The following is a 284,444-nucleotide window of genomic DNA, read 5'->3' as shown; positions in this document are numbered from 1 at the left end:
ATGCCTTTCAATTCACAAATCATTAATAAAGCCAGTTACAACAACAAATTTATTTGGTCGAATTTTGTTCTTGAACACAGGGAACCTTCTGCCCTCTGCCAAACCCTGTGTGCTTAAGTCTTACATGCATCAAGTAATTGAATCTTGGCATTATGTTGCCTCTTTTTTGGAGAAGGAAACAGAACCATGAAACCACTTGCCAGTCACAAGGGCAAGATTGTGGGCCCTAGATCTGTCTGTCCCCAGACCCTGTGCTCCTGGCCCCAGGGATACACTGCCACTGTCACACCAGCTACATTTTTTGTTAAGTACAGGCATATGTGGAGATATTGTAGGTTTGGTTTCAGACCACTACAATAAAGCAAGTGTTGAAATAAAGCAAATCATATGAATTTTTGGTTTCCCCGGTCATATAGAAGTTATATATACTGTAGTCTATTAAGTGTATAAATAACATTATGTCTAAATTCTGTACATAAATTAATTAAAAATATGTTATTACTAAAAATGCTAACCATTATCTGAGCCTTTAGCAAGTCCTAATCTTGCCTCCGTGTTGATGGCTGCTGCTGATCAGGGTGGTGGTGGTCGCTGAAGGTTGGGGTGACTGTAACAGTTTCTTAAAACAACGAAGTTTGGCATATCAACTGACTCTTCAAAAACAATTTCTCTGTAGCATGCTATACTGGGTGATAGCTTTTGCCCACAGTAGAACTTTAAAAATCGAACTCAATTTTCTCAAATCCTGATACTGCTTTATCAACTGAGTTCATGTTATATTCTAAATCCTTTGTTGTCCAAAAATTTTCACAGTATCTTCACCAGCAGCAGACCTGAGACTTTTCATTTGAACATTTAGAAGCCAATGTAGGGATATTAATTGGCCTAATTTCAATATGGTTGTATCTCAGGATATAGAGAAGCCCAAGGACAGGGAGAAAGATGGGGGAACAAGCTGGTCAATGATGCAGTCAGAACACACACATTTATCACTTAAGTTCACCATCTCTATGGGCGCAGTTTGTGGCACCTCAAAACAATTACAATAAATGTCAAAGATCACTGATTACAGTTAACCATAATAAATATAATAATAATGAAAAAGTTTAAAATATTGAATTACCAAAATGTGACAGAGATAGGAAGTGAGCAAATGCTGATGGAAAAAAGGTGCCAATTGACTTGCTCCATGAAAGGTTGCCACAATCCTTTAAAAAGCAATATCTGCCTGAGCAGGCGGTGGCGCTGTGGATAGAGCGTTGGACTGGGATGCAGAGGACCCAGGTTCGAGACCCTGAGGTTGCCAGCTTGAGCGCAAGCCCATCTGGTTTGAGCAAAAAGCTCACCAGCTTGGACTCAAGGTCTCTGGCTCAAGCAAGGGGTTACTCGATCTGCTGAAGGCCCATGGTCAAGGCACATATGAGAAAGCAATCAATGAACAACTAAATCTCGCAACGAAAAACTGATGATTGATGCTTTTCATCTCTCTTCGTTCCTGTCTGTCCCTGTCTATCCCTCTATCTGACTCTCTCTCTGTCTCTGAAAAAAAAAAAAAAGCAATATCTGTGAAACACAGTGAAACAAAGCACACTAAAATGAGGTGTACCTGTAAACATTTTATTGAAGTACAAACACAGCGACATGTACAATTAGTTTTTGTTCAATGAATTTACACAAAGTAAATGTACCTGTACAACCAATACTCAGATCAAGACACAAAATATTAGCAGCCCCCAGAATCTCTGCATCTGCTTTCTTTCTGCCACCCATCCCGTCTGAAAGTTGTTACTTACTTGATTTCTAACAGCATGGATTACTTGAGTCTGTGTTTAACTCTCTACGGACCCATATAGAGTGCAATGTGTATTTGGCACTTTTACTTAACATCGTGTTTCCAAGATTCATAGTGTGTATAAGAATAGTTCTTTCATTTTCATTTCTGCCTGGTTGCCATACAGAATATGCCAAAACTGAATAATTTCCCACTTGGGGCTATACTGGTGCTATAAATGTTCTAGTACATTTCTTTGATGAACATATGGGAATATACTGAAGAGTGGGATTGCTGGTCATAGGGAAAGTATGAGTTTAGCTTTAGTGGACACTGTGAAACTATACTAACTTACATTCTCACCAGTTGTGCATACACTTAATATTGTCTGTCTTCAACATTTTTTTTTCATTCTGGTGGGTGTGTTGTGGGTTCTCACACCAGACACCATTTATGAATTTACTTGTAGCCAGGCAATTTCCAAACCATGATCTCTGAATTCATAAAACACTATCAGAGGTAGGTTTGCTTTTCTTCATTTTACAGATAAGGAATCTAAAGCTCAGACAGAGGAAAATCATTTCTACTAAGTTACAAAGAAAATTGGTGGCTCCTACTCAGTGCCAGCCCTATGCTGGGAGAACACAGAGATGACCAGATCTGGTCCCTGCCCCACGGTTTAAGGTCCTAGTATTTTTATTTCTATAAAAAAGGAAAACAAATGCTTCTTTTTTTCCCTCTTAGTTCTGTCTTCCAGGTCTCCACCTATTCCTAAAAGGCATCCTAGATTTCTTCTTGAGACTTAGAACCCATCACTTCCAATGGAATCCCTCGTTTTCCTCCTTGCCTCTCGTTCCCATCCTCCCAGTTTCCAGGCCTCAGACTCAAATGTATGTGAGAGGTTTGCCCTTATACCTCCAAGCCCCGTCCACTCATTACCAAGTTCTCTCTTTCCCCTTTGGCAATGACCAATCAATTTATCCTTTTGGAATTTTTATGGAAAATAATAAAAATAACCATTTCCTGAACACTGGCTATGTACCTGGTTCTTTGCTAAGTACTTTACCTCACCATCTCATTTAACACAACCCGAAGAAGTGGATAGTAAAAGTAACCAGTATTTATACAGAGTTCTTACCTTATAACAGGGAATCCTAACTTAATCCCAGATTAAAGTGGGATTTGAAGTGGAAACTCTTGTTTTACTTCCTACTTTTTCAGGTCCTACATGAGAACGAGGCTCAGAGAGGTGAAGTCACTTGCTCAAGATCACACAGCTAGTAAATGGTAGAGTTGGTATTCAAATCCAGAGCCTGAGCTCTTAGTTTCATGGGCTAGTTATTATTTGGATTTGACAATGATCTTTGACTGTAGGTAGTCAAATCACTTAGGGGGTTTTATCAAGCTAGATCGATCTTTACCTGCACTCTACCATTTTGACCCATTCTTTAGTTAAGAACTAGCTATCGCCTGACCTGTGGTGGTGCAGTGGGATAAAGCGTTGACCTGGAAGTGCTGAGGTCACCGGTTCAAAACCCTGGGCTTGCCTGGTCAAGGCACATATGGGAGTTGATGCTTCCAGCTCCTCCCCCCTTCTCTCTCTCTGTCTCTCCTCTCTCTCTCTCTCTCTCTCTGTCTCTCCCTCTCCTCTCTAAAATGAATATATATATATATAAAAGAACTAGCTATCTAGTTCTTAACAGTTGGGCATTTAACTAGATGGTCATTTAACTAGAGCCAGGACCAGCCCAGCTGACTGAAATTTCCCTCTCCTGGCTTAAGCCCAGGGCTTTCTTCAGCTCAATTATACTGCCTTCCAAAAGAAGACCCATACAGCACTTGTCCTGTGCAGCTCTTGTTATGAGTGAAGGTGTTCCCAGGTCTGGGTCTTGAGAGCCAGGACTGAGGGTGAGTCATACAGAAGTCAGCATATAAGTAAATAAAGACAGATGGGCTGACAAAGAACCATATTCCACATCTTCAGGGAGTGGCTCAACTCCAGCCATAATAGCCATACTATAATGTGGGCCCCTTATTGCCAGATGAAATGTTCTAGAGAAGTTAAGATTCCAGATTTTCAAGTGAAATCTTCTCATTAATGTTGACAATAAATTCAAATACTTAAAACTACCAATCAATTTAAATAAAATCCATCTGTGGGCTTCATACAGCAGATAGATGACTCTGGTTCTAGGCCCACTCTCTCCTCAGTATTGTTATAAAAGGCCCAGGAATCAATACTTTACTCAGTCCCAAGGTGGAAGTGTAGGGAAGAGTCAAGAGTCATTCAGGTTGGCTCAGTGGTAGAGCATCAACCTGGCGTGCAGGAGTCCTGGGTTTGATTCCCAGCCAGGGCACACAGGAGAAGCACCCATCTGCTTCTCCACCCCTCCCCCTCTCCTTCCTCTCTGTCTCTCTCTTCCCCTCCCGCAGCCAAGGCTCCACTGGAGCAAAGTTGGCCCAGGCGCTGGGGATGGCTCTGTGGCCTCTGCCTCAGGTGCCAGAATGGCTCTGGTTGCAACAGAGCAACACCCTAGATGGGCAGAGCATCACCCCCTGGTGGGCATGTGAGGTGGATCCCGGTGGGGCGCATGCGGGAGTCTGTCTGACTGCATCCCCATTTCCAACTTCAGGAAAAAAAAGGGGTCATTCAGAAGATAGCAGGAATATGAAGTAAAGGGATTAAATTTAGGAAAAATCAAACATAAATGTCTAATGATAGCTGATTAGTTCAATAAACTTTGAACCATCCGTCCATTATGGACTATGACATGATTTTTAAAAGTGGTGTAGAGTATTTAATAATATGCAATGTGTTCACAAAATATGCAATATCTTAAAAAAATAGATGACAAAGCAATAAAGCATAAACTCTTTTAAGAAACGTTTTTAGTTTGAAATCTCAATTATAGAAAACTTTTAAGAATGGCACATGCTCTTTGCCCAGATTTCCCAAATGTTAACATTTTAACACATTTGTTTTACCATTCTCTTTTTCTCTGTATACGTATACTTTTATATATGTATGTGTATGCACACATACATATTATACATATATCCAGATATATATATATATATATATTTAAGAAAAACCATTACTGGGGTTTTCGTTGGATTGTATTAAATCTGTAGATCAATTTGGGGCAACTGGCCTCTTAACAATATTGAGTCTTCACATGCATGAATGTGGGATGTCTCTCCATTCATTTACTTCTCCTTTGATTTCCTTCTTTAGTGTTCTGTCACTTTCAGGATACATGTATTTTGCTTGTATTTTGGTAGATTTATACCTATTTCATTTATTCAAGCTATTTAAAATAGTATCTTTATAAAAACAGGTATAATATATATACAATAAACTGCACATATTTAAAGTATACAATTTGATACATTTTGGCATAAGTACACACACGAAACCATCACCAAGATCAAGATAATAAACATATCTATTACTCTTGAGTTCATTTTTTTATATAATTCATTTATTCATTGCTTTTTACTTATCAGATTTTATTGAGAATCTAATTTTTTTAAGTTACAGTTGACATACAATGTTATATTAGTTTGAGGTACATTGTGATTAAACATTGAAACCCTAGCCAGTTGGCTCAGTGGATGGAGCATAGTCTTGGCATGCAGACATCCCAGGTTCGATCCTTAGACAGGGCACATATGAGAAGCAACCATATGCTTGTCTTCTCCTCCCTCTCCCCCTTCTGTCTCTCTCTCTTCCCCTCTCACAGCCAGTGGCTTGATTGGTTTGAGTGTCAGCCTGGGCGCTGAGGGTAGTTCAGTTGGTCTCAGCGTCGGCCTCAGACGAAGGCTGCCAGGTGGTTGCCAGTTGGGGTGCATGCAGGAGTCTGTCTCCCCTCCTCTCACTTCAAATAAAAGTGGGGGGACATTTACCTTACAAAGTGATCACCATGATAAATCTAGTATCCATCTGAGCCCGTACCTAGTGGTAGTGATATTATGGACTATCCCTGTGACTTATTTTATGACTGGCAGTTTGTACTTCTTAGTCCCCTTCCCCTCTTTTGTCCATCTCCCTAACCCTCCCATCTGGCAGCCATCAGTTTTTTTCCTCTAGATCTGAGTTTGTTTCTGGTTGTTGTTGTTTTTTTGTTCATTTGTTTTGTGTTTTAGATCACACATATAAGTGAAATCATGCAGCATTTGTTTTTCTGTCTGACTAATTTCACTTAGTATAATACTCTCTAGGTCCATCAGTGTTATCACAAGTGGCAAGATTTCATTCTTTCTTATGCCTGAGTAAAACATAAAATGTGTGTGCGTGTGTGACATATCATATTTTTTATCCATATATCTATCCATGGACACCTAGGTGGCTTCCATATCTTGGCTATTGTAAATAATGCTGCAGTGAACACAGTAATGCATATATCTTTTTTTTAAATTTTTTAAATTTATTTATTCATTTTAGAAAGGAGAGAGAGAGAGAGGAGAGAGACAGAGAGAGAAGGGGGGGAGGAGCAGGAAGCATCAACTCCCATATGTGCCTTGACCAGGCAAGCCCAGGGTTTTGAACTGGCGACCTCAGCATTTCCAGGTCGACACTTTACCCACTGCACCACCACAGGTCAGGCATATCTTTTTAAATTAGTGTTACATTTATTTGGATAAATACCCAGAAGTGTAATTGCTAAGTAATATGGTAGTTTTACTTTCAATTTTTATTTATTTTTTTTATTTTTTATTTTTTTTACAGAGACAGAGAGAGAGTCAGAGAGAGGGATAGACAGGGACAGACAGACAGAAACAGAGAGATGAGAAGCATCAATCATTTGTTTTTCGTTGAGCATTGCAACACCTTAGTTGTTAATTGATTGCTTTATCATATGTACCTTGACCGTGGGCCTTCAGCAGACTGAGTAACCGCTTGCTTGAGCCAGCAACCTTGGGTCCAAGCTGGTGAGCTTTGCTCAAACCAGATGAGCCTGCACTTAAGCTGGCGACCTCGGGGTCTCGAACCTGGGTCCTCTCCACTGCGACACCACCTGGTCAGGCTTTCAATTATTATTATTATTATTATTATTATTATTATTATTATTAAATGAGAGGCAGGGAGGCAGAGACAGACTCTCACATGTGCCCTGACAGGGATCTACCTGGCAAGCCCTCTAAAACTACTGCTCTGTTGCTTGGCAACCAAGCCATTTTAGTGCCTGAGGCGAGGCCATGGAGCCATCCTCAGCGCCTGAGGCCAGCTGGTTGGAACCATTCAAGCCATGGCTGCAGGAGGGTGGAGAAGTAGATGGTCACTTCTCCTGTGTGCCCTGACCAGGAATCGAATCTGGGATTTCCACATGCCAAACTAATGCTCTACTGCTGAGCCAACTGGCCAGAGTCTATTTTTAATTTTTAAAATTTTATTTATTGCTTTCAAAGAGAGAAGAAGAGAAGCCCTGGCCAGTTTTCTCAGTGGATAGAGCATTGGCCCAGCATATGGATGTCCTGGGTTTGATTCCCAGTCAGGGCACACAAGAGAGGTGACCATCTGCTTCTCTCCCCCTCCCACTCCCCCTTTCCTATCTTTTCCCCTCCCCCAGCCAGTGGCTTGATTGGGTCTAGCATCGGCCACAGATAGGGTTGCAGAGTGGATCCCAGTGGGGGCGTATGAAGGAGTTTGTCTCACTATCTCCCCTCCTTTCACTTGAAAGTAAGGAAGAAGGAGGGGGGGGAGGAAACAGAGGAAGAGAGAGATAGGAATGTCAATCTGTTCCTGTATGTGCCCCAATGGGGAATCAGGGCAATCTCTGAGCTTTGGGACAACGCTCCAACCAACTGAGCTATTCATCCAGAACTATTTTTAATTTTTTTGAGGAACTTTAATACTGTTTTCTATAGTGGCTACAATAATTTACAATCCTTTCAACAATGCATGAGGGTTCTCTTTTCTCTTCATCCTCACCAACACTCTTTTTGTTTAAAAAAAAATGATTTGTTGAATTAAAGAGATAGAAAGGGAGCAAGGTCATTTTGTTGTTCCACTTATTTATGTATTCATTGGTTGATTCTTGTACGTGCCCTGACTAGAAATTGAACCCGTAACCTTGGCATATCAGGACGATGCTCTAACCAACTGAGCTACCTGGCCAGGGATGCCAACACATATTCTTTGTTGTCCTTTTGAAAATAACCATTCTGACAGGTGTGAAGTGGTATCTCATTATGGCTTTGATTCATATTTCTCCAATTAGTGATGTTGAATGTCTTTCCATGTGTCTGTTGGCCATCTGTATATCAAATATTTCCTGCATCTATTGGAATAATTAATCTTTATTCTGTTAATATAATGGATTTTATTGATTGCTTTTGAGTGTTAAATGAACCTTGTATTCTCAGGATATACCTTACTCAGCTGTGATGCATTATTATTCTTTTTATATATTGTTGGATTTAATTTGATATTTTGTTAAGGATTTTTATTTCTATGTTCATGGGGAATACTGATTTATGATTTTTTTTTTGGTAATGTATTTGTCTGGTTTCTGGTATCAAGGTATTTCTAGTCTCATAAAGTGCCTAATCAGTGGTGGCACAGTGAATAGAGAGTCCACCCGGGATGCTGAGGTTGCTGGTTTGAGTGCAGGCTCATGGGCTTGAGCACAGGATCATCAACATTATCCCAAGGTCACTGGCTTGAAGCCCAGGGTAGCTGGCTTGAGCAGGGTTCACTGGCTTGGCTTGAGGTCCTGGTCAAGGCACATATGAGAAGCAATCAATGAACAACTAAAGTGAAGCAACTATAAGCTAATACTTCTCATCTCTCTCCTCCCTCTCTCTCTCCCTTGCCATCTCCCTCTCTCTCTAAAAATAACAACAACAAAAACCTGACTTGTGGTGGTGCAGTGGATAGAGTGTCAACCTGAAATGCTGAGGTCACCGGTTTAAAATCCCAGGCTTGCCCTAGCCGGTTGGCTCAGTGGTAGAGCGTCGGCCTGGCGTGCAGAAGTCCCGCGTTCGATTCCCGGCCAGGGCACACAGGAGAAGTGCCCATCTGCCTCTCCACCCCTCCCCCTCTCCTTCCTCTCTGTCTCTCTTTTCCTCTCCCACAGCCAAGGCTCCATTGGAGCAAAGTTGGCCCGGCACTGAGGATGGCTCTATGGCCTCTGCCTCAGGTGCTAGAATGGCTCTGGTTGCCACAGAGCGATGCCCCAGATGTGCAGAGCATCGCCCCCTGGTGGGCATGCCGGGTGGATTCTGGTCGGGCACATGCGGGAGTCTGTCTGACTGCCTCCTCGTTTCCAACTTCAGAAAAAATAATAATAATAAATTTAAAAAAAATTAAAAAAAGATCCCAGGCTTGCCCAGTCAAGGAACATAAAATAAGCAACTACTATGAGTTAATGCTTCCCATTCCTCCCCCCCTTCTCTCTCCTCTAAAAAAAAAAATCAAAAAAAGAAAATATAATATTTTCTATTTTTTTATTTTTATAAACATTTTTTTTTATTTTATTTTTTTTACAGAGACAGAGAGAGAGTCAGAGAGAGAGATAGACAGGGACAGACAGACAGGAACGGAGAGATGAGAAGCATCAATCATTAGTTTTTCATTGCACATTATGACACTTTAGTTGTTCATTGATTGCTTTCTCATATGTGCCTTGACCACGGGCCTTCAGCAGACCGAGTAACTCCTTGCTCGAGCCAGCGACCTTGGGCTCAAGCTGATGAGCTTTGCTCCAACCAGATGAGCCCGCGCTCAAGCTGGCAACCTCGGTGTCTCGAACCTGGGTCCTTCTGCATCCCAGTCCGACGCTCTATCTACTGCGCCACCGCCTGGTCAGGCTAAAATTTTTTTATTGATTGATTATAGAGAGAGAGAATGAGAAGAAACATCAATTTGTTGTTCTGCTTTGTGCATCCATTGATTGCTTCTTGTATGTGCCCTGACCAGGGATCAAATCTGAAACCTTGGTGTATCAGGATGATTTTCTAACTAACTGAGTTACCTGGCCAGGACCTCTATTTTCTCTTAAGACTTCTCTTTGACTCATGGATTATTTAGAAGCATATGATTCATTTTCAAATATTTGAAGATATCCCAGATATCTATTATTGATTTCTACTTCATTTTCATTGTGATCAGGGAACATACTTTGTATATACATATTTTATATGATTTCAATTCTTTTAAATTTGCTAAATATTTGTTTTATGACCCAGGGTATGGTGTATCTTTTTAAAAAAATTTTATTCATTGATTTGAAAGAAAGAGAGGAAAACATCAATTTGTTCCACGTATTTATTCATGCACTGGTTGTTTCCTTGATGTGGATCAAACCTACAACCTTAGCATGTCAGGACAACACTTTAACTGAGCTAACTAACTGAGGACATGGTGTATCTTAGTGAATGTTCTATGTGCACTTGAAAAAAATGTTTTCTGCCACTGTTGGGTATCATACTGTGGAAATACCAATTAGGTCAAGTTAATTAATGGTTTTCTTGGAGCCTGACAGGTGGTGGCACAGTGGATAGAGTGTCAACCTGGGACACTAAGGACCCAGGTTCAAAACCCCGAGGTTGCCTGCTTGAGCGTGGGGTCCCCAGCTTTGGTTTGTAAACATGATTCCATGGTCTCTGGCTTGAGCCTAAGGTCACTGGCTTGAGCAAGGGTTCACTGCCTCTGCTGGAGCCCCCCAGTTAAGGCACATATGAGAAACAATCAATAAACAACTAAAAGTGATGTGACTATGAGTTGATGCTTCTCATCTCTCTCCCTTTCTGTCTGTCTCTCACTAAAAAAAAAAAAAAAAAATGTACTCTTGACATTTTCTCCATACTTGCTGATTTTCTGTCTACTTGTACTATTGATTACTGAGAAAGGTGTGTGAAATTTCCAAATTAATTGTGAATTTGTCTATTTCTCCTTTCAGTCCTATCAGTTTTGTTTTTTCTTGATGTACTGGTAATTTAAGCTCTGATGTTACGTGCATATACATTTAGAATTGTTAAATCTCTTGGTAAATTTATTTTTGTAAAACATTATTTATATAATGTTCCTGCGTATTTTTCTTGTTCTGAGATCTGTTTTGTCTGATAGTAGAATTGCTTTTTTATTAGTGTTTGAGTGATATACCTTTTCCATCCTTTTACTTTTTTAATTCTTTTTTTAAGATTTTATTTATTTATTTTGAGAGAGAGAGAGAGAGAGAGAAGGAGAGGAGGAGCAGAAAGCATCAACTCCCACAGGTGTCTTGACCAGGCAAGCTCGGGATTTCAAACCAGTGATCTCAACATTCCAGGTCATTGCTTTATCCACTGTGCCACCACAGGTCAGGCTCCATCTTTTTATTTTTAACTTGTGTATATCATTATGTTTAAAGCAAGTTCTTGTAGACAGTGTAGAGTTGAGTTTCTTTTTAAAAAATTTTCATAATTGCAACTTCAATAGCTATTTTATTTATTTTTATTATGTACTGGTTTCAGGTGTACAGCTTAGTGATTAGACAATCATGAGTCTCTTTTTCTTTTAATCCAACCTGATCATCTCTATCTTTTAATTGGTATGTTTAGGTCATTTACATGTAATATAAGTATTAGTAACTTGAATTTAGACCTACCATTTTATTATTTGTTTTCTGTTTGTCCTCTCTGTGTTTTGTGCCTCTCTTTTCCCCTCTCTACCTTTTTTTTTTTATTATTTGAATTATTCACATAATTTTTTTATTGCCTTCTCCCCCTCACAGATGCTTTTTGTTTATAGGTGACTGTTGATTCAGGGAGGTGTGTGCCGGGGTCCAGCCCCGGGGGGAAGGATCCAGGGGTCCCACAGGAAGAGACAGCGTCAGCACGAATCGAGTGAGAGAGCCGAATTCTTTTCTTTCTCTTTATTCTCCAGTTAGCATTTACTGCCAGGCATCTCTCTCAATTGCTGGTCTAGCTTTCCTTTTATGCACACACACTAAGTTACAATCACATGGTATTCAGAATACATTGATTAATCATTGTTTTTGTTTCACTATGGTTACATTTTCTAGGTAACAGTTAATTCATTTCTATAAACTATAAATCATTCAAAGTACAATTATACAATAACTTGAACAGCAATAACAATGTTGGTACAAACTTCTAAAAGATCAGTACTGAATAACAACTCTACCTTACCTATGATGCTATTGTCTAATCAAATTTTATTTATTACTATATTCATACTCTAGTTAAGTTCTAACTTTATTCTTCTCAGAGTGTTCCACCACCTGCAGGTCAGGTATGCAAGAAGAAAGGAAAGTTTCTTTACTCTACTACATGAAAAGGCTCAGGGAGGTAAAGTGATGAATTAAGTGAAGGCTGAAAAGTGCTCTGTGTATAGTTACTGTTTCCTACCTATTCATAAGTCACAATCTATTCTTTCTAACATGATTAATAAGAAGAAGTTCTCCTACCAACTTAACCCTTTATGAGGGATATCATAGCCAGCCTCTTATGTCTATGAGCCCAGTTCAAGGGGCTTACAGGCTTTTCTGTGGAACTCACACCCTCTGTCTCATTTCCAAAGAAATTACTATGAATCTACAGGGAAAGCACGGTACTATTATCCCTGTGCCATAAATGATAGCACACATCCAGAAAAGGGGGGATATAAGGCCAGATTAATTCAAAAAGGTCAAAAGGGGGAAGTATCATTGTGCCTTTCCTTTGCGGTGACTTTGTCAACCCGCAGCTGTTAGTCTTCACTGCGGTGACTTTACTAACCAGCAGCCATTGGTCTTCTTCTGCTGTGACTTTGTCAACCAGCAGTTGTGGATCTTCTTCTGCTGTGACCTTGTTAGCCAGCACTAGTGGATCGGCTCCCGACAGGTGTGCTGTGGCTGCCAGAGTGTAACTATTGAAGGAGCAGGAACAGAGAGTGCTGATAGGGCCCCTGTGAGGCTGAGAACAAAGAAAGTCAGAAACCCTTATCAGAAGTTTATGTTTGAAATTTGCCACTAAGCTAAATCTGGCCCCTGTTGCTATGCTGGCCCCTGTTGCTATGCTGTGTGTGACCTCCCTAGCGAATAGCTAACTGCCACATCTGCTTCTGTATAATGCTTGCTCACTTAGGATATATAAGGACCTAGCTGTAAGTGCCAGGCGCGACTCTCGTTTGCAGCTCCTTGTGAGTACAGTGTCTCCAGACATCTTGGGAGTTCGCCCCTGCACAGGTTAAACTGGCCAATAAAGTAACATCTAAACTCCTGAAAGTCTCTGACGTTTGTTCTCATACTGGGTGGATGCAACAGTGACCTTTCCCAGTCAGCCTTCTGGCCAGAAAGAGAATGTTGCTCAGAATTTTTTTGCCTGCATCATCTGCCCGGTTCTGGGATTCAGATCTCCCTCCGATAAAAGCAGGGGTATATAGGAGGGGGAAAACCCACAGAAACATCACCAGCATATCACACAATTTCAAATTTGGACTTCTATCCCCTATCTACCTGCTCTCAATTACTTTTCAGTGTGCTCAGGCTTTATGTATTCTGGCTAAGTTTTTAGTTGTAATTGTAAGGACCAAGAAAAGATCAGAATATCTAAAATAATAAGATGTAGGCAAGGCACTAATAGAACAGGGAACTCAAGTGTTACAGGCAGGCCCTGCTCCCGTTCTGTTAGGAATGCCATGCCCAAAGTTGTTCAAGATGCTGACTCACTGACCACAAAGTAACAGCATGTGTGTTCAGGCTTGATAACAGTATATGTGCTATATGTGTTTAGGCTTGTAGAATTCCGAAGAATTCTATTCTATATTTGGGTTGTTATGCTATAGTTAGAGTCAGGAAAGTGTGCTGGGATTTTCAGAGTGTAGAAGCAGAGACAGGGGGTAATGATAGGGACCCTGTAAGGCTGAGAGCAAAGGAAGACAAATGTTTGCATTCCATTGGTTAGAGACCCTTATCAGAAGTTTGTTTGAAATTCGCCAATGAGCTAGACCCAGCCCCTGTTGCTATGCTATGTGCAATTCCCTTAGCGAATAGGTAACCACCACATCTGCTTCTGTAAATGCTTGCTTACTTAGGATATATAAGGACCTAGCTGTAAGCGCCAGGCGCGATTTCCATTTGCAGCTCCTTGTGAGTACGGTGTCTCTGGACATCTCGGGAATTCGCCCCTGTGCAGGTTAAACTGGCCAATAAAGAAACATCTATACTCCTGAAAGTCTCCGATATCTGTTCTCATACCCGGTGCATGCTACATCCTGGGGGCTCATCCAGGATCTCCCTCGGTGGAGTTTTTGGGTTGGAGATGAGAGGGACAGCTCGAGCTGAGTAAGCATTTACTGAGGATCCTCATTTGGTGTGGTTTTTAGGCTCCGGAGCGCATAAACCTGAGGTAGTAGGTGGGACGCCACTGGTAACCTACCCAGGGCTTTCAGAAGTGGGACGCCGTTTTCTGAAAGGAATTGTTAACTCTAGGAGTTAACTCTAGAAATGACTGGTCACATTAGGAATTCCTTTGCGCTGCACTTTGTCTGAGCTTGAATGAGTAAAATAAGTGAGAGACAATCCTGTATCCTATTCACACTGCTCATTGGTGGTAGTATTTTGACACTTATTCTGTTCTTTCTTGAAGTTTTAGAAGCAAAAAGAAGAATGGGGCAACAAGAGTCTGTGCCCGGTTCTCCACTTGAGTGCCTGTTAAACAAGTTTTCTGACTTCCAGAAAAGGGCACAGGGGTACGGGGAAATGCCTCCAGATCGAGAGACTCTCCGGAACCTAAGCCAGTTAGAATGGCCTGCCTTTAATGTAGGGTGGCCTACTGAGGGCACTTTGATCTCCCTATTGTGTTTGCTGTTCGGGCCATCATCTATCAGGTGCCACATCCAGATCAATATTTGTATATAAATGTATGGATTGATATTGCCACTGAGAAGCCAGGTTATATCAGGAAGCACATAAAGAATAGCAAGAGAAAAAGAAGGGCAGTGTGCCTTACTGCAGATAATCAGAAGGCAGGGCAAGGCAATAAGAAGGAGAAGGGAAAGGCTAATCCCCCGGCACGACCTACTGTGCCGTCATCTAGAATTTACCCTGTTTTGCCTGAGCCGCTGGAAGACCACCTAGACTCGGTGAATTTTCCTCCACCCTATCGGCGGCAGGAGGGACCTGATTCTTTGCGGCAGGTGGTGAACAGGCTTTCGAGTCCACCTCACACCCAAGGAGAGGCGGTTTATGGGGCGGGAGGAGGGAGCCTGCAGCAGGGGGAGCCGAGGGGAACGCGGCCATTTTGCAGCTCTGGGAGGCGCCGCCGGCACCAGATGCTGGTCCACGGGCGCTTCCTTGCCTCATCTATGTGCCTTTTTCCACCAGTGACTTGTACAATTGGAAGCATCAGAATCCTCCCTTTTCTGAGAAACTGCAGGGATTAACATCCTTGCTTGAGACCGTTTTTAGGACCCACCAGCCAACATGGGATGATTGCCAACAGGTCTTGCAAACTCTTTTTACTACAGAAGAAAGGAACAGGATAATGAGAGAAGCAGTAAAGGTTGTTTTAGAGGGCGGGGGAATGGATGTGGAAGTCGAGAATGTCCTTCCTAGACAACCCCCGAATTGGGACCCAAATACTTCTGGGGGAGCTCTTCCAGTACCACTAGGCTCTGCTACGGGGTTTAAAGGCAGCAGCCAGGAGACCCACTGACTTCAGTAAGGTAAGTGAGGTTATCCAGGAAAGGGAAGAGTCCCCTGCCGCATTTTTAGAGCGGCTAATGGAGGCCTACCGGGTTTATACCCCTATAGATCCAGAGGCTGAAGAGAATCGCAGATTGGTGAATATAGCCTTTGTGACACAAGCTGCATTGGACATTAGAAGAAAGCTCCAGAAATTAGAGGGATTTGAAGGGAAGAATAGAAGTGAGTTGCTAGAAATAGTTCAGAAGGTATACATAAATAGGGACGACCCAGACCTAGGGAGAGCTGCCGTCAAAATCCTCCTTGCCGCTCACAAGTCCGAAGGGAAGGGAAAAGGGAAGCAACAAGGACGAGGCAAGGAAAGAGGCCCATCATGGAAGCTAATAGACAAGGACCAGTGTGCATACTGCAAGGAGAAAGGACACTGGAGGAGAGAATGCCCAAAGTTAAAGGCCGACAGTCAGAAGCCAAAGCAAACCCCAGAGGTCTTGCTCCAAACCTTAGACTGACAGGGCCAGGGCTCCATTTCCGTCGGCTCCCAGGAGCCCATGGTCACCTTAACAGTCAAAGGAAAGCCAATAGACTTCCTAGTTGACACGGGAGCCACCTATTCAGTTCTAAAGAAACCACAGGGCCAAATACAGGAAGAAACTACAAAGATAGTAGGGGTGACGGGAAAAGCAGTATCTTACCCACGGGCCACTGCAAGAATTACTAATTTGGGCCGAGGCATCATAACCCACTCATTTCTAGTCATTCCAGACTGTCCTTACCCTCTTTTGGGCCGAGACCTCTTACAGAAACTCCATGCCACGATCACCTTCAAGCAACAAGACAGCAGCTCTCAAGAGGAAGGCGAAGGAGGCAGTCTAGAGGTAACGGTGCTCATATCTGAAGACTACCTGATAGCAGCCCTCCAGGAAGGTAAGGGCGAAGCTATTGGGGTCCCAGAGGAGTTACGGAAAAAGGTGCCCAGGGTGTGGGCAGAAACCAACCCACCAGGCCTAGCTGCTCATCAGCCACCTGTCATAGTGCAGTTGCTGAGCACCGCTAGCCCAGTGTGGGTGAGGCAATACCCCATACCTGCACGGGCTAAGCAAGGCATAGCACAGCATTTGAAGGGCTTATTAGCGGCAGGCATCCTCCGGGAATGCCAGTCAGCCTGGAACACACCTTTGCTCCCAGTCCAGAAGCCTGGGACCCAGGACTATTGCCCGGTGCAGGACCTGCAAGAAGTAAATGCCCGGGTAGAGACTATTCACCCTACGGTGCCAAATCCCTACACTTTGCTAAGCTCGTTGCCCCCTACTCATACCTATTACTCAGTACTAGATTTGAAGGACACTTTCTTCTGTATTCCATTGGCCCCCAAGAGCCAGGAAATATATGCTTTTGAATGGAATGATCCAGAGAATGGACTAGTGGGGCAGTATACATGGACCAGGCTTCCCCAAGGGTTCAAGAACTCTCCCACTATTTTTAACGAGGCTTTGAGCAAGGACTTGCAGGGGTTTCGAGCTACTCATTCATCAGCTGTACTGCTTCAATATGTGGATGACCTCCTCATCGCCGCAGCAGAAGAACAATGTAAGGAGGCCACCCTAGACCTACTCCAGGACCTCCAGCAGATGGGGTATCGAGTCTCTGCCAAGAAGGCCCAGATTGTCACCCAAACAATGAGTTATCTCGGGTTTAACTTGCAAGAGGGACAAAGGACATTATCCAGTCAAAGGATTCAGACTGTATTGCAGATCCCAGAACCCACTAACAAGAGGCAAGTACGAGAGTTTCTGGGAGCAGTAGGCCATTGCAGACTTTGGATACTAGGGTTTGCAGAACTAGCCAGGCCTCTGCATGAATTGACTCGGGGCAAAGAAGAACAGTTTATTTGGACAGACAAGGAAAGGAAGGCTTTCCAGGCACTGAAGGAGGCCCTAGCAGCTGCCCCAGCGTTGGCCTTACCAGACATGGCCAAACCCTTTCAGCTGTACATTGCTGAGAAGGGAGGGGTAGCCTTAGGAATCCTCAGCCAAGAGCTTGGGCCATGGAAGAGGCCCGTAGCATACTTGTCCAAGAAGCTAGTCCCCGTAGCGTCTGGCTGGCCAACTTGCCTGAGGGCACTTGCTGCTACCTCAACCCTAGTTAAGGAAGCTAATAAACTGACATTGGGTCAGGACATTCAGGTAATTGGAGAACATTATTTAGAACAAGTGCTGTGAGCCCCACCGGATAGGTGGCTTTCAAATGCTCGACTGACGCAGTACCAGGCACAGCTATTGAATCCCCTGGCAGTGCAGTTTTTGAAAACAGCAGCCCTAAACCCTGCCACCTTGCTACCATTGCCAGACCCAACAGTGGTCCATGATTGCAGACAGATGCTGGACACTGTCACAGGGGCCAGACCGAAATTCTGGACCAGGCCTATGAGAAGAAGGACCTCACGCTGTTCACTGATGGAAGCAGCTATGTCCGAGATGGACAGAGATGTGCAGGAGCAGCTGTAACCACCCAGGACAGTGTCTTGTGGCAAAGGGCATTGCCAAAAGGTACGTCTGCGCAGCGAGCAGAGCTAATTGGACTGACACAGGCCCTCCAGATAGCTGAGGGCAAAGTGGTCAACATTTACACGGACAGCAGGTATGCCTTTGCCACTGCCCACATTCATGGTGCCATTTACAAAGAAAGAGGCTTGCTGACAGCAGGAGGAAAAGAAATTAAAAATAAAACTGAGATCTTGGCCCTGCTTGATGCCATTTGGCTTCCCTCTAAAGTAGCCATAATTCATTGCAAAGGACATCAAAAAGGGGACTCTCCAATTATTCAAGGAAACTGTTTTGCTAACATCGCTGCCAGAGAAGCTGCGGAAAGAGGGACTGTAGACATTCTTCTGCTCTTGCCTCAACCCGTGCTGCCTCCAGACCCTAAGTATGCTCCTGAAGAAAAGCAAGAGGGAAAGCAGTTAGGGGGTAAAAGGAATAAGCAAGGGTGGATAGACCTTCCAGACACCAGACTATACCTACCCCAAGGAGTCATAGGAGAAATTGTGAAGGAAATCCACACAAGTTCCCATCTGGGGCAGAACAAGCTAGAACAACTTGTCAAGAAGTACTACTTGGGACCCCAGATTCGAAATATAATACAATCTATAGTTTCTAGATGTAAGGCTTGTGCTAAGGTCAATGCCATTAACAAGAAGCTTCCCCCATTGGTTAGGTATAGGGGAAAATGCCCAGGAGAATTATGGGAAACAGATTTTACAGACATGACTCCAGGGAAAACAGGATTCAAATACTTACTTGTACTAATAGATACTTTCACAGGATGGACAGAAGCCTTTCCCACCAAGGGTGAAACCGCTTCCACACTTTGTAAGATTCTACTAAGGGAGATCATCCCTAGATATGGAATCCCCATAGCTATAGGATCTGATAATGGACCAGCTTTCATCTCTAAGATTTCCCAGGAGTTAGCTAAGAGGCTAGGGATTGATTGGAAATTACATTGTATTTACAGGCCTCAAAGCTCAGGGCAAGTAGAAAGAATGAACAGGACTTTGAAAGAAACTTTGATTAAGTTGAAAGAGGAGACCGGCGAAAACTGGGTAGAATTATTCCCTTTTGCCCTATTCCGGGTTAGATGTACACCTTACACTAATAAGTGGACCCCCTATGAGCTCATGTTTGGACAACCAGTTTCTCTGGTTCCCCAGCTCACTAGAGAGGAAATAGAGGTGTAATCATAACTTCCTCAAGCCCCTACAGGCATTGCTGCAGATTCGGAGAGAAGTAAGGGAGCTGCGGGAGCAGAGGGCTGCAGCATCGGGAGACAACACCCAGAGGCTCTCGCCGCCGGACTCTGGACAGTGGGTTTGGATCCTTAACCACCATCGAGGGAACCTAGAGTCGGGGTGGCAAGGACCGTTCCAGGTACTGCTCAGCACCCCCTCTGCAGTTCGGGTAGCTGAGAAACACTATTGGATCCACCTTTCCCACGTGAAACCAGCTCAACCCCCTGAGGAAGAACCTCGAACACGGCGGGTCAAGCAAGCTCCTGGGGAACCTTTAAAACTTACTTTCTCCTCTGTAAACTGATAATAGTTTACTGTTTTTCTGTAAATGGGTTAGAATTACAAGATTGGGTATTGATTAGGACGGCTGATGGCATTGTGGTAGCACAGAATTCTACCTGGGTAGACAACCAGACAGTCACTTTTCAGGTAGTTTTTCAAAGTTTTTTGAAGATAAGTTTTGTGACTCGCCCATAGCATGGAAAGGATCAAATTCCCCGCGGAGTCCTCTACAGGATGCATGGTCGACCCCTTTGCAAGATACACAAGGTTCATTTGCCTTTGGAGAATGTGACCCAAATAGGAAGAATAGGGCCCTATGGTATACCCCACACTATGCTTGTCCTGAACCCCCTTCTGGAAAACGTCGGATATGCGGGTCCCACTCAGATTATTACTGTAAAAAGTGGGGACGTGAGACTCTTGTCAGTGAGGGCCAATGGAGGCCCCCCCAACCGGACCCAGACATTGATCTCCTTCGGTTAGGAACCCGATTAGGGGGAAAAAGGCCAGATGACAGCTGGGATAGTGATTGTGAAAAAGATAATTACAATCCCACCATTGTCACCATTAAGAAACCCCAAGACCCAAGTTGGAAAACAGGGAAAACGTGGGGAATAAGACTATATGTATGGGGAAATGACCCAGGTACCTTTTCACCATTAGAAAACTTCCTACAAAGTACAGACCTCTCCTTCAAGGAGCAGGAAGCGGGCTGCCACTCAGGCCACCTAGGCCCCCTGTCAGCCTCCCAGCAGTACCTGAGCTCCCGGACAATAAGACAGGCCCAGACCAGACCAGAGCTACTGCGACTCCTACTGCAAACTCTTTTCCAGTCGAGCCAGAAGGGCAGGACCATAAATTGCCTTTTTACACCCCCAGCCTGTTACTAGAAAGACCACACCACAAAGAGATAGATGCTCTAGATTTACTAGATAAAGTATTCCCCTTCTTTAACAGTACGCAGCCTGAAATTACAGAGTCTTGTTGGCTATGCCTTAGTCCCAGACCGCCTTTCTAGTGGGGCTAGGAGCCAACATCTCGAGAGAAGGGGAATTAGCTCCTACTACAGTAACCCTTGCAAGGGACCGAAACCAGGATCAGATAAAAGATTGTTTCTCTGAAGGATCCCTCACTTTAGCAGAATTCCATGGGAAAGGAACCTGCTACCTTCTGACAAATTTCACCTTAAGTAATTCCAATGATAGTGACTATTGTCTTGATCAAGAAACCCTACCTGCCACTCTAGAGGGCCCAAAAGTAACAAAGGCTTCTGAAGGACTATGGTTTGTGTGCACTCAAGGCATCTTCAAATGCATAGTTCCTACTCATCCTGAACTTTGTGTAAGTGCATATATTATTCCTTAGGTATACCTATATGGAGAGGACTCTAGGTTTCTTGTTGATCCACCTAAACGGGCCAAGAGGACCCCACTCCTTATCCCAATCATAGCTACTCTAGGAATTGCAGGATCTGCAGCTGTGGGAACAGCAGCTCTTATTCAGGGGGAATGGCAATTAAGGCAATTATCCACAACCTTTTCTAAGGACATTGCCATACTCCAGAACCAGGTAATTTTCTTAGAAAAGCAAACAGATTCTTTAGCAGAAGTGACCCTACAGAACAGGAGAGGGCTTAAACTCCTTCTCCTCAAACAAGGAGGATTATGTGCTGCCTTAGGTGAGGAATGCTGTTTTTATGCTAATCATTTTGGAATAATCAGGGAGAATATTAAAGTATTAGCAAACAGGTTAAGGAATAGAAAGATAGAAGATGAGGATAACCCAGGCTGGTATGCCTCTATGTTCAGGACCTCTCCATGGCTAACTACTCTCATATCAACAATTGCTGGGCCACTACTAATACTTTTGTTAGCTCTTACTGTTGGGCCTGTAATTTTTAATAAACTCCTCGCATTTATTAAAGAGAGAATTGAGACTGTAAAAGTAATGGTCCTATCTCAACCTACCTATGCCATCCTTCCTTCTAATGAAGAATCAAGGGTTTGATTTATGCCCTAACAGGAGTAGGGAATGTAAGGACCAAGAAAAGATCAGAATATCTAAAATAATAAGACGTAGGCAAGGCACTAATAGAACAGGGAACTTAAGTGTTACAGGCAGGCCCTGCTCCCGTTCTGTTAGGAATGCCATGCCCAAAGTTGTTCAAGATGCTGACTCACTGACCACAAAGTAACAGTATGTGTGTTCAGGCTTGATAACAGTATATGTGCTATATGTGTTTAGGCTTGTAGAATTCCGAAGAATTCTATTCTATATCTGGGTTGTTATGCTATAGTTAGAGTCAGGAAAGTGTGCTGGGATTTTCAGAGTGTAGAAGCAGAGAAGGGGGGAGGGGTAATGATAGGGACCCTGTAAGGCTGAGAGCAAAGGAAGACAAATGTTTGCATTCCATTGGTTAGAGACCCTTATCAGAAGTTTATGTTTGAAATTCGCCAATGAGCTAGACCCAGCCCCTGTTGCTATGCTATGTGCAATTCCCTTAGCGAATAGGTAACCGTCACATCTGCTTCTGTATAATGAATGCTTGCTTACTTAGGATATATAAGGAACTAACTGTAAGCGCCAGGCGCGATTTCCATTTGCAGCTCCTTGTGAGTACGGTGTCTCTGGACATCTCGGGAATTCGCCCCTGTGCAGGTTAAACTGGCCAATAAAGAAACATCTATACTCCTGAAAGTCTCCGACGTCTGTTCTAATACCCGGTGCATGCTACATAATCAGTGAGAGATTATATATAGTAAGCTTAATCAATCTTAAAAGAACCATAAGCACACACACACACACACAAACCTATTGAGTGACATTGTTATGAGTTTTCACAAATTTCTTTAATGTACAACTTAAGAGAAAACAGCTAGAGCCTGACCTGTGGTGGCGCAGTGGATAAAGTGTCGACCTGGAACACTGAGGTCGCCAGTTTGAAACTCTGGGCTTGCCTGGTCAAAGCACATATGAGAGTTGATGCTTCCTGCTTCTCACCCATTCTCTCTCTAAAATGAATAAAATAATTTTTAAAAATACTAAATTCTGATATCTGCTTCTGCATTCAGTGTGTTATGATATGTTGTTTTGATTGAAGTATACGAAGAAAATCTGGCCTCACACATATTAGTAGTTGTAGCATAGAAGTGTATTTATACATAACAGTATTTTTAGATAAATGTAGACCTTCTTTTTAAAATACTACGCCCAAACCTTACAAATGGTAGTTTCTTAAAGGTTAGTTGCAATGTGGAATCTGAAACTATACTGCTGAACTTTTTGCCTTGTTTATACTGTTCTCATCAGAAAAGCTTAAAGTATTTATATTTGGAAAATTCGTGGTGGCAGATACAGGTCTTTTCCCCTTGAAGGCTCAGATTTTATCATTTGTAACAAATTCTGTCAGTTGAAAGGACAGGCTCACATTCTTTATTTTTTAGAAAATATCTCTGCCAGACACTCAAGTCTGTATAATTAGTTTTTCAACTGTTCTTTCCTTTTAAAAAAATTTGTATTTAGCCTGACCGGGTGGTGGCGCAGTTGATGGAGTGTCAGACTGGGATGCAGAGGACCCAGGTTCGAGACCCCAAGGTCGCCAGCTTGAGCGCAGGCTCATCTGGTTTGAGCAAGACCCCACCAGCTTGAACCCAAGGTCGCTGGCCCCAGCAAGGGGTTACTCGGTCTGCTGAAGGCCCACGGTCAAGGCACATATGAGGAAGCAATCAATGAACAACTAAGGTGTTGCAACACACAATGAAAAACTAATGATTGATGCTTCTCATCTCTCTCCGTTCCTGTCTGTCTGTCCCTGTCTATGCCTCTCTCTGACTCTGTAAAAAATAAATAATAAAAAAATTGTTGGCCCTGGCCGGTTGGCTCAGCGGTAGAGCGTCAGCCTGGCGTGCGGGGGACCCAGGTTCGATTCCCGGCCAGGACACATAGGAGAAGCGCCCATTTGCTTCTCCACCCCCCCCCTCCTTCCTCTCTGTCTCTCTCTTCCCCTCCCGCAGCCAAGGCTCCATTGGAGCAAAGATGGCCCGAGCGCTGGGGATGGCTCCTTGGCCTCTGCTCCAGGCGCTAGAGTAGCTCTGGTCGCGGCAGAGCGAAGCCCCGGAGGGGCAGAGCATCGCCCCCTGGTGGGCAGAGCGTTGCCCCAGGTGGGCGTGCCAGGTGGATCCCGGTCAGCGCATGCGGGAGTCTGTCTGACTGTCTCTCCCCATTTCCAGCTTCAGAAAAATACAAAAAAAAAAAATGTTAAAAAAAATTGTATTTATTATTTTTTTAAAGACAAGAAGGGAGACAGAGAAAGAGGAAAATAAGAGAGAGAGACATAAATCTGTTCCACTTATTCATGCCGTCATTAGTTGACTCTCGTATGTGCTCTGATTGGGGATCAAACCCATGACCTCAGCATGTCAGTATGATGCTCTAACCAACTGAGCCATCTGGCCAGGGCCTCAACTGTTCTTTCAATATAAACAAAGTTATATAATAAAAAAAAGTGCTAGTACAAGTAATCAGTGCTTTTTATTTATTTTTTTTCTTTTTTCTTTTCTTTTTTACAGAGAGAGAGAGAGAGAGGGATAGATAGGGACAGACAGACAGGAACAAAGAGAGATGAGAAGCATCAATCATCAATTTTTTGGCCCTGGCCGGTTGGCTCAGCGGTAGAGCGTTGGCCTGGCGTGCGGGGGACCCGAGTTCGATTCCCAGCCAGGGCACATAGGAGAAGTGCCCATTTGCTTCTCCACCCCCCCTCCTTCCTCTCTGTTTCTCTCTTCCCCTCCCGCAGCCAAGGCTCCATTGGAGCAAAGATGGCCCGGGTGCTGGGAATGGCTCCTTGACCTCTGCCCCAGGCGCTGGAGTGGCTCTGGTCGCGGCAGAGCGACCCCCCGGAGGGGCAGAGCATCGCCCCCTGGTGGGCGTGCTGGGTGGATCCCGGTCAGCGCATGCAGGAGTCTGTCTGACTGTCTCTCCCTGTTTCCAGCTTCAGAAAAATAAGAAGAAAAAAAAAGAAAGAAAAAAAATCATCTATTTTTCCTTGTGGCACTTTAGTTGTTCATTGATTGCTTTCTCATATGTGCCTTGACCGTGGGCCTTCAGCAGACCGAGTAACCCCTTGCTCGAGCCAGCAACCTTGGGTCCAAGCTGGTGAGCTTTGCTCAAACCAGATGAGCCCGCGCTCAAGCTGGAGACCTAGGTGTCTCAAACCTGGGTCCTCTGCATCCCAGTCGGACGCTCTATCCACTGCGCCACCACCTGGTCAGGCAATCAGTGCTTTTTCTTGAGACAATTATCATACATCAATATGCAGTTTATACATACATTGTATTTTGTCACACAGAATATTAAAATGATGTGAACTCGGCCCTGGCCGGTTGGCTCAGTGGTAGAGCGTCGGCCTGGCGTGCAGAAGTCCCGGGTTTGATTCCCGGCCAGGGCACACAGGAGAAGCGCCCATCTACTTCTCCACCCCTCCCCCTCTCCTTCCTCTCTGTCTCTCCCCCCCCCCCAACGCAGCCAAGGCTCCATTGGAGCAAAAATGGCCCGGGCGCTGGGGATGGCTCCTTGGCCTCTGCCTCAGGCGCTAGAGTGGCTCTGGTCGCAACAGAGCGACACCCCGGGAGGGGCAGAGCATCGCCCCCTGGTGGGCAGAGCGTCGCCCCCTAGTGGGCGTGCCGGGTGGATCCCGGTCGGGCGCATGCGGGAGTCTGTCTGACTGTCTCTCCCCGTTTCTAGCTTCAGGAAAAAAAAAAAAAGTGAACTCAAGGGTAGAGATTTAATGGAATTAATAATTTTTACTGTTTCAATAAGGACTTTCTTAAGTAAAACAGTTTTTGTTTTTATTATTGTCATTCTTTATTTCTGTGAGTGAATAGTAGTGAAGAATATGACTTTTACGACATTTGGGGCAAGGGCCGGCAGTTTTACCCACTATTGTTTTTACACTATCTGTGAAAATTTCAACACAATGAGAAATCTTGATAATATCTGAGTTTAATTATGAAAACAATTTTGACCTCAGGGACCCTCGGAAAGGCTCAGGGACCTATAGGTGTTTGCATATTCCACTTTGAGAATCACTCCACCCAGGGCAAAGATGAAAAACAGCTTGGACCCAAGGTTCTCCCACAGGAATAAAAAAGGATGGCACACAACCCAGTCAGGATATAGCCAAACCAAGACATGAAGGACAAGTGGGAGTTAGCCCAATAAGGGAAGGGGAAGGGCATTCTAGACTAAAAGAAAAAGCAGGTTCAAACGAGAGTATGAGTGGGAGACATGTAGGGTTAAACAGATGAGTTGAAATAGAAGAGGAGAAGTGGGGGCATATTATACAAAGTCTTGAATATCATCCAAGGAGTTTAAAATTTATTCCAAGAGTAAGGGACAACTACTGCTGGGTTTTAAGTAGGGGAAACACTTGACAAGATGTTTGTTTAGGATGATCATTCTTACTACAGTGTTGATATGGATTCAAAGGGAACAAGATAGCAAAAACCCAGAAAGCGGTTGCAATAATTCAAGTGAGAGATGGTTGCTTGACTCCCTTGGTAAAATGGCAGTGGACTTGGAAATAAATAAATAAATTGAGAGATGTAAAGCAAGTATAAGCAATAAGGTTGTCTGACTGTCTCTCCCGGACTAATCGAAGTGGGGATGAGAGGAAGACAGAAGAACCAAGTACGATACACCTCACTTAGGCTGCTAGATGATGGCATATTTTTCACTAATGAGACAGAGGGGGAGAGGCATATTTGGAAGGAGGGTGATAATGTGCTAAGATACCTGTGAAACATTCTAGTGGAATATATCCCATAGTTCAATGGATGCATAGGTCTGCAGATTACTTACTGTCTGATTCCATTTATTAGACATTCTTGAAAAAGGCAAAACTGCCCTGGCCGGTTGGCTAAGTAGATAGTCAGCCTGGCATGCAAACATCCTGGGTTCGATCCCAGGTCAGGGCACACGTGAGAAGTGACCATGACCATCTGCTTCTCTTCCCTCCCTGCCCCCTTCTCTCTCTCTTCATCTCTCACAGCGAGTGGCTCAATTGATTTGAGCATTGGCCCCAGGTGCTGAGGATAGCTTGGTTGGTTAGAGCATCAGCCTCAAGCACTGAGGATAGCTCAGTTGATTCGAGTATCAGCCCCAGACAGGGTTGCCAGGTGAATCCCAGTCAGGATGTGTGCGGGAGTGTGTCTATCTGCCCTTCTCTCACTTAAAAAAATGAAAAGAAGCCCTGGCTGGTTGGCTCAGTGGTAGAGCATCGGCCTGGCATGCAGAAGTCCCAGGTTCAATTCCCGGCCAGGGCACACAGGAGAAGCGCCTATCTGCTTCTCCTCCCTCTCTCTCTCTTCCCCTTCCGCAGCTAAGGCTCCATTGGAGCAAAGATGACCCGGGCGCTGAGGATGGCTCCATGGCGTCTGCCTCAGGCGCTAGAGTGGCTCTGGTCACAACAGAGCGATGCCCCGGATGGGCAGAGCATTGCCCCCTGGTGGGCGTGCCGGGTGGATCCCGGTCGGGCGCATGCGGGAGTCTGTCTGACTGCCTCCCCATTTCCAGCTTCAGAAAAATATAAAAAAAATGAAAAGAAAAAGGCAAAACTATAGAAATCAAGAACAAGTCAGTGGTCTCCAGGAGTTAGGGGGAAAGGAAGGTTGTGAATACGGAAAGATAGCATGAGTGAAGTTTTGGGGATGATGGAACTATTTTGTATCCTGACTGTGGTAGTGGTAACAAACACATACAATTTTACTGTGTTAATTTAAAAAATAAACCAGGCAAATTACTCTTGGGTGTCTGGCTTGGATAACTGGTGCCACTGGTGACATCATTCACTGAGAGTCAGAAGGACCTGGAACAGGCCGGGGAAGATAATGAGGTTTGGGATATACCGAGTTTGGTGCCTTGGTGGCATTCAGTAGATATCAAGTAGACAGACATATCACTGGAAACCAAAGGAGAGCTGTATCTATTCTTAAAATTTTCTAAATCCTTACTTGGTGTGGGATAATGGGCTTTTCTTCTAAACTTGTACCCGGCTTATCAAAAGTTATCATTTCATGTTCCTTTTCACTGTTGTTTATACTGGCCTGGCACCAGCAGACTTAGTCTTTCCATCAAAGCCATTACGTGGGGGTAAATAATGATTGCTGCTACTTCTGTGGGGGGTGTCTTATTTACAATAATAAATATTACAAAAGCAAAAGGTCATTTAGAACGATCATGGGGCACAAGTCACCTTATGGTGTTATCTTAAGTCAGGAAAGGGTTTGCGAAGGCTTGAGAAGAGCAGAGAATGTAAGAAGCAGCAGGCACAGAGGTTCAGAGATGAGAATTGACAGAGGATAAGAAGGTTGGAAGTTGCAGTCAGAGGGGATGGGAGGAAACTCTGTGTGTGTGTGTGTGTGTGTGTACATAAATATGTGCTGTCAAGCCAACAGAAGGAGAAAACTGAAAAAAAAAAGAGGTACTTGTGAGAGGTCATACAAGTGCAGGAAAATATTTCCTGATTTAATTACAAGGACATCGTTGGCAACCATGGCTGACATAAACTCAGTGCAGTGGTGGGGTGAAGGCGAGACTACTGGAGGCTGAAGAACATAGAAAAAAATGAATGTAGAATGTGGAGGAATATAGAAAATTGAATCAGTAAGTGTACATAACTATTTTAAATTTAATTTTTTTTTTTTGTATTTTTCTGAAGCTGGAAACGGGGAGAGACAGTCAGACAGACTCCCGCATGCGCCCCACCGGGATCCACCTGGCCCACCCACCAGAGGCGACGCTCTGCCCACCAGGGGGCGATGCTCTGCCCCTCCAGGGCATCGCTCTACCGCGACCAGAGCCACTCTAGCGCCTGGGGCAGAGGCCAAGGAGCCATCCCCAGCGCCCGGGCCATCTTTGCTCCAATGGAGCCTTGGCTGCGGGAGGGGAAGAGAGAGACAGAGAGGAAGGAGGGGGGGTGGAGAAGCAGATGGGCGCTTCTCCTATGTGCCCTGGCCGGGAATCGAACCCGGGTCCCCCGCACGCCAGGCCGACGCTCTACCGCTGAGCCAACCGGCCAGGGCCAATTTTAAAAATTTTTTATTGAATTTATTGGGGTGATATTGGTTAATAAAAGTATACAGGTTTCAAGCAAACAATCCTATAACACATCATTTGTATATTGCATTGTGTGTTCATCATCCCACGTCCAGTCTCCTTCCATCACCATCTAACTAACTATCCCCCTCTACCCTCCTCCACCTCTTTCACTCCCAGTTTGTAAAAAATAATTATCAATATTGTGTCCCTGCCACTGAGCTTACAATCTAAAATGAAATGCAATGAGATTGCTGTAAGCCTACCTCGAAATTCCTTGTTAGAAATGGCTATTTTGGTAAATAACTGAAGCAAAATGACCTCTTATTTCAGGTACAATGTAAATAAAGCTTTCAATATGATCCAAAGAAGGTTTTATTTGTATCCAGACATTTTCCTCAATTATATTAGGCTGGTTAAGAAAAGATTCACCTAGAAATTTGGTAAGAACAATGAATTACTGTAATTTTCGCTCCATAGGATGCACTTTTTTTCCCCCCAAAAGTGGAGTGTGCGTCCTTTGGAGCGAATGTTCTTTTTTTTTTTTTTTTAGCTGCTGCGGGGCGCTGCGCCAGTAAACAAATGTAGAGTGAGCACCAGGGAGAGCATAATTATACCCACCACAGCTGCATGTGGAACTCTGCATCTGCTGAGCAATCTCCTGGTTCCAGTTTCCACAGTTGCATGCAGTGCAGGAGGAAAGGCAAGCGATGTTGTGTGGGCGCATTCATCTGGCATCATTGAGGGCAGATGTGAGAGGCACCTGCAGCGGTGGAGGGCTGTGCTGCAGCTGCTGGAGCTCTGTGTGAAGTGCTAATGTCACTTGCTGCCCTGTTAGTGCTTGACCAGTTTAGAGCACGTATTAGCGAAACCACACACAAAAACAAAACTTTAAAGAAGTGAAGACTCATCTAGCTGTAATTCCTGGGGGTCTTACAGGAATGAAGCCAGTTGCAACCTCTCGAAGTTTCCATCAACAAACCGTTTAAAGCAGTGTTAGTCAACCTGGTCCCTACCACCCACTAGTGGGTGTTCTAGCTTTCATGGTGGGCAGTAGCAGAGCAACCAAAGTATAAATAAAAAGATAGATTTAACTATAGTAAGTTGTTTTATAAAGATTTATTCTGCCAAACTTAGCGAAAATCTGACATAAAGTATTTGGTAAGTAATTATTATTATATACTTTAACTTGCTGTAACTCTGCTTTATAAATTTTATAAAGTAAAGTTACTTCCTTACTTTATAAATCATCATTACTGTGGAACCAGTGGGCGGTTAGAAAATTTTACTACTAACAGAGATACAAAAATGGGTGGTAGGTATAAAAAGGTTGACTACCCCTGGTTTAAAGTCTTTATGTGAGAAGAGTGGAACAAATGGATGGCTGCTGGTAATCATGATCTGACACCAACTGGATGAATGAAGAGACCCACTATCACTCAAGTTTGTGAATGGGTGAAAACATCATGGCAATCAGTGAAGAATGAAACTGTGTTGTGGTCATTCAAAAAATGTGGCATTATCAATGACTTAGATGGCACTGAAGATGGTATCATATATGAAAATAGCGAAGAAAGTAATACCAGTGATTGTGAGCAACTGAGCTTCTTAAATTCTGACACCAGCGCCTGACCAAGCGGTGGCACAGTGAATAGAGCGTTGGACTGGGATGCAGAGGACCCAGGTTCGAGACCCCAAGGTTGCCAGCTTGAGCGCGGGCTCATCTGGTTTGAGCAAAGCTCACCAGCTTGGACCCAAGGTCGCTGGCTTGAGCAAGGGGTTGCTCAGTCTGCTGTAGCCCCATGGTCAAGGCACATATGAGAAAGCAATCAATGAACAACTAAGGTGTTGCAACTAAAAACTGATAATCGATGCTTCTCATCTCTCTTCGTTCCTGTCTGTTTGTCCCTATCTATCTCTCTCTCTGTCTCTGAAATAAATAAATAAATTAATTAATTAATTAAAAAAAATTCTGACACCAGCAATGATGAGTTCCTGGGGTTCCCGGATAACTAGAAGAGTATTTGAACATTAAAGTCTCTTCTCATTTGTTAATAACAGTGCTAGTGGTTGTTAATACTGCTGTTGAGTTTGCATTGTTGAAATATTATTGTGGTATATTTTATTAAATTTTTTGTTGTTGTTGTATTTTTTCTGAAGCTGGAAACGGGGAGAAATAGTCAGACAGATTCCCACATGCGCCCGACTGGGATCCACCTGGCACGCCCACCAGGGGGCGACACTCTTCCCACCAGGGGGCGATGCTCTGCCCCTCCAGGGCGTCGCTCTATTGCGACCAGAGCCACTCCAGCGCCTGGGGCAGAGGCCAAGGAGCCATCCTCAGCACCCGGGCCATCTTTGCTCCAATGGAGCCTTGGCTGCGGGAGGGGAAGAGAGAGACAGAGAGGAAGGAGAGGGGGAGGGGTGGAGAAGCAGATGGGTGCTTCTCCTGTGTGCCCTGGCTGGGAATCGAACCCGGGACTTCTGCACGCCAGGCCAATGCTCTACCACTGGGCAAAACGGCCAGGGCCTATTTTATTAAACATTTTAACACACCATTTGGTTCAGAATATTTTTTTTCTTATTTTCCTCCTAGGTGCGTCTTATGGTCAGGTACATCTTACAGAGTGAAAAATACAGTATTTAAAATTTCCCTGTAGGACTTTAAACAAAGAGATGCTTACTAGCTTGGGTTTCTCCACAGCTAAGGAAAACCTCACAACGAGTACTAGAAACAAAATGAACTCGGTCTTCTATTCCACTTATTCCACTTATCACTTTCAACTTCTTTCCCCTTTTCCACATGTAAGGGCTCCAATGATAGCCCTATTAAGGAAAAAAGTACTATATCTAGATAAAGTGCCCTAAGAATTAGAGGTATAACAAGTTAAAATTCCAGGAAATTTTTTGTTGTTGTTGTTGTATTTTTCTGAAGCTGGAAACAGGGAGAGACAGTCAGACTCCCGCATGCGCCCAACTGGGATCCACCCAGCACGCCCACCAGGGGCGGGATGCTCTGCCCCTCTGGGGTGTCGCTCTGCCACGACCAGAGCCACTCTAGCGCCTGGGGCAGAGGCCAAGGAGCCATCCCCAGCGCCCGGGCCATCCCTGCTCCAATGGAACCTTGGTTGCGGAAGGGAAAGAGAGAGACAGAGAGGAAGGAGGGGGGGTGGAGAAGCAAATGGGCACTTCTCCTATGTGCCCTGGCCGGGAATCGAACCCGGGTCCCCCGCATGTCAGGCCGACGCTCCACCGCTGAGCCAACTGGCCAGGGCCAATTCCAGGAAATATTAATTCATACTTTAAGAGTAGGGTGAGCAAAAATGGCACAGGGCCCTCTGGCTATAGGAGAGGCCTAGCTATATGCAAGATACGTACACAAAGCAGCTGAGTTCAGTCAATGCATCTTCAAAGTGACTAAGAATACAAGTAAATGGTTGCTTTTCAGCTTCATAGTTCTGGCTTAGGGGTATTTAAGAATTTAGCATCAAGATACATACCTCAGCCCTAGCCGGTTGGCTCAGTGGTAGAGCATCGGCCTGGCGTGCAGGAGTCCCAGGTTCGATTCCCAGCCAGGGCACACAGGAGAAGTGCCCATCTGCTTCTCCACCCCTCCCCCTCTCTTTCCTCTCTGTCTCTCTCTTCCCCTCCCGCAGCCAAGGCTCCATTGGAGCAAAGTTGGCCCGGGTGCTGAGGATGGCTCCATGGCCTCTGCCTCAGGCGCTAGAATGGCTCTGGTTGCAACAGAGCAACGCCCCAGATGGGCAGAGCATCACCCTCTGGTGGGCATGCCGGGTGGATCCCGGTCAGGCACATGCGGGAGTCTGTCTGACTGCCTCTCCATTTCCAACTTCAGAAAAATACAAAAAAAAAAAGAAAAAAAAAGATACATACCTCAACCCTGGCCAGTGGCTCAGTGGATAGAGAATTGGCCTGATGATAGACATCCCAGGTTCAATTCCCGGGCAGGCCACACAGGATAAGTGACCATCTGCTTCTCCCCTCTTCCAACTCCTCCTTTTCTCCCTCTTCTCTTCCTGCAGCCAGTGGCTCAATTGGTTCCAGCGTGGCCCCAGGCTCTGAGGATGGCTCTGTTGGTGCTAAAAATAGCTCAGTACTAAAGCATCAGCCCCCACCAGGGTTTCTGGGTGGATCCCAGTTGGGTAACATGCAGTAGTCTGCCTATCTCCCCTCCTCTCACCTTAAAAAAAAAAAAAAAGATACATATCTCTTTTAAGAAACTTCACTTTGGGCATTGGCCAGTTTGCTCAATGGATAGTGTTGGCCCAGAATCCTGGGTTCAATTCCTAGTCAGGACTCACATGAGAAGTGATCGTCTGCTTTTCTTCCCTTCCTTCTCTCCCTTCTCTCTCTCTTCCCCTCTTGCAGCTGGTGGCTTGACTGGTCCAAGCATCAGCCCCAGACGGGGGTTGCCGGGTGGATCCCAGTTGGGGTGCATTCAGGACTCTGTCTATCTACCCTCCTCCCACTGAAAAAAAAAAAGAAACTTGACTTTGATGAAAAGTGGGGTCCCTTTTCTCTTCTAACAAAATTATATATGCCCTTTGACCCAGCAATCTCATTTTTAGGATTCTACCAAAAAGATACACTGGCAAAAATGCAAAATAATGTGAGTAAAAAGTTAGTTGTGGTAGCATTTTTTGTAATGGAAAAATACTTGAATCCGAAATATCCATCAGTAGTAGACTGATTGAATAAACTTAAGGTATATTTATAGAGTACTTTGCACAACTCTAAAAAGTAGTGGAGATAATCTTCACATAATGCTATGGCATGATGGTCATGATAAAATGTTAAGTAAAAAACTAAAGTACACTACAGGATGGTGTATATAGTAATATGCTACCTTTTTTTTTTAAGAAAGAAGGAAATGCAAACACACATATATCTGTGTGTATTTGCATATATTTTCAAAAAGAAACAATGGAAAGATGAATAAAAACCCCATAAAAATTGTTACTGTTTGGTTAAAACTGCAGGTGTCTGGTCCACTGGGGAAGGGGAAAGCCTCCTTTCAGCTTCTCTTGGCAACTGGCAGGTTGGTATAAACCCCTGACCAGGTCAGACCTGTAGAGAACCCCAGAGAACTGCATTATCCCCAATAAGAGAGCTGACTGACAGGCTAAACCCTTTCCCGGGTCTATGAGTGGGGACCAGGGAGAGCGGAACTGAAAACACAAGGCTAGTGTATTCCAAAAGGATTGTTTATTTAAAATGCTTGGGGGCAAGCGTGCCAAGATGGACCCAAATGCCGTGTTGGCCCCAGGGAGGGTTGGAATAATATATTTATAGTTTAGTCAAGGATATTGGAAAAAGCCACTGACGTCACCGCCTCTGTAGGTACAAAGTAATATTTTTTTTATATGTGGATTGGAGAGGCGCCACAGTTTCTTCAAATTATTTACTTCCTGGCTCAACTATCTAAAGGAGGCCTGTGCTAGTTCAAAAGGTCCCAGGCCAGCCAGCAGGCTGAGGCTACAAGCAAGCCAGCCCCCCACTGGCTTGCACTGCCCTTGGAATGGGGGGTGCTGATCCACTATCAGAAGACAGCACCTCTGGGCCTGTAACTAGGCTTTTATTGTGATATAAACTCCTCTAACTGTCAGATCCCTTCCCAATGTAAGCTTTCCCTGACTTTTGCAAAGATAAAGTTTCTGTTATATTTCAAAATGAAGGCCATTAAGCTAGAGAATAGAAAGCCAATTAACTACAACCTCACAGTGAGGGAGGAAAATGTACTGCTTTGAGCCTGGGTAAGAAATTGGGTGAGGAGAATTTTAGTTTTAATGGGGACTCTGGTTTTAAAAGTCACTTTGAATCCAAACCTTACAGTTACCAAACTCAAGGGGCTTATCACTCTATTCAAATATAAGATGTGGTTGTTGCAGGGCAGTTTTATTTACTTGTATCAAGTAAAGGAGATGGCATTCATATTTAAAGCTCTGCCTCCCGGAAGGGAGGCTTAGCCATCTCTTATATACACTATTTGGTCACATGTTGATTCTTTTTTTTTTTTCTTGGCAATTGGCTGCATTTATCCAGTTGAGTTCCTGTCAGTACATCCTGTTTATAGCTGGTCTGCAAAATACTGTGCTACATTTCAACATTTAATAAGATCAGCATTTAGTGAGACCCATACAGACCTTGTCCTATCTAACAATTTCCCCCTGAGATTTTTCAGTCCTCATTCTTGAAGAAATGGGAACCGTGGTCATACTTCTGTAATTGCTGCTTGCTGGACACAGATGGATTACATCTTTGAGTAAGAGGAGTAGAATTCTCTGGCCGCCTGACTTATGAAAACCTTGGAATCCCCTGGGGTCTGGGATTCCTGAAACAGGGGTGCATAAAGAGAGCACTACTTTAACAGGTGACATGCACCATAACAGGCCAGCTCAGGTGAAACACCCCTCCCCACAGTGGAGCGGGATGCCAGCTATGACAGTGTACACAGTATCCAGTCAGTGTCCTGTGGCTTCTCAAGCACGGTGATGTTTGCTGTGTGGCCGAGTGAAGAGCTGCACTTTGTAAGGCACCTGGTCTAGAGAAAGGACAGCTCAGAAAGAAGTCCTGACATGGCCCTCTGCATTGCTCTCTTGGAACAACGCCCCACTGAAGAGTCCCTATGGTGGCAGATGCTCCCAGGGGATACAAACTGTGTGTGCGTGCACGTGTGTGTGTGTGTGTGTGTGTACATACGTGCACACACAGGGGGAGGGTAAGGCCAAACACAGGAAGACATGCTGTTCAGGCACATATAGCACAAGGCCCTCTATTAACATATCCTGTTAACATCACCCCCTAATTAACCAGTTACACAGCTGCAGCTTAGAGACTAAAGTCCTTTTGAAAATCAGGATACAGGGGAGAAGTACAACTCACTTGCAACATCTTTGTTCCCCAAACCCACTGCCCGGTAGGTGATGGGATTAACCTTGGGATGAGCAGATCACCTGAGATCTACATAACCCACAGTTTCCAACTTTCACAGGCTGTGGGTACTCCAACACTTGTCCCCGGTTTGGAAACATTAGCTCAAGACTGACAGTGAATACAGGAAACAGCTGCAGGATCTGGTTGTTCAAATCACAATGAGCCTGACCAGGCGGTGGCGCAGTGGATAGAGCGTCGAACTGGGATGCGGAAGACCCAGGTTCGAGACCCCAAGGTCACCAGCTTGAGTGCAGGCTCATCTGGTTTGAGCAAAAAGCTCACCAGCTTGAGCCCAAGGTTGCTGGCTCGAGCAAGGGGTTACTCAGTTTGCTGAAGGCCCGCAGTCAAGACACATATGAGAAAGCAATCAATGAACAACTAAGGCAGGGGTCTCAAACTCGCGGCCCCTGAACTAAGGTGTCGCAACGCGCAACAAAAAACTAATGCTTGATGCTTCTCATCTCTCCGTTCCTGTCTGTCTGTCCCTGTCTATCCCTCTCTCTGACTCTCTCTCTGTCTCTGTAAGACCAACCTATGATCACGTTTAATGGATGGAAGTCTCAACGCCTGCATGAAGCTTAACCTCACCACGTATCAACCAGACTACAAAGCCATCAGCAAAACCATGCAGCACCAGAAGTCGCATTATGGTAAGAAGTACTTTATTCATCATTGGTTAGCAACAGCATAACAATGTTATTAAAAAGAATTCAGAGACTTATTGTACTTTAAAAGTGTTGGTCTTATATAAAATGCACACATTTACTTGTATTTAGTGTTAAACATATTGTATGGCTCTCACGGAATTACATTTTAAAATCACAATAAAAGAGGAAGTCAAAGTAATAGGAGTCAGTGATGCCACAAGGGGCTGCACACATGAGGCACTATCAGTCCTCATGTCTGGGTTAGGGCAGCAGACAACCACACAAGCAGAGTCACCTCCTGATGCGGTTACAGGTGCAGGCTCCTATCTGCCCTCTGGCTTCTGGCTACCCAGGATTTTGCCTAGAGAAGATGGGCTGAGAATGTAACCAGGAATAAATGTTATATTCCTATCTTACTGATATTAGCCTGACTAGCCATAAGATAGAGCTAAGTAAGAATGTGCTATCAGCCTGACCAGGTGGTGGCACAGTGGATAGAGCATCGGCCTGGGATGCAGAGGACCCAGGTTTGAAGCCCCAAGGTTATAGGCTTGAGCGTGAGCTCACCAGTTTCAGTGTGGGGTCGCTGGCTTGAGCATGGGATTATAGATATGACCACAAGAGGTCACTGGCACAGGAGACCCCTCGTCAGGGCATATATGAGAAAGCAATTAATAAACAACTAAGGTACCACAATGAAGAATTGGTGCTTCTCATCTCTCTTCCTGTCTGTCTGTCTCTCTCTCAAATAATAATAATAATAATAATAATAATAATAATAATGTACTAAGTTTGTAAAGGATTCCTATAAAATGTTAAGTCCAATTTGCTAATTGACCCATAAAGAGCTGATGGAACACTGCAGGGATAAGATCCCTCATCCCTACCATAAACACTTCCTCATCTGGCCCAAGGAACCTTGGGTTAAAAGCAGCATTCTTCATACCTAGTTTCTGAAGGACCTTTACTAGCTCACTATGGCAATGCCATCTACTCACTGCTCCTGGCAAGTCTGGCATTCTGCCAGACTGTATGAATGATGGCCATCACCCATTCTAATAGGGTATGGTTTCCTGGGTTGTCATGGAAGTTCTGAAGATGCTGCCTTAAGGAGAAGTGTGTGGTAATGGTGGCCAATTTCTTCATCTCTTTTTCTGGAGAGCATAATGCCATCCACCCCCCTGTGTCCCACAGCTGCAGCAACCAGGCTACCAGGGACTCAGTAGATTTCTGCTTAAATTGTGCATCTGACTCCATTAGCTCTGCCTAGGTGTAGGGCCAGACCACAGAATGCTTCACTACTTGTGGAGGGGGCTGTAGCTGCCACTGGGGGACTCTTTGCTGCTGGGTTTTTACCTTCTGGGTGACCACTGGCTGGGTTCTGAGTCTGAGGATGGCAGCTTCAGCCCGAACCTCCTCCTCAGAAGAGTCAGAAACATCTTTTCCTGCTGGTTCAGAGCCACTCCACTGGCATGGATGCTTATTCTTTGGCGACCGTTTTGGCTCCAGTGGCTGCCAGCTCTTGGTCTAAAGCTGAGACTCAAGCTCTTGAACCCACAGTTGTGCCTCCACCAACTGTTGGTGCCAGCATTCCACTTCCAGGTAAGACTGGAGCTCACAAACTTGTAACTCCTTCTCCAGAGATTGCTTCAGTTCCAGGAGCTGTTGGTGTTCATCCTGTACCTCACACTACAGCTTTCGAGAGCAGTCGGCCTCCTTCTCAAGCACTTGCTCCAGTTCAAGCTGTCACTGGTTCTCAGCCTGTAGCCTGACCTGCAGTTCTCAAACCTGCAGCTCTTTCTCCGGTGACCATTTCAGCTCATGCCATTGTTGCCACTCAGCCTGCAGCTCACCCTGGTCTGGCACCTTCTCGCACAGAACTCCTGGTTTCCTCTTGCAGGATTGCAAAACACACACAGCCCATGGCCCCAAAAAGGAGAGCCATGGGGAACCATACACTGGAGAACAATAAGCATTCTCTGTCCCACCCTTCAAGGGTGTTGCCAGCTCCATACCAACCTGATTTGAATCCTCAACTATGACAGATGTAAGGCTGGTAGCTATGGCCATGAAGGTTCATATTGGATTCAAACGATGGTAATGAAATGGAATGGTGGAGCTGGAGGATGTGGGCCATTCCATTTATTAGAGTCTCTTAATGGCAGATGAGCAAGCAGGCAGGGAAAACTGCTTCTCTCTCTCTTTCTCTCTCTCTCTCTCTCTCTCTCAGAACTCACAAGAAAAATAGTCCAGGGGAAAAAACCCTTCTCTGACAAACAATGGACCCTCTCAATGGTGGCAGGCAATCAGCAATTTACAATCTGCTGCCCTGAGGGCAAGCACCTTCAGCCTTGCATATACTGTACACACAAGGTGCTGCCCCGTGCTCATGCACCAATCAGGCAAAGTACAAGCAAGCAAGCCTAATACACTTGTTTACCCAACAAAAAACATCAAATAATAAACCCTACTTTCTTGTCAGCAAACTCCTATGAGTGTCTTATTGGGCTTTAATGTGTGCAGGAAAACCAACATCTTTAGTCCAGTAACAATTTTTTTTAATTTTTATTTTATTTATTCATTTTAGAGAGAAAGAGACTGAGAGAGAGAGAGAAAGGAAGGAGCAGGAAGCATCAACTCCCATATGTGCCCTGACCAGGCAAGCCCAGGGTTTCGAACCAGCAACCTCAGCATTCCAGTTTGATGCTTTATCCACTGCGCCACCACAGGTCAGGCCAGTCCAGTAACAATTTTGATGCCCAATGTGAGGCTGCCTTTTGCCTATGGTTTTGGGAACTCCTGGCCCAGGGCTTGCCACCAGGCCCCCACTTAGCAGCTGCCAGACATGCAATTCCAGAGGCAGAGGCTGAACTGTGATCCATGACTGAATGATTCTGACCTAAGGTGCTCTGGTTTGCAGTGCAAGAAACAGAAACTGAAAAACCCTAGGTCTAGAATTTGCACTGGATTTGGAAATTAAAGACATCTTACAACATAAGGTACTTTGTTTTCTCTCAAACTACCTATTACTTAGAGCAATTTGGTAAATTACACCTTTGTAAACAATATTTTTCTCCCTACCCTATCCCTCCAGAAGTCTGTAGACTTTCAATGGATATTATTATTTTCATTGTTTGCCAGAGGTGGATTAAGGTCGGTTGAGGCCCCAGGCGCAGAAGAAAATATTGGGCCCCTTAAAAAAAAGAGAAAGCCTGACTAGGCAGTGGCACAGAAGATAGAGCGTTGGACTGAGATGCCGAGGACCCAGGTTCGAGACCCCGAGGTCGCCAGCTTGAGAGCGGGCTCATATGGTTTGAGCAAAAGCTCACCAGCTTGGACCCAAGGTCGCTGGCTCAAGCAAGGGGTTACTTCATCTGCTGAAGGCCTGTGGTCAAGGCACATATGAGAAAGCAATCAATGAACAACTAAGGTGTCACAACGAAAAACTAATGATTGATGCTTCTCATCTGTCTGTTCCTGCCTGTCTGTCCCTGTCTATCCCTCTCTCTGACTCTCTCTCTGTGAAAAAAAAAAAAAAGAAAGAAAAAAAATTAAAATTGTCTTTGGAGGCCAATAAAAGCCCCTTGGAAAACCAGCTTTGTACCTTACTTTACTGTAAGGCTGGTGGTTGTGGCCATGCAGATTCGCATTGAATTCGGACAGACGGTAGAGGAACTATGGGACCAGAAAACAGTGAACCATACCAATTTATTGGAGGCTTGCAAAGACAGGCAAGCCAAAAGAAGAAAGAAAGAAGAAAAACAAAACACAAAGGAAAGCCTGTTTTTCACAGTGGAGGGCAAGGGATCAGGAAACAAAACCGCACCTCCCTGTGGTGGGGGTACAATCTGCTTCAATCATTCCTGAGGGGAAGAACTTATATCCTAACAATAGTGCTGTCCCGTGCTCATGCACTACTTGCACAAAGTGCTTGCAGCCAGTAAACCAGTGAGCAAGCACACTGATCTTTCCCCCACACTTACTTACACAGGTTACAATAGTCTTTTCAAGGAATGAAGGTCGTTTTCCAGGGAGAAGGCAAAGGAAAACTCCAAGACATTTTGGAAACTTCAAGAACCCAAGGAGATTAAAAAAAAAAAAAAAAAAAAAGAAAAGAAAAGAAAGGAGAAAGAAAACTCATGGACACAGACAGCAAGGAGGTAATTGTGGGGAGGGGAGATGGAGGAGGAGATCAGAGAGATAATGGTGATTGACTTGGGGAGGATTGAACACACAATACAGTGTACAGATGATGTGTTGTTGAATTGTGCACCACAGACCTGTATAATTTTGTTAACCAGTGTTACCTCAATAAATTAAACAATAGCCATCCAAAAATAAATGAATAAAAAGAACCTGAGGAGCCCTGGCCGGTTGGCTCAGCGGTAGAGCGTCGGCCTGGTGTGCGGGGAACCCGGGTTCGATTCCCGGCCAGGGCACATAGGAGAAGAGCCCATTTGCTTCTCCACCCCCCCTCCTTCATCTCTGTCTCTCTCTTCCCCTCTAGCAGCGAGGCTCCATTGGAGCAAAGATGGCCCGGGTGCTGGGGATGGCTCCTTGGCCTCTGCCCCAGGCGCTAGAGTGGCTCTGGTCTCGGCAGAGCGACCCCCGGAGGGGCAGAGCATCGCCCCCTGGTGGGCAGAGCACCGCCCCTGGTGGGCATGCCGGGTGGATCCCGGTCGGGCACATGCGGGAGTCTGTCTGACTGTCTCTCCCAGTTTCCAGCTTCAGAAAAATACAAAAAAAAAAAAAAAAAACCCTGAGGAATTTACCCAAATCAATAGGTATTGCAGGCAAATACTGATGACAACTGCATAGCCTTACATAGACTGGCTTCTTAGCCCTGAGAAGCTCATTATAGTTCAATGTAGAGATTCCTTATGAAATTCCAGCAAAGCAAACTTGAAAGAGCCTATATGGTCAATTACTATTGTTGTACTCATACAAATAACAAGTCAGCCCTGACTGGTTGGCTCAGTGGTAGAGCATTGGCCTGGCGTGCAGGAGTCCCAGGTTCGATTCCCGGCCAGGGCACACAAGAGAAGCCCCCATCTGCTTCTCCACCCCTCCTCCTCTCCTTCCTCTCTGTCTCTCTCTTCCCCTCCTGCAGCCAAGGCTCCATTGGAGCAAAGTTGGCCCAGGCGCTGAGGATGGCTCTGTGGCCTCTGCCTCAGGCTCTAGAATGGCTCTGGTTGTGACAGAGCATCGCCCCCTGGTGGGCATGCCAAGTGGATCCCGGTTGGGTGCATGCGGGAGTCTGTCTGACTGCCTCCCCATTTCCAACTTCAGAAAAATACCCCCAAAAAAACCAAAACAAAAACAAATAACAAGTTAAATTTATTGAAACTGGACTTATACAGTAAGTCCATTTCAAATTGGCTAACTTTGGTAAAACGAGAGTGATTTTAGAGAAAAAAATTTATTTTAATAAAAACTATACTGTCTAACTATAGATATTAGATTCTAGTTCAGTTAATTATCCTTAAAATCTTATTCTTCACTGCCTGAACTGGATCTTGAATTTCTCTAATGAAAGTGTTTGGCAGCAGCCCTCTGAATTAGTGTTCATGTTCTCCTATCTTTGCCTTGGAATTATTGAAAACTGTTTTTTTCTGAGCCTTACAATTGCAGACCCTAGCTAGATGACATAATGTAAACTTTGGAGAAATTATCACAACAGCTTATGCTTGAATGGTTTTAGTGACTTATGCCGTGTAAGCCACACAGAGAGCTTGCTTGAACACATGATATCATCATCAGGGATGTTCAGACTACAGACCAGGGGAGTCTGCTGGATTGTCACTGCCTATCTTCATTCCAGCAAAAGTGAAGTTTTCAGTGTTTTATTTGGAGGTCTTCCCTACTGGCAGTCGTAAAGACTTAGAGACTAATTCTGATTATTACTTAAAGCACAGGTATCCTGGCCTACTGCTTGTTTTATTTTATTTATTTTTATTAAGTAAGAGGTAGGGAGGCAGAGAGACAGACTTTCCCATGTGCCCGAACCAGGATCCAACCAGCAAGCCCACTAGGGCGTGATGCTCTGCCCATCTGGGGCCACTGCTCCATTGCTCCAAAAGGAGCTATTTCAGCGCCTGAGGTGAAACCATGAAGCCATCTTCAGTGCCATGGTTATGGGATGAGAGAGAGAGAGAGAGAGAGAGAGAGAGAGAAGAAAGAGGGGGGAGGGGTAGAGAAGCAGATGGGCACTTCTCCTGTGTGCCCTGACCAGGAATCAAACCCAGGATTTTCACACACTGGGCCAATACTCTACCACTGAGCCAACGGGTCAGAGCCGCCTACTGCTTCTTCTACCATAGCTGTAGTTCCTGTTTGTAAATTAAAAATTAGAATGCCATCTCGAAGGCTTAGGGACCATTGAGGAAGAGGTGGGCATGTGAAATTATAAGTCAGATAAGAGGGGCACAATGGGCAGACAAATATAACTCCACCTTATAAGCTAATCCTCCCTCTTTTTTTTTTCTTTTTTTTTTTTTTTTTTGTATTTTTCTGAAGCCGGAAGTGGGGAGAGACAGTCAGACAGACTCTCGCATGTGCCCGACCGGGATCCACCCGGCACGCCCACCAGGGGGTGACGCTCTGCCCCTCTGGGGGGTCGCTCTGCTGCAACCAGAGCCACTCTAGCGCCTGGGGCAGAGGCCAAGGAGCCATCCCCAGCACCCAGGCCATCTTTGCTCCAATGGAGCCTTGGCTGCGGGAGGGGAAGAGAGAGACAGAGAGGAAGGAGGGGGTGGGGGTGGAGAAGCAAATGGGCGCTTCTCCTATGTGCCCTGGCCGGGAATCAAACCCGGGTCCCCCACACGCCAGGCCGACACTCTACCGCTGAGCCAACCGGCCAGGGCCACTAATCCTCCCTCTTGATTGAGCCTGGACCCACCTGCTCTATATTCCTCAAGATTGATGAATGATCAAAAAAAGGGGTGGGAGTTATAACCAAAGAGCAACTTTATTACTTTAATATAACTTTTTCTCCTTTCTTTCCTCTTGATTCAAACTGGTCTCATTTAGTACCCTGACTTACCTACCTCCTTCTCCTTTGCAGGTCCACTCCCTTAATTATTTACCCCTCAGAACAATGAGGCTTTGGTCAACCTTAAACAAATTTAGGGACAAAGACTCAGGTCTATTGACCACACAGACAGTGGTGTCAATAAAACTAAAGATACAGGCTTGACCAGGCGGTGGCGCAGTGGATAGAGTGTCGGACTGGAACGCAGAGGATCCAGGTTCCAGGCCCAGAGGTCTCCAGCTTGAGCGCAGGCTCATCTGGTTTAAGCAAGGTTCACCAGCTTGAGTTCAGGGTCGCTGGCTTGAGCAAGGGGTCACTTGCTCTGCTGTAGCCTCCCAGTCAAGGCACATATGGGAAAGCAATGAACAACTAAGGTGCTGCACCAAAGAATTGATACTTTTCATCTCTCTCCTTTCCTGTCTGTCTGTTCCTATCTGTCCCTTTCTCTGTCTCTGTCAAAAAAAAAAAAAAATACATCTAGGCCTCAGTTGTGTTTCAACTCTAGATCCAAGAGAATGAAAGAAACCTATGTTGGGAAAACAACTGTGTTAGGCTTGCTCACTTAGAATACCTTGCCTGATTAGTGCATGAGCACATGGCAGTGCCATGTGTGTATAGTCTCTGTAAGGCTATGAGGGCTTTCCCCCAGTGCAGATAACAGTTTGCCTGGCCACCACTGTAAGGGTTCATTTTTGCTGTTCGTTCACCTGCTGCTGTGAGAAGCAGTTTTTCCCCGGTCGGTTTACTCATCTCTCATTGTTAGCCTCTATTAAACAGGAATGGCCCAAGGCTTTCTGGCTCTGCAGTTCCTTTACTATCTGCCTGAATTCGATGTGGACCTACTGGGCTTTGGCCACCAACATTACATCTAGTGTAGGGAGCAGGATTTAGATCAAATCAGTATGGAGCTGCCGACACCTTTGAAGAGTAAGATGGAGACATGGCCCTTGTTCTCCAGAAAATGGTTCCCCATGGCTATTCCTTTTGAGGACTGTGGGCTGGGTGTGTTTTACAGCCCTGAGAAAAGAAACTGAAAGCTCTGTGTGTGAGTTCGAGACCTCCAGGATGAGCTGCAGACTAAGCGCCAACAGTGGCTTGAACTGCAACAGCTGCTGGGGAAGGAGTTATGGGTTTGCAAGCTGAAATTTGCCTTAGAAGCTGAATGTTGGCAGCGACAGTTATTAGAGAAACAAGAGCTCAAGCTTCAGCTTCAGATGAAGAGGCAGCAGCCACAGGAACCAAAGCAGGGACTGAAGAAGGAACAGCATCCTGCCGGCAGAGTGGCTCTGAGCTGGCGGGAACAGGCATTTCCAACTCCTCTGCTGAGGGGGAGGTTCAGGTTCAGGCTGAAACTGCCATCCACAGATGCAGAGCCTGGTCAGTGGTCACCCAGAAGAGAAAAACCCAGCAGCCAAGAGTCCCTCAGGAGCAGGCACAACCCCCTCTGCAGGTAGTGGAGCAGTCTGTGGTTTGGCCCTATACCCAGGCCGAGCTGATGGAGTTAGGGGGAAAATTCAGGCAGAACCTACTAAGCCCCTGGCAGCTTGGTTGCTGCAGTTGTGGGACATAGAGGTGAATGACATCATGCTCTCTGAAACAGGGATGGAGAAATTGGCCACCTTAACCACACACTCCTCCTTGAGGCAGTGTCTTCAGAATTGCCATGACAACCCAGGAAACCCTACCCTATTAGAATGGGTGATGGCTGGCATTTGTACAGTCTGGCAGCATGCTGGAGACTTGCAGGGGGTGGAGGGCAATGAGTCGGTGGCAGTCTCATATGGAGCTGCAGCAGATCCTCCGGGAACTAGGTATGAGGAATGCTGCTTTCTACCTGAGGTCCTCTGGGCCAGATAAGGAAGTGTTTACAGCAGGGATGAGGGACCTTATTCTCTGTAGTGTTCCATCAGCCCTTTTTTGAGTTACTAGTGGGCACTTTCATGGCTGCAAATAAAAATAATAAAATTGATTAAAATTAAATAAAATTAAAAATTCAGGCCCTGGCTAGGTAGTTCAGTTTGTTGGAGCGTTGTCCTGAAGCACAGAGGTTACCAGTTTGATCCCCTGTTAGGGCACATATAGGAACAGATCAATGTTCCTATCTCTGTTCTTCCTCTCCCTTCCTCTCTCACTAAAATCAATAAATAAAAATTGTTTAAAAGGAAACAACTAATGAATGCATAAATAAGTAGAACAACAAATTGTTGTTTCTCTCTCTCTCCCTCCCTCTTCCTCTCTCTCTCTAAATTCAAATAAAAAAATTTAGTTCCTTCAGTTACATTTCAAAAACGCAATAGCCATGTGTAGCTATTGCCTAACACATTGGGCAGCACCAAATATAGAAAATTTTCATCATCACAGAAAGTTCTGTTAGACAGTGTAGACAAAAAAAGAAAAAAAAAAGAAAAGAAAGAAAGATGAGGCCAAATGCTGAACCTGACGAAGCTCAGAGAAAGCCTGCACAATGGCCTTGCAGGCTCAGAGACCTGGAGAAAACACACAGGATAGTATACATTGAAATTTTCTAACTAAAAGCAGTTCATGGTGGGTAGTCATGTCCTAGGGAGGTGTTCTCTCTCTAAACAAAAGTTAATGCTTACTTTACTCAAGCCTGTCTGTTGTCTTTTGCATCTACGATAATATACCTGATAACATGACTTTGGAACGTAGGGTTCATATTCTTTTTCCATCAGGCCAGACAACCCACCAGAGTGGGAACTGGCAGACCCCCTCATTGTTATTGTTATGTGAACCATCAACTGTTAACTGTCTTGTTTCTGCCTATGTGAAAGTTTCAACAACATATACATTTTCACTTTTTATCCAATGCCAGAGATTTCTCCACTTTGCTTTCTCCGGCCTCCTTAGTCTATCACCTATCAATTCTTATACCCCTTTGCACTTCCCCTTTGATTCTAATGTACAAAATAAGTATTGTGAAACTGCCATTTTCCAGAGCACTTTCTCAATCTATTGAGACTTTGCTTCCTGGCAATTGTCAACAGTTTGGCTCAAATAACTCATAAAAAATTCTTATAGGTTTAGAAGTTGTTTTACATGAACATAACTTGGTGTAGTGTAGCACGATTCCAAAGAAGTCCACCTAGGACTACTTTGCAGGTTTGGACTCATGCTTCGGTATCAGCAGGGCCCATTGTGTCCCATCGGATCCTCGTCTAGCATTCGGTGAACTTGGGTGAGTTTCTCTTAGAATTCCTGACCTCCCTGTTTTAAGGTTAGAGGCCCTGACTTTATTTGAGCTGTTTTTAGAAATCCTCCAGGTGAACCTAAAGGTTAAGTGTTGAGAGAACTCAAGCTAAGGCAGGATAAGGAGATAAATAATGGATAGGTGGTTTGTTTTTTTAATTTTGGCCTTTTTCAATTGAAATTACTTAACTGCGAGTCTGAACAACAACAAAAAAAAGCCTTTGCTGGATAAATGAGAGACTGAACTTGTTCAGCTTGAAGATAAGGGGCACTTCCTTTCTTCAGTCCAAATCTCGAGTATTCTTAGGTGACTAAGAATCTCTGTGAAGGTGTCGAGAGGGCATCACTTCTCATGATGTGTAGGTTGCCCCATAGGGACTTCCAAAATCATCTGTAATTAAATAATTGACTCATCTAGGGACGTGCACATGAAGGTTGCTTACCTAACGCTGAGTCCTCACAGCTGTATGAGGCAGCTGGGTGAGAAATCGAGACACTTAGGAGGGTTTGAGATGACTTGGGAGGTGAAACTCCCTTGGAACTCAACCCACAAGCGGCATACTATCACAATATCCCTAGAAATTTGTTCAGACTGCAGATATACAAAGAAAACTAAAAGTAACATGGGAAATCATACCTTTAAGGTCAACAAGCCCAAAGAGCTGCAGCCCCTGCATTAATAATATTGCAGGTTGCCTGACCTGTGGTGGCGCAGTGGATAAAGCATCAACCTGGAAATGCTGAGGTCACCGGTTCAAAACCCTGGGCTTGCCTGGTCAAGGCACATATGGGAGTTGATGCTTCCTGTTCCTCCCTTCTCTCTCTCTCTCTCTCTTTCCTCTCTAAAATAAATAAATTTTTAAAAATCACTAAAAAAAAAATTTTTTTTTAAATAATATTGCAGGTTAACTTGCAAGTATCTACTGAAATGGAAAATTCTTAGCTTAAACTGGCCAAAGTGGGGAACCTGTGCTACTTCCAAAGTGATTTTTTTTTTTTTTTTTCATTTTTCTGAAGCTGGAAACAGGGAGAGACAGTCAGACAGACTCCCACATGCGCCCGACCGGGATCCACCCGGCACGCCCACCGGGGGCGGTGCTCTGCCCCCCAGGGGGCGATGCTCTGCCCATCCTGGGCGTCGCCATATTGCGACCAGAGCCACTCTAGCGCCTGAGGCAGAGGCCACAGAGCCATGCCCAGCGCCCGGGCCATCTTTGCTCCAATGGAGCCTCGGCTGCGGGAGGGGAAGAGAGAGACAGAGAGGAAAGCGCGGCGGAGGGGTGGAGAAGCAAATGGGCGCTTCTCCTATGTGCCCTGGCCGGGAATCGAACCCGGGTCCTCCGCACGCTAGGCCGACGCTCTCAAAGTGATTTTTTTTATGTGCACTCAATTGAAGAATATTGGCTCTAAAGTTAATATTGAAGGAATGTAAAGCATATACCGTATTTTTCACTCCATAAGACGTATTTTTTTCCCCAAAAGTGGAGGGGAAAATGCCCGTGCATCTTATGAAGAGAATGTCCATTTTTTTTAGCTGCTGTGGATTCCCAGACAACTAGAAGAGTATTTGAACATTACATTCTCTTCTCATTTGTTAATAACAGTGCTAACGATTGTTAATACTGCTATTGAGTTTACATTGTTGACATATTGTGGTAAAATATTGTTAAATGGGTCTTTTTAATTTTTTTTTTCACAGAGATAGAGTCAGAGAGAGGGATAGACAGGAACGGAGAGATGAGAAGCATCAATCATTAGTTTTTCGTTGCGCATTGCAGCACCTTAATTGTTCATTGATTGCTTTCTCATACGAGCCTTGACCGCGGGCCTTCAGCAGACGGAGTAACCCCTTGCTTGAGCCAGCAACCTTGGGCCCAAGCTGGTGAGCTTTTGCTCAAACCAGATGAGCCCTCGCTCAAGCTGGCGACCTCGGGGTCTCGAACCTGGGTCTTCCGCATCCCAGTCCAACGCTCTATCCGCTGCACCACCGCCCGGTCAGGCTTATTAAATATGTTAACACACCATTTGGTTCAGAATTTTTTTTTTTTTTCCTCCTAAAATCCTAGGTGCATCTTATGGTCAGGTGCATCTTATGGAGTGAAAAATATGGTAATTGATTAGAAACAGAAGCTTCTGGGAGAAGCACAGATAAATTCTTTAAAAAAATTTTCAGTTTCTCTACTATATTTTCTATCTGAGCCTCTTTGTCTGGGCACGCCCATCCCCTCCCTTCTTTTGTTATATCTGGACAGCGAGGAACCAAATGTTTTGCCACACAATTAAGTAGCCAACTTAAGGAGTCTTTAATGCCGGCAACCACAAATGGATTCACATCTTAACGAACTTGCGGCCCCCAATGAGCTTAGGGATTTCCTTTTTTTTTTTTTTTTTTTTTTTTTTTACAGAGATAGAGAGAGAGTCAGAGAGAGGGATAGATAGGGACAGACAGACAGGAACAGAGAGAGATGAGAAGCATCAATCATCAGTTTTTTGTTGCGAGACCTTAGTTGTTCATTGATTGCTTTCTCATGTATGCCTTGACCGCGGGCCTTCAGCAAACCGAGTGACCCCTTGCTCGAGCCAGCGACCTTGGGTCCAAGCTGGTGAACTTTGCTCAAACCAGATGAGCCCGTGCTCAAGCTGGCGACCTTGGGGTCTCAAACCTGGGTCCTCCACATCCCAGTCCAACGCTCTATCCATTGCACCACCGCCTGGTCAGGCTAGGGATTCGCTTTTTAAAGGAAAAAATCCACATCCTAGTTGGAAAGAAAAGAGCAGGAAACAGGCACTAAGCAATTTTACAGAAGCAAAACAGGCTTTTGGCTATTGTTGGGACAAACTAGGGAGAGAGTGCTCAGCGAAGCATTTTACAAAAAGCAAAAGAATGTGCTCGGTTATCTTGGCCTTTTACAGAGGTTGTTAAGGCAGCATCCTGACTCCCCAGCAGCCGAAGATACATTATTTAAGAACATTTATGGCCTTTTACACAACTCTTTTCATTTACTCATCTGTAAATCCTGCAAAACTTGTTTTATGGATAGGGTTTTGGTATCACTGCACTTCACTTTCTTCTTCTTCTATCTCTGCCTTCTCCACTACCACTCCCTAGGGGAAAATAAGAATAGAAATTCAGACAAGAATAATCTAGGAATTCTAGCAGCTCCCTTTGGAGAAAAGCTAGTTTCAGGTAGAGAAGAACAGAAATTGTGTATGTTCCTTACAGTAGAATACAATTAACCTACATGAAAGTTTTCCCTGATCTTATCTGTGACCCTGATGGGTTCACAAAGATATTTAAAATTTAACTGTTGGTACATGTGACTCTGGCTATTCTGACCTATTCCAAATAATATATTTACTGGTTTCTAGTTGAAAAAGCAACAGAACTACTATATAGTGTTGTAAAGTACCCAATCCACAATTCTGTGGGTTTTTATAGAGGCACATAGTCCAAATAAGTTTTTTAAAAGTTTTATTAAAGGAAAAAATTTATTAAATATGCCAGCCGCACATAGTTTACACGGGGTCAGTCCCAAATCATGTCTCATTAATATTCTAGGTCAGAGGTCGGGAAACTGTTTGGCTGAGAGGGCCATGAGCGCCACATATTTTAAAATGTAATTCCATGAGAGCCATACAACGACCTGTGTACGTTACACATTATCCAATAAAAATTTGGTGTTGTCCCGGAGGACAGCTATAATTGGCTCCAGCCATCCACAACCATGAACATGAGCAGTAGGAAATGAATGGATTGTAATACATGAGAATGTTTTATTTATTTATTTTTATTTATTTTACAAAGACAGAAAGTCAGAGAGAGGGATAGATAGGGACAGACAGACAAGAACGGAGAGAGATGAGAAGCATCAATCATCAGTTTTTCATTGCAAGTCCTCAGTTGTTCATTGATTGTTTTCTCATATGTGCCTTAACCGTGGGCCTTCAGCAGACTGAGTAACCGCTTGCTCATGCCAGTGACCTTGGGTCCAAGCTGGTGAGCTTTTTGCTCAAGCCAGATGAGTCCATGCTCAAGCTGGCGACCTCGGGGTCTCGAACCTGGGTCCTCTGCATCCCAGTTCGACGCTCCATCCACTGCGCCACCGCCTGGTCAGGCAGAATGTTTTATATTTTTAACATTATTTTTTTTATTCAAGATTTGTCTGCAAGCCAGATGCAGCCATCAAAATAGCCACATCTGGCTCGTGAGCCATAGGTTCCCGACCCCTGTTCTAGGGATTGGTTATATACCGTTAATTATACATGGGTGGGGAAATAACCTGACATCACGGTCTAAGCCTATACCTTTTGTTTTCTCCTATACAGGTTTGGGGGAAGGATGAAGGGAGGGGATGGGACACAATTCATTAGCAAGTTTATAACATTTGTCTATAGGATTCATAAAAAAAATGCTTCTACATTAAAACTTACAAGGCAGGCCCTGGCCGGTTGGCTCAGTGGTAGAGCATCGGCCTGGCGTGCAGAAGTCCCGGGTTCAATTCCCGGCCAGGGCACACAGGAGAAGCGCCCATCTGCTTCTCCACCCCTCCCCCTCTCCTTCCTCTCTGTCTCTCTCTTCCCCTCCCGCAGCCGAGGCTCCATTGAAGCAAAGATGGCCCGGGCGCTGGGGATGGCTCCTTGGCCTCTGCCCCAGGCGCTAGAGTGGCTCTGGTCGCGACAGAGCAACGCCCCAGAGGGGCAGAGCATCGCCCCCTGGTGGGCAGAGCATCGCCCCTGGTGGGTGTGCCGGGTGGATCCCGGTCGGGCGCATGCGGGAGTCTGTCTGACTGTCTCTCCCCGTTTCCAGCTTCAGAAAAATACAAAAAAAAAAAATTACAAGGCAACATAATGGTAAAAATGTCACTTTACATACTAAAAGACATTCCTATAATTTTCTAGTGTTCATTTGCTATTTCTTTGTCTAGAGATACATACATTAACTACATGCTTTCAGGAGGGGAGAGGTAGTTTCCATGGGGACAAATGCCTATAAAAGGTCCATTAGTATAAGAAAAGGTTTAATTTAATCTTTTCTCTCCCTACACCTAGCTAGCTATTCACCCATTTCCCCGTAGGTATGGAGGAAGGTCAGAGAATCCAAGTCTGCTTTCTCTTTCTGCATTTACAACACAATGTCATTGGCCATCTTGGTTTTATGCTAATCATACAAGTATAGAGATCATCTACAAAATCTCTCTGTATGCCTAGCCCAAACTAACAAAATGTTCGTTAAGCTTCCTAAAATATTAATAATAATTCTGTAGCCTTTGTACCTTACAACAATAGGGTTTTCTGAGAAACTCTTGGTAGAGCCATCTGTTTTTATTATAAAAAGCCAGATCACCTTAAAAATTATAGAGAACTGCCTGACCAAGCAGTGGCTCAGTGGATAGAGTGTCGGACTAGGATGTGGAGGACCCAGGTTCAAGACCCCAAGGTCACCAGTTTGAACGTGGGCTCATCGGTTTGAGCAAAAGCTCACCAGCTTGGACCCGAGATCTCTGGCTCAACAAGGGGATACTCGGTCTGCTGAAGGCCCGTGGTCAAGGCACATGTGAGAAAGCAATCAATGAACAACTAAGGTGTCGCAATGAGAAACTGATGATTTATGCTTCTCATCTCTCTCCATTCCTGTCTGTCTGTCCCTATCTATCCCTCTCTCTGACTCTCTCTCTGTCTCTGTGTAAAAAAAAAAAAAAAGACCTGTGGTGGCGCAGTCGATAAAGCGTCGACCTGGAAATGCTGAGGTCGCCGGTTTGAAACCCTGGGCTTGCCCGGTCAAGGCACATATGGGAGTTGATGCTTCCTGCTCCTCCCCCCTTCTCTCTCTATCTCTCTCCTCTCTCTTTCTCTCCCTCTCTCTCTGCTTTCTAAAATAAATAAATAAAATAAAATAAATTTTAAAAAAATTATAGACAACTGAAATGAATTTAAATATATATATATGTGTATAATAATAGAAACAGAAGTAAGTACAGTGGTACCTTGAGATACAAAATGAATTTGTTCTATAATTGAACTCGTAAGTCAGTCAACTCATATATCAAACTGCTGATACTGGACCTGTGCGCCAACACACCAACTAGCGGCAACTTCCTGAATCACAACTTCTATCTCAGAATTTCACTCGTATCTCGAACATAAATACGGACTGAGTCACAGCTCGTATCTTAAAAAAAAAAAATTTGTATGTTGGTCTGTTCGTATCTCAAGGTACCACTGTATATATTTGTCCCAAGGACTATGAAAGGGCATTTCCTTTTCTCCTTACTAACAATTTAGAAGAAATTAAAATTACCATTACAAAGGGAGAAATTACTAAGGCTCTTGTAAATACTGGGGACTACTTTATCTGTTCTTAACCCTTCCCAACTAAGTTGCCTCCTACCTTAGAGTAAAACTTCTGTGCAAATGGTAGAAATATATAATCAACCAATGATTGTAACTTCAAAACTTGTCCCTTTTCTTTTTTTTTTTTTAATATTTTATTTATTGATTTTTTTTTTTTTTTTTTTTTTTTTAGAGAGAGAGGAGTGAGAGAGAGAGACAGAGAGAGAGAAGGGGGAGGAGCAGGAAGCATCAACTCCCATATGTGCCTTGACCAGGCAAGCCCAAGGTTTCGAACCAGCGACCTCAGTGTTCCAGGTCGACGCTTTATCCCACTGCGCCACCACAGGTCAGGCCAAAACTTGTCCCTTTTCAACAAGAGAATATCGAGGGGCAATATATATTTTGTTAATCAAGTTTGCTCCAGTTAACCTAATAGGGTAAATTTTTCTTAAAACCAGTGATGCCCACATATCTTTTCCAGAAGGGCAAAATGTATTTAGAAGTAAATACTGCACCAATTGGAAAATAATAATTTTAAAGGAATTTCCATGAAAGGAAAATAATCTTGAGACTGAAGGTTTGTTGCAGAACATTCCAATGCAACTTTGGGCCTTTTTCAGTATAAATATTGGCAAGATTTGCCAATATCCTTTAAGATCTGATGCACTATCTGGAATTAAGACCATTATACTAGATTACTTGTAATTCTAGCTTTCCAGTAAAACAGAGATTTATATAGAATCTCAAAGCTATAAATAAGATAGTTATTCCCAGACATCCTATGGTTCCAAATCCACATAAATCTATCCCCAGCTATTCCTGTGGATTGCCAATATTTTTCAATGATATTAAGTCATGTAATACCTGTTTGAGCATGTCTGTAAAATGAAAGGACAGAAATACCTCTTTGCTTTTACCTGGGAAGATTACAAGTCTAGTTGGGCAGTAATGCCCCAGGGATATAAGTAGAGTCCCACCTATTGTCTTAGATACTAAAAGTTGATTTGAATAGTAATGAATTTTCCACAGATTTTATTCTAATCCAATATATAGATAATATACTTTATACTCTAGGACAGTGGTTCTCAAAGTGTGCACCAGGGCACACTAGTGCGCCCTAGAAGATTTCCAGGTGCATCCTATGGTATTCCAGAAAAATATGTGCCTATTGAGGACCAAAAAACCAACAGGGTTTTTGGATTTTAGATTTTTGGGGGACAGAGGTGTGGGGAATTGGCTGTAAGCTGACAGTCAGCACAACCCCCCTCCTCAATTGCCTGATTAGGTTGCAAAAGGCTGTTAAGCTGTGGTGCTGGATTGTTTACACTACCCCTCATGTTCCCTGGAAAAGACTGAAGGCAAGTTTCTTCTATCCTTTGTTTGGTGAAAAGTTAAGATTTGCTAATGGCCTCACTTTGCCCTATAAATAAAGATGTGGGTTTTGGGCATGCTTTGTTCTTGCTAGCAGCAATTACAGGGCCCTCCCGATCCTGTATTTTTTTAATTCTAATATTTTCTTAATTCTGCACTATTTCCACTCAGGATCTGGAATTACTAGCTGCGCTGGTTTGCGGCATGGGCCCAGATATAAAAATAAATATAGTTACTCTATTATACTATTTCATTATGGAAATACCACTCTTTTGCTAACATATCATTGTTATATTTATTATTAACACATCATTATATTATTTTTAGATAAATACACCCAAATAAAATGGATAGATTTCTCAAAAAGAAGCATGATATTGAAGAATCTGATTCTGGAAGTGAGCAAAAGTTAAGTACAAGTAAGAGAGCAAAATCGCAGCCTACTTGCAAATACAGTGTGTCCGTAAAGTCATGGTGCACTTCTGACCGATCACAGGAAAGCAACAAAAGATGATAGAAATGTAAAATCTGCACCAAATAGCCTGACCAGGAGATGGCGCAGTGGATAGAGCATTGGACTGGGATGCGGAAGACCCAGGTTCAAGACCCCGAGGTCGCCAGCTCGAGCACAGGCTCATCTGGTTTGAGCAAAAGCTCACCAGCTTGAGCCCAAGGTCATTGGCTCAAGCAAGGGGTTACTCGGTCTGCTGAGGCCTGTGGTCAAGGCACATATGAGAAAGCAATCAATGAACAACTAAGGTGTTGCAACCTGCAACTAAAAACTAATGATTGATGCTTCTCATCTCTCCGTTCCTGTCTGTCTATCCTTGTCTATCCCTCTCTCTGACTCTCTCTGTCTCTATAAAGAAAAAAAAATTGCCTGACTAGGTGGTGGCGCAGTGGATAGAGCATCAGACTGGGATGCAGAGGACCCAGGTTCGAGACCCCGAGGTCGCCAGCTTGAGCACAGGCTCTCTGGTTTGAGCAAAATCCCACCAGCTTGAACCCAAGGTCGCTGGCTCCAGCAAGGGGTCACTCGGTCTGCTGAAGGCCCGCGGTCAAGGCACATATGAGAAAGCAATCAATGAACAACTAAGGTGTTGCAACGCGCAATGAAAAACTAATGATTGATGCTTCTCATCTCTCTCCGTTCCTGTCTGTCCCTGTCTATCCCTCTCTCTGTCTCTGTAAAAAAAGGAAAGAAAAGAAAAGAAAAAAAAATCTGCACCAAATAAAAGGAAAACTCTCCCAGTTTCTGTAGGATATGTGGCAGCATGTGCGCATGCGCAGATGATGATGTAACACTGTGTATACAGCAGAGCAGCCCAAGGCCATGCCAGTTGAGATGTGGATGGTACAGAGGAAAGTTCAGTGTGTTCTATGGCTTGCTAAATTCGAATCCGTGACCAAAGTGCAATGTGAATATCCGCACGTTTATAACAAAGCACCACCACATAGTAATAACATTACTTGGTGGGATAAGCAGTTGAAGGAAACTGGCAGTTTGGTGGAGAAACCCCGTTCTGGTAGGCCATCAGTCAGTGATGAGTCTGTAGAGGCTATAGGGAATATCTACCTAAGGAGCCCTAAAAAATCTGTGTGTGAGCCCACATCAAACTGTACTGAATAGGTATGAAACTGAGGGAGTTTTTCTTTTATTTGGTGCAGATTTCACATTTCTATCGTCTTTTGTTGCTTTCCTGTGACCGGTCAAAAGTGCACCATGACTTTACGGACACACTGTATAATGAAAGTTATTTAAGCTTTGGTTTCACTTGGATTGGAAGTGAAGATCATCCTTTACCGCTATGTTTAGTATGTGGATATAAAATGGCAAGTGAATCATTACTTCCTAATAAATTGAGTAAACATTTTAGAACTATACACTCTAATTTACATGATAAATAAGTAAGTTTTTTTCAAGAGATTATCTGAACAGAAAACTGAAGAGGCAAATTCTTTTAAAAGTATAATGACTGGTCTGACCAGGCTGTGGTGCAGCGGATAGAGTGTCAGACTGGGATGCAGAGGACCCAGGTTCGAGACCCTGAGGTCACCAGCTTGAGCGCGGGCTCATCTGCTTTGAGCAAAATCCCACCAACTTGAACCCAAGGTTGCTGGCTCCAGCAAGGGGTTACTCAGTCTGCTGAAGGCCCACGGTCAAGGCACATATGAGAAAGCAATCAATGAACAACTAAGGTATTACAACGCACAATAAACAACTAATGATTGATGCTTCTCATCTTTCTCTGTTCCTGTCTGTCTGTCCCTGTCTATCCCTCTCTCTGACTCACTCTGTGTCTCTGTAAAAAATAAATAAATAAATATTTTTTAAAAATAAATAAATAAATAAAAGTATAATGACTGTTTTTGATAAACCTCAAATCGCTTCTTATCAAGTCTCAGAACAGATAGCAAAAAATTTGAAAGCTCATACTTTAGGTAAGTCACTTATTTTGCCTGCATGCAAAAAAAATGGTCATGACAATTGTAAAGCCAGTAGCTATGGCCACCATCACAGCTGCCTGGCCCGTGCAGGTTCACATTTGATTCAGACAAATGGTAATGAACAACAGAGCCAAGAACTGGTGGACCATTAGCTTTAATCCTAGCTTGCACCCAGCAGGCAAGAAATACACACAGTGGTAAAACACTTCCCTTTCCACTCAAAGCTCCCAAAGCCACTGACTTATTAGAGTTTCCTAGAATCAAAGGTATCTACCTCACCAGCCTTCTTCACCTCAGTTCCCCATCTCCTTCTCTCTGCACAAACTCTGCATAAACTAGCCTGACCTGTGGTGGCGCAATGGATAAAGCGTCAACCTGAAAACGCTGAGGTTGCCGGTTCAAAACCCTGGGCTTGCCTGGTCAAGGCACATATGGGAGTTGATGCTTTCTGCTCCTCCCCCTTCTCTCTCTCTCTCTCCCCTCTCTATAATGAATAAATAAAATCTAAAAAAAAAAAAAAAAAAAAAAAAACAAAACAAAAAAAAACTCTGCATAAACTGGCTTCTCCGTCAGCACTCTGCCATCGTGGCTGTTTCTCCTCTCCTCCACGTGGCCTTTCTCTGCTCTCTTCTCTAATGCTAATCTCAGGAACTGAGAGAGAACAAGTTCCTGGTCTGCCCCATTTTATAGGGTAGAAATCAAAACCTTTAATCCAATATACAAACAAGGAAGTCTCTGATACAAAGTCACTTATCTGAGGCATAATGGAATTCCTCATTAGAGTGCACCACCCCCTATCTTGCAACAGTCAAGGGTGTGGGGAAAAGCTTAGTCTTAAAACTAAGCCTTAGGCCTGACCAGGAGGTGGCGCAGTGGACAGAGTGTCCGATTGGGTTGCGGAAGACCCAGGTTTGAGACCCCAAGGTTGCCAGCTTGAGCACGGGCTCATCTGGTTTGAGCAAAATCTCACCAGCTTGAGCCCAAGGTCGCTGGCTTGAGCAAGGGGTTACTCAGTCTGCTGAAGGCTCACGGTCAAGGCACATATGAGAAAGCAATCAATGAACAACTAAGGTGTTGCAATGCGCAATGAAAAACCAATGATTGATGCTTCTCATCTCTCCGTTCCTGTCTATCCCTCTCTCTGACTCTCTGTCTCTGTAAAAAAAAAAAAAAAAAAAAAAAAAAAAAAAATTAAAATCACTAAATAAATTAAATAAAGAAATAATAATTTGGCCTTGAATGCCATCTGAGGTTATGGTCTTGTCCCATCCCCAGTGGTCCACCCTGTTCAGGCAGACAGACACTGACTCTGAGACTTCCTAGGGATGAGCCTTCCTAGCACCATGGGACCATATTATCCAACCAAAAGGTTGATCATCAATGCATCCTTTGGACTGATTTATGACAAAAAGAGGGAATTGTGGATTAAAAAAAATAAAAATAAAAAGACAGGGCTATATGCTGAACCTGACAAGCTCAGAAACCTGGAGAAAATACACAGGATGGTATAAATTGAAACTTGTCCCAGTAGAGCCCAAGCTCTACATCAGTGGTAGTCAACCTGGTCCCTACCGCCCACTAGTGGGCGTTCCAGCTTTCATGGTGGGTGGTAGCGGAGCAACCAAAGTATAAATAAAAAGATAGATTTAACTACAGTAAGTTGTTTTATAAAGATTTATTGTGCCAAACTTAGCAAAAATCTGACATAAAGTACTTGGTAAGTAATTATTATTATATGCTTTAACTTGCTGTAACTCTGCTTTATAAATTTTATAAAGTAAAGTTACTTCCCTACTTTATAAATCACCATTACTGTGGAACCAGTGGGCAGTTAGAAAATTTTACTACTAACAGAGATGCAAAAGTGGGCAGTAGGTATAAAAAGGTTGACTACCTCTGCTCTACATCAATCAGGCGTCCCTGATTCAACTTCCCCATGCAGTAGGACATTCCTGCTTATCAGCAGGGCTGGCAGCCTCTTTGAGACTACTCTTGAGGTGGCTTTGAGGATTCTGCTTATCAGTGCTGAGACCAACTGGCACTGGAGGAATGACACAACTGACACACAAGTTAGTTGCAGGAATCACACAGGCAGTTTATTACTCACAAATCCTTCTGGTGTGCCTGGGTACAGCTTAAAGGGGGCCCCCATGGGCGTGCTTCTCTCAGCTGTCTTTGGTCACAGTGGTGTGGAGACAGTCCACGTTCACTTTGGAGTCTGGGTGACTACCACAGCAAGGGGGCCCTTAGCTTTAGTACCTTTTCTGGCCAACACCTTCTAACAGGTGTTAATCTATAAGATTATCATCTCAAAGCACCTTTTGGGAGTTTCTTGAGGGAGCCTGTTGGGCAGATAAAATGTATTATGCTCACTTTGTTAAAGATGGCGCTGCCCACGTGGAGGCCGTTGCCCAGGTGATATTAATGTGTGTTGGGGGCGGGCTATGGGCAGGCAGAATCCTTGTAGCCTGGGGCTTGGTTTTAGGACTAAGCCTTTCCCACCCTTTTTGATGTGGGGTGGTACAATCCCATCATGCCTCAGAGAAGTGAGTTTGTATCAGAGACTTCCCTATTTTGTATATTGGATTAAAGGTTTGGATTTCTACACTATAAAATGGGGGCAGAACAGGATCTTGCTCTCTTGGTTCCTGAGATTATGATTAGCATTAGAGAGCAGAGAGCAGAGAAAGGCCACGTGGAAGAGGCCAGGAGAAGCAGCCAAGATGGCGGAGTGTTGAGTGAGAAGCCAGTTTGTGCAGAGTTTGTGCAGGGAGAAGGAAAGAGATGGGGAACTGTAAAGCCAGAAGCCACGGCCACTATCACAGCAGCCTGGCTCATGCAGGTTCGCATTGGATTCAGACAGTCGGTAAAGAAACAACGGAGCCAAAAACTGGTGGGCCATAGTCTTTAATCCTAGCTTGCACCCAGCGGGCAAGCAAAAAACACACACTGGGCTTCAAAACCCACTCACATTCAGGGCTCACAAAGCTACTGACTTATCCGAGTTTCCTAGAATCAAAGGTTTCTAGCTCACCAGACTTATTCACCTCTGTTCCCCATCTCCTTCCTTCTCCCTGCACAAACTCTGCACAAACTGGTTTCTCACTCAACACTCTGCCATCTTGGCTGCTTCTCCTGGCCTCCTCCACGTGGCCTTTCTCTGCTCTCTGCTCTCTCCTCTCTGCTAATCTCAGGAACCAAGAGAGCAAGCTCCCGCTGTGCCCCTATTTTATAGTGTAGAAATCCAAACCTTTAATCCAATATACAAAATAGGGAAGTCTCTAACACAAAGTCACTTATCTGGGGCATGATGGGATTGTACCACCCCACAGCAAAAAGGGTGGGAAAGGCTTAATCCCAAAACCAAGCCCCAGGCTACAAGGATTCTGCCTACCCACAGCCCGCCCCCAACACACATTAATATCACCTGGGCAACGGCCTCCACGTGGGCAGCGCCATCTTTAACAAAGTGAGCATAATATATTTTATCTGCCCAACAGGAACAGAGATGAATAAGTCTGGTGAGCTAGAAACCTTTGATTCTAGGAAACTCGGATAAGTCAGTAGCTTTGTGAGCACTGAATGTGAGTGGGCTTTGGAGCCCAGTGTGTGTTTTTTACTTGCCCGCTGGGTGCAAGCTAGAATTAAAGAAGATGGCCCATCAGTTTTTGGCTCCATTGTTTCTTTTTTTTTTTTTCTTTTCTTTTTTTTAATTTTTTTTTAATTTTTTTTTTTTATTTATTCATTTTAGAGAGGAGAGAGAGAGACAGAGAGAGGAGAGAGAGAGATGGGGGGAGGAGCTGGAAGCTTCAACTCCCATATGTGCCCTGACCAGGCAAGCCCAGGGTTTCGAACCGGCGACCTCAGCATTTCCAGGTCGACGCTTTATCCACTGCGCCACCACAGGCCAGGCTGGCTCCGTTGTTTCTTTACCGACTGTCCGAATCCAATGCAAACCTGCATGGGCCAGGCTGCTGTGATGGTAGCCCTGGCTACTGGCTTTACAGAGCCCTTTTTATGTTAATCTACTGAAATGTTACATCATGCCATTTTTAAGGTGTTCCTAGGGAAGCCTCTGCTCTAAGTCAACCCACAGAGTTATGACATCGAGCCACTTCTTATCTATATGTAACTTAACACACATACTAACTGAGCCCTGTGTAAAAGGCAGAATCTGTTAATCATATCTGTACACACTATATTAATTCCTACCCAGATGACATAACTTTATTTAATTTCCTTAATTGCTTTTAATATTATATCCTAATTATTTTTATATATCTTCCATGCTTTTCCATATTTCTATATATTTAATTACTATAACCTTATATTATGCAACACTTTCTAACTAAAAGCAGTTCATGGTGGGTAGTCATGTCCTAGGGAAGTGATCTATCTCTAAACAAAGGTTAATGTCTACTTTACTCGAGCCTGTGTGTTGTCTTTTGCACCTATGATAATATACCTGATAACATGACTTTGGAATGTAGGGTTCATCTTCTTTTTCCATCAGGCCAAACATCCCACCAGAGTGGGAACCAGCAGACCCCCTGTAAGGCCGGGGGTCGCCTCTGCCATTGTGGCCATTCACATGCAGGTTCTCATTGAATTAGGACAGATGATAATGAATCAACAGAGCCAAGAACTGGTGGGCCATCCTTTATTCCTGCTCGCTACCGGCGGGCGAGAGAATACACACAGCAGGAAAACACTTCCCTTTTCATTCAGGGCTCCCAAAATCAGACTTTCTCCAGTTTTTGCTAGAATCAAAGGCCTTACCAGCCTCACTCAATCCCCTCTACAATGCTAATGCCAGGAACCAGGCGAGAGAGCCCCCAGTCTGCTTTATTTTAATGGAAAATTAAAGTCATTAAGCCAATATATAATAAGTAAGGAAGTCTGTGATACAAATTCACTTATCTGAGGCATAAATGGGATTCCTCATAAGAGTCACACCCCCCCCATCATGCAACAGTCAAGGGTGTGGGGGAAAACTTAGATTTGAGAAGATCTTAGTATTTGAAGGAAGTTGAAAAGATCTTAGTATTAAAATGGTGGGAAAGGCTTAGTCTTAAAACTAAGCCTTAGGCTATAAAGGCTTTGCCAGCTTACAGCCTATCTCCTACACCCAATGCAAACTATAAGTGAGCAAACATATACATAAGGTGACCAGTTGTCCTCCTTTAGAGAGGACAGTCCTTCTTTTCTTTTTAAATTTTTTAATTCATTTTAGAGAGGAGAGAGAAAGGGAGAGAAAGAGACAGAGAGGGAGAGAGAGAGAGAGAGAAGGTAGGGAGGAGCTGGAAGCATCAACTCCCATATGTGCCTTGACCAGGCAAGCCCAGGGTTTCGAACCAGCGACCTCAGCATTTCCAGGTCGACGCTTTACCCACTGCGCCACCACAGGTCAGGCACAGTCCTTCTTTTGTAAATTCCATTCTCCCTCGAAAAGGGTCCTTCTACATGTCCTCCTTTTAGATATTGGAAGACTAATCTGTAAATGTCTGTATTCGATCAATGCAGAATCAATCCATTGAGTGTTGTAAGGCCAGGAGCCGCCATCGTGGCCATTCACATGCAGGTTCCCATTGGATTCGGGCAGACGATAAAGAAATGGCGGAGTCAGAGGATGGGGGGCCATCCTATTTATTGGTGTCTCACCAAGACAGGCAAACCACAACAGAAGACAAGGGAAAAGCAGAAAACCAGCTCTTCCCATGAAGGGCAGGGGATCAGGGAAGCCCCTGCAATTGTGATAGCAGGAACTGTGTGTCCAAGCTCCTGGTCTGTCCCACTTTATAGTGTAGAAAACCAAAATCCCTTAATCCAATATACAAACAAGGAAGTCTCTGATACAAAGTCACTTATCCAAGGCATAATTGGATTCCTCATGAGAGTGCACCACCCAGATCATATAATCAGTCAAGGGTGTGGGGAAAAGCTTAGTCCCAAAACCAAACCCTAGGCTACAATGACCTGGCCTGCTTATAGCCTGTCCCCCACACCCAATATAAGTCACAAGCGAGCAAACATATATATCATATTTACAAACTTATTTGACCAACATTCCACCTCTTTTGCTCGCTTTACAATCTAAACCACAGGCATCTTCCATGATGGTCACTGTGCAAGGAGTAGGATACATTGCATAAACAGAAATAGTACCAACTACAGCAATAAGATTAACAGATCAAAAACTATGGGCGAAATGAGAGAGCTGTCAGTGGCACCAAGAGAGGCAAATCTTTTCCCTCTGGCAGAATACAGGCCAGAGTTTTGTCTGCAGACAGCACCGTAGCTGGCACCAGAGGCCGCCCTGAGCGGGCATACCAAACCTTATTGGCCAATACACCAGCATCTGCTGGTTCTATGTGTAGTAAAATAGGGGAACTCATTATTGGCCATAAAGAAATTACAAAGGTGCCCTTCAAAATACTGTCCCCTTGAGCACTCAAGGGATAATACACTTCTACCTTAGGTGGCCAGGTGCTGGTTGCCCAAGGAGTTAACTGGAGGTCCACCTCTAACCCCTTTCCCCATGGTGCCAACAAGGCCACCCATCTCAGATGGGGGGCCTGTACAGTCCAGGGCCAAGTCCATTGAAGCCATTGTCCTTTAAGAAGGGCTGTTGGAGCAGGCAAGAGCACGTTGCCCTTCTGTCCGAAACCTGGCTTGAGTAAAATGTCCTTGGTGCATATCTGCAACTGAATAGGGGCAGCTGTCCGATGCAGGAGGGCCTCTACTGGAGCTGGGCTTCCCCGTCGAGGTCGCTCATTCAAAATCCAAAGTACTGTCCATAAGCGGCGTGTCCATCCAGTAAGAGAGCCGGTGCCCCCCTCCTGTCGCAGTCCCTGCTTTAAGAGTCCATTATAACGCTCAATGATACCAGCAGCCTGGGGGTGGTAGGGAGCATGGTACTTCCAGTCCACCCCCAGCCTTTGAGCCCATTGCCTCACCGTTGAACCAGTGAAGTGGGTACCATTGTCACTTTCAAGGACCAGCGGTTGCCCGTATGCAGCACTCAGGCGGTCCAGAGCCTGTATGACTGCCCTCTGGTCAGGGTTACGAGCAGGGTAAGCAGCAAGCACCCCGGTGGCAGTATCTACACAAGTGACTGCATACTGGTACAGGTCCAGTACCAGTATGGACTTTGGTAAGGGTCCAATGATGTCTATCTGCCACCGGGTCAGTGGGACATGACCCCTCTGGATCTGTCCAGGTGACACCAGTGGTCTCCGAGGGTGTTCCTTGGAACATACTGCACATTGCTCACAGGCTGCAAGTACCTCTGCATAGGACCCGGGCAAGTTCCAAGCCTTAACCGTAGCCCACATAGTTTTCTGTCCTGCATGGAGCAGGCGCCGGTGGAGCCACTGTGCCACATCACCTGCAGGTGCAGTCTCCAACCATCGCACCCTTGCCAACGTATCTGCCTCATCATTCCCAGGATGGGATAGAGGGGCATGCCCTGTGACATGATATACTGTCACCTGCTTCTGGTGTCCTATTTCCCATAAGTCCTGCCACATGTCCTGACCCCATAATGGACGGTGCATTACCATCCACTGGTTAATGTGCCAAGTAGCAATCCAAAGGGTCAGTCCACGATAGACAGCCCAACTGTCAGTACAGATCACCAGAGGTGAAGGTTCATTATGGGCAACTAGCCAAACAGCTCTTAATTCTGCCCATTGGCTGCTTTGGCCTGTACCCGTGTCCATCCAAATAGTCTCAGTGGCCGGATGGAAGGCGATAGCCGTCCATTTGGCAGGTTGGCCCCTGCTGGAACCATCAGTATACCAGGCATCTTCAGGGATGGGCACCCGCCCCTCCTGGTAGGGACTGACCTCAGGTTCTGCCTCCTGAGCCCCAGTTGCACCTGACTCTAAGGTCGCATAGGTGACTGGACCCAAGACTTCCTGCAGTTCTGCCCTCAATGGGCTGGTGCTAAGAGCACAGCGTTGTTGCAGATAGGCACCCCACTTGGCCAGGGTAGACATTTGGGCCATACCACTACGTGGTTTAGTTGCCCAATCTCTCACCCATCCAGCTATAGGGTATGTTGTTTTGACTGTAACTGGTGTTGTGGTTGTAATACTCTCAGATGCCAGGAGGGCAGCATACACAGCTGCCAGCTGCTTCTCTACTAATGAGTAACGAACTTCAGCACCTTTCCACAATTGGGACCAAAATCCAATAGGTTGCCGTAGGCACTCTGTCCGCTGCCACAAGCCCCATCCAAACCCCTCTGAGGTTACATGAACATCCAGCTCACAGGGCCTAGCAGGATCAAACACATTCAAGGCCTGTGCCACCTTGACAGCTCTCTTAGCAGCTGCAAATGAACCTTGCGCCTGCTCAGTCCAATCCCAGCGAACCCCCTTTTGAATAAGGTTGTACAAGGGGCCTAGTAACTGAGCCAAATGCGGTATAAATGCTCGCCAATACCCCAACAAACCTAAGAATTCCTGTAACTGTTTTACCGTAGTGGGCACGGGGTATGCTTGAATCTTATCTATAACTGCGTCAGGGATAACTTTTGTCTTACCCGACCAGACAACTCCCAAGAATTTAACAGATAACCCAGGTCCTTGTAATTTGTTCTCGTTAACTGCCCAGCCACATGCTTTCAAATGGGATAGCAGGGTAGGGACTGCTTGCTCCAATTCTGAAAGAGAATCACTAGTTAGCATAATATCATCAATATAATGGTACATGCGGACTACCTCTGGCTGTTTCCATTTAGCCAGGTCAGCAGCCACCAGCCCATGGCACAAGGTGGGGCTATGCAAATAGCCCTGGGGTAACACTGTAAAGGTCCATTGTCTCCCTTCCCAACTGAAGGCAAATTGGTCTTGACTCTCTGCGGCTATATCAATAGAGAAAAAAGCATTGGCCAAGTCTGCCACAAAGTGGTATGTCCCCAACTCATGGCTTAGCCAATCCATCATGTTAGCTATCAAGGGAACAGCAGCATGCAAAGGGGGAACAACTTTATTAAGTTCCCTATAATCTACTGTCATTCTCCAGGTTCCATCTGCTTTGCGCACTGGCCATACTGGGGAGTTGTAAGGACTGTGTGCTGGCCGGATGATCCCCACCTTTTCTAGTTCAAGGATTGTCTCTGTGACTTCTTCATAACCACCTGGCAGGCGGTACTGCTTGGTGTTAGTCACACGCCGAGGGACGGGTAATTGCAAAGGGGAATGTGATGCATGTCCCCGCAATACTGCCTTCACAACCCTGATCCGCAGCCGGAACTCCCCAGCTGTAGTTTCCAACCACAGTCCTTGCAAGACATCTATCCCCAAAATATATTCAGGAATAGGAGATACATACACCTTATATGGCAGTCTTAGGAGGCAGTCTCCCTATCCCCAATGGAATAGTTATTGGCTTCACTTGAACAGTTTGGCCCCCATAACCGTCAATGGCCACTGGGGTCCCAGCAAACCGCTCTGGGTTTCCATAGAGAAGGGAACATTCTGCACCTGTATCCACCAAGGCCAACACCTGTTGTACATTGGAAGGGGACCAGTGGATAGCCAGTTCCACATGTGGCCTCCAGTCCCCGCCCATCCCCGTTAGATGGGTCCCTCGGCCTTTTTCCTATTCAAACTGGTACAATGGGTCTTGGGAGTTCCCCTCTCCCTCGGCCGTCTCTATCATATAATCTTGTAACCGAGCTGTGTGCGCACCAAACGTTTTATTGGTAGCTGCTGGGGCCTTTCGTCTCAGTGGCTGGAACTTCTGTTCTGGTTTAAGCTGCCGCCAAAGCTCCAAAAGAATTTTATTAGATTGGCCATCCAATTTCCCCTTATCTGCTCCAGCCTCAATCAAGTCTACCCACATCTGCATTCAGGTAACCTTTACAGGCCCGTTTCCCTTGTTAGTTGGGGGGGGAAACATAGGCAGCAGCCCTCACTGCTTTATGATCCCGAGCGGCCTCCAGCTCTCCCAAATCTGCTACCATCTGTGTAACTGCATTGATGGGCTGCCCCACATAGGGGCCCAAGATAGCCACAAGTGACCCAAAAAGGGCTGACGGGGTGCTAGCAAGGACAAATTCCCTCATTTTGGCCGTAAACACTTCCTCGTCTGGCCCAGGAGACCCAGGGTTGAAAACAGCATTCTTCATACCTAGTTCTCGAAGGACCTTTACTAACTCACTGTAGCACTGCCACCGACTCATTGCCCCCAGCAGTTCTCCAGCATTCTGCCAGACCATACGAATGGCAGCCATCACCCATTCTAATAGGGTATGGTCTCCTGGGTTGCCATGGCAGTTCTGAAGACGCTGCCTCAAGGAAGAGTGTGTGGTAATGGCGGCCAATTTCTCCATCTCTGTTCCGGAGAGCATGATGCCATCCACCCCTATATCCCATAATCGTAGTAACCAGGCTACCAGGGATTCAGTAGGTTTCTGCCTAAATTGTGCCCCCAACTCCATCAGCTCTGCCTGGGTATAGGGCTGGACCACAGAGTGTTCCATTACCTGGGCAGGAGGCTGTGGCTGCCCCTGAGGGACTCTTTGTTGCTGGGTTTTTACCTTCTTGGCGACAACTGGTCGGGCTCTCAGTGTGCATATGGCAGCTTCAGCCTGAGCCTTCTCATCCTCAGAAGAGGAGTCGCAAGCGCCTGCTCCCGCTAACTCAAAGCCAATCCACCGGCACGGATGCTGCTGCTCCTTTGGTGACCGTTTAGGCTCCTGTGGCTGCTGGCTTTTGGCCAGGAGCTGAGACTCGAGCTCTTGAATCCGCAGTTGTTTCTCCAACAACTGCCGGTGAAAACGTTCAGCTTCCAGGGTAAACTGCAACTCGCGAATGTGTAATTCCTTCTCCAGTGCTCGCTCCAATTCCAGCCTTTTCTGCCGTTCTATTTGCAATTCATACTGAAGCTTTTGACCTCGGGCAGTTTCCTCTTGAGTAAAAAACATGTAGCCCATGGCCCCTAAAAGGACAGCCATGGGGAGCCAGAGCAGCAACCAGTACTCTATCCCACCCATCAAGGGTGGTGGCTCCATACCAATCTCTGAATCCTGCCGACTCTGCCAGTTGTAAGGCCAGGAGCCGCCATCGTGGCCATTCACATGCAGGTTCCCATTGGATTCGGGCAGACGATAAAGAAATGGCGGAGTCAGAGGATGGGGGGCCATCCTATTTATTGGTGTCTCACCAAGACAGGCAAACCACAACAGAAGACAAGGGAAAAGCAGAAAACCAGCTCTTCCCATGAAGGGCAGGGGATCAGGGAAGCCCCTGCAATTGTGATAGCAGGAACTGTGTGTCCAAGCTCCTGGTCTGTCCCACTTTATAGTGTAGAAAACCAAAATCCCTTAATCCAATATACAAACAAGGAAGTCTCTGATACAAAGTCACTTATCCAAGGCATAATTGGATTCCTCATGAGAGTGCACCACCCAGATCATATAATCAGTCAAGGGTGTGGGGAAAAGCTTAGTCCCAAAACCAAACCTTAGGCTACAATGACCTGGCCTGCTTATAGCCTGTCCCCCACACCCAATATAAGTCACAAACGAGCAAACATATATATCATATTTACAAACTTATTTGACCAACAAGTGTGATGTGATGTATTTGTACCTAAATGAGTACTTTTTTCTTACAATTATTATTAAAAATTAGGCCCTGGCCGGTTGGCTTGATGTACTGGAGTCCCGGGTTCGATTCCCCGCCAGGGCACACAGGAGAGGTGCCCATCTCCTTCTCCACCCCTCCCCCTCTCCTTCCTCTCTGTCTCTCTCTTCCTCTCCTGCAGCTGAGACTCCATTGGAGCAAAGTTGGCCCGGGCACTGAGGTTGGCTCTATGGCCTCTGCCTCAGGTGCTAGAATGGCTCTGGTTGCAACAGAGCAACGAACCAGATAGGCAAAGCATCGCCCCCTGGTGGGTGTGCTGGGTGGATCCCGGTCGGGCGCATGCGGGAGTCTGTCTGACTGCCTCCCCGTTTCCAGCTTCAGAAAAATACAAAAAATAAAAATAAAAAATAAAAATAAAATTAAAAAAAATCAAATAGCATGTAAGCATAATTACAATATAAAATATTACAAATGTTTTTATTATACATTTATCATATTATAGTTGTAATGCCATGAGCCGCAGCCAGGGCCACCATCAGAGCAGCCAGTCCCATGCAGGTTCGCATTGGATTCGGACAGTCGGTAAAGAAACAGCGGAGCCAAGAACTGATGGGCCATAGTCTTTAATTCTAGTTTGCACCCGGCGGGCAAGTAAAAATACACACTGGGCTCCAAAACCCAATCACATTCAGTGCTCACAAAGCCACTGACTTATCCGAGTTTCCTAGAATCAAAGGTTTCTAGTTCACCAGACTTATTCTCCTCAGTTCCCCATCTCCTTCCTTCTCCCAGATACAAACTCTACACAAACTGGCATCTCACTCAGCACTCCGCCATCTTGGCTGCTTTTCCTGGCCTCCTCCACGTGGCCTCCTTCCACTGCTGGCTCTACTCTCTCTGCTCTCTCATGCTAACCTCAGGAACCAAGAGTCAAGTCCCGTTCTGCCTCCATTTTATAGTGTAGAAATCCAAACCCTTAATCCAATATACATAATAGGGAAGTCTCTAATACAAAGTCACTTCTCTGAGGCATGATAGGATTGTACCACCTCACACCAAAAAGGGTGGGACAGGCTTAATCCCAAAACCAAGCCTCAGGCTACAACAATTCTCAACACACATTAATATCACCTGGGCAACGGCCTCTTTAACAAAATGAGCATAATACATTTTATCTGCCCAACAATAGTGTATTATTTTGGCAATGAATAAAATGTTTCTTTTATTTATGATAGTTTCCTTATTTTTGTCCTCCTTTTCATTATAAAAAAGTTGGTCACCTTAATATACATCATACTTACAAACTTATTTGACCAACACCCCCTCATTGTTATTGTTATGTGAACCATTATAAGGCTGGTGGCCGTGGCCATATAGGTTCCCACTGGATTCAGGGAGATGGTAAAGGAACTGTGGAACTGGAGGATGGTGGGCCATTCTGTTTATTAGAGTCTTGCAATGGTGGATGAGCGAGCAGACAGGGCAAACTTCTCTCTCTCAGGACTCACAAGCAAAACAGTCTGGGGGAAAAAAAAAAACACCCTTCTCCAGCAAACAATAACAAGCAATGATCCCTGCCAATGGCAACAGGCGATCTGCAATTTACAATCTGCTGCCCTGAGGGCAAGCATCTGCAGCCTTACATAGACTATACATCTATGGTGCTGCCCCACGCTCATGCACCAATCATGCAAAGTACAAGGCAAGTAAACCTAACACACTTGTTTGCCCAAGTTAACTGTTAACTGTCTTGTTCCTACCTATGTGAAAGTTTCAACAACATATACATTTTCACTTTTTATCCAATCCCAGAGATTTCTCCATTTTGCTTTCTCCCACCTACCTAATCTATCACCAATCTGATAGGTAAAATGGCTACTCACCCACCATCTTTCTTAAGAACAATGCAGGCCTGAAGGAGAAAGAACTTGCCTACTCAATAATCCGGCTCAGATCTCCCTTATAGCTGGATGCTTATAAGGGACGATTGGATTAGAGTGCAGATAATTTTGACGAATAGTGGCACCACTCCCAACTACAAACAGAAGAAGCTATCATGCAGCTGCCTTTTCCCAAGGCCCTTTGACAAACCCATATAACTTCTGCCCCAATCCTCCCTCAGGGCTGACACCCTTTGCTGGTCTCAGCCCGCCTACATCCAGGCATCTTTAAAATAAACTTTCCTTTTAGAACACACTTAGCCTTATGTTTTTGATTCAGAAGAGGTTTCTGTCTTTCACAATCAATTTCATGTAACCCCCTCACATTGTCCCTTTCATCCTGATATGTAAAATAAATGGTGAAACTGCCATTTTCTGGAGCACTTTGTCAGTCCTTTGAGACTGCTTCCTGGCAATTGTTGATAGTTTAGCTTAAATAAACTCATAAAAAATTCTTACAGGTTTGGAAGTTGTTTTATGTTGACAACAGCATAGGTGGACATAGAAAAGAGCTCCTGGAGAAAGAAGCAGAGAAAGAGAATCTGAAAACCACAATGTTGAAGGGGTTATTGTAGAAAATGGATCAAAGTAACACAAGTTCCATAAGAAAGCGATGTCTTGGAAGCCAAGGCATTAGAAATTTTCTTCTTTTTTTGTTTTTTGTTTTCTCTCTTTTTTCTTTGTTTGTTAGTGTTGGGCAGATAAAATGTATTATGCTCACTTTGTTAAAGATAACACGAGGAGGCCGACGCCCAGGTGATATTAATGTGTGTTGGGGTGGGCTAAAGGCAGGCAGAATCCTTGTAGCCTGGGGCTTGGTTTTGGGATTAAGCCTTTCCTACCCTTTTTGATGTGGGGTGGTACAATCCAATCATGCCTCAGAGAAGTGACTTTGTATTAGAGACTTCCCTATTTTGTATATTGGATTAAAGGTGTGAAGCTACACTATAAAATGGGGGCAGAACGGGACTTGGCTCTTGGTTCCTGGGATCATTAGAGGAGAGAACAGAGCAGAGAACAGAAGGAGGCCACGTGGAGTAGGCCAGGAGAAGCAGCTAAGATGTCGGAGTGCTGAGTGAGATGCCAGTTTGTGTAGAGTTTGTATCTGGGATAAGGAAGGAGATGGGGAACTGAGGAGAATAAGTCTGGTGAGCTAGAAACCTTTGATTCTAGGAAACTCGGATAAATCAGTAGCTTTGTGAGCACTGAATGTGATTGGGTTTTGGAGCCCAGTGTGTATTTTTACTTGCCCGCCAGGTACAAGCTAGAATTAAAGACTATGGCCCACCAGTTTTTGGCTCCATTGTTTCTTTACCGACTGTCCGAATCCAATGCGAACCTGCATAGGCCAGAAGGCTGCTTTGATAGTGGCCTTGGCCTTGGCTTCTGGCTTTACAGTTAGGCATTATAATTTTTAAAGGAGGAAACGTTCACATTAAATATTACAGAGAAGGAGCTTGAACCAAGTGGCAAATAAGAGGTCATTGGAGAGTTTAGCAAGACAGTCTAAATGCCAATTGTATTAGATCATGGTGGGTAAAGAGAGATTGGTGGGGAGGTACAGAAACAGCAGAGATATAGCAGAACTCTCCGTTCCAAGTGGCTATAAACAAAAACACAGGGATTTTTGTTTTCCATTAAATCAGAGAGCAAATAGCCAGTGTCGTATAAGAGGAATAAAATAGATTAGCCTCAGCTTGGTTTCTTGAGAAATGACTCATACAGAAAGTGATGTTTGGATTCCGGACAAGGAGTTAGCAGGTAGGTTGTGGGGGAAGGGTGCAGCGAATGGAAGAAACGCACAGGCAATGGCAAGGTGGAGGCAGCAGGAAATGGGGCATCAGGGCTTACGATCATCCTGCCCACAGTGTGGACTTGCATTCATAGGGACAGAGAAGCAGGTAATGTTCTGAGCAGGAGAGGAACAAGATCAAGGTTGGGCCTCAGGGAGGTTAGTGGCAGCTTATGCAAGATGAAGGAGTTTCGCAACTGGGTAGAGAGACCATTGTTGAATTCAGAGCATGAAAGAGTGAAGTTAGAAATTGCTGGCAAATCTAAATTTAGTTGCCCTGGCCAGTTGGCTTAGTGGTAGAGTGTCGGCCTGGAGTGCAGGAGTCCTGGGTTTGATTCCCAGCCAGGGCACACAGGAGAAGCACCATCTGCTTCTCCACTCCTCCCCCTCTCCTTCCTCTCTGTCTCTCTCTTCCTCTCCCACAGCCAAGGCTCCATTGGAGCAAAGTTGGCCCCGGGCGCTGATGATGGCTCCATGGCCTCTGCCTCAGGCTCTAGAATGGCTCTGATTGCGGCAGAGCAACACCCCAAGATGGGCAGAGCATCTCCCCCTGGTGGGTATGCCGGGTGAATCCCGGTCGGGCGCCTGCTGGAGTCTGTCTGACTGCCTCCCTGTTTCCAACTTCAAAAAAATACAAAAAAAAAAAAATCTAAATTTAGTTGCAGAGAGTATATTCTCTCCAGCTGTGCCCTGGAGCTCTAAAGCCCAGGCAAGCCAGAGGGCCTCAGGCATCTCAGGTGGTATAAATAGTACAGATCTGCCCCCAAAAATCCTGCCTGCAGGGAGAGGCCAGAAAGGTCAAACACACAGCCACCCCGCTTTCCCCTGAAAAAGGCTGCCAGTGGCAGGATAGATGTGGTTTTTCCAACCACACCAAGAAAGTGTTCTCACAGGTTCTCTCCACTCCATCACTGGGATTTCTGAGAATGGAAATGATATGGATTCAGGTACAGGGTACAGCATAACACACACACATACTTCCTGAAAAGACTGAGGAGGTCTCAAGGGTGTCAAATCCAAATATAAAAGATTTTGCACTACTACCCTACATCTGGAACTGTGGCTACAGAGAGCAATGACAGATCTTGAAGGGGAATATTTCTCTCCAGGGTCAACCAGCGTAGACCTCAAGGCTTGGAGGAGATTTGAGGGGTGGGTCAAAATCACCCCTGAGACTTACCCTAATTTTCTGTCCCTCTCCCCACCTCTTTTCTGAGTGTATCAGACTACTTTTGACAACTTGGTTTGCAACAGCTTCTTTCTCATCAGGAATCCCAGTATCTCCCCTCCTGTAACGCCAGAAGGCAGGGCCAGAGCCACTATCACAGCAGCCGCCTGGCCCATGCAGGATCGCATTGGATTCGGACAGTTGGCAAAGAAACAAAGGAGCCAAAAGCAGATGGGCTGTCATCTTTCATTCTAGCTTGCACCTGGCGGGCAAGTAAAAACATACACTGGGCTCCAAAACCCAGTCACATTCAGTGCTCACAAAGCCACTGACTTATCCGAGTTTCCTAGAATCAAAGGTTTCTAGCTCACCAGACTTATTCACCTCTGTTCCCCATCTCCTTCCTTATCCCAAATACAAACTCTACATAAACTGGCATCTCACTCAGCACTCCACCATCTTGGCTGCTTCTCCTGGCCTCCTCCATGGGGCCTTTCTCTGCTCTGCTCTCTAACGCTAATCCCAGGAACCGAGAGCGCGTTCCCGTTCTACCCCTATTTTATAGTGTAGCTTCACAACCTCTAATCCAATATACAAAATAGGGAAGTCTCTAATACAAAGTCACTTCTGAGGCATGATTGGATTGTACCACCCCACATCAAAAAAGGGTAGGAAAGGCTTAATCCCAAAACCAAGCCCCAGGCTACAGGGATTCTCAACACACATTAATTTCACCTGGGCAACAGCCTCCATCTTTAACAAAGTGAGCATAATACATTTTATCTGCGCAACGCCTCCCTTCTTTCTTTCAGGGATTCAGATGGCCCCTTGTTGGTCAAATAAGTTTGTAAATATGATATATATGTTTGCTCTCTTATAGTTTGCATTGGGTGTGGGAGACAGGCTATAAACTGGCAAAGTCATTATAGGCTAAGGCTTAGTGTTTTTGTTTTGTTTTGTTTTGTTTTCTGAAGCTGGAAACGGGGAGAGACAGTCAGACAGACTCCCGCATGCGCCCGACCGGGATCCACCCGGCACGCCCACCAGGGGCGATGCTCTGCCCACCAGGGGGCGATGCTCTGCCCCTCTGGGGCGTCGCTCTGCCGCGACCAGAGCCACTCTAGCACCTGGGGCAGAGGCCAAGGAGCCATCCTCAGCACTCGGGCCATCTTTGCTCCAATGGAGCCTTGGCTGCAGGAGGGGAAGAGAGAGACAGAGAGGAAGGAAGGGGGGTGGGGGGATGGAGAAGCAAATGGGCGCTTCTCCTATGTGCCCTGGCCGGGAATCGAACCCGGGTCCCCTGCACGCCAGGCCGACGCTCTACCACTGAGCCAACCGGCCAGGGCCTAAGGCTTAGTTTTAAGACTAAGCTTTTCTTGCCCTTTCAATACTAAGTTTTCAAAACTAAGCTTTTCCCCACACCCTTGACTGTTGCACGATGTGGGGTGGTGCACTCTTATGAGGAATCCCATTTATGCCTCAGATAAGTGACTTTGTATCAGAGACTTCCTTATTTGTATATTGGCTTAAAGGTTTTGATTTCTACACTATAAAATAAGGGAGACCAGGGGCTTTCTCTCTCAGTTCCTGCTATTAGCATTGCAAAGGAGAAACAGCCAAGATGGTGGAAGAAGCCAGTTTGTACAGAGTTTGTGCAGAGAGAAGGAGATAGAGAACAGAGGTGAATAGGCTGGTGAGGTAGAAACCTTTGATTCTAGGAAACTTGAATAAGTCAGTGGCTTTGGGAGCCCTAAATGGAAAGGGAATTGTTTTCCCACTGTGTGTATTTCTCGCCTGCCGGGTGCAACTAGGATTAAATGTAATGGCCCACCAGTTCTCGGCTCCGTTGTTTCATTATCATCTATCTGAATCAAATGAGAACCTGCATAGGCCAGGAGGCTGTGATGGTGGCCATGGCTACTGGTTTTACACCCCTCTACCCATCCCCAGACTCCTCAGGGACCCAGGCACCCCTCTCTCCAAAGCTCTCACCCTCTTTAGGTCCCCCTACCCTGACTGTTTCTTGATAGCTCTGGCTTTATCCAGTCTCTTGTATACTCACTTCATTTTCCTGGTTGACTTTGGGTTCAAGTCAACGCTGAGCCTTTATCTCTCCTTCTGGGAACTTGCCTTGGGTGGAGAGGTTAAAGCCCCCACCCTCCCTGACTTCCCAGAGGCCTAGGCCTTGGTGATAAGAGAGGAGGAGTCCTGGGGGCAGCAGCTGCTGGGTGTTGTCTGAGAGTGCACCCAGGCTTTGCAGCTGTTGTTTCCAGGGGAGACTCCCCAGCAAACAATGAGTCGCAGGAGGGGAGCAGGGAATGTGTCAAGCCAGCCCACTGGGGGAACAAACTCCATCTTGGAAAGCCAACACCACCTTTCAGTGGTCTGACTCCCTGTGTATGACTAGACCCATCTCCCATCCCATGGAGGTTCTGAGGTAATGGGGGACACACAGTCACCCAAAATCTGTTCAGCCAGTCCCTTTTCAGGGCCAGAAACCTCCCAGAAAACAAATAATTCTCCAGGAAATGGAACCCAGTGTTTGCGTGGAACCAGGAAACAGAGGCCTTCGTCTTTCTTTGCACACAACTCCTACCCCCAGTTCCCACAAAAGGGAGCCTGCCTCCCACCTACAGTCCTTCAGGGTTTACAGAGCACCTTCTGGGAAATGCATAAATCTAGTGAGGTTAGTTTTGATATTCCCATTTCACAGCCAAGGTCTCTAGGAGGCCCTATTGGACAAGGGGTAAAGGCATTGTGTCTCACTCCACAGGCCTGAGTATACCTCCTGAGGTGCTCAGATACCTCCCCATCCCAGGTGCTCCCCAGTGGTGCCTGGAAACAGGATGTGGGTGGCTGGGGACCAAGGATCTGCTTATAGGGACTGGGGAGCAGCCAGGACCCGGATGCAGTTCCTTTGCTATTGTTCCTGGCAGGAGCCAAAGGAAAAATCTGCAAGCAGTTCTAGTGAGCAAACAAGATCAAATACCTGCTCCCCACCCCCCACCCCCCGGAGACCCAGGGTTCGAGCACAGCTGTTTCCTTCAGAGACCACCCCCCCATGCTAAGACTGAAGTTTCTAGCAGACCCCCAGAGCACAAGCACCAGCTGTTTTCATACCCTCAGGACCCACACATCCAGGCTTGCCCTCCACCCTTCACAGGCTTTCAGGGTCTCCATTCCACCTGGCTCTGGGACCAGCAACCTCCTCCAGGAAGTTGGAACAATCTGCCTAGCAGGTGGCTCAGGGTGTGGCCTGAGGAGCCAAGAAACGCCATTATATAGCCCAGCCCAGAGATTAGCCATCAAGCTCCAGGGACCTGCAGGTGAGAGAGGCTGGGTCCCCTTTGGAAGTGGGACATCAGGGCTCCTACTCTTGGCCCTGACTCCAGGTCTCTCATCCCACCCCCAGACCCAATGGACATCCAACTCCCATCCTTGCCCCTGTCCTGCCCTCCCACCTCACTCCCAAACCCACTAGACATCCAACTACCCTATACATACACACACTGGCCCTTGGATCCAGCCCTCTTCAGCCTTCCTATTGCCAAGGTGGCCATTATCCTGAGACTGCGCCCTTCTATTCTCTCTGGGATAGTCTCTGGCAGAAGGGATAGACCAGCCTCCTATGACCCCTCTCTTTCCCCACTGCAGACATGGGTTCCCTGTGGAGCTGGTGGACAGTCTGGGCTGGAGCAACTCTCCTGTGGGGTAAGTAAGACCAAGATCCCATCCCTATCCTTGTTGGAATCTGGGAACTCTGCCTGCTTGGGTCAGTACCCTCCATTTGTGTCCTTTCCACAAACCCATCACCCCAGACTAGCTGCAGTGGGAGAGAAGTCCCTTGGGCTCTGCAAAGAAGTGTGGTGGAATTCAGGAGAATACCTTAGTCCCCACAGTCAAAATGCAAGAACTATCTATCACTCCCTTGACTTTCTGCAACTCAACCAAAGTTCAGACATTTATTCTACTCAGTTGATTACAAATTTCATTAAAATTATTCTTAGAGAGTTTGGTACCCACCCAGTTCTGCCCAGTTCTCCAGGGTTAGGTCCAGAACTACAGTCTTAGGTTATTGCAGGAATCAAAGGAGGACGAAAATGCCCAGACAACTTGATGAAGGAAGTAGGATTTATTTAGCCGGCAGAGCTGCATGACCCCAAAAGAAGTAACAAAACATATGCTCCCAAAGTTAGATTTCTTACATCTTATATACCTTTACAGCTTTAGCTTTCACGTGACAAATGCCTGATTTCTATGATTTCTTTGTTTGCTGGCCTCCATGATTTTCATGTCTTAGGGACGGGAAGGGAAGAGGTAGTCAGAGGGTCTGTTCTTGATCTTATCACTCATTCTTCTTACTGGAGCTGCAAGTTCATTTCAAGGAACTTATAACAAGCAAGGTCCACACCTGTGGTTTATTATTTTTCAAACTTTTCTGTCTGCCTTGTTGCTTCAGTCAAGAACACTGAGGTCACAGGCTGGAGTGTAAGATCCCAGACATTGCAGGCCCCCCTCTCCATTCCTCTGGTTTCTCCTCCTTCTGTTATGAAGTACTGCACCCCAGATTCTGAAAGGCACTGTACCTCACTTTATTGAGTCTATGTAGAAACACCCAGTCCAGATGAATTTTGAAGAGTTTTATTGAAGGAGGAAATTTGTTAAATATACTGGCTGCATATGGCTAACACGGGGCAATTGCAGACCCAAATCGTGTGTGCCAAGTATATTTCAGGGGCTGGTTATATACCTTTGACTACATATAGGTTGGGGGGCATGACACAATCATTAACAAGATTATAACATTCGCCTGACTAGGCGGTGTTGCAGTGGATAGAGTGTCGAACTGGGCTGCGGAGGACCCAGGTTCGAGACCCTGAGGTCTCCAGCTTGAGCACGGACTCATCTGGTTTGAGCAGAGCTCAGCAGCTTGGACCCAAGGTTGCTGGCTCGAGCAAGGGGTTACTCAGTCTGCTGAAAACCCACAGTCAAGGCACATATGAGAAAGCAATCAATGAACAACTAAGGTGTTGCAACAAAAAACTGATGATTGATGCTTCTCATCTCTCTCCATTCTTGTCTGTCCCTATCTATCCCTCTCTCTGACTCTCTCTCTGTCTCTGAAAAAAAAGAAAAAAGAAAAAAGATTATAACATTTGTCCAGGGGATTTACAAGAAACGTTAAAACTTTCAAGGTAATACAATCAAAGACATTCACAAATCCTTTCAGTATCTATCTCTCCTCCTAGAAGTACACGTTAATCTCAGAATTCCAGGAAGGGAAGGAGAGCTAAAATCAGTGTAGGGTGGTATGTTAATTTTGTCTCTTATTGAAGGAGAAAGGGAGTTCTTCAGATAACCTTAATCCTTTCAGAGAACTTAAAACCAAATGACCCTAGTTGTCCTTGTAAGTCAGGAGACTTCTATATTCTTTTTCCTTCATTTTCAAAAAAAAGGACAGGAAAGCCTGACCGTTTCTCCCAGAATATTAATATTAATTTGCAGCTTTTTGGTACCTTATAACACCTCAAGGTAAAGGACTGGGGAAAAGAAGGGACAACAGGAAGGGACACCTGCTCCCTTAGCCCCACTGAGGCTCTAGGATACCCTCCAGGCTCCCCTTGTTCAGCAGACACTCCTTCTGTAACTCCCACACTCTCCCCAAGACCCTGTAGACCTACCTCTGTCTCCCTCTGTCCTTCCCCTTTTCCTGTTCCCCTCTGGAGAATTTTTTCCCATTTGGGGTGTTGCAAAGCACCAACTTCTATTTCTTGTAGACATTTTTTCCACGCTCCCATAATCCCCTTCTTCCCATTACCCACTCCACCTTCTCCCAACACACATCAGTTCTATTAAGACAGAAGTCACAAAATGGCAACTGAATCCAAGCACTTTGGGTTGTCATAGTACTTAAAACAATTTTGGCTTGGAGGTTTTACATGAAAATTCAAGACAGCCACTTTCTCTTGAAAAATAGTAAGACTTGGCATAAAAAAGGGAAAAAGAGCTGATAAGACATCAAAATAACAATAGGCTTAAGCTAGTAGCAACACTTTCCATGGTCTATGTATGCTCCATTTGCAAAATCACCATCGGAGCTCTTTCTTTTATTTACATTACTCACCTGGGTACGTCAGCCTTTGAGTTTGAGATCCCTGTCCAAAGCCTTCAGGCTTTTGGAAGACAAACGTCAGAAAGGGTGGTAGGTGAATGCTGCATGAAAAAGGAGAAAGGAAAGAAAATAGAGCAAAAAAAAAAAAAAGCCTGAGAAATATTTAGTACATCGTCCAGGCACAAGGCAAGGGGTTACTTCTCTGATGGATAAGTGGACCCACAGATGCATTTTCTCACCCCAGGGTTGACCCAGGAAGCCTCAGTGGAATCCAGCAACACCGGAGGGGACGAATTCCTCACAGCCTTCCTGCAGAACTACCAGCCTGGGTACAGCAAGGCCCACCTCTACCTCCTCGTCTCCAGTCTGTCGGACAGCCCTGCCTCAGTGGCCATCCTCAATCAAGCAAACGGCATCTCACAAAATGTCACAGTGAACCCTGCGCAGTCGGTCATGGTCAATATCAGCTTCACGACCGAGCTGACCGGCAGCAGGATCTCCCAGCGTGCGGTGCTGGTCCACTCTGACCGCAACATCTCAGTGCATGCCGTAAACGATAAGCCCAACACAGGGGAGCTGACACTGCTGCGGCCTGTCTGTTCCTTGGGAACCGAGTACTTTGTGTTCACACCCCCTAGCACTTCAGCCACGAATGTTAAGGAGTTTGCTGTGGTGGCTGGTGCAACAGGTGCTCTGGTCAGTGTGCAGTTGAAGGGGGCAGTGACATTCCAGGGACAGTTCTATCCAGCGGGCAATGTCCTGAGTGTGACTCTGAAGCCCTACCAGGTGGCCCAGGTACAGAGCGTGGTTGATCTCTCAGGGTCAAAGGTCACAGCCAGTAGCCCTGTGGCAGTCTTCTCTGGTCACAGCTGTGCCCAGAAACACACGAACTGCAACCATGTGGTAGAGCAGTTGTTACCCACATCTGCCTGGGGCACCCATTATGTGGTGCCCCCTCTGACCTCCCAGAACCGCTTCGATCTGGTCTATGTCATGGCCAGCCAGGCCACAAAGCTGGCCTACTACCATGGGAGCATCAGGAGCTCCAGGGGGCTCCAGGAGGGTGACGTGATTGAGTTTGAGGTCCGGCCATCTCAGCCACTCTATCTGTCTGCAGATGTGGGCATCCAAGTCTTACTATTTGGCACAGGGGCCACAAGGGACAAAATGACCTATGACCCTTACCTGGTCTTGGTCCCAGACGTGGCGGCCTACTGCCCTGCCTATATGGTCAATAGCATGCCAGGCTCTCAGAGTGTGGTCCTGGTGGTGGCACAGACGAAGGCTGTCGATGAGCTGACTGTGGATGGGCACAAGCTGGGGGCCAGCCTCACCTGGGTAGCTATACCAGGCAGTGAGTTCTCATATGCTGAAATGGACCTCAGAACTACTAAGATGAGCCACATCACCATGGCCACTACCGACTTCGGGCTGCTCACCTTCTGGCTGGTCCAGTCTGGGGGCTATGGGACAGCAGCTGCCTGCGGCCCAAGTGAGTGATGGGAAATGACACCTGGCCCTGTCTACCAGGTGCCCCCTTTGTGGGTTCTCTTGCCTTTCCTGTTTTCCCACCCATCTGCTCCTCTGTGGCTTCCTAGTTCAGCTAGACTGTTCCCCCCCACCACCACCTCCATCCTCCCTGCCATCCCTCCTTTCCTTAAGGTTTCCAACCCCTCCCCTACCTACTCCACCAGGAACAATACTCTAAATGTTTAGCAATGGGTGTGATCTAGGGTCCTAACCAGTCAGAAGAGATACAAGAACCTGAAGCAGGGTCCTAGAAGCCCCATGGTATCTGGCATCAAACCTTAGTTGCCTTTGGGAGATGCTGAAGAAGGGGTCCTAGGGCAGAGCCAATTTGGGATCTTTTTGGAGAGCAAGATTGGGTCAGCAGGTTTTTACCAATTTGTTAGAAAATATTTTGATACTTTAGCAACTGATATACAACTATACCAGCTGCTCACTACCATTCTTCCACACTTCATATTATCATGTTTATGCCCAAACTTAGAAGATCTAAAAGCATAATGATGACGCCTACCATAGTGGGGGAGTTATCTCTCAATATATAAGGGACCATTTTAGATGCCTCATACGTATTAATGTAGTTCATCTCTAGGAACTGGCCCTACACAGATGCGAGAGCCAGACTTCTCGGGTTCAAATCCCACCTCTGCTTGTGTGACCTGGGGCATGTGACCTCACCTCTGTGGGCCTCAGTTTCCACTTCTGTAAAATGGAGATAATGACCACACTCGCTTCACAGGTATAATGAGTAAACATTTGTAAAGCACTTAGGGAGTACCTGGCAAGTGAGTAGGGCTACATAAGGGTGAGCTGCTGTTATGAGCAGACAGAAGGCAAGAGCTTCTGAAGATTAGGAGGCAGGGGAGGAAGAACTGCTTTTCTTACTTGGAACTCCCTTCAATCTAGAACTATAGACACTACGGTTCCCAGCACTGGCAAAAATGTCCCTTCCACATCTTATTTATGTTATAAAAGCCATTCAACTTCAAAGGGCCACTTTGGGCTTGAATAGTAGAATGGGAAAGGGTAGGTACCTAATTACAATACGTGGGGCATTTTCAAACCCTACTTATGTTTTAGTTTCTTTAAACCTGGCAGCACATACGCTTCCCAAATATCTCTGTAAAGAAGGTATTATTGTCATCATGTTACCAATGAGGAAACTGAAGCACAGAGAATTTAAAATTTCTTGTCCAAGTATGACACAGCTAATTGGTTGAGCCAGGATTCCAACCTGGGCAGCCCAACTCCACCATTATTTGCATTCTATTGAACAATCTCTGTCTTCTGTCTTCCATCCTTAAAAAAAGATACCTTAACATTTTGACCTGAGTGAGAAGGTAGGGGAAAGGAGAAAACAGGGAGAGAAAATCAACAAATTACATTTCCCATGATTGTTCCTGCTGGTCATTCTTCACTACCTTCTAGTTTGTCTGGGCTGATCTGTGTTGAAACGGGGAATCAGGAAGCCTGGGCTGGGTCAGTCCTGAGCAGCTCTCTCCCTGTGAGATTCCAGACCTCAGTTTCCCCACTTCTAAAATGGGTCCTTGTGAAATCCCTGCAGCTGGATTTCTCTGGGATTCCCACCCATGTGGACAACTGTTTCTCTCTGCCACCCTTCTTTCCTTCCCAGCTGTGCTGTCTGTGGAGAAGCCCTCCTGCCAAGGTGTGCAGTGCCCTCCCTCACAGGTCTGCCAGCTGGTGGACGGGCAGCCAAAATGTGTGCCGGAGCCTGTGGCCACCTGCCGAGCCCAGGGTGACCCCCATTACACCACCTTCGATAGCCGTCGCTACGACATGATGGGCACGTGCTCGTACACGATGGTGGAACTGAACAGCGAGGACCAGACCCTGCCAGCCTTCAGCGTGGAGGCCAAGAACGAGCACCGGGGCAGCCGCCGTGTCTCTTATGTGGGCTTCGTCACTGTGCGCGCCTATAGCCACTCAGTGTCGCTGGCCCGCGGGGAAGTCGGCTTCGCCCGGGTAAGTATCCAGAGATCCAGAGTCTTTAGGGTTATAATGCCCATCAGTTAGAAGGAGGAGGCAAAGCCTGGGTGTCAGGCTCCCAGCCCCAGTCCTTTGCCATTGGTGGAGGTTTTAGGCGCAAGAAGGGTGCTCAGGGACAGGGGGTGGGGATGGGGTGCTGGGAAGGAGGAATTTGAGAATCCATGGCAGAATCTTAAACCTCTTTTGTTCAACAATAATACTTCTAAAAACTTTAAGAATCCTCAGAAAAATGGTTAGGAAAAACAGTTTGTGCAAATGTGGTTTGTAATAGCAAAAAAAAAAAAAAATGAAATAAAGGAAGGGAAAAGGAAAGAAAACAAAATGTCCCAAAATGGGGAATTTCTTAAGTGAGTAAACACTAAATTTAGTGAGCACCTACTATGTGCCAGCTTTGTTTATTAACACTTTCCAGGTATTAATGCACTTGATGTTCACAGCAATCTATGGAGTAGGCAGTATTATTATTATGAGCACTTTTAGATGAGGAAACCGAGGTCCAGAGAGATGAGTGACTTCCGCCAAGATTAGAGATGGAGCTGGGAATACAGTCAGGCTGGCTCCTGAGACTCTATTCTTTCTTGGGTTTTTTGGGTTTTTTTACAGAGACAGAGAGAGAGTCAGAGAGAGGGATAGACAGGGACAGACAGACAGGAACGAAGAGAGATGAGAAGTATCAATCATTAGCTTTTCGTTGCGCATTGCGACACCTTAGTTGTTCATTGATTGCTTTCTCATTTGTGCCTTGACTGCGGGCCTTCAGCAGACTGAGTAACCCCTTGCTCCAGCCAGTGACCTTGGGGTCCACGCTGGCAAGCTTTTGCTCAAGCTGGCGACCTCGGGATCTTGAACCTGGGTCCTTCCACATCCCAGTCCAACGCTCTATCCGCTGTGCCACCACCTGGTCAGGCTGAGACCCTATTCTTAATTTCTAGGTCCTTCTGCCTCTAGTAAATGGATTACTACTCAGTCAATACAATAACAGCCTAGAGAGCAATTATTCTTTTGTTCTCCACCACGTTAGTATAAAATGTTCGAGGATCTGAAAAGTTGAAACTACCGTGCAGTGGATACTCGTATGCCAATCACCTAGCTTGAACATTTCACTCTTCCTGATTTATCATGCATGTATCATCTGCTTGTCCCTCTGCCCATTCAACAACCCGTCTTATTTTTTTATGCACTTCAAAGTAATTTTCAGACACCACTGTATTTCACCCCTAATGACTTAACACCCATATCATAACTGGAATACAATATTTTTGCACTTCTTATTGATACTTTTGAAATACAATTTATACATAATAAAATCCACAAATCTTAAATGTACAGTTCACTGAGTTCTTTTAAAAATATTCTTAAAATTTATTGATTTCAGTGAGAGAGGAAGAAAGAGAGAGAGAGAGAGAGACAGGAACATTTAGCTGTTCTTCTATGGGCCCTGACCAGGGATCGAACTGTCTGCACCTCAGGACAAAGCTCCAACCAACCAAGCTATCCAGCCAGAGCCAGTTCACTGAGTCTTGACAAATGTGCAATTCAAACCTACATTAAGATAGAGAATATCAAAGGGCCACTTTGGGCTTGAATAGTAAGTAGAATGGGGAAAGGGTAGGTGATTCATTATAATACTTGGGGCAGTTTCAAAGTTCCATCACTCTGGAAACTCCTTCCTGCCCCTTCCCAAACAATCCCCAACCTGCCCTAGATGCGATCACAGTTCTGATTTTTTCTACCATAGTTTTGCCTGTTCTAGAACTCATATTAATGAAATCATCTGGTTTAAGAAGCCTTTTGTGTAAGGCTTCATTTGCTCAGTATACTTTAGAGGTTCTTCCATATTGCTGTGATTAATTTTTTTAATACATAAACCCTTCACATCACTCAGAACAGAAAGAGCATGCTATGAGGGCCCTTGCTTTCAGCCCTATCTTCATCTGATCTTCCCACCCCCCATACAGGTAATAACTTTTACTGATTCCTTGACTGTCCATCTAGGGCAGTGGTTCTCAACCTGTGGGTCGTGACCCCAGCGGGGTTGCCTAAAGCCATCAGAAAATACATAATGCACATCAGGTATTTACATTCCGAATCATAACTATAGCAAAATTACAGTTATGAAGTAGCCACCAAAATTATTTTTTGGTTTGGGGTCACCGCAACATGAGGAACTGTATTGCGGGGTCACGGCATTAGAAAGGTTGAGAACCACTGCTCTAGGGATTCTTTATCCCAATACAAACATCCATAAACATGCATTCTTACCTCTGCCCTTTCTTAGCAAAGTGTACTGTACTGTGTACTCTGCTCTGCACTTTGCTTTTTGCACTGAACCATACATTCTGAGGCTCTTTCCATGTCAATAAGTAAGGAGTCTTCCCTTTTTTCTTACAGCTGCACCATTCTCCATAGCCCAGGTGCATCACAGTTCACTTAACTTGGTCACTTGTGGATGGACACTTTGTTCTTGGTGGCAAACAGTACTGCACGGAATATTCTCATACCTCCCTCATTTTGTCAGTGTACAGGTGTATCTGTGAGATGAGTAGCCAAGTGTATTAAAGTGGGTGTTCTTGAGATCTAGAGTGATTGAGTACAAACTCAAGGGATATCAGAACCCTTGAAATTATGGGCAGGATTTTGCATGTGCTGTGCATCTATTCAGGGAGAGGGTCCATTGCCTTTGTCAGTGACTTGACAAAGGTTCAGAGCTCCTGGCAGAATCATGGCAGAATGTTCATGGGATGTTGTTAAAAGAACAGAGAAAACCTGACCAGGCGGTGGCGCAGTGGATAGAGCATCGGACTGGGATGCAGAGGACCCAGGTTCGAGACCTCAAGGTCGCCAGCTTGAGCGTGGGCTCATCTGGTTTGAGCAAAAGTCTACCAGCTTGAACCCAAGGTCACTGGGTCCAACAAGGGGTTACTCGGTCTGCTGAAGACCCGCGGTCAAGGCACATATGAGAAAGCAATTAATGAACAACTAAGGTGTTGCAAGCGCAATGGAAAACTAATGATTGATGCTTCTCATCTCTCTCCGTTCCTGTCTGTCTGTCCCTGTCTATCCCTCACTCTGACTTACTTTCTGTCTCTGAAATAAATAAATAAATAAATAAATAAATAAATAAATAAAGACTTAAAGAACAGAGGAATTCATGAAATGGTAATGTCAGCCCAGCTTCATTATTTTTTTTAAAAGTATAAATATATTTAAAGGTAGAAGAAAAAATCTTGCAGGATTATGAATGTGTGTGTGTGTGTGTGTACAGCAATATGGGTGATTTGTCTTTTCTCATTTTGCTCATATGCATTTTGTAAGTTTTCCTTTTTTAATTTTTTTTTTCTACAGAGACAGAGAGAGAGTCAGAGAGAGGGATAGACAGGGACAGACAGACAGAAACAGAGAGATGAGAAGCATCAATCATTAGTATTTCATTGCGCATTGCAATACCTTAATTGTTCAAGCTCAAGCTGGCGACCTCGGGGTCTCGAACCTGGGTCTTCCGCATCCCAGTCCGACACTCTATCCACTGCGCCACCTCCTGGTCAGGTGCATTTTGTAAGTTTTCTGTAGTGAACAAATATTACTTGCATCATTTAAAAATAGAGATCAGGCCTGACCTGTGGTGGCGCAGTGGATAAAGCGTCGACCTGGAACGCTGAGGTTGCCAGTTCGAAACCCTGGGCTTGCCCAGTCAAGGCACATATGGGAGTTGATGCTTCCTGCTCCTCCCCCCTCCCCCTTCTCTAAAATGAATAAATAAAACCTTTAAAAAAAATAGAGAGCCTGACCAGGTGGTGGCGCAGTGGATAGAGTGTCGGACCGGGATGCGGAAGGACCCAGGTTCGAGACCCCAAGGTCGCCAGCTTGAGCAAAAAGCTCACCAGCTTGGTTGGACCCAAGGTTGCTGGCTAGAGCAAGGGGTCACTCAGTCTGCTGTAGCTCCATGGTCAAGGCACATATGAGAAAGCAATCAATGAACAACTAAGGTGTCGCAACGAAAAACTGATGATTGATGCTTCTCATCTCTCTCCGTTCCTGTCTGTCTGTCCCTATCTATTCCTCTCTCTGACTCTCTCTGTCCCTGTAAGAAAAAAAAAAAAAAAAAATAGAGATCATTGCTCTTGGGGAAAGATAGATTTGAACAATGGTCCTGGGACTGAGAGCCTGTGAGTATAGAGCCCCAGGCTGTCTCGGTCACTGCTGTGTCCACTGCACTTCCTGGCACAGATCTGGACACACAGGTAGGCTAATGGAGGTCTTGGTGGCTGGTTGAATGAGTGACTGACTGACTGACTGATCTATCTTACCTTCAGACCATTGCTAATACTGTTCTCTCTGCCTGTTACCCCATTTTATACCCCATCCTCTTGGCTAAGACAAAAATGTGTAGAGAAAGAATAAGATAGAGATGCTAAGAAAAAAAAAGGACAAAAAAAGAAAAACCTCATGAACCCAGAAAACAATGTGGTGATTGCTGGGCTGGGTGTGATGGAGGAAGATTCAGGGGTATAAATGGTGATGGATGAAGATTTTACTTGAGGGGTAAACACACAATATGGTTGTGATGTAGAGATGTGCTGTAGAATGGGGCTTCTGAAACCTGCATAATTAAGTTAACTAGTGTCACACCCAATAAATTCTATTTAAAAGAAAGAAAGAAAGAGAGAGAGAAAGAAGAAAGAAAGAAAAAGAAAGAAAGAAAGAGAAAGAAAGAAAGAAAGAAAGAAAGAAAGAAAGAAAGAAGAAAGAAAGAAAGAAAGAAAGAAAGAAAGAAAGAAAGAAAGAAAGAAAGAAAGAAAGAAACTCAGGAAGAGGAAATGGGTCCAGGAGACAGAGTGACATACTCCTGGCCAGACTCTCTCTTCACTGAAACGTTAGCAAAGGAATATCCTTCCTTGTCCCTATTTTTGTGGCTCTCTCTTACTAATCTTCTACAGCTCAACTCGCCTATCACTTCTTCCAGGAAGCCTCCCCTAACCTGCAAGTTTGGGTCTGGACCCTTTTCTAGTCTCCCACAGATTCCTTTGCCTCCACTGCCCCAGTCTTGCCCATTCTGATGTGTCACTGTCTAGTGATAGGTCTGTCTCTACCTTTAGACTGGGAGCCCCGTGTCAGTAGGATTGGGGTTGTCTTGGTCATTGATGGATCTCCACAATCTCCCAGCCCAGGCCAGGCAGAGTGGGTGCTCAGTGAGTGTTCATTTGACACAGCAGTGCCTTCACTCACTCTCTGAGCGCCTACACTACCAGGCACTGTTTTAGACACTGGGGGTTAAGCAGGGATCAAAGTAGATAAAAATCCCTGTCTTTGTAGAGCTGACAGTCTATGGAGTTAGATAATATGTGCAAATGATATTTTGGAAGGTTAGAAGCTATAGGAATAAAACAGAGCAGGAAAGGGAAGTAGGGAGTAGGGAAGGGTTGCCATATAAAATAGAGTGGTTAGGGATGGCCTCACTGAGATGGTGACTTTGAGCAAAGGTTTTATAAGAGGTGAGGAACTGAGCCATGTATGCACGTAGGGGAAGAACATTTCAGGCCACAGGGATAGCAACAGCAAAGATCCTGAGGCCTGTTTGGTGACAGTAAGGGAGGGAGGAATCCCATTGCAGCTAGAGCAGGAAAGCCAGTGGGAGGAGAGAAGGTGCTGAAGGCCAGACCACACAGGATCTGACCACTTCCCTCCCTCCTCACCCCTCTGCAGATCGACAACCAGCGCTCGCGCCTGCCTGCCTTGCTGGCTGAGGGTCGCCTGCATGTGTACCAGAGCGGGACACGGGCCATCGTGAAGCTGGACTTCGGGCTGGTGGTTACCTATGATTGGGACTCCCAGCTGGCGATAAGCCTGCCCGTGCACTTCCAAGGCCAGGTGTACGGACTGTGCGGCAACTATAATGGCAAAGCCAGTGACGACTTCCTCATGCCTGACGGGGAGCAGGCTTCTAACACTGAGGAGTTCGCCAGTAGTTGGAAGCTGGATGATGGGGACTACCTGTGTCAGGACGGCTGCCAGAACAACTGTGCCTCCTGCACCCCAGGGCAGTCCCAGCACTATGAGGGCGACCGTCTCTGTGGCATGCTGACCATGCTCAATGGCCCCTTTGCTGCCTGCCATGATATCCTAGACCCACGGCCCTTCCTAGAGGAGTGTGTATATGACTTGTGTGTGGTCAACGGGGACCGGTCGAGCCTGTGCCGTGGCCTCAGTGCCTACGCCCAGGCCTGTCTGGAGCTTGGCGTCTCTATAAAGGACTGGAGGTCACCAGCTAACTGCCGTGAGTGATGCCCTGGTGGGGGCTGGGAGTTCATGGCAGGAGGTGAGGGACCCCCTACATATATTCAACATCAGAGCACTTATTGTGGTTCTGCCTGGAGCTGGATCATGCCTGGGACATGGAGATGGCTGTGCCCACGGTCAGCCTAAGGTTGAGGTAGACATATTATATCACTTGACAGTTATGGTCCTGAGTGGTCACTACTGGGTTGGGGTAGGCACAGGCAGAGTGGTCAGCATTGGGATGAGGGAATTCCAAGAGGATTATGAGATCAGAGAAACTTCCAGACTCAGCCTGGGGAATTAAGGAGGATTTATTAGAGAAAAGATGTCCAATTAGCAACCCACAGGAGGACCAGGAACTAGACAGGAAAAAGAGAGCAAGAAATGGGTTCCAGGCTGAAGGGAAAGGATGTGCTAAGCTTGTCATGAGAGGTCATCTTCTTGGTCCAGAAGCAGAAATGTGAACAGTTCTTCATTTATAGCCCTTCTATGACTTCCTGATGTTCTCTAGATGAAGTCCAAGCTCCTTAGCCAGTTACCTGTACATCCCCTTAGTCATTCTTTCACTCATTTGTTCATTCATTCAACAAGAATTCCCTGAGTCCCTATCTGGCCCCATCCTCATGCTGGTGATGAATATCTACCTGTCTCTGCCCCTGTGAGGCTCCCATAGAAATGTTCAGAAGACAGACAGGTTAAAAGGGAGGGAGAAAAGAGGCATATAGGCTCAGTCCCAAGGCTTGAGACAGACACTGGAGGGGGAGAAAGTCTGAAGGAGATAGTGTGGCCATTTGGGCTTTCTCTTGGTCACTGCTGTGTCCTCACTGCCCAGCCTTCAACTTCGTCTCTCGAGTTCCCTAATGCCTGGTGCAAAAGGGGGACCAGAGAGTTTATGCATCCAGCCTTTCATCCACTGGGCCAGGCCCTGTCCTTGGTGCTGAAGATTCAGCCATGAATGAGACATAGGATCCCAAATCTCACAGAATTTATATCCTATCAGGAAGACAGACAGTAAGCAGTAAATTAGAATATCTTTATAGAGAAAAGTAAATAAAGTTTATGTAATAAGAGCAAATGAGAGGCTCATGAAGAAGGTTCTCAGGAAACAACTTTCTGAGGAGGTGCCATTGGAGCAGAGACTAGGGATAAGGCAACCGTCAGCTAAGTAATAACAATGATATTTCTTCTGGGGTGTCTCTACATAGGTGAACTCATTTACTTCTCACAACAACCCTGTGAGATCAGTACTATTATTATCCCACTTTACTGATGAAGAAACTGAGTCTCAGGGAAATTGGGATTATTTGCTCACAGCTAAGAAAGGAGAACTAGGATTTGAACCCAGGCCATCTGGGCTTCAGCAGCCTTCTCTTAACCACATGCTGTAGTACCACTTTCCAAGGAAAGGCCAACACAGGCAGAGGGGACAGCCAGAGCCAAGGTCCTGAGCTGGGAGTGTGAGAACCGGCAAGGAGGCCACTGTGGCAGGGACAGAGTGAGCCAGAAAGAGAATGAGAAGAGGACTGAGAAATGATGAGGGCAAGTGGTGTGGGGCCTCATGGGCCACCAGGAGGCCTGGCTTCTACTCTGAGCAAGCAGGAGCCACAAACAGGCTGTGAGCAGGAGAGGGATGTCACCTGATTCAGGTGTTCACAGGGTCCCTCTGGCTGCACGTGAGGAACAGACTGTGGGAGCAGAACTAGGGCGGGAGGAAGAGCAGGCAAGAGGCTGTTGGGGTGGATAGGACCAGGGTGGGGACAGTGGTGAGAGGGGAAGGGGTAGATTTCGGGTAGATTTTGAATAGAGCTCACAGGATTTACTGTGATTCAGATTGGTTGTTCAGGAAATGAAGGGAGGAGGGGTTAACTACATCTCTGAGCTGTGGGGCCTGAGCGCCTGAAGGGTGGAAATGCCATGAACTATATGGGGAGCTCTGAGGGAGGAGGAGCAAGAGAGGCTCAGGGAGGAAAGTCCTGGTATATTCTCGACTGAGCTCCGCTGTGCTAACGTGACCCGCGTCCCGTCTCCCCGCAGCCCTGTCCTGCCCGGCCAACAGCCGCTACGAGCCCTGCGCCCCCGCCTGTCCCGCTTCCTGCAACCCTGCGGCTGCACCTGCCAACTGCTCGGGGCTCCCCTGCGTGGAGGGCTGCGCGTGCCTCCCGGGCTTCGTGGCCAGCGGCGGAGCCTGCGTGGCGGCCTCGTCCTGCGGCTGCATCTACGAGGGCCGCCCTCTGGCGCCCGGCCAGCAGGTGTGGGCGGATGACGCGTGCCGGCGGCGCTGCACCTGCAACGGCGCCACCCAGCAGGTTAGTTGCAGTGACACGCAGGGCTGTCCCGCCGGCGAGAACTGTCGCATCCAGAATGGCCTCCTCGGTTGCTACCCAGACCACTTTGGGAGCTGCCAGGCGTCCGGGGACCCTCACTATGTGAGCTTCGATGGCCTGCGCTTCGACTTCATGGGCACCTGCACGTACCTGCTGGCTGGCTCCTGTGGCCAGAACGCGGCACTGCCCGCCTTCCGAGTGCTGGTGGAAAACGAACATCGGGGCAGCCAGACTGTGAGCTACACGCGTGCTGTGCTTGTCGAGGCCCGTGGCGTGAAGGTGGCGGTGCAACGGAAGCATCCTGGGAAAGTGTTGGTGAGCACAGAGCACCTAGGGAGGGGTGGAGGTGGAGCAGCGGGACATCTCTTTAAAAGAGTGGGTGGGTCTGTTAGAGTCTAACAGTTAGAAGACCTGTAGCCAGTGATTAATGTGGGGTCCCTATCCAGGGCAGTGCAGCCTCTCCCTGGTTATGTGACTGTGGCTTTCTGGGACTTAGTTTTGTCCTCTGTCAAATGAGATAATAAGAGGGTGCCTCGAGAAGAAGCTGCTCACAAGGTGATTGTGGGAATTTGACCATTTAATATTTATAGGATTCAAAAGACTCTTGATGCCCAGCAAATGTTCAGTAAATGTTGACTTAATATTGTATTGATATGAACCCTCCAAACTTATAGATTTGTGCTTTTTCTAGGAGACAGTTATTTTAAGAGAGTAAGGTGACCTATAAAAGGTCAGGAACTAGAGATGTGTATGTTGGGAGGCAAGGGGTGAGGGCCCAAACAGTGGCAGGTCTCTGGGCAGAGGGTTTTCACACGGTCAAAAACCAGCAGAAGCCTGACCGGGGGGTGGTGCAGTGGATAGAGCATTGGACTCGGATGCAGAGGACTCAGGTTCGAGACCCCAGGGTTGCCAGCTTGAGCGCGGGCTCATCTGGCTTTAGCAAAAAGAAAGCAAAGCTCACCTGACTCAAGCAAGGGGTTGCTCAATCCACTGAAGGCCCGTGGTCAAGGCACATATGAGAAAGCAATCAATGAACAAGTAAGGTGTCACAGCAAAAAACTGATGATTGATGCTTCTCATCTCTCTCCGTTCCTGTCTGTCTGTCCCTATCTATCCCTCTTTCTGACTCTCTCTCAGTCCCTGTAAAAAAAAAAACCCAAAAAAACAGCAGAAGTAAAAAACCAGTGATTTACTTTATTTATTTATTTATTTATTTATTTATTTATTTATTTTTAGAGAGAGAGAAAAACAAGAAGGGAAAGAATGAGAGAGGAGAGAGATGAGAAGCATCAACTCATAGTTGCATCATTTTAGTTGTTCATTAATTGTTTCTCATACGTGCCTTGACCTGGGGGCCTCCAGCTGAGCCAGTGACCCCTTGCTTAAGCCACAACCTTGGGTTGAAGCCAGCAACCGGGGATCATGTTGATGATCCCACGCTCAATCCAGTGACCTCATGTTCAAGCTAGTGAGCCTGAGCTCAAGCCACATGAGCCTGCTCTCAAGCTGGTGACCTCAGGATTTCGAACCTAGTACTTCAGCATCTTAGATCAATGCTCTATCCACTGTGCCACCACTGGTCAGGCAGTGATTTACTTTTTTCTTCTAGATTTTTTTTTTTTTTTGTATTTTTCTGAAGTTGGAAACAAGGAGGTAGTCAGACAGACTCCCGTATGTGCCCGACCAGGATCCACCTGGCACGCCCACCAGGGGGCGATGCTCTGCCCATCTGGGCATCACTCTGTTGCAACCAGAGCCATTCTAGCGCTGAGGCAGAGGCCACAGAGCTATCCTCAGTGCCCGGGCCAACTTTGCTCCAATGGAGCCCTGGCTGCGGGAGGGGAAGAGAGAGACAGAGAGGAAGGAGAGGGGGAAGGGTGGCAAAGCAGATGGGCATTTCTCCTGTGTGCCCTGGCCAGGAATCAAACTCAGGACTCCTGCACGCCAGGCTGACACTCTACCACTGAGCCGTCCAGCCAGGGCGCAGTGATTTAATTTTTTAAAAAATGATAAAAATTGAGAGGTGGGATTGTTTTAAGGTTCACAACAGTAGTTAATAATCATATTGAGCAGTCTGGGGTGGTAGACCATACTTTCAGGAGGATAATGAATTGGAAATGGAAAACCAAGAGACCTTTCCCTGTGCTAGGCATTGCGCTACACCCTTTAGAGGCCTTAACTCTGTTTGTTTTTTTTTAAGTGAGAGGAGGGGGATAGAGAGAGACTCCTGCATGCTCCCTGACTGGGATTCACCCGGCAATCCCTGTCTGGGGGCGATGCTCGAATCAACTGAGCTATTCTCAGCACCTGAGGCTGATGTTAGATCAACTGAGCTATTCCCAGAGCCCAGGGCTAATGCTCAAACCAATCAACCCACTGGCTGCGAGAGAGGAAGAGAGATAGAAGCAGGAGAGGGAGGCAGGCTCAAGCCACATGAGCCTGCTCTCAAGCTGGCGACCTCAGGATTTCGAACCTAGTTCTTCAGCATCTCAGATCAATGCTCTATCCACTGTGCCACCACTGGTCAGGGGAAGAGAAACAGATGGTCACTTTCATGTGCACTGACTGAAGAATGAACCCGGACTTCCGCACATTGGGCCAACACTCCATCCATTGAGCCAACCGGCCAGGGCTGTGGCCTTAACTCTTAATCCTTAGAACAACCTTGGAGTGCAGGAAGATCTTCCCATAAAGCCTACTGTTTGACATAAAGAAGCTCCTTGAGAAAGAGAGAACATAATTGTTAATATTTATGTTCTCATCTCTCTGAGATGACATTTAAGCTGCAGCTTGAATAATAATAGCCAACATATATTATTTTTATATGTTAAATGCTTGACATATAGTAACTTATTTAGTTTCTACACCAACCTTGTGAAATAGTTAACCTTGTTCAGTGAGGAACTGAGGCACAGATAGGTTAAATCACTTATTCAAGGTCACATAGCTAGTGAGTAGTAGAGCCAGGATTTGAAGCCAGGCTGTCTGTCTCCAGAGTCCTTACTCTCAACCACTACCTTCTATTACCTCTCCTGAACAAAGAGATGGAACAGGCAGGAAGATAAGTGGATGGAAGAGTGTTCCTGCTGGAAGGAGCAGCAAGTGCAAAGGCAGGAACAAACATAAGTGGTAGAGGAACAGCATAGAGGCTAGTGGAGCTGGAATGGAGGGATGGAAGGAAGAGCAAGGTAGGAAATCGTGTAGCGGATAGCTATGATAGAGGTTTTCGATTTAAGCTGAAACCTTAAATATGAAAGAGACCATCAGGTGAAGAGCAATTATCCTTAGGCAGAGGGAACAATAGGTGCGAAGACTGAGGCTAGATTGGGCTTGAAGAATGCAGAACAACAAGGGCCCAATGAAGCTGCCCCTTAAGAGAGTGAGATTGGGAAGATGGAATAGAGAGGTTGGTATGAGATGAGATCATAAAAGTGGGGACAAGCAGGGCCTGGTGGGAAGAGGGGTTCAATTTTAAGCTGAGAGGTGAAGGATGAGGGGGAGGAAGCCAGGCAAAGAATAGGGATGTGAAATAGGGTAGACATATCACAAGCAGAGGTTATAGCAAGTGCAAAGGCCCTGAGGCTGGGCTGAACTGGGTGAGTTTGGGAGAATATCAATGCCAACATGACTGGAGTTTCAAGGGTCAGGAATGGGGCAGTACTAGAGAATTAAATCGGAGAGTAGTGAGAATCACTTCATCCAGGGCCTCTTAGGCCATTGTTAGGGTTTGGATCAAAGTTGACACCTAAAAGGTGAAGTAGAGATGGCCAAGTGAAGAGTGATGAGTAGTGTTCCAGGAAGAGGGTACAGCAAGTCCAAATGCCCTGAGGTGGGCATGCACTTGATATGTTTAGGGAGACAGCAAGGAGGCTAAGTGAGTGATGTGGTAGGTGATGCAGGCACAAAGGTGGGGAGAGCCAAGGTTAAGCAGGACCTTCTAGAGTAGGGACTTGGATTTAAGCTAAGTGCTGAAAGATGAAGGGAAAGCAGTCAGAAGAAAAGTGCTAGATATTGTTCTTAGACTAAACTGGAAGAATTAAAGAACTAAAGAAAGCCAGTGTGGCTGGAGCAGAATGAGTGAGGGGGGGGTGCGAAGATGTGAGGTCAGGGAGGTAACGGGGAGACAGATGCTATAGGCTTTGAAGACCATGAGTTAGGTATTTGGATTTAAGTTGATACTTGAAGTATGAAGAGAGGTGAATGGTGTGTCAGACAGAGCACACAGCAAGTGCAAAGGCTGTAAGGGGGACCAAGCATAATGTGGAGCTGAGGAACTGAGAATAGCTGGAGCTGAGTTGAATTAGGGTTGGGCCACAGAGCCAAGAATACACCCTAACCCCTTAGCCTTCTTGCATCTCTACCCAGGTGGATGGCATCCTTCAGTACCTGCCTTTCCAGGCAGCAGATGGACAGGTGCAGGTGTTCCGCCAGGGCCAAAATGCCGTCATACGCACAGACTTTGGCCTGACTGTCACTTACGACTGGAATGCCCATGTGACTGCCAAGGTGCCCGGAAGCTATGCTGGGGCCCTGTGTGGACTCTGCGGGAACTTCAATGGGAACCCAGGTGATGATATGGCTCTGCGAGGTGGGGGCCAAGCCGCCAATGCATTGGCCTTTGGGAAGAGCTGGCAGGAGGAGACAAGACCGGGATGTGGAGCAACTGAGCCAGGTGACTGTCCCAAGCTGGACTCCCTGGTAGCCCAGCAGCTGCAGAGCAAGAAGGAGTGTGGAATCCTTGCGGACCCTGAGGGGCCCTTCCGGGAGTGCCACCACATCCTGGACCCACAGGGTGCTGTGCGGGACTGTGTCTACGACCGCTGCCTACTGCCAGGCCAGTCTGGGCCACTGTGTGACGCGCTGGCCGCCTATACTGACGCATGCCAGGCTGCTGGGGCCACTGTAGATCCCTGGAGGAGTGAGAAACTTTGCCGTAAGTACCAGTAGTGAAAACTGGGGCCTCAGCCTTATGTCTATTCATTAACATATAATATCATTAATTCACTTAATTCTTTTAACAGCCTTATGAGGTAGGGGCTGCAGTTTTACCCATTTAACACATGAGAAACCTGAGACTCAGAAAGGATCAGTTACATGCCCAGGATCATGACAGCTAGGAAATTACAGATGCGGTAAATATTTGTAAGATGGCTGGATAGGCCCTGGCCGGTTGGCTCAGCGGTAGAGCGTCGGCCTGGCGTGCGGAGGACCCGGGTTCGATTCCCGGCCAGGGCACACAGGAGAAGCGCCCATTTGCTTCTCCACCCCTCCGCCGTGCTTTCCTCTCTGTCTCTCTCTTCCCCTCCCGCAACCAAGGCTCCATTGGAGCAAAGATGGCCCGGGCACTGGGGATGGCTCTGTGGCCTCTGCCTCAGGCGCTAGAGTGGCTCTGGTCGCAACATGGCGACGCCCAGGATGGGCAGAGCATCGCCCCTGGTGGGCGTGCCGGGTGGATCCCGGTCGGGCGCATGCGGGAGTCTGTCTGACTGTCTCTCCCTGTTTCCAGCTTCAGAAAAATGAAAAAAAAAAAAAAAAAGATGGCTGGATATATTTGGTGGCCCTGAGTCTGATTGCCATATGGCAGTTGTCTTCAAAGATGAGCAGTGGTGCTGCCTTTATTTTGTTTTTTTTAATCCAGGTCTCAGGATATATGATGACTGATATATCTCCAGATCCAGGACTAGCTTTTTTTTTAATTCTTTTTTTTATTTATTTATTCATTTTAGAAAGGAGAGAGGGAGAGAGAGAGAGAGAGAAGAGAGAGAGAGACAGAGAGAGAGAAGGTAGGGAGGAGCAGGAAGCATCAACTCCCATATGTGCCTTGACCAGGCAAGCCCAGGGTTTCGAACCGGCGACCTCAACATTTCCAGGTCGATGCTTTATCCACTGCGCCACCACAGGTCAGGCTGGTGCTGCCTTTAGAAGGAGCCCAGGCTCCTTTCCAGTTCTTCTTGGTCCCCATTTGACCTACTTCACTCATGTGCAACATCTTCCTGACCCCTTGGACAGTCACTTTGAGACCCTTGCATCAGATGTGAGTGCAGGAATGCTCTTCAAACATTTTTGCTCGCCTGTAAAAGAAGTTCGAGAAGCCATGCGTTGGTTCATCTGATTTTTACATTTGTAAGTTTATTGTTGAAATATGATATACATGTTCAAAAATGTGTACATATAATAAGTAGTAGCTTAATCAATTTTCAGCAAGAGAACACATTTGCATAACCTACCCCAAGAATCATGAAAAAGAACGTACTACGCTCCTCACCCCCTCAGAAGTCCCTCATGCCCTCTTCCCAGGACTATACCTCAAGAGGTAACCCCTATTCTGACTTCTACAGAGACAGAGAGAGAGTCAGAGAGAGGGATAGATAGGGACAGACAGAGATGAGAAGCATCAATCATCAGTTTTTCGTTGAGGTACCTTAGTTGTTCATTGATTGCTTTCTCATATGTGCCTTGACCGCGGGCCTTCAGCAGACCGAGTAACCCCTTGCTGAAGCCAGCGACCTTGGATCCAAGCTGGTGAGCTTTTGCGCAAACCAAATGAGCCCGCGCTCAAGCTGGTGACCTTGGGGTCTTGAACCTGGGTCCTCGGCATCCCAGTTTGACGCTCTATCCACTGTGCCACTGCTTGGTCAGGCTATTCTGATTTCTAAAGTTTCTAAACTTAACATAAGTGCAACCATACATTTTTAGTTTTCATCCTAAGTGTAAATAATTGCACAGCTAACAGAATCTTGAGAAATAATAAGTACCTGTAGTTTTAATTTGCTAAGCTTTGGTGATGCTTGTTACCCAGCAAAAATGAACTAATGCAGTGATTTTTAAAAAAAAGAGAGACTTTTGGGCCCTGGCCAGTTGGCTCAGTGGTAGAGTGTCAGCCTGGCATGTGGAAGTCCCGGGTTTGATTCCTGGTCAGGGCACACAGGAGAAGGGCCCATCTGCTTCTCCACTCTCCCCCTCCCCCTCCTTTCTCTCTATCTCTCTCTTCCCCTCCAGCAGCCAAGGCTCAACTGGAGCAAAGTTGGCCTGGGCACTGAGAATGGCTCCATGGCCTCCGCCTCAGGTGCTTGAATGGCTCCAGCCACAATGCAGCAATGCCCCAGATGGGCAGAGCATCGCCCCCTGGTGGGCATGCCAAGTAGATCCTGGTTGGATGCATGTGGGAGTCTAACTGCCTCCTCGCTTCCAACTTCAGAAAAATACAAAAAAAGAAAGAAAAAAGAAAGAGACTTTTGTGTATATAATTACCTTACAATAGGTTAAATTCTGTTGAAACTAAAAACCATTAGAATGTCACCAGTTCCTTGACATCATCTACAACCCAACTTGTGTTCCAGTTTCCCCAATTTTCTAAAAAAAGTATGGGTTTTTTTTTTCAGTTTATTTGAATCTGAATTGAGATCAAACCCACACAGTACATGGGATTTTTTCCTATAATAGTCTCCCACTTTTTTACCCAAAAATATTATGAAAATTTTCAAACATACAGAAATGCTGAAAGAATTTCACAGTGAATACCTATACATTAACCATCTAGATTCTACAATCTGTATTTTATTTCCTTTCTTTGTTGCATATCTAACCTCTATCTACCCCTTCCTTTTTCTTTTAACTGAGAGTAGGGTAGATAATGAGACAGACTCCCACATGCACCTGGACTGAAATCCATCCAGCACCCCTATCTAGGGCTGATGCTCAGGTCAACAAAGCTATTTTCAGCACCTGAGGCTGACACTCGAACCAACCAAGCTATCCTCAGCTCCTGGGGCTGACACTTGAACCAACTGAGCCACTGGCTGCAGGAAGGGAAGAGAGAGAGAAGAGAGAGAGGGTAAGGGAGAAAAGCAGGTAGTTGCTTTCCTTTTTTTAATTTTTTTAAAAAGATTTTATTTATTCATTTTAGAGAGGAGAGAGGGACAGGGAGAATGAGGTAGGAGCAGGAAGCATCAACACCCATATGTGCCTTGACTAGGCAAGCCCAGGGATTTGAACTGGCAACCTCAGTGTTCCAGGTCAATTCTTTTTTTTTTTTTTTTTTCTTTTTTCTTTTTGTATTTTTCTGAAGCTGGAAACGGGGAGAGACAGTCAGACTCCCGCATGCGCCCGACCGGGATCCACCCGGCACGCCCACCAGGGGGCGATGCTCTGCCCCGCCGGGGCGTCACTCTGTTGTGACCAGAGCCACTCTAGCACCTGGGGCAGAAGCCAAGGAGCCATCCCCAGCGCCCGGGCCATCCTTGCTCCAATGGAGCCTCGGCTGCGGGAGGGGAAGAGAGAGACAGAGAGGAAAGAGAGGGGGAGGGGTGGAGAAGCAGATGGGCGCTTCTCCTGTGTGCCCTGGCCAGGAATCAAACCCGGGACTCCCGCACGCCAGGCCGACGCTCTACCACTGAGCCAACAGGCCAGGGCCCCAGGTCGATTCTTTATCCACTATGTCACCACAGGTTACTTCTCATGTGTGCCCTGACCAGGGATCGAACCTGGGACGTCCGTATACTGGGCCAATGCTCTATCCACTGAGCCAGTTGGCCAGGGATACCCCTTCCTTTTATTCATGCCATTTATTAATCGAAAAAAGAAAAAACAAGTCATTTGTCCTGCAGAATTTCGTACTTTCTGAATTTGGCTACTTGCTTCTTTCTAGTGTTATTTATTTATTTATTTTTTTACAAAGACAGAGAGATAGATAAGGACAGACAGACAGGAATGAAGAGAGATGAGAAGCATCAATCATTAGTTTTTTGTTGCAACACCTTAGTTGTTCATTGATTGCTTTCTCATATGTGCCTTGACCGGGGGGCTACAGCAGACTGAGTAACTCCTTTCAAGCCAGCAACCTTGGGTCCAAGCTGATGAGCTTTGTTCAAACCAGATGAGCCCGCGCTCAAGCTGGCAACCTCAGGGTCTTGAACCTGGGTCATTCACATCCCAGTCTGATGCTCTATCCACTGCACCACCGCCTGGTCAGGCTCTAGTATTATTTAATACATCCACAACTTGTTACCAACTTGAATAAGGTAATCAAAGACATTACAGATAACCTAAACCACAGTTAACTAAGAAAAGAATCCTAATTGTCTGGGTCAGATTAACTGTGATGTAATCTGTTCCCCAGGCCCCACTCAACAGAAAGCCTTTGCAGCTGGACCACATAAGTGTGTGTGAGCATGCATGTGAGTGTGTGTGAACATATATGTAAGCATATGTGAGTGTGTGTAGATGTTTGTGAACATGTGTATAAATATGTGTGCGTGACCATGCATGCATGTCAGGTCAACTGTGTCAGTGGGATGAAGGATTCTCAATCCTAATGGCCACTCTCCCTGCAGCGCTGAGCTGCCCACCCCACAGCCACTACGAGGCGTGTTCCCGTGGCTGCCCACTGTCCTGTGGAGACCTCCCAGTGTCTGGGGGCTGTGGCTCCGACTGCTACGAGGGCTGTGTGTGCGACGAGGGCTTTGTGCTCAGTGGTGAGTCCTGCGTGCCCCTGCCTTCCTGCGGCTGCTTGTACCAGGGCGCCTACTATCCTCCGGGACAGACCTTCCATCCTGGACCGGGGTGCGATTCCCTTTGCCACTGCCAGGAGGGCGGCCTTGTGTCCTGTAAGCCCTCCAGCTGCGGCCCACATGAGGCCTGCCAGCCGTCTGGTGGCACCCTGGGCTGTGTGGCTGTGGGCTCTGCCACCTGCCAGGCATCAGGAGACCCTCATTACACCACCTTCGACGGCCGTCGCTTCGACTTCATGGGCACCTGTGTGTACGTGCTGGCTCAGACCTGTGGGGCCCGGCCCGGCCTGGACCAGTTTGCTGTCCTGCAGGAGAATGTGGAATGGAACCATAGGAAAGTCAGTGTGACCAGGGTGGTCACTGTCCAGGTGGCTAACTTCACTCTGCGGCTGGAACAGAATCAATGGAAGGTCACGGTGAGAGCAGGGGCAGAACTTAAAGGGAGGGCTGGGACAGAGGGCAGTCTGGGGGTGGGCCCCGGCAATGCTCAGCCCAGGGGCAGGAGACACCCGATCCACAGTGGATGTGAGAGGCACGGGGTTCCTGAGGAGAGAGGGTGCTGATCAGAGCCAAGGCTGGGGAGCCCAGGAGAGTAGGAGCCTGCAGCTGTTCCCGTGTGGCTTAGTCTCCCCTCTCCCTGCCCCCTGACTATCCCCTCTGAACTATGCCCCTTCCCTCCATCTTCCCCTCCATCCTGGTCCCTGCCCCAGCTTCCTCCCTGGTCTCCCAGCCTGTGGCAGAACAGGAGACAATCAGAGGCTGGCAAAGTTCAGGGACGGGGAAGGCTCAAGGACAGAGGACAATCTGCGATGGCTCTATCGTCCCTTAACAACCACAACCACACAGCTGTGGTTTTGCACAGCTGCCCCAGACCTTGGCTGCTAAACAGGTCACACCGACAGTGCCATTTTATCCTCACAGTAGTAGCCGGAATGCCATGATTTGCTTTATATTTTTAGAGGGGGCGGTCCCATCACTGGCCCAAAGTCACTCAGCAAAGGCAGGAGTTGAACCCAAGATGGTGCCCCAGGTGGCAGCATGCTGGACCCTGGGTGCCCCGGGTGCTTTTCTGACTGAGGAGGATTTGGTTTCACAAAGGAACTGGCATCTCACATACACTGGAGGTTTTCCCCAGAGACCCCACTAACATTCAGGCACGTGACCATTGTACTAGTAGCAATATTGATGATGAGGATGCTGAGGAATAGCTGGCTTCTTCATATGCTCATGCATCTGATGTTTAAATATAGTCCCTGATGTAGGCAAACTCCAACAGTAACACCTGGCATATAGTTGGCTCTAAATATAAATGAGTTGTTGGTGTCATTATTTACATCTCACTGAATTTCCTAGCCTTGCTGTGAGGTGGAGACTATTAATATCTACACTTTACAGGTAAGAAAACTGAGGCACAGGGATTAAGTCAGGAAGTATAATGGTTGGCACTGTTTTAGGAGACTCAGCCAGGAGTATGCCTTTCTCCTGCCTTCTCCTCTGATTCCTCATACTTCTAAAACAATCTAATGTTCGTCGTATCTACATTAAGGAAGGCCGAGCAAGCATGTTAATCAGGGTGGATTTATAAGACTTTGCTGGTGCCCAGCAACCTTAAACTAAAACCATTGGTTCTTGGCTCAAGAACTTGAAGTTCATTTCCCAGGAAATTTAGCCTAACTTTCTATCCATGGATGCTTAAGGCAAAAACCCTTGGCATCCATTTATTCTTCAAAATAAAAACTTCCAGTCACAGCTAATAATAATATTAAATGCTCCCAAAACACCCTTTCTGTGCCAGATACATTTCTCAGCACTTTGAAAATATTAATTTATTGAATCCTGACAGCACCATGGACTAGGTATCTCATTTCCACTCAGTACATGAAGAAACAGAAATAGAGCAGTAACTCACCTACCCAAGGTTATCGAAAGAGTAAGGGGCAGAGCTGTGTTTGGACCCAGGCAAATGTCTTTGGAATCAGTCGCTACATTATTATCACTGCAGTAAGTGGTGATTAAACTATAACTGGTAAGGTGGTTATTCCATTGAGACCTGAATTAGTTTCCTGTGGCTGCTATAATAAGTTAAGACCAACCTGGTAGCTTAAAACAACAGAAATGTGCTTTCTCATAGTTGTGAATGCCAGAAGTCCAAAATCAAAGTGTTGGCAAAGGCTGCACCCCTTTAAAGTTTCTAGGGGAGAATCTTTCCTTGCCCCTTCCAGCTTCTGGTGGTTCAAGGTGCTTTTGACTTGTGGCTACATCACTTCAATCCTTGTCTTCATCTTCACATGGCCTTTTCTGGATATCTGTGTGTATCTTCTTCTGGCTCTTATAAGAACATTTGTCGGCCCTGGCCGGTTGGCTCAGCGGTAGAGCGTCGGCCTAGCGTGCGGAGGACCCGGGTTCGATTCCCGGCCAGGGCACATAGGAGAAGCGCCCATTTGCTTCTCCACCCCTCCGCCGCGCCTTCCTCTCTGTCTCTCTCTTCCCCTCCCGCAGCCAAGGCTCCATTGGAGCAAAGATGGCCCGGGCGCTGGGGATGGCTCTGTGGCCTCTGCCCCAGGCGCTAGAGTGGCTCTGGTCGCAACATGGCGACGCCCAGGATGGGCAGAGCATCGCCCCCTGGTGGGCAGAGCGTCGCCCCCTGGTGGGCGTGCCGGGTGGATCCCGGTCGGGCGCATGCGGGAGTCTGTCTGACTGTCTCTCCCTGTTTCCAGCTGCAGAAAAATGCAAAAAAAAAACAAAAACAAAAACAAAAAAACAAAAAAAACCAAACAAACAAAAAAAAAGAACATTTGTCATTGGACAAAGGGCTTACCCTAATTCAGGGTGATTGCATCTTGAGATCATTGTCCTAATTACACTTGCAAAGACCCTTATTCTGAATAAGGTCATAGTCTGAGGGTGGACATTTTTTTTGAGGACCACTATTCAACCCACTGTAAGACCCTATTATTATACCCATTTTACAAATATGAAAACTAAAGCCATATAGATCTAAATGACAGGCAGGGGCTTGACTAGGGTCTGCCCTCTCAACGTGTGCCCTCTGAAGCACGGCACCCCCTGTCTCCCAGGTAAACGGTGTGCACATGAAGCTACCTGTGCTGCTGGCCGAGGGCCGGGTCCGTGCCTCCCAGCAGGGCGCGGATATTGTGATCGAGACTGACTTTGGCCTGCGTGTGGCCTATGACCTCGTGTACAATGTGCGGGTCACGGTCCCAGGCAACTACTACCAGCAATTATGTGGCTTGTGCGGTAACTACAACGGTGACCCCAAAGATGACTTCCAGAAGCCTGATGGCTCGCAGGCAGGCAGCCCCAATGAGTTTGGCAACTCTTGGGAGGAGGCAGTACCTGGCTCTCCCTGCTTGCCGCCACCCATCTGCAAGCCCGGTGAAGACTGCAACCCTCAGGAGTGTGGACCTGAGCTTCAGGAGAAGTACCAGCAGGAGCAGTTCTGTGGGATCCTCACCAGCCCCACTGGGCCACTGGCCGCCTGCCACAAGCTGCTTGATCCCCAGGGTCCCTTGCATAATTGTGTCTTTGATCTCTGCGTGGGTGGCGGAGACCAGAGCATTCTCTGCAGCAACATTCACGCCTATGTGAGTGCTTGCCAGGCGGCTGGAGGCCACGTTGACCCCTGGAGGACCGAAACTTTCTGTCGTGAGTGAGAGGCAGAGAAGAGGGAAAGGGGAGGGGGATGGGAATCGGTTGAGCAACAGAAGGGACAGCCCATGGGCCCTGCAGACCCTCCTTCCCAGGGTCTCTGACTCACACCCCCTTTTTGCAGCAATGACGTGCCCCTTACATAGCCACTATGAGCTCTGTGCAGACACCTGCTCCTTGAGCTGCTCTGCACTCAGCGCCACCCCACAGTGCCCGGATAACTGTGCTGAGGGCTGCCAGTGTGACCCCGGTTTCCTCAGTGATGGCCAAGCCTGCGTGCCCATCCAGAACTGTGGCTGCTACCACAATGGTGTCTACTATGAGGTAAGAACCTGGTCGTTCCGAGCACACCTAGGGCCTCATCCTGGACCTTCCTCCACTGCCCGTTAGTTCCACAGCCTATCCACTTGACCTCCTGAATGTCCCTTCCACTCACCCCTCTTCCACAACCTACAACCCCACTGTGATCCAGTTTGTCCCCTCCTTCCAGCCCTCACTTTTGCTCCCTTTGGTCATTGTCCCCATCGCAGTGGGAAAGACCTTTGTAAATATGACTGTGGCTCCTGCAACTTTAAACCCTCCGCTGGATCCCCAGGTCAAGTTTTGGCTTTGTATTTGGGTCTACATTTTGTCTCTGTTATACTAGCAGCTAACTCCCTCTGGTTCCCTCTCCCTCTCTCACAGTTACTCCTTGTCCTTTGATTTGAGTGTATTTGTCTAAAGTCTGTCTCCCTCAAAGCTCCTTGAGCACCATGAGGGCGGGACCCTCTCTGCCGCTCACCTCATATAAACGATAAGAGTAATAACAGCAAATAGCAGATGGTGCTTACTATGTACGGATTACTGCTTTAAGTGCTAAATGTATACTATGTTATGATATATGTAAACTTTTTATTATGAAATTTTTCAAACATATAAAAGAGAGCAATGTTATGAATCCCCATGTACCCATCACTCAGCTCTAAAAAAAAATCAACACTTTCCCAGTCTTGTTTCATCTCTACCCATTTCTTCCTCAATCTGGATGATTTAAAGGAAATTACTTTTCAGTTCATCTGTACTTTATATGTATTACTAACTCAGCTATACTTTAAAAGGGAGGTGCTATTATCTGCAATTTACAAATGTAGAAACTGAGGCATAAAGAGGTTAAATAACTTGGACAGAATGATATGACTTGAAAATAGCAGAAACAGGCTTCAAACTCAGGCAATCAACTCCAGAGTCCTTGTTCTTAATTACTCTGTTATACCGTTCATCTGATACAGTAGATATTTAGTGGATATTTTGGAATAAATGAATGAAAGTGAATGGGTGAATGAATTGAACCCCAAAGCCTTAGGTTCACAGGCAAAGGGCCATCTTTTTCTTTTTTCTTTTTTTGTATTTTTCTGAAGTTAGAAGCAGACAGGCAGGCAGACTCTCGCATGCATCCTACCGGGATCCACCCAGCATGCCCACCAGGGGGCGACGCTCAGCCCATCTGGGACATTGCTTCGTTGCAGCTGGAGTTATTCTGGCGCCTGAGGCAGAGGCCATAGAGCCATCCTCAGCACCCAGAGCCAAATTTGCTCCAATAGAGCCTTGGTTGGTGAGGGGATATAGAGAGGAAGGAGAGGCGGAAGGTTAGAGAAGCAGATGGGTGCTTCTCCTGTGTGCCCTGACCAGGAATCAAACTCAGAACTTCTACACGCCAGGCCAACGCTCTACCACTGAGCCAACTGGCCAGGGCCAGCAAGGGGCCATCTTAATGAAAGATGTCTCTTTCCTGCCTTCTGGACCCTCTGTGCCCAGAACACCAGAGATGCTGGAGTCAGCTCCTGCTCTGATGGCTGTGCCCTCTGTCCCCACAGCCAGAGAAGACAGTACTCATTGACAACTGCCGGCAGCAGTGCGTGTGCCACGCTGGGAACAACCTGGTGTGCCAGGACCACAGCTGTGAACCAGGGCAGGTGTGCCAGGCCTTGGCAGGCGTCCTGAGCTGCGTCAAAGGTGCTGAGCTAGGGTCGGGGCCGGTGTGGCTGGGAACAGAGGACAGCAACTCTGGAGCTGAGGGTGTTGTGCCATGGATCTTTATGGTGGGAGGCACAAAGAATTAAGGATTGTGATCTCAGACTTGGGGACCTCTGGGCTGAGATTCCCAGGGCCAGGTGCAGAGGCCCTCCAGGCTGGGAGGCAGGGACCCTCATAGTTGAGTCCAGGCTGTGGGGATCCTCAGAGATGGGTTTGCTGAGCAGATGTTAGAGACCATCAACATAACAAGGGACTAGGAAACATTTTCTCTAAAGGGCCAGATGGTAAATATTTAAACTTGCAGGCCATAGAGTTTCAGTCACAACTACTCAATTCTGTCATTGTGGCATGAAATCAGCCATAGACGATGTAAGTAGGGGGGTGTAGTGCCAATAAAACATTATTTACAAAAACAGGCAGCTGGAAGTGCCATAGTGTGCTGACCACTTGCATGTGGGATTAGTCTTGGGGCTTCAGACATCATCCACAAGAGTTTGAGAGACTGGGGCCTACAGGGACAGGGACAGAGTCCTTTGGCCTCAAGCAGAGACCCCCACAAAGACTTCAGCCTTGGGTACAGCGCCACCCTGGTGTGGAGGATCAGGATTTATAGGGATATAGTCTTGGACATGGGAACCCCCAGATTAAGTGTAAAACACAGAGCCACCCTCAGGACTGCTTTCTTAGGATGAAGGGCATCCTTATTTCTGAGGATAAGTAAATAAATGGGACCTCCAGCTCTGACTGAGCCTCTCCGGGATGATGGGCAGGATAACAGGGACTCCTAGGGATTGGGATATATTGGTCAAAGTCCAATCAGGAGACAGAAACCACAAAGCAGCTTGAATAGGCAAAGTTGAATAGAAAGAATTCTTTACTTGTAATAGGGGATGCACACTAAGGGACATAAAGAATGCTAAGGAACACAAAGCAGATACAGGGTGCAGCTGCTGCCCCTAAGGCAAGAGCACCCAAGGAAGAGAGGAATTGGGAAGAGGGCCCCCACTCCAAGGCTGAGTGGCAGAGCTCATTGGAAGGTGCAGCGGGAGCCCACTGGATGGCAGACAGGTTGTGCAGGCTGGAGTTGGCAAGCAGGAAAAACCCCACTGCTGAGTGGGTGTTCCACATGCTGCTGGTCCCCTAGGCCAGCAGAAGCCAAGGAGAGCAGAGCTGGCTGGAAGCAGGAGAAGTCCCTTCCTCCTGCTGGGACCCTCCAGTGCCCTCTACTGACAAAGCCTAACTCTATCAGTGGATTTGGAGTTAAGAGGCAATATATTGAAAGTTGGCACATGGGGGAGAGGAGGAAGTTTTAAGGCTGGGTCTTGGACATCGGGGTTCTGAAAACTGGGTCACAAATATAGTGTCCCTAGAGACAGAGTCTTGGACAAAGAGACCTTCAGAGGTAGGGCCTCAGAAATGAGACCCCCAAGGCTAGTCTCAGACGCAGCAACCCCAGGGAGACAGAGTCTTGCACAGAAGGATCCCCAGGTCATAAGACTTAGATATGGAGACCACAGGGTTAGGGTCTCAAGTGTTGGGACATCTGAGGTTAGGTCATCACCAGAAAGTTCCTCCAATACCTTGGTCTTGGGCACAAAGACTTCCAGGACCTGGGCCTCAGATGTGGTTGCCCCCCAGGGGCTGGCATGGAGAACCTGGGCCCAGGTCTTAAACACAGAGAACCCTAAGGCTGTGTGTGCCCTCACTGACACACTCAGGGCTGGCATCCCAGACGGGAACCTCTGGGGCTGTGGTCTCAAACCTGGGGCACCTGGGGCTAAGACCTCAAGCAAGGGGATCCCAGGGCCTGGGTTCAGATATAGGGACCCTAGAGCCTAGGTCTTGAATGCAAGTCTCTTGGGGCCTGAGTTTCAGAGAGAAAACTGCAGGGCATGGGTCTCAGATGTTGGGACCATTGACAGGGTCTTGAACACAGTCTACCACTGAACCTGAGTTTCAGACAGGGCCCAGTCTCAGAAACAGCAAACTAAGGTATGAGGATTCTGGAATTTTCTCTCACCTGTGGTGGCCCTCAGAGTCAGTATCTCTGCACAGATGGGGACAGATGCCAGGGAGCAGCCAGCCTCACGCTAGGAAATCCCTCAAGGTCCTCTCTTCTCTGCCCTCAGAACAACCGTGCTCTGGTGTGACGTGTCGGCCTCAGGAGACATGCCAAGAGAAGGATGGCCAGGGTGTGTGCGTGCCCAATTATAAGGCCACATGCTGGCTGTGGGGTGATCCCCACTACCACTCCTTCGATGGCTGGAGCTTTGACTTCCAGGGCACCTGTAACTACGTGCTGGCAACAACCAACTGCCCAGAGGTCAATACCCAGGGCCTGACACCCTTCACCATCACCACCAAGAATGAGAACCGGGGCAACCCTGCTGTGTCCTTTGTGAGGCTTGTCACTGTGACTGCCTTCAACGTCAACATCTCCATCCACAAAGGCGAGGTTGGCAAAGTCCGGGTAAGTCCCACAGGATGGTCCCCTGAGCCCCACATTGGGTCGGAGGGGGCCTGCCAATCACAGTAGGAGCTCAGCACCATCTCTCTTCACTTGGGCCTGAAACAAAATGGTAGAAAGCAACAACAATTACAGCAAAAACGTTAGCTCTCTGCTGAGAATTGAATGAGCTCATCTGCCTGACTGGTGATGGCTCCATCCACTGCAACACTGAGGTCCCAGGTTCAGGGCCCTGAAGTTACAGCCTTGAGTGCAGACTCATACGGCTTGAGCGTGGGCTCACCAGCTTGAGTGCGGGGTTGCTGGTTTGAGTGGGCTCATAGACATGATCCCATGGTCACTGGCTTGAGCTCAAGGGTTGCTGGCTTGAGCCCAGAGTCATTGGCTTGAGGAAGGGGCCAAGCTGGAGCACCCCAGTCAAGGCACATAGGAGAAGCAATCAATTAACAACTAAAAGTGCACAGCTGTGAGTTGATGCTTCTCATCTCTCTCCGTTCCTGCCAGTCTGTCTATCTCTCAAAAAAAGAGCTCATCCCTTTGCAAAGGGCTTTAACATAGGACCTCAGCATTTTGCCTTTTAGAGAACTGGGTTTAAATACAGGCTCTCTATATGATCTGTGTATATTGGGCAAGTGATTAGTTGGTCAGACTCAGATTCCTCATCATTTTTTTTCTACGGTGAGAGGAGGGGAGATAATGAGGCAGACTCCCACATGTGCCCTGACCGGGATCCATCCAGCAACCCCATCCGAGGCTCATGATCAAGTACTGAGCTATTTTTAGCACCTGAGGCTGATATGCTCAGGCCAACCGAGCTATCCTCAGCACCCAGGGCCATACTTGAACCAATCAAGCCACTGGCTGCGGGAGGGGAAGAGGGAGAGAAGGGGAGAATGAGGGGGAGAAAAGCAGATGGACACTTCTCCTGTGTGCCCTGACCATACATTGGGCCAACGCTCTATCCACTGAGCCACCAGCCAGGGCCTCAGATTCCTCATCTTAAGAACGGGAATCAGACCTGACCTGTGGTGGCACAGTGGATAAAGCGACGACCTGGAATGCTGAGGTTGCCGGTTCAAAACCCTGGGCTTGCCTGGTCAAGGCACATATGGGAGTTGATGCTTCCTGCTCCTCCCTCCCCCTTCTCTCTCTCTCTCTCTCTCACTCACTCACTCTCTCTTCTCTCTAAAAATTAATTAAAAAAAGAAAAAATTAAAAAAAAAAAAAAAGAATGGGAATCAACCTGACCTGCAGTGGCACAGTGGGTAAAAGCATTGACCTGGAACACTGAGGTCGCTGGTTCGAAACCCTGAGCTTTTCTGGTCAAGGCACATATGGGAGTTGATGCTTTCTGCTCCTCCCTCCCTTCTCTCTCTGTCTCTGTCTCTCTCTGTCTCCTCTCTCTAAAATGAATAAATAAAATCTAAAAATAAATAAATAAATAAAAATAATTTAAAAAAAAAAAAAGAATGGGAATCAGCCTGGCCAGGCGGTGGCGCAGTAGATAGAGTGCTGGACTGGGATGCGGAGGACCCAGGTTCGAGACCCCGAAGTCGCCAGCTTGAGTGCGGCTCATCTGGCTTGAGCAAAGCTCACCAGCTTGGTCTGCTGTAGCCCCACGGTCAAGGCACATATGAGAAAGCAATCAATGAACAACTAAGGTATCACAACGAAAAACTAATGATTGATGCTTCTCATCTCTCTCCATTCCTGTCTGTCTGTCCCTATCTATCTCTGACTCTCTCTCTGTAAAAACAAAAGGGGGGGGATCAACATGACTGGTGGTGGCACAGTGAATAGAGCATCAACCTGTTATGCTGAGGTCCCAGGTTCAAAACCCCAAGGTTGCTGATTTGATCATAGGCTCACCAGCTAGAGTGTGGGGTCTCTGGCTTGAATGTGGGATCATTAACATGATCCCAAGGTCACTGGCTTGAAGCCCAAGGTTGCTAGTTTGAGCCCAAGGTGGCTGGCTTGACTGAGCAAGGGGTTGCTGGCTCAGCTGTACCCCCCTGGTCAAGGCACGTATGAGAAGCAATCAATGAACAACTAAAGTGACACAACTACAGGTTGATGCTTCTCATTTCTCTCCTTTCCTGACTCTCTCCATATCTCTCTCTCTCTCTCTCTCTCTCTCTCTCTCTCTCTCTCTCTCACACACACACACACACACACACACACACACAGAATGGGGATCACAGCAGGCCCTGACCCACAGTGAGGTGGTACACATCAAGTGCTCAGCTGAGAGTCGGATCCAGGGAAGCCACCATGAATATCTGTGAGCAAACAGATGAGAGGCCTAGAGACTTTGATATAGAGCAGTGGTAGTCAGCCTGGTCCCTACAGCCTACTAGTGGGCGTTCCAGCTTTCATGGTAGGCAGTAGCAGAGCAACCAAAATATAAATAAAAAGATAGATTTAACTATAGTAAGTTGTTTTATAAAGATATATTCTGCCAAACTTAGCGAAAATCTGATAAGTAATCACTTACCAAATCACTTGGTAAGTAATTATTGTTATATGCTTTAACTTGCTGTAACTCTGCTTTATAAATTTTGTAAAGTTACTTCCCTACTTTATAAGTCACCATTACTGTGGAACCTGTGGGTGGTTAGAAAATTTTACTACTAACAGAGATACAAAAGTGGTCAGTAGGTATAAAAAGGTTGACTACCCCTGATATAGAGCAACATTCAGAGAACTAGAGAGAGAGATGGGCTACCCATTATTCCCAGGATAATGGAGATGCAGATTAATTGTAACTCACAGGGGGAGAATGAGGTGTGGAACAGGGAAGGCACTCAATAAATGATGGTGAGTGGAAGAGATGTCCAGACACACAGAGGTGCCCATGAAGAGGGAGGGAGCAAGTGGGTGAGAGACCCAGAGAAAGACCCAGATATGAGCCCATATAAAGAGAGACCCAAAGAAAGTACACACACACACACACACACACACACAAAGGGAGACAGAAATTCAGAGAATGAGAAATATAGAAAGATAGATCTAGATGTAGAGAGGGAGAGAAAGGGAGTGAGGTGGAAATCAAGTGAGAGATGCAGAAAAAGAAGCAAAGGTAGGCTTCATTCCCCAGGGCCTGGACTACAGCAGATGTCCATAATGTTTGTCAAATGACTATATAGCCATCAGTTGTGAGGAAGGCCTTGGCAGCTTCCAACCATGGCAGGCCGAGTAAAGAAGGCAGAGGCCAGAAGAGCTGGGCCTCCACATCTCGAGTGACCTCTCTTTGCCTCCCAATCCTCCTTCCCCCAGGTGAATGGTGTGATGACAGCATTGCCCATCTCTGTGGCTGGTGGGCAGCTTTCAGTGACTCACGGCACATCAAAAGCGATCCTGGCAGCTGACTTTGGGCTGCAAGTCACCTATGATTGGAATTGGAAAGTAGAGGTGACGCTGCCCAGTAGTTATCATGATGCCGTGTGCGGGCTCTGTGGGAACATGGACCGCAACCCTAGCAATGACCAAGCCTTCCCTAATGGCACACTGGCTCCCTCAATACCCATCTGGGGTGGCAGCTGGCGAGCTCCAGGCTGGGATCCACTGTGCTGGGATGAATGTCAGGGGTCCTGCCCAACATGCCCTGAGGATCAGCTGGAGGGGTACAAGGGCCCCGGTTTCTGTGGACCCCTGGCTGCTGGTACAGGAGGCCCCTTTGCTGCCTGCCATGCACATGTGGCGCCTGATAGCTTCTTCAAGGGCTGTGTTCTGGATGTCTGCCTGGGCGGTGGGGCCCACGACATACTTTGCCAGGCTCTGGCTTCCTATGCTGCTGCCTGCCAGGCCGCTGGCATTGTCATCAAGGACTGGAGAACACAGGCCGGCTGTGGTGAGTGTTGGGGTGAACCAAGCAGGACTTGGGGGTAGAGATCCTGTCTCAGCAGGACTTGTTTGATTTCATTCCAGCCCTTCTGGATCTTTTGCTTTTTTCTACATCTCTATTTTTGTCTTGGTGCTTATCTCTGTGTCTCCCTATGATTATCTCCCTGTCTTTCATTCTTTCTCTCCTGTATCTGGGTCTTTCTCTCTCTCTGTTTCTTGCTGTCTCTCTCAGTGTATCAGTCCCACTTTATCTCTACCTCAGTCTCCTTCCACCCTATCCTCAGATCCCACCCTCTGACATTATTCTCTCTCTTTCCCTCCCACTCTTCCATCCACCTGCAGAGATCTCCTGCCCCAACAACAGCCACTATGAGCTCTGTGGCCCACCCTGCCCTGCCAGCTGCCCATCCCCTGCGCCCCCCACGACTCCAGCCTCATGTGAGGGCCCCTGCACAGAAGGCTGCCAGTGTGACTCCGGCTTTGTGTTGAGCGTAGACCGCTGTGTTCCTCTGGAAGGCGGCTGTGGCTGCTGGGCCAACAACACCTACCACGAGGCAGGCAGCGAGTTTTGGGCTGATAACACCTGCTCCCAGAAGTGCCACTGCGGGCCTGGGGGTGGCTCGCTGGTCTGCAAGCCTGCCAAGTGTGGGCTAGGTGAGGTATGTGCCCTGCTGCCATCAGGCCAGTATGGTTGTCATCCGGTCAGTACCGCTGAGTGTCAGGCCTGGGGTGACCCCCATTACATCACCCTGGACGGGCACCGATTCGACTTCCAAGGTACCTGTGAGTACCTGTTGAGTGCGCCCTGCCATGCACCACCCGCGGGGGTTGAAAACTTCACCGTCACTGTAGCAAATGAGCACCGGGGCAGCCAGGCCGTCAGCTACACCCGCAGCGTCACCCTGCACATCTACAGCCTCAACCTGACCCTCAGTGCCCGCTGGCCCCGACAGCTGCAGGTGAGGAGGGGTCTGTGGACCAAATAGGAGCATATGCCAGCCCTGGAGTTGCCTGGGAATTAGTGTCCTGCCATTTCTAATTACCTTCCACAGGTTAGCGGCAGCATGATGGAGGGGTTCAGAGCATAGGCCTTGTATCCATATGGCTTGGAGCAGTGGCTTCCCCGCCTCTGAGCGTTCGTTTACTCCTCTGTAAAATGGGTCTAAGAAAAGTACCTGCTTCACAGGAGCCAGTGACACAGTATTTAAAGATTATTACTAAAGGAAGGGAGATCACTTGCTCAGGGTTCCAACGCCTTCCCCAGCCCACCCACCCAGTAGGCAGGAGAGAAAGGATTCGAGCCTGTGTGCCGGCCACTCACTACGCCCGCCCCACCCCACGCCCACAGGTGGATCACAGGCTCGTGGCGCTGCCCTTCCAATTGGACTCGCGCCTGCGCGTGTACCTGAGCGGCCCGGATGTGGTGGTGACCGCAGCCAATGGGCTCTCGCTGGCTTTCGACGGGAACAGCAACGTGCGCCTGCGCGTGCCGGCGGCGTACGCGGGCGCCCTTTGTGGCCTGTGTGGGAACTACAACCGGAACCCCTCCGACGACCTGCAGGCGGTGGGCGGGAATCCTGGTGGCTGGCAGGTGGGCGGCGCCGCAGGCTGCGGGGAATGTGTGCCCGGGCCGTGCCCCGCTCCTTGCACTCCCGAGCAGCAGGAACCATTCGGTGGCCCCGACGCCTGCGGCGTGATCTCGGCCCCTGACGGCCCGCTGGCACCCTGCCACCGCCTCTTGCCGCCCGAGCAGTACTTCCAGGCCTGCTTGCTGGACGCCTGCCAGGCTCAAGGCCATCCCGGAGGCCTCTGTCCTGCCATAGCTGCCTATGTCGCAGCTTGCCAGGCTGCTGGGGCCCAGATCGGCGAGTGGAGACGGCCGGACTTCTGTCGTGAGTACTCCATGCACGGACCATATAGTGGGGGGTCTCCCTGCCTCCTCCGTCACCGGGCTCTAAGACATGAACCTTCTCCAATGTGGGGCTGAGACACTACCCTGCCGCCCCTGAGCAAGATATCTCCTGTCAAAGAAACACCTTGGCATTCTCACACTAAATACACCAGGTCACATACTGCAGTGGGAGAGACTGATGGACCCGGTCAGAAACCCTGGGTCCAGTAGATTCTCAGGGAGCATGTGCTCAGATATCCTAGCCAGATTAAGTGGGTTGGCTAACCCTGTCAGAGCCACACAATGGGATACACCTGATCAAGTAGATTCTCTCAGGCACCCCTGGTCAGAGAGACCTAGAAAGTCACAACTGGCTAGATGCCCCTGGACTGTTTTAGATACTGAAATACACAGGAATTGGTCCAATGACAGGGACTCTGGTTGAAACACTTGGGTAGATTTACACTGAGACACTGGACCGATACACCCAGGTAGAATCATGACCTTAACATAGCCCTAGGCAGATATATACAGATTCACATGGATTTATACCCCAAGATACATCTGGCCCCACACCCCAGTTAGGTTCACACCCTCAATACCTACAGCTGGTTTAGACCTGCACATCTTAGCCAGATATACATGGTGAAATTGGTCAGGTTGACACACAACCTGGTCAGAGATACCTGGCTCCAGAGCCCCACACTGAATTCCTCGGTTCAATGTGCTGGGTGTGGCACCCCACTCAGATCCCTGGACAGATTCACTCATGAAATATGCTCAGGCAGGCCCTGGCCGGTTGGCTCAGTGGTAGAGCGTCGGCCTGGCGTGCAGGAGTCCCGGGTTCGATTTCCGGCCAGGGCAGGAGAAGTGCCTATCTGCTTCTCCACCCCTCCCTCTCTCCTTCCTCTCTGTCTCTCTCTTCCCCTCCCGCAGCCAAGGCTCCATTGGAGCAAAGTTGGCCCGGACGCTGAGGATGGCCCTATGGCCTCTGCCTCAGGGGCTAGAGTGGCTCTGGTTGCAACAGAGCAACACCCCAGATGGGCAGAGCATCGCCCCTGGTGGGTATGCCAGGTAGATCCCGATTGGACGCATGCGGGAGTCTGTCTGACTGCCTCCCTGTTTCCAACTTCAGAAAAAATTTAAAAAAAATTTTTAAAAAAGAAAAGAAAAGAAAGAAATATGCTCAGGCAGAGCATATAGACCCATGTGGACAGGTTGCCCCACCCTGCACCTCCTGGCTCATTCCTCTCATTCCCCTCTTGTCCCCACAGCCTTCCAGTGCCCTGCCCACAGCCACTACAAGCTCTGTGGTGACTCCTGCCCAGTAAGCTGCCCCAGCCTCTCAGTGCCCGAGGGCTGTGAACCAGCCTGCCGTGAGGGCTGCATCTGTGATGCTGGTTTTGTGCTCAGTGGTGACACCTGCGTGCCTGTGGACCAGTGTGGCTGCCTCCACGAGGGCCGCTACTACCCCCTGGGCGAGGCCTTCTACCCAGGCCCTGAGTGCGAGCGGCGCTGTGAGTGTGGGCCCAGAGGCCAAGTCAGCTGCCAGGAAGGTGAAGCCTGCCAGCCCAATGAAGAGTGCCGGATACAAGACGGTGTCCAGGCTTGCTACCCTAAAGGCTGTGGCCACTGCCTGGTCAATGGCGGCGTCCACTACATTACTCTTGATGGACGTGTCTATGATCTGCATGGTTCCTGCTCCTATGTCTTGGCCAAAGTCTGCCACCCACAGCCTGGGGACGAGGACTTTGCCATTGTGCTTGAGAATGATGCAGCAGGAGATCCCCAACGCCTGATGGTTACTGTGGCTGGCCAGGTTGTAAGCCTGGCTCAGGGCCCACATGTAAGTGGACATGGCCTTGCCCTGGGGGTCTGAAAGGGACATGACCCTGCCCTGGGAAGTCTGTGGGGGACATGGCCCACCCTAGGAGTCTGAAAGGGACACGGTGCTACCCCAGAGGGACTGAGAGGAACACAGCTCTACCCTGAGAGTCTAAGGAGACTGCCTTATCTGTGGTTCTCTGAGTCCCTGATCCCCCTGACCCTTCCACACAGGTCACTGTTGACGGTGAGGTTGTGGCCCTGCCTGTGGCTGTGGGCCATGTGCAAGTGACTGCTGAGGGCCAGAACATGGTTCTGCAGACGACCAAGGGGCTGCGGCTTCTCTTTGATGGTGCTGCCCACATCCTCATGTCCATCCCCGGCCCCTTCCGTGGCCGGGTCTGTGGCCTCTGTGGGAACTTCAATGGCAACTGGAGTGACGACTTTGTCCTGCCCAGTGGCACTGTGGCCCCCAGTGTGGATTCCTTTGGAGCTGCATGGCGGGCACCTGGCTCCTCCCAGGGCTGTGGCGAGGGCTTTGGGCCCCAAGGCTGGCCTGTGTGCTCAGCAGAGGAGACAGCTCCATATGAGAGCATCAAGGCCTGCGGAAAGCTTAAGGACCCCCAGGGTCCCTTTGTGGCCTGCCATGCATTGCTGAGCCCCTCTGAGCACTTCCGCCAGTGCGTGTTTGACCTGTGCGCCCACAAGGGCAACGTCACCTTCCTCTGCCGTAGCCTGGCTGCCTACACAGCGGTCTGCCAGGCGGCTGGCAAGGCCGTGAAGCCCTGGAGGACAGACAACTTCTGCCGTGAGTGCTCTGAGTACCCCCAGGGGACTCCAGGCCAAGATCTGGGATGCCCCCTCAGCTGCTCCCACTTCGGTCTGCTTCTTAGAAGCAGTCCTCCCTGTTAAGGCCCCCACTGCCGCGTTTCCCACTGCACACCCTGCTGGCCCACTCGCTGACTGGCCCTTCTCAGACTCCTTTCAGGGTCTCACTCCAAAACCTCAGACGCAGTTCTTCCTTAGGGCTCCTCCTGGACCCTTTCCAAGGTGACCTCGGAGGGTGGGTTGGCAGGTGTTTAGTTCACACGATGCATGAGTCTGTGACTCACCCAGACCCCACTGGATGGAAACATATCCCCTCTCATCTCCCAAGATAAGACTGCAGTCCTCTTAGGACCCCAGGACTCTGCCTCTTAGATTCCCCCAGTCAGGGATATCTGTTTCCTTCAAACCACCAGGGCAAGCCTGTGTCCCCTCCCACTCTCTAGGACAGCAGTGGCCCCTCATGCCCCTAGGGCAGGGCCCTGTCTTCATTCTCCTCGGGGAAGGACCTACTTTCAGGGTCATTATCCACCTACATGGCCAGTGCTGTGCTTGGACACTGTCTCTAGCCCTGACCTCTCTCCTTACTGTTTGCCTCAGGGGTCCAATGGTCTCCTGGACACTTCTCCATGGGTGTCCTTCGGGTCCTTCACATCATACCTGCCATGCTCCCTATGAGATCAGCATTTTGTCTGAAACTTAATCCTCTTCTTCCTTGATCCTCCATCTCATCTCAGGCAGCCATACGATGTACTAGTTGCTCAGCCAGAAGCCCAGGGCCCCATCCTTAATGCTTTCCCTGGGTCCTTGGTTCCTGTTTTGCCCCATCCTGGCCCTGACCACTCCGTCCTTCCCCAGTGCATCCCTAACCACTGAGCCAGCACTGCTCATCCCACAGATCGCAGCTCCAGAGCAGGGCCTGAGGCTGTCTTCATCTCTTGTGTCCTCAGGACTGGGTGCACAGGTGTGACCCCACCCTTCATTCTCTCTCTGCAGCGCTCCAGTGCCCAGCTCACAGCCACTACTCCATCTGCATGCATTCCTGCCAGGGCTCCTGTGCAGCTCTCTCTGGCCTTACGGGCTGCACCTCCCGCTGCTTTGAGGGCTGTGAGTGTGATGACCGCTTCCTGCTTTCCGAGGGCATCTGCATCCCTGTCCAGGACTGTGGCTGTACCCATGATGGCCGGTACTTGCCGGTGAGCCGGGCCATGATGTAGGCAGAGAGGGTGGAAGGGCTTGAGGGAGACACAGAGCTTCTGTGCCGACCCCTTCAAGGATGGAGACAGATGAACCACCAGGATTTCCTAGCTGTATGACTCAGTGCTGGTGATGTCCCTGTATTAGTTTCCTACGGCTGGTATGACAAATGACCATAATGTTGGAGGCTTAAAACAAGAGAAATTTGGCCCTGGTTAGGTAGCTCAGTTGATTAGAGCATTATCCCGATGTGCTAAGGTTGCAGATTCAATCCCTGGTCAATGCACAGACAAGAATCAACCAATGAACACATAAATAGGTCAAACAACAAATTGATGTTTCTCCCTCTCTCCATCTCTCCCTCCTTCTCTCTCTCTCTCTCTAAAAACACAAAAAAAAACATGCCTGACCAGTGGTGGCACAGTAAATGGAGCATTGACCTGGGGTGCTGAGGTCCCAGGTTCAAAATCCTGAGGTCACTGGCTTGCATAGGGCCACTGTCTTGAGCATGGGATCATCGACATGATCCCAGGTCACTGGCTTGAGCCCAAGGTTGCTGGTTTGAGCAAGGAGTCACTGGCTCAGCTAGAGCCCCCTGGTCAAGGTACATATGAGAAGCAAACAATGAACAACTAAAGTGACGCAACTACGAGTTGATGCTTCTCATTTCTCTGCCTTCCTCTCTCTCTCACACACACTAAAATAAAAGAGCGAGAACCAGAAATTAGATCATTTCCTGCAGAGGCTATAGAAGAGAATCAAATCTATTCCTTACCTCTCCCAGCTTTTGGTGGCTGCTTGCATTCTTTGATTTCTGGTCATATCACTGCCGTTTCTGCTTCTGTGTCAAAGTCCCCCTCCTCTTCTATGTGTGACACAAAATCTCTGTTTGTCTCCCTCTTAGAAGGATACACATGATTGCATTCAAGTCCCAGCCAGATAATCCAGAGTAGTCTCTCCATCTCAAAATCCTTAATTTAATCATGTCTGCAAACACCTTTTCCCATATAAGGTAACATTTACAGGTTCCAGGCATTAGAACTGTATATCTTTGTGGGGCTGTTATTCACCTACTACAGTCCCCTCCTTGAGCCTCATCTGTAAAATGGAGTTTATCGTCATCTTTGCGCCATAGGTGTCTGAGGATTGGGCCTGATTGCGCATGAAGAGCACCCACAAGGCATTCATTGGGTCTTGCCCTCCATGCTCAGTAAAATTTACAACAGCACAGTAGGTAATCCAGCTAACAACAGTTCAGTAATGTCAGCTGAAAGTGAATTTATTTTTGTTACAGTTGATTTATTAATACTATTCCTGGGTTTTTGTTTTTTGTTTTTTTTATTTATTTATTTTACAGAGTCAGAGAGAGGGATAGACAGGGACAGACAGACAGGAACGAAGAGATGAGAAGCATCAATCATTAGTTTTTCGTTGCGCGTTTGCAACGCCTTAGTTGTTCATTGATTGCTTTCTCATATGTGCCTTGACCACGGGCCTTCAACAGACCGAGTAACCCCTTGCTCGAGCCAGCGACCTTGGGCTCAAGCCGGTGAACTTTTGCTCAAACCAGATGAGCCCACACTCAAGCTGGCGACCTCAGGGTCTCGAACCTGGGTCTCCCACATCCCAGTCCAATGCTATACCCACTGCGCCACCGCTTGGTCAGGCAATACTATTCATGTTTTTGAGCTCTTACTGTTATCAGACAGCTTCCACGCCAGGGACTGGCCCTGCCTCAGCATGGTCCAGAACCTTTTGTGTGTCAGGTGACCTCCAGGTTCTTGACTCCTGCAGGAAAAAATTTAAGATGCAAGTCCAGGTAAAGTGAGTTTATTAAAACTTAGGACAGCAAGGCAAAAGAAGGGCCCTTGGAGACAGGGTCAGGAAGTAAGCCCAAGACAAGCTGTTACTGCCCATTGCTCCTTGGTTGCAAGTCTTGTTGGAACCCTTAGAGCTTAGGAGAAAGAAAGTAAAAGTACAGGCCTGAGGACAGGGTTTTGGGCATGCTCAAAGGAAAGTGTGACCTTGTGGTGAGTGGTTTTATATATTTTCTACAGGTGGGAATTTTAGGGGAGACTATTCATTAGATTTCTGGTGTGTGATTTAACACACTGATATATTAAAATGAGCATACAGTGGGGTCTGGGGTCACTTTCTGGTCAGTTTTACCTCTGTCTTGAATTACTCTGGATCTACCTGGGGTTTACAATCTACCTCCCTGACTATGGTGATCTAACCCATTTGTTCTTGGGCACCACCAGTTAGGGAGAATAGGGTCTTGTGATTTATTAGCTGGCTATTAATTGCTCAGCTGTTCTGGCCATTTGTTCAACCATTTGTCTCAGTTTCCTTATTCCACTTGCCAGAGGATTTTTCTTTGTATCTTACTAACCCGCCTCATTACTATGTACCAAGTTTGTTACAGGTGTAATTCATTTAACAATCACAACAATCCAATGAGGCAGATACCATTGTTATTTTCCCCATTTTATGGATGAAAAAAATGCAATAAGAAGTCAGCCCAAGGCTATCTATTAGCAAGTGGTGATGCTGGGTTGCACACTCAGCAACTGGGGCTCACCCTGTGAATTACTAGACATCCTACTTCTTCAAAAGCATAATTATTGAATAAAAGAAAGGTGGGCCTGACCAGGTGGTGGCGCCATGGATAGAGCGTCAAACTGGGATGCCGAGGACCCAGGTTCGAGACCCCGAGGTCGCTAGCTTGAGCACGGGCTTATCCGGTTTGAGCACAGCTCACCAGCTTGGACCCAAGGTTGCTGGCTCGAGCAAGGGGTTACTCGGTCTGCTGAAGGCCCGCAGTCAAGGCACATATGAGAAAGCAATCAATGAACAACTAAGGTGTAGCAACGAAAAACTGATGATTGATGCTTCTCATCTCTCTCCGTTCCTGTCTGTCTGTCCCTATCTATCCCTCTCTCTGACTCTGTCTTTGTAAAAAAAAAAAAAAAAGGGGGTGGGTTACCACATCAATCCTCATTCATCCCAGTGTTACTATTGGCAGAAGGTCGGCTAAGAGGGTCTAGAAGTACAGGACTTCTGGAGGAGATGCCAAACTTCTACTTCTTCCTTCAGATCTCACCACCTACAAGAAGCCCTCCTTGATCCCTTAGACTGGATTAAGTAGCTCTGGACTCCCAGAGGTCCTTGTCCTTTTCTATCCCACTCTGCCTGTGCTAAAAGTCTTCTTGGATGTGTGAGTCTGGGCGGGAGATACAAATGTGGGAATCATCAGTATAGAGATGTTGTTTTATTTCATTTACTCGTTTCTTTCAAAGTTTTCAAACTGAAGAAAAATTGCATGAATAGTACATAGACCTCAACTATTGGCATTTTGCCACGTGTGCTTTATATCATCCTCTCTATATAAATATATATATTTAAAATTATATAATATTTAAAAAATATATATAATTATATATATATATAATTTTTTCTGAACCATTTGAGAATATGTTGCAGACACAGTGCCCCTTTACCTTTAAATACTTTAGCATGAGTTTTCTAAGAATAGGAAATTCATTTAATATGACCACAGTACAGTTCAAAATCGGGGACCTAACACTGATTTCACCAGTTGTCCCCATAATGCCCCCTGTAACAATCACCCACCCCCTAGGATCAGGCTCCAATTGAGGATCAAACACTTATAGTTTTCATGAGACTTGATGAGATCACCAGATAATAAATGCAGATAGAAAAAAAAGTCTAAGGGCTGAGCCCTGGGCAAGGACGCTTTGAGGATTTGGGAGGAACGTGATAATGCAGTGAAGAGCAGCTGGTTAGGTAGGGGAAACAAAACAGGACAAAGTTGTTTCCTGAATTGGGTTTCCAGGGCCCTGTGTTGTGGGCTGTGGGTGCCAGGACTCGGAGATGTCTCCTGACCACCTCTACCTGTGTCTGTTAACTTTTGCTGGGTTACAAACTACCACAGAACTTTTTTTTTTTTTTTTACAGGGACAGAGAGAGAGTCAGAGAGAGGGATAGATAGGGACAGACAGGAACAGAGAGACGAGAAGCATCAATCATCAGTTTTTCGTTGTGACACCTTAGTTTATTGATTGCTTTCTCATATGTGCCTTGACCACAGGCCTTCAGCAGACCGAGTAACTCCTTGCTCGAGCCAGTGACCTTGGGTCCAAGCTGGTGAGCTTTTAGCTCAAGCCAGATGAGCCTGTGCTCAAGCTGGTGACCTCAGGGTCTTGAACCTGGGTTCTCCGCATGCCAGTTTGACGCTCTATCCACTGCGCCACTACCTGGTCAGGCACTCCCACAGAACTTACTGGCTTAAAACAATTATTTAATTCACAATTCTGCAACCCTGCAGTTAGGGCAGGGCTCACCTGAGTTGTTCTTTTGTTGTCCTCTGGGCTCTTTCACAGATCTGTAGTACCCGAGTGGGTCAGCTGGTGGCTGGTTAGAGTGAGGGATTGTTGTCTCCCTTACATGGGGGTCTCTTGTCCTCTGGCTGGCCCATGCTTGTTCTCATGGTGGCTGGGAAAGAGAGAGGGAGAAGCTGTAATGTCTTTCGTGGTCTAGGCTTGAACCTGGCACAGCACTGCTTCTGCTGCGTTGTGCTATCCAAAGCATAGTCTTAAGGCCAACCCAGATCCATGGGAGAGGGGAAACTTAACTCCATTTCTTTTCTTTTTCTTATTTTTTCAAGTGACAGGAGGGGAGATAGACCAACTCCCACTTGCACACTGACCAGGGATCCACCTGGCAACCCCCATCTGGGGCTGATGCTCAAATCAACTGAGCTATCCTCAGTGCCTGGGACCAACGCACAAACCAGTCGAGCCACTGGCTGCAAGAGGGGAAGAAAGAGAGAAGGGGGAGAGGGAAGAGAAGCAGATGGTTGCTTCTCATGTGTGCCCTGACATTGATTGAACCCAGGATTTCTGCATACCGGGCCAATGCTGTATCTACTGAACCAACCAGCCAGGGCCATTAACTCCATTTCTTAATGGGAGTTGTTGCAAAGTGATCTGTACGGATCCAGAGGGTTGAAGGATTGTGACCACTGTTGCAATCCATCACACCACTGTAACCTGTCCCCTTTCTGTGCACAGGTGAACTCTTCCCTGGTGAGTACAGATTGCAGTGAGCGCTGTTCCTGTTCCTCAAACACCGGCCTGACGTGCCAGGCAACTGGCTGCCCTCTCGGCCGCATATGTGAGGTCGAGGCTGGCATCCGGGACTGCTGGGTCCCCGCCGGTGTCTGTTCCCTCTCTATGGACACCAATCTCACCACCTTCGATGGGGCCCACAGCATCATCAGCACTCCTGGCATCTATGAGATCTCTTTCCGCTGCCCAGGAATACAGAAGACCATCCCCTGGTACCGTGTGCTCGCTGATGTCCACTCCTGCCATGGCAAAGATGAAGTTGTGAGCCAGGCTCACATCTTCTTCCAGGGTGGGCTGGTGACTGTGACCCCACACAAGGGCGTATGGGTAAGCCTGGGCACAGGGGCATGTGTCCCTTGGGCTTTATCTTCCTGTTTCAGTGTCCCTCTATTCCTGGCTGCCTGTCTTTCTAACTATCTGGTTTTTTTATCCAGTTCTCTGCACTTTGGTCTCTGTTTGTATTTGTCTCAGTATTTCAAACTATTCCCTCTGTTCTGGCTGAGTTCCTGAGGAGCAAAAACACACTCAAGTAACTTACTAGTTTTGATATTTGTATTAATGAAGACTCTTGTTTGCAGGTTACAGAAAACCAAATTCAAATTTTCTTGAGCAAAATGAATTCATTGGCCTATCTTACTAGAAAATCCAGGGAAGGAGCCTCAGGAATAGCTGGCTCCAGGTGTCCTGGCTGTATCGTCTGGATTTGTACCTTCATCTTTTCGACTTGGTGTTTTCCAAATCAGCTCTATTCTCTGTGACTCCCTATAATATTCCCATGACACAGAAACTATTCTCCTCATTTTACACAGAGGGGAAACTAGGGTTCAAGAAGGTGAAGTCATTTATTCCAGTCACTCAGAGAATGCCTGAGAGATCCAGTCTTTAACTTACCAGCACCCATGTTCTTAACCACTTAGATGGGAATGGGATGCCAGTAGTAACTGTGTGGGTACAAGGGACCAAGGTGGATTCCAAGTACAGTGCTCAGCAGGAACTTCCTCTGGACACTATCAATTATAAGCCACTTGATCCTTCCCTCAACTGCCCTTCTGCTTTCTCTTAGGGACCCCTCAGGCCTATTGTTTGCATCATGACGCCATTCTAGCCCCAGTGCCATCTTCATTCTTCTCCTTGACTTCCTGTCACTTACATCTTCTTTTTATTTGCCAAACACTATCACCCCAAATCCACATTTCTGAGAGACAGAATCTGTTTGACCTAACTGAGGGCTGATGCTGACTCCTAGTCGCATCATTCATGTCTCACGGGATAGAGCCCAAGACCCAAACACAGACGTCAGGCCATGCTAAAGTTCCCAGATGAGCATGTCTCTATTTCCATGACCTGCTTATTGATTGCAGCGACTCAGATAACAAAGCATTTAGAAAACAACTTTTCTTACAAACAAGGTTCTCTAGGGACTCTAACTTTAGAAGGATTTTAACAGTGGTTGGCAAACTCATTAGTCAACAGAGCCAAATATCAACAGTACAACAATTTCTTTTGAGAGCCAAATTTTTTAAACTTAAACTATGTAGATAGGTACATTCCTACACTTGATCTTAGCCAAAAGGCCGAGAAGGGACAGGTATATTCCTTATCAAGGTAGTGCCCGCACGTGGTATTTTGTGGAAGAGCCACACTCAAGGGGCCAAAGAGCCGCATGTGGCTCGCAAGCTGTAGTTTGCTGACCAGGGGATTAACTCATCAATGTTAACAGATAACATTTACTTAAAGGAAAAAAGTCACAAGTTTACCAAGTTCACTGAGTTCACAGCCTAAGTTAGAGAAACAGTAATTTTTTACATGATCATTATACTTGCTAGGTCATTACTTAGCTTCAGACATCAGCATTAAAAAATATAAGGGATAAGTTGCCTTTGTTAGGGAACCAGTAACTTACAGGACATGCTCAAACTTATTCTGAAAACTAGAACCACACAGATGACACTGGGGCTTGATTGTCCTTTGTCTGTCTGGTACAAAGTACCCCTCACCCCTAGCCTCCCTTGGAATGTTGTATGTGTGCCTATTTATTTATTGATCCATCTCTCCATTCATCCACTCCCTAATCTTCTATCTGTTCGTCCAAATCTCCAACTGTCTTAAGTATCCATCTCTCCATCCTTCCAGGTCTTCCTCCTTTCAGCATCTGCCTCTCTGCTTTTGCTTCTTGAACTTATCTTGCTTGGGGTCTTCATCCTGGTAACACCCCAGCTCTTCTGTGGCTCTAGGCTCACTTCTGTGCCCCACCAGGTGAATGGTCTCCGAGTGGATCTCCCAGCTGAGGTGTTACCACATGTGTCCGTGAGGCGGAATCCTGATGGCTCTGTGCTAGTCCACCAGAAGGCAGGCATTCGGGTACAGCTGGGCGCCAATGGGCAGCTGACCGTGATGGTCGGCAGTGAACATGCTGGGAGGCTGTGTGGTGCCTGCGGAAACTTTGACGGGGACCAGACAAATGATGGGCATGACTCCGAGGGGAATATAACACTGGAGCACTGGAGAGCACAGGACTTCTCCCCATGGTGAGGATGTAGTTTTGAGGCCAGGGCACCTGGGTCCTCATGGGATGGCAGTGGGATGGGTTCTCAGTCAGAAGAGGAAGTGCTAAGTTTCTGTCTCTTGCAGTCATGACTGATCGGTCATCCACCAGAAATGAGGACTTCAGGACCTGATCCTTCTGGAGGTTGCAACAATTGAAGGATGCACTGTGTTACTGTGTGTCCCTTGCCTGCTCCCCCCCACCCCACCCCCACTGACAGCATTAAATAAATACCTTAAGCTAAGCTGCATGCCATTGTGTCTTATCCTTGACTTTCCTGCCTGCACAGTAGGGGACAGATGCCTGGGGAATCTGGCACATGATGAAACTATTATATTTTTTTTAATTTATTTATTTATTTTATTTATTCATTTTAGAGAGGAGAGAGAAAGGGAGAGAGAGAGACAGAGAGGGAGAGAGAGAGGAGAGAGAGACAGAGAGAGAAGGTGGGGAGGAGCTGGAAGCATCAACTCCCATATGTGCCTTGACCAGGCAAGCCCAGGGTTTCGAACCGGCGACCTCAGCATTTCCAGGTTGACGCTTTATCCACTGCGCCACCACAGGTCAGGCCTATTTTTATTTATTTTTGAGAGAGAGAGAAGCAGGGAGATAGACAGGAACACCAGTCTGCTCCTGTATGTGCCCTGACCTGGGAATTGAACTGGCAACCTCTGCACTCCGGGACAGCACTCCAACTAACCAAGCTATCTGGCCAGGGCTTAATTTTTTACTTTTAGAAAGAGAAGGGAGAAATAGGGGAGGGGAAAGGGAAACATTGTTGTTCCACTCAGTCATGAATTTTTTGGTTGTTTCCCATGTGCGCCCTGGCTAGGGATCGAACCTGCAACTGTGTTGTTTCAGTTGACACTCTTACCCCACTGATCTAACTGGTCAGGGCATGAAGAATATTTATTAGGGGGTGAGAGGATGGATGGATGGCAGCATAGATGGGGGGATTTTGAGAGAGATGGAAGGGGAAGATGGGGAAATGTATGATTAGAAAAATAGGTGGAGCCTGACCAGGCATTGGCACAGTGAATAGAGCATCAACCTGGGATGCCAAGGACCCAGGTTTGAAATCAGAAGGTTGCAGGCTTGAGTGCAGGCTCACCAGCTTGAGCGTGGAATCACTGGCTTAAGCATAGGAGCATAGACATGACCTCATGGTTGCTGGCTTGAGCTTAAGGGTTGCTGGATTGAGCAAAAGGTCACTGGCTCAGCTGGAGCCACCACCACCCCCAGTCAAGGCACATATGAGAAAGCAATCAATGAACAACTAACGTGCCACATCTGTGAGTTGATGCTTCTCATCTCTCTCCCTTCCTGTCTCTCTCTTTCTCCCTCTAAAGAAGAAGAATAAATAGGTGGATAAAAAGATGAATGACTGGATAGGGGCAGGAATGGAAAATGGAGAGATTGGTAGATTCTAGCCTTATCATTTGTAGCTCTAGCAAGTTAATTTCTGTTACTCAGTTACCTCACATGTCCATTCAGGCTTCTGTAACAAAATAACATTGAATGGGTGGCTTATAAACAATAGAAATTGATTTCTCCCAGTTCTGGAGGTTGGGAAGTCCAAAATCAAGGCACCAGCAGATTCGGTATCTATCTGGTGAGAGCCTATTTCCTGGTTCATACATGGCTGTCTTCTCATGTATCCTTACATGGCAAAAGGGCAAGGGAATTCTCTGGGGCCTCTCATTTATTTTTTTAAAGATTTTTATTTATTGATTTCAGAAAGAGGAGAGAGAAAAGGGATGGGGCAGGAGCAGAAGGTATCAACTTGTAGTAGTTGCTTGTCTTATGTGCCTTGACCGGGCAAGCAGGGGGTTTCAAACTGGGACCTCAGCATTCCAGGTCAATGCTTTATCCTCTGCGCCACAGGTCAGGCTCTGGGGCCTCTTTTATAAAGGCACTAATCTCATTCATGAAGATGCCACCCGAATGACCTCCCAAAGGCCTTATTTTCAAATATTTCATTGGGGATTAGGTTCCAACATAAGAATTTTGAATTGTTCCCAGAGTATATTGCTTGTGGGTCCTCTCAGTGGACAGGAGTGGGAAATACATACATAAATACAATTCCAGGCCTGACCAGGTGGTGGCGCAGTGGATAGAACATCAGACTGGGATGTGGAAGGACCCAGGTTCAAGACCTCGAGGTCGCCAGCTTGAGCGCGGGCTCCTCTGGTCTGAGCAAAAGCTCACCAGCTTGGACCCAGGGTCACTGGCTCGAGCAAGGGGTTACTCTGTCTGCTGAAGGCCCGTGGTCAAGGCACATATGAGAAAGCAATCAATGAACAACTAAGGTGTCACAACGAAAAACTGATGATTGATGCTTCTCATCTCTCTTCGTTCCTGTCTGTTCCTGTCTATCCCTCTCTCTGACTCTCTCTCTGCCCCTGATAAATAAATAAATAAATAAATAAATAAATAAATAAAAATAAATACAATTCCAGGAGTTTTTTTTTTGTGTGTGTGTGTATTTTTCTGAAGCTGGAAACGGGGAGAGACAGACAGACAGAATCCCGCATGCGCCCGACCGGGATCCACCCAGCACTGGTGGGTGATGCTCTGCCCACCAGGGGGCGATGCTCTGCCCCTCCGGGGCGTCACTCTACCGCGACCAGAGCCACTCTAGTGCCTGGGGCAGAGGCCAAGGAGCCATCCCCAGCACCCGGGCCATCTTTGCTCCTATGGAGCCTCGCTGCGGGAGGGGAAGAGAGAGACAGAGAGGAAGGATGGGGAGGGGGTGGAGAAGCAAATGGGTGCTTCTCCTGTGTGCCCTGGCCAGGAATCGAACCCGGGTCCCCCGCACGCCAGGCCGACGCTCTACCACTGAGCCAACCGGCCAGGGCCTTATTCCAGGAGTTCTTGCTGATACCTGATACCTCCAGTTCTAGCCCAATACTGCAGTGTATTGGCTTTTCCCCTTTCATATTTGTTCCTCCTTCTACAACAGTCAGAAAGCGGGCTCTCAACATTATTGACTATTTCATCTTTTACTCAATCCTCCAATACACAGAGTATTTCAAAATTGCTAATCCATGCCACTGTGAAAAGCCTCTTAGGTAGAGTTCAGTATTTGTCTGCAGTTCTTTTCACGTTTAGACTAAGGGTATATATCAAAGTTCTGTGTTCAAAAGTTACTTCTTTTTCCCCCTTCAGTGTGGTTTGTTATTAATTTGAAATATGATTTGATAATTTATAAACACAGAGCTACTTCATTTGAGATTATTCTTTTTTTCATAGCTTGTTTTAGTTTCTTAAAAAAGTAAAATTTCAAAAAAAAAGAAATTTTGAAGAGATACAGTCTGTCAACAGCATCATATCCTCCCTCCCAAACCTGTTCCCACCCTTTGCATGATTCTCTAATTCAGTGCATAACACTACTCAATCTGGCAGCCAGAAAATGGGGAATTAGTCTTGATTTCTCCCTTGCTCTCCATTCAGTTCATCAACAAATCCTGTTGGATTACATCAAAACATACCTGGAATCTGTCTGCCTTTCTCATCATATCCACTTTCACCACCTGGTGCAGCCAGCACCCTGTGTTCCATTCTCACAGCCATAGGAGAGCGAGTCAAGGCACCAAGAGGCCAGAATGATCAAAGGAGCATCTATCTGATTTAGAAATCACCAACAATTATAATAGGAGCAGCTTGAGTGGCAGTGAGCCTGGAGCTAAAATAATCATATGAGTGACCTGGGAGTTGACAGAGCTAGCAACAAGAATGGGAGATGGTGCTATAGTATAAGCTTCAAAGTTAGGGGCTTAGAAAGGAGACAGAGAATGGTTTAGGAGTGGCAATGAGGAGCAAAGAGGACCTTATCCCATTGAAGGCCCAGTGGGCATGAGGGCTGAGAAGGAGAACAGCAACCCCTGCTAGGAAGGACTTCATGAAAGGCATGTCTTCAGGAGAAATGTTGTGGTTTAGAGCAGGATGGTAAAAGGAAGGTTCAGAGGGAGTTAAAAACATAGGAAGATATTGAGGAAAGCTCTTGGTGCCTTTTCCATTTCAGCCTTAACCTTTCTGCCTGTACCTTCCCCATTCCCGCCCTGACTACTCTGAGCTGATACTGTCTGGGGACGGGTCTGCCTCCCCAACTGGACTGGCAGCTCCGGGAGGGCAGGCCTAGGACTGTTTCTGTCAGTAATGTGTCCCCAGCAAGAAACTAGAAGGCAGCCACTAATTACTCACTAAGAGTGCCAGTTTCAGGTCTGAGGAGCAAGTTGGCAGGTGAACTACCTCCAAACCATGAGATGCTACCAAGATTCCAGAAAAGACCTGGCAACATTAAATTTGCACTGTACTCTGAGTCATTTTGTTCTTTAGGAAAAAAAGTTTTAATTGGAAGGCAAACAGTAAAATCCATAAGAAATCTGAAACATTATCCTGAATTGGAGCCATTTGAATAATAACATAGCTCCTAGAAATCCAAAATAAACTTAGCAGATTTTTCTACCTTAATATTCAAACAGCCTGACCAGGCGGTGGTGTAGTGGATAGAGCGTCAGACTGGGATGTGGAAGACCCGGGTTCGAGACTCCGAGGTCACCAGCTTGAGTGCAGGCTCATCTGGTTTGAAGAAAAGCCCACCAGTTTGAACCCAAGGTCGCTGGCTCCAGCAAGGGGTTACTCGGTCTGCTGAAGGCCCGCGGTCAAGGCACATATGAGAAAGCAATCAATGAACAACTAAGGTGTTGCAACGCGCAATGATGCTTCTCATCTCTCTCCATTCCTGTCTGTCTGTCCCTGTCTATCCCTCTCTCTGACTCACTCTCTGTCTCTGTAATAAATAAATAAATAAATAAATAAATAAATAAATAAATAAATAAATAGAAATTTTAAAAAATATTCAAACAAACGTTCAGGAACGCTTCTGTGCTCTGGAATACCCTTCCCAGAGAACTCAAAACATCATAGATTCATTTGCTCAACAAACATTTACTGAGCATCCACTCTGTGCCAGGCCCTGTTCTACCTATGGATTGATATGACCAGTGGACTCTCCCAGAGGTTGTAACTTTTCATAGTAGCACTTGTTTTACTTTGTGGAATGAATTTAGGCATGAATATTAATATTATAAAACTACAAAGCACAAAACTCTCAGTACTTATTCAGAATATGCTCACTCCTCACCCGTTTCTCTGCCACACCTCAGTGGTGGGATTCAAATAATTTAACAACTGGTCTCTGCCCTAATGACTGGTTTTTTTTGTGTGTTTTTTTTTGGTGTTTTTTTTTTACAGAGACAGTGAGTCAGAGAGAGGGATAAACAGGGACAGACAGACAGGAATGGAGAGATGAGAAGCATCAATCATTAGTTTTTCGTTGCGTGTTGCAACACCTTAGCTGTTCATTGATTGCTTTCTCAAATATGCCTTGACCGTGTGCCTTCAGCAGACCGAGTAAACCCTTGCTCGAGCCAGTGACCTTGGGCTCAAGCCAGTGAGCTTTTGCTCCAACCAGATGAGCCTGCGCTCAAGTTGGAGACCTCAGGGTCTTGAACCTGGGTGTTCCGCATCCCAGTCCAATGCTCTATCCACTGCGCCACCGCCTGGTCAGGCCTAATGACTGTTTTAAGTAAAAAAAAAAAAAAAAAAAATTTTTATATATATATATATATATATCAAAAGGTAGTTTATTATCTCATGCATTTAATACTTAAATAAGAACAATAAAAGAGGTACACAAAACTCAATTATAAGAGTTTTAAAATGTTAATGAAAAAGTATTAAATAATACCCAACAAAAAAACAAAACTGTTGCCTGACCTGTGGTGGCGCAGTGGATAAAGCGTCGACCTGGAAATGCTGAGGTCCCCGGTTCGAAACCCTGGGCTTGCCTGGTCAAGGCACATATGGGAGTTGATGCTTCCAGCTCCTCCCCCCTTCTCTCTCTCTGTCTCTCCTCTCTCTCTCTCTCTCTCTCTGTCTTTCCCTCTCCTCTCTAAAATGAATAAATAAAAATAAAAAAAACTGTTAATGATATTTCTATATTTCTTGGGTAAAGAAGTACGTTAGGCTTGCTCGCTTGTACCTTGCCTGATTGGTGCATAAGCATGGGCAGCACCATGTGTGTATAGTCTATGTAGGCCGCCATCCTCTGGCTCCACAGTTCCTTGACCGACTGCCCGAATCCAGTGTGAACCTGCATGGCCACGACCACCAGTCTTACAATATTGCTTCTTGATCGGTGTCCTCACTTGCAATTTTTTCCCCTATGGACGGAATCAACATTACTACAGGCACTTAGAATATGCTGTCGCACAGATAAACGTTAAAAAAGAGTAAGGGCCTGACCAGGCGGTGGCGCAGTGGATAGAGCGTTGGACTGGGATGCCGAGGACCCAGGTTTGAGACCCCCGAGGTCGCCAGCTTGAGCGCAAGCTCATCTGGTTTGAGCAAAAAGCTCACCAGCTCGGACCCAAGGTTGCTGGCTCAAGCAAGGGGTTACTCGGTCTGCTGAAGGCCTGTGGTCAAGGCACATATGAGAAAGCAATCAATGAACAGCAAGGAGTCACAATGCGCAACGAAAAACTAATGATTGATGCTTTTCATCTCTCCATTCCTGTCTGTCTGTCCCTGTCTATCCCTCTCTCTGACTCTGTCTCTGTAAAAAAAAAAAGAGTAAGAAATGTAAACTTGTGATTTCCACATTGGGTAGCTGCCCAGGTGCCCACCTTAGAGAGAACCCTAATAACAAGTGCCACTTTAACAATTGGTTCACCGAACTCAACAAAAAATTAAGTATCGGTTCTGCCGAACCAGTGCAAACCAGCTGAATCCCACCACTGCTGCACCCTGACCTTGTCCATCCTTGTCTTCTACCTGACCCATTGTAGAAAGTGCTTCCATAGTCTTCCTGTTCCCACTCCTACTCCCACATTCTGTTTCTCACATGCAGCCAGAATGACCCCATGTCACATCACATTTTTTGTGCGTTCAGGACCCTCCCATAGATCCATCTCACTCAAAGTAAAAGCTGAAGTTCTCACCATGGCCCAGGAGGTCCCATATAATTTCTCTGTTACCTCCCTACCTTCATCTTCTCCCACTCTTCCCTGCTAACCCTGCCCCAACCACACTAAGCAATTTATTATCTAATGCTTCTTACCTTTCCTGCCTCAGAGTCTCTGCACCTGCAATCTTCTCTGCCTAGACCCCCCCCCCCCAAGCATTTGCCTCATTCCTCACCTTTTTTTTAGCTCTTTGCTCTAGTCACCTGATGCGTTCCTTAGACACCCAATGAGTAGTTTCACCCCTCTCCCAAGGATGCCTATACCCCTCTGTAAGGCTGGTGGTTGTGGCCATGCAGATTCGCATTGAATTCAGGCAGATGGTAAAGGAACTGTGGAGCCTGGAGCCAGAAAACAGTGAGCCATACAAAGACAGACAAACCAAAAGAAGAAAAGGAGAGAGAGAGAGAGAGAAAAAAGAAAAAGAAAAACCTGCTTCCCACAGTGGAAGGCAAGGGAGCAGGAAACAAACCTATCAGTGGCGGCCCCTCAGGGGTGAGACACTTATATAGCCTTATAACAGTGCTGTAACGTGCTCATGCACAAAGTGCTTGCAGCCAGTAAACCAGCGAGGAAGCCTAACAGCTATTTTCCCCACACCCTTTCTGCTATTTTCGCCAAAGCACCTATTGCCTTCTAACAGTCAACATATTTTACTAATCTATTTGGTGTCTGTTTACCCATTAGAAAATGAGTTCCAAGAGGGTGGGGATTTGTGTGTCTTATTCACTGCTGTATCCCCAGAACCTAGAACAGTGTCTGGTATAGACAGACGCACACTAAATGCTTTTCTAAGGTTTGAACAGGAGTCCAGTATCGGTCCTTGGGGGTGGAAATGGGCCAGGGAGTAGAGTGTACCTTAGAGAGTTAACTAAAACTAGAGAAGAGGGGCATAGGGCATTGCCCAAGCGAAAGCCTAAAGATGAGCCCTGATTACTGCGGTGCTCGCACAGGTAAAAGTGGAAACTGGGAGCATATGGTAGAGATCGCTGCTCTAGCAAAGGTTTCCCGGAGCGCGGGTACGACGCCTGGAGCTCAGGAATCCCGGACTCCAGAGCGCAGGATCCCGGCAGCGCTGGTACCCAAGGGGCGGGGACTACGCGGTTGCGTCACACGCTGTACGCCTCCGCGCGCGTGCGCTCCTTTCCACGTGCGAAAACCCCAGACTTGGGGATTCTGGACGCAGCCGAAATCAGAACCGTGCAGCTCCGCGCTCAACATGAAGCCAGGTGCAGGGCGATGTTGGGGTCGGGGAACAGGAACTGGCGTCCGGCAGGAATTGGGGTGTGGGGGACTTGGTTCGAAGGCGACGATTCTGAGAGCCTGGTCCGGTGTGTGGAGGGAGTCCTGGTTCGGTGTCGTGTAGAGAGGGTTTTGGTTCCGTCCTGTGATCGATCCTGAACCTAGGGTTCAGGTCTGCGAGTTTATGACTGACATCGGAGGTCACAGTTGTTTGTTGAGTGTCTTTGGCCTGGGGTTGGGGGTTTCCTGAACTGGCGTTCGTCTCTTTGAGGTCTTCGTTAGGTTCTTGTATATACAACCGGAGCAGCAGTCGACGTTACTGACACAGAGTTTGGGTCCAGGCATCTGGGGTCGTGGCTCTCTGGGCGTGGGTTTGGGAGATCCCTCTTGGTTCTGAGGTGTAGAGTCTCCAGGAGCTGAGTCTAGGAGGCCCCGCGTTTGCCTCCCCTCTTGCCGCTGCTACCCCTGTCCCCTTGGCACGCGACCCAGCTGCTATCGGAGAGGGTGAGGACTCCTGGCTTCATTATATGTGGTCCTCTGGCTCACTTTCCCGCTGTCTACTCTCCCAAGGGTGCGGGTCTCGGAGGATAAAGTGGAGATCGTGGTCCTGGTAATTCTTAAGTCCACGGTGAGATGAAATTTAACAAACCGAGGATAGGATTAGCGTGGGGAGGGAGGTAGTCATAGGGCATTCGGTTTTCCTCCAGATTCTGATGAACCCACCGAACCTCCCTGATGGTGCAATGCTGAAAGCCCTGGCTTTGACAGCAGAAGGACCTCAGTTGAAAGTTTCCATCCAGGCTCTGCTTCTTAACTTACTGTGTGACCTTGGGCAAATGGCTTTACCCAGGGGACCCCAAACTACGGCCCGCGGGCCGCATGCGGCCCCCTGAGGCCATTTATCCGGCCCCCGCCGCACTTTCGGAAGGGGCACCTCTTTCATTGGTGGTCAGTGAGAGGAGCATAGTTCCCATTGAAATACTGGTCAGTTTGTTGATTTAAATTTACTTGTTCTTTATTTTAAATACTGTATTTGTTCCCTTTTTGTTTTTTTACTTTAAAATAAGATATGTGCAGTGTGCATAGGAATTTGTTCATAGATTTTTTTTTATAGTCCAGCCCTCCAATGGTCTGAGGGACAATGAACTGGCCCCCTGTGTAAAAAGTTTGGGGACCCCTGGCTTTACCTCTCAGAGCTTCAGTTTTCTCATCAATAAAATGGCACCCAGTTACAATTTAGTAAGATCATGTTAAGAAAAAATAACACTGGGTGATAATCACTTTGCAGTATATAAGTGTATCAAATCAACAAGTTGTACATTTTATTTTTATTATTTTTTGTGTGTGTATTTTTCTGAAGTTGGAAACGGGGAGGCAGTCAGACAGACTCCCACATGCGCCCCACCAGGATCCACCTGGCATGCCCAACAGGGGGCGACGGTTTGCCCATCTGGGGTGTTGCTCTGTTGCAACCAGGGCCATTCTAGCGCCTGAGGCAGAGGTCACAGAGCCATCCTCAGCACCCGGGCCATCTGTGCTCCAATGGAGCCTTGGCTGTGGGAGGGGAAGAGAGAGACAGAGAGGAAGGAGAGGGGGAGGGGTGGAGAAGCAGATGGGCGCTTCTCCTGTGTGCCCTGGCCGGGAATCGAACCCGGGACTCCTGCATGCCAGGCCGATGCTCTACCACTGAGCCAACCGGCCAGGGCCCTAACAAGTTGTACATTTTTAACTTACACAATATTATGTATCGATTACATCTCAAAATAGCATAGTGCTTAACCCAAATTGTTCTATATTTCTTCTCAAGGAAAAAAATTAGGATCCCTATCCCTGGTGGCTCAGCTCTTCCTAAATCAGGCTGTGCCCCTCCTTCTGACTTGCTCCACTGGAATTGGGGAAATTTCCCACTGGGGAGAAAAGCATCTGTTTTCTAGCACAGGGTTCCCCCACCCCAGCCTGTGGAGAGATGAGGTCATCTAGTGAGGGGGATTTGTGGATCCATGCCCCTTTCCAAGTTCTCCTTCGCGTTTGGAGATCTGCTGATGGAGTGGGGTGGGAGGTGCTAGGCTGTGTATCTCCCACTGAGACTCTGGCATGCCTACAGGCATCCTATAGTCTGATTCTCCCAAGAATGGAGGGTGCACATTCCTCCCAAGCCTTCCCCTCATTGTATTAGGATATGAAGTTGTAGACGTTCTCAGGAGTCAGCTGAATCTTAAGTGGGGTTTTTAGTCTGAGTGAGAAAGGAAGCCTTGGAGATTCTGAGCAGGGGTGTGATGTCATTCAGACTTGACTGACATTTTTTAAAAGGATCCTCTTCTATATGTAAAAGACTTTAGGGGAGCAAGAGTGGAAGTGAGCACATCAGCAGGAAGTTAATGGTGCTGTAATCTACCAGGAGATTATGTGGCTTGGACCAGAGCAGGAGCAGTCAACTTGGCTGATATTGTTACAATTTGGGAATAGATTTTAAAGACAGAGCTGGCCTGACCTGTGGTGGTGCAGTCCCCGGTTTGAAGTCCTGGGTTTGCCTGGTCAAGGGACATATGGGAGTTGATGCTTCCAGCTCCTCTCCACTTGTCTCTATCTCTCTCTTTCTCTATCTCCTCTTTAAAATCAATAATAATTAAAAAAAAAAGACAGCCAATAGCTTGTATGTGGGTGTGAGAGAGAGGAGTCAGTTAACTAAGGGTTTTGGTGTGTGTGGCCGGAAGGACAGAGTTGCCACTTTCAAGATGGGGAAGGCTGTAGGAAGAAAGCAGTTTTAAACCTAGGAGGTCTGTGGATCACCCCTCCCATAACTTCTAGAAGTGTATGAGAACCTGTGTTTTTCTGAAGAGCCCCAGGACGTACATGGATTAAGATAGGTTTTGAGTATCTGGGACTGAAAATTTACTCTTGTGCCCCCTGTATACTGTGCCATGCCTCTGCTTTCCAAGTCTCTGTTCTTTCAAGCCTGGTTGAGAGTCTCTTAGACCTACTGGTTTCTCCCCTAAGTAGGAGGCAGGACTCATTGCGTTGAGTTGGAATAATACTCAAACTCTGCAGTCGGCATATTAAGTGCTTTGTATTAAGTTATTTAATCTTTTTAAGTCTATGAGGTGGGCACTGTGATATCTTCATATCTCTGACTTAGAGATGTTTTCAAGACTTTCACAGACTTTCCTCTCTAGAGTTGCTAATGGTATGGCCATATTTTTGTATGGGGTACATGAACTGCTTGAGGAGAGGTACCAGGACTGATTACCATCTGATCACCTATTTCTTGCATGAAGAGTGGCTACTTTCTCCATGAGGTAGAAGCCAGAGGTTTGAGAGTCATCAGCAGACAGTGTACTTAATATTTCTTGAGCCCATACTTCGTGTCAAGTGTTGTGCAAAGTGCTAGGGATGCAGTGGTGACCAAAACAAACATCCCTGTCCTTTTGGAGCTTGATTCTAATGGGAAAGGTAGCAGTAATGATGTTAAAAATACCATGGGTAGGCCCTGGCCATTTGGCTCAGTGGTAGAGTTTTGGCCCAACATGTGGATGTCCCGGGTTCAATTCCCAATCAAGGCACACAGAAGAAGCTCCCATCTGCTTCTACACCCCTCCCCTTTTCCTTTCTCCTCGCCCCTCCTTTCTTCCCCTCCCGTAGCCATGGCTCCATTGGTTGAAGTGAATTGGCCTTGGGTGCTGAGAATGGCTCCGTGGCCTCTGTCTCAGGCGCTAAAAAATGGCTCTGTTGCTGAGCAATGGCACAAGATAGGCAGAGTATCGCTCCCTAGCGAGTTTGCTGGGTGGATCCCAGTCTGAGCACACACAGGAGTCTGTCTCTGCCTTCCCTCCTCTCACTAAAAAAAAAAGTAAAAATAAAAATGCCATGGATAGTAATTGATAGGAGGTAAAAGAAAGTGGGTTAAAGGTAGGATAGCCAGAGAAGGCCCTTTTGAGGAAGAAAATTTTAATCAGAGACCTGCATGCAGCAAAGGAGTTGGTGAGCCAAGCAGATGTCCATAGGATCCTGGCAGTGGGAACAGCAGGTGTTAAAGATTGAGAAGCTGGAGAATGAAATTGTTCTTGGGTGGGAAGAGTATGTGGCCTGGCATAAAGAGAGTGAGGTCAGAAAAGTCAGCAGAAGGTGGGGCCCTATGATGGTGGGACTCAATTTGGGCTATACGTTAGGATAACCTGAGAAACTTTTAAAAGTTCCTCACTCCCAGGCCCCCAGACAATTAAATCAAAATGTCCAGATTCCAAGAATTAGCCAAAGGTGATACCCAATGCTTTAGGGCTTTGGGAGCCAGAGAAAGAAACTATTTTATTTGAATATGATGAAATATCACTGAAGGGGTTTGGAAGGGGATTGATGAGATCTGATGTTTGTTTTGTTTTTTAGCGACACAGAGAGAGAGAGAGAGAGACAGACAGACAGACAGGGACAGGCAGACAGGAAGAGAGGGAGATGAAAAGCATCAGTTCTTCATTGCGGCACCTTAGTTGTTCATTGATTGCTTTCTTATATCCAGCCCAGCCAGTGTCCCTTGCTCAAGCCAGCGACCTTGGGCTTCAAGCCAGCAACCATGGAGTCATGTGCATGTTCCTATGCTAAAGCTGGTGATCCCTCTCTCAAGCCAGTGACCTCAGGGTTTTGAACATGGGTCCTCTGCTCCAGGCCAATGTTCTATCCATTGTGCCATCACCTGGTCAGGCCTGATGACCTGATTTTTTTTTTTTTTTTTTACAGAAAGAGAGTCAGAGAGAGGGATAGACAGGGACAGACAGACAGGAACGGAGAGATGAGAAGCATCAATCATTAGTTTTTTCTTGCACATTGCAACACCTTAATTGTTCATTGATTGCCTTCTCATACGTGCCTTGACCGTGGGCCTTCAGCAGACCGAGTAACCCCTTGCTCGAGCCAACAACCTTGGGTCCAAGCTGGTGAGCTTTTTGCTCAAACCAGATGAGCCTGCACTCAAGCTGGCGACCTCGGGGTCTCAAACCAGGGTCTTCCACATCCTAGTCTGATGCTCTATCCACTGCGCCACCGCCTGGTCAGGCTGATGACCTGTTTTTAAAAGGGCATCTCTAGCTGCTACATGGACAGTAGTCTGTAGAGTGAGGGAAAGAGAAAATGTAAAAAGCTCTTGGTTATGTGTAGGAGTTTCAAAACTTGATTATTACAAGTAACTTTGTTGAAACTTAATTATTACGGGTAACTCTTTTGGAGCGTCCTTCTCATACACCAAGGTTATAGGTTCGATCCCGGGTCAGGGCACATATAAAACTCAACCAATAATAATAGGAATAGCTATTAAAAAGTTGTATATGTTAATTTTTCAGGCCATTAAGATGCATATAGATTTCATAGGATGTGAATCTAACCTTTATAAAAACTTTAGCAAGTTTGCTGTTGAATAGTTTATATCAAGTCAGATCATTTTATCTTATTTTATTTATTTTAGAGAGAGGCAGGGAGAGAGAGACAGAGAGATAGGAACATCAAGCTGTTCCTGTATGTGCCCTGACCGGGGATTGAACTGGCAACCTCTACACTTCCAGACAACATTCCAACAAACTGAGCTGTTTGGCCAGGGTTTAATTATTTTTTTTAATTAATTGATTTTTAGAGAGACAGAGGAAGGGCGGGGGAAGGGCAGCATTTATTTGTTGTTCCATTCAGTTGTGCATTCATTGATTGCTTCACACATATTCCCTGACCAAGGATCAAACCTGCAACCTTGCCGTTTTGGGACAACACTCTTAACCAACTGACATAACCAGCCAGGGCCAGGTGAGATCATTTTAAATCAGCACTGATTTTCACACTATTGTTTTATAACTTAGGATTTTTCTGACTGTTACTGAAAAGCTTTTGAAACTGTCAAAAGTCAAATTCTGAATCTGTTAGTATCAGGAGAATTCTCTGCTTCAATATTGTTTTGTGCTCAGTGAAGTGAAGAATGTTTGCACTATCCTGAAGTGATGAAAGTGAAGTCTCTGAATCTTTTTTTTTCTTACACTTTCAGTCTTGTTGACAAGCCCTAAGCTGCTTATGAACTGTTGCCCATCCATAAAGCACAATTTTTTTCCCTTTTAACCTGAGCTGGCAGAGACTTCTACAATCTTGAGAGCAGATCATTTAACAGAAAAGACATCATGCAAGCTGCCCTCTGTTTGGGTGTTGGAGCTTTTGTTCCACACACAAGGTCAGGCATAGGAAGATAGGAACATGTTGCCACGGTCTGGGGGACCCTATTGCCTTGGTGCACATGTGTACACATACACACAGTGTTCTGCAGACTAATTACTACTGACAATAGAATGAAGTCTATGAATCCACCATCCAACCAAGAAGAACGGAATACTGACAGTAACATATCTACCTACACGTTCCTCCCCTATTCTAACCCCATAATTTCCCCCTACCATAACCCAGCATGTAAGTTTTATACTTTAATCATTCCCTTGCCTCTTTTGGGGGTGAGGGTGGGACATGGATTACCACAAATATCACCACAACATAGCATTGTTTCATTTCAGTTTTTGCCGAACTTTATATAAAAGATAATATGTTGAATGTGGTTTCTTTGGACTTTGTCACTTAATATTTTGATTCTAAGATTTAGCTGTCTTTGGCAAGTCCTTTTCATTTTGATCGTGAATATTCCCCTTGTTTTGGTCAATTGTGCTGGTGGGCATTTGAGATAGTCCTGATTTTTCTGCTGCTGTGGACACTTGTGGATAAGCCTCCTGATGTTTCCCCATTTTCTTTCCTGAGTAGAACTGTGAGTTGTAGGAGTAACATTTCAAGCTTTGTTTCCCTGATTTCTATTTCCACCATAGGTTTCAGCCCCCGTGGGGGTGGCTTCAGTGGCCGAGGGGGCTTTGGTGACCGAGGTGGCCGAGGAGGCTTTGGTGACCGAGGTGGCCGAGGAGGCTTTGGTGACCGAGGTGGTCGAGGCGGAGGCCGAGGAGGATTTGGTGGGGGCCGAGGTCGTGGTGGAGGCTTCAGAGGCCGTGGACGAGGAGGAGGAGGAGGAGGAGGAGGAAGAGGTGAGTGAGGTTCCGGTGGTGTGATGGAGAAGTCTTTCCCTGGGCTTGGGGAGTGGAGAGGGAAGAAATATGGGGTATTCTTCTCTCACTGTGTCTCTCCGTTGTAGGTGGTGGGTTCCAGTCTGGTGGCAACCGGGGTCGTGGTCGAGGAGGAAAAAGAGGAAATCAATCAGGGAAGAATGTGATGGTGGAGCCTCACCGGCATGAGGGTGAGTGAAGAAGGCAGGGAATCTGCTGAGGGTGGGGTGGGGCCCAGAGTCCTCACCACTGCTCTCCTCCCCTCACTCAGGTGTCTTCATTTGTCGAGGAAAGGAAGATGCACTAGTCACTAAGAATCTGGTCCCTGGAGAATCAGTTTATGGAGAGAAGAGAGTCTCAATTTCGGTGAGACCTATGCTCCTCTCAAAGCTACCAGGGCTCTAGCTGATGTTGTAACCAGCAGTCTGGTCTACCTGCCTATACCATGTGTCCTGTAGACAGCTATGGGAGGGGGTGGGATCATCTTAATACATAATTCAGATTGTGCACTCTCCTCCCCAAATGCCTTCTGTGACTTCAGGTTAATGTTTCAAGGGCAGCCTGGAAGGTGCTATACTTTTTTTGTGTGTGTGTGACAGAGACAGGGACAGACAGACAGAAAGGGAGAGATGAGAAGCATCAGTTCTTCGTTGCAGCACCTTAGTTGTTCATTGATTGCTTTCTCATATGTGACTTGAGCGGGGGGCTACAGCAGAGCAAGTGACCCCTTGCTCAAGCCAGTGACCTTGGGCTCAAGCTGGTGAGCCTTGCTCAAACCAGATGAGCTCGTGCTCAAGCTGGTGACCTCAGGGTTTTGAACCTGGGTCCTCTACGTCCCAGTCTGATGTTCTATCCACTGCACCACCGCCTGGTCAGGCGCACTACACATTTTTAGCTTCCCCTTCCCACTTCTGGCATTACCTCCTTCCACTGTCACCCCGACTCTCTTCCAGGCCATACTAACCATGCTGTTCCCTCTGCCTAGAATATTCTTCCAGCTGTGTGTGACTGGTTTGCTCTCATCACCAGCTTCTCTGGTCAGGTGTCACCCTGTCTTTCTCAAAGGCCACCCTGCACCACACTGTCTAGCAAAAACAACCCTTACCACCAATCCCCTGCCCTATTATCACCTATCATTTTCTTTTTTTAATGTTTTTAAATTTATTGATTTGAGAGAGAGAGGGAGGGAGGGAGAGAGGGGGGAAAGAGCAAGAGAGCAACATTGCTTTGTTCCATTTATTTTTCCACTCATTGGTTGATTCTTGTATGTGCCCCATCCGAAGATTGAACCTGCACCGTGGCACATCGGGACACTGCTCCAAGCAAATGAGCTACCCAGCCAGGGCTTCCCATGTCATTTTCTTTCATTCTTTTTTTAGAGAGAAAGAGAGAGAGAGACAGGAAGGGAATGAGATCCCATGTCATTTTCTTAATGGCCAGGCCTACTCCTGCCTCAGAACCTTCCTGTTGCCTTTCTTGCTGCCTGGAATGACTTTCCCCCCAGATAACTTGAATGGCCCCTTACCTCTTTCAGATCTGCTTCTTGGCTCTTCCCTGGCCACCGTTCTCATTTTCAACTGACCCTGGTCCCTGTACTTCACATCTACTTTCCTGTTCTTTCTCCTTAGCACCTGTCACTGGCTATGTCATATGTGAGTTAGTTCAGTGCATGCTTACTCTTTTTTTTTTTTTTGAATTTTTCCAAAGTTAGAAGTGGGGAGGCAGTCAGACTCCCACATGTGCCCAACCCAGATCCACCCAGCATGCCCACCAGGGGGTGATGCTCAGCCCATCTGGGGCATTGCTCTGTTGCGGCCGGCGCCATTCTAGTGCCTGAGGCAGAGGCCATGGAACCGTCCTCAGTGCCCGGGCCAACTTTGCTCCAATAGAGCCTTGGCTGCGGAAGGGGAAGAGAGAGACAGAGAGAAAGGAGAGGCAGAAGGGTGGAAAAGCAGATGGGCGCTTCTCCTGTGTGCCCTGACCGGGAATCGAACCCAGGACTTCCATGCACCGGGCTGACACTCTACCCTGAGCCAGCTGGCCAGGGCCTCATGCTTACTCTTTAAGAGCAGGGGTCTTTGTCTCATTCACTGTGTGTCCCCAGGGCCTACTATTGGATCTGCTCACAGTATGTGCTGGCACCACAAATGTTTGTGGAATGAATGCATAAATCTTGCCATTATCTGTTGTGCTCTTGTCTCTGTGTTTATTGTCTATCTCTGCCCCTTTTCCCTGAGTCATTAACTTCCATGAGAGGGTAAACACTGCATCTGTGATGGTCATTGATATGTACCCACATTTATTTCTTATACAATGATTGAGTTCCTTTGAGGGTACTAGTGTTAAGGGCAGTGGGGACTTGCAGAAGAATCTGGCACTGACTCCCATCCCCATCTCTCCCGGTCCAGGAGGGAGATGACAAAATTGAATACCGTGCCTGGAACCCCTTCCGCTCCAAGCTGGCAGCAGCGATCCTGGGCGGTGTGGACCAGATTCACATCAAGCCAGGGGCCAAAGTGTTGTACCTGGGGGCTGCCTCAGGCACCACCGTCTCCCATGTGTCTGACATTGTAGGTCCGGTGAGTAGGTGGAGGTGTGGGGGTTGCATACGAGTAAGGGATGATGGTGAGGTGGGAGGGAGAGAAAGACCGCCTTCTCTGCCAACCTGGAATCAGAGGCCTGGCTGCTTCCCTGAACTGCCTGGCTTGGAGGCTGGCCCTCCCCTCTCAGAGTGCCTGTGAGTAAAAGGAGCAGCTTGAACTTCCTGATCTCCAAAGCCTCATTCAGTTTCATTCCTGAATTCTTGGCCCAGAGGGCAGAGGCAGGGGTATCAGGTGACCATTTTTAGCCAGACCCAGAACTGAGTGTTTAGATACCAGACTAGATTTGACTGCCCTTTGAAAAAATGTTGCCTAACCAGGCGGTTCACAGTGGTTAGAACATCGTACTGGGATGTGGAGGACCCAGGTTCGAGACTCCGAGGTCTCTGGCTTGAGTGCGGGCTCATCTGCTTTGAGCAAGGCTCACTAGATTGAGCACAAGGTCGCTGGCTCAAGCAAGGGGCCACTTGGTCTGTTGTAGCATGCCCCCCCCCCCAAGGCACATATGAGAAAGCAATCAATGAACAACTAAGGTGTCACAATGAAGTTTTTTTGTTTTGTTTTTTTTGAGTCAGAGAAAGGGATAGACAGGGACAGACAGACAGGAATGGAGAGAGATGAGAAGCATCAGTCATTAGTTTTTCGTTGTGACACCTTAGTTGTTCATTGATTGCTTTCTTATATGTGCCTTGACTGCGGGCCTTCAGCAGACCTTGGGTCCAAGCTGGTGAGCTTTTTGCTCAAACCAGATGAGCCCGCGCTCAAGCTGGTGACCTCAGGGTCTCGAACCTGTGTCCTCCACATCCCAGTCCAATGCTCTATCCACTGCGCCACTGCCTGGTCAGGCTCCACAATGAAGAATTGATGCTTCTCATCTCCCTGTCTGTTTGTCCCTCTCTGTCCCTTTCTCTCTCTCTCTCTCTCTCTCTCTCTCTGTCAAAAAAAAAGAAAGAAAAAAATGTTTGTCCCCAAAATATGATCTGATTCCTCTCTTGAAACAACAGGAGATCTGAGTGTCTGGGCCGGCATTTCTGTGTGGCTGTGCAGGCTCCCTGTTTAGAGGACACCTGTGCATCTCACTTCATGACCCTAGCTCATCTACATAACTAGACTGTAAATCCCGGCTCTGGTGTAGGCATTTAACAATGACATGGCTTTCAGTAAAGTGTTTCATCTCACTGAGCTTCAGTTTACCCCTCTGGAAAATAGAGTTATTGTGAATATAAATGAATCAATTCCTGTAAAGTGCTTAGAGCAATGTCTAGCCCATTGCAAATAGTCTTAGCTGTTATGGCTTCATCTATATGCCCTACCTTCCTGGTTTTAAGCCTGTATTGGGGGCCTGGGCTTTTAGATCGGGCGGAGTGGGAATGAATAACCCTTGGCCAGTGACTTCATGTCTCTGAACCTCAGTTTATTCATCTAAAAAATGGACATAATAATAATAAAATAGTTGTTAAATGCTAGGGTTTTGATTTGCATGTTTAAAAAGAAGCTGCATGCTGTGTCTGGGCCTAAAGTAGGTGCTCTATACATGAGAAATAGTATTATTATTTTTATTTGATTTATTTTAGGACGGTCTGGTCTATGCAGTTGAGTTCTCCCACCGCTCTGGCCGTGACCTCATTAACTTGGCCAAGAAGAGGACCAACATTATTCCTGTTATTGAAGATGCTCGGCACCCGCACAAATACCGCATGCTCATTGGTGAGGGATCTGGGGGTTGACCCAGGTGGGGTAGGACAGGCCATTCCAGGTTTCCTGGAAGAGGCCAGAGCCCAGATTTGTTTGGAATTGGAGTAGATGAGCAGGCCTCTTCAGTACAGGGATGTAAAGGGTGGGGGGAAACCAGCTGAGGTTGTGAAGATGGTGGTTCTGCTTGATGGTGGTTCTGGTACCGTTAGAGGGCCAGCCTCCTCTCTGTCATCTTTTGCTTCTCTCCCTAGGCTGCCCCGTACTTTCTGCCTCCCTCTAAAATATGGTACTTTTATACTGCCCCAGCGTATGTATGAAAACTTCCTTCAGAGGTCCTAATCATCATTGGTGAGATCATGACCCAGAAGGCACAAACTGAGTATGGCCTGGCCCAGAGGAGCCCATTGTGTATATCAGTGACTTTGATTTATTATTATTTTTTAATTCAGAAGCAAAATGTTAAAAGTATTTGAATAGGGCCCTGGCTGGTTGGCTCAGCGGTAGAGCGTCGGCCTAGCGTGCGGAGGACCCGGGTTCGATTCCCGGCCAGGGCACATAGGAGAAGCGCCCATTTGCTTCTCCACCCCTCCGCCGTGCTTTCCTCTCTGTCTCTCTCTTCCCCTCCCGCAGCCAAGGCTCCATTGGAGCAAAGATGGCCCGGGCGCTGGGGATGGCTCTGTGGCCTCTGCCTCAGGCGCTAGAGTGGCTCTGGTCGCAGCATGGCGACGCCCAGGATGGGCAGAGCATCGCCCCCTGGTGGGCAGAGCATCGCCCCTGGTGGGCGTGCCAGGTGGATCCCGGTCGGGCGCATGCGGGAGTCTGTCTGACTGTCTCTCCCTGTTTCCAGCTTCAGAAAAAAAAAATAAAAAAAAATAAAAGTATTTGAATAATTTGATGGGGTTTATTCCTGATTTTTTTTTTTCCCCCAGAGAGAGACAGGAACATTGAGCTACTCCTATATGTGCCCTGACCAAGTATCAAACCAGCAATCTCTGTGATCTGGGACAATGCTCCAACCAACCGAGCTATCCAGCAAGGGCTTAATTTTTATTGATTTTTAGAGAGACAGAGAGGAAGGGAGAGAGGGGGAAGGGAAGCATTCATTTGTTCCACTCAGTCATGCATTCTCTGGTTGCTTCCCGCGTGTGTCCTGGCTGGGATCGAACCTGCAACCTTCTTGTTTTGGGACAATGCTCTTAATTGACTTAGCTAATCGGCTAGGGCCTAAAAGTCAGTTTCATTACACTATATTTCCTTTTTTTTTTTTTTAATTACATTACCTTAAAAATATTATTTTGGCCTGACCAGGCGGTGGCACAGTGTATAGAGCGTCGGACTGGGATGTGGAGGACCCAGGTTCGAGACCCTGAGGTTGCCAGCTTGAGTGCAGGCTCATCTGGTTTGAGCAAAAGCTCACCAGCTTGGACCCAAGGTTGCTGGCTCGAGCAAGGGGTTACCCAGTCTGCTGAAGGCCCACGGTCAAGGCACATATGAGAAAGCAATCAATGAACAACTAAGGTCTCGCAACGAAAAACTGATGATTGATGCTTCTCATCTCTCTTCGTTCCTGTCTGTCTGTCCCTGTTTATCTCTCTCTCTCTGTCCCTGTAAAAAAAAAAATTATTTTGCATTCTGCTAGTTTTTCTTTCTGTGAGTTTTCCATGCACTTATACCATACTCTTTGTCCTGTGACTTGTTTGTATCTGACAGTCCTGCAGATGCTCTTGCCTTTAGGTGCTTACCACTACTTGCCTTTTTTGTTTGTTTTTTTTGTTTTTTGTATTTTTCTGAAGCTGGAAACGGGGAGAGACAGACAGACTCCCGCATGCGCCCGACCGGGATCCACCCAGCACGCCCACCAGGGGGCGACGCTCTGTTGCAACCAGAGCCACTCTAGCACCTGGGGCAGAGGCCAAGGAGCCATCCCCAGCGCCTGGGCCATCTTTGCTCCAATGGAGCCTCGGCTGCGGGAGGGGAAGAGAGAGACAGAGAGGAAGGAGAGGGGGAGGGGTGGAGAAGCAGATGGGCGCCTCCCCTATGTGCCCTGGCCGAGAATCGAACCCAGGACTTCTGCACGCCAGGCCGACGCTCTACCACTGAGCCAACCGGCCAGGGCCCTACTTGCCTTTTTGATGATGTGTCTGTCCTCCCCCTCCCACCCTAACCCAGGAGAGTTTCAAGGACAGGGTCCAGGTCAGACTCATCTCTCTGTCCACATACCCAGCCCTGGGCTGGCCACAGAGTAGGTGGCAACCATGGTTTATAAGAAGCATGAATGAATAGTGTGACTGTGGGTTTTAGACCCATCTTGGATGCAACTTGAAGGGAGGGGGATCAGTGAAGGAAACTGAGACTAGAGGCAGAGAACAATACACTGCCAGGAATCTGCAGACCCCATGGGAGGAACTGGGAAGATTCAGTAGACCCAGCTTTTTTTTTTTTTTTTTTTTGTATTTCTCTGAAGCTGGAAACTGGGAGAGACAGTCAGACAGACTCCCGCATGCGCCCCACTGGGATCCACCCAGCACACCCACCAGGGGGCACGCCCTGCCCACCAGGGGGTGACGCCCTGCCCCTCTGGGGCGTGTTGGTACCAGAGCCACTTCTAGTGCCTGGGGCAGAGGCCAAGGAGCCATCCCCAGTGCCCAGGCCATCTTTACTCCAATGGAGCCTCGGCTGCGGAAGGGGAAGAGAGAGAGAGGAAGGAGAGGGGGAGGGGTGGAGAAGCAGATGGGCGTTTCTCCTGTGTGCCCTGGCCGGGAATCGAACCCGGGACTTCTGCACACCAGGCCAACGCTCTACCACTGAGCCAACCGGCCAGGGCCCAGTAGACCCAGCTTTTAACAGCCACTTCTTTATCCCTAGCAATGGTGGATGTGATCTTTGCCGACGTGGCCCAGCCAGACCAGACACGGATTGTAGCCCTGAATGCCCATACCTTTCTACGTAATGGAGGACACTTTGTGATTTCCATTAAGGTGTGGGGCTTAGAGGAATCTAAGATGGGGTGCTAATATCTTCTCTATCATGAACTGTCAAGCAGCAAGTCAAAACAAGGGAGACTTCATCACCCCTAATCTAGTTAGTGTATTGTCAGACTTTATCCCTACCCAGATCCCTACAAGCCAGAGGTTCTCAACCTGTGGGTCGCGAACCCGGTGGGGGTCGTACGACCAAAATACAGGGGTCGCCTAAAGCCATCGGAAATACATATTTTATTTAAAAATGTATTGTATAATAAATATGTATTTTCCGATGGCTTTAGGCGACCCCTGTGTTTTGGTCGTTTGACCCCCGCTGGGGTCGCGGCCCACAGGTTGAGAATCCCTGCTACAAGCCATCCCTTGGCCCCAGATAGCACAAAATGAATAATGTCTGCAAAACTAGCAGCTTTGGATTTTTTCTTCTTTTTTTCTGAAGTGAGAAGCAGGGAGGCAGAGAGATAGACTCCCACATGTGCCCGACCGGGATCCACTCGGCATGCCCACCAAGGGACGGTGATCTGTCCATCTGGGGCATTGCTACATTGTAACCAGAGCCATTCTAGTTCCTGAGGCAGAGGCCATGGAGCCATCCTCAGTGCCTGCGCCAACTTTGCTCCAATGGAGCCTTGGCTGTGGGAGGGGAAGGGGGGGGGAAGGGTGGAGAAGCAGATGGGCGCCTCTCCTATTTGCCCTAACTGGAAATCAAACCCAGGACTTCCACATGCCAGGCTGATGCTCTACCACTGAGCCAACCTGCCAGGGCCTAGCAGCTTTGGATTTAGAGGCAATAGAATATAGTGGTTAAGTACATAATACGTCTGACAATCTGAGTTTGAATTCCAGCTTGCTGACTTTGAGCAAGTTACTTAACCTGTGTGCTTGTTTCTTCATTTGTAAAATAGAAATATTAGTCCTGTTTTTTTAGTGTCTGTGTAAGGATTAAATTTATAAATATATATGTGATATTTAAAACAAAGCCTGGTGTAAATACTATTTAAGTGCTAGATGCATTTTAAAAAACATTTTATTTTGAAAAACGGAACCCTGCCGTGTTTCCCCTCAGCCAGATTCACTATTTTCTTAGCCTTTTACTACATTTGTTTTCATATTCTCAGCTGCATTATTATTGTTAAAGAGGAAATGGGGGGGGATCTCTTGATTATAAAATTTAATACTGGCTTTTAAATAAATAGGAGTCTGTTGAAGCCTACCTGTTCTAAATTCAGACCAAATTGAAAATTTCCAAAACTTGAGCTTCACCATTTCTAATAAAATAAAGTACTCTGACTTAAAGAACACAAAAAAGTTTAAATAGCCCAAAGCCTTCTTGCAGTTTCAAATCCTCTTTTGCAGGCCAACTGCATTGACTCCACAGCCTCTGCTGAGGCAGTGTTTGCCTCTGAAGTAAAAAAGATGCAACAGGAGAACATGAAGCCCCAGGAGCAATTGACTCTAGAACCATATGAAAGAGACCATGCTGTTGTCGTGGGTGTGTACAGGTGAGCAGGGGACCCAGTACTCGGCCAGGACAGAGCCACAAAGATCCCTCTACCAAGAGTCACAAAGGTCACTACTTGTTAGGAGTGCCCCTAAAGTAGTGACAAGTTCTCACACCCCTCATCTCCTTCCTCTCTCAGGCCGCCCCCCAAGGTGAAGAACTGAAGTCCAGCGCTCCATTTAGATCGCGAGAGATTGTGTTGCTACAGTTACCCATGTGTTTTTCTATTAAAAGACTTATCTTTCCTTCGGTCTGGGTCTGATGCTGATTGCCTGACAAGTTCTATTGACCATGGGGCGTGGTAATGGGGGTGGACAGCCTGAGCAGGTCACACAGCGCATGCTCTTTTCTTAGCTTCCTCTTGCACCGCCCTGACCCGATTTCGGCGCTTGGGCGGGGTTGGTAGTTCACTGCGCATGTGTGCTGGTAAGTTCCGCTGAGCTCCGGGCGATGTGTTGCTCACGGTCACGTGATAGAGAGCAGGTTGGGGGGGCGGTTTGTTGTGGTCGCCATTTTGCTGGTTGCATTACTGGGTAATCCGGGCCCTTACTCGCTGCGTCCGCCGGATACCTTTAGCCAGTGGGCTGGTCTGAGCTCGGGCTTCCCGGGCAATTTGAGTCCCCTTGCCCACGCTCTCAGGTAATGAAGTGGCTACGGTCGGGGCGCTCGCGTGAGGGTGGTAGTACGGGACCCACCCTGCCTATTATCCTCTTTCGCTGTGAGACTTAGGAGGCCAAGGGAGGAGAGGAGTGGGGTAGCAGCAGGTGGAGGTCGTGCCTGGCTATTCATAGTCGGATTCCTGGAAGGGGATGAGCCCGAGAGAGCTGTCCTGCGAGGAAGGCTGGGAGGGGGTACTGGGGCCCCACTCTGGCCCTTTGTTTGGGCTCTGCTCTGCCGGCCGCTTTGTCGTCGCCTAGCAACAACTGCCCTGGCCTGTGATTGGTTGAGCTCTTGGCCCAGCGACCAATGGTACAGTTGTTGCCATGGCAGGTGTGGACTGCCAAGTTCAGGCCTGCCAGCGGGTCGGGGTAACCCTCAAGGGTGGAGGGGTGGGACACCGGTGTCCCTCAGGGCGGGGCCGGCTGGGTGAGGGTTAACCTGCCCCTCCCCCCATCCACCTGCTTTTTCCCTTCCCCCGTGTGCCCCGAGCTGCCCCTGTCTCCTCTCCTTTCCCCCGCCCGCAGTGGCTGCTGTTGTCACCCACCGGGCCGCTTGTCCCGCTTGCCCTCCCCGCCTCGGGGCTTGCCGAGGCTGGCCGGGCCGGGACAGGCGGCCTTCTCCTCACCGCCGCCGCTGTCGCCATGCTGGCTGCTCGCCCACCCCACTGGGGGGCCCACCGCACCCCAGCCCCCCGTGGGCCCTGCGCCAGCCCTGACCCGGGTAGGGGGGTGGTAGCTGGGAGAGATGGTCCTGGTGTGTGGGAGGGCTCCCGGGAAAGAGGTGGTTTGGGGGAAGGGGAGTGACAAGGCTTGACATAGAAGAAAGTGACTGACAGAAGGGAAGGCCTGTGGGGAGAGAAGTTTGGTGTGGCCGATAGTGTGAGAAGGAAGAAGTCTGTGATATTTGGGGTATTTGGCTATGGGGGCCTTCTAGGAATTGGCACAGTTGTGGATTGACTCCAGTGGATAAGAAGTGACTAGAGAAAGGACCCTTGTAGGAATATTGAATTGGGAGGAGGAATGTTGAATTAGAAGGACGAACACTATAAATCGTAGGAAGAGACACCTCCCCTTTGCTCCCATCAAGAAGAATAGGCCTTGATTGGGAGGGGTACCTTGGCATAATGTGGGGCTATGGGGCAGAACTCAGATGTGGGATGCGGGAAATGTAATGTGGTATGGAAAAACGAGCTGGAGGGGTAGTACCTGATGTGGGAGGAAATGATATAGGAAAGAGGTCTTGGCATAATATGGGGAGGGTCCCCTGGGAAGGGTGTGCCCTGGCGGACTAAAATGCCATAGGGATAGGACCCTGTTATGTAGGGGTTCTCAGGTAACAGTGATCCGTAAGTCCTCAAGGACCCTGATATGATTTTAGACGCCTGTAGATGACTTTGCTATGGTTTGGTAGGGAACCAGAGGACTCGGTGTGGTTTTGGGAAGGGAGGGGGTCCTAGACTTCTGGATTGGGGGATCTGCTGGGAAGGGTAGATCTTGAAGAGGGACATTGCTGTGATGAGATGAGATCCTGATATTCATGCAAGACTGGGGGAGGGCAGAATCTTGTGTGAGGGGGCCCAGGGGAGGGACACAAGTGGGAATAGGAAGAAAAGAATGAACCCTTACTCCCTATATTGTCTGGTTTCTGTTTTCTTCTCTTCCTCTCCCCAATTATTGGTGTCTTTATATTCTTTCCTGTCTTGGCCCAAATTCCTGCTTAACGCCCAATCACTCCTTTTTGTATGTGTCTGTCCCTGCCACCGACCTCATTTATTTGGTAATCATTTGTTGAGGGATTGTGCTGTGCCTTCCTTCCCTACCACCCCACCGCTTCTGCCTGTGCCCTCTCTTCATTCCCACCTTTTGCTCTGTTGCACCCTTTTCCTCCACCCTCTGTGCCCTGCCTTTTCTCTGATGCCCACCTCTTTCATGCCTGGCACTGTCCCACACATCCCCTCCTTCCATGTTGTTCCCCTGCCTCCCACCTGCCTTTAGGTCTCAGCGGCGGTGGCAGCCGAGGTGCAGGATGCGAGAAGGCGCCCCCCGGCCGGGCTCCCGCTCCAGGCCTCGCTCCCCTGCGGCCCTCTGAGCCCACCATGGCCATCCCACCAGGCCATGGTCCCTTCTCTGGCTTCCCAGCGTCCCAGGAGCACACACAGGTACACATTCATCTGGCCCCTCACCTGCTTGGGGTAAGGGGAAGGCAGGACATAGAAGGGTCTTGGGGCCAAAAGATAGTGTGGTTGCCCAGCACAGTCTCCCAGGGGTGTGAAGGGCCCTGTGGGAGTTAAAGATAATAGAGGAGTTGCTGACAAAGTCAGGGTTTGGAGGGCCTGGGTTCAAATTCAGACATGACAGTAAAATTGCTTAGATTCTCCATGCTTCAGTTTTCTAGTCTGTAAAATGGAGCCAATACTTGATACCTACCTCCATAGGATTGTTATGATTAAACCAGTTAATGAAATGCATGTAAAATGCTGAGGACAGTGCTAGCATATAGTAAACAATAAATGTTCACTTAGAAAAGTCCAGAGTAAAAGACCTGGAATGAGTAAAATGTTGAGGAATGTTGAGCCTGAACAGTCTTGGAGCCAGCAGGGCCTCTAGGTATGGAATCAAGATCTCCAAGGGTAGATAGAAACTGTTAAAGGCTCTGAAATGTAGAGCTCGGAGTGGGAGGTCCAGGGTGCTGGATTCAGATACAGAACCTTGAGTGTGTTGGGGGGGTGAGCATTTGGAAGACCCCAAGGGTAAAGCAAGATGGGGATCCTCAAGATAAGACATTCAAATGGATGGTCTCAAGTGAAGGATTTAGAGCAGGAGTAGTCAGCCTTTTTATACCTACCGCCCACTTTTGTTTTTGTTTTTTGTTTTGTTTTGTTTTTGTATTTTTCTGAAGTTGGAAACGGGGAGGCAGTCAGACAGATTCCTGCATGCACCCAACCGGGATCCACCTGTCATGCCCACCAGGGGGCGATGCTCTGCCCATCTGGGGCATTGCCCTGTTGCAACCAGAGCCACTCTAGCCCCTGAGGCAGAGGCCAAAGAGCCATCCTCAGCACTCAGGGCCAACTTTGCTCCAATGGAGCCTTGGCTGCGGGAGGGGAAGAGAGAGACAGAGAGGAAGGAGAGGGGGAGGGGTGGAGAAGCAGATGGGCGCTTCTCCTGTGTGCCCTGGCCGGGAATCAAACACAGGACTCCTGCACGCCACGCCGACGCTCTACTACTGAGCTAACCGGCCAGGGCTTTAAATCTATCTTTTTATTTATACTTTGATTGCTCTGCTAACTGCCCACCATGAAAGCTGGAACGCCTACTGTGGGCAGTAGGGACCAGACTACCACTGGTTTAGAGGGGTAGAACCTAGGTTTTCTGTATGAGCTCCCATTGAGATTCATAAAGGAATAAAGGTGTGGGATGAAAGGTCAGGGGTAAATAAATAGTTCACCATGCGTTCATTCAGCCAATCTTTAACCCTAGTCTACTATGTGCCAGGCCCTGTTCCAGGCACTGAAGGTCAATAGCAAGAACAAGACAAAGACTCTGCCCCTGGGGACTTTCTCTTCTAGTGGGCTTGTCAGACAGTGACCACATAAATATGCGGGTGGTAATGATAAGCCAGCCACCCATTAGTTCTGTCCCTTGAGGTTAGAGGTCAAGGCCTGTCCTCAGTGCCCACCTCTCACCCCACCCAGCAGGTATTGCCTGATGTGCGGCTCTTGCCTCGGAGGCTTCCCTTGGCCTTCCGGGACCCAAACACGGCCCCACTGCGCAAGCTCTCTGTGGACCTCATCAAGACCTACAAGCACATCAATGAGGTAACCAGAGGGGTAGGGGACCCAGGCTGTGTGCTTAAGGGTCCTGGCTGCTGGCACAAGTCACTTATCAGTCCCCATCTCCTGGCTGGCCGGCTGGGCAGGTCTATTATGCGAAGAAGAAGCGGCGGGCCCAGCAGGCACCTCCTCAGGACTCAAGTACCAAGAAAGAGAAGAAGGTCCTAAACCACGGTTATGATGATGACAACCACGACTACATAGTGCGCAGTGGCGAGCGCTGGCTGGAGCGTTACGAGATTGACTCCCTCATTGGCAAAGGCTCCTTTGGCCAGGTGCGGGATACCCCACCCTCTCGTTCTGACCCAGAGGTTGGGGAACATGGGCACCCACTGATATTGATTGACATAATCACTGTTCAGTAGATTCAAGTTCTGTGCTGGGCCACTCACCTCAGTCCAGTCACTTGGTTTCCCTAGCCTCAGTTCCCTTTTCTGGAAAAATCTGCAATTAACAGGATTCTCCCTATGAGGTGGTTATTTCATATCCAGTGTTACACTAGTGCCTGACTGTTGGTGAGCACTCGGTTTTGAATTACTGTTAGTAATATTGACAGTGATATTGGTGAGCCTGCTTGGCTGGAGGAAAAACAGTAGTACCTGGCTCTTCCCCCCTCCCCCATTTCGCTCATTTTGTGACATACCCTGCCCCTGCAGGTGGTGAAAGCCTATGATCATCAGACCCAGGAGCTGGTGGCCATCAAAATCATCAAGAACAAAAAGGCCTTCCTGAACCAGGCCCAGATTGAGTTGCGGTTGCTGGAGCTGATGAACCAGCATGATACAGAGATGAAGTACTACATAGGTGAGCCTTGGGGCAGCAAAAGCTGTTTAGGGATGGATCACCTCTATAGGATGAGATTGGTGTCCTCAGGGTAGGATTTGGACTGTAATTCCCTGTCATCAGTTATTCTTCTGCCACTTGCATGATTTTTGTCTTGTTCACAAAATAATGCTGGTCAGAGTTTATTGGGTACTAAGGGTTAGTCTCTGCTATAAGCACTTTACATAAATTAGCCCAGGCCATAGAAGGGGCATAACTGCCCACAGCTTAGAGATGAAGAAATGAGGTATTCAGGTACTATCACACAGAGTTTGTATTCAGTAGAACTGTAATTTGACCAGGCAGTAGACTCCGGACTCCAGACCTTCACTTTTTAAAATTAATTAATTAATTAATTGCCTTTTTTTTTAAGTGAGAGGAGGGGAGATAGGCTCCCACATGTGCCCCAAACAGGATCCACCCTGCAATTCCCATCCAGGCTGTGCTAGCAACTGAGCTGTTTTTATTGCCTGAGGCAAAGGCTCCACAGAGCTATTCTAGCGCCCTGGGCCAATGCACTCAAACCAATTGAGCCATAGCTGTGGGTGGATAAGAGGGAGAGGGAGGAGGGAGGTAAGGAGAAGGGGAATGGTTAGAGAAGCAGATGGTCACTTCTATGTCCCCTGACCAGGAATCGAACCCAGGACTTCCATACACCAGTCAATGCTCTACCACTGAGCCATCTGGCCAGGGCCCAGACCTTTACTCTTAACATCTGTGCCAGTCTTCCCTCTTGCCTATACTGGTTCCTCTTAGAAAAAGCAAGAGGATTTGAAGAATATGTTTCTTTAAGTGTAAAACCTTTCAGTAAATAGAAAACGAGTATCTTTTGCCACAAAAAAATATAAAACTGAGACTAAAACAATGTTATAAGATTAGATGAGGCACTGTAAAATGGTGTTAAAGACTTGTCAGCACCAAATGGAAACTATCTTTGGTTTCATCTGACATTTTGAGACTTGAAAAGAATTTACTTTTGTTTAGTGAGAGAGAGAGGCAGGCAGAAAGGGAGAGAAATGAGAAGCATCAACTCATAGTTGCATCACTTTAGTTGTTCACTGATAGCTTCTCATTTGTGCTTTGACTAGGGGGCCCCAGCTGAGCTAGCGAACCCTTGCTCAAACCAGGGACCTTTGGTTTCAAGCCAGATAAGCAAGCCCATGCTCAAGCTTGCAACCTTGGAGTTTTAAACTGGAGTCCTCAGGGTCCCAGGTCAACGCTCTAGCCACTGTGCCACCACCTGGTTGGGAAAGAATTCACTTTTCTTAATCAAGAAAATTTGTCCCTTTTTTTACCCTGGCCAGTTGGCTCAGTGGTAGAGGTCAGTCTGGTATATGGATGTTCCGGGTTCAATTTCCGGTCAGGGCACACAGGAAAGTGCTCATCTGCTTCTCCATCCTTCTCTCTATCTCTCTCTTCCCCTCCCACAGCCAAGGCTGCACTGGAGCACGTTTGCCTGGGAACTGAGGATGGCACCATGGCCTCACCTCAGGCGCTAAAATAGCTTCAGTTGCAACGGGGCAATGGCCCAGATGGGCAGAGCATCGCCCCCTAGTGGGCTTGCCAGGTGGATCCTGCTCGGGCACATGCAGGAGTCTTTCTGCCTCCTTGCTTCTCACTTAAGAAATATACAAAAAAAAAGAAAAAAACATTGTTCTTTTTTGTGTGTGTGATTCAAGTTATAGACATTATAAAAACATCCTGACTAGCAGCTGGTACCTGTGGGCACACCACACTTTGGCCAGTGCTCAAGAAGCAGAGACACAGATCTGCTTCCAGCCTCTCTCCTTGGTTATTGTGTACTACTGGCCGTCTCTTGGTCCTGTTTCCTGTAGTGCACCTGAAGCGGCACTTCATGTTTCGGAACCACCTGTGCCTGGTGTTCGAGCTACTTTCCTACAACCTTTACGACCTCCTGCGCAATACGCACTTCCGTGGAGTCTCGCTGAACCTGACACGGAAGCTGGCACAGCAGCTCTGCACAGCGCTGCTCTTCCTGGCCACTCCCGAGCTTAGCATCATTCACTGTGACCTCAAGCCTGAGAACATCCTGCTCTGCAACCCCAAACGCAGTGCCATCAAGATAGTGGACTTTGGCAGCTCCTGCCAGCTTGGCCAGAGGGTACCTAGCCCGGCCCCAGGGGTGGAGCTAGTATGTGTGTGAGTGGCCAGGGTGGGGGCAGGGCCAGCCGGTGGCCAGAGATGAAGGGCTGCCTTAGGTTGGAATGGGGTTGTCCGGTGCATCCAGAAGTGGTTGATGCCTGAGGCCTAGTGCTTGGGATGGAGTGTGGACAGGTATGAAGGGTAGGGCCAATGGGTGAAGGTAGTAAAGGAGAGGGCCACAGGGTTTATATATACTGCCCAGTGGGAAAGGGAAGAGTGAAGTCTGGAGGCAGAGCCAGTTTTGAGGCTGCCAGACGTGAGCAGGAGAAATTGGGTGAGCTTTGAGCCTAGGTAGCACTTTACTAAGTTTTGTTTACCTTGTGCTCTTAAAGCTGGGGATGGATGGGGGGGGGGGTGCTTCAGCTTTGTGACTTCTGTAAGCAGTCATTTGAGATGATAATGGTGGTGGCATGAAAAGGGTCTGGATTGGGATGGTGGGAAGGGCCTGGGTTTGCAGACGCCAACTTCTGACTGGTGAGTAAGAGGGACCTGAAGTCAGGCCTAGGATAGAGATCAGGATCAACGTAGGTCAGCAGACTACTGAGGCTGATGAATAAAATAAATGAAGATAGTGGCTCCTATAAAGTTGGTACTATAACATCAGAGTTTGTAGCCACCCTCCGTAGTTTTGGGGACGGAAGGCTTGTCCTAGCTTTGGAGGTGTTAGTGGCACCAGTAGGAGAGGCTTGGACCTCTGACTATTGCCCTCTTTCCTCCCTCAGATTTACCAGTACATCCAGAGCCGCTTCTACCGGTCACCTGAGGTGCTTCTGGGCACACCCTATGACCTGGCCATTGACATGTGGTCCCTGGGCTGCATACTGGTGGAGATGCACACCGGAGAGCCCCTCTTTAGTGGCTCCAATGAGGTTTGCTCCTGAGGAGGGGGGTGTGCTGGAGTGGGTGAGGCCTGGCCGGCCTGATAATCCTGACTCTCCACATGCGTGCAGGTGGACCAGATGAACCGGATTGTGGAGGTGCTGGGCATCCCACCAGCCCCCATGCTAGACCAGGCACCCAAAGCTCGCAAGTACTTTGAGCGGCTGCCTGGGGGTGGCTGGACCCTACGAAGGACAAAGGAACTCAGGAAGGTGCGGCCCCAGCCCTTTGCCGCTCCTACTACCCTGTGGCCCCTCACTCTCTCACACTTGGGGTTCCCTCTCTCCCTGCTTCTTCTCCGTTGTGTCTTTCCCTTCCTTCAGTTCTCCCTTGTCTGTCTTTTCTTTCCTCCCCAATCCACCCTATCTCTTACCTGCCCCCCAGTTCTTCTTAGCTTCTCTTTTTCCACTTTCTCTCTTGTGCCTCTGTTTCCCCGTGTGTGTCTCCCTGCCCCTCCTGCCCACTGACGGCCACTCTCTTGCCCCCCCTCCCGCCCCCTCCCTGCCAGGATTACCAGGGCCCCGGGACACGGCGGCTGCAGGAGGTGCTGGGCGTGCAGACGGGCGGGCCCGGGGGCCGGCGGGCGGGGGAGCCGGGCCACAGCCCCGCCGACTACCTCCGCTTCCAGGACCTGGTGCTGCGCATGCTGGAATATGAGCCTGCCGCCCGCATCAGCCCGCTGGGGGCTCTGCAGCATGGCTTCTTCCGCCGCACGGCTGATGAGGCCACCAACACGGGCCCGGCAGGCAGCAGTGCCTCCACCTCGCCCGCACCCCTCGACACCTGTCCCTCCTCCAGCACCGCCAGCTCCATCTCCAGCTCTGGTGGGTGCCTAGTGCCCCAGAGGGTAGGACAGGGTTGGGGGCAGCTGTGGTTTGGCCTGATCTGGGGGTCCTTGCCATTGGGTCTTCAGCTTTGCAACTATATGATCCTGAATTCCAAAGCTTAGGGCAGGAAAGCTTCAGCTGGCCCTGACTTGATCTTTGAAACTGAGCTTGTGCTCAGACCTTTAACTGGTTCTTACTCCACCATCCAAAACTAAACTCTGTCCCCTAATCTCAATGTTGGGCCTGATTCTTCAAATGAATGCAGAACCCGAAGCCCAAACCTGGGCCTGCACCAGGAACCAGACTTAGCTACCTAAAAACCCAGCCACCACTTCTGCTCCCTTAAGGCCTCTTCTTTCTTCCCCTGGCACCTCCAGGAGGCTCCAGTGGCTCTTCCAGTGACAACCGGACCTACCGCTATAGCAACCGATATTGTGGGGGCCCCGGGCCCCCCATCACTGACTGTGAGATGAACAGCCCCCAGGTATTAGGGCCTTGGAGCCTTTGGAGTTGGGTGGCAGGGTATCAGAGACTCCAGGACCTGGGTCTCCATCACCCACTGTTCCTTTACTCCTTTAGGTCCCACCCTCCCAGCCGATGCGCCCCTGGGCAGGGGGTGATGTGCCCCACAAGACACGTCAGGCCCCTGTTTCTGTCTCATCACTGCCAGGGGCTGGGGTCCAGTTACCGCCCCAACCCCAATGCCTTGGCCGTCCTCCATCACCAACCTCACCACCACCCCCGGAGCTGATGGATGTGAGCCTAGTGGGCGGCCCACCAGACTGCTCCCCGCTCCACCCAGCGCCAGCCCCTCAGCACCCAGCTGCTTCAGCCCTCCGGACTCGGATGACAGGAGGTCGTCCACCCCTCCCACCCCCTGATGACCCTGCCACTCTGGGGCCTCGCTTGGGCCTCCGTGGTGTACCCCAGAGCACAGCAGCCAGCTCATGACCCTGCCCCTTCCCTGGGGCCCCTCCTGAAGCCATACCCCCCATTTGGGGGCCCTGGGCTCCCATCCTCATCTCTCCCCTTGACTGGAATAGCTGCTACCCAGCTGGGGTGGGTGAGGCCTGCACTGATTGGGGCCTGGGGCAGGGGGTCAAGGAGAGGGGTTTAGATGTATCCTTCCCACTAAGGACTGGACCCTTGGCTCCCTCTCTCCCCCTTGTTTTCTATTTATTGTACCAAAGACAATGGTGGTCCAGTGGGGGGAGACCCTCTCACCCCAGGGCCCTAGGAAGGGGTGGGGGCAGGTAGGGGGAGATGGCCTTGCTCCTCCTTGCTGTACCCCCCAGTAAAGAGCTTTCTCACATGCCCGCCTGAGCGTTTGCAGGGCCCTGGCTCCCTTTACCCGGCCCTCAGAGGCATGGTGCGGAATGGTGTTGGGATTGGGGGGGTGCTGAAAAAGCTTTGTCTTGTGGGATATGTCCATAGGGAAGTTATGGCTATTTGCTGCAGACGTGAGGCTGCTGCAGGTCTGGGGAAGGAATCCTAGACAGATCCTGGATAGGATCCTAGCCCACATTTGTGCTTTCCAGGCTAAATGAACCCTGAAAGGGTAAAAAGCCTACCCCTGTCCTGTTTCTGGGAAACAGTTTCTGCCTTAGTAAGCCAGGGTTTCTACAGAGTCTGTGCATTATTTCCTTTTGCCAGGCAAGCATCCAGTAGGTGCTGAATATGTGTAACAGGACTTACTGGTGCCATTTGGGGAATGGCAGGCAGACAAGGGGTACAGACTTTACCCCACCCCTCCACGTCTGGTCTCACCCTTTGGAACAATTGTGAGGACAAAGGTATTTTGAGATTCTCAGGCAAAAAAAATCTATACATTCCAGGGGACCCAGGTAAGTGGGTCTGTTTTCCCTGGCAGTTTGGAAACTTCTGTCTCCCAAATGGCTAATCAAGAGCCACCTTAGTCAAAGGGTATCGTCTTCCACCACTGGGGAGCAGCCCCTCCTGGGAAGTAGTTCTCTACTTAGCAGTTTTCCCACTTTTCGTCGGGGAACTACAAGACCAGAGTTCTTTTCGTTTATGTGTTTAGGGGTGGGATGTCAGTCAGCCAATCAGCAGTCAGACTGGTCCCGGATGTTTAAGGCGGGCTGTATAGGAAGGTATGAGCGTAATTGGGTGGATTTGGTCGTGCTATGCGCAGGTGTTAATTTCCTTTGAGACGTGCAGTAGGTGCGTGACGGCTTTTCGCGGAGAGCAAGCAGGTAAGACGTTCGTAGTTAGAGCAGGAGGGAGCTCTGAGGCCTGAAGCGGCCCCATCAGGAAGGCATCACTAGCCGCTGTGTCTGGCATAGCTCGCGGGAAAGCTCTAGTCGATAGGAAAGAGGGGCAGGGAAGGGCTCTGTATGTCCGGGTGTTCGCTAATGGTGGCAACGTTGAACGCGAGGGAACCCAAATGAACCACGGGTGTGCCAAACTTCTGGAGGAGGAAAGGGGAGCTGCCTGAGCTGAGGCCTGAATACGGAAGGGTGCTTGGTGGTGCAGTGAAAAGGTCCTGCGCGAAGGCAGCGATGAGAAACAGCCGGGTGAGCTGGTGTTGGTGATCTTATTGAAAGTACTATATGAAGAAGGTCGTGGAAGATTTTGTTGTTTCTTTTTGGGTCTTTGGACTTTGTCATGAGGGCAATGAAGAGCCACGGGAGGGTGTCTAGAAGGGAAAACCTAACTTGCTGCCCTCTGGCAGTAGATTTAAGGGAAATAGAGTTGGGTCTGAGAGCCCAGGGTCACGTCTCTGGCAGGATCCTAGGCATGAAACGTCGGGGATGAACCAGGGAAAGGGTCTTGGTTGGGAGGGGAGGAAGGGTGAGTATGGGAGAGATGTCCAGAGGGCGGAGCTGACAGGCTGTATATCTGTATTACAGACTGGAGAAGGGTGGGAAAGGAGTGTTTCCAGCATAAGACAATGGCTGGCATATTAAATTTTTAAAAAATGAATAGTCATAGGAGGACAGTACCATTATGATCTCCCTTTTGCAGATGAGGATACTGAGGACAGAGGAAGTTAAGTAACTTACCCAGGATCACATAGCTGGGAAGTAGCAGGCTCAGGATTTGTGTGTATGTGAATCATTGACTTAGGCAGGTGCAAGATGAGCTTCCTGTCATCATCAGGAGCCAAATCATGTGGGTTCTGTAAGGAATTTGGGATGGATAAGCATGGAAACATATCTCAACTTTCTGTTTCCATCCCAGAACTTCTCTGGTGACTGCTGACTGCCTATATGATATCTCCTCTTGGATATCTAATGATATCTGGAGAGTATCTTGGCCAAATTGAACTCCTGGTTTTTGTTTTTCTAAAATCTGTTTTCCCAGGTTCTCAGTAAATGCCACCTCCATCCATGTAGTTGCTTAGACCAGAAGCTTTGGAATTGTTCTTAAGTCCCCTCTTTGTCTTATTCCCTTGTCTGGTTCAGTTCTTACAAAGTATATTTAGAACCTGACCATTTCTTCCCACCTTCACTCTCATCGCCTGCCTAGATTATCATGGCGGTTTCCTCAGTGGTCTTTCTGCTCCCCACAGTCTTCCTCACACACAGCCAGAGGGACGCTGTGAATACCTGTGCCAGGTCACATTTCTCCCCTGCTCAGTACCGCACCTGTGCCTCCATCTCAGAGTAGATGCCAAAGTTTTCTTCATGACTTGCAAGGCCCTGCATGACCTCTCCATGTTACTACTCTGACATCACCTACTCCTCTCTCCTCGCTCACTCTGCTCCGGCCACACTGGCCTCAGAGCCTTTGTACTTGCTGTTCTCTTTACCTGGGACACTTCCCCAGATAGGACTCATCTTTACCTCCTTTAGATCTTTACTCAGATGTCACCTTCTTGAGATCTTTCCTGACCACTCTTCTAGAATTGTACCTCTAACATTCATATGTTAACTTACCTTGAACTTTTCCTTAGCATTAGTCATAGCAGTGCTCAACACACTATACAATTCATTTATCGTGCTTATTGTCTGCTCCCCCCCATACCCACCAGACCGTATACTTCATGACTGCAGGAGCCTTTTTGCTACTTCTTGCTTTATCTCCAACACTTAGAAGAGTTCTTGGCACATAGTTAGGATTCAGTAATTTGTTATTGAATGGGTGGGTGGGTGGATGATTTCACAGCACAGATCCGGATCCCAGCATCTTAGAGAGACTGTCAGTCCCCTTTCCACAGAACTTTAAGGGATTGCCTTAAATTTTTCTGAGGTCTCAGACATTCACCAAGCGTTTTCACCTTGCTTCAGCTTTGTGCTTAGCATTGCGAACACAGCAGAGAACAAAATAGTTTCCCTGCCCCCAAAGAGCTCGGTCTCAGAGGTGAGGGTTCAACTCATCACCTAAGGACACAAATATGAAATACAGAGAAAGGCAGAAAGTGCTAGAAGAGCACTTGACAGGAAATTTAATGACCCTAGGAAGTCAGGTTTAAGGTGATGAAGGGGTAGGCATTAGCTCCATTGTGTGTGTGTGTGTGTGTGTGTGTGTGTGTGTGTGTGTGTGTAACCTAGAGGCTGAGAAGGGAGCAAGAGTCAGACCATGTAGATCCTGTAAGGAGTGTGTGTCCTTACCCCATATGTAGTGGGAAGCTATAGAAGAATTTAAATAGTACTATAAGGAAGCATAGTCAGTTATGTATGTTAACAGATCCCTCAGCCTATTATGTGGGGAATAGACTATAGGGGATAAAGGGATTGAAGTAGAGAACAGTGATGAGGCTGTTATTATGAGATCAAAGTAGCTGCTTCTAATGAAAGCCATACATTCTTGGCTGTTTCCCCATCAGAAGTAAACTTCCTCCTCCTCTTGAATCTGGGCTGACCTGTGACCTGTTTTGACCATTAGAATGCAGTGGAAGTAAGTCTGGGTTGGTTGGGGTGAGGGGGCTGGGACTTAAGAAAGCTTCTGCTTTCACTTTCTTGGAGCCCTGGGCTGCTGTATCCAGCTACCCTGCTGGAGAGAGATGTGGAAAGAGGCCCAGCCAGCTCCTAGCTGTTCCACTGCTTTAGCTGTTGTGTAAGACATGAGTAATGCCATCTACCCTAGCTACCAGCTGACACCATGTGGACTAGAGGTGAGCCATCCTGACTCACCTCACCCTCTGAGCCTTGCTAAAATTACAGAATCAATCATGAGCAAATAAATGGTTGCTATTTTAAGCCACTGTGTTTTGGGATGATTTGTTACCCAGCAAGAGCTAACTGAAACAAGCTAATATTTTTTTTTGAGGTCTTACCATTTTTATGTATTAGCTCATTTAATCCTCACAGTTATCCTGTGTGGTAATATTATTATTCCAATTATACAATGAAGAAACAAGGGCACAGAGGAGATAATGAAGCTGTAGCAAGATAGCTGGCACAGAGTAAGCGCTGAGTGTAGGATAGCTGTTATTATTAGCATAATGTTATCAGCATTAAAACTTCCATAATTGTTAAAGCAGTGTAAGATGAATAAAATTATTATTTACTCATTTGTGGTATGATTTTTAGATAAGATACTTTACCTCTCTGAGGCTCCCATTTCTTCACAGTAAAATGGAGGTTGTGCTCGCTTCGGCAGCACATATACTAAAATTGGAACGATACAGAGAAGATTAGCATGGCCCCTGCGCAAGGATGATACGCAAATTCGTGAAGCGTTCCATATTTTTTAATTGAACGACAAGATAACCTGGACTTGTTATCTTTGAATATATGTATCCTGATTTATTGATGTCACCCCATTAAAAAAATAAAATTATAAAAAAAAAAATGGAGGTTAAAATAGTCTCACAGGGTTATTGTGAAGAGCACGATGTCTATACAGTTGGTCTTTGAACAACACGGGTTTGAACTGTGCAGGTGCACTGATAGATTTTTTTTCTCAATTGACTTGCACATTTCAAACCTGAGTTGTTCAAAGGTTGACTCTGGTTGGGAATCCATGTATGCAGAGGATCAACTGTAGTTATACTCAGATTTTCAACTGTGAGTGAACCCCTCCACATTGTTCAGGGTGACCTGTATCTAATGTATGGCAGGGATGATATATTGTATATAATTACTCAGGCATGCAGGGCTTGATGGACCATGGAAAAAGGGCTTGGTTTTATTGTCGGAGAGATGGGAAGAAAACAGCATTCTAGGCTGAAGAGTGATGTGGTGTAACGTTAATAGGATTCCTCTCGCTGCCGTGTGGACATCAGGATGGAAGCAGGACTCTAGTGAGGAGGCTACTGCACTGACCCAATCAGAGACAGTGGTGGCTTGGCCTGAGTATAGTAGTAGAGGTGGGGAGATGTGGTTGGATTTTGGTTATGATTTAAAGGAAGAGTGGGCAGGATTTGGGGTATTAAGTGTGGGGTGAGAAAGAAGTCAACAACTCCAAGAGTCAGGGTTTCAGCCTGAGCAGGGGAAGGAGTGAGTGCCGGAAACTGTCTGGGGAAGATTGAGAGGTTGTGGGCGCAGGTACCTTAACCATCCCAGTTGACTTGCTGAGCAAGCAGAGGGTATAGGAGTCTGGCATTCAAGGGTGATATCAGGGCTAGAGATATGAATTGGGTCATTGGGATTTCTGTGGTTTGAAGGCCCAGGATGAGATCACAAAAGCGGAGAGTACTGATGGAAACTAGGTATGGGAGTTTGAGCAGGCAGGCCTTGAGGAGGTTGCTGCCATAATCTAGGTAAGAAATGATGGTGACCTGAACGAGGTCAGGGACAGTAGTGAGTAGTCATATGGATACACTTTGAAGGCAAAACTGACAATAGATTGGTTGTGGGTCATGACGGAAAGAAATGGACAGGGGCTCATGAGAACAGGATAGTCAGAACATGGAGCAGTAACTCTGCTTTCCTCTTTTCCCTGGCCCTGTGGTCTCACCTCTTTGCATCTGCTGCTTCCTCTGCAGGCAGCTGAGCTGGCCTTAGGTCACTCATGCCCCAGCACTATGCAGCCTTCCAGTGCGGTGCCCCACAGATCCTCTGTCCCTGTTCCAAATTGCCCAGACAGGAATCAGATTGCTGGGGTTGGGTAACGAGCGCTGCTTAACCTGCTGTAGCTCAGGGGTTTCTGCAGAGGTGACTGTCTACTGGAAAGGACTGGGCACCTCCAACAGTCATGCAGTGTTTCTGAGGGTATTTGAGGGCAGGACTGTGTGTGGATGTGGGGTGTGGAAAATTGGCAAGTGAGTGGAACAGACCATTTATGTAGTCTCAAATGTGTCCTGGTTTGGGTGAATGGGTTAGGGGAGATGAGGAAGGTGGGCTGTGGCAGGCTCTGGGTTCAGAGGGGTAAAAGCCAGGATGGGAGAAGTGGTGGGGATCCTGCACGGCTTCTGCCTGCAATGTATGTTCTCCAAGTTGTCAGGAAGACAGACACTGCACTCCTCACCTGAGAGAGACGCAGCACTGACTCAGCCTCCACCCTGCCCTTCCAGAGCACGCATCCCATGGGGGGGACACCTCCTCACCAGAAGGGGTCAGGGCAGGGATTGCAGGAGCACGGGGCTTTGGGAACCCAGGGGAAGCACTTAACCTAGTCTACTTGTAGCCAAGTCAGTGATATTTAAATAACTTTTCAAATTTAATAATTTTAGATTTACAGAAAGGTTGCAAAGATAGTATAAGAGACTTTCCATATGCCCTACACCTAGCTTCCCCTAAAATTAACATCTTTATATTTTTCAAAAGTAAGAAATTAATGTGGATTAATTTTCTAACTAAATTCCAGGCTTTATTCATATCCTACCCATTTTCCACTAATGTTCTTTTTCTGTTCTAGGATCCAATCTAGGATACCATACTGCATTTATTCATCCTCTCTTTGGTCTCCTCCAATCTGTGACAGTTTCTCTATCTTTCCTTGTTTTTCATGAACTTGACAGTTTTGAGGCAAAGTGGTCAGGTATTTTGTAGAATGCCTCTCAGTGTGGGCTTGCCTAATATTTTTCTTATGCTTAGATGGAGGATTATAGGTTTGGGAAAGAATACCACTCAGGTGATATTAACCTGGGTCACTACATTAAGATGGTGCCTACCAGGTTCCTCAACTGGAATGTTACTGTTTTCCCCTTTCCCTACTCTTTTTGTTAGAGCAAGTCACGAAACCCAGCCCACACAGGGAGGAGAATTAAGCTCCAGTTCCTGTAGGGAAAAAATGTCAAAGAATTTGTCTTCTATGTTAAAATCACTACAGGAATTTAAAAATATGGGAAGGTACTTTGACGCTATGCAAATGTCCTGTTTCTCCTCAAAGTCCCACCTACAAATTTTAGCATTTACTGTGGGTCTTGCCCATGACAATTATTATTGTGGTGTTCTAGTGTTGATTTTCTACTTCTTTATTTCTTCTACGTTTATTATTTGGAGTTCTCCTGTAGGAAGATTTGTCTCTTTTACCCCATTTGTTTTGTTTCTTAAATCATTCATTTATATCAGTATGGACTCATGGATATTTATTTCTTTAGGTATAATCCAGTACTATTGTAATTAATATTTTTCATTCCAATTATTCCCGTTTTGGCCATAATGGCTTTTTCAGGTTGGCTCTGGTGTTCTTCATTTCTTTTTATTATTTTTTTTATTATTATTTTGTGAGAGAGAGAGGGACAGACAAAAAGAGAAGGAGATGAGAAGCATCAACTTGTAGTTGCAGCACTTTTAGATGCTCATTGAATGCTTCTCATATGTGCCTTGACCAGGAGTTTCCGGCTGAGCCAGTGACCCCTTGCTCAAGCCAGAAACCTTTGGGCTTAGGCCAGCGACCATGGGGTCATGTCTATGACCCCACACTCAAGCCAGACGAGCCCGTGCTCAAGCCGGCAACCTTGGGGTTTTGAACCTGGGTCCTCAGGGTCTCAGGTCAATGCTTTATCCACTGCACCACCACTAATCAGACTATTATTTATTTTCTTGAGCACCATTTTACTCTCTGGTATTGTAAGATGCTCCAGGCTTATTTGCATTTTCCCTGCCCCAGCCCTGGAATCAGCCATTTCTCCAGGGAACTTGGGTTTCTTTAATTGGAGACAGGTGTTAGAAACCAAGTCCTGGGCACTGAGTATGGTCATTGTTACTGGGGTGTCACTGTTTGTAGTCTCTCTCAGTTGATAGAACTAGGAAGTGTGTGTGTGTGTGTACAAACCTAGGTATACGCACATATATGTATTTCTGTGTGTGTATGTATATAGATACAGATATCTGTGTATAAACATGAGTCCATACTGATATTTCTGATTCTAATCCAGCCTCAGAAGGATTATTCTCACAAATCCTTTCTTTGTAACCTCTTTCTCTGACAATGAGAGACCTGACACAGGGGGCACTATTTAGGGATCATTTCATTGACCATTTTGGCAAAAATTAGCAGTGTTGGCCATTCCTTTTACAAAAAACTCTCCCTTTGGCTTCTCTGATGCTTTCCTGATTTTTCTCCTGTGTCTTGCTTCTTTGCAAGAATTTCCTGTTTTCACTGATCCTTTAAATGTGGGGGAGTACTTCTAACTCCTACCTCTGGGCAATCTTATCCCCTTATAGTTTGTTTGCAGTCTCTGTGCTGCTGATGCCCATTCTGCACTAGGCCCCTGCCTCTTCCCTGGTCCCCAGTAGTAGGGGTCTTGAGGCCTCATGAAGGCCAACACTGCCCTTCCCCCCAGCCCTGGGTGATACCTGCATCCCTAACACATACTGTGTCCCAACTTGCAAACCTACTCGTCCTCTCAGAGACAGATCTCAGGGGTTACCTCAGGCTCTCAGAGAGTACTGGCCTTCATTTTTGATGCCTTCTTCCCTATTCCCACCCCCAGCCCAACCCATCAACCTCCACAGCTTGTCCACTAGGTCTCCCATCTGCCCCCTTCTTGCCTTCACAGGCCTACCTTGGCCCAGCCCTTTCTTCTTCCACCCTGTCTCTGTCTGCCTCCCGGGCCCTGGCTTTCCATCTCTCCCTTTAGCCCACACCCACTTGCCAGTGAGGGATTTTTGTGAAACAAATCTGATCATGTCCTCCTGATTGAAAGCTTTCCATGTTTCTTCAGTGTTCTTAAGGTCCTAACTCCTTCTACTACTGAAGGCTCAGTATGATCTGGCCTGTCTACCCGACTGCCTCCCCTTCAGACACACGGAACTTCTTTTGTTTCATTGAATGTGACCCGTGTGCTCACCTGGGCCTCTAGGTAGATTTTCACCAGGCCCCAACAGTCTTCAGCCCAGACACTCCTGCTCAATCCATGTCCCACCCACTTCCCATTCATATTATTTTGAAACAGTCCCAGACATCATCATCTGTAAGGATGATGAATATAGTGTAACCAGTGGTTATTGTGAGTGTCGAAAGTTGTTGGATGGGAGCTTTACTTTAAAATAATTTTCACAATGAACATGTTTTCATTGAATACTATAACGACACCAATAGCTGTTGTGGAAGAAAAATTTTTATAAAGTCACATTGTGTTTGAATTTAAGAGAAAAACACTTTTAGGAATCATTTTATTACTTTAAAATTCTACAGCAGCCAGAAGAGCATGAAGGCATATTTCTCTGTACACTGAGAAAGGACCAGAATGTAGAAGTGTTAGAATATACCTTTAGCAGTGCTTATACGCTTTCTTTTGATCACATCAACTAAGGGAATTTTCATGAATTTTCACAATTAACATTATACATGTGACTTGTGTGTTTGTCTAAATGGTATCTTATAAGCATCTGGAACAAGAAATTATATAAAAGGATTTTGTATGTATAGAGGATGGTCACTAAAGTATATTGGTGTTAAGAGAATACTTTCTTCGACTATATCAGTGACTACTGAGACGGTGAATTTGTTGTAAAGGACTGAATTTACTCAGACATTTTGGTGTTTTAAATCAGGCTAGCATGTGCTTGAATGATAATCACCAACATTTACCTGGCGCCTTCTTCATGCCAGGCCTGTTCTCAGCCCTTCCCATGGATTAATTCAGTCATCCTCACACCAGCCTTAGGAGGCAGTGACTGTTCTTATCCCAGAGTTTCAGTGAGAGGCATTCTGAGTGTAAATCAAGTGCTTCAGGTTCCATAGCTAGTAAGTAAGTAGCAGCACTCGGACTGGAACCCAAGAGTCCTGGTTGGTTCCATTGTCTGTGCCTTTAGCCGCCTTCCTCCTGGATTCCATTTATAAAGATGGTCACATTTCTGATACTGTAGATTCTTCAGAACAGCTTACTTCTCCAGCTGCTAAAAATCTTTTTTCACATCCTCAATTATTTGTAAACTTTTTTTAAGGGAAAATTTCAAACCTGCACAAAAGCAGAGAGAAAGGTTTAATGAAGGCCTGTGTCCCCATCACCCAGCTTTGACAGTTACTAGTATATGGTCATTCTTGTTCTATCCACATCCTGCACATTTTTTCCCCTGCTCAATTATTTTAATACAATTCATATATGCTTTATTAAAAGACATTGTCTTTAAAAAACAAGGGAACCTACAATTCCTTGCTCCCAGTTTTTTCCCTGCTGACAAATTCACCACCTTCCTGGTTTTCTGTTCCGTCCCCTCATTTTCCAAATGCAGGCAGATCTGTGTGTGGTGTGTGTGATACTATCACCTGGCTCTGTCCCTGGCTAGTTTCCTGGAACCCTATCCTCCAGACGTTTATCCGTGCTCTGAAGCCAGAAAATGATCCTTCCTAGTGACCATGAGCAGGCTGGTGTTGCTTGGCAGGGTCCTCCCCTGCAGTGGGACATTTAATCTGCTCATGGCTTTTTGCCTTGATCATATTCTCTTCCCATATTTGGGTTATGTTCTGGATGTCCCTTCCACTCAAAACCAGGACAGGCCACCTATAACACTCCTCCTGCACTTCACATTATTTTTATCATGGTCAGAATGAAACAGAGATTTGGGTACTTACCTATGAATTGTCTGGGAGCTCCATGAGAGCAGGTATCAGGTCTGTCTTCATCCTTCCTGTGTCCCCAGCATTACCCAGTGCAGGGCCTGGCACCCAGTAGGTAGAGGCTCACAGCAGTGATGAATGAATGAATGATTGCTAAGGTCAGTAGCCAGGTGTTTGTCATGAGGGCAGTAGGAAGCCACAGAAGTGTTTTAAGCAGAATGGACCCATTTTTTTCAGACTAATGTTCATATAAATTTCCTGGAATCTTGTTAAAATGCAGATGCTGAGTCGGTCTGGGGGGGGGCCTGAGATTCTGCATTTCTAATAACTGTCCAAGTGATGTCAGTGTATTGAATAGCAAGGGTGCTGTTGTGCTGTTCAGTACAGTAGCCACCAAGCACACATGGCTGTTGAGCACTTGAAATGTGGCTAGTGTGAATTGAGATGTACTTTAGGGATGACATACCCATAAGATTTCAGAGACTACTATAAAAAAAGAATGTAAAATATCTCAATTTTTATATTGATAACATGTTAATATGGTAATATTTTGGATATATTGATTTAAATAAAATATATTATTAAAATTAGCCTTTTTTTTAATGTGGTTACCAGAAAATTCAAAAAATTACATTTAGGACTCTCCTTATGTTTCTGTTGGATCGTGCTGATCTAGAACACTCCAGACTCCATCTCACCTCTAAGCATTTGTACGTGCCTTTTCTTCTCTTTGGAGTAGCCCTCTTTCTCTCAACTTCCTCAGCACAAATAATTTCATACATCTTTCAGGTCTCAAGATGTCTTAGCCGCCAGGAAGTCCTCCTTGATCTCCCAGGGTGGGTCAAGGGAATGTCCTGGGCTTCCAACAGGTTTTTGATTTCCCCCACCTCAGCCCTAACCATCTGTGATATTAGCATCTATATGTCTGTCTCCCTCTTTAGACAGATAAATCTATGAGGATGGGGACAGAGTCTGTTCTGGTCATCACTTTATTTCTAGAACTTGGCACAGAGTCAGTATTTGTTAACCGAATTAAGAAATAACAAGGAAGATGGGGGTCACGCAGATTTTACAGCTCTTGACCTGGACTGTGAAGCCAGATTCACCTCTAGTCCTGTTTGGATGTGCCCTGACACCATTGCAGCATTTGGAACTGTGCTGTTTTACTGGATGTGCAGTAGACATACTATGGGTCTTAACAGCCTCTGCGTAGAATTACTCTTCTGACTCCATCCCTGAACCACCCTGGAGCTCATCTCTTGGGATTTGTCCTCTGCCAATGGCACATTTATGAATGGAGACTTTTCTTTGTTAATTTATATCAGCAGTTGTTAGTCCAACGTAGATTTTGATATTTTTTTTACACTCAAATTTCCCTTATCCTTTTTTTTTTTTTTTTTTTTTTTTTTTTTTTTTTGCATAGGAACATTACTTTCAAAAGACAGTCATTAAGAAATAGTCTGCTGGGTCCTGGCCAGTTGGCTTAGTGGTAGAGCATCAGTCTAGCATGTGGAAGTCCCAGGTTCAATCCCCAGTCAGGGCACACAGGAGAGCGCCAACCATCTGCTTCTCCACCCCTCTTCCTTCCTTCCTTTCTCTCTCTCTCTCTCTCTCTCTCTCTCTCTCTCTCTCTCTCTCTCTCTCTCTCTCTCGCCTCACTTCCCACAGCCATGACTCAGTTGTCTCTAGTGAGTTGGCCTCGGGCACTGAGGATGGCTCCATGGCCTCTGCCTCAGGCGCTAAAAAATGGCTCCCGTTGCAACAGAGCAGTGGTCCCAATGGGCAGACCATTGCCTGCTAGTGGGCTTGTGGGTAGATCCCGGTTGGGGCGCATGCTGGAGAGTCTGTCTCTGCCTCCCCTCCCTTCACTAAAATAAAAACAGAGAGAGAAGTAGTCTACTGGTCTTTTCCTTTGAGATTCTTCTATTGCTTCAGTAGTTTTATAATTAATTTGACATGAAAAGATGCTCCACCTCATAAGTAATCAGAGAGAGACAAGTTAAGACTGCACTGAGATCAGCTTCCTGTCATTCCAGCTTGCTTGTTACTGCTAGTCTCTGCTTCCAGCAGGACCATGGCCTCTGTTCCCACACTCTACATCCATCACATCCCTCCTTTATTTCACTCTCACCCCACCCACTACCCCTATCCAGCATAGATTCATAATTACAGTCACTCTCTAAATTCCCTTTCTGTATCTTTGGTCCCACCCCTCTGATGAAAAACCAGCTCTTAATTACATAAACTTCAAAAGAGCATAAAAGGCCACACTGAGATTCTATTTTACACCCTCAAATTGACAAAAGATAACTATAGGTGAGGCTAGGGATTAGCAAGACATCTCATACACTACTGGTGGGCATGCAAACTAGCACAACTCTCTGGAGAATAGTTGGGTGTTATTTTGAAAATTTCAGGCATTTTGAAGATTCATGTCTCTTATACTCAGCATCCTCATTCCTGGATGCTTGAGGAGAAATGAGCATGTCCACCAGGTGGAAGGGCCAAGAAAGTTTGTAATGAGCACTGTGTGATAGGAAAAAAAACACCACCACCAGACGTCTGTTAAAAGAAGAATGGATAAATAGTATATTCTCAGCAGTGAAAGGAAGGAACTATAGATGCTCAGGAAAAATAATGTTGAATGAATAGAGAAAAATTCAGAAGACTCCATATAGGATGATACTCTTTATAAGCTCAAAACAAAGCAAGCACAGCCCTGGCCAGTTGGCTCACTGGCCAGGGCACACAGGAGAAGTGCCCATCTGCTTCTCCACCCTCGCCCTCCTTTCTCTCTCTTTCTCTCTCTCTCTCTCTCTCTCTCTCTCTCTCTCTTCCCCTCCCACAGCCAAGGCTCCATTGGAGCAAAAGTTGGCTCAGGCGCTGAGGTTTCTTCCTCAGATGCTACAATGGCTCCAGTTGCAATGGAGCAACGCCCCAGCTGGGCAGATCATCGCCCCCTGGTGGGTATGCTGCGTGGATCTCAGTTGGGCGTATGCAAGAGTCTGTCACTCTGCCTCCTGGCTTCTCACTTCAGAAAAACAAAAAATAAAAAAATAAAAAAACCAAAGCAACCACAAGGAAACGTTGTTTAGGCATACAAAAATATGTGATAAAACTATACCTTAAAATAGCAAGATATGAGGTAACCTTTTGGGATTTTGTTTAAAATGGGTATATTTTATTTCATGTAAATTATGAGCTGAACTAAAAATAAAAAGGTAGAGAGGGCCCTGGCCAGTTGGCTCAGTGGTAGAGTGTCGGCCCGATGTGTGGAAGTCCCGGGTTTGGTTCCTGGCTAGGGCACACAGGAGAAGAGCCCATCTGCCCTTCCCCCTCTCCTTTCTCTCTGTCTCTCTCTTCCCCTCCCACAGCCAAGGCTCCACTGAAAAGCAAAGTTGACCGGGTGCTGAAGATGGCTCCATGGCCTCCACCTCAGGTGCAAGAATGGCTCCGGTTGCAATGGAACAACACCCCAGATGGACAGAGCATCGCCCCCTAGTGGGCTTGCTGGGTAGATCTTGGTCAGGCGCATATGGGAGTCTCTCTGTCTCCCTGCTTCTCACTTCAGAAAAATAAAAAAAAATTTTAAAAGAGATGGTCCAGAACGAACGTTCTGCCTCAGGATATGCTGTGTGAGGAGGTGATGCTGGGGCAGGAGCCGCCATCTGGTGACTCAGCTGTCATGCTGAGGGTGGCAGGGCAGAAAAGGAAAAGGGCCTGAGTTGCTGATAATGTCACTGAGCCACCTGAAGGACTTTGCATTCTTTGGTATACCTCAAACCCCTAGCACTGTGCCTGACAATTAGGTAGCACTCAATATGGTATATGTATTTTAAGGGAAAAAAAATTTATTTTTTTTTTGTATTTTTCTGAAGCTGGAAACGGGGAGAGACAGACAGACTCCCGCATGCGCCCGACCGCGATCCACCCGGCACGCCCACCAGGGGCGATGCTCTGCCCACCAGGGGGTGATGCTCTGCCCCTCCGGGGCGTCGCTCTGTTGTGACTAGAGCCACTCTAGCGCCTGGGGCAGAGCCCAAGGAGCCATCCCCAGCGCCTGTGCCATCTTTGCTCCAGTGGAGCCTCGGCTGCGGGAGGGGAAGAGAGAGACAGAGAGGAAGGAGAGGGGGAGGGGTGGAGAAGCAGATGGGTGCTTCTTCTGTGTGCCCTGGCCGGGAATCGAACCCGGGACTTCCGCACACCAGGCTGACGCTCTACCATTGAGCCAACTGGCCAGGGCCTTAAGAAAATTTTTATTGAAATATATAGTTTAAAACTTTTTCTACGTTTAAATATAACAATCCTGAAATATCCTATCCCTGGATTTCTTGCTGTGCGAAATAATGCATTTCCTTTTGATTCAAGCCCTTTTGGCTTGAGTCCTCTTATCTGCCGCCAAACACATCTTAATTGGTGATCCACATGGTGAGTAACCACTAACATTTTAGCGGGTATACTTATCTGTCAGGACCTTTGAATCTTCACAACAACTCTTCACAACAACCCTATGAGGTTGGTGTCAGATCCTCCATTTGACTGAGTGGGCCCCAAAAGAGACTACGGAGCCTCGCACTTCATCTTGCCATCCATTGGACGCCTCCTGGGTTGAGACACACTTCTTCTTTTTGTTTTGTTTTGTTTTGTTTATATATATATAGAGAGAGAGAGAAACGAACAGACAGAAACAGACAGGAAGGGAGATGAGAAGCATCGACTCATAGTTGCAGCACCTTCGTTGTTCATTGATTGCTTTCTCATATGTGCCTGGATGAGGTGGAGGGCTCTAGCTGAGCCAGTGTCCTCTTGCTCAAACCAGTGACCTTGGGCTCAAGCCAGCAACTATACGGACATGTCCATGATCCCATGCTCAAGCGGCAACCTTGGGGTTTGGAACTGGGTTCTCAGCATCCCAGGCCGATGCGCTATCCACTGCACCACCGCCTGATCAGGCAAGGCACACTTTTGTGTCAACCCATCACCTTCAAGAAATTCCAACACTGCAGTCACATGTAAGATCAGGAGGAAAGTTTCCTATATGCACCTTAAGCCACTGGAGGCATCCCATGGTTGCATTCATTTATCTACAGTTACATGACAAACCACGGCAAATCTTAGTAGCTTAAAACAACAACTTATCTCTTTGTTCTATGGACTGGTGGGGCTCAGCTGGCCAGCTCTTGCTTAGGGACACTCATGCCATTGCAGTTGGATATCAATTGAGTCTACAGTCATCTGAAGGCTCTACTGGCTGGACATGGCTTGCTTGCATGACTGGCAGTTGGCACTGCTTGGGCCCATCTTATGATTTTAATGAGGGGGTACTCATTTTGGCTTCCAGTGCCCTGTCCTTTGAGGATGGTGTAGTGAACATTGGTTATATTGGCCTGTCTGACATCCATTCCGTTTTCTGGCTACAGCACCCCAAATTCTCCCCCACTCTTGGTTTATGTATTGGTCTGAGTCCACATACTGACCTTCTAGGGATGAGCCCATAACCCAGGTCTGGCTAATGGAAACCTTCCATCTTGCTGACCACTGTGATTGTTCAAAAATGGGCCTGTGACCCAAGTCTGCACAGTGGGAGCCAGGGTGGGCTTACGCTGAGATAGGGCAAGAAATCTCCTTTAATAATGTGGTTTCCCAGCTGTAGAATCTAAGGCCAGACCTGCTAGGGGGCCACGGCGAGAGGCGCACTTGTCAGAAGACAAAGACAAAACGGAAAGGAAAGCAGAGCTGAGAGATGGAGCGAGAAAGGATTTCTTCTGTGTCTGAAGGCAGACTTACCTGTTTCAGTAAATGAGCTTATAAATACCTCTTTTCCTTCAGCCAGTTTGAAGGTTTTTCTGTCATTTGTAGCCAGCAGGTATGGCCTTTCTCAAAAAACTACCATCATTTTCATTTGCTGGACTAAGTCCTCATGTGGAAAAGGCAGTGTAACGTAGAACGGCGGTTCTCAGGTGTGGAATCTGGGCCAGAAATATCAGCGCCACCTGGGTAGTGGATCACAAATCGGAATGGGTTCCAGCAAGTGTTTTAAGAAGCACTGCTGGGCTGTGTGCTAAAGTCAGAGCATCACTGCAGGAGGTAAGAGCACGAACTTGAGGTTCAGGTTTCATTATCTCTGTCTGGCTCTCTAAGTTTAGGTAAGTTGCTTAAATCATCCTGCTGTACATTTCCCATCTGTAAAATGATGTATTTCCTATGGTACTGTTTGTGGACCAATGACTTTAGCAAGGTAAATTACTCAGAATACTGCATGACATAGTCCACGTTTATTAAAGTTAGATCCACAGTTCTCAAACTTGGTTGGATATTGGAATCACCTTAGAATCCCCACTAGGCCCTCCCCTCAGAATTTCTGATTCTTATGAAGGCGAGCTGGGAATCTGCATTTCTAACAAGCTGAGGCTGCTGGTCCAGGGGCCTCCACTTTGAGGACCATGAGGTCGATGTTATTGTTACTAGTCTCCAGCTTCCTTTCTGGTGGCTCTGCAGTCACCTCTGGTGCTCTGTAATCACGTTTTCCGCTGACTCAGGCCTCTGTCTTCTCCTCTCCCTCCCCTCTGGCATCACTTTTGATAGCTGAATTCTCTGTGCTGGTAACTGGAGCTCTAAGCACAGCCTTCCTCAGAGAGTAACCCCGGCCTCCACCTGTTCAGGGCACCTGATTGATGTTTCCCTCAACCACAACTCTTCAGAACTGTCTCCAGCTTTCCTGTATAGCCGACATCTTTTCTCCGAACTCTGGAAGGCTGCAGTTGCCTCATCCCTGACACTAGCTGTCCATTCCAACCACATCACACTTTACTTACTCCTCCCCCATCACAGGCATTTCTTTACTTTGCTAATACAAATGGCTTTAAATGCGGGGCCAATCAGACCCCCTCCAACATACTCCTCTGCAACTTGGCCAGCTAGCTAGGGCAACAAGGTTGGTGTGGCTGGCATTCAGATTGAGGCAGAGGATGGCGGGAGATTAGGTCTGAGAGATAAGCAGAAGACTCTTCTAGGCTTCTATGTCATGAGAAGAACTTGGACTCTATCATAGTAGTGGTAAAAAAATTTAAGTCATTTTTCTTAATTACAGAATTTTATATACACAAGTATTTATACATATATACAGTTAAATAAAATCACACATGTAGGCCCTGGCCGGTTGGCTCAGTGGTAGAGTGTCGGCCTGGCGTGCAGAAGTTCCGGGTTCGATTCCGGCCAGGGCACACAGGAGAAGCGCCCATCTGCTTCTCCACCCCTCCCCCTCTCCTTCCTCTCTGTCTCTCTCTTCCCCTCCTGCAGCGAGGCTCCATTGGAGCAAAGATGGCCCGGGCGCTGGGGATGGCTCCTTGGCCTCTGCCCCAGGCTCTGGAGTGGCTCTGGTCGCAACAGAGCGACACCCCGGAGGGGCAGAGCATCGCCCCCTGGTGGGCAGAGCGTCGCCCCCTGGTGGGCGTGTTGGGTGGATCCCGGTCGGGCACATGCGGGAGTCTGTCTGTCTCTCCCCATTTCCAGCTTCAGAAAAATACAAAAAAAAAAAAATCACACATGTAGCCACCACATCAATAAATGGATTTGTCAGTTACACCATCCCTAACATTTGTGATCCTGGGACCTGCTCATCTCTTCCCATTTCTAGCTACGTATTGAACCCTTGAGTCATCTGTGCATGTATATAGACACTGTAATGTGCATGTTAGAGCTTGATCCATCTCCTCAAATCAATTCTTGCCCATCCCCTAGACTGCAGGTATGCGCACATCAGCATGACCTACCCAAACGGTAGGATGCAGGATGGACTGGGGAGAGACAGGTACTGGAAGCAGATTCAGGAACACTTGAATATGGGATTCTAGAGAACGGGGTACTCTGAATTTGATCTAGAGCAACACTGTCCAAGAACGTAGGCACTAGTCACATGAAGCTACTTAAATTTAAATTAATTAAAATAAAAAATTTAAATTTAGTACCACAGTTGCATTAGCCACATTTTAAAAAAAAAAACTTTATTTATTGATTTGAGAGAGAGACAAAGGTGGGGAGGAACAGGAAACATCAACTCAGAGTAGTTGCTTTCCATTTGTGCCTTGACCAGACAAGCCTGGGAATTTGAACCTACAACCTTAGGCATTCCAAGTTGACACTTTATCCACTGCGCCACCACAGGTCAGGCAGCATTAGCCACATTTTAAGTGCTTAGTAGCTACATATGTCTACTGTCTTTCATATTAGACAATGTAGATATAGTGCGTGTCTATCATTGCTTACTGTTCTATTGGACAGTGTGGGATAGGAAAGAAGAGTGGTATGGGTTCTGTAAGACAGAAAAGTATGACTCCTCCACTGGATAAAAGCAGGCAACAGAAATTGCCTTGAGAATGACCAAAGGTTGGATTTAACAAACAAAGCATTCAAAGTAGTCACAATAAATATGTTAAAATAACTAAAAGTAATCCTAATTTAAAAATCAAAGGAAGGTATGGCCTGACCAGGCCGCTGCACAGTGGATAGAGTGTCGGACTGGGATGCAGAGGACCCAGTTTCGAAACCCCGAGGTCACTGGCTTGAGTGTGGGCTCATATGGCTTGAGTGCAGGGTTGCTGGCTTGCACACAGGATTACAGACATGATCCCATGGTCACTGGCTGGAGCCCAAGGTTGCTGGCTTGAGCAAGGGGTCACTCACTCTGCTGGAGCCCCCCAGGAAAGGCACATATGAGAAAGCAATCAATGAACAACTAAGGAGCCGCAATGAAGAATTGATGCTTCTCATCTCTCTCCCTTCTTGTCTGTCTGTCCCTCTCTCTGACTCTGTCTCTGTCAAAAAAATAAAGATAAAGGGAAAGTATAATAACTACTTAGCAAATTGCAAATATTGATAAAAAGTTAGGCATTATAATGTAGAACCAAATGAAATATGGAGCTGGAAAAGACCACAACCAAAATGAAAATTTCACTAGCCTGATCTTGGTGGCAGTGGATGGAGCGTTGACCTGGAATGCTGAGGTCGCTGGTTCAAAACTCTGGGCTTGACTGGTCAGGGTACATATGGGAGTTGATGCTTTCTGTTCTTCCTCACCTCTCTCTCTGTCCTCACTAAAATAAATAAATTAATTTTTTTTAAAAAAGAAAGAAATATCACTAGAGGAGCTTAGTAGTAGATATGCTCATTTTTTCTATCAGCCACTTTAAAGGGTATAAAATTATATAAAGTAATTATAACAAATTCATAATATTTATAGATTGAATATGTATAACAATACAACAAAAAGGGGGAAGGTAGTAGATCTATACAGGAACAGTGTTTCTGTATCTCACTGGAATTAAATTAGTATAAATCTGAAGCTCATTTTGATTAGTTTCAATGTATATGGTAAGCCCTAAGCAACTACTAAGGAAACTACTCAAAAAAATTAATGAAATAAAATTAGCAAGGATATTTAAATGCTACATTGGAAAATATTCACTTAATAGAAAAGAAAGCAGTGAAGGAAGAATAGACTAGCAGAAAAGGCATGAGAAACAGAAAATAAAAAGTGAAATGGCAGGTGTAAATCTCACTATATCAATACTAATAAAAGGGAATGGATTAGCCCTGGCCGGTTGGCTCAGCGGTAGAGCGTCGGCCTGGCGTGCGGGGGACCCGGGTTCGATTCCTGGCCAGGGCACGTAGGAGAAGCGCCCATTTGCTTCTCCACCCCCCCCCCTCCTTCCTCTCTGTCTCTCTCTTCCCCTCCCGCAGCCAAGGCTCCATTGGAGCAAAGATGGCCCGGGTGCTGGGGATGGCTCCTTGGCCTCTGCCCCAGGCGCTAGAGTGGCTCTGGTCCCGGCAGAGCGACGCCCCGGAGGGGCAGAGCATTGCCCCCTGGTGGGGTGGGCAGAGCGATGCCCCGGAGGGGCAGAGCATCGCCCCCTGGTGGGGTGGGCAGAGCGTCGCCCCTGGTGGGTGTACCGGTGGATCCCGGTCGGGTGCATGCAGGAGTCTGTCTGACTGTCTCTCCCCGTTTCTAGCTTCAGAAAAAAATAAAAATAAATAAATAAAAAAAGGGAATGGATTAAACAATCCAATCAAAAGGCAGAGCTTATCAGAAAACAACCCTCAAGATCCAATGATGTGTTGTCCAGAGGAGACCTACTTTACTCATTTGTGTTTACAGGAGATGCAGATAGACTGAAAGTAATAGATTGAAAAGATGTATCATGCAAATGGTAACCACAAGAAAGTTTGAGTAGCGGCCCTGGCGGGTTCGCTCAGCAGGGGAGCGTCGGCCTGGCATGTGGGGGACCTGGGTTCGATTCCCGGCCAGGGCACATAGGAGAGGCGCCCATTTGCTTCTCCACACCCCCCCCTCCTTTCTCTCTGTCTCTCTCTTCCCCTCCCGCAGCCAGGGCTCCATTGAAGCGGGGATGGCGGGGGCGCTGGGGATGGCTCCTTGGCCTCTCTCTGCCCCAGGCGCCAGAGTGGCTCTGGTCTCTGCGGAGCGAGGCTCCGGAGGGGCAGAGCATCGCCCCCTGGTGGGCAGGGCATCGCCCCTGGTGGGCGTGCCGGGTGGATCCCTGTAGGGGGCATGCGAGAGTCTGTCCCCTTTCCAGCTTCAGAAAAAGATACAAAAAAAAAAAAAAGAAAAAGAAAGTTTGAGTAGCTATACTCATCAGACAAAATAGACTTTAAAACAAGAAATGTTACTAAAGTAAATAGAGATACTTTATAAAAATTAGATCAATCTATCAGGAAGATATAACAATTATAAACTCACATGCACATAACAATAGAGGCCCAAAATACATGAACCAAATACTGATAGATTTGATGGGAGAAATAGACAATTCAACAATAATATTCGGAAATTTCATTTCAATACTCCACTTTCAATAACAGAACAGTTAGGCAGAGTTTCAACAAGGAAGTAGGAGACTTGAACAACTCTATATCTAACAGACATCATTAGAACAGCAGAATATACTCGAGCACAAATGGAACATTCTCCAGGATAAATTATATGCTCTGCCATGAAATCTTGATAAATTAAAAAGGATAGAGATAATACAATGTATGTCTTCTGATGACAGTGGAATGAAATTAGATGTCAATAACAAGGAAATCTGGGGAACTCACAAGTATGTGGAAAGTATGATCTATTGGTACTCCCTTCAGTAACACTGGACCAAAGAAGAAATTTTTAAAAAGAAATTAGAGGCCCTGGCACATTGGCTCAGTGGTAGAGCATCATCCCAGTGTGTGGATGGCCTGGGTTCGATTTCAAGTCAAGGCACACAGGAGAAGCACCCATCTGCTTTTCTACCTCTCTGCTCACTTCTCTCTCTCCTCCTCCTCTCCTGTAGCCCTTGCTCAGTTACAGTGAGTTGGCCCTGGGTGCTGAGGATGGCTCCATGGCCTCTGCCTCCGGGGCTGAAAAATGGGTCCAATTGCAATGGAGCAAGGGCTCCAGATGGGCAGAGCATCACCCCCTAGTGGGCTTGCTGGGTGGATCCCCATCAGGGCACATGCAGGAGTCTGTTTCTGCCTTCCCTCCTCTCAATTAAAAAAGAAAAGAAAATACTTTGAGAAAAAATGAAAATTACATACTTATCGGAAAAAGCAGTGCTTAACAGGAAGTTTATAGCTGTATATATGTCTATATTATTGAACTTGACTCAGAGGCACCATTTGTACAGCACCTTACTGGCCCTGCTGTTCACTGCAGCCCAGGTACTGAGTTGTCTAAACTGGTGGCAGACATACTACAGACAAGGAGGAAAGGGAGCCTAGTTGGGAGCTAATTTTCCATACCTCCATGTGAGAAGAGAAGGAAACAGTCCTGGATTCTTCACAATAGATTCTTATTATTGCCTTGGGTAGGAGACCATATTCCAGGCAACTCTATGAGGGAGGCAGGTGGTTTTGACAATAAAGAGGACAGTTCCTCCTCCTACACAACGTGGATTGAGCACACCTTCAGTGCACAGAGGAATCAACACACATCATCTCGGGGGTTGGGGGCATTTAGTGAGAGACAGAGATAGAGACAGGAAGGGAGAGAGAAAAGAAGCATCAACTCATAGTTGCAGCACTTAGTTCTTCATTGGTTGCTTTCTCATATGTGTCTTGACCAGGGGGCTCCAGCTGAGCCAGTGACCCCCTTGCTCAAGCTAGTGACTTTTGGCCTCAAGCCAGCGACCATGCTCAAGCTGGTGAGCCCGTGCTCAAGCTGGATTGGCCCAGCTTAAGCTGGCAACCTCCAGGTTTCAAAGCTGGGTCCTCAATGTACCAGACCCACACCCATCCACTGTGCCACCGCCTGGTCAGGCTCATCTCTAGGCTCTCTGAAGGGAGTGGCCCTGCCATTTATTTCCTTTACCCACTCCCCCTCCCAAAGATCCACACATGACCTGCATCTGTGGGGACTCTATGAGCCTTGTGTTGACTAATTCCTCACAATGCCCTTCAAAACATGCTGCATAAATTCTTATTCCCTTATATTGGTATAATGGTACCAATTGCATGTCACCACCAATGTGGCAAATTATTCACCTTTTTATTGTTACCTATATGAGAAGTGAAATTGTCATCAGCCTTGATATGTTTGCACTTTCCTCATTTCTTGTGAATCAGTACATGATTCCAGGCACTGGGCATATTTATTCATTCTGTGACATAGCCCAGTGTTATTTAACTGTCAGTCTGTGGACCTGTGCTGGTCTGCCAGAAAACCACTGACTTAGCCTATTCATACACTATTTTTAAGTGGTCCTTTCATTATTTTGTGTTTTTTATATATCACATGTACAAATTGATGTCTGAATTATGTTTGCAAAATTCTCTCCTTGCTTACCATAAAGGGAAGCTCAGCTATTACACTGTTGTATTAATGACAGCCTGCCTGCACTCAGCATTTGTTCTCCTTTCATTCCTTATACTGGTTAAACTTATACTTTGAGTTTATATATTTATTTTAATTAATTTATTTATTTATTTTTACAGGGACAGAGAGAGAGTCAGATAGAGGGATAGATAGGGACAGACAGATAGGAAGGGAAAGAGATGAGAAGCATCAATCATCAGTTTTTTGTTGCGACACCTTAGTTGTTCATTGATTGCTCTCTCATATGTGCCATGACCGCGGGCCTTCAGCAGACTGAGTAACTCCTTGCTCGAGCCAGTGACCTTGGGTCCAAGCTGGTGAGCTTTTTGCTCAAGCCAGATGAGCCTACGCTCAAGCTGGCACCCTCGGGGTCTCGAACCTGGGTCCTTTCGCATCCCAGTCCGACGATGCTCAATCCACTGCGCCACTGCCTGGTCAGGCTAATTAATTTATTTTTTATTAAATGAGAGATGTATTGGCAGAGAAACAGACTCCCGTATGTGCCCAACCAGCATCACCTGGCAAGCCCACTAGGGGGCGATGCTCTGCAACCGAGCTATTTTAGCACCTGAGGCGAGGCCGTGGAGCCATTTTCAGTGCTCAGGGGCAAATTGCTCAAACCAGTCGAGCCTTGGTTGCAGGAAGGGAAGAGAAAGAGAGAGAGAGAGAAAAAAAAAAAGAAGGGGGAAGAGTGGAGAAGCAGATGGGTGCTTCTCCTGTGTGTTCTGACTGGGAGTCAAACCTGGGACTTGCACATGCTGGCCAACATTCTACTACTGAGCCAGCTGGCCAGGGCCTACTTTCAATTTATTTCTATACTGACCGAACTTTGAAACCCAACTGAAAATATATTTCTGCTTTATTTTATTTTCTAGTCATAAAACCTTGAATAGATTATGAAGAAGCACACAATGTAGCATATTTCACTGCTCAGACCACTGCTGATATCTGAGAAATGCTGTTGTGTTTGTATTTCAGAAAGCTATAGAAAAAGACATTGATTCATTGATTTATTAAATAAAGAGTTGTAAAGCATTTAAGCGTATAATATAAGCAAGGCATCTATACTGTTCACAAAAATTAGAGGATATTTCAAAATGAATATGAAGTGATAAAAAGGCATTTGGCTTTTTTTTATTAAACAAGAACATCAGAAAAGCAAATGACAAGTCAAAGAAAGTTGTTTGATTATGCAAATGAGATGCAAAACTAACTTTTGATTTTATTGGTGAAAATGAACTATATAAAAGTACTAGAGTATCTGCACATTCCCTGATCCCCTAATACAGTGGTCCCCAACCTTTTTTGGGCCACAGACCAGTTTAATGTCAGAAAATATTTTCACGGACCAGCCTTTAGGGTGGGACGGATAAATGTATCACGTGACCAAGACAAGCGTCAAGAGTGAGTCTTAGATGGATGTAACAGAGGGAATCTGGTCATTTTTTAAAAATAAAACATCATTCAGACTTAAATATAAATAAAACGGAAATAATGTAAGTTATTTATTCTTTCTCTGTGGACCGGTACCAAATGGCCCACGGACTAGTACCGGTCCACGGCCCGGGGATTGGGGACCACTGCCCTAATACACAAAATGTTTGTCCTCAATGAACTGGCAGGTGATAAAATGTAGTCAATTTTTGTTTGTTTTATAAGGTAAAACAATAAGATTTTCAGAAAGAAAAAATAACCTAAGAGGACTTTTTGTTTCCATAATAGAAACCAAATGTTCAGAAGAAAATTGATAAATGCTTTTTTTTTTCTTTTTTTTTTTCTGAAGCTGGAAACGGGGAGAGACAGTCAGACAGACTCCCGCATGCGCCCGACCGGGATCCACCCGGCACGCCCACCAGGGGCAACGCTCTGCCCACCAGGGGGCGATGCTCTGTTCCTCCGGGGCGTCGCTCTGCTGCGACCAGAGCCACTCTAGCGCCTGGGGCAGAGGCCAAGGAGCCATCCCCAGCGCCCGGGCCATCTTTGCTCCAATGGAGCCTCAGCTGTGGGAGGGGAAGAGAGAGACAGAGAGGAAGGAGGGGGTGGGGGTGGAGAAGCAAATGGGCACTTCTCCTATGTGCCCTGGCCGGGAATCGAACCTGGGTCCCCCGCACACCAGGCCGACGCTCTACCGCTGAGCCAACCGGCCAGGGCTGATAAATGCTTATATTTTTAAACTTTTATGGTTCAGATCATTTATATCCAAAGCTCTTTTACTGGAAGATAGTTGATAGTTCTTCATGTTTTTCCAGAGCCAAAATAGGTTACTAAAGGACAAGAACTTATAATAAGGATTATACTCTGCATATTTCCACAGTGAACTGGATGGAGACCACATTTCTTTAGAACTGTTTACTCTTTCAGTTCCCAAGACTCCCACGAAAACCAGATGAGGCCACGTTTTGTAGAATGGGACTGAAGAACAGCCCCTTTACTGTGTCTTCCTTAAATTATAACCATATGTGTTTTCATAACTTCTTCCTCCATCTAAACAAATAAATGAATAGAACACATAAAAGCAAGTACCTTATAGTTATCACAGAAACACCAAAACATCTTGAGGGTTTTCAGGGGCAAAGTATCATTGGGAACAACCTCACCAAGGATGCCCAAGGCCAGTTGCTATGCAGAGATCCTGAGTGGCAGGAAATGACTCCATTTGCTGCCCCAAATGGCTGAAGGACCTCTGTCTTCATCTCTGCAGTCACAGGAAGAAGACTCATTCGATTAAACTAAGGAGCAGCTATATGTGCAGGAGATGAAAACACTATTTTGTGTCAATGATGATTTAATTTTAATAAGTCCCTTCTTTATTCATTTTTAAAATTTACTTGAGAAAGATAGAGAGAAGCATCAACTCATAGTTCCACTTAGTTGTGCCATTGATTGCTTCTCGTATGTGCCCTGATTGGGGCTCAAACCAGCGATCCTGGGATTGAACTGGCAACCTCAGGTGTTCAGCGACCCCAGGATTAAACCAGCAACCTCGGTGCTCTGGGTGACACTCTATTCACTGCCCTACTGGGCAGGGCTAAAATTTATTTTTCAATTATAGTTGCCATACAATATTATATTGGTTTCAGGTATACAATATACTGATTAAACATTTATATACCTTATGAAGGTATATAAATCTAGAACCTATCTGACACCATAGACGGTTATTATAGTATTGTTACAATCACAATTCTGTGAGTTTTTGCTTGTCTTCCAGATCACTTATTTAAATTTTTGTTTCATCTAATCTGATGTTGATTCCTTCTAATGTAGTCTTCATTTCTGGCTGGCTCTCTTTTATGTTTTCTATCTCCTCTGCTGTGTTTTTTCTATCTCTTCATTGAAGTTCTCACTAAATTTATCTACCCTCCCCCTAAGTTCATTGAGCATCCTTATGACCAGTGTTTTGAACTCTGCTTGCTTCCATTTTATTTAGTTTTTTCTGGAGTTTTGTCCTGTTCTTTCATTTGGGACATGATTCTTTGTCTCCTTATTTTGGCTGACTCCCTGCATTTGTCTGTGTGTAATGGGTAGACCTGCTACATCTCCAGCGTTGACAGAGTAGCCTATGTAGAACCTGTCCTGTGGGCCACATGATGTAGTTTCTCCATCACTAAGCTAGGAGCTCCAGGGGTGCCCTCCTGTTGTAGTTGAGCTTCAGTAGCTGTTGGCACTTCACTAGGCGTGGTTGACCATCAGGATGACTGCCTGTGAGGGCTGGCTTTGACGACAGTGGGAGTTGCTTTAGCATGGCTAATGCCAGCCAAGTATACTATACCATTCCAGTGTGTCAAGCATAGAGCTGGCTGTGTGGTACTCTCGTGTGGTCCGAAGCTGGCCACCAGGCATGTTGGTTCTGGAGCCTCTTAGAATGAGTTCTGACGTAGGCCAAGTTTAACCACACCTGTGCCTGTTTTGGGGCCTCTTGATAACTGCAGATACAAAGTGATCTGCAGTTGATTTCCACATGTGCTGGGCTTGGAAGCACTTGGAGGAAGCACTTGGAGGAGCTATGCTGTGAACCAAGGCTGCTTGCCACTTATGCCAGGCTTGGTACCCTTTGGTGGGCACCGTGATGTGAACTAAGGCCAGCCACCACGTGTGCCAGGTTTGTGGTCACTTAGTTGAAGCTACATTCCAGGCCAAGACTGTTTGCCATTTATTCCAGGCTTGGGGCCACCTGATGGAGTTACAGTGCAAGCTGAGAGTGATGACTGCTTGCGCTGGGGTCAGAGTCACTTAGGAAGAACTACAAGGCACACTGAGACTGGCAACTGCTTGTCTGGAGTTTGAGGACCTTTAAGAGATTTTAGAAAACTCCACAGCATGAGCTGAGGCAGGCTGCTTGTGTGGAGGGCACAAGAGAAGACACTGGAGCCAGGAAGTGAGCTGGTGGGGTGGAGGTCTTGGAATCATTAAGGCCAGGTGAATGGTGTTAGATTAATGGAAAGCTCAGATTTGGCGCCTACCTATGCTAGGATGGTTAGGTGGGAGTTCAACAAAGGAATTGTGGCACCTGACAGCACGTTCATCCCCAGAAAGTTACAGTTGCCCTTTCCCTGAAGTTAGTCCATTTAGTTCTTCCTGGCATGTCTCTGGGGTTTTTTATGTGTGTGTGACAGAGCAAGAGAGACAGATAAGGACAGATAGACAGGAAGGGAGAGAGATGAGAAACATCAATTCTTCGTTGCGGCTCCTTAGTTGTCCATTGACCCGGGCGGGGAGCTACAGCAGAGCAAGTGACCCCTTGCTCAAGCCAGCGACCTTTGGGCTCAAGCTAGCAACCATGAGGTCATGTCTATGATCCCATGCTCAAGCCAGTGACCTTGTACTCAAGCTGGTGAGCCCATGCTCACGCCAGATGAGCCCGCATTCAAGCCAGAGATCTCAGGGTTTTGAACCTGGACCCTCCACATCCCAGTCCAACCCTCTACCACTGCGCCTCCGCCTGGTCAGGCTCTGGGGCTTTTAAAGGTGCTGCCCCTGCACTAGTGCTTAAAACAAATAGGTTTTTGAGTGAGTCTGTGTGCAGTCCCTTTAAGGGAATGCCTCAGTCTCTAGCAGCCCTTTATCTTTTTGGATATAATCCCTGCTGGTTTTGACAACCAGATATTATGGGGACTCCTCTTCCCAGCACTGATGCCCCAGGCTAGGGAGCTTGGTGTGGGCTGGGACCATTCACTCCTCAGGAGGGATTTCTGCAACTGACATATCACTCTTATTTTTTTTTAACAATTTTTATTTATTGATTTCAGTGAAAGAGAGAGACAGGAACACTGAGCTGCTCCTATATGTGCCCTAACCGGGGATCGAACCGGCAACCTTTGAGCTTCCAGATGATGCTCTATCCCAGGGGTCGGGAACCTATGGCTCACGAGCCAGATGTGGCTCTTTTAATGGCTGCATCTGGCTCGCAGACAAATCTTTAATTAAAAAAATAATGTTAAAAATATAAAACATGGCCCTGGCTGGTTGGCTCATGCCAGCGTCGGCCTGGCATGCAGGAGTCCCGGGTTCGATTCCTGGCCAGGACACACAGGAGAAGCACCCATCTGCTTCTCCACCCCTCCCCCTCTCCTTCCTCTCTGTCTCTCTCTTCCCCTCCCACAGCCAGGGCTCCATTGGAGCAAAGTTGGCCCGGGCGCTGGGGGTGGCTCTATGGCCTCTGCCTCAGGCGCTAGAATGGCTCTGGTCGCAACAGAGCGACGCCCCAGATGGGCAGAGCATTGTCCCCTGGTGGGCATGCCAGGTGGATCCCAGTTGGGCGCATGCAGGAGTCTGTCTCTCTGCCTTCCCACTTCTCACTTCAGAAAAATACAAAACAAAGAAAAAGAAAAAGGTTTCTTGGCCCTGGCTGGTTGGCTCAGTGGTAGAGCATCAGCCTGGCGTGCAAGGGGTCCCGGATTCGATTCCCGGCCAGGATACACAGGAGAAGCGCCCATTTGCTTCTCTACCCCTCCCCCTCTCCTTCCTCTCTGTCTCTCTCTTCCCCTCCTGCAGCGAGGCTCCATTGGAGCAAAGATGGCCCGGGCGCTGGGGATGGCTCCTTGGCCTCTGCCCCAGGCGCTGGAGTGGCTCTGGTCACAACAGAGCGACGCCCCGGAGGGGCAGAGCATCGCCCCCTGGTGGGCAGAGCCTCGCCACCTGGTGGGCGTGCCAGCTGGATCCCGGTGGGGCTCATGTGGGAGTCTGTCTGACTGTCTCTCCCCGTTTCCAGCTTTGGAAAAATACAAAAAAAGAAAAAGAAAAAGGTCTCTTGTATCTATAAAAAAATTTTAATAACCTAATGGTTACCACCCATACACAAAAAAATACTGAATCACATAACTTAACAAAAGAAGAAACAGGGGAAAGAAGTATGGAATACTACCAAACAAAAACAACTGACCAAAACAAAAGAGAAAAACCAAAGGAGACACAGAGCTACAAGAAAACAAAACATAAAATGACTATAGAAAACCCTCAAGTGTCAATAATTACCCTAAATGTAAATGAACTGAACTCCACAAAAAAGAAGTACATAGTAGCAGATTGGATCAAACAGCAAAACCCAACCATATGCTGCCTTCAAGAGACACATCTAAGCTGCAAGGACAAAAGTACACTCAGCAGTGAAAGGTTGGAAAATGATTCTCCAAAGAAAAGCAGGTATAAACATACTAATATCTGGCAATGCTGACTTCAAGACAACAAAGATAACAAGAGACAAAGATGGACATCTCATAATGATAATGGAGACACATATCAAGAAGACATAACACTTCTTAATATATATGCACCAAATCAGGATGCACCAAAATATAAAAAACATCTAACATATCTAAAAATAGAAACAAATAAAAATAATCATAGTTAGAGAACTCAATATACTGTTGATGGCTTTCAATAGATCATCCAAACAGAAAATCAATAAAGAAATATCAGCCTTGGCCCTGGCCAGTTGGCTCAGTGGTAGAGCATCAGCCTGGCGTGCGGGAGTCCCGGGTTCGATTCCCGGCCAGGGCACACAGGAGAAGCGCCTATCTGCTTCTCCACCCCTCCCCCTCTCCTTCCTCTCTGTCTCTCTCTTCCCCTCCTGCAGCCAAGGCTCCATTGGGGCAAGGTTGGCCCAGGCGCTGAGGATGGCTCTGTGGCCTCTTCCTCAGGCGCTAGAATGGCTCTGGTTGCAGCAGAGCGACGCCCCAGATGGGCAGAGCATCGCCCCCTGGTGGGCATGCCGGGTGGATCCCAGTCGGGCGCATGCGGTAGTTTGTCTGACTGCCTCCCCGTTTCCAACTTTAGAAAAATACAAAAAAAACAAAAACAAACAACAAAAAAATATCAGCCTTAAATGACACATTAGACCAAATGGACATAATAGACATTTGTAAGACATTTCCTCCCAAACATCAGATTATACATTTTTTCCAGTGTGCAAGGAACTAGAAAAATATAAACAAAAGCAACCCAAAGTCAGCAGAAGAAAGGAAATAGTAAAAGCAGAACTAAATGAAATAGAAAACAAAAATCTATAGAAAAAAATAATAAAACGAAGACCCGGTTCTTTGATAAGCTCAATAAGATTGACAAATACTGGCTAGACTCTCTAATGAAAAAAGAGAAATGACTCATATAAACAAAATTCAAAATGAAAGAGGTGAAATTACCACAGACATTATAGATATATAAGGTATCATACTAGAATACTATGAAAGCTTATATGCCATCAAATTGAACAATCTAGAACAGTGGTAGTCAACCTGGTCTCTACCGCCCACTAATGGGTGTTCCAGCTTTCATGGTGGGCGATAGTGGAGCAACCAAAGTATAAATAAAAAGATAGCCTGACCTGTGGGCGCAGTGGATAAAGCATCGACCTGGAAATGCTGAGGGGTTCAAAACCCTGGTCAAGGCACATATGGGAGTTGATGCTTCCAGCTCCTCCCCCCTTCTCTCTCTCTGTCTCTCCTCTCTCTCTCTCCCTCTCCTCTCTAAAATGAATTTTAAAAATCCATAAAAAGATAGATTTAACTATAGTAAGTTGTTTTATAAAGATTTATTGTGCCAAACTTAGAAAAAATCCGACAAAGTACTTGGTAAGTAATTATTATTATATGCTTTAACTTGCTGTAACACTGCTTTCTAAATTTTATAAAGTAAAGTTACTTCTCTACCTTATAAATCACCATTACTGTGGAACCGGTGGGCGGTTAGAAAATTTTACTACTAACAGAGATACAAAAATGGGAGGTAGGTATATAAAGGTTGACTACTCCTGATCTAGAAGAAATGGAGAAGTTGCTAGAACTATACAATCTTCCTAGACTGAGTCATGAAAAGTGAAAAATCTAAATAGACCCACAAGCAGGGCAGAAATAGAAACCTTTCCCAAAACAAAAGTCCAGGACCAGATGGCTACACTAGTGAATTCTACCAAACATTCAAAGATTTGCTGCCCATCCTTCTCAAAGTCTTCCAAAATATAGAAGCAATACTCCCTAACACATTTTATGAGACCAACATAACCCTGATACGAAAACTTGGCAAGAACAATTCAAAAAAGAAAACTGCAGGGCCATTATCTCTAATGATTACAGATGCAAAAATCCTGAACAAAGTACCAGTAAATCTGCCCTGGCCGGATAGCTTGGTTGGTTGGAGAATTATCCCAAAACAAAGAGGCTGCCAGTTCAATCTCTGGTCAGGGTACATACAGAAACAGATCAATGTTTATTTCTCTCTCTCCCTTCTCTCACTAAAAATTAATCAATAAAAATTTATTTTTTAAAAAGGTAGCTTTATAAATTTGAGACTTGGTGAAGAAAAAATGCCAATAATAGAGGCTATGGTGATAAAAGGAATTATTCAATAGTGCTGATAGGAATAATGAGTTACAGCCAAGTTATTAGGACTATGAAGAGAACTTGAAATGGCCAGAATATGCTCTCTTCTTGTCAGATTCAATAGTTTTTAGTGTAAGATTGATTTTTGTGTTTCCTGGGTATGTCAAATGGCAAGCAAAGTAAATATTGTATATGTTATATGCTACATAATAAATTATGTAAAGAATGCCTGAGCCTGACCAAGCGGTAGCGCAGTGGATAGAGCATCGGACTGGGACGCAAAAGATCCAGATTCAAAACCCTGAGGTCGCCAGCTTGAGCGTGGGCTCATCGGCTTGAGCACGGGCTCACCAGATTGAGTGTGGGGTCACTGGCTTGAACGTGGGATCATAGACATGACTCCATGGTCACTGGCTTGAGCCCAAAGGTCGCTGGCTTTAAGCCAGAGGTTGCTGGCTTGAGCAAGGGGTCACTCAGTCTGCTGTAGTCCCTGGTCAAGTCACATATGAGAAAGCAATCAATAATGAATAACAAAGGTGGCACGACCAAGAATTAATGCTTCTCATCTCTCTTCCTTCCTGTCTGTCCCTCTCTCTGTCAGAAAACAAAAAAAGAATCCCAATGTAATTTTTTAAAGAAATATCAATAGAATAAAAAATTACCCCATTTGTATGGAACCATAAGAAACCTTGAGCCTGACTGTGGTGACGTAGTGGATAGAGCATCGGACTGGGGCATAGAAGACCCAGTTTTGAAACCCCAAGGTTGCCAGCTTGAGCACAGGCTCATCTGGTTTGAGCAAGGCTCACCAGCTTGGGCCCAAGGTCGCTAGCTTGACAAGGGGTCACTCAGTCTGCTGTAGCCCCATGGTCAAGCACATATAAGAAAGCAATCAATGAGCAACTAAGGTGCTGCAATGAAGAATTGATGCTTCTCATCTCTTTCCCTTCCTGTCTGTTGTCCCTATATGTCCCTCTCTCTGTCTCTCTCTCTCTTTTTTTTTTCCATTTTTCCGAAGCTGGAAACGGGGAGGCAGACAGACAGACTCCCGCATGCGCCCGACCAGGATCCACCCAGCATGCCCACCAGGGGGCGATGTTCTGCCCCTTTGGGGCGTCGCTCTGTTGCATCCAGAGCCATTCTAGCACCTGAGGCAGAGGCCACAGAGCCATCCCCAGTGCCCGGGCCATCTTTGCTCCAATGGAGCCTCGGCTGTGGGAAGGGAAGAGAGAGACAGAGAGGAATGAGAGGGGGAGGGGTGGAGAAGCAGATGGGCGCTTCTCCTGTGTGCCCTGGCTGGGAATCGAACCCGGGACTCCTGCATGCCAGGCCAATGCTCTACCACTGAGCCAACCAGCCAGGGCCTCTCTCTCTTTCTATCACACACAAAAAAAGATACCTCAAATAGCCAAAGCAATCCTGAGGAAAATGAAGCTGGAGGTATCACACTACATGACTTCAAATTATACTATAGAGCCACGATAATCAAAACAGCATAGTATTGGCAGGAAAAAAAGACATACAGACCAATAGAACAGATTTGAGAACCCAGAAATAAAACTACATATATATGGACAAATCATCTTCAACAAAAGAGCCAATAACACACAATGGAGAAAAGGCCACCTTTTCAATAAATGCTGCTGGGAAAATTAGAAAGCCACATACAAAAGAATTAAACTTAACTACAGTGTGTCCCCATGCACAAAAATTAATTCAAAATGGATCAAAGACCTAAATATAAGATCTGAAACAATAAACTACATAGAAGAAAACATAGATACTAAACTCATGGATTTTGGCCACAGAGAACAATTTATGAATTTGACCCCAAAGGCAATGGAAGTAAGGGTAAAAATAAATAAATGGGATTCTATCAAAGTAAAAAGCTTCTGCACAGCAAAAGAAACTGACAACAAAGCAAATAAGCAGCCAACTAAATGGATGATATTTACAAACAACAGCTCTGATAAGGGGTTAATATCCAAAATATATAAAGAACTCAGTGGTAGAGCGTCAGCCTGGTAGTTGGGCGCATGCGGGAGTCTGTCTGACTGCCTCCCCGTTTTCAACTTCAGAAACAAGAAAAAAAAAGAGTAGGCTTAGGCGGATGTAACAGAGGGAATCTGGTCATTTTTTAAAAATAAAACATCATTCAGACTTAAATATAAATAAAATGAAAAATAAATAAAACGGAAATAATGTAAGTTATTTATTCTTTCTCTGCGGACCGGTACCAAATGGCCCATGGACCGATACCGGTCTGCGGCCCAGGGGTTGGGGACCACTGCTCAACAGGACCAATGAGGATATGGTTGGCTGTGTGATTTTAGGGGAGGGTTTTACTTCACTTCCTGCACCTGGGCTGCCCAGTTTCCCAGTAAGATTCCTTTCACACCAGTTCCTGGAATTTCCTCATGACCGTCTCCTGGGGGTGTTCCCAGGGTGGGGATGAAGATGTGCCCAGACAGGGGAAGCTGCCAACTAGGTGCCCCAGGCAGGCCTGGCCCTTTGGGGCTTCCTGTACTCAGTCTCCACTATCCCTCTTCCCACACACAGTTTCCTGCCACCAGGCCCTTGCCCACTGAGTGCCCTCTGCATACAGCAAGTTTCTATGGCAAATTCTATCATTTATCTAGCAAATGCACTGAACCAACCCCTGTGCTGAACGATGGGATACAGGTGGAGTGGCTTCTGCCTCAACGCAGCAGTCGTCAGCAGCAGAGCTGGCCTGTAGCCACCCAGGGAGAGAGAATGGGGTCCAAGCTCATAGGACATCAGGGAAGGGAAGGGTCACTAACTAGGATATGGAAGCTTCCTGGTAAAGAATAGAAGAGGGACTCTGACCAGGTACCCAATTGGGCGTCATCCTGATGTGCCAAGGTTGCAGGCTCCATCCTCGGTGAGGGCACACAAAAGCCGCAACAAGATGAATGTATAAATTTGATGTTTCTTTCTCTCTCTCTCAAATCAATAAATAACTTTTTTTTTACAATAAAGAATACAAGACAGTTGGGCTGTGAAGTGTGGGTGGGTGTTTGTGAACCCACAAAGGGCAGGGGCGTCTGGAAGGACAGAGAGGGAAAGGGGTTCTGGCGTCCCGAGTGCAGCCTACCTGGGAGCAGGGCTGGGCTTCTGATCCTCGTGCCTCCCCATGACCGCAGACGCAGTGAGACCAGAAAGCAGGGAGCCAGACTCTGTATTTTACCTTTCACCCCACCCAATGCCGCCCCAGCCCCAGCCACCTTCAAAAAAGGACCTGACCCTGACGGCAACATTTCAGCCCTTCTCGTCATCCTGCTGAGGCACCTGAGATTGGGAGAGAAAAACAAAATTAATAACAAGGACAACAACTCCATAAAAATAACTGTGTTTATATCAGGCTTACTGCATGTCAGGCACCATTCAAATGTCTGCAATGCCCACTGTGTCTCCCTGCCATTTTTTAGGTACAGTCCTATCACAGGGCTTCTGCACATGCTGCTCTCTCTTCCTGGAGTATTTTCTACCCACATGTTTCATTACTTTCAAGTGTTTAAATACCACTTTCCCACTGAGGTCTTCCCTGACCACTCAATTTAAGAGTTAAAAAACCTCCCTGCACCTGCTGTGCCCCTTCCCTGCTTTATTTTTCTTCTCACCGCTTATCTCCTAAAACACCTTCCTTTGCCCGTGTCTTGTTCATTGTCTGTCTCCCCCCACTAGAATGGCAGCGCCACCGAAGCAGGCATTTGTGTCTGTTTTGTTCACTGCTGTATCATCCCCAGGGCCTAGACCGTGTCCAGAACATCGTAGGTACTTAGCAACCATTTGTTAAGTAAAATGAAATCCAGTGAGGGAAAAGCTGTTATACAGAGTTTCTGCTTTACAGAGGAGCAAACCAAGTCACAAAAAGGTTAAGGTATTTGTCTCACATCACACAGCCGGTAAGTGACAGAGCTGGGATTCCAAGTCAAGCAGCACTGACTGAACCATGTCTACCCAACATTCTATCCCCATTATTCCTTCCCATGTGGTTCAGGGACACCCCAGCTCCAAGAATGCACACATGACTCAAGACTGGCCAGTGAGAGCACTGCATTCCCTTGGACCTCAATAATTGGTTCAGAAATGGACATATGACCTAATGCGGGCCAATGGGAACCTTCTGCAGGAAGGAAATAACATGAGGTCTAGAATGTACTTTTTTTTTTTTTTTTTTTTTAGATTTTATGTTTTCATTCTTTGAGAGAGAGAAGGCAAAGAGTAGGAAGCATCAACTCCCACATATGCCTTGACCAGGGAAGCCCAGGGTTTCAAACTGGCAACCTCAGCATTCCAGGTCGATGCTTTATCACTGTGCCACCACAGGTCAGGCTGGAATATACTTTAAAATACTACAGTGCAAAAATAAAAGTATGGATAGTTGTTCTGGCCAATGGGTACATGGAGTTTATTATACTAGTCTCTCAACTAGTGTGTATGTCCAAAAATTTCCACCAAAAATGTTTTTAAAAATTTTAGCCTAGGCCCTGGCCGGTTGGCTCAGTGGTAGAGCGTCGGCCTGGCATGCAGAGGTCCCGGGTTCGATTTCCGGCCAAGGCACACAGGAGAAGCGCCCATCTGCTTCTCCACCCCTCCCCCTCTCCTTCCTCTCTGTCTCTCTCTTCCCCTCCTGCAGCCGAGGCTCCATTGGAGCAAAGATGGCCCAGGTGCTGGGGATGGTTCCTTGGCCACTGCCCCAGGTGCTAGAGTGGCTCTGGTCGCAACAGAGCGACGCCCCGGAGGGGCAGAACATTGCCCCCTGGTGGGCAGAGCGTCGCCCCCTGGTGGGCGTGCCGGGTGGATCCCGGTCGGGCGCAGGAGTCTGTCTGATTGTCTCTCCCTGTTTCCAGCTTCAGAAAAATACAAAAAAAGAAAAAGAAATAGCTAGGAATTTCTGTATAATCTAATTAAACCACTGATATCTAACACCTCATATTTATAAAGGAAAAGCATTCATAAAAAAAAAATTATAGCCTAGCCTGACCAGGCAGTGGCGCAGTGAATAGAGTGTCAGACTGGGACACGGAGGACCCAGGTTCGAGACCCTGAGATCTCCAGCTTGAGTGCAGGCTCCTCTGGTTTGAGCAAAGCTCACCAGCTTGAGCCCAAGGTCGCTGGCTCAAGCAAGGGGTCACTCGGTCTGCTGTAGCCCCCCAGTCAAGGCACATATGAGAAATCAATTAAGGAACCGCAACAAAGAATTGATGTTTCTCATCTCTCTCCCTTCCTATCTGTCCCTCTCTCTGACTCTCTTTGTCTCTGCCCCCCCCCCACACACACACACAAATTATAGCCTAGCCTGACAGGCAGTGGCATAGTGGATAGAGCATCAGCCTGGGATGCTGTGGACTCAGGTTTGAAACCCTGAGGTCTCCTGCTTCAGCAAAGGGTCACTGGTTCAGTTAGAGTCCCCTGGTCAAGGCACATATGAGAAAGCAATCTATGAACAACTAAGGTGGCTGCAACTATGAACTGATGCTTCCCATCTTTCTCCTTTCCTATCTGACCCTGTCTGTTCCTCTCTCACTCACTAAAAAATTAATTAATTAAAATAAAAATTATAGCCTCCATTTATATAAAATTCTAGAAAATGCAAACTAATCTATAGTGACAGAAAGCATATCTGTGTTCTGGGATGGGACAGAGCTGGGAGAAATTACAGAAGTTTCTGAGGAAACTTTGGGGGGATGTGTATTTTGTTCATTATCTTCATTTGGGTTATGGTTTTACAGATGCACTCATATGTCAAAACTTATGGACTTGTACGCTTCAAACATGTACTGTTCCCTTATATATTACTTACAACTCAATAAAGTTGAAAGCAAATGTAAAAAAAATAGATATACAAGAGACAAAGTATTAAATCAGTAGCAGCTTTACAAAAATAAAATAAATTTTAAAAAATCAGTAGCAGGTTTTTTTAATACCTTCAAACAGCAACTTTAACAACAGAACTTTCTGCAAAGCTAGATTTCATGTCATGTACCTGTACTGTTAGCCACGTATGGTTACAGAGCACTTGAAGTGTGGCTAATGTGACTCATCACTGATTTTTAATGCATTTAATTTTTAAAACAATTTTTAATTTATTCATTTTAGAGAGGAGAGAGAGAGAGAAAAGGGGGGAGGAGCAGGAAACATCAACTCCCAAAGGTGCCTTGACTAGGTAAATCTAGGGTTTTGAACAGGCAACCTCAGCATTCTAGGTCGAAGCATTTAAATTTTAATTAACCTAATTTTCAATTGAAAAGCCACATGCTGCTATTGGATAGCTCAGTTTTACAACTAAAAGCTGAAAGAAAATCTAAAGCTCTTTTGAAAATAAATTTATAGCTGAGCCCTACTCTGAGCTGTGCTTTATTTATTTATTTATTTATTTTGGGGGGGTGGGAGAGAGAGGAAGACAGACAGACAGGAAGGGAGAAAGATGAGAGCATCAACTCATAGTTGCATCACTTTGGTTGTTCATTGATTGCTTCCCATATATACCTTGACAGGGGCTAGAGCCAAGCCAGTGACCCCTTGCTCAAGCCAGCAACCTTGGGCTTCAACGCAAGTGGCCTTTGGGTTCAAGCCAACGACCTTAGGATCACGTGGATGATCCTGCGCTCAAGCCAGTGACCTTGGAGTTTTGAACCTGGGACTTCAGTGTCCAAGGTTGACATGTTTGGGGTTTTTTCCTTCTTTATCCTAGTGAAAGGAGGGGAGATAAAAAGACTCCCCCATGAACCCCACACAGGATCCACCCAGCAACCCCCATCTGAATCCGATGCTTGCAAGCAAGCTATTTTTAGTACTTGATGTGAAGGCTCCATGGAGCCATCCTCAGCGCCTGGGGCCGATGTGTTCAAATCAATGGAGCCATGGCTGTAGGAGGGGAAGAAAGAGAGAGGGGAGGGGGGAGGGATGGAGAAGCAGATGGTTGCTTCTTTTGTGTTCCCTGACTGGGAATCAAACTGGGACATTCACACACTGGGCTGATGCTCTACCACTCTGCTGACCGGCCAGGTTTCCAGGTAGACATTTTATCCACTACACCACCACTGGTCAAGCATGTGCACTATTTAGTATATTATATAAGACATCTCAGAGTCATCTCATCAGCCCCATTTTATAGATGATAAAACAGGCTCAAGGAGGTGAAGAGCGGAGGCGGCAGCGGGAGCAGCGAAGGGGGCGGCAGGAATCCTCCGCGCTGCCGGCTGGGGAGGCGTGGGCGACCCGGTGTGTGGCGCGCCCGAGCCCCGCTTTTCAGCCCGAAGGAAGGGAGCCAATTGAGTGAAGTTCTATGTTTTGACCATCTATAGCTATCAATGAATCACAGTGTGTATAATCACAGGGCTAGGATTTCAGTGTTGTCCAGAGTATTGTAAAAAAAAAAAAAAAAAAACAGGCTCAGCCTGACCTGTGGTGGTGGATAAAGCATCAACCTGGAAATGCTGAGGTCGCCAGTTCGAAACCCTGGGCTTGCCTGGTCAAGGCACATATGGGAGTTGGTGCTTCCAGCTCCCCCCTTCTCTCTCTCTCTCCTCTCTCTCGCTCTCTCTCTCTCGCTCTCTCTCTCTGTCTCCCTCTCCTCTCTAAAATAAATAAATAAATAAAAATTTAAAAAAAAAAAAACAGGCTCAGAAGGGATGCAGTGACTTGTTCTGATTATAACAGTGAGGACCGGCTGAGCTAGGTTTGGGGCTGAGGTGTCTTTGTTCTATACTGTGCCCGTCCACTCCCCCACAGCACAGCCTCCACCTCTACCACCTCACCTCCAGCTCACCAGTTGCCTGCTACCTTTTCCTGATCTCCTCACTGATAATGTTCACAATTTTCTGCAGTCTGGCCTCATCCACAAAGCCATCACCTTTCTGTACACAGAAGTGAAAGTGCACAAATGTATGTCTCCCATAATCCTGGATCCCAGCACCGCCCTCCTGCCCTGTCTGGGCCCCTTGCTCAGAATCACCTTCTTCGAATGAATCAGTTTTCCATCCACAAATACTTCAAACTCCCCAGTCGCCTGTGTGGATATGTCCTCCTCCTGGGGAGGGAATGTTGGAGGTGAAGGAAGGCTAAATGCTCCCCCTCAAGCCCCTGGGGATCTTGGAGCCGTGACTATCCTTCACTCCCCTGGCCACCAGCACACTCACAAAAAGTAGACAATTTGGAAATTGCTGCTCCAGACTCCTTTTCAGAAGAATGTACTGCAGGGATAAAATCATGTGGTCACAGGGTCACTTAGTCACAAGGTCATGAGTTGTGCAGAGAGGGGAAGAGAGGAATTCCTTCCAGACTTCAGGTCCCACACTCTCCCCATCTCCAAAGCCAAAACTACTCACCCGGAGGTTATAGCTTCAGAGACCACTGGAGGCCATGGGCAAAGGAGGGAGGCAGAGACAGACAGAAGACACCACATCAGTATCTCCCCAAACCCAAAGGGGCCCTGAATGCCTGAATCAGATCACATCCTCTCCCTGCTCAGAACCCTCCCATAGCACCATCTTATTCAGGGCAGAAAACCATCATAGCCCTCCCCCGGTCCACAAGCCCCACAGGACCTGCTCCTGTGTTTCTCTGCCCCATCTCCTCCACTCTCCCCCCGGACCACTCTGCTTCAGCCACAGGGACCTCCTAGCCTTCCTTCTTGGTGAGAGGCTGTCCTCATCCACACCTGCTGTCCTCCCCATGGGAAAAAAACAGGAAGGGTAGATGCTGGGGCTTTGGGAATTTAAAGGTAGGGTGAGGGGAGGGTGTCCCAATTTCTAGGTTGGGAACTTGACTCCCCTTATCATCTCTTTGGGGTGAGAAGAGCTCTGGGTTCAAATTCCTGAGCTCAAATTCCAGGCATGCTTTGCTCAGAGCCTTTGCATTGGCTGTTTCCTCTGCAGAATGCTGTTTCTCTAGTATCTATGACTCCTCCTCTCCCCTTCTACAGGTCTTTGTTCATATGTCACCTTCCCAGTGATGCCTTCCTAATGACCCAGTTATAACTTGACCACCCCCTTGCCTGTTTAACGTTGGCGCAGTGGATAGAGTGTCGACCTGGGAGGCTGAGGTCCCAGGTTCGAGACCCCAAGGTCGCCGGCTTGAGCATAAGATCACCAGCTGGAGCACAGGGTCAATGGCTTGAGCATGGCATCATCAAAATTATTCCACCGTTGTTGGCTTGAGCCCAAAGGACGCTAGCTTCAAGCCCAAGGTCACTGGCTTGAGCAAGGGGTCACTAGCTCAGCTTGAGTCCCCAGGTCAAGGCACACATAAGAAGCAATCAATGAACAACTAAAGTGCTGCAACTATGAGTTGATGTTTCTCATCTTTCTCCCTATCCGTCTGCCTCTTTCTCTCTCACAAAAAAAATAAAATAAAAAATCTCTGACATTCATTGCTTTGTCCCTGATGGGTCTGGCACATGGGAGATGTTTAATAAATAGTTGTTGAATGAGTGAAATAATAAATCCATGGAGTCAGAGAAAGAGATGGAGAGGGGAAGAGGAGGAAACAGGGAGAAAGAAAGAGACACATACAACATAGGTAAAGGAGAAGAGACAGTGAGTTGGGGAGACAGCACTGGGCAGAGACAGAAGAGAGAAAAAGTGGGAGCCATAGGGGGAGAGAAACTGCTAGAGTAGGAGAGAGGCATAAAGATTGAAGGGAAGACAAACCCCTCCCCCAAGGGCATTCAGTCCTACGTCTCAGGGAGTCAAGTAAGGTCATTGCTTTTACTGTTGTCCTTGACTCGGAGATACTCCAGCTCTAGGGTCAGCCTCCTTTGGCTCTGCACTTGCCACTCCCCTCTCCCTTACTACCTTGATCTCTCTGACCCCTAGCTCTTCACTTAGAAGAGCTTTTTTTTTTTTTTTTTTTTTTTTTTTTTTGTATTTTTCTGAAGCTGGAAACGGAGAGAGACAGTCAGACAGACTCCTTCATGCGCCCGACCGGGACCCACCCAATCCCGGCACGCCCACCAGGGGCTACGCTCTGCCCACCAGGGGGTGATGCTCTGCCCCTCCAAGCCGTAGCCCTGCTGCGACCAGAGCCACTCTAGCGCCTGGGGCAGAGGCCAAGGAGCCATCCCCAGCGCCTGGGCCATCTTTGCTCCAATGGAGCCTTGGCTGCGGGAGGGGAAGAGAGAGACAGAGAGGAAGGGGGGGGGGGAGAAGCAAATGGGCGCTTCTCCTATGTGCTCTGGCCGGGAATCGAACCCGGGTCCCCCGCATGCACGCCAGGCCGACGCTCTACCGCTGAGCCAACCGGCCAGGGCCAGAAGAGCTTCTCATCACTGAGAAGGCACATTTCAGGTACCACCTCCTGAGAAAGAGTCCCTGACCACCCAATCTGGAACCTGAGCCTTGTCCTCTCTCAGAGCACTTTGTCTTTGGGTCTGCCTTGTCCAGCCTCCCTTGGGGAGGAAAGCAGGTGGCTCTGCTCAGCTCTCCATCCCCAGCTCAGGCCTGGCCTATGGCAGACAGGAGAAGGAAGGGAAGGGGAGGGGAGGGGAGGGGAGGGGAGGGGAGGGGAGGGAGGAAGGACTCACACCTCTGCAGGCAGAGCAGGAATTTGAACCCAGAGCTCTTCTAGCCCCAAAGGGATGATAAGGGGAGTCAAGTTCCCAACCTAGAAATTGGGACACCCTCCCCTCACTCTGCCTTTAAATTCCCAAAGCCCCAGCATCTACCCTTCCTGTTTTTTTCCCATGAGGAGGACAGCAGGTGTGGATGAGGACAGCCTCTCACCAGTAAACCACTCGAATCACGATCTTGTTTTCCACTTGAAAGTACTCGCTGGTGGAGGCGAATGTGTCAGCAGAAATAGGCAAGGAAGTGGCCAACGGGAAGGTCCCCTGTATGGACGTGGTGATAGGTCCAGCTGTGAAACCTGTCGACTTGATGGCCGCTGGATCTGCCCTTGGCGTAGACCCCAAAGTGGGCCCCAGTAAATCAGTGTCCGGTGGAGTAAGCGTAGGAAGGGGCACTTGTGTGGACCCGAATCCATTGGCGACTGATGGAACATGCATCACAGCCGGTGTTGGGGTAGGATCCTTATTAGGCGACAGAGTGGGCTCGGGAGCAAGTCCTGGAGGCAGATCTAAAGGTAGGGCAGAGCTTGGGAAGGATTCCAAGTCAGAGACCGGGGATTGGGTTGGGGTTGAAGTCGAGACCGGAGCTGGGATATGGGCCGAGATCTCGGACTGGAGTGGAATCAGGGCCTGGAACAGAGTCGGGGTTTGGACCGCAGTCGAGGAAGAGACCGGAGTCAGGAACCGTATCGGAGCAGAGGCCGGGACCGCAGTCGAGGTCCGAACCGGAGTCGCGGCAGGGACCGGCGTCGAGGTCCGGACCGGAGTCGAGGTCTGGACCGGGGTTGCGACCCAGATCGGTGTCGAGGTCCGGACCGGAGTCGAGGTCTGGACCGGGGTTGCGACCCGGATCGGTGTCGAGGTCCGGACCGGAGTCGCAGCCGGGACCGGAGTTGAGGTCCGGACCGGAGTCGCGGCTGGGACCGGAGTCGAGGTCCGGACCGGAGTCGCGGCCGGGACCGGGGTTGCGGCCCGGATCGGTGTCGAGGTCCGGACAGGAGTCGCGGCTAGGACCGGGATGGAGGGCCTGACTGGAGTCAGGGGCCGGGCCCGGATGGAGGGCCTGACTGGAGTCGAAGCCCGGCCCAAAGCAGAGGTCCGGGCAGGGAATGGGGCTGAGGCCCGCGCCTGGTTGTTCATGAGAGCCCCGGGGAGCCCGGGGAAACCCGGGCTGGGATCCCGCCTGCCCACCTCCCTTGGGCAAAGTCAGCTTCAACCCACGCCAAGGTTCTAAAATAGGACGCGACTACAAAGGGGCACTGTTACACCTAGTTCCACATGCCCGGAGGGTTCTATGGCTCTGGGCCAAGGATGAGGCGGGATCTGTAGATCCCCTCCTCTTAACCCTCACCACCTCGGTAAAGAGCACGCAGATTCTCCCAGTGTTCCCCTCATAGTCAACATAAATGTGTCGCCTGACCAGGTGGTGGCGCAGTGGATAGAGCGTCGGACTGGGATGCGGAAGGACCCAGGTTCGAGACCCCGAGGTCGCCAGCTTGAGCAGGGGCTCATCTGGCTTGAGCAAAGAGCCCACCAGTTTGGACCCAAGGTCGCTAGCTCCAGCAAGGGGTTACTTGATCTGCTGAATGCCCACGGTCAAGGCACATGTGAGAAAGCAATCAATGAACAACTAAGAAGTCGCAATGTGCAACGAGAAACTGATGATTGATGCTTCTCATCTCTCTCCTTTCCTGTCTGTCTGTCCCTGTCTATCTCTGCCTCTGTTAAAAATAAAAAATATAAATAAATAAAGTTTTAAAAAAAAAAAAAAAAACATAAATGTGTCAGGTCCTGGCCAGGTTCAGTAGAAGGCGCAGAGCTCCGGGGTTGTTCCTGGTCAGCGCACTTATGAGAAGCAATCAATGAGTGTACAACCAAATGGAACCTGCAACATGTTGATGCTTCTCTCGCATTCTCTCCCTCTTTCTGTAAGACGTGCTCACCCTGTTCATTCACATATTCTCCTTCCATAACAGCCATGTGGCCCTAGCAGCCACTTGCAGCCCAGCAGCCACCGGGACTCCAAGCACCCCTCTAAACTCAAGCCTAGATACAGCAATGCAGCACTAAGCTTTGGCATAACAGAATCTCTGGACACTGGCCTTTCCTCTGGGCTTGATGAAGACAAGGCCGGACTTTTTCCACAGCAGGACAGATGGAGATGAGACATCAGGAACCTGGGGCAGCCTTCCACTTCTAACCCAGTAAATCTTACCACAATACAACCTCCCATGCATGAGTCCTTGGAAATGCTTTTCTTGCAACTCCATGGAAGGACCTCATTTCCCCGTCAACCATTTCACATAAAGAAAAGTGTCGGCCCTGGCCAGTTGGCTCAGTGGTAGAGCGTCGGCCTGGCATGTGGAAGTCCCAGGTTCGATTCCCGGCCAGGGCACACAGGAGAGGCACCCATCTGCTTCTCCACCCCTCCCCCTCTCCTTCCTCTCTGTTTCTCTCTTCCCCTCCCGCAGCTAAGGCTCCATTGGAACAAAAGATGGCCCGGGCGCTGGGGATGGCTCCTTGGCCTCTGCCCCAGGTGCTTCAGTGGCTCTGGTCACGACAGAGCGACACCCCGGATGGGCAGAGCATCACCCCCTGGTGGGCGTGCCCGGTGGATCCCGGTCCAGCGCATGCGGGAGTCTGTCTGACTGCCTCCCCATTTCCAGCTTCAGAAAAATACAAAAAAAAAAAAAAAAGAAAGAAAAAGAAAAGTATGTTTCTGTATCCAACAGCCTGGATGGTTTACCTTCCAAAGGGAGAAGGCCCTCCAGTAGTGTAGACTGATTGCAAAAGTGGCCTACTCTGACCTTGGGTGGTGCAATGGATAGAGCATCAACCTGGGATGCTGAGGTCACCGGTTCAAACCCCTGGGCTTTCCTGGTTAGGCACATAGAACAAGCAAGCAATGGACAGCTAAAGTGAAGCAACTATGAGTTGATACTTCTTGCTCCCCACTCCTCTCTGTAAAATCAATAAATAAAACCTTTTTTTAATTTTTAGATTTTATTTATTGATTTTGAGAGGGAGAGAGAGAAAGGGAGAAGCAGGAAGCTTTAACTTGTAGTAGCTTTCTTTATGTGCCTTGACCAGGCAAGCCTTAGGATTCAAACTGGCCACTTCAGTGTTCCAGGTCAACGCTTTATCCACTGTGCCACCACAGGTCAGGCAATAAATAAAATCTTTTTTTTTTTTAAAAAAAAGGCCTTGCCTGACCAGGCGGTGGCGCAGTGGATAGAGCATTGGACTGGGATGTGGAAGGACCCAGGTTCAAGACCCTGAGGTCACCAGCTTGAGAGCGGGCTCATCTGGTTTGAGCAAAAGCTCACCAGCTTGGACCCAGGGTCGCTGGCTCCAGCAAGGGGTTACTCAGTCTGCTGAAGGCCCGCAGTCAAGGCACATATGAGAAAGCAATCAATGAACAACTAAGAAGTTGCAATGTGCAACGAAAAACTAATGATTGATGCTTCTCATCTGTCTCCATTCCTGTCTGTCTGTCCCTGTCTATCCCTCTGACTCTCTCTCTGTCTCTGTTAAAAAAAAAAAAAAAAAAAAAAAAGGCCTCAATTCCACACCCTTCTCCCACCCATACCCTTGGAATGTGACTGTACCTTTCCCCATCAAGAGGTGGGGTCTGGCCTGACCTGTGGTGGCACAGTGGATAAGGCGTCAACCTGGAAATGCTGAGGTCGCCGGTTCAAAACCCTGGGCTTACCTGGTCAAGGCACATATGGGAGTTGATGCTTCCGGCTCCTCCTCACCTTCTCCCTGTCTCTCTCTCTCCCTTTCTCTCTCCTCTCTAAAATGAATAAAAAATAAAAATAAAATAAAGATTAAGAGGTGGGGTCTGTTTCCCCAATCCCGGAACCTGGGCTGGCCTTGTGACTTGCTTTAGCCAATAGAATGAGGGAGAAGTGAGATATTCAATAGGGTCCCCCCTCTCTAGGACCCCTGCCTCAGAATAAGCCAGGGCCAGCCTGCTAGAGGATGAGAGGCAGGGTGGAGCAGAGCAGCATAGCTAGTCCCTATTCCACCCATGAGCTTACTACACACACATTCGTGAGCCCCTCCTAGATCAGCATTGCACAGCCCAGCACAACAGAACCCCAGACAACCTATAGACGGGCACCAAAAATAAACATTTAGCATTTGATGCCACTGAGCTCATGCACAATTATCATGGCAATAGATAACTGATATAACTGGCCATATTTTTGTTTTAAACATTTTGTTGCCTGACCAGGCGGTGGCGCAGTGGATAGAGCATCGGACTGGGATGCGGAGGACCCAGCTTCGAGACCCCGAGGTTGCCAGTTTGAGTGCAGGCTCATCTGGCTTGAGCAAAAAGCTCACCAGCTTGAGTCCAGGGTCGCTAGCTCGAGCAAGGGGTTATTCAGTCTGTTGAAGGCCCACAGTCAAGGCACATATGAGAAAGCAATCAATGAACAACTAAGGTGTCGCAATGCCAAACGAAAAACTAATGATTGCTGCTTCTCATCTCTCCGTTCCTGTCTGTCTATCCCTGTCTATCCCTCACTCTGACTCTCTCTCTGTAAAAAAATATAAATAAATAAATAAATAAAATAAAAACATTTTGTTAAATATGACACAAATGCAGAAAACTGCATTAAACAATTTACATAAGGTGACATAAGGCAAAGGCAAATATCTCTGCAACCACCACATCAGAAGACAGAAGCTTCCCATAATACCTCTGCATGCCCCTTCCCAAATACAATTCGTAGTGTCCCCCTACCACATAAACATTATGCTGACTTTTATGCTAATCACGTCATTACTTAAAATAAATAAATGATATATATATAATATATATAATATATAATTTATTGATTTTAGAGAGAGGAGAAAAGTGGAGCACAAGCAGGAAACATCAGCTCGTAGTTACTTCTTGTATGTGCTTTAAACGGACAAGCCTTAGGTTTCAAACTGGTGACCTCAGCATTCCAGGTTCAGGTTGATGCTTTATCCACTGTGCCACCACAGGTCAGGCAAGTTTTTATCATTTTTCTGTTTTTTGAGTCTCTTTTCATTTATAGGTTTACGCTTCATTCCTTTTCCTCCCTTAATTAATTGATAATTATTTGGTTGTTGTTTTTTTTTAAGTGAGAGGAGGGGAGATTGTGAGACAGACTCCCACATACACCTCTATAGGGATCCACCCAGCAACATCCTTCTGAAGCCAATGCTCAAATCAACTGAGCTATTTTTAGTGCCTGAGGCTGAGGCACTGGGACCAGCTGAGCTATCCTCAGCACCTGGGTGATGCTAGAACCAATCAATTCACTGGCTGTGGGAAGGAGAGGGAGAGAAGGCAGGGGAGAGAAGCAGATGGTCACTTCTCTTGTGTGCCCCGACTAGGAATCGAACCCAAGAGGTCCACATCCCTGGCCAATGCTCTATCCACTGAGCCAACCAGCCAGGGCCTATTTGTTTTTTTATAAAAGAGCTTTATTGATGTATACTTTACAGACCATAAAATTCATGTTTTAACTGTATAGCTCAAAGATTTTTAGTAGCCTGACCAGGCGGTGACGCAATGGATAGAGCGTCGGACTGGAATGCAAAGGACCCAGGTTCGAGACCCTGAGGTCGCCAGCTTGAGCACAGGCTCATCTGGTTTGAGCAAAAGCCCACCAGCTTGAACCCAAGGTTGCTGGCTCAAGCAAGGGGTTACTCAGTCTGCTGAAGGCCCGTGGTCAAGGCACATATGAGAAAGCAATCAATGAACAACTAAGGTGTTGCAACATGCAATGAAAAACTAATGATTGATGCTTCTCATCTCTTTCTGTTCCTGTCTGTCTGTCCCTGTTTATCACTCTCTGTCTCTGTAAAAAAAAAAAAAAAAATTTAGTAAATTGACCAAGTTGTGCACCATCACCATAATTTTTTAGAATACTTCCATCACCCAAGTAAGATCCCTCCTGCCCATTTACAGTCAATCTCCAGATCCAGGCAAACACTAACCTACTTTCTGTCCCTATAGATTTGCCTCTTCTACATATTTCATATAAATGGAATCATATGTGCCTGACCTGTGGTGGTGCAGTGGATAAAGCATCGACCTGGAATGCTGAGGTTGCCAGTTTAAAACCTTGGGCTTGCCTGATCAAGGCACCTATGGGAGTTAATGATTCCTGTTCCTCTCTCACCCTTCTCTCTCTCCTCTCTCTAAAATGAATAAATAAAGTCTTTTTTTTTTTTTTTTTTTTTTTGTATTTTTCTGAAGCTGGAAACCGGGAGAGACAGTCAGACAGACTCCCGCATGCGCCCGAGCGGGATCCACCCGGCACGCCCACCAGGGGGCGACGCTCTGCCCACCAGAGGGCGATGCTCTGCTCCTCCAGGATGTCACTCTGTTGCGACCAGAGCCACTCCAGCGCCTGGGGCAGAGGCCAAGGAGCCATCCCCAGCGCCCGGGCCATCTTTGCTCCAATGGAGCCTCGGCTGCGGGAGGGGAAGAGAGAGACAGAGAGGAAGGAGGGGGCGGGTGGAGAAGCAGATGGGCACTTCTCCTATGTGCCCTGGCCGGGAATCGAACCCGGGACTTCTGCATACCAGGCCGACACTCTACCACTGAGCCAACCGGCCAGGGCCAAAATCTTTTTTTTTTTTTTAATGGAGACAGAGTCAGAGAGAGGGATAGGGACAGACAGACAGGAACAGAGAGATGAGAAGCATCAATCATCAGTTTTTCGTTGCGACACCTTAGTTGTTCATTGATTGCTTTCTCATATGTGCCTTGACCATGGGCCTTCAGCAGACCGAGTAACCCCCTTGCTCGAGCCAGCGACCTTGGGTCCAAGCTGGTGAGCTTTTGCTTAAACCAGATGAACCCGCGCTCAAGCTGGTGGCCTCGGGATCTGGAACCTGGGGCCTTCCACATCCCAGTCCGACACTCTATTCACTGCGCCACCGCCTGGTCAGGCAATAAATAAAATCTTAAATGGAATCAGCCTGACCTGTGGTCATGCAGTGCATAGCACATTGACCTAGAATACTGAGGTCCACTGGTTCAAAACCCTGGGCTTGCTCAGTCAAGGCACATACAACAAGCAATCAATGAACAACTAAAGTGAAGTAACTATACTTCTTGCCCTCCCTCCTCTCTCTGTAAAATCAATAAAATCTTTTTTAAAAAATCTTAAATGGCCTGACCTGTGGTGGCGCAGTGGATAAAGCGTTGACCTGGAAATGCTGAGGTCACCGGTTCGAAACTCTGGGCTTGCCTGCTCAAGGCACATATGGGAGTTGATGCTTCCAGCTCCTCCCCCCTTCTCTCTCTCTGTCTCTCCTCTCTCTCTCTCTCTCTCTGTCTCTCCCTTTCCTCTCTAAAAAAAAAAAAAAAAGAATAAAAAAAAAATCTTAAATGGAATATGTAACTGGCACCTTTCATTTAGTGTTTTCATGGGTCATCCAAGTGGTAACATGTACAGTACTTCATTCCTTTTCATGACTAAGTAATATTCCAGTATAGGGATACACTATATTGTTTATCTCTTCACCAGTTGATGGACACTTGGGTGGTTTCCACATTTTGGCTATTCTGAATAATGCTGCAATGAATACTTACATACAAGTTTTTGTATGTACATATTTTTTTAACTTTAAAAAAAAACTGCCAAACTGCCCTGGCCAGTGGTGCAGTGGATAGAGCATTGTCCCAGAGCACCGAGGTCTCCAGTTTAACCCTGGGGTTGCCAGCTCAACCCCGAGGTCACCATTTCAAGCCCTGTGCAGGACACGTATGAGAAGCAATCAAGAGCTGCACAATTAACTGGAACAAGTTGATGCTTCTTTCTCTCCCCCTTCCTTTCTCTTTCTCTCTCCCTCCTTCTCGCCTTCAAAAAATAAATTACACCATGGTATACTATTCAGCTAGAAGAAATGATGACATCGGATCACTTACAGCAGAATGGTGGAATCTTGATAACATTATGCAGAGTGAAATAAGCGAATCAGAAAAAAACAAGAACTGCAGGATTCCATACATTGGCGGGACATAAAAGCGAGACTAAGAGACATGGACAGGAGTGTGGTGATTATGGGGGGGTGGGGGAGGGAAGGAGGGAGAGGGGGAGGGGAGGGGGAGGGTACAAAGAAAACTGGATAGAGGGTGACGGAGGACGATCTCTCTTTGGGTGATGGGTATGCAACAGAACTAAATGACAAGATAAACTGGACATGTTTTCTTTAAATATATCTACCCTGATTTATTGATGTTACCCCATTAAAATAAAAATTTATTTATAAAAATAAATAAATAAAAAATAAATTAAAAGTTATAAACTCCCAAACTGTTTCCAAAGGGGTTTCAACATTTACATTCCACTGGCAGTGTTACGGTCCCTATTTTCCCACATCCTTACCAACACTTGTTTTTGTCTGTCATTGTGATTTTAGTTATTCTAGTGAGTAGGAAGTGTAATACTAATTATTTCTTGCAGAAGCCAACCATATTATCTGATAGAATCCCCACTGTCTGAAATTTGCTCATCCCCACTCTTTCATAACATGTCCTTGTACCCTCTAAAGTTTCTGTAAATTGGTATTCAGTTGAACTATATCAGTTGCCAATGTCCAAGATTTAAATCTGAGCAGATCTTAGTACACCTCCCTTAGGGACAACGGAAGGAATCAGTCTGCTATTCTACCTGCTACCCGTGAGAAAGAAAAAGTTGCTACTGGTGATGTCATTAGGGGACCTTCCTGAAGTTTATCAAAATAATATGTATACAGGGGAAAACAATATTTTAAAAAACTGTCCATTGATTTGACATGGGGGGAGAGAAGCATCAACTCATTGTTCCACTTAGTTGTACATTCATTGACTGCTTCTCATATGTGCCCAGGGATCATACTCATGACCTCACTGCACTGGACAATGCTTTATCCGATGAACCATGTGGCCAGGGCCATGGGAAAACTTTTAAAATAAAACAAACATGTACTCACAGAAAAGGGAGTCTCCCAAGAATTGTTATACCTCATGGTGGGAGTATGGACTTAGGAAGAAATCTGTCAGTACCTGGTGAAATTGGTAGTGGTGCCCTATAATCAGGCAATCTTTCTCCTGGGTATATATCTGTGACAGACTATTTCATTAAAAATATTCACTGTCCCAGCCCTGGCTGGTTGGCTTAGTGGTAAAGCATCAGCCTGGTATGTGCATGTCCTGGGTTCGATTCCTGGTCAGGGCACATAGGAGAAGCACCTATCTGCTTCTTCACCCTGCCCCCTCATTCTCTCTCTCTCCTCCTCCTCTCCTGCAGCCATGACTCCATGGCTCCACTGAAGCGAGTTGGCCCTGGGTGCTGAGAATGCTCCATGGCCTCCGCCTCAGGCACTAAAAAGAGCTTCACTGCTGAGCAATGGAGCAACGCCCCAGATGGACAGAGCATCACCCTTAGGGGGCTTGCCCGGGGGATCCCGGTCTGGCACATGCGGAGTCTGTCTCTGCCCCCTCTCCTTTCACTGAAGAAGAAAAAAAAAAAAAAGATTATATATATATATATATATATATATATATATATATATATATATATATATATATTCATTCACTGTCCCTCCCTTGCAGGGAATTTACTTACTAACCCACAGATACCAGGTTTAGCCATGTGACTTGCTTCAGCCAATAAAATGTGAAATGTGAAAAGTGTTAAGCACATCAGTGTATGATTCACTATTCCTTTTCCCATAATGCCTGGAAATGTGCCAAATACAGGGTGCTCTTAGCCTCAGCTCCAGAGTGAAAATAACGTGGAGCAGTTCCAACACCAGATAAAAAGCACACAGCCTGATGAGTCAAAGCTGATCAAAATAAGAGTCTTTATAGATGTCTCTGGAAAGACGGGGAGAAAAAGAAACTATATAAATAACCATTATGTACTTCCAATGGTAAAATTCTCCCAGCCAACCCTTCCAGCTTGAACTCCAAAGTGTCTGAGGCATAGATTAGTTGGGCACCATCAAGTAAATACAAAAACATCCAGGCTCTATCTCCAGGTGCTGGTGGAAAAGAAGCAGATCAGACCTAGAAACAAATGAGTATGAGGCATTAGAAAGGGCTGCCCCTCCTCCTCCTTTCCCTCTCCCCACTGAGGGAAAATCCGTGGAGAAGGTCTTCCTGAGGCTCCCCTCTGTGACCTCTTGAAGCCCACAAGTTTTCCAAAGAAAAGGTAGCAAGCTGTTCAAAAGGGCAGCATGAGGGCTACAGAAAGAATTAAATTGAGTCAGAAATGAAAACTGGGTTGGAGGACTTCCAAAAATTCCATTCTCCTTATTTTAAAGATTCGGTAAACAAGGGATGCAGGCAAAGCAGGGGCTGCCGCCGCCCAGCCCAGCCCAGCGTAAGCAATGTTTGTAGAGGGAGTAGAGGGCTGTGGTAGCTACCTCCCGAGCACAGACAGAAGAAGCAGATATGACGTAAATTTCACTAGAGTCTCCATCTTCAGGGTGATTCCAATCTACCGCTGGGCTGCTAGAAAAAGAAAGTAAGAGCCAGGCTTTAAATTCGCAGATCCTGTTTTCCTCACCACCTGGAAGAGGAACCCAAAGTCAACCTGGGGACCTGTAGAACGACCCAATCAGAAAAGGGATGGAGGAGGGCTAACAGGGAGGGACAAACATTATGGCCCATCAAGGAATCGGTCAATTGCACAACGGAGATGGACTCAAGCATCCCAGAGGAATAAGGCATACTTCTGTGGCCCAACCCCTCACCTCGGGCCATCCCCTGAATCCTCCTGCGTCCTCAGGTTGTTGAGTGCATCAGGGAGCGCATAGACTGACGGCTCCGGAGTCCCCGCCAGCAAGCGAGACCCAGTGTCTCGGCCAGGGCCACAGCGTCGCACGTGGACCAGCAAAAGCGCAGCGCAGGCCAAACCCGCGGCCAACAGCAGCCCCAAAGCTGGCGTCAAAAGGAAGCGCTGCGGGTCAGCCTGTTTCAGCCCCGGCGGAGCCGCGGGCAATGGGTCTGAACTGCCATCGTCGTCTGCGCTGTCGGAGTGAATCGAAAACTCGCAGCGCGCTCCCATATAGCCGGGCGCGCAGGCACAGACAAGGCCGGAGAAGTGGGCATAGCAGCGGCCACCGTGCGCGCAGGGCCGCGCAGCACACGGGTCGGCGCGCTCCCGGCAGTCGCGGCCGCTGAAGCCCAGCGCACATGAGCAGCGGCGCGCGCCACCGCCCTCCAGGCACGTGCCGCCGTTGGCGCAGGCGCGGACAGCGCAGTCGTCCAGGTCGTGCTCGCAGCGCGGCCCCGCGAAGCCAGCGCGGCAGCTGCAGCGCAGGGCGTGGCCTAGGTCCAGGCAGAGCCCGCCTGTGGGGGAAGGGTGTCAGGGGCGCGGTCCGAGAGAGGGTACCACGGATCTGCCCACGCTAGTTTGTCAGTTCGGTAAACCCCGCCCTCACCTTTTCTCTGGTTCCCCTTTGTGTTTTCACCTAACTCAAAGGCCAGCCCTTGGCAGTGTGCCTGACCGCTGGTGAAGACTTGGATTGTCAGCCTCACCTTGTTGGCTCTGTGTGTCTCTTTTTCTCTCGACTTCAACCATACTTAACAATTCAGAAACTACGGATCTGAACCACCTGGCCTCTGCCCCTGCCTTCTCCTTTTCCCCTTCTTTTCTCCCATTCTTTTCATGTCCCTGCTTAGTTGTCCCCTCCTCCAGGAAGTTCTTGGGGACTCCTGTCCCAGCCCTGCACTCCCCCATCATAACACTGACCATTCTGAGCTCTAGCTGAGGATGATTTTGTCTTCCCCTCTGGTTTGGCTCTCCCATGAAGGCAGGACCCAGAGCTGGCCTGGTCACTTTGTATCCTTCCTACCATTCAGCCCAGAATGAATACTCTGAGTGTTTTGGTGAGAATTATTTATAACAAGAATGCACCAAGCACTTCACATTCATATTAAACTTTTAACTCCTAGTTAAAATCAGGTCTCTCCACTGCTCAGAAGCCTCATATGGCTCCACTTTCTTGGGGTAAAACTAGAATCTTTCCCCATGGTCCATAAAGTCCCACAGGATCTGTCCTGGTCACCTCCCTGACCTCATCTCTCACCACTCTCCCCTCACTCACTACTCCAACCACACAGGCTTCCTTGTGATCCTCAATACACCAGGCATATTCCTACCTCAAGGTCTCTGCAACTTGCTGTTCTAACTGGAATATAATCTTCCTTCAGACCCCCATATTGCTCCCTCCCTCACCAACCTCAGCGAGGTCTTCCTTAACCATTCTAGCTAAAATGTCAACCTGCCCTCTCCCCACACACACACACACACACACACTCCTCATTCTCTTTCTGGCTTTATTTTTCTTCTTAGTTTTTATCACCATCTAACCTCTCACATAATTTACTTATTCATCTTGTTTATTGTCTATCTGCCCCATCAGCTCGATGAGGGCAGGGATTTTGGTTTCATTCCCTGCTCTATCCCCACTGCCTAGAACAAGGTCTGGCATACCCTAGATGCTCAATAAATATTTGAGATAGGAATATCATCTCTCCCATTTGACAAAAGAACTGATGCTGGAAAGAGGGACACTTTAGGCCACAGAGCTAAAGGAGGCGAAGCCAGGATTCCCACCCCAGACTGCCTGAACCAAGCCCTACCCTTACCCATAGACCATGCAGGGACCCCCCCCCATCCACGACCACTTTGGTCTCCCCACCTCACCATTCCGGCATGGCTGCAGGCTGCACCGGTCCACCCTCTTCTCACAGTTGGAGCCTTGGAAACCGGGTGGGCAGTGGCAGATGTAGGCAGAGTCCGGGTCTGCACCTCCCACACACAAGCCACCATTGAAACAAGGTCCATCCGCGCAAGTCACCCCGCTCACCTCACACCGTAACCCGTAAAACCCACGGGGACAGGTGCATTGGAAGGACCCGGGTGTCTCCTGGGCAGGAGCAAAAGGACTTCAGGTTGAGGTCTCCTTGGAGCCAAATCCCACACACACACCCTTCAGTCTTGACCATGGGGGCTGCTTCTTGTCAGGTCCCACCTCCCAGCATGCAGGGGCCTCATCTGGGAAATTCTCCCAAGACAACCTCTTCCTCCACTCCATGTTTCTGGGTCTGCCCATCCAACCCCATAGGGAAGAAGCTCTGGGGGCCCAGAGTCAGCCCATTCCCACCTCTACTCCTTTGCCTATCAAATGCTGCCTACCTCGTTTGCCCTCCCCAGTTCTGTCAGCATAGCCAATCCTACTTTGAGCTCCTAGCTCTGAGCCTCCCTACTCCATGGAGCCTCTTCTGCATCTCCTCTTCACAGGCCCACCCCTTACCTTGAACCCTGAGTATGTCTCCCAGTTCCATGCTGGCAGCGTCCAGGAAGACCACTCCAGGCTCTACATTATCCCATACCAGGCTCACTCCCACAGCCACACCTTTGCTTAAGCCAGACCACTCACCTGGGGTTGACCCTCTCCAGTCACCTCCCCTCAGCCAAATTGGACTTCTGAAGCCCCATCCCTGGGCCCATATCCAGGAAGCCCTCTCTAGTGCACCCCATCCCAAATCGCCATGCCATTTGGCCCACCACTCCATACCTTGAGTCCAGAGTTGGTCTCTGTCCCACAGGAGAGAGTTTGTGGCCCCACAGGACTCATCATTCTCAAACCACACGCACAGATGCCACTCATTGGGTCTACTCTCCCCAGTCCTATTCCTAGCACTTCATCCTAAATGCAGGCTGAACACCTCTAGGAAGCCCTCCTCTGACAGCTTCCCTTGGCCCTCCCAGGATATTGTCTCATGGAACCGCAATCAGGAAGTGGTGGGAACTCCCAGAGTAAATTATCAGGATGAGGTGATACTAACACTACAGCTTCCCCCATTGGCACATGGATTCCCATCACAGGGCCCAGGACTGGGTACAAGGCATCCAGTAACAGCAGAGGATGGGCCCCTGGAGCTAAGACAGGTGCTGGTTGAGACGGGGACTGTGCAGAGGGGCCCAGTCCAGCCCTCCAGGCATCGACATTCATCAGGCTGCTCACAGAAGCCATGCTCTGGGCTGCAGCCGGCTCGACATGCTGCTACAGGGGACAGAAAGGCAGAGGGAAGAGGAATATTGATGAGGGAAAAGTCAGGAGGATAGGCATCAGATATTTCTGAGCGCTTTCTGTGCACCACCTTGTTTTGTCCTTGTGACAGACAACCCTCTGGTCTAGACGGTATTGCAACACCCAGTTTACAGACAGGAAAACTAAGGCTCAGAGAGGTGGGATGACTTGCCCAGCTAGAAAGTAGAGTGAGGATTTGAAGCCGTGTCACTGGGCTCCAGAGTCTGTGTTCATGGAAGCAGAAAAGAGCAGGGGCTCACAGGGCTGAGCTTGGAGAGGGAAGAATGAGGGGAAGGGCATCTGGGGATTGGGAGGAACCCCTGGCCTTTCAGGGGAGATGGGAGGACTTTGGATTAGGGCAGGTCTAGGAGGATCTGGATAAACCTGGGAGTCCTAGGAGCTTGGCAGGGCTCATAAATTTGGGGAGTGGTCTGAGGGTACCCAGGATTAAGGTCAGGGATCCCAAGCTTTGGAAAGCAACGTTTGCAGGGAGGGAGGGTGAAGGATCCTTTGTCCGGGAGGTGGGGGGCGGGGAAAGGAGGTTTCTAGGGGTTTCCAAAGCTCCTGGCTGGGGCTAGGGAGGGCCCCAGAATTAGAAGAGTTTTGGGGGTCCTAGCATCTGGAAAGCCGTGTGGAGGAAAGGGGTGCACCAGCATAGAAAATGCCTGTGGGGTTTCTATTTGGGCCAAGAATGCTAGGAAAGGGCCTAACCTGTGGTGGCGCAGTGGATAAAGTGTCAACCTGGAACACTGAGATTGCTGGTTCGAAACCTGGGATTACCTGGTCAAGGCACATATGGGAGTTGATGCTTCCTGCTCCTCCTCCCCTTCTCCCTCTCTATCTCTCTCTCTCTCTCCTCTCTAAAATGAATAAAGTCTTTAAAAAAAAAAAAAAAAGAATGCTAGGAAAGGGAAGGAGGCTGGAGAGCCCAGGAAGGGCTGAAGAGAAGTCTAAGATCCTTAGTTTCCCTGACGAGGGTGGCTGGACCGTGGGAGGCAGCTAAGGCCTGTGAGTGAAACAACAGTGAGGCCTGGGGTACTTGGGCACGAGTCAGTGGCATTTCCTAGTTTCCTGGAGTGGGGTGTCTGGCGTACCTGGAGAGGTCTCTCGAGTCCCCAGTGCCCTGAAGAGGGTAATCTGGTTGCAAAAGGGACCCAAGGGCGGTGAGTGGAGGGGGGAAAAAGGCCAAAGATTGGGTGGGACTGAACGCTGGACTCACGCTGTGATTCGCACTCTTCTTCAACCGGCGAGCAAGGGCGCAGTCCCGGGACGCACCGCGAGGGGGCGCTGCGCGAGCGGCAGAGGCGCGCGCACGCGGCCCCCACGGCCGGCGGCTCGCAGCGCGCTCGGTAGGAGAAGCGCAGCTCCCAGGTGCCTGAATGCTGCAAGTCCCCAGCCCACGGGTCCCCAGCTGCCAAGCTGCGCCGGCCCGCCACTCGTGCCAGCAGGCTCCAGGAGGGCCCTACGGAGAGAAGGAAGCATCGCTGTGATGGGGCGGGCGGATCGCGGCCTCACTCAGTCTCGCAATCTCCTGACACCCCCCCTTAGTGAGGTCAAAATACCTCTTTCGGCCCCGAGAAGGGCAGTTACCCCTTAGCACGAAGGTCAGCTCCCCTAATGTGCCCTGGGCCCTTTGCTGTCGCTATCCCATCTAGAACTCAGTAACCACGATGACCACAGTTCTTCCATAAAGGCCGAAATACCCCAATGTTTTGCCCCACAATCTTTGTATATTGTGATGAGACTTCTAAAACCCTGTGACATTTGATTTTTCTATATGGCCCAGGGACAATAATGGGTTTTTTGTTTGTTTTTTTACAGTGACAGAGTCAGAGAGAGGGAAAGATAGGGATAGACAGGAACGGAGAGAGATGAGAAGCACCAATCATTAGTTTTTTGTTGTGACACCTTAGTTGTTCATTGATTGCTTTCTCATATGTGCCTTGACCATGGGGGCTGCAGCAGACCGAGTGACCCCTTGCTGGAGCCAGCGACCTTGGGTCCAAGCTGGTGAGCTTTGCTCAAACCAGATGAGCTCGTACTCAAGCTGGTGACCTCGGGGTCTCAAACCTGGGTCCTCCGCATCCCAGTCCGATGCTCTATCCACTGCGCCACCGCCCGGTCAGGCAATGGGTCTTTTTTTTTTTTTAATTTTTTTTTAAGATTTTATTTATTCATTATACAGAGGGGGGAGGGAGAGAGAGAGAAGGGGGAGGAGCAAGAAGCATCAACTCCCATATGTGCCTTGACCAGGCAAGCCAGGGTTTTGAACCTGCAACCTCAGTGTTTCCAGGTTGACGCTTTATCCACTGCGCCACCACAGGTCAGGCAAACGTACTGTCATAATACCCTCAAATTGTGCCTCAGGATTTTCCTATATCAAAATAATGACAGCCTGACCTGTGGTGGCGCAGTGGATAAAGCGTCAACCTGGAAACACTGAGGTTGCAGGTTCAAAACCCTGGCTTGCCTGGTCAAGGCACATATGGGAGTTGATGCTTCCTGTTCCTCCCCCTTCTCTCTTTCTCTCTCTCTCCCCCCCTAAAATGAATAAGTAAATAAATAAATAGATAAAAATAAACACCTTAAAAAAATGACAGAGATCCCCAATTACTAAATCATAATTTCCCTTATTGTTTCAGGCCTTGAAATACAGGGAGAGAGGCAGTCTCCTGCCAGCAAGGCTATCACCCCCCAATATTGTGCCCAGATGTCTATATCAAAATGATGACAGAACCTTTCCTGTTGGCCTTACATGCCACCAAAGTCCCCTTGAGTTAAATATAAGATCACTCCATAACCTTCCCTGAAACCTTTGCTCAATAGTGTCTCTGATAAAACTGCAACATCCCATGCTCCCTAGGACCTCTATATGAACACAGTTGACAGATCTTCACATACAAAAACCAGAAGTAACTCATCTTGCACACTGAGTTCTCAAAATCAGACTGTGACAAATCAGGACTGTCACTGTGAGATGCTCTGTTCTGCTCTGCTGGCTTTGATTCCAAGATAGTAAGAATCTCCTCCCCTTTACCTGATACTGGGGACTACAGACTCCTACATCAAGTACCAGGACATTTCTATACTGATATACCAGGAGCCCTGAAGCTATCAACACCCAGCACCACTCTCCAGGAGCTGTGATGACATAACGGGTCCAGTAATCCTGTGAACGCCCCTCCCTACAGACAGCCCTATGTCACTCTCCTAGACCTCACTCCCACACTCTGCACAGTAGTCCCAAGACTGAAGACACTCACCTCCAATCTGGTCTCCTAACTCCTCTCGCCAGATTTCGATGATGAAAGTGAAGGTGCCCTGGTTGAGTGAAGGAAGGACAAGAGGAAAGAATGAAAAACAGTGTTCAGGGCCAGTACTCAATAAAGGCCAGAGTTTAGGGGTACCCTTCTAGGCACCAGACAGGCAAAGGACAGTTAGTTGCCAGAGGGGCTGGACCATGGAAGGAATAATAGTTTTGACTTTATTGAGAGATTAGTAAGTGTTAAGGACTATACTCAAGATAACCTGGTTGAATCCTTCAAAAGGGACCTGTGTGTAGTACCATGATGACCCCATTTTACTGATGAGGAAAAGTCACTTGCCCAAAAGGATAAGAGTCTAGAATTCAAATACAAATCTGTTCACCACTGTATTATTGTGGTTGTGGGATAGGAAATAGGATTTTGAAGGTGAAAGAGGTCCCAATTGGAAGATCTGAGAAGGGATAAGGTGGGAAGAGATTGGGGGTCCTCAAGACAGGGTGTGCGAGGAGACTTGGAGATACAGATAAGGATCCAGTAATTAGGGATCCCCAAGGAACAGAGGTAGAGTTCTGTGAATTTGTGATTTCTAGAGGGTGAGTTGAAGCTTTTCAGGAATTTGGGGTCCCAAGCATGCAGGACTGGGGTCATAACATTTGGATACATAGGGGGCAAGCTGGAGTCAGAAAATTTGGGGTCCCCAGGGGCTATAATTGATGGGTCTGAGACAGGGGGTTTCCAGGTGATAGAGTTACTGGTATGGAAATTTGGAATGGGGGGCAGGGTTGGCGTCTTGGGAGTTGGAGGGCAGAAAGGGATCAAAGTTTGGATAAGGACTCCAGCACAGGGGTGCCCGGAGCCGGGTCTCACCCGCCAGTCGTCCCGGAAGGGCACGCGCATGAGGCCGGTGGAGAGCGGCAGATCAGGCACTGGAGCCTGCTCTGTGTAGATGGGTCCACGCGCACTCAGCGCCGCGCCCAGGGTGCACAGCGACTCCACGACCTCCTCGGAGACTCCTGGCTTTAGACAGACCCTGAAGAAGAGGCGGCAGGGGCCACCGGCACTGCAAGGGGACCTGGGGACCACCGGGCCAGGTCCCGGCCCGAAAGAGTGGATCTGAAGCTCGAAAACGCCTGCCGGCCCTGCCTGGAGCAGGAGCACAGGGTAATGGGACCGCGGGGACCCAGACGTCCCGCCGCCCCGCGCCCTCTCCCCAAGATCGCAAGTTCGTACCCCTTCCCATCCACCCCGCTCTGACCTGGGGAAGGAAAAAGAGCGCCAGGATCATCGTCTGGGACAGGACTTGGGGAATCCACGGGCCGACCATGGCCTTTCAGAGGTCTGAGGAGCCACAGCTGCTGGCTCCGGAGCCTTATATCTGTTGGGACGGCTCCGCCCCTCAAACAGCCGCGGGGCTTGAGGGGACTCTAGGAGGAGGTCGAGGGGAAGGAGAGCGTGCTGGAACAACCGTGAGTTTGTGTCGTGGGTACAGGCAATGTAACGACTATGGTCTTGTGTGTGGTTGTGGGCACGACTGTGTGTGATTAAGGATGTACAGTGTATAAGATTCGGTGTGTGTGTGGTGCAAACAAGAGCTACTGGAGTGTTCATGACTTTGTGATAGTGTGTCTAAGTGAGATTGTGGCTCCACGTGTGTCTCAAATTGTGTATGGTTAAGCCTGTTTGTGAGACTGTAAATAATTTTAACATTTGATGTGTGTGTACACGGACGTGCGCCTACACAAACATGAGAATACAGGTGTAGGTAACTTCATGGTTGTCTGGCTAAGATTGTGCGGCTTCTGTACATGTGCAAGTGTATTTGAGATCCTAGACAACTGTTATAGTCGTTATGAACCTGTGACTTTGTGGTCTGTGCAGATGACTCTAGTTGGCCATGTGGAAGTTGTGGGGAAAGATCTGTGCAAAGTTGTGAATGGCTGAGAGCGAGCGTGGGAGGTTCATGGGTGTGTAGCCCCGTGTGGGTATGAAGATCGAGATTCTTTGTAGACGTGTGTGCGTGCGTGTATTCCCCCTCCTCAAGACAAAGCCATCAAAGCCCGCATCACAGATGCACCAGACGCCAGGGCTAGGAGCCTCGTCTCCGAGGGGGCTCCCAGCTGTATGTAAATGCTGCCATCTGCCGGGCGGCAGCGCCCCTCCCACTTTGGGCTGCAGCTGGGCTGCCCGTTTGGCCTCCGGAAGGTGTGAGGAGCAAATGGGCAGGAAATTCTGTCTTCACATATCAAGGGGCCGCTCCCTCACTCCTGGATGAATTGGGGGGGGGGGGCCCCGGAGGCCCTCCAGAAATCCCTTAATAACCTAGGACTACAACAGGAAAGCCAGTTAGGAGCAGATGTTTTAGCACACTCATTCTGTGCCAGGTGCTGAAAAAACCCTTCACATGAGTAAACTATTTTCACTCAGAATAAAAATTTTAATACTTAGAGGCTAAAAACTACAAGGGGAAATACAGGCTCAATTTATATATATATATATATTTTTAGTGAAATAGAGTGAACAATAAAGCACTATCCAGCAGAGCCAGGCATATAGTTAAGTGCTTAGTAATTTTTAATGAAAGAACTCAATCCAAAGAGTTTTTGCTTAATCCTGAGGACTGATGTCCTGTTTGTTTGGGGTTTTTTTTGGGGGGGTGCTTATTTGTTTTAATTATTTGTGTGTCATGAGCTTTGAGCAGAGGGCCATAATCAAAGTGTGCAGAACATCCCAGGTTCCCTTAAACAGGTTGTCCTTCTATTTGTTATATTGTATATATAATTCGTTTATATATATTTTAATTTTTAAATTTTATTTAATTTATTCATTTTAGAGAGGAGAGTGACAGAGAGAGAGAGAGAGAGAGAGAGAGAGAGAAAGGGAGGAGGAGCAGGAAGCATCAACTCCCATATATGCCTTGACCAGGAAAGCCCAGGGTTTTGAACTGGTGACCTCAGCATTCCAGGTCAACGCTTTATCCACTGCACCACTACAGGTCAGGCTATATATATATTTTAAAGATTTTTATTGGCCTGACCTGTGGTGGCACAGTAGATAGTGAACCTGGAATGCTAAGGTCACCAGTTCGAAACCAAGGGCTTGCCAGGTCATATGACACATGACAAGCAATCAAGGAACAAGTAAAATGAACCAACTATGAGGTGATACTTCTCGTCCCTTCCCGCTTTCTGCTCTTTGTAAAATCAATAAATAAAATATTTTTAAAAAGATTTATTGATGTATTTTTTTAGAGAGCAGAAAGGAGGGGAGGAGTGGGAAGCATCAACTCATAGTAGTTGCTTCTCATATGCCTTGCCCGGGCAAGCCCAGGGTTTTGAACTAGAAACCTCAGCATTCCAGGTTGATGCTTGATGTACTCGGCCGCAACAGGTCAGGCAAGATAAACACTGATTTGTTGTTCCACTTTAAGCATTCATTTGTTTTTTTTTGGGGGGGGGGTTGGTGACAGAGACTGGGGGGAGTGAAGATAGGGACAGATAAGGAGAGAGATGAGAAGTATCCATTCTTTGTTGCAGCTCCTTAGTTGTTCATTAATTACTTTCTCATATGTGCCTTGATGGGGGGGAGGGGGGAGTCCAGCAGAGCAAATGACCCCTTGCTTAAGCCAGCGACCTTTGGGCTCAAGCCAGTGCTGACCCTGGGGTTTCGAACCTGTGTCTTCCGTGTCCCAGTCCAACGCTCTATCCACTGCACCACCATCCAGTCAGGCTAGTTGATTCTTTTTTTACTTTTTTCTTTTTTATTTTTTACACAGAGACAGAGAGTCAGAAGAGGGATAGATAGGGACAGGCAGGAATGGAGAGAGAGGAGAAGCATCAATCATCAGTTTTTTGTTGTGACACCTTAGTTGTTCATTGATTGCTTTCTCCTATGTGCCTTGACCCTGGGGCTACAGCAGACCCAGTAACCCCTTGCTTGAGCCAGAGACCCCGGATCCAAGCAGGTGAGCTTTTGCTCAAACTAGATGAGCCCACGCTCAAACTGGCGACCTTGGGGTCTTGAACCTGGGTCCTAGGCATCCCAGTCCGACGCTCTATCCACTGCACCACCGCCTGGTCAGGCTAGTTGATTCTTTTTCTTAAAAAAGATTTTATTTATTGATTTTATGGAGTGGTGGGGAGCAAGAAATACCAACTCATAGTTGCTTCACTATAGTTGTTAATTGGTTGCTTATCATATGTGCCTTGACTTCACAAGCCCAAAGTTTCAAACCAGTAACCTCAGCATTTCAGGTCTATACTTTATCCACTGAACCACAACAGGCCAGGCTCACTTGTTGATTCTTTTGTTTGTTTTTTAGGTGAGAGGAGGGGAAGATAGTGAGGCAGACCCCTACATGCACCCTGACTGGGATCCACCTGGCAACCCCATCTTGGGCCAATGCTTAAGTATTGAGCTATTTTTAGTGCCTGAGACCAATGCACTTGAAACAACTGAGGCCTGGGCCACACTCAGACCAATCAAGCTACTGGCAGTAGGAGGGGAAAAGAGAAGGGGGAGAGTAAGTGGGGGAGAAGCAGATGGTTGCTTCTGCCTGCGTGCCCTGACCAGAAATTAAACCCGGGACATCTATATGCTGGGCTGAAGCTCTACCCATTGCACCACCAGCCAGGGCCTTGGTTGATTCTTATATGTATGTACCCTGACCAGTAATCAAACCTGCAATTATGGCGTAATGGGATGACACTCTAACCAACTGAGCTACCTGGCCAGGGTACTTACTATATTATTTTCACTCCCTTCTGTTTAATCCTTACCATTCATATTTCACCTCTTGTAGGATGCCTTCCCTAACATTTCAAGGTCAGGCATCTCCTGAGTTTCCACAGTTCCGATTCCTCTATCCCAACCCTGACCACTCTGAGGGATCTAGGCACACATCTGACCATGTCCCTCTCCTGCATAGAATCTCCTATGGCTCCCTTTAAAATACACTTCAATATCCTAAGGTTGACATTTGAGGCCCTCCTTCCACATCACCCCTACTCAAACAGGTTCTGTGGTCCCATAATGCAGTATCAGACCTCATAAACCAGTTACTGGGAGGCAAATTATGCCCTGTACTGAGAGGTAGGTGAAGGAAGCTTCTCATCATAAGAAACTCAAATGGAATTTGAAAAGCCATTAGAATCAATTGTGAGAGTAGGCAAATTCCTGTCCTGCAAAAACTAGGGAAAGTAACAGATTTCAGGTCCAAAATCTCAAAAACTTTATAAAGATCATAAAAACAGCCAGCCTTTATTGAAGGTCTGTGCCAGGGATATTAATGTTTCATGTGAATTCTCTCATGTCTGTATATTAAGTAGTTTAAGGGATTTCTAAGCATCTTTGTGGGTATTCAGGACTTTTCCTTACGTGCCCACAGGCCATTCTGAGATCACATATGAGCAAAGACCTAAAGGAATGGAGGCAGTAAGCCAAATGGATCCCTGGGGGTATGACATTCATGTCAGAGTTAATAGCAAGTGCAAAGGCCCTGAGGTGGCCATGCCTGATACACTCAAGATATCCCCATGGTTTTCTTCATTTCGATCCTAGCTCAAATACAGTGTGTCTGTAAAGTCATGGTGCAATTTTGACTGGTCACAGGAAAGCAACAAAAGACGATAGAAATGTGAAATCTGCACCAAATAAAAGGAAAACTCTCTCAGTTTCTGTAGGATGATGTGGCAGCATGTGTGCATGTGCAGATGATGACGTAACACCGCGTATACAGTGGAGCAGCCCACGGCCAGGCCAGTCAAGATGTGGATGGTACAGAGGAAAGTTCAGTGTGTTCTATGGCTCGCGAAATTCGAATCCGTGACCAAAGTGCAATGTGAATATCAGCGCGTTTATAACGAAGCGCCACCACATAGGAATAACATTACTTAGTGGGTTAAGCAGTTGAAGGAAACTGGCAGTTTGGTGGAGAAACCCCGTTCTGGTAGGCCATCAATCAGTGACGAGTCTGTAGAGGCTATTCGAGATAGCTACCTAAGGAGCCCTAAAAAATCTGTGCGTGAGCCCACATCGAACTGCACTGAATAGGTATGAAACTGGGAGAGTTTTCCTCTTATTTGGTGCAGATTTCACATTTCTATCATCTTTTGTTGCTTTCCTGTGACCGGTCAAAAGTGCACCATGACTTTATGTACACCATCTCAAGTCCTTTCCCGACTGTTCCATCCCATTTAAAACAGCATCCCATGTTTCCAAACCACTCCATCTCCTTACTATACTTTTTCTTTATGCATATTACCCCAAGAAATACCTAACCACTGTCTGTCTCCTCCCATGAGATTATCAGCTCCATCATGGTGAGTTTTTTATCTTATTTGTTAACAGATGCACCCTAACCTAGAACAAGGCCTGGCAGTTGGTGCTTAGGAAATAGTTAATGAATGAGGGAGACATTATTAATCTCTTAGGAGGAAACTAAGAAGCTTGAGACTTCGTCCAAGATCACAGGGCTTGTGAATAGTGTATGACATGGGAATTCAGACCCTGTTGGAGTATACCTTAACACTGGCCCAATCCTGCCCTTTGGATGATGCCCTGATACAGCCCTAGAGCATTTTAGGAAAACATCCTAGGCCATGTAATGTAAAGTGTCTCAGAGTCCGCCTTTGCACAATCAAACTCTCTTGCTCTCTAGCCTTGTGTGGGTATGGCTTGACAGAGAGGCTGACCCCAGAGCTATCACTAGAGATGGGGAGAGAAGCCTGGGGGAACCTACTGGGGAACAAGGGCCAATGGGAGCAGTGGAAGGAGCACTGACCTGGGACAGAGGTCCCAGGTTCAAAACCCTGAGGTCGCCAACTTGAGTGGGGCTACCCAGCTTGAATGCAGGATCAGCAACATGAACCCAAGGTCGCTGGCTTGACCAGGGGTCACTGGCTTGGCTTGAGCCCATCCTATCAAGGTACATATGAGAAGCAATCAATGAACAACTACAGTGATCAACTATGGGTTAATGCTTCTCATCTTTCTCCCTTCCCATTTCTTAAAAAAAAAAGGCTTCTCAGGTTCCGCGTTTGTCACCCAAGCAGTAGGCAAACACACATTTGCGGTGGCTCTCCCTCTGTCCATAACTTACCATTCCAAGGATCTCATTGCCCAAACACATAAGCCTCAGTTTCTACCTTCACTTTTGGTTAAGACAGTCTCCAATTCTTAAAGCTATGGGCCTGACCAGGCGGTGGCGCAGTGGATAGAACATCGGACTGGGATGCGAAAGGACCCAGGTTCAAGACCCCGAGGTTGCCAGCTTGAGCACAGGCTCATCTGGTTTGAGCAAAAAGCTCACCAGCTTGGACCCAAGGTTGCTGGCTCAAGCAAGGGGTTACTCGGTCTGCTGAAGGCCCGCGGTCAAGGCACATATGAGAAAGCAATCAATGAACAACTAAGGTGTCGCAATGCGCAACGAAGAACTAATGACTGATGCTTCTCATCTCTCCGTTCCTGTCTGTCTGTCCCTGTCTATCTCGCTGACTCTGTCTCTAGGAAAAAAAAAAAGCTACGGAAACGTGCGTACACACATACACACACAAAAGTAGGCCTATCCTGCAGAAGTCCTCAAGCTAGGGAGTCATAGGGATATCAAGAAACCATCCCATGCATTATAGACAATACACCTTGGGACTATGGGGTTCAAATCTTCTTTGTAAACATCTGTGAACCTTTTAAAAAATCTCAAGTTCAGCCTGAACAGGTGGTACCACAGTGGATAGTGCATTGGACTGGGACACAGAGGACCCAGGTTTAAAATTCCAAGGTCACCAGCTTGAACCCAAGGTCGCTGGCTTGAGCAAGGGGGTCACTTGGTCTGCTGTAGCCCCCACAGTGAAGGCACATGAGAAAGCTATCAATGAACTAGGTGCTGCAACGGATGCTTCTCATCTCTCTCCCTTCCTGCCTGTCTCTCTCTCTGACACACACACACATACACACACACAAATCTTGAACTCAGCCTGACTGGGGTGGCGGCGCAGTGAGTAGAGCATTAACCCAGGACACAGAGATTCCAGGTTCAAAACCTCAAAAGTGCTGGCTTGAGCGTGGGCTTGCCAGCTTAAGTGTGGGGGTCGCTGGCTTGAGTGTGGGATCATAAACATGACCCCATGGTTGATGGCTTGAGCCCAAAGGTCTCTGGCTTGAAGCCCAAGGTTGCTGGCTTGAGCAAGGGGTCACTTGCTCTGCTATAGCCCCCAGGTCAAGCACATATGAGAAAGCAATCAATGAACTAAAGTGCTACAATGAAAAATTCCCTTCCTGTCTGTCTGTCCCTATCTGCCCCTCTCTGTCACACACACACACAAAAAAGGAAATTTAATCCCAAGTTCTAACTTCCACTGAAACTCTATACCCACCTTTCCATGGGACCACAGCGGGCAGACCTGAGCGGCAGCTCCCTTCTTGAGATGGGGCAATCTTTGTCCACCAGAGCCCACTGAGCCCATGCTTTGCCAGAAAGAGATGCACTTTTTGCAGATCACACAGCACACAGTAAGACACGGCTAGAGCAGAAACCCAGGTTTTCAGATTCCCAGGACTGGTTAAAAACCAGCCCTGATCCACCAAAGCACCCACTCTCTGTTTGCTGGCTAAGCAGCCACTCAGACCTCACCCTGATGCCCCCATCTGGAGACTCTCCGGACACAGGAGTATGGCATCTGGGATGGATTTTATTGGACATGTAGCTGCCCAAGCCAGTCTGGGAGAACTGCAACCTGGGGTTCAGGACCCAGGCACTGAGTCTGAGAAGACCTAGAAGTCAGGGCTGTTTGGAGCGAGGCCACAGGCGGCTGGTGAGAGAGCTGAAGAAGAGGTTCTGCTTGTTGGATTTGGAGAGCTCTGCTAGGCGCTGCTGCTCCTCCTGGGGTTGGGGCACAAATGGAGGAGGGTCAGCAGAGTTAGACACAGCCTCAGCCCAGGGCCACCTTACTTAAAGCTCTGCCCAGTCCTGACCCCTTTCCCCAAACCCCTAGTACACCAGCCCAGATACAAAAGATGCCCAAATTCTAAGTACTTGGTCAGATACTGGCAGGAGCCAGCTCAGTCATAGGAGCCTAGATTCAAATCCCAGTACCCTCATGAGCACCTAGGGGTACCCTCTCCTCAACCCTGAGAACCTATTTACTGGATGCTGGTGAGACCCTAAACACTTCACCAGACTGCACTGTCCTGCTCCCTGGGTCTGTCCTCAGTGCCCAGCCCTGGCTTAAATCTCCAGGGACTTCTCCTTCAGGCACCTAAGAACTCTAGCCCTACTCCCAGGAACCCAAACCAGACTCTACTCAACCTTAGCCTAGATCCCAGGGAATCTCTTTCCCAGACTCAATCCATATGCTTAGTTCCACTTTCAAATCACCAGGATCACATTACATTACCAGAACTGCTTCCCCAGACTCTTGGGCCAACTGTCCACAGATCCCTCTTCCCAGGCCAGACCCAACTCTCCACAAAAAACTGGAGCCCCAAGACCAAGTCAAGACTATCAAGGACAATCCTCCTCCCAATCCTATCCCAAATCCTTGGTGTTTCCTGCCTCCTTTTCTCAAAGCAGGTGCAGAATCAATTTGCCCATCATTACAAGAGCCCTATGGGACACGGGGTGTGGATGAGAAGGTATATACTCGAGGTCACACAGCCCAAAGCAGAGCCAGACTGTTCCAGGGCTCCGCTTTCAGGAACCTGGGGAACTGCTATGATATCCCCGACCTGGGCTGGGGATCTGAGCACCTACCTGCTCTAGCCAGCTTTGCCGCTGTTTGAAAGCCTCCAGTGGGTCATCCTCCAGGGCATAGTGCTCTAGCACGGTCCGGACATCCTCCACACCATTCAATGCAATGGCTGCAGGAATAGCAAGTGGGAATCAGCCAAGCTGAAGGCCAGAGGCAGGATAAAGGGGGTTGGTGCTACCTGAAGTGCTTCTCAATACTTGAAAAGGGCTCCCCTGGCCTGACCTGTGTTGGCGCAGTGGATAAGCTTCGACCTGGAATGCTGAAGTCACCTGTTCAAAACCCTGGGCTTGCCTGGACAAGGCACATATGGGAGTTGATGCTTCCTACTCCTCCCTCTCCTTCTCTCTCTCTAAAAATGAATAAGTAAAATCTAAAAACTCAAAAGTTAAATAAATAAATAAAAGGGCTCCCCTGAACATTCCTGAGGAGCACCCCAAACATTCTAAGAAGGTTCTAAAGACTGCAAGATGCTTGTGGACCTCCCATATCTCAAGTACCCAGTTTTACATGAAAAACAAGCCAGAATCAAGGGGCTATCATTCCTCTTGAGGGTCAAAGGCTCTGGGGGTAGAGGCCAGGTCAGGGGTCAGCCTCACTCTTAAGGAAGGCAGATAGGTCCAACAAGACCCGGTCATCAGAGTTGCCGTCCCAGGGCCGCAGGACCACACCATTATAGGGCTGTAGGCGGAAGGCTTCCTTCTTGCAGTCCACAACTACTACACGGGCTGGGTCCCGATTCAGACAGGAAATGTCCTAGAAGTGAGTGATAGGTCAGGTCAAAGCCTATGCCCCCTACCTTCCCACCAGGAACCCACAGAGAGAGAGAGGGACAGAGGGAGAGACAGAAAGACAGACAGACAGACAGACACACCCTCAGCATTGCACACTGGGATCACCATGATGGAGTCTCCCAGAGATCAAGTTGGGATGCTGGCATCAAATCCACCAGGGAGCTAGTCACAAAGATTCCCAGCCCAAGGGCTGGTACAGACACAGGTTGATCTGGAGGTTCCCAGGGGAGGGAGTCAGGCACCTGTGTGTTCAAACACTGCCCCAAGTGACTGTGACATGCTGGAAGTCTGTGAACCTCTCACCCAGATAAAGAGGTACAGACAGATCTATGCCACACAGGGAGTCACTCAAAGATAGGTACGCAGACACAGACCCTTCAAAATCTGCCAACACAGTCCACATCACTCTGAACTTTGAAGAACTATGCAGACCCACGAACACAGAGTAAAAAAACCAACAGAAGCCCTGGCCGGTTGGCTCAGCGGTAGAGCGTCGGCCTAGCGTGCGGAGGACCCGGGTTCGATTCCCGGCCAGGGCACACAGGAGAAGCGCCCATTTGCTTCTCCACCCCTCCGCCGCGCCTTCCTCTCTGTCTCTCTCTTCCCCTCCAGCAGCCAAGGCTCCATTGGAGCGGGGACGGCCCGGGCGCTGGGGATGGCTCTGTGGCCTCTGCCTCAGGCGCTAGAGTGGCTCTGGTCGCAGCATGGCGACGCCCAGGATGGGCAGAGCATCGCCCCCTGGTGGACAGAGTGTCGCCCCTGGTGGGCGTGCCGGGTGGATCCCGGTCGAGCTCATGCGGGAGTCTGTCTGACTGTCTCTCCCTGTTTCCAGCTTCAGAAAAATGCAAAAAAAAAAAAAAAAAAAAAAAAAAACCCCAACAGACACCTAAACACCTGGGAACCTGGACCCTGACCCACAGAGAGACCCGTTCACAGACTCACGAACTCCTGAACTTGTGGATATATTTCTGGTGACAGCAACAAACCCCAGGTCAAACAAATCCCAACGTGGTCTCAGGTAAGACACTTAATTACAGTCCCAAAGACACTTGGTTTAGACACAGAGAAACAAAAACAGCTTCCAAACCTGGTGCCCCTACCCCTTGGCCCCCCTTTGAAGACCCCCCACTCCCCCACACTCCCAATACCAGATTCTGGAAAAGAAAAAAGGGCCCTGAAGCCCAGTCCACACTAGGGTCAGATCTGGGTCCTCTTTCCCCCAGGAAATGCCAGCTCCATCTTGCCAATCCCAGAGATCCACCCATGGCCCCCACATGGCACCTTAACATGGTGTCCATCCATGTATCGTGTGGCGTCCCGGAAGAGGCGGTAGGAGATGAAGCCATGGGGGTCCACACTGTCGATAAGTGGAAACGCTGTCTGAGGTACAATGAAAGGAAAGCAAGGTCAGGCTGAGCTCTGGCCCTGCAGCTCTCTTGTACACCCCCCACGTCGATCAGCCCTCCCCTACCCTGGGCCTCACCATGCCAGTCTCTGAAGTAAAGATGACGATTTCATACAAAGGGGCAAGTTGCTGGAATAAGGTCTCGATGCCTGGACGCTTCTTAAACCTCCAGCCAGTGGCCAGCTGGGGAGGAAGTGAAAACAGTGAAACACCAAGATCCAGGGGCCCCCATAACCCCCAAAAGAACAAAGACCTAGCCTAAGGGAGTCCCAGAACCAGAATGCTCTCCCTCCATCTTGGAGGTTCAGGAGCTTATGGCCGTGACTGAGGATCTGGGTCCCAGAATAGCAGCTGGTTCTTCCATAGCGCTTACTATATGCACACTTACAACCTACAGGATGGGGAGTATCACAGTGGAGGAAATTGAGGCAATGAGAGTGACACCTGCTCCCCAATAACATACAGTGGAGTTTGGGCTAAACCCCAGACTGACTCGAGTCTATGATCCTCACCACATCACCATGATCTGACTACCCAGGTCTATCCCGCTGACTTCCCCAGAACACACCGACCACTCAGGATGCAATAGGACACCGGTGAGCTCCAAGACCAGTGTGTAGGGTGGCTGGTAGTACGGCTCCCGCAGAGGGTCTGGGAGAAGGCAAGGGCTGGTGGGCTCGATGATCATCTGTGGTACAGGGACAGAATGGGGGCACTCAAACAAGGAGGCAGAGGACTGGGATGGAGGAATAGGGGTTGGCCCCAGGGCTCCTGCTCACCTGTCTATAATCTTTGAAATATTTGTATGTCCGGCGTAACTGCTGTACCAGAATTGGATCTAGGAGAACAGGGTACAAAGGGATTCCAAGATAAGCCACTATTCAACCTCTGGACAAACCAGGGCTTTACTTATCTAACAGATACAAACAAATCTACATACCTACTTGGTTTGAACAAGCTCATTGCTAAGTCTAAAGGTAGAAGGTAATGACATAACCACCAGACAGGAACAAATATATTTAATCACCTGCCCAGTTTTGTTTCGTTTTATTTTAGTGAGAGAGAGGGACAGACAGACAGGAAGGGAGAGAGCTGAGAAGCATCAATTCATAGTTGCAGCACTGTAGTTGTTTTCTTATTACTTTCTTGAATGTGCCTTGATAAGGGACTCCAGCTGAACCAGCGACCACAGGGTCATGTCTATAATCCCACACTCAAGCTGGCAAGGCCATGCTCAAGCTGGCAACCTTGGGGTTTTGAACCTGGGTCCTCAAGTGTCCCAGGCTAATGTACTATCTATTGCGCCACTGCCTGGTCAGGCAGTCACCTACCCAGTTTTAACTTCAACACTCCTATCCACACACCATCCCAGGTACAAAACAGAATACTTATACATTTGCCCTCTTAACACCCATTTTAACTCTGCTGACATGGTGCTACTATATTTAGTCCACTCAGAACCACTAGACTTCCAGATCTGCCCACTTTTAAGACAGTATGCTGAGACTAGTTAAAAAATAATGTAAAAAAAAAAATAAATAAAAATAATGTACATATATGCACATGTCTGTGTATTTTAAACCAGTGGTTCTCAACCAGGACAAATTTTTGTCTCCCCCTCTTCCCAGAAGTTTGGCAATGTCTGTAAACATTATTTTTTTTCTCTAGAGACATTTTTAATTGTAGGATACTGGCATCTAGTGAGTTGAGTCCCTGGATACTGCTAAACATCCTACAATGCACAGGACACTCCCCTACAACAAAAGATTATCTGGTCCAAAATATCAATAGGGCCGAGACTGAAAAATCCTGATTTAAATGAGTTTATAGAATCCAGTTTAAAGCAGAAGACTTAAATAACTGTCTACTTAATGCACTATTTTAGCTTTAAAAACTGAAACCAGTGAAGCTAGTAAACATGTATTTTAAACCTGCTTGTTTACCTAACAAGTTTAAATCAGTTACTGATTTATTTAAACCAGTATGATTCTGTTTCAGCTCAGTTAAGACATATTTACCCACCTGCCCAGTTTAAAACAATCAATGTATCAATATGTCAGTTTGCAACCTTCCCAGGAGACAGTTGGCTTCCAGGACCCACCAAATTTATATTTCTCCTGGGAAGGGCCAGGTGTGACAAAACTGACAACTACTCTCTACTATGCAATTTGTCAGAAACTCCCCACTGGAAAGCTGGTTAACTGATGAACTGAAAGGAGGAGGGAGGAAGAAGGCATTGTTTTGGAAATGAGGAGCTGGAAGGGATAGAAGCTTGGGGGGGAAAAACAGAGGCTGTCATAAAGAGGAGGGGGTTAGGGCTGCATATGCTCAGATCTAAGGCACAGGAAGCCATGTGTCTGGTGGTAGACAGTGCCTCCTCCCAAGCACACCCAGCCCAGACTCCCCTCCCCCATCTGTCCCTGACCATCTGGCTCCTGGGCTGAGGGGCCAGGGAAGGGGACTGGGCTTTGTAATGATCCTCCCCCCAAAGCCATCCAGCTGCTGACTCCCCTACCCCCTGGTAAAAGGAGGAGGAGCCAGGGACACCAGATGGGCAGAGCAACATTCTACAAATGGCAGAATAGGGAAAGCCAAAGTACCCCAAAAGTTTACTCACCACTGTCGAATTCATCGGGAATCTAGGAGGTAGAAAGAAAAGTAGAGGGTTTGGACAGGCAGAGGTAAAACTCCATCACACCCAGAAAGAAATCTCCAGGGCCCTAGCAATGGTGCCTGGGAGGGAAATTCACCCCAGACCAGACACGAGCCTGAACAGGCCAAAGGGGAGGGCACCCACAGGATGGAACCCCTGGCAAGGCCTCTGGGTTTCTTTCCCCCTCACCTTGGCACCAGTTTCATCCACAGAGTTGTTTCCTGCAAGGAAGACAGGGATGAATGAGATGAATTAGGACCCGGTCTCCTGGGTATTGAGGGAAGAAGAAAGCAGGGGGCTGAATTCCTGGACCTAAGGGAAGAGGGCTTAAAGCACAGTCTCCTAAGAGGAAGGGGCTGGGTCTCTAAGAAAAAAGGGAATAGGGCTAGGTCTCCTGGGTGTCTAAGAGATAAAGGGACAAAGGGAGGACTGAAGTTTTGGGTACAGAGGAAAGAGGCAGCTTAGGAGACTATCCTTCCCCATCTTCCCCTCTTCCAATTGGCTCCCTGTAGCCTAGTATAGGAACCAACTACAAACAGTGGAACCTTAAGCAGAGGAGGTTGAAGAGAGGAAAAAGAAAGGAGACATCCCCCTTTCCAAGGTAGATGGTTCTAGTTTGCTGCCCTACTGTAGAGGAAGACAGGGGGTGCTGATGGGTGAAGCCCTTATGGTAAAGAGGGGAAGGTTCTGCAGTAGAATAAACAGCTAACAGAACAAAATTGCCGGATAGGGATATGTCCCTCACCGAAGATATAGATGACACTCACGGTCCCACCAGCCCCAAGCAGCCCAGCAAGCCAGAGTGCGACTTTTTTAGCGTAGCTGGGACCCTCCGTGCCCCGCTGCTGCTTTGACCCTTGGGGCTCGGCCTTAGTGCTGGGGTGGCTCCCAATCTCCTTGACCTACAATTGAGAAAGAGTAGGTTAGCTAGGTCAGAAAAGAGAAGATCAGGATGGTTCAGGTACCGTGTCAGATAGATAAGACTCAAGGTCAGGAGCCAAGAAGCAGACACCCACATAACCTATAAGGTTGTGTCCCTGGAAAGGCAGCCACAGATCAATTGGGTTTCTCAAAAGGGTCAGGAAATACTGTCCATGCCCTGGCCGGATAGCTTGGTTGGTTAGAGCATGGTCCCAAAGCACAAAGGTTGCTGGTTCGATTCCCAATTAGGGGACATATAGGAACAGCTTGATCCCAATGATTTGAGTTGACAGGCTGGTGCCCAGGAACCTAGAAGCAAAGAACTGGAGAACCTGGGCCCAGAAAAGCAGGGCAGGGAGAGAAGGGAACCTGGCTGAACACTGGGATGCCAGGAGCAAGGCAATGGAGTACACACGGGGGATAGAACGGGAATTAAGACATCCTGATGTCTGGGGCTCAGGGAATAGAGGAAAAGGGATTGGGAATGCGGACAGAGGGGCAACTGCTTATCTGGGGGCCTGGGGAAGAACATGGAAGTGATAGACCTGGAGATCAGAAAGACTGCTTCTCAGTCAACATGGAGGCAGGTCAAATCAAAAGCCCAAACTTGTACTTCATCACCACCACCACAAAGAAAATATTCCCAAGGCCAGGCTGGTACCCCAGTGTCCCAAGTACCTTCTCTTCAAGTTATTATTACCTAAGTGGTCACTGAGTCGAAGAACAGGTGAACCCCCTCCCCCGGTACCCACGTGGTGTCCAAAAGAGGTGGGATTCAGAGAACGTACTTGAGGTTTCACTATCAGGAGCAAGTGTCGGCCACCACGGGAGGCTGGGGAGGGCCCCGAAATGCAGGCGGCGTTCCATTCAGCACCATGAGGTGTTGTGTCCCAGAACCCTGGGCTGCGGCGGTGACCCACCGCAAACTCCAGGAAAGGGCCCCAGCACCCGGAGCCCACCTCCGTCCCGCTCACCTGGTCCGATGCCCGGGGAAGCGACGTCACCAGCCTCGCGCACAGCCCCCGCGCGCCGAGCCGCAGCCCGCTCCGCAAGTGCAAGGCGAGCGCCGCCGAGGCCGCCATCTTGCGCTGACGCCACGCGGCCCCTCCCACTCACCCCCTTCTTTCTCGTCCCGGGTCGGAGCTTCGGCCAATGGGGCGCAGGGGAGGGGCGAGCGGATGGCAGCCGGAGAGAGACAAAGGGCTACGGGCGGACAGGCGCGGACGTGCTCGCCTTAGGCTCGCCCTCCGGCTGTCCTCGGTGCACCTACAAGGATTCCGCAAGTCAGTCTGCGTCACGCACCGTTCGGGCTCTAGGCCACTCCTTCGACCTTGCCACAGGACCTGGCAAACACCCATTGCTTAGAGGTAAAGCTGAGGCCATAATGGAGTGTTAGGGCTGCCAGCACTCATAAACTCACTTTCTCAATGTGGAGGCGGGAGGCCCATCTGTCTTTCCTCTTGTTCTCAGAGCCCTTTCTTGCCCTTCCTCCCAGGAGTGTCTTCTCAAGAGTCTGGAAAGCCAAGCATTTCACGTGGAGTGGCTCAAAGAACAGCGGCCGCGTCAGGCGGGGTCGAGAGTGCTGGAAACAATGAATTAGAGGCCACAGGTAGCCACGATGATGTCCTTCAAACTATTTTGAGGGGGAAAATGTCTGATAGTGTGTATGTAAGGTTTAAAAACATGTCAGCCTGACCAGGCGGTGGTGCAGTGGATAGAGCATCAGACTGGGATGCGGAGGACCCAGGTTCAAGACCCTGAGCTCGCCAGCTTGAGTGTAGGCTCATCTGGTTTGAGCTCAGCTCACCAGCTTGAGCCCAAGGTCGCTGGTTTGAGCAAGGGGTCACTCAGTTTGCTGTAGCCCCCCCCCCCCCCGGGGTCAAGGCACATATGAGACAGCAATCAATGAACAACTGAAGTGCCACAATGAAGAATTGATGCTTCTCTTCTCTTTCCCTTCCTGTCTGTCCCTATCTGTCCCTTTCTCTCTCTGTCACACACACACACATTTAGGGATAAGTACTATAGTAGTAAAAGTACAAATTTAGGCAAAAGACAAACAGAATTAAGGGTTGTGGATAACTCTGGAGGGGAAATGACTGGGAGTGCTGCTAAAGTGGGTCCTATCTGGTACATACCATTTCCTAAATTACTGGTTGGTAAGGACACGGGGTGTTTCTGGTATTTTATATCTTTTTGAACATCTGAAATAATTATAATATTTTATTACATTTGTAAAGAGATGTTAATATCAAATGAAGAAAGTGAAGAAAAGTCAAAGTATTAAGCTCCATTCTCTACACTGCTCTCCCCACCCCCTCATCAGACAAGCTACAGAGAAAGGAGCCTGACCTGTGGTGATGCAGTGGATCAAGCATGGGCCTGGAATGCTGAGGTTGCTGGTTTGAAACCCTGGGCTTGCCCGGTCAGAGCACATAGGAGAAGCAGCTATGCTTTCCCACTCCTCCCCCCATCCCTACCTTACTCTCACCTCTCTCTAAAATTATAAAAAAAAATTCTAGAAGAGAAAGGACCATCAAATGCTTTGTACCACACCACAGGAGGAATTTAGGTTTTCTGGGGCACAATGACTTATTTTTACACTCCTCAAGCATAAGTAAGAAGTAACTTCAATTACATGGCAGACTGTTCTAATAACCTCTTTAGGATGTCTTCTCAGACATTCCTCTCAAGGACCCTCTGGAGCAGATATCATTTTCTGCATGGGGAAACTGAGGGTTAGGTAGAATCCAGTTATTTTCCCAAGACCACAGAAGCAAGGAAGTGGGGTCTGCAAATCAACCCACTTACAAACCAGACCACACACACACACAGACACACAGGGCTTTTGACAGCTTTTTATTGAAAGATCATAACATAAAGCAAGCTGGGGAAGGAGAGGATACAAGAAAGTGGTACCCTCCCCCAGACTACTCTGATTCCCATGAAAATCAGAAAGGAAGATAGGAACCCAGAAAAGAAAGCAAAAGAAATTCTAACAACCAGACTAGGGTCTGTACCATGCCTGGATCCTGTGTCAGAACCAAAGGCCCTGGGAGGAAGGAAAAGACACCCACTATCTGCCAGGTATCCACCCAAGTACGCCTGCCCAGCCTGCCTCAGGCCTCCAGGAGCTTCCCCAGGAAGCGGAGGTTGAAAATCTTGAACTTTTCATCAAGGTCCATGCGGACAATGCCGTCCTCGCCATCGATGCTCAACAGGACACCTGTGGCTTCCCGATCCTCACCCAGGATCACCTTCACCTGAGGAGGGGGGCATGGAGTCAGGGTCCATGTCAGCAGCCCAGTGGCCCCACAGCCCCGTGCCCCTCCTCACCTTGTTGTTCTTGGTGGGGGTGATAGGCTCCAGGTGCTCACTGGAGATGCTGACCACCTTCTCACTGTCCTTCAGATACACAGAGCACATGCCTCCCTAAAGGTGGGAAAAGCCTGGTCAGCCTGGCCTGCTCCCAACATAAGACTGACACTCATAACCCAGGAGACACAGACTCGGCTCATTTTAAAAAGTCACTTTTCCAGGCCCTGGCCGGTTGGCTCAGTGGTGGAGCATCGGCCTGGCGTGCAGAAGTCCCGGGTTCGATTCCCGGCCAGGGCACACAGGAGAAGCGCCCATCTGCTTCTCCACCCCTCCCCCTCTCCTTCCTCTCTGTCTCTCTCTTCCCCTCCCACAGCGAGGATCCATTGGAGCAAGGATGGCCCGGGCGCTAGAGTGGCTCTGGTCGCAACAGAGCCATGCCCCAGAGGGACGGAGCATCGCCCCCTGGTGGGCAGAGCTTTGCCCTCTGGTGGGCGTGCCGGGTGGATCCCGGTCGGGCGCATGCGGGAGTCTGTCTGACTGTCTCTCCCAGTTTCCAACTTCAGAAAAATACAAAAAATGAAAGGCCAAGGCCTGGAGTCTATAGTATGTGGGGGTGGGGTGACCAGATTAGCAAGGGAAGCACCAGAATGAAGCTAATTTAGGCCAAAAGGGAGACTGCATCTCAGGCACTTAACTCTTCGAGTCCCAAACCAGCCTCAGCTTCTTCTCCACACTTGCTCCTCCTCTTGGGCCCTGTCCCCAGCCAGAATTCTGGACCTTGTCTTGGTCAGCTCCTTCACTGACAACCTCCAGCTCTGAGGCCTGTCCATTCAGCCTTTGAGGGTCTCTCCCGACCCCCACTTCCCCAGGCTCTGTGAGCAGCCTAACTTCCCCCAGGCTTCCATTCTCGCCAGACCCTGGGTCTCACCATCCTTAACCCATCCCTGATAGAGCAACATAGTGAATTAGTTCCAAACTAAATATCTGATCCCTGCTTAGATTCTTCCATGACCTCCCAGTGTCCTCAGGACATAGTTCATGTTCCCTATGCTGACAGGTGACCTGGCTCCAGCCACTTATCTGGCCTCATCACCTTCTACCTTAGTTTAGTTCTCTTTATGTTCCAGCCACAATGAACATATTTCAATTCCCCAAAATGTGCCAGGCTTTCCCTCACCTCTAGGCCTTTGAGAGCCCCTCTGTCTGGAACATACTTAAACCCCTTCTCTAGCCACTTCTCTGAGTTTATCCTATTCATTCTTCAGGTCTCAGTGCAGAGATCTGCTTCTCCAGGAAGCCCTCCACGGTCCCCTCCAAAGATGGTAAGATGCCTTCTCTGGATTTGCATTGCTCCCCTTGCCCTCTGGGCTTCCCACATCCCAGCAATGGCCACTTGTGCTGCCAATGTCAGGGGCAAGTCTGGGGACAAGTCCCACTGGAATGTGAGATCTGTGAGATCAGAACCTAGAGCTGTCTTGGTCTCTGATGTTTAATTCAATTAATTTACTGGAGGGCCAACAAGGTGCCTGATTTTCATCTAGGAACTGAGACTACTTAGGAATAAAACATAGGATTAGTAATCAAGGAATCACCAGAGCAAACTTTAAGCTTTTAGCAGAGGTGGGTAACATGAAAAAGAATTACATGGATTGCTAAGAAACAGATGTGAAATAGCCTAGGTTGTCCCTGAGGGTGAACAGAAATGTACTAGGCAAAGAATGGAAGGAAGAGAGTTCTAGACAGAGGACTAGAGGTAACTTGGGGACTGAAAAATGGAGAGGCCGGTCGGTAGGGAAGAGCCCAGGGCTGTGGGTACTCAACACTAAGCCGAAGCCTGGCACAATGGAGCACTCAGTCCATGTTACTGAACTGATCTCAGTGGAGTATGTCAAAAGTCATCATACTCATGGGCGTCAATCGCTGTTCCAGGCAGCTAGGACCCCAATCATGAGCACAATAGGCAGAAATCTCAGCCTTATGGAGCTTGCATGCCAAACCTTTCCATATCTTTTTCTCCCAGCTATAAACAGGCAATGGAAGATGTGGTTGGACAAGTAAAAAGAAGAAAAAAACAGCCTGACCTGTGGTGGCACAGTGGATAAAAGCATTGACCTGGAATGCTGAGGTCCCAGTTTGAAACCGTGGTCTTGCCCGACCAAGGCACATAAGGAAGCAACTATGAGTTACCCCTACCTCCTTTCTCTCTCTCTCTAAAATTAATAAAATCTTTTAAAAAAAAGAAACAAACAAACAAACAACCACAAAGACTGGAGACTCCAAAGGAGAGGATGCCTGCCCACCCAACAGCCAGGGCCCCACTTACAGTGACACTGCGGATGACACCTGTCTGTCCCACCACTTGTGTATCCAGGTAAGTGTCCCGCACCTTCACCTGGATGTCAGTGGTTACCCAGTCGCTAGAGTTCTGCTCAATGCCTGAGCCTGGTGTGTGTGGGTTGTAGCCACCAGGGGAGGGGGCTCCAGGTGTCATCGGACTGTAGCCAACAGGGCTCGGGCTGGGGCTGGCCTGCAGAGGAAAGAGGGGCAGTGTTGTTAGGAATAGGTTATCTAGCCTGGCTACCCTTAGAGGCCTGAGGCCTGCCCTAGCCCACCACCCCAAGGGCATGCCAGCTGACCAGCACCTGATAGGCCATGGGCGAGGGCGTGGGGTGGTAGCTGGCTGGAGAGTGGGTGTTCTGGTAGCCGGCTGGGCTTGGTGCCACCTGGTGGTAGCTCTGGGGGCTGGGGCTGGGCTGATAGGAGCCCTGTGGAGAGGGGGCAGCATAGGGGGAAAACTGGTCTGTGTTGTACCTGCAGAGACAAGGAGCAAAGGGGGCATTTATTGGGGGTGGCGAAGAGGGGCTGGTGGCAGTGGGGAAAGTTTGGGTGGGGCTAGCCCCAGCAGACTCACATGGCTGGTGTCCCTGGTGTCTGTGGGTTGTACTGTGGATTAACCTGTGGGGATGAGGGGTCTGGGTAGCCAGGTGTTTGGGGGTTAGGGGTACCCCCATAGGCCTGTGGAGATGGCGTGGGCTCATCGTCAAAGGCATACTCATATTCTTCCTCAGCCCTGTTGCAGAAAGAAGTCTGTTGAGAATGGTGATCACAACAATGTAGCAATGCTTCCAGAACAGCACTGCAGCCAGACAAGCTGAGACAACTTCATCCTCACAACAGCCTCATCAGGAGGCCGCCATTTCATAGCTGAGGAGACTGGGAATCAGATTAGGCTTCCAGCCCACAGTAATACAACCTGTCACATGACCAAGGTCACACAGTGTCTCCAAACCTAGGTTTTAACTACAGTCAGATTGGAGAGATTATTTTGCCCCCCCGCCATGCCTATTCCTTCACAGACCAGCTTGGTGTTGGAAACAGAGAATTCAGGGTGAGCCATACAGACCCCTGTAATCTCCAGTTACCCAGCATAACCAATCACAAATGGCACAGACCCCCAGTAGCTCAGGGAACCTTGCCCAGCTAGTTCTTGGTCCTCACCGTGATGGTGTGTTAGGGTTGTTGGGGTCCCAGGCCCCACTCTGGGCAGGAGTGCGGCTGCCATCATGCAGAGGTGTCTGTGAGCCATAATGCGGAGTGCGGCTGCCTGTAATGGGAGAGATGCATGTGTCCATCAGTTCTATCCTATCTCCAGCCTGACCAGGCGGTGGTGCAGTGGATAGAGCGTCGGACTGGGATGCGGAAGGCTCCAGGTTTGAGACCCCGAGGTCACCAGCTTGAGCACGGGCTCATCTGGTTTGAGCAAAAAGCTCACTAGCTTGGACCCAAGGTCGCTGGCTCAAACAAGGGGTTACTCGGTCTGCTGTGGCCCCACGGTCAAGGCACATATGAGAAAGCAATCAATGAACAACTAAGGTGTCGCAATACGCAACGAAAAACTAATGATTGATGCTTCTCATCTCTCCGTTCCTGTCTTGTGTCCCTATCTCTCTCTAACTCTCTCTCTGTCTGTTTTTAAAAAAAAACATCTCCAGCCCCTCCCCATCACCCCTTTTCCCTGTCCCCTGGGGAGCACTCACCATCCTGGAGAGGTGTCTGAGAGCCATACATGGGTGTGCGAGAGCCAGAGCCATACATGGGTGTCTGGGAACCATACATGGGTGTTCGCCCATCTGTTGAGGTCATGCCACCCGGGCACTGTGAACCCCTGTGAACACAAATAACTAGTGGGGTGATCAGGGTCTTCTCATTACCTGAAATACCCCCTCCCAGCCCCTCCCTGCCCTGGCCCAACTCATACACTGTGGTGAGCCGCTGACGGTCTACAGAGATAGTCTGGCAGGTGGAGTGCAGCTCCACTCGGGCCGTGGACTCCGTGGCATCCTTCACCACACCAATGTAGCCTGGTGGGGAACAGGAGGTCAGGCCAAGTAGGGCTCTCCTTCACAAGGAACCTCCCCAGGCTTCCACATAGCCTTGAAGATCACCTTTGTAGGGCCCCTGGGAGATGCGCACAGTCTGGCCAATGAGCTCATTGTCTCTCCGTCCCCGGCCCCTGCTCATGCCACCGCCACCCGGGCTACCAAAGCTGCCGCGCTGACCTAGGGAGGAAAGAGAACTTCACCAGTCTCCAGGCCCGTCAACTTCCCGTGACATTCTGTGCCCACAGCCAGGGTACCCACAAAACCCTCTTCACCTGCTTGACTCTTCCTCTCCCCTATTAGGTTAGGAACCTTCCTCTGGGCTTTCCCATTACAGCCCGTGGACCACCCTGGGCTGTCACAGTGGGGTGGACTCTGGTCTCCAGTGGGCTGTGAGTCCCACAATGGCTGAGCCAGCCCAGAGCAGGTGTTCAGTGACTGTGGGCTGAACGACCTCCTTCCCCCATCCCCAGGCACAGCCCCACCCCAACTCCCCCTCACCTCCAGCACTGGGGTGCATGGGGCTGCTGATCCGGGGACTCATAGGGGCAAAGCCACCCAATGTGAAGTTGGTCATATCTCGGGGCTGGAGGAGGGACAAGAAGTAAATTGATGCCCTGGCTAAGTGGCTCAATAGATAGAGAGCATCATCTAGCATGCCAAGGTTGCAGGTTCAATCTCCGATCCAGTCAGGGCACAAACAAGAAGCAACCAATGAGTACACAACTAAGTGGAACAACAAATTGATGCTTCTCTTTCTCTTTCTTTCTCTCCCCTCACCCCTCTCAAATTAATGGGAAAAATAAAAAAGGTCTGGCCGGTTGGCTCAGCAGTAGAGCATCTGCCTGATATGTGGATGTCTCAGGTTCAATTTCTGGTCAGGGCACTGAGGAGAAGCAACCATCTGCTTCTCCACCCTTCCTCATCTCCCTTCTCTCTCTCTTCCTCTACCATAACCATGGCTCAGTTCGAGCAAGTTGGCTCCGGGTGCTGAGGATGGCTCTATGGCCTCACCTCAGGTGCTAAAATAGCTCAGTTGCCAAGCACAGAGCAACAGCCCCAGATGGGCAGAGCACTGCCCCATACAAGGCTAGCCAGATGGATCCCAGTCAGGGTGCATGCAAGAAGTCTCTCTGCCTCTCTGCTTCTCACTTAAGGGGAGAAAAAAAAGTAAACTGGCAGGCAGGGTCTGGGTGACTGACTCCAGCCCTGTGCCAAACTTCTTGCCTAATTTGGAAATAGTTCCTACTTGAACCTCTTGGCAGCCATCCCTCTATCCTTCTGGTGACAATGCCTTAATTTCCCTTGGGAGAAACTGCCACCACCCCCATGCCATAGTGGGCCTGTTAATCAAGAGGCCCTGGCCAAGGAGACTGGACCTAAAATGTGGTGGTCAGCAATTTAAACCCCTAGTGACACAAAAACTGCATGCCATGGATTTCATCATCCCACATACAGAGCTCTAAGGAAACCACCTCCTGGTCCCAGCTACCCAGATCCCAGGCCTGATTTCCTTTCTCATATCTGGTTCTAGACAGCATTCCTACAAGTCCTACCTCAGGGCCTTTGGACTTGATATTCCTAAGATATTCATGTGGCTCTCCATCCCTTTATTCAGACTCAGGCTCAGACTCTGCTCAAAAGTCACCTCCTCAAAGAGGCCTTTTTTTAACCTCCTCTATCTAAAGCAGTGGCCCCATCATTCTCTACCTTCTATTCTTATCCTTTACAGATCACAGTAATTAAAAAACAAAACCAAAAAAAACTAAGGGGACCTGTGGTGGCGCAGTGGATAAAGCGTCGACCTGGAAATGCTGAGGTCGCCGGTTCGAAACTCTGGGCTTGCCTGGTCAAGGCACATATGGGAGTTGATGCTTCTAGCTCCTCCCCCTTCTCTCTCTCTGCCTCTCCTCTCTCTCTGTCTCTCCCTCTCCTCTCTAAAATGAATTAAAAAAAAAAAAAAAACTAAGGGGGAAGCTAGGAAAAAATTGCATTATAAATGCTGATGAGACATTTTTCTCTTCAATGCCAACAAGCTTCTTTTGGATTTTCTCACAAAGTAATATTGGATTAAAGTGAACTATATCATACTAATAATATATTAATGTACACTATACCAGTAGTATTTGGCCTTTTAACATACTTATAAATTCATTATACATAATTAAGGAGAAAAAAAGTTGTTTTTCTTTAAACTGCAATAAGTTTGAGATCAAGACTATTTACTGCTCATATAAAACTTACAGGTTTTTAAAAAATTGAACAGATGGAACTCATTTTCATCTTTTAATGGCTTAGAGCAGCAGCAGCAGTTTCAATTTCAAATTCCAAGTAAAGTCAGATTAATCCATGCCAATTCTGTATTACCTTTTCTTTTTTTTCTTTTTTTTGCAGAGACAGAGAGTCAGAGAGAAAGACAGACAGGGACCGACAGGAAGGGAGAGAGATGAGAAGCATCAATTCTTTGTTGGGGCACCTTAGTTGTTTCAATGATTGTTTTCTCATATGTGCCTTGACGGTGGGGGGGGGGGGCTACAGCAAAGCAAGTGACCCCTTGCTCAAGCCAGCGACCTTGGGCTTCAAGCCAGAGACCTTTGGGCTCGAGCCAGTGACCATGGGTCATGTCTATGATCCCATGCTCAAGCCCGATGAGCCTGTGCTCAAGCTGGCGACCTCAGGGTCTCGAACCTGGGTCCCCTACATCCCAGTCCAACGCTCTATCCACTGTGCCACTGCCTGGTTAGGCAATTCTGTATTACTTTTAAATAAACACATCTCCAGCAAGGAGAGCCCCCTCTTTTGTAGCCCACGTGTGTGGTACCTTACTGCCCCCCACAGGGGCACCATGTACACAGCTCTAGCAGAAAATATGTCAGTTGCCCTGGCCAGATAGCTCGGTTGGTTGAGTATCATCCTGAAGCACCCAGGGGGGCACATAAAGGAACAACAGGTCTATGTTCCTGAATCATTCTTTCTTTATCTCTCTCTCTAATCAATCAATCAGTCAAAAAAAGAAAAAAATGTAAGTTGCCTGACAGGTCTGTCCATCTGTCTCTGTCAAAAAAAAAAAAAATGTTTAAGTAAACCTCAACAGCACTTAAGGAAAGAAAGCAAATTAAAAGTAATAAAGTAGGAATTATTAGTAGCACCAGTAAACCTCATGTTGTAACCCCAGCCACACACCCAGTGTAAAGAATACAGTAAGAACAATATACTGTATCATAAACAGAAGACAATCACAAACATCAGCCAAATGACTATGGAATGAAAGTAAACACTTATATTTTTGAATATTGGTGTTTGATCACATCAAAATTTAGTGTATTTTATAAATACTACTGCTTGCAAGGTCAAATTATGTCTACTTGCCTCCTCTTCAACCAAATCCTAAGAGCGTTCCAATTGGTGAATGAACAGTATCACTGACCAGATTAATGAAAAGTATAAAACAGCAGATCTATCCTCTCCCTTTCTTAACCAATCCTTCTTCAAAATACAATAATAAATAAAATGCTTAGCTCTGGCAGAGTAGTTCAATTGTTTATAGTGTCATCCCAATATGCCAAGGTTGCTGGTTCAATCCCTGGTCAGGGCACATACAGGAACAGATCAATGTTCCTGTCTCTCTCTCTCTCTCTCTCTCTCCCTTTCTTGCTAAAATTAACAAATAAAGCCAGTGGTAGCACAGTGGAGAGCGTCGAGCTGGGATGCTAAAGTCCCAGGTTTGAAACCCTGAGGTCACTGGCTTGAGCCCAAAAGTCACTGGCCTAAAGCCCAAGGTCGCTGGCTTGAGCAAGGGGTCATGGTTCAGCTGGAGGCCACTCGCCCTCTCGCCCATCAAGGCTCCTATAAGAAACAATCAATGGCCTGACCAGGCAGTGGCGCAGTGGATAGAGCATCAGACTGGGATGCAAAGGACCCAGGTTTGAAACCCCAAGGTCACCAGCTTGAGTGTGGGGTTGCTGGTTTAAGCGTGGGATCATAGACGTGACACCATGGTCGCTAGCTTGAACAAGGGTCACTCACTCTTCTGTAGCCCCCTAGTCAAGGCACATATGAGAACGTAATCGATGAATAACTAAGGAGACTCAACAAAGAACTGATGCTTCTCATCTCTCTCCTTTCCTGTCTACCTGTCCCTATCTATCCCTCTCTCTCACTCTCTGTCTCTGTAAAAAACAAACAAAAAATAACAATCAATGAACAACTAAAGTGCCACAACACCACAACTACGAGTTGATGCTTCTCATCTCTCTCCCTTCCCCCACCCCTTTAATATTTATATATATATATATATATATATATATATATTTATTTATTTATTTATTTTTTTTAAAGAATCAACCAATGGACCTGTGGTGGCACAGTGGATAAAGCGTCAACCTGGAAACGCTGAGGTTGCCGGTTCAAAACCCTGGGCTTGCCCAGTCAAGGCACATATGGGAGTTGATGCTTCCTGCTCCTCCCCCCTTCTCTCTCTCTCTCTCTCCCCCCTCTCTATAATGAATAAAAAAAAAAATCAACCAATGAATGCATGGATAGGTGGAACAGCAAATTGATGTTTCTCCATTCTTCTCTCCTTCTAAGAAAAGACATTAAAAAATAAAAATAAAATGCTTAGATTTTTTTTTTTTTTTTTTACAGAGACAGAGAGAGAGTCAGAGAGAGGGATAGACAGGGACAGATAGACTGGAACGGAGAGATGAGAAGCATCAATCATTAGTTTTTCATTGCGCATTGCAACACATTAATTGTTTATTGATTGCCTTCTCATACGTGTCTTGACCACGGGCCTTCAGCAGACCGAGTAACCCCTTCCTCGAGCCAGCAACCTTGGGCTCAAGCTGGTGAGCTTTTGCTCAAACCAGATAAACCCTCTCTCAAGCTGGCGACCTCGAGGCCTCAAACCTGGGTTCTCTGCATCCCAGTCCGACGCTCTATCCCAGGGGTCCCCAAACTTTTTACACAGGGGGCCAGTTCACTGTCCCTCAGACCACTGGAGGGCCGGACTAAAAAAAAAACTATGAACAAATCCCTATGCACACTGCACATATCTTATATATATATATATTTTTTTAAATTTTATTTATTCATTTTTAGAGAGGAGAGAGAGAGGGAGAGAGAGGAGAGACAGAGAGAAAGAAGGGGGAGGAGCTGGAGGCATCAATTCCCATATGTGCCTTGACCAGGCAAGCCCAGGGTTTTGAACCAGCGACCTCAGCATTTCCAGGTCGACACTTTATCCACTGCGCCACCACAGGTCATGCCATATCTTATTTTAAAGTAAAAAAACAAAACGGGAACGAATACAATATTTAAAATAAAGAACAAGTAAATTTAAATCAACAAACTGACCAGTATTTCAATGGGAACTATGCTCCTCTCACTGACCACCAATGAAAGAGGTGCTCTTTCCGGAAGTGTGGCGGGGGCCAGATAAATGGCCTCAGGGGAACGCATGTGGCCCGCGGGCCGTAGTTTGGGGACCCCTGCTCTATCCACTGCACCACAGCCCGGTCAGGCAAAATGCTTAGATTTCAAAACGTTCCATTAAGCAGCAAGCAAAACACAAAAATTACCACGTTTACTAAGGAGACTTAAAAGTAAGGTATGTTGGCCCTGGCCAGTTGGCTCAGCGGTAGAGCGTCAGCCTGGCGTGCAGGGGACCCAGGTTCAATTCCCGGCCAGGGCACATAGGAGAAGCGCCGCCCATTTGCTTCTCCACCCCACCCCCTCCTTCCTCTCTGTCTCTCTCTTCCCCTCCCGCAGCCAAGGCTCCATTGGAGCAAAGATGGCCCGGGCGCTGGGGATGGCTCCTTGGCCTCTGCCCCAGGCGCTAGAGTGGCTCTGGTCACGGCAGAGCGACGCCCCGGAGGGGCAGAGCATCGCCCCCTGGTGGGCAGAGCGTCGCCCCTGGTGGGCGTGCCGGGTGGATCCCGGTCAGGCGCATGCGGAAGTCTGTCTGACTGTCTCTCCCCGTTTCCAGCTTCAGAAAAAAGAAAAAAAGAAAGAAAAAAAAAAAAAAAAAAAAGTAAGGTATCTTTTTAAAGAACAGATACATTTTAAAAATAAATGAAATAAAACAGCACCCCCTCCTCATTCTGTACTTCCTTCTCCTGTTTTGTTTTTCTTTATAGCGCTTGCCATCAGCCCTAACTGCATTTTGTACCATGTATGTACTTAGCTAGTACTAAGTACACTCCAAAGTAGCAGCTCTGATAGGGCAGGTTGCCTCCTGTTCACTACTGTATCTCCAGTGTGTGGCACCTAATAGGTACTGCATAAAACCAAATGAATGAATGATTTAGTAAACAACTCAAAAACCCAATAAACCTTTTTTCACACTTTGATAAGGACCTGACACTGACATCTGCCCCCACTAATCTTCCACAAGCCCATTCTTTGTCATTCCTGGGGTCAAAGAAGGCCAAAGAGCCTTTACACAAGTTGCCATCATGCCCACCTCACCTTTGAGCCCCCAGCCAGCACCAGGTGACGTGTCTTGCAGACAAACATGCCCCCGTTTTCCACCAGTTTCTTGCAATGAAGGAAGGCAAAGCTACGGAAAAGATGGCGGATCTCGCCCTCCCGGCCCTGGAGGAAAAAGGATGGTCACTCTCATGGCCATGCCCCACCTCTATTCTTTCAGGCTCAGGTGATGGGCAGGAGCTCATACTTACTGAGTGGGGGCCATCAATGACCTTGACAATATCTTTCACATGGATGTTGTTCTGTTCTGAGTCCAGGGCCACGGCAAAGCGGTTGTCCTTCTTCCGGGTCACAGCCTGGTGCCTGACAGTCACCACTTTCCCATACATGTTTAGCACCTACAGAGGGAGAGGGGGCATACTGAGGTGAGAATGAAAAAGGTGACATGGAGTAGTGCTTCACTAAAATGAGATGATCCTTTTTTTTTTTTTTTTGTGGCAGAGACAGAGAAAGTCAGAGAGAGGGACAGATAGGGACAGACAGGAAGGGAGAGAGATGAGAAACATCAAGTCTTCGTTACAGCTCCTTAGTTGTTCACTGACTGATTTTTCATATGTGCCTTGACCGTGGGGCTACAGCAGACCAAGTGACCCTTTGCTCGAGCCAGCGACCTGGGCTCAAGCTGGTGAACCTTGTTCAAACTAGATGAGCTCACGCTCAAGCTGGCGACCTCGGGGTCTCAAACCTGGATCCTCCACATCCCAGTCTGACGCTCTATCCACTGTGCCACTGCCTGGTCAGGCGAGATGATCCTTTCTTGTGAGAGACTTTAGGATATATAGGCGCCTTGGCTCTGGGGCAGCTCAAGTCAGTGTAGTCAGTTGGCACTGGGTCAACCAAAATGTTCCAAATCACTTGGGAGGAGACTCCACCCCCTTGAATAAACATCAGGGATGGGAAGAGATGGGCAGAGGAGTAGATAATAACATAATAGCTAATATTTACCCATCATTCTGTACCAGGCAGTCCTCACACTAAATTGTTCATGTGAGATTTCACTGAAACTTCAAAACTTCCCTCTGAGATGATGTGATCATGATTCCCATCTTACACAGTGGGTGTCTCATGCCCAGAGAAGGCAAGTTAGCAGCCCAGGGTAACACAGCACCAAAGGAACAGAGCTGAGATGTGAACCCAGAATCCAGGGTTCTAAGCACTTATACTGTGTGGCTCCCAAATCCATGGGGATGGGGGGATGGGGGGAAGGGGAAAAGGGCACCTGCATCCTATCCTTTAGCAAGCACTGGGTGCCAGGATGCACTTCTGACCTTGAGAGATTCATTCACAACTAATTAAATAGATGTTGCCATTACCTCCATTTTACAGGGTGAGAAGCTGAGGCACAGAGAGGGTAACTGATTTGCCACCTGCCTAATCTCACACAGTTGCCATGGGTGACAGAGGTAGGTGTGCAACCCAAAGCAGTCTAGGCTCTTAACTGCCATGCTCTGCCACCTCCCAGGATGAAGAGCTTGAGAGAGGGAGAGAGAAGCAGCCACCTAAAAGTAAGCCCTCCCACTGAGCACAGCACACACACCTGGAAGGTCTCCCTCTCCAGTCGCACGATGACGCCCACAGTCTGGGGATCCAGCTGCACCAGCTCCCCCCATTCATGCTGGCCCCCAACATCCACACCTGATGCTGTCTCTGAGCAGAGCTGCAGGTCCCGGGGGAGGACTTTCAGCTGTTGAGAGAGAGGAGGGGTGAAGCAGGGCCCAAGTGGCTGGCCTGCCTTGCCTGAATCTTCTCCTTTGAACATATCTGCCCAGCTCCCAGCCTTCTGACCTACCTCATGCATGGTGAGGTCGGAGAAGAGGATGACAAAGTTCTCCTCCACGCGCACAATGAGACCTGTGTCACCCTCAAAGCGGCCAGCAATCACCTTCACATGATCACCCATCTTGAAGTACTTCCTAAGTTCCTGCGCTGGGAACTCCAGCATGTCCTGGGGATTGGGTGTGGGGACAATGAGCAAGTGAAGGGGAAGCTTCTACAAATCACCTGCCCCACCCATCTTCAGAATCCACTCAATTTCTTGGAAAAACCCCTGGTCTAGATAGACCTCATTCCAGGCTCACACCACCCAACTACAGACTGCATTAGGCCACTGGGACAACTCTCAGACTGCCCCAGAGACAGCTGACCTGACACAAGTTATCTATCAGACTAGACCAGTAGTTTTCAACCATTTTATATATACTTGAGGACCAGTGAAAACAGAATTATTTCAGGGACTGCTAAGGCAGAAATAAAAACCGTTATTAGTATTTTATACATTTTCTTTTAATTATACGATAAAATGGGAATTCTCCAAAACCACCAGATGAACAGTAAAAAAAAACACTAGAATACAAATAAAATTTCTAGATAACAATATTTAAGTAAAGCCAGTGAAAAATCTGTTGTTGCTTCTTTGGAAAAATAGTTGAGCTTGGCCTGTGGTAGCACAGCAGGTACAGCATCGACCTGGAATTCTAAGGTTGCTGGTTCAAAACCCAGGCTTGTCCAGTCAAGGCACATACAACAAGCAATCCATGACCAGGTAAACTGAAGCAATTATGAGTTGATACTTCTCATTCCCCCCACCTCTTTCCTCTCTGTAAAACCAATAAATAAGCCCTGGCCGGTTGGCTCAGTGGTAGAGCGTCGGCCTGGCGTGCGGAAGTCCCGGGTTCGATTCCTGGCCAGGGCACACAGGAGAAGCGCCCATCTGCTTCTCCACCCCTCCCCCTCTCCTTCCTCTCTGTCTCTCTCTTCCCCTCCTGCAGCCAAGGCTCCATTGGAGCAAAGATGGCCCGGGCGCTGGGGATGGCTCTGAGCCTCTGCCTCAGGCGCTAGAGTGGCTCTGGTAGCTGCAGAGCGAAGCCCTGATGGGCAGAGCATCGCCCCCTGGTGGGCGTGCTGGGTGGATCCCGGTCGGGTGCATGCGGGAGTCTGAGTGTCTCCCCGTTTCCAGCTTCAGAAAAATACAAAAAATAAAACCCAATAAATAAAATCTTTAAAAATAAAATTGTTTTTCCCAGTTAAAAGCAGGGGGTGGGAGTGGGGGTGGGTGGAGGAGGCTGTCAGACTCCTGCATGTGCCAGACCAGGATCCACCTGGCATGCCCACACAGGGGGCGATGCTGCAGCAGGAGCTATTCTAGGGCCTGAGGTGGAGGCCATGGAGCGGTCCTCAGGTCCTCAGTGCCAGGGCCAACTTTGCTCCAATGGAGCCTTGGCTGCAGGAGGGGAAGAGATAGAAAGAAAGGAGAGGGGGAAAGGTAGAGAAGCAGATGGATGCTTCTTCTGTGCCCTGGCCAGGAAGAAACCTGGGACTTCTACACGCCGGGCTGACACCAAAATAAACTTTCTTTTTATAACCGAGACTGCAGTTTTGTTTCCAGGAGACAAAGAGCTACATTGAGATCCACCGCTTTCTCTGGTTTTTATTAGTGATAGGTCCGAAAGTCTTCCCACAGAAGCAGGTAGTAGAAAATACAATTTAACACTTAGGCCCTGAGCTTACTATTGCAGCAAAGTCTAACCTATTCAGGTGTTCTCTCCTCCATGAGACAAGCCCTTATATAGACTTACACAAGGTAAAAAAAAAAAAAAAATTAGGTCCTGGCCAGTTGGCTCAGCAGTAGAGTGTCAGCCCGGTGTGTGAAAGTCCTGGGTTCGATTCCCCGCAAGGACACACAGGAGAAGCGCCCATCTGCTTCTCTACCATTCCCCCTCTCCTTCCTCTCTCTCTTCCCCTCCTGCCAAGGCTCCATTGGTGTAAAAAGTTGGCCCGGGCACTGAGGACAGCTCCATGGCCTCCACCTCAGGCGTTAGAATGGCTCCAGTTCCAGTGGAGTAACGCCCCAGATGGGCAGAGCATTGCCCCCTGGTGGGCATGCCAGGTGGATCCCGGTCGGGTGCATGAGGAGTCTATCTGACAGTGTTCCCTCCCCTCCACCGCCCCTCGCTTCTAACTTTGGAAAAACAAAAAAAACAAACAAAAAAACTTAATGGCTTTGCCTGACCAGGCAGTAGCGCAGTGGACGGAACATCGAACTGGAATGCAGAGGACCCAGGTTCAAAACCCCAAGGTCACCGGCTTGAGCGCAGGCTCATTTGGTTTGAGCACGGGCTCACTAGCTTGAGTCCAAAGTCGCTGGCTTGAGCAAGGTGTCACTCGCTCTGCTGTAGCCCCCCCGGGTCAAGGCACATATAAGAAAGCAATCAATGAACAACTAAAGAGCCACAACAATGAAGTGATGCTTCTCATCTCTCTCCCTTCCTGTCTGTCTGTCCCTATCTGTACCTCTCTCTGTCTGTCACACACACAAAAAATATCATCAACCATCTTCACTGCATCATTCATTTCTGTGTTCAATTCCGGGGAAAGTTTCTTTGCAACTAATGCTGCCAGTGAAATTATATAGTGCATGTACAACATTTCTGGATGTGCAATGTCCTTAATTTTCAGAGCTACCCGAGTGATATCCAATCATGCTTGTGGCACTATTTATACCAATGTATTTTCCTCAGTCTAAGCCCTCTCCTTGAAAGTACTCATTAAGCTGGGTTAGAGTGTCGTGCTGAAGCACAGAGGTTGCCAACCAATCCTTGGTCAGGGCACGTACAGGAACAGATTGATGTTCCCATCTCTCTCTCTCTCTTCTTCTCTTGCTAAAACCAATAATCAAGCAATCAGAGCATTAAATATCTCTGAACTAGTTGTCCAACCAGGTAGTAGATCAAGACAACATAGCAATTCTTCCCTAAAATCTTTATCGTCAATATACCTCACGAAGCAAAGTAGAAAAGCATGGTTACTTACGTCAGTTGATTCATCAAGTTGAATGGCAAAACATTTTGATTTCTTTATCTATGCTATAGTTTGTTCTTCAAGATCATTGGTCATATCAACAATTCTCTGAACAGTACTGTCCGAAAGCAGTATAGCTTCAAGATTTTGTGCAGCTCGAGGACCCAAAATTTCCTGAGTGATATCTAAGATGCAAAGCTTTACTCAGAGGAGGATTCAATGTGCAGGCGCACAGGGCACATGCCCTGGGCACTGACTTCTGAAGGGCTCTGCAAAACCCTATCTTTGCACTTTTTTCTAAAGTAAGGGTCCAGTATTTTCTTCTGTGCCCAGGGCCTCAACCGACCTTATTCTGCCTCTGGCTTTACTCATTCTTCACAAACAGTGAATGGTTTTTTCATTTTCGATATTCGAAAGGCAGCTAAATAAGGCATTCAGAGCAGCGATTTGTCACTAGTCATCATTTTCTTCATTTGAATTATCTGACTTTTCATTTGGTTGTGTAATCTTTCAAATAAATCCAGTGGCTTCTCAGTAAGATTGCTATGCTTCAAATATAAATCACAAGTAAGTTTGGAAATTTCATTGCATCATTTGACAGAATTTCAGAACATACTATACACAAGGGCAGTGGCAATGGATTCATTACCAAGTGCTACAGTGAAAGCAAGTTTTAAATGCTCCTTATCTTACTGCCTAACAAAGTTTCTTTTTCTTTTTTTGGTTTGTTGCATACCTTCCAAATATCAACATATTTCTTGTCTTTTATTATTATTATTATTATTATTGCAAGGCAGGAAGGGAGAGAGATGAGAAACATCAAGTCATAGTTGTGGCACTCTGAAGTTATTCATTGATTTCTTCTCATACGTACCTTGACTGGGGGCTCCAGCTGAGCTGGCGATCCTTTGCTCAAACCAGCGACCTTTGGGCTCAAGCCAGCAACCATGGGGTCGTGTCTATGATTCCATGTTCAAGCCAGCAACCCACCCCCGCGTGCAAGCTGGTGAGTCCGTGCTCAAGCCATCAACCTCAAGGTTTCAAACCTGGGTCCCTTAGCATCCCAGGTCAATGCTATACCCACTGTGCTACCACATGGTCAGGCAATATTTCCTTTTCACTGTTTCTTTCTTTCCTTTTTTTAAATTTAGATTTATTGATTTTACAGAGAAAGGAGAGTGGGGGGACAAGAAATAGTTGCTCCACTGTAGCTATTCACCTGCTGTTGTCATATATGCCTTAACCGAGCAAGCTCAGGGTTTTGAACCAGTGACCTCAGCATTCCTGGTTGGTGCTCTACCCACTGTACCACCACAAGCCAAGCTTTTTCACGGTTTCTTTTTTTTTTTTTTTTTGTATTTTTCTGAAGCTGGAAACGGGGAGAGACAGTCAGACAGACTCCCGCATGCGCCCGACCGGGATCCACCCGGCACACCCACCAGGGGCGACGCTCTGCCCACCAGGGGGCGATGCTCTGCCCCTCCGGGGCGTCGCTCTGCCACGACCAGAGCCACTCTAGCGCCCGGGGCAGAGGCCAAGGAGCCATCCCCAGCGCCCGGGCCATCTTTGCTCCAATGGAGCCCTGGCTGCGGGAGGGGAAGAGAGAGACAGAGGGGGAGGGGGGAGGTGGAGAAGCAAATGGGCGCCTCTCCTATGTGCCCTGGCCGGGAATCGAACCCGGGTCCCCCGCAGGCCAGGCCGACGCTCTACCGCTGAACCAACCGGCCAGGGCCTTCACGGTTTCTTTTAAAGTTGAAGCACTAGTATTTGGTTTACATTCAATGTCATCACTACTTTTCTTTTGACTACTGCTTTTGTTTTTGAAGTATAAAAAGTCTTGTTGTTTTCTTTCCATTTTGTGAGTTTTAAAATTTACAGCACAATGACACTAAAACACATAACTATTTGCAAACAATATGGACGCATTCTGGCCTGACAAGTGGTGCAGTGGATAAAGCATCTATCTGAAACGTTCAAAACCCTGAGGTTGCCGGCCTGAGCAGAGGATCACTGGCATGATCCCAAGGTCTCTGGCTTGAGCCCAAAAGTCACTGGTTTAAAGTCCAAGGTTGCTGGCTTGAGCATGGGGTCACTGGCTCAGCTTGAGCTCCTGTCAAGGTACATACGAAAGGCAATCAATAAATAAGTGAAGTGCCTGACCAGGTGGTGGCACAGTAGATAGAGCGTCAGACTGGGACGCAGAGGACCCAGGTTTGAAACCCGAGGTCACCAGCTTGAGCGCGGGCTCATCCTGCTTGAGCACAGGGTCGCTGGCTTGAGCATAAGTTCACAGACGTGACCCCGTGGTTGTTGACCTGAGCCCAAGGTCACTGGCTTGAGCAAGGGGTCACTCGCTCTGCTGTAGCCCCCGGTCAAGGCACATATGAGAAAGCAATCAATGAACAACTAAGGAGACAAAAGAGCCACAACCACAACAAAGAATTGATGCTTCTCATCTCTCCCCTTTCCTGTCTGTCTGTCCCTATCTGTCCCTCTCTTGTCTCTGTCACAAGAAATAAAAAGATAAGTGAACTTCGAGTTGATGCTTCTCTCTCTCCTCCTTCCCTCTCTTTCAAAATCAATTTTAAAAAATTACAAACAAAACATTATGGATGCATTCTGAACAGGTGAGTACATGCATGACTATTTGTGCAAGTGTGAAAAAAAATTTACTACTGAGAGGGGTTAGGTGCCAGAAATGGAAACATGCAACAGATTAAGGCAGGGAGAGAGACACAGGAACAGTAAGCATGCTCTGCTCTGTATGTGCCCTGACTGGGGAATTGAACCAGCAAATTCTGTGCTCCAGGAGATGCTCCAATTGAGCTATCTATTCGGTTAGGTTTAGATCAAGTTTTATTACATTGCACAAGATAGGGCATTATGGTGCAAGCTGGTACTTAGTTTCCAAATGCCATGTGTACAATGCATTGAACACTACATAACTTTGTCCAAATGCTATTTGCACAAGAAAGAAAAAAATGAACTGGGGGGCTAGCTGGAAACAGAAACACACAACAAATAGTTTTATCTTAACAGTGCAGCATGGTATAAGCTAGTGTTCGATTTCCAAACTCCACATGTACGATGCATTGAACACTATATAAGTTTGTCTGAATGTTCTTCACCTATTGTGCATGGTTTATAAATGCTCTGCACAATGTAAAAGCTTATTCAAACAAGTTTAAATATTTCAAAGATAACTACGACAACCTCAATAGTATTTTCATCAATGATACAGGCTGATAAGTGGCAGTTATCCTGAGCATAAGTGAATTCAACTAAGATCACTGGGTCTATACTCTTCATACAATATCAGGGTGGTTAACGCTTTCATGAACTGGTATGAAATTTCTGGCAGACCAGCACTGGTCCCCAGACAGCAGTTGAAAAACACTGGCCTAGATAATCCATTACCCCACACAGAGCCAGCCTGTCCCCCAGACAGGATGCCAGACTACACACCATCTCAGACTCCCCTGGAAACAACCTCACTCACCCTAGACACACCATGCTAGCCTAGACAAGCCCTCAGACTCAGACACACACACAAATACCCATAAACACACTAAATCCAGCAGCCAGCTCAGATTACTTTTGGTTACAACATCATGTCCTCAATCCATTATAATGTGTGGTCAGTAGGATACTCACCTTGAGGTCCTCATGCTTAGGCATGATAGTGATCTTGTTGCCGTCCACACTGAGAATCTTGCCCTGCAGGTTGATGAGTTCACCCTCACACACTTCCACATTGTCCCCAGGTTGGAAGTTATGCTCCCGTTCCTTCCCTGTAGGGACAGACATGGGGCTGACTTGGGGGCTTCCCAACATGGGCCACTTGCTCCTCCTTGACCTAAGATACAGACAAGAATACCTGTGCTCTCAGTCACCACCTCCAGGTCAATGCCTTCTGGCTGATCCTCAAACTTTTCCAGCTCAGAGAGTGTGGGCTTCACACCCTCTGTGATCTGAGCCCCAAGAGACAAGGGGAAAAGAAAGCGGACAAGGTCAGTGTCACAGCCCAACTGAATGGGCTAAAAAGAACAAGAATTATTTCCCTAGGGACACTCCTGAATTGAGGATTACCCACAACAGACCCAGATAATCTACTGCTCTGGAGCCTAAGCTGCAGGAAGGAAAGCTTGGGCTCCCTGCTTCCCACCGCCATTAGTAAGACCCTCTCTGGGACCCTCACCACAGCAGACATCGCGAAGCTCTTAAACAGAAAGCCCTTCCGGCTGTAACGGTTCCCCTCGAAGATGAGGAAGTCACCATCAGAGGCAACATCGCCCCCCAGGGACCTGGAATTTTGTGAGGAAGAGAAGATTGGAAGGTAAGGTTAAGAAGAGAATCTACTGTACCTGTCTCCTCCACTGGCAAGGGGGAAAGAAGACCTCAGGATGACCAATCCATCCCATCCCCAACACACACCCTCTTGATGGAGTCACCTTTCCCAGAAGCCAAAGGTCCAGCTCCACGGAGAGACACACAGCCCCCACCTCCCTGCACTCCACTGCTTGTTCCCTGCTTTATTTTTTACCATAGCATGTCACCTTCGGCTGAACTACTGTTTAATTCATCTCCCTAAACAAGAGTGGCAGCTCAGGAGGGGCAGGAACTTAGCTTTTTCTCATTTTCCCCTGTGTTAGCACATTATAGACAATCAAGCAATACTACTTGGACAAAATATCAGTTAACATTCATGAGGCACCTAGCACATGCCTGGCTGGAACACACACCACCTCAGTGAGTCCTCCCCAAAGACATCAGTAACATGCTCATTTTCCAAAGAGATGAGGAAATGGGACTCAGAGAGGACATACCACACGAGCCAGCTGCAAGTCTGAGTCAGGATTCAAATGCAGCAGGAGGGACTCCCAAGCCTGTGTCTAAACTCTACTGGTCTTACATGTAAGGTGGGGGGGGGGGGGGGACTTAGTTCCTGCACCATGCTTCTCGAGTGGGGAGGAGCCTCTCCCATTCCCCAAAGGGGAAACGTGTGGAAGAGCAGGTGGAGTTCCTATCACTCACTCAAATGTCTTCTCCTTCACATGGTGAATTTGGGAGAGGGAGGAGCATGTTCTGCTGGGTATGTCAGGGCACTGTTGCTGCAGCTGGCTCAGGGGTGGGGAGAGGTCACTTTGGTTTGCTCTCTGCTGCAGAGTAAGGGGAGGCCGAGTTGGGTGGATGGAGACCAGTGGTGTAAATGGGTCCAACTCAGTCATGGGAGGCATTTGCCAGGTCCTTGGACCCAAATCAAAAGGCATATTCTATAATCCAGAAAATGAAAACCTGTCTAGCTCACAACAGGTTCCAGAACAAGACCAAGGGAAAGGTCCACTGGCAGCTCTTGTTTCTCCATCTCCTCCTTTCCTTCCCTTCCTGTTGGAAATCCTGCTAGACCTGGAATGCTGGAATCTCTGAGTTCCATCTAGCTGGGAAGGGTGAGGGAGACATAATGAGTGGAAGGGACTCTATATCCCCATCCTGGTTGCCCAGGTATCAGAAGATCAGGGAAAAAGACTATAAAGCCTGATTTGTCAATAAGTCTCATTTCAGTATAAGATACCATTAATCGCACTTACTACATGCAAAGTGATACTCTGAGCAGATATGAATATTCATTCATTCATTCAATTCTCACTAAAATCCAAGGAAGCAGGGCTGTTATTATCTTTGTAAGCAGTGGAAACTGAGGCATGGGGATGGTAAGTAACTTTGCTAAGGCTATATTGACAGTTAACCACTTACGAACTAAACCTGACAGAGGTCCAACCCTGTAAGGGAAACTGCAAAGGCACACTCTGTACCACAGTTTTGGGGACCCAACCCAGCCAATCCCCAAGGACACTCACCTGATCTTCTCGGCGTCAAACAGCCTCTGTGGAGGCTGTGGAGGCCGTTTAAACTTCTTCCTTTTGGCAAACCAGTCTTTCTGTGGAGGAAAAGGGGCATGGGTGGGAAGGGTAAGGAAGGAACGCTTGGCCACCAGCTGGAATAACACATTCCCTCTCCCTCACAGGCAGCATGTCCCCAGGATACCAAGCTCATGCGGGCCTTGATGCGGTCATAGTCAATGCGTGGGATCATCTTCAGAGAGATGGTGTTCTGACTGGGCTCCACATAATCCACCTGAGAAGGACAGGTGCGTGGTCAGGAAAGACCCACCCTCCCTCCCTGACCCCAGACTCAGGAAAGGTAAAATGATGTCAGGAGGGGTAAGGGACAGGGTGATGGGAAAGAAATCAGACTGCTGACAACTTCCAAATTCTCTCCAGCCTGTCTCCCTTCAACTCTAAAATTGACTATTCATTGCCTGCCTGACACCTCCACTTGGATAGCTATTGATAAAAGGTCCTTCAAACCTAGCACAATCACAACCAACCTCCTGATTTCCCCTAAACCTGTTTGTCTTCGCAGTCTCCTCCCACCCCATTTCTCTTAACTCCATACTCAATCTATCAGCAAATCCTGTCAGCTCTGCCTTCAGAAACTCTGACCTTTTTTTCCTCTTAGTCCTGTCCCACCATCACTGGCCACCTCCACCATGGCATCAGTAGTTTCCTTGCTGGTCTCTCTGCTCCTGTGGTCTCATACAGTCTATTCAAGGGTTTCTGAGCCAGGTTAATTCTTTGTTGTGGGGGGCTCACCCATGAATTGCAGGATGTTAGTAGCAGATGCTAGAATCTACTCTCCAACTGAAATAACCAAAAACGTTTCCAGACATTGCTAAATATCCTCTGGGGGCAATGTCCCCCCTGCTTGAGAACGAGTCACCAGAGTAATCCTGTTGAAATCAAAGTTATACAGTGTCCCTTGAACCCTCCCATCTTACTCCTGTAAAAGCTGAAGCCCCATTGATGGGCCTCCCTGAGCTCCTGTCCTGCCACTCTGCTTCAGTCCTACCTCACATGCTGTTCCTTCTGTTACAATACGCTTGCCCCATAATTCCACATGGGTCACTACCTCTCCTCCTTCAGATCTTTACTCAACATGCTTTCATCATGCACAGAAGATGGTCATCTATTATCTGTGTGCTCACACAAAATCCAGGTTCTGCTTCACTTAATCTGAGAGGGGTGCTGTTCTGTGCACTAGGAAAGCGGCTGGAAAGGAAAAAGGAAAGGACAGGAGGAGAGAACAGAGGAGAAGTGTGAACATGAGTCCTGACCACGCCCTAGCCACTCTACCCGCCCCTCCAGGTACCTGTGCGATGTCATCTTTATAGATGCCCCTCTTGAGGCGGACCCAGGATTTAGGTTTCAGGTTGGCCACTTCCTTCACCACTTTGAGCACGTCTGTCATCTCCTTGATGGGCACCATCTGCTGGTTCCAGTAGCCAAGCCGCAGGTTGCCCACACCCTCTATGGCCTGCTTCACATGGGTCTGCTTATAGGCCTCCACGTAGATGTACCCTTTCACGTGTTCTGGTGCCACTACTGACTTAATCTGCAGGGGCTATAGGGCCGAACCCATAAGAGTAGACAGTGAGACACAACTGCTAATAACAGTAACAATGGCCACTTGAGCAGTCTCTCCTCCAGGAATTTATCCCACAGAAACATGTTGGCTCAGTGACATGGCCACAAGGGTGTTCACTGTACAGTTATATATTATAGCAAACAAACAAGACTAAAAATTTTAAAACGCCCCAAAAGAGGTATTTGTTAAAAAATAGTTTACCCACACCACAAAATACAACGTAGCAATTAAAAGTACAATGAATCTATGTAGTGACACAGAAAGAAATCCAACATATGTTATCTGTAAAAAGCAACTATAGGCCCTGGTTGGGTGACTCAGTGGAGAGCTTTGTCCTGGAGCGACAAAGTCACGGGTTGAATGCCTGGTCTGGGCACATATAAGAAGCAACAAATGAGTGCACAACTAAATGGAACAACGGGTTGATGCTTTTCTCTCTCTCCACCATCCTTCTCTTTCAAATCAATGGAAAATTATTTAAAAAAAAAAACAAACAAAACTAGAACCAAATACTAATAGCAGATAGAGCATGTTTGAGACAGAAATTACCAGAGATAAATATGAACATTTTATAATGATAAAAGAATCAATCCGCCCTGGCCAGTTGGCTCAGTGGTAGAATGTTGGCCTGGCGTGTGGAAGTCCTGGGTTTGATCCCCAGTCAGGGCACACAAGAGAAGCACCCATCTGCTTCTCTACCTTTCCCCCTCTTCTTTTTCTTTCCCTCCCGCAGCCAAGGCTCCATGGGAGCAAAGCTGGCCTGGGCACTGAGGATGGCTCCATGGCCTCTGCTTCAGGTGCTAGAATAGTTCCAGTCACAGTGGAGCAATGCCCCAGCCAACCAGCCAGGGTTCTGTTAATTTTTTAAAAAAATAAAAAATAAAATAATGGCCCTGGCCGGTTGGCTCAGCGGTAGAGCGTCGGCCTAGCGTGCGGAGGACCCGGGTTCGATTCCCGGCCAGGGCACATAGGAGAAGCACCCATTTGCTTCTCCACCCCTCCGCCGCGCTTTCCTCTCTCTCTCTTCCCCTCCCGCAGCCAAGGCTCCATTGGAGCAAAAAGATGGCCCGGGCGCTGGGGATGGCTCTGTGGCCTCTGCCCCAGGCGCTAGAGTGGCTCTGGTCGCAATATGGCGACACCCAGGAGGGTCGCAACATGGCGACGCCCAGGATGGGCAGAGCATCGCCCCCTGGTGGGCAGAGCGTCACCCCCTGGTGGGCGTGCCGGGTGGATCCCGGTCGGGCGCATGCGGGAGTCTGTCTGACTGTCTCTCCCTGTTTCCAGCTTCAGAAAAATGAAAAGAAAAAAAAAATAATAATAAAACCAATAAATAAGATCCTTAAAAAAATAGGTTTTTAAAAAATCTTTAAAAGAAAAAAAAACTTTCACACAAAACCAAAAAATTAAAACTAGATGGCTTCACTAGTAATTCCACCAAACATTTAAATAATTAACACCGCCTGACCAGGCAGTGTCTCAGTGGAGAGAGCACTGGACTGAAATGCAGAGGACCCACGTTTGAAACTCCAAGGTCACCAGCTTAAGCGCAGGCTCATCTGGTTTGAGCACAGCTCACCAGCTTAAACCTAAGGTCACTGGCTTGAGCAAGGGGTCACTCAGTCTGCTGTAGACCCCCGGTCAAGGCATATATGAGAAAGCAATCAATGAACAACTAAGGTGCCGCAACAAAGAGTTGATGCTTCTCATCTCTTTCTCTTCCTGTCTGTCCCTATCTGTCCCTCTCTCTGTGTCACCAAAAAAAAAACAAAAACAGAAAAACACCAATCCTTCATAAATTCTTTTTAGAAGAGAAGGAAACATTTCCCAATTCATCCTATTAATCCAGTATTATCCTAATATCAAAACAAAAGACGATTTTTATTGTTTGTACTTGCCCACCGGGTGCAAGCTAGGATTAAAGATGATGGCTCAGCCCTGGCCGGTTGGCTCAGTGGTAGAGCATCGGCCTGGCATGCAGAAGTCCCAGGTTCGATTCCCGACCAGGGCACACAGGAGAAGCACCCATCTGCTTCTCCACCCCTCCCTCTCTCCTTCCTCTCTGTCTCTCTCTTCCCCTCCTGCAGCCGAGGCTCCATTGGAGCAAAGATGGCCCGGGTGCTGGGGATGGCTCCTTGGCCTCTGCCCCAGGCGCCAGAGTGGCTCTGGTCGCAACAGAGTGACGCCCCAGAGGGACAGAGCATCGCCCCCTGGTGGGCGTGCCGGGTGGATCCGGGTTGGGCGCATGCGGGAGTCTGACTGTCTCTCCCCGTTTCCAGCTTCAGAAAAATACCAAAAAAAAAAAAAAAAAAAAAAAAAAAAAAAGATGATGGCTCACCAAAAAAACAAAAAACAAAAAAAGCAAAACAAACAAACAAAAACAAAAGACAACTTAAGAAAATTATAGACCACTATCTCTTATGAATATAAATGTAAAAATTATTTTTAAAAATTTTCTACTGGCCTGACCAGGCAGTGGCGCAATGGATAGAGCACTGGACTGAGATGTGGAAGACCCAGGTTTGAGACCCCAAGGTCGCCAGCTTGAGCGCGGGCTCATCTGGTTTGAGCAAAAGCTCACCAGCCTGAGCCCAAGGTCGCTGGCTTGAGCAAGGGGTTACTCGGTCTGCTGAAGGCCCGTGGTCAAGGAACATATGAGAAAGCAATCAATTAACAACTAAGGTGTTGCAACGCTCAACGAAAAACGAATGATTGATGCTTCTCATCTCCCCGTTCCTGTCTGTCTGTCCCTGTCTATGCCTCTCTCTGACTCTGTCTCTGTAAAAAAAAAAAAAAAATTTCCATTGATGGGAGAGAGAGGAAGGGGAAGAGAGAGCAAAGTATCAACTTGTTGTTCCACTTAGTTGTTCTACTTAGTTTTGCACTCACTGGTTGCTTCTTGTATGTGCCCTGCCCGGGGATTAAACCCGTGACCTCGGTGCACTAGGATTACAATCTTTCCCCTGACCCACCCAGTTAGGACTGAAATCTCAAATAAAAAGGTAGAGGTCCTGGCTAGGTAGCTCAGTTGGTTAGAGCATTGCCTCGATTGGCCAAAGTTGGGGGTTCGATTTTGATCAGAGCACATACAGAAAACAACCAATGAATATATAAGTAAGTGGGACAACAAATTGATGTTTCTTTCGCTCTCTCCTCCCCTTTCTCTAAAATAAATAAACATTAAAAAAAAAATAGTAGCCTGACCAGGTTGCTGGCTTGAGAAAGGGGTCACTGAATCAGCTGAAGCCCCACCGACCCCCAGGTCAAAGCATGTATGAGAAAGCAACCCATTAATGAACAACTAAAGCGCTGCAACTATGAGTTAGTGTTTCTCATCTCTCTTGCTTCCTGTCTGTTTCTTTCTCTCTCCTCTTCTATTTCTCTCTTGCTAAAAAGAAAAAATTCATAATTTGCAAATCCTGCAACTGTCCATTTGGCCCCACTGATGCGTACCCACTGCTCCAGGAGGTAAAAGCAACACATTCAGCTGAACACAAATCATATTAAGTGAGAAAGTTACCACCAATATGCAGTTAGTCGTAGCTCCATGATTCACAAATTTTGAAGACACCCTTTATAAGGTTTGCCCTGGTTTCCAAACTGAGAATTACACCTCTGATAACAATTACATTTATTGAAAACAAACTGTTACAAATCCTGGCTGAGAGCTGGACAAGTCCCAAGCTATTTAATCTTTTATTCTTTTAAGATTTCTTATCTTTTTTTTTTTTAAGTGAGAGGAGGGGAGATAGACAAGACTCCCGCATCTTAATAATGTTGAGAGGCAAGCAAGGGGCCCAGAGAGGGGAAGTGGTATGATCAAGGCCACCCAGCGAGTAAGTGGTAGGGATAGGATTCAAATCCTCGCAGTCTGAAGAAAAATCTGTGCCCTACTGCAGCATTTGCTGCTTTAGATGCAGGAGGCATTACTTCATGTTTTGTGTGCTGACTAAGCCCTGAAGGGGCAGGGCCCAGCTCCTGGCATGGTCACCACTGTATTCTCAGCATCTCCCAATGCAGAAACCAGCCCGAAGTCAGCAATTGATGACTGTGTGAAAGGAAGGCATTCTCCTCTAGACAGGCATGTTCACTGACCCTCTTAGCCAAACTGTCCTGTGGTAGGACTCCCACCTAAATAGTAAGAGGGTGACAGCTACTCAACAGGATTGGTGAATAGGCAAAACTCACTCTCAGAAAAAGCTCAGGAAGCTAGATGGCTGACTTCCAGAGGGCTACAGAGGCTTGGAACTTAGCCAGAAATGCAGAGACAGCAGAGGAAATACCTCTGACAGGCACAGAAACACTTCACTCCAGGGAGTGGTTGTTTTCTAACTAAAGCAGCTCACTTAATAGGCAGTGGTATCCTCGAAGCTACACTTTTCCTCCCTCTGGGCTTTGACCAGTCTCTCGCCCTCAAGCTGTATAACTTGACTTACCGTGTCTGTGAACTGGTAGGCAATGAACTTGCGCATCAAGGAAATGGCTGTGGCCCGCTCCTCACCAATCTGGAAAAGCAGCAGACTTGAGAGATGATGAGACGGAAGACAGGACATGGGAAAGGGGGCAGGAGACAGCAGTAGGACAGAGTCATCAGGCAAAAAAAGTAGAAGAGAGAGGAATATGAGAGTGAGAGATGGAGAAAGAGCGAGAGGGATGAACAGCAAGAAAGACAAAGGTGGGAGACAGTGAGTGGGAGAGAAGACAGAAAGATGGACAGGCAGAGCGAGGATGACCAGGAGGCTGACAGACCAAGGAGACCCAGGATAGACACAAGGACAGTTCTCCCAGACAAGGCCACCTCCCTCATTCACCTGAATCCCCTAAGCCATGAGGCCAGAGCACACACCTTACATTTGACAGTCCAGAGATTAGGATCCCTAGACAGGAGAGGAAAATGAAGCCCTTTAGTGAAATTGTCTCACCATGAAACATACAATCACACCCATCCTTCTTCCTCTTCCTTCACACCCTTTCCCTTCTCTATCCTTTCATACATATGCAGAAGGAAGGGGAGATAAAAGTGCCATCTTGCCCCTCCCTCCTTCCCCACTCTCACCCACCACTCTACCTGTGTGACTCTGTGCCCTAATTTCAGGGAATGACATGTATGGGCACATCAGCCAAGTACAGTTCAGAGTCCCACCTCAGCACTCCTCTCCCCCGCCCCTTACTTGACTCCCGGGAGCAGCTGCTGCTGGGTGATGTCGTCAGAGAGTTCATCAGATCCTCCATACACCCTGGAGAGAGAAGGGAAGTTGGGAAGGAGAGGTGAAGCTCTGTCAGATACTCTGACCCTTCCTGCAAAGAGACCACCTGCTCCTGGTCCCCCACCCACGCATCCCATGCCCTTACGTCTCTCCCACAGATGACTTGGCATATTTCTTCATGTAATACTCGCCTAGTTCTTCTTCTCGCTGGTCTCTGGGGTGGGATGGGAGAAAAGTAAACAAGAATTGAAGGTTGAGGAGAGGAGATGGGCTGACCTGTCCCCAAACCTCCCTGTGGGATCCAGTCCCTGCTTACCTCCAGAGGTTCTGTAAGCGGCGAGCCCCAGAACGGTCTTCGTCCAGGACAACATTATCAATATTGGAGGCTATAGAAAAAACGTGCAGATGGGGTATATAAGGGTGGATGAGCAGGGGCCTGGAGAAAGTGGTAGGGCTAAGAGAGCCAGAGGTGGGCTCTGAGGAGGAGATACCTCATTGACAAAAACCCAACCCTCACCCTCCAATTCTGTGCTGCTCAGGTTTCTGCTTCTTATGAAAAGGTTTAGGGATGGGGCCCAGCTGTTGGAGACATCTACCTGTTCCCCATCTCATAGCCACTGTTTAAGCTTATACCAAACTCCATCCCACCGCACCCATCCCTGCATTTCTGACCCCCAACAACTCTCTCTCTCTCACACACACAAACACACACTTCCCCAAGCCAACCACTGCTGGAGGCCTGGCCCCAGAACCCCCCGACTCTGGACCTTCACATGAGTCAGAGACCCCAGGGCCAAACAGGGATCGGGGATGAGGGAGGATGCCAAGGGTAGGAAGGAGTAGATGTCAGGCTATGGGAAGAGGATTGGGAAATCACACTTTTCATATTCTTACCTTCAATCTCTTCTACTTGGAGGAAGAGGAAGAGGAGGTGGTGGTGGTGGTGGTGGTGGTGGTAGTGGTGGGCGAGGGCAGACAAAGTATGAGCCAAATTATAGCAGCAAATCAACCAATGGGTTGGGGGCAGGGAGGGACACAGAAAGGTTGAAAATCAAAAGTAAAGGCCAGGCACCAGGTGGTTGGGGGAGAAGCCGAAATGTATGAGGCGCACAAAACGGAAAATAACGGGGGAGGGGCACTGGCCCAGGAAGTGGGGGGTATTTTGGGTCAGAGCCCACCCAGCCTAGAACCCCCAGGTGGGATTTACTGGGGCCCTGGGATCCCAGAGTCCTCTCTCCACAAAACCTACCACCCCACGGGCCTCCACCCCCCAACTCATGGGCCTCAAAGGAAAAGGGTACAGAGCTAACCTCTCCAGCAAGGACAGAAAGAAGCGAGGTGAGGAGGGTGGGGGTTAGGGTGATACAGGGAATGGGGGTGTAGGATGGGCTCTCAAGACCATCTGGGTCACACCCCCTAGTGGTCTTCCAAAGGCCAGTCCACACATACCTTTCTCTAAGATGTCCTCTGCTCCATCCTCCCACTGGTCCTCATCCTCATACTCATCATCCACATCTGAAACAAAAAGGCCAAGTGGTCAGGGGGCAGCAGAGGAAAAGGGGACTTCATGACAACAACAAATCCCCACCTTACAGATCAGGACACTAAGCTCTGACAGGTGAGGTTCTCACCTGAGGCCACAGAGCTGCTCCAAGCAGCAGGGTCAGGTCTCCCATGCAGATCCACCTCACTCTAAGTCACCCCTTCCCACAACCACCTTAAAAAACCAGATCTAAGCAGCCAGAAAAGTTCCCTCTCAAACTATCAAGGGAAGACAAGCATATAGTTCTTTTTTTTAAAGACAAGGTTCATGGCTGGTTGGTTTTATTATTATTCTCTTATATTTATAACAGCTAACACTTATTGAGATCATACTATGAGCCCTGCCCTCTTCTGAGTACTTGTCACAGATTGCTCACTGAATCCTCCTGGCAACACTAAGAGAGGTATCATCGTTGTTTCAATTTCTTTATTTTTTTTAAAATTTTTTTTATTTATTCATTTTAGAGAGGAGAGGGAGAGACAGAGAGAGAGAGAGAGAGAGAGAGGAGAGACAGAGAGAGACAAAGGGGGAGGAGCTGGAAGCATCAACTCCCATATGCACCTTGACCAGGCAAGCCCAGGGTTTCGAACCGGCGACCTCAGCATTTCCAGGTCCACGCCTTATCCACTGCGTCACCACAGGTCAGGCCTATTTCTTTTTCTTTTTTTAAGTGAAAGGAGGGGAGATACAGACTCCAACATGCATCCTGACCAGGATCCATTTGGTAACAGCTGTCTGGGGCCAATGCTTGAATCAACTGAGCTATCCTCAGCAGCCTTTGGACCAATTGAGTTATCCTCAGTGCCCAGCCACTGGCTGTGAGAGGGAAAGAGAGAGAAGGGGGAGAGATAGGGGAAGAAAAGCAAATGATTGCTTCTCATGTTTGCCCTGACTGGGAATAGAACCCAGGATGTCCCCATGCTGGGCCGACGGTCTACTCACTGAGCATACCAGCCAGGGCCATTCCAATTCTATAAGTAAGGGATCTGAGGCCCACTCTAGTGAGGTTATCTAACATGCCCAAAGACTCTCAGCTGGTACCTGAGAGGCAGCCTGGCTCCTGGGTCCATGCACTTAACCTCTTCACTAAGTTACAAATACTCTTTCATATGCATCAAACGTTACACTGAAAACCTAAACAATAATGATATAACAGCACATGATAAAAAACCCCAAAGAGTACAGATGATGTAAATGTATAGCAAATCTCCCTCCCATTTCTAACCTCTACCATCTCAGTCTTTTTTTTCCCCAGAGGCAACTCTGTGACATTTCCTGTTCAAAGATAATCTGTGCAGGTATCAGAAATGGATATAAACCCTATTCATAACTCTTGCAGCACAAATGTTTAACACCCTGTTCTGTACCTTCCTCTTTTTCTAAGCAGTAATACTAGCTTGCAACTCTTCCACAACAGCATATGCCTCATATGCTATCTGATTTCTGTCCCATAAGTCATCTTACCAGGCCCTTATCATCAGTGAACATTTAGGTCACCAAATATTTGCAACTGCATACAGGACTGCAGCAAGTATTTTTGTTCTCATGTCTTATGTGTGGGTTTTTTTTTTATAATTTTTATTTTTTACAGAGACAGAGAGTGAGTCAGAGAGAGGGATAGACAGGGACAGACAGACAGGAACGGAGAGAGATGAGAAGCACCAATCATTAGTTTTTCATTGCGTGTTGCAACACCTTAGTTGTTCATTGATTGCTTTCTCATATGTGCCTTGACCATGGGCCTTCAGCAGACCGAGTAACCCCTTGCTGGAGCCAGCGACCTTGGGTTCAAGCTGGTGGGCTTTTGCTCAAACCAGATGAGCCTGCACTCAAACTGGCGACCTCGGGGTCTCGAACCTGGGTCCTCTGATTCCCAGTCCAACACTCTATCCACTGTGCCATCACCTGGTCAGGCTAAAATCTGGTATTTTCTTAGCATGTTACAACTGCAGCTATCTCAAAATCATTCTCTCATTGCCTCTTCAAAATTAGATTCTTATCAAATCCTCCCTCCACAAAAACAGTTTTCTTTAAATGTATTAATAAAGAAGCTTGCCTGACCAGGTGGTGGCGCAGTGGATAGAGCGTCAGACTGGGATGCGGAAGACCCAGGTTCGAGACCCCAGGGTTGCCAGCTTGAGCACGGGCTCATCTGGCTTGAGCAGAAAGCTCACTAGCATGGACCCAAGGTCACTGGCTTGAGCAGGGGGTTACTCAGTCTGCTGAAGGCCCGTGGTCAAGGCACATATGAGAATGCAATCAATGAACAACTAAGGTCTCGCAACGAAAAACTGATGATTGATGCTTCTCATCTCTCTCTGTTCCTGTATGTCTGTCCCTATCTATCCCTCTCTCTGACTCTCTGTCCCTGTAAAAAATAAAAATAAAAAAAAATAAGCACATACAGCCTGGCCTGTGGTGGCGCAGTGGATAAACCTTTGGCCTGGAATGCCAAGGTTGCCGGTTTGAAACCCTGGGCTTCCCTGGTCAAGGCACATACAGCAAGCAAGCAATGAACAACTAACATGAAGCAACTATAAGTTGTTACTTCCCATTCCATGCTCCCATTTCTCTCCTGTCTCTGTAAAATCAATAAAGTATTTAAAATAAAAAATAAAAATAAAAAAAGAAGCACATACAGCCTGATCAAGCCATGGTTCACCAAATACAGTGTCGACCTGGGATGCTTAAGACCTAGGTTCGAAACCCCGAGGTCATAGGCTGAAGCTCAGGCTCATCGACATGACCTCATGATCGCTGGCTTGTGCCCAAGGTCGCTGACTTGAGCAAGAGGTCACTGACTTAGCTGGAGTCCCCCTGGTCAAGGCACATATGAGAAGCAATCAATGAACAACTAAAGCGTGGCAATTACAAGTTGATGCTTCTCATCTCTCGCCCTTCCTGTCTGTCTCTATCTTAAAAAAAAAAAGCACAGCCTGACCAGGCGGTGGCGCAGTGGATAGAGCGTCAGACTGGGATGCGGAAGACCCAGGTTTGAGACCCCAGGGTTGCCAGCTTGAGCACGGGCTCATCTGGCTTGAGCAGAAAGCTCACTAGCATGGACCCAAGGTCACTGGCTTGAGCAGGGGGTTACTCAGTCTGCTGAAGGCCTGTGGTCAAGGCACATATGAGAAAGCAATCAATGAACAACTAAAGTGTCACAATGCGCAATGAAAAACGAATGATTGATGCTTCTCATCTCTCTCCGTTCCTGTCTGTCCCTGTCTATCTCTCTCTCTGATTCACTCTGTTTCTGTAAAATAAATAAATTAAAAAAAGGCACATATATCACAATGTCCTTTTAATATTTGATACTGTTTTAATATTTAATGTTTAATATTTAATGTTCTCATGGGAATCCTATGTATTGTTTCAGAACATGACTCTGAGAAGTCTCAAGTCTATATACTTTATCAGACCGCAAAAGGGGCCACAAAAAAGATTAATCCTTTGAGTAGTACGAATGTTCATGTACATCCTCATGCCTCCTGACCATCCAGAATATGATCGCACAAAAATTTTTATTTTAGCCTGACCAGGTGGCGCAGTGGATGGAGCGTCGGACTGGGATGCGGAAGGACCCAGGTTCGAGACCCCGAGGTCGCCAGCTTGAGCACAGGCTCATTTGGCTTGAGCAAAGAGCTCACCAGCTTAGACCCAAGGTCGCTGGCTCCAGCAGGGGGTTACTCGGTCTGCTGAAGGCCCGCGGTCAAGGCACATGTGAGAAAGCAATCAATGAACAACTAAGAAGTTGCAATGCGCAGCGAGAAACTGATGGTTGATGCTTCTCATCTCTCTCCGTTCCTGTCTGTCTGTCCCTGTCTATCTCTGCCTCTGTAAATAAATAAATAAATAATTTTTATTTTAAAAACGTGTAAGGCAACATTATAAAAAGGCAAATGTACCCCTGGCCGGTTGGCTCAGCGGTAGAGCATTGGCCTAGCATGCGGAGGACCCGGGTTCGATTCCCGGCCAGGGCACACAGGAGAAGCGCCCATTTGCTTCTCCACCCCTCCGCCGCGCCTTCCTCTCTGTCTCTCTCTTCCCCTCCTGCAGCCAAAGCTTCACTGGAGCAAAAAATGGCCCGGGCGCTGGGGATGGCTCTGTGGCCTCTGCCTCAGGCACTAGAGTGGCTCTGGTCGCAACATGGCGACGCCCAGGAGGGGCAGAGCATCGCCCCCTGGTGGGCAGAGCGTGGCCCCATGGTGGGCGTGCCAGGTGGATCCTGGTCGGGTGCATGTGGGAGTCTGTCTGTCCCTGTTTCCAGCTTCAGAAAAAAAAAAAAAGGCAAAAAATAAAAATAAAAAAATAAAAAAGGCAAATGTATGTTCTTCTTGTTTCTATAAATTGGTTATCAAACATGATTTTTTAAATTAATTATTTATTTATTTACTTTTTTTTTTTTCTTTTTTTTTTTTCTTTTTTTCTTTATTCATTTTTAAAGAGGAGAGAGAGAGGGAGAGAGAGAGAGAGAAGGCGGGAGGAGCTGGAAGCATCAACTCCCACATGTGCCTTGACCAGGCAAGCCCAGAGCTTTGAACCGGCGACCTCAGCATTCCAGGTCGACGCTTTATCCACTGCACCACCACAGGTCAGGCCCAAACATGATTTTAAGTTAATAAAACTGGAACTGGAACTAATTTCTTTTTTTTTTTTAATTCATTTTTAGAGAGGAGAGAGAGACAGAGAGGGAAAGAGAGGAGAGAGAGACAGAGAGAAGGGGGGAGGAGCTGGAAGCATCAACTCCCATATGTGCCTTGACCAGGCAAGCCCAGGGTTTCGAACCGGTGATCTCAGCATTTCCAGGTCGATGCTTTATCCACTGCGCCACCACAGGTTAGGCAGAACTAATTTCATTTTTTGGGAAAAAAAACTTACTCCCAGGGGTCAGTGAGCCTGAAAAATACTCAATACCCAAAAGATTAAGAACTCCTGGTCTACTGTGGTGGCATAATGCATAAAACATTGACCTGGAATGGTGAGGCCACCTGTTTGAACCTCTGGGCTTGCCCAGTCAAGCAACATGTGCACATATAAGAGGCAAGTGCGAGTTGATGTTTCCTGCTCTTCCCTCCACCCCCATCTCCTCACTCTCTCTCTTCTAAAATAAATAAAATCTTAAAAACACAAATAACAACAACAACAAAAAACCCTGATCAAGATAATAACTTCAATATGTGTGTCTAAATACATGTAAAGATGTTCATAGCAGTGCTGCTTAAAATACTGAAAAATTTAAAAAATTAAAAAAAAAAAAAACTGAAAAATATGCCCTAGCTGGTTGGATCAGTGATAAGAGCATCAGTCCAGCATGTGGAAGTCATGGATTCAATTCCCAATCAGGGCACCCAGGAGAAGTGACCATCTGCTTTTCCACCCCTTCCCTTCCCCCTCCTCTCTCTCCCTTCCCCTCCCACAGCCATGGCTCCACTGAATGGAGCACAATGGCCCAGGGAACTGAGAATGGCTCCATGGAGCCTCTGCCTCAGGTGCTAAAAATAGCTTGGTTGTAAGCATAGCCCCAGATGGGCAGAGCACTGGAATAAGACGGGGTTGCCAGGTGGTTCCCCATCGGGACGCATGCAGGAGTCTACCTCCTCTTCTCTCACTTGTAAAAGAAAAAAAAAAAAAGAAAATATTGAAAAATATAAACAATTTCAATGTCCAACAAGAAATTGCTTAAACAAAACACATTTATGGAGACTGACCAGGCTGTGATGCAGTGGATACAGCATCAGCCTGGGACACTGAGGACCCAGGTTCGAAACCCTGAGGTCTCCAGCTTGAGCGTGGGCTCACCAGCTCGAGCACGGGGTTGTAGACTTGATCCCATGGTCACTGGCCTGAGCCCAAAGGTCGCTGCCTTGAAGCTCAACGTTGCTGGCTCAGCTGGAGCCCCCCTGATTAAGATGCATATGAGAAAGCAATCAATGAACTAAATGTGCTGCAACTATGAGTTAATGCTTCTCATCTCTCTTCTTTTCTGTCTGTCTCTTGCTTAAAAAAACACATTATGGAACACTGTGCAGCCACTGGAAAAAGAGCTATTTCAATAATGAGATGATGATGATAGCAGCTAATATATAATATATTGAGCATTTAGGTGTCACTGTGGTTCAGAAAACTTTCTTCACACCAATTAACTCATTTAATCTCAACTATCTGTTATATCCACCTCCATAAGCACTAAGTAAAAAAAGCAGTTTATAGGACACTAGCTATAATGTGGGCCTATATAACACAAATAAATAACGACCCTATAGTCTAAGGGCTTACTCTGGGCTGGATATCACACTCTGGGTTGCCATCAGCCTGATGTGCTTTTCATGCATGGTCCCCCAAATCCTCAAATTTTCTCTGCTGAAGTAGGAAGAACTGTTTGTCTTCGTTGTACAGAGGGGATAAGAGGCTCAGAGAGACATATAGCAACTTGCCCAGGTCCACATGAAGAAAAGGGCAGAGCCAGGCCAGGAGGGACCTACAGCTGTTGGCTTCCACTACTCTGTCCTGTTGTCTATTTATAGGTCATCTAAGATTTCCATGACAAGCACAAACTATTATCAGGTGTTTCTGGTTTGCTTGTTTTTTTGGTCAAGTTTTTATAGTATGACTGTATATATTAAAAGGGCCTACCCCTTAGAAATATATATATGGGGGGAGTGCAATGGGGGAAGGAGAGGGAAATATTTTGGGGTAAAATTATGTATTTGGGATTTGCTTCAACATTATCCAGTGGGGGGCAGAAGTGAGGAGGAATAAGCAAAGCAAGCTGGTACTAAGCTGTTAACCACTGACACAGGTGATGGACCGTGGGGCTCCACATACTATTTTACTATTGTGTGTTTGACATTTACCAAATGTTTTTCTTTTTAAGTACATTCAAGAAATGGAACTGAAGGTGGAAAACCAGTCTCTGCTCAGCATTCCCCAGACCTATGACATACCAGCCTCATCCAGAATGAAGCCACCATGACGGGGTTTCTTGGGGGGCCGGTCATCATCTTCCTCTTCTTCTTCCTCATCATATTCCTCCTCCTCTTCCTCCTCCTCTTCTTCCTCAGGCTCTTCCTCCTTTTCACTGCCTGCTGTACTTCGCCGCTCCTCGTCTATCTGCAGGGTCAAGTAGCAATAGGACACTAGGGTTCTGTATTTCAAAATCCAGATACCAGGCCCTGGTCAGTTGGCTCAGTGGTACAGCATCAGCCTGGCATGCAGGAGTCCTGGGTTCGATTCCCGGCCAGGGCACACAGGAGAAGCGCCCATCTGCTTCTCCACCCCTCCCCCTCTCCTTCCTCTCTGTCTCTCTCTTCCCCTCCCGCAGCCAAGGCTCCATTGGAGCAAAGATGGCCAGGGTGCTGAGGATGGCTCTGTGGCCTCTGCCTCAGGCACTAGATTGGCTCTGGATGCAACAGAGTGATGCCCCAGAGGGGCAGAGCATCGTTCCCTGGTGGGCATGCCGGGTGGATCCCGGTCGGGCACATGCGGGAGTCTGTCTGACTGCCTCCCCGTTTCCAGCTTCAGAAAAATGAAAAAAAAAAAAAAAATCCAGATACCAATCTCCCTACCCACAAATCTGACTTCAGCCCACTCCGCTCTGTGTGCACACCCTTCCTTCCAATCTGGTCAGGTATCTTCAGTAGCCACACCATCTCTGACAGCACCACCATCTACCTAACCAGTATCTGGGAGCTGATCTAGACTCCCCTCTCCACTAGACCTCCTTGCTAGCCTCATCCTAGACTTTAAATTTTACAGCTCCATAAGGTTTGGTCCTTGGCCCTTGTCTCTCTGCACTTCTACAATTCCCTGGGCCATCTCACCCACTCCTTTGGCTGTGAAAGTCATCTCTGTGACAATAACTCCTATATTCCTGTTTCCAATCCATAGTGTTCAAAGTCATTAACCACATCTTGTTACTAACTCTGTTGTGGATATTCTTTAATTGATTCTTACCTACAAGACATCTCACACCACTCCCTATGAAAATGCTCTTCCTTTGGTATCTGTCACATCATGGTCTCCTGGCTTTTCTATCTCTTCAACTGTTCTCCACAGGTGCCTCTCTGTTTGCCCCTGAAACACTGACTTCATTCACCAAGGCTCAGCCAAAGGCCCATCTCGCTTCTCCTTCCACGTACTCTCTCCCTGGCCATTTTACTCTTCACAACCTTAGTTCCTCTCTCTGCAAATGACACTCCATCTGTCTCCAGTACCCCTTTTTTCCAGAACTAAAGATCCCCATGTGCTAGCAGCCTCCTGGATGCCTCCCAGGATGTGCTCTGAGCCCTTCACACTGCCATTCCCCATAAACTCCCACGCCTCTATGTTTTCCCCTAGACCAGGGGTCCCCAAACTTTTTACACAGAGGGCCAGTTCACTGTCCCTCAGACCGTTGGAGTGCCACCACATACAGTGCTCCTCTCACTGACCACCAATGAAAGAGGTGCCCCTTCCGGTGCGGCGGGGCCGGATAAATGGCCTCAGGGGGCCTCATGCGGCCCGCGGGCCGTAGTTTGGGGATGCCTGCCCTAGACCCTTCCTGGCCTCCTCTAATTCCCACCAGGCACCAAATTCGTGACCTTTCTCTTTTCTTTTTTGTTTTTTAAAGATTTTTATATTTTTTTTTATTTTTTTTTAATTTATTTATTTTAGAGAGGGGAGAGAGAGAGAAAAAAAGGGGAGAGGAGCAGGAAGCATCAACTCCCATATGTGCCTTGACCAGACAAGTACAGGTTTCAAGCCAGTGACCTCAGCGTTCCAGGTCGACACTTTATCCACTGCGCCACTGAGGTCAGGCGATTTTTATATTTTTAATTTTTTTTTAAGATTTTATTTTTATTCATTTTGGGGGGGGGGGAGAGCAGGAAACATCCACTCCCATATGTGCCTTGACCAGGCAAGCCCAGGGTTTTGAACCAGCAACCTCAGAGTTCCAGGTCATCACTTTATTCACTGCGCCACCACAGGTCAGGCACCCTCTAAAACACAGATTCTTGCCTGACCTGTGGTGGCGCAGTGGATAAAGCATCGACCTGGAAATGCTGAGGTTGCCAGTTCAAAACCCTGGGCTTGCCTGGTCAAGGCACATATGGGAGTTGGTACTTCCAGCTCCTCCCCCCTTCTCTCTCTCTCTCCCCTTCTCTCTCCTCTCTATAATGAATAAAAAAATAAAATAAAATAAAATAAAAAAACACAGATTCTTGCCCAGCTTCCTTTCTGGTCTCTTAGCCTCTACTCCCTCTTTCCATACCAGTCATAGAAGATAATGATCCATCCAAAACAGTGTACCTACCCCCAACTGCAATCTTTTCCACATTAACTTTATGACTTTCTGCTGTGTCCACATCAGTAGGACCCATTTGTTAAACTCACTCAGATTTTTATATAAGTTTTAAAAAAAAAGGTTTCTATGTTTTGAAATAATTCAGAGTGCCTGACCAGGTGGTGGCGCAGTGGATAGAGCGTCAGACTAGGATGCGGAAGGACCCAGGTTCGAGACCCCGGGGTTGCCAGCTTGAGTGCGGGCTCATCTGGCTTGAGCAAAAGCTCACCAGCTTGAACCCAAGGTCACTGACTCGAGCAGGGGTTTACTCAGTCTGCTGAAGGCTCACGGTCAAGGCACATATGAGAAAGGAATCAATGAACAACTAAGGTGTCACAACGAAAAATTGATGATTGATGCTTCTCATCTTTCTTCGTTCCTGTCTGTCTGTCCCTATCTATCCCTCTATCTGACTCTCTCTCTGTCCCTGTAAAAAAAATTAAATAAATAAATAAATAAAATAAATTTAAAAAAAGAAAAAGGTTTCTATGTTTTGAAATAGTTCAGAGAGCCTGACCAGGTGGTGGCGCAGTGGATAGAGCGTCGGACTGGGATGCGGAAGGACCCAGGTTTGAGACCCCGAGGTCACCAGCTTGAGTGCAGGCTCATCTGGTTTGAGCAAAGCTCACCAGCTTGGACCCAAGGTCGCTGGCTCGAGCAAGGGGCTACTTGGTCGGTCTGCTGAAGGCCTGCGGTCAAGGCAAATATGAGAAAGCAATCAATGAACAACTAAGGTATCGCAACGAAAAACTGATGATTGATGCTTCTCATCTCTCTCTGTTCCTGTCTGTCTGTCCCTTTCTATCCATCTCTCTGACTCTCTCTCTCTCTAAAAAAGAAAAACAAAGAAACAGTTCAGAGATAAAAAAACTTTTTGAAGGTTAGCTTATCATAAATAGAAAGTAACCATAAAGATACAAGTAGAACAATGTTACTAAGTCTCAGCATGATACTTTTTCTCCTGCAGACTAAATCAAAGGCCTGTTCTCCCTGATAAACAGAGACAACGTATTTCAGAAAGGTAGTACCAAAGTGAAACTTTTTCCATAACCTAGTCAAAAGTCAGGACATGAAATAAACTGAAAAGGATATAACTTTTTCACTAAATAATTCCATGAAGCTGAAGGTCTTAATCTTATTCCACCTAAAGCATCTCTCTTCACAACTAGCTCTTCAACCTGGGCTGTATTTTATAGTCCTAGGAAACTATGATCAAAACCATGAATCTGACCCTGGCCAGCTAGCTCAGTGGTAGAGCACCAGCCCGCATGTGGTAGTCCCAGGTTCGATTCCCAGCCAGGGCACACAGGAGAAGCACCCATCTGCTTCTCCACCCTTCCTCCTCTACTTTCTCTCTGTCTCTCTCTTCTCCTTCTGCAGCCAAGGCTCCATTGGAGCAGGGTTGGCCTGGGTGCTGAGGATGGCTCCATGGCCTCTGCCTCAGGCGCTATAATGGCTCCTGTTGGAACAGAGCAATGCCCCAGATGGACAGAGCATCATCCCTGGTGGGCATGCTGGGTAGATCCTGGTCAGGCACATGTGGGAGTCTGTCTCTCTGCCTCCCTGCTTCTCACTTCAGAAAAATACAAGCTTCCTAGTAACCTGGACCGAAGCACACACTCTGCCCATTGCCTCACCCTCTCATCCCACCTCTTTGGGCTCCCTTTTCCAAATGCTAAGTCCCAGACACACTGAACCACTTTTATCACACACTCTCTTATCACTGTCCATCATCCATATGGGTCCTGTTAATAAAAACTATTCTCACCTGACCTGGAATGCTGAGGTCGATGGTTCGAAGCCCCAGGCTTGCCTGGTCCAGGCACAAGCAGGAGGAAACAAGTTGATGCTTCCCGCTCCTCTTCTCCCACCCCACCCCCCGCCTTTCTCTCTATATCTCTCCTCTCTAAAAGTCAATAAATAAAATCTTTAAAAATCTTAATAAATCGTTTTGGGTTTTTTTAGATTTTATTCTTTTTTGTTGTTGTTGGTTTTCTTCTCTGCCTGTCATTCACACTTCAAGCAAAATACCCACTGCATTCCAGGAAGTTATGTCTGCCCTTTCCCCCTCACAAAGTCAGGCACATCCTCTGGGCTCAGAAACCTCTGGGCTTCCTTCATCAAGGCCCTAATCACTGTGAACACCCTGAGAGAAGGGCCCAGGATACTATCTCAGGCACTCACTGTTAGGTCCTCAACGTCAACCAGCTCAGGCTTGTGAACAGAATACAACTTAAGAAATATTTACGTATTACCTAATTCTAACTAGCTCACAAAGCCCCACATTTTAACTCAAACTACAGGATCACAGCCTGACTTCCAGAAACTTTGTCATCAACCCCTTGGCTCAGTCCCAGCAAAGCTTTTTTTCCAAACCTGGCTCTCCACTCACTGAGGAGCAAGCGCCCACCATTATCTTAGGACTCGAACATGCTCTTTCTTTCTTTCTTTCTTTCTTTTTTTTTGTACAGAGACAGAGAGAAAATCAGAGAGAGAGACAGAGAGGGACAGACAGGAATGGAGAGAGATGAGAAGCATCAATCATCAGTTTTTCGTTGCGACACCTTAGTTGTTCACTGATTACTTTCTCATGTGTGCCTTGACCATGGGGCTACAGCAGACCGAGTGACCCCTTGCTCGAGCCAGCAACTTCAGGTCCAAGCTGGTGAGCTTTGCTCAAACCAGATGAGCCGGTGCTCAAGCTGGCGACCTCGGGGTCTCGAACCTGAGTCCTCCATGTCCCGGTCCGATGCTCTATCCACTGCGCCACCGCCTGGTCAGACTTGAACATGCTCTTATACCATCTGTCTTCAACATCCCCCTCAGCAACGATATATCCCTGTTTATCAAACTCTCCACCCCAAAATGAGGGGCTCCATGAGGAAGACTATGGTCCCAACATGACAGGAATTCACAGAACACTTGCTAAATGAAAGATGAGTAAGTTACTAAGACTGAGAATTGCAAACCAACTGATCCCCCCAATAAGTGGTCCATTATTTACCATCCCTATGTGTCTATCCACAGGACCAGTCTTTAAGGACCACACAACATTTGACAGTCTGAAAAGCCATATCCAGTCCTATGCCTGGAAGTGAGGGCAGGCTTCACAATGACAGCAGATGAGCCAGCCTAATGTGGTGTGAGGGAAGTGAGACTTGCACAGTATAAACCAGACTACCTAGCCAGGAAAAGAAAACTGAGGACCCTGGTCTCATCACCACCAGGATTTAACCAGAAGCAAAGCGTCCTGATGCCATGAGTCAAGGACCCTGCATGACAGATTGGAGCAAAGGCCCTTCCTGACATCTTCCCACTTGCCTGCCACCACTCCCAACTCCTCCAACTCTTCCTGGAAGCTGAGGGCTTCCCGAAGGGCACAAAGACTGACAATCAAATGCCTACAGAGAACAAGAAGACAACATAAGGGAGGGCAACTCAAGGAGAACCCATGACACTATGTTTACCTCATGTTTTCCAGAACATAGGTATGAGAAATCTTTCCTGCCTGACTGGTGGTGGTAGAGTGTGTAAAGAGTCACCCTGGGATGCTGAGGCCCCACGTTCAAAACCCCAAGGTCGCTAGCTTGAGTCCAAGGTCCCTAGCTTGAGCAAGGGGTCACTGGCTCACCTGGAGCCCCCTCGTCAAGGCACATATGAGAATGCAATCAATGAACTAAGGTGCCACATGAAAGAACTGATGCTTCTCATCTCTCTCTCCCTTCCTCTCTGTCTGTTCCTATCTGCCCCCCTCTCCCCCCCAAGGAAAGGAAAAAAAAAAAGCTAATAAGAAGTGTTTATTATATGCCGGATCCTTTCACCATATCACCTGTTACCACAATATACCTGAGGCATCCCTGGCCTAAAGCACCTGTCCCTCTGCTAGAGTTGGGCATACCTACTTCTCTCTCTCCTGACAACCTGGAAGCTCCCATAGGCCAGAGCTCATTCCGATCCCCTCTGAACTTCCACAGGGGCTTTTCTGTCCTGGTCCTGTCCCCAGACGCAATGCCTTCCCCACCGTCCCAGCCACAGACCTCGGCTTCCTCGCCGTCACTGCTGCGCTCGCTGTCCTCCTCAGAGAAGTTGCTGTCCTCGCTGTCCGACATCTTCTGCTCTCGCAGGAAAAAAACGGCCGCCTCAGCGCACCCCACCACCACCTCATCCCGAACCCCACCCCGAGCCTCAGTTTCCCCGCGGGTTCCGGGAGAGGAGAAAAGCCTCTTAGCACACTTCCGGCAGTCTCATTCTGGCAACGGGTGAACCCAAAAGGGGACCCCCTAACACCACCTACTATAACTCCAGAGTACCTATTTCTGGTCTTTACACTTCCCTGGCTCCCAGCGACCCCCAGGGCTGTTTCGTTGGCGTTCAACCCACAGCCCCACCGCTCCACTCCCACCTCCGCGTTCGGAACCAGCAGCTGCTCACACGACGCCTGGCTGGGACTGACGTATCCTCTCGCGAGAATCTAGCCGTTGGCCTCACCTAACACGAGATTTCCGGGCTCGGACCTAAAACGCACTTCCAGGATGCCATTTTGAGAGTGGCACAGCTCTCTTAGTGTGGAACCTGGAGCCGACATGTTGGAAGAGTCAAACGTGGAGCATGGGACAGTATAACTCCTGGGACTCGGCCTTTTCCAGCCCAGAATGAGCGCTTGAATTTTGTCCAGAGCACTAACGCAGCGTTCCATGCCGTGAGGCGACAGGAAGTTAGCAAATAATAGCAAATTAGCAAGTATAGCATACTTTATCTGATAGGCCCTCTAAAACCTGCCTAAGAGGTAGGCACCCCCCTTTCATGTACCTACAATAATTTTCAGGAAGATGACAAAGAGACCCAGGCATGGGGGAGATTATGAAAAATTAACCTGGCGGCAAAAAAATTTTTAAGCTTTTAGAACATGTTGCTAATTCTAACGTAAGCATTGAGACACCTGGATTCAATTTACAGAAATTTAATATACAGCTAGTTACATGGGAATGTAATGCTGTTGGGCTGGTAGCAGGCTCACAAGGCAGCTCACAGTACACATGTATATCTCTGCATAAACGCAAACTCCTCAACCCAACAGTCCCCCAAATTGAACTCACGAAAGATTGGGGAGGATCTGGGGGCTCTATAGAATATTGCCCAATCTATAAGCTTGCTTCCTGTACACACAAGCTCTTTAAATTAGGATTCCACATATAAAGTGCCTATTAACACTTCTGCAGAAAGACTACAGGAAAGAGAGGGTACAGTCGTTTTCTCCCAGTGGAAAGTTCTTCCCTGGTGTATCAGTGGTTCTCAACTCTCAACCCTGGCAGCACATCTGAATACTTAAGATTAGAGAGAGATACATGATACCCCCAAACTAGAAGCAACCAATGTCCATCATGAGACTAAATAACAGGTTGCAGCACA

General features: G+C 47.5%; 7 protein-coding genes, 1 long non-coding RNA gene, 1 other non-coding gene and 1 pseudogene across 19 annotated transcripts; 6 read left to right on the top strand and 4 right to left on the bottom strand.

Annotated features, from left to right (window-relative positions):
- Window positions 1–76,616: 76,616 nt before the first annotated feature.
- FCGBP (Fc gamma binding protein) lies at window positions 76,617–126,471 on the top strand. The gene is made up of 20 exons (XM_066242108.1): window positions 76,617–76,759; window positions 79,405–80,652; window positions 82,321–82,670; window positions 88,398–88,968; window positions 91,005–91,609; window positions 95,660–96,227; window positions 100,627–101,219; window positions 103,881–104,469; window positions 104,597–104,796; window positions 106,326–106,464; window positions 108,615–108,955; window positions 112,229–112,802; window positions 113,138–113,754; window positions 114,144–114,687; window positions 115,961–116,532; window positions 116,745–117,318; window positions 118,332–118,531; window positions 123,626–124,009; window positions 125,939–126,210; window positions 126,314–126,471. Exons 1-20 carry the CDS (start codon window positions 76,705–76,707, stop codon window positions 126,321–126,323), a joined length of 9,006 nt encoding a protein of 3,001 aa, XP_066098205.1. The 5' UTR covers window positions 76,617–76,704; the 3' UTR covers window positions 126,324–126,471.
- A 7,886-nt stretch (window positions 126,472–134,357) lies between these two features.
- On the top strand, window positions 134,358–150,574 carry FBL (fibrillarin). Its single transcript, XM_066242565.1, has 9 exons — window positions 134,358–134,481; window positions 141,325–141,534; window positions 141,642–141,743; window positions 141,824–141,918; window positions 143,961–144,131; window positions 145,727–145,859; window positions 148,713–148,825; window positions 150,185–150,330; window positions 150,469–150,574. Exons 1-9 carry the CDS (start codon window positions 134,472–134,474, stop codon window positions 150,491–150,493), a joined length of 1,005 nt encoding a protein of 334 aa, XP_066098662.1. The 5' UTR covers window positions 134,358–134,471; the 3' UTR covers window positions 150,494–150,574.
- A 227-nt stretch (window positions 150,575–150,801) lies between these two features.
- On the top strand, window positions 150,802–174,916 carry DYRK1B (dual specificity tyrosine phosphorylation regulated kinase 1B). 8 transcript variants are annotated; one of them, XM_066243751.1, is made up of 13 exons: window positions 151,375–151,709; window positions 152,984–153,147; window positions 154,684–154,806; window positions 154,908–155,096; window positions 155,478–155,625; window positions 157,479–157,765; window positions 158,529–158,675; window positions 158,757–158,897; window positions 159,194–159,229; window positions 159,314–159,509; window positions 159,890–159,996; window positions 160,092–165,058; window positions 165,275–167,050. In XM_066243751.1, exons 1-12 carry the CDS (start codon window positions 151,631–151,633, stop codon window positions 160,461–160,463), a joined length of 1,989 nt encoding a protein of 662 aa, XP_066099848.1. In that variant the 5' UTR covers window positions 151,375–151,630; the 3' UTR covers window positions 160,464–165,058; window positions 165,275–167,050. The 8 variants fall into 8 exon arrangements, with proteins under 8 accessions (XP_066099852.1, XP_066099848.1, XP_066099846.1 ...); XM_066243752.1 differs by having other exon boundaries at window positions 151,378–151,709; window positions 154,687–154,806; XM_066243755.1 differs by lacking the exon at window positions 151,375–151,709 and adding an exon at window positions 150,802–150,968 and having other exon boundaries at window positions 159,194–159,509.
- LOC136313737 (U6 spliceosomal RNA) lies at window positions 165,062–165,168 on the top strand. Its single transcript, XR_010727183.1, has one exon. It is a non-coding gene; the product is annotated as a U6 spliceosomal RNA (small nuclear RNA).
- Window positions 174,917–200,771: 25,855 nt separating the features above from the next.
- On the bottom strand, window positions 200,772–204,774 carry SELENOV (selenoprotein V). Its single transcript, XM_066244135.1, has 5 exons — window positions 203,792–204,774; window positions 201,398–201,422; window positions 201,209–201,262; window positions 201,025–201,099; window positions 200,772–200,926 (listed from the first exon to the last, which is right to left on the bottom strand). The coding sequence occupies exons 1-5, from the start codon at window positions 204,772–204,774 to the stop codon at window positions 200,849–200,851; spliced, it is 1,215 nt and encodes a 404-aa protein (XP_066100232.1). The 3' UTR covers window positions 200,772–200,848.
- Window positions 204,775–213,487: 8,713 nt separating this feature from the next.
- Window positions 213,488–222,309, bottom strand: DLL3 (delta like canonical Notch ligand 3). The gene is made up of 9 exons (XM_066243756.1): window positions 222,241–222,309; window positions 221,853–222,128; window positions 220,983–221,040; window positions 218,939–219,181; window positions 217,475–217,692; window positions 216,330–216,552; window positions 214,372–214,969; window positions 214,042–214,126; window positions 213,488–213,682 (listed from the first exon to the last, which is right to left on the bottom strand). The coding sequence occupies exons 1-9, from the start codon at window positions 222,307–222,309 to the stop codon at window positions 213,677–213,679; spliced, it is 1,776 nt and encodes a 591-aa protein (XP_066099853.1). The 3' UTR covers window positions 213,488–213,676.
- A 7,340-nt stretch (window positions 222,310–229,649) lies between these two features.
- TIMM50 (translocase of inner mitochondrial membrane 50) lies at window positions 229,650–237,629 on the bottom strand. The gene is made up of 11 exons (XM_066243704.1): window positions 237,473–237,629; window positions 236,323–236,479; window positions 235,767–235,798; window positions 235,542–235,563; window positions 233,704–233,762; window positions 233,493–233,612; window positions 233,003–233,107; window positions 232,801–232,899; window positions 231,325–231,481; window positions 230,731–230,837; window positions 229,650–229,860 (listed from the first exon to the last, which is right to left on the bottom strand). Exons 1-11 carry the CDS (start codon window positions 237,578–237,580, stop codon window positions 229,759–229,761), a joined length of 1,068 nt encoding a protein of 355 aa, XP_066099801.1. The 5' UTR covers window positions 237,581–237,629; the 3' UTR covers window positions 229,650–229,758.
- Window positions 237,630–237,671: 42 nt separating this feature from the next.
- LOC136313391 (uncharacterized) lies at window positions 237,672–242,127 on the top strand. 2 transcript variants are annotated; one of them, XR_010727138.1, is made up of 5 exons: window positions 237,672–237,865; window positions 237,994–238,107; window positions 238,825–238,893; window positions 241,082–241,138; window positions 241,837–242,127. It is a non-coding gene; the product is annotated as an uncharacterized lncRNA (long non-coding RNA). The 2 variants fall into 2 exon arrangements; XR_010727137.1 differs by lacking the exon at window positions 238,825–238,893 and having other exon boundaries at window positions 237,681–237,865.
- SUPT5H (SPT5 homolog, DSIF elongation factor subunit) lies at window positions 239,347–283,494 on the bottom strand. 3 transcript variants are annotated; one of them, XM_066243702.1, is made up of 30 exons: window positions 283,438–283,494; window positions 283,073–283,147; window positions 276,658–276,823; window positions 269,620–269,685; window positions 269,065–269,076; window positions 268,487–268,556; window positions 268,316–268,384; window positions 268,135–268,200; window positions 267,810–267,840; window positions 267,400–267,468; window positions 262,691–262,942; window positions 261,527–261,616; window positions 261,340–261,419; window positions 259,680–259,785; window positions 259,359–259,452; window positions 259,136–259,272; window positions 252,474–252,629; window positions 252,222–252,368; window positions 250,876–251,022; window positions 250,664–250,789; window positions 244,697–244,781; window positions 244,262–244,375; window positions 244,075–244,177; window positions 243,854–243,981; window positions 243,315–243,420; window positions 242,728–242,886; window positions 242,459–242,627; window positions 242,140–242,343; window positions 239,835–239,930; window positions 239,347–239,761 (listed from the first exon to the last, which is right to left on the bottom strand). In XM_066243702.1, exons 2-30 carry the CDS (start codon window positions 283,142–283,144, stop codon window positions 239,618–239,620), a joined length of 3,264 nt encoding a protein of 1,087 aa, XP_066099799.1. In that variant the 5' UTR covers window positions 283,145–283,147; window positions 283,438–283,494; the 3' UTR covers window positions 239,347–239,617. The 3 variants fall into 3 exon arrangements, with proteins under 3 accessions (XP_066099799.1, XP_066099797.1, XP_066099800.1); XM_066243700.1 differs by having other exon boundaries at window positions 283,346–283,478; XM_066243703.1 differs by lacking the exon at window positions 269,065–269,076 and having other exon boundaries at window positions 283,346–283,478.
- On the top strand, window positions 254,166–254,264 carry LOC136313796 (small nucleolar RNA SNORA28; annotated as a pseudogene).
- Window positions 283,495–284,444: the final 950 nt, after the last annotated feature.

Source organism: Saccopteryx bilineata, chromosome 9, assembly GCF_036850765.1.
Source record: "Saccopteryx bilineata isolate mSacBil1 chromosome 9, mSacBil1_pri_phased_curated, whole genome shotgun sequence".
Classification (NCBI taxonomy): domain Eukaryota; kingdom Metazoa; phylum Chordata; class Mammalia; order Chiroptera; family Emballonuridae; genus Saccopteryx; species Saccopteryx bilineata.
Note: the sequence above shows the minus strand (reverse complement) of the source record. Positions and strands in the feature narration are given on the sequence as shown.

What these genes read in the sequence shown, in the direction of transcription:
- FBL (XM_066242565.1), top strand. An exon ending in GGAGCCTCACCGGCATGAGG is followed by an intron (nt 141,744 to 141,823) that starts GTGAGTGAAGAA and finishes CCCCTCACTCAG; the next exon opens with GTGTCTTCATTTGTCGAGGA. An exon ending in ACTTTGTGATTTCCATTAAG is followed by an intron (nt 148,826 to 150,184) that starts GTGTGGGGCTTA and finishes CCTCTTTTGCAG; the next exon opens with GCCAACTGCATTGACTCCAC.
- SUPT5H (XM_066243702.1), bottom strand. Translation starts at nt 283,144, where the DNA reads ATGTCGGACAGCGAGGACAGCAACTTCTCTGAGGAGGACAGCGAGCGC. An exon ending in CAGCTGCTCCCGGGAGTCAA is followed by an intron (nt 267,841 to 268,134) that starts GTAAGGGGCGGG and finishes TCTCCTGTCTAG; the next exon opens with GGATCCTAATCTCTGGACTG. An exon ending in TCATTGATGGCCCCCACTCA is followed by an intron (nt 250,790 to 250,875) that starts GTAAGTATGAGC and finishes TTTTTCCTCCAG; the next exon opens with GGCCGGGAGGGCGAGATCCG.
- DYRK1B (XM_066243749.1), top strand. Translation starts at nt 151,631, where the DNA reads ATGCTGGCTGCTCGCCCACCCCACTGGGGGGCCCACCGCACCCCAGCC. An exon ending in CTGCGCCAGCCCTGACCCGG is followed by an intron (nt 151,710 to 152,983) that starts GTAGGGGGGTGG and finishes ACCTGCCTTTAG; the next exon opens with GTCTCAGCGGCGGTGGCAGC. An exon ending in AGAGATGAAGTACTACATAG is followed by an intron (nt 155,626 to 157,478) that starts GTGAGCCTTGGG and finishes TGTTTCCTGTAG; the next exon opens with TGCACCTGAAGCGGCACTTC.
- TIMM50 (XM_066243704.1), bottom strand. Translation starts at nt 237,580, where the DNA reads ATGGCGGCCTCGGCGGCGCTCGCCTTGCACTTGCGGAGCGGGCTGCGG. An exon ending in TTACTTCAGAGACTGGCATG is followed by an intron (nt 232,900 to 233,002) that starts GTGAGGCCCAGG and finishes ATTGTACCTCAG; the next exon opens with ACAGCGTTTCCACTTATCGA. An exon ending in GGCAAAGCTGGCTAGAGCAG is followed by an intron (nt 229,861 to 230,730) that starts GTAGGTGCTCAG and finishes CCCCAACCCCAG; the next exon opens with GAGGAGCAGCAGCGCCTAGC.
- FCGBP (XM_066242108.1), top strand. Translation starts at nt 76,705, where the DNA reads ATGGGTTCCCTGTGGAGCTGGTGGACAGTCTGGGCTGGAGCAACTCTC. An exon ending in CGTCCTGAGCTGCGTCAAAG is followed by an intron (nt 106,465 to 108,614) that starts GTGCTGAGCTAG and finishes CTCTGCCCTCAG; the next exon opens with AACAACCGTGCTCTGGTGTG. An exon ending in GCGAGGTTGGCAAAGTCCGG is followed by an intron (nt 108,956 to 112,228) that starts GTAAGTCCCACA and finishes TCCTTCCCCCAG; the next exon opens with GTGAATGGTGTGATGACAGC.
- DLL3 (XM_066243756.1), bottom strand. Translation starts at nt 222,309, where the DNA reads ATGGTCGGCCCGTGGATTCCCCAAGTCCTGTCCCAGACGATGATCCTG. An exon ending in CCTTCCGGGACGACTGGCGG is followed by an intron (nt 221,041 to 221,852) that starts GTGAGACCCGGC and finishes TCACTCAACCAG; the next exon opens with GGCACCTTCACTTTCATCAT. An exon ending in CCTGCAGCCATGCCGGAATG is followed by an intron (nt 214,970 to 216,329) that starts GTGAGGTGGGGA and finishes CTTCCCCCACAG; the next exon opens with GCGGGCTCTGCCTGGACCTA.